Source organism: Podarcis filfolensis (genome assembly GCF_964270895.1).
Source record: "Podarcis filfolensis genome assembly, chromosome: 13".
Classification (NCBI taxonomy): Eukaryota; Metazoa; Chordata; class Lepidosauria; order Squamata; family Lacertidae; genus Podarcis; species Podarcis filfolensis.
This window is the reverse complement of record NC_139615.1, coordinates 50,600,752-50,889,109: the sequence shown is the minus strand read 5'-3', so window position 1 is coordinate 50,889,109 and position 288,358 is coordinate 50,600,752. Positions and strand designations below refer to the sequence as shown.

Sequence of the window (288,358 nt, the reverse complement as noted above, 5' to 3'; positions counted from 1 at the left end):
ATGGTCTACACTGACTGCCAGCAGCTCTGCAGGGTTGCAGCAGGAGATGTCGGGGGGCTGAATGTGGGACCTTCTGCAATGCAAAGCCACTGCCTCCCACTGAGCTATGACCCTTCCTCTATTTTCTGCAAAGAGAGAAGACTCAACAAAGATCAGTTGCATATACTGTGTAGTTGTCTATACTTTCCTCCCCTTTTGTATAATTCCTCATACAAACACTTCTGCAAACTTCTAAGCAAGGAGTGGAAAAAAGTAGAAAATGTACGGAACAATTACTTGTTCCCAGTTTATGAAATTATTTCTGTACTGTATTTTTTAATTTTTTTTATTAAAGATTTCTTGATTTACAAAAGTATGTGCAACGTCTGTTTTTTCAAGTTACATTTTCTACAGATCAGTTTCATTTGTTGAGACATTAGTGTTACATTAGAAAGAAAAGGGAGAAAGAGGTGGGGGGGTCCATGGGGTGTAGGGGTGGCAATGTTTCTATTTTACTTAATGTATGTGTGGGGTTTTGTGTCAGCATCGCTTGTGTGGGTTCTCTTTACTATTCGCTTATGTTCCTTTGGTGGTGAGAGAGGTTGGGGTTGGCCTAGGGTGCGGTTGCTTGTTTGTGATTGGCTGTGGTGAACTTTGTTTTCATGTGTGAGTAGGGTGGGTGGGTGTTTTTGAATCAGGTTAGCCATATTGATTTGTATGCTGTTGGTGGATTTTTGTCATTGTCTTGTTGGGCTGTGTATGTGATAAAAGGGAGCCATAGAGGGGTGAAGGCATCTTCTTCCATTTGTCCCCGTGTCAGTTTCAGTTTACTGGTCAATTTTTCTAATAAGGATGTTTCCCATACTATTTGGTACCATTGCTCCATGCTTACTCCTGGCAGGTCTCTCCAGTATCTGGCTATGATGTTTTTGGCTGCTGAGAGGAGGTATGTTATGAGCTCTTTGTGATCCTCGTCGGTGAATGTTGACAGTTAAGGTTCTGTACTGTATTTGTAAAAAGATAGCTGCTGTTATATATTCAGTGGTCTGCATTTCCCTGAACTTGAGTTTGGACTAAGGAATCTGAGCCCATGTTCTGATTCGATACATGATATCCAATTTCAGGATTCGGGCCACTGCCATTGGCTCTTAAACTCTGAGTTATGATTCGTAGCTTGGGAGTTTAGACAGCCAATCATGTTGAGAGTGGGAGTGGCTCAGGCCTTCAGAAATGTATATAAGCAGTTGCTTTGCCTCTGTTGTCCAGTTCTGTTAGTTCAATAAAGGTTCTTGCTGTTATCACTGTGTCTCGCTTCGTGGGAACTTAACCTACACTTCAGCTGCCACTTCGCTTTTGCAGCTATTTTTGCAAAGGCCTGCACTAACTATGCTGCTCCCTGCCTTTGGCCCTCACAGCTAAACCTCTCAACCAAAACCTTTGCAACCATCAAATCTATTTCTGTGGTCAGTGGGAGGGAAAAGGAAAGAGTTCTTAGAAAACTCCCAGAAAGAAAAACAGAGTTAAATCAAAATTGACCATTTAACCCAAAATATATCTGCAAATGTCATAACCATTTGTAGAAGAATAAAAAGAAAATTTCAAACAGCTGGGTGAGAAGTGCAGTAATTGAAACTATTAATCCTATTACTTTAGAACAGAAAGGATGCCCTCCTACAGATAACTTATATTTTGGGGAGGGGGAGGTTGTGAGCAATCACCTATCACTTAAGAATGAATTCAGCCATCCTACACCTTGTCCAATGTGTACCTAATATCTAAGGAGCACAAATCTATATTCTGCCCTTGAGTTGTCATGAATAGCTATTTTAAGTCATAGTTCATTTTTTCTGTTTTAAGGATCATTCCAGTCGCAATGTTCCATGAGTATTGTACTCACATCCTCATCCGGCAGGTCATCAGGAAACATTGCTAAGACTTTGGAAAATGTTTGTTGAAATCTCTTATCTCCACTATTAGGACAGAACTAAGGGCTCTGTTTAAGAAGAGATCACCAAAAAGTCTATATGAAGCACAACCTCTCATTTCCTGATGTATTAATAACATGAGAAGCAAGGGAAGAAGCTGGCTTGGCTGTGGTCCATTTAAAACAACATGCCCACAACCATATCACTGCAACGCATTCTCTCAAGGTATGGACATTGTGAGACGATTGCTTAAATGAATGGTGTGCCATTTTCCTGCAACCAGCGGCGTTAATGAGGGTTCAGATTTTGCTCTTATATATTCTCTAGTGTATGTTGTTGTCAGAAGTTTCTGCACATTGTTTAATGTGGCCAAGCAAGTGCAGCACTGAGTGTGCATCTAAACCTTAATGTTGTTCTGGACCCTACAATTAACCCCTTTCACAGGTGTGGGTGAGAAATGAGAAGAGAGCCACAGACAAGAGCTGTGTTCCAAAAGAGATGGAGCCCAGCTCAAAGTGGGTGGGGCCAAAGACATTCACAGCCACACTGAACATGCATGCAGTAACCAGTAAGATATAGCAATACATAGTGTCTTCACCTTTTAAAAGTTTCAGTCTATTTAAATTGTTAAATATTGTTAAATATTGAATTATTAAAGTCTATTTACGTTATTGGTTATAAGGAGGGCCCATCTACTGATTGTGTAATTGCCTCACACTATCAGCTGCCATCATTAGAAATTTCTGTTCCAGAAATCCTTGTGCAGACTGGTATTTCACTTAGCTAGACAGACAAAGCAGCAGGACTTTCTTCAAAGTAGCCATGCTTAGGATCACAGTGTTTTTTATTCTGTCCCTAAGTTTCTGGAACTGATTAACATTTTTCTATACATTCTCATGGCTTAAAAGCAACTTGAGGAAGCTGGAAAAGTTATAATGCTGTCCCAAGATTATCTCAGCTACTTTTTCCAGCTGGGATAGAGCACTCCTTCTTTTCTCTTTTAGTGCCAAAAAAGGAAAACATTTGGATATCCAGATCACTGCTAATTTAAAGGACATCAGCTCAAGTGATCAGTGCTAATCTACTCATGATTTATGGCAGCCAAAAATAGCTTCTATCTTTTGCCATGAGAAACTATATCTCTTAAGAATAGGGTGGGTTTTTTTTGTTACTCAAATTAAATCCCTGGTAGGGATGTTCACGAGCTCACATGCCTTTTGTAAGCTCAGGGACTGATCAAATTGGGTACTTTCCTCCTAAGTCCAACTGAAACCAATGGAATCTGTAGTGGGTTTAAATACTTTTTTGCTCCGTTTTGATCTATTAGTAGACTTAAACAGGAATAATAATGAGGAATGCAAAACACCAATGCACAAGCAAAGCAGATGTTCTTCTGAAGTGTGTCTTTATCAACAGAACAAGATAAGGAAGCATGTGATGAAAGATTGACCCTAAAGCATCAACTAGTAATCATTATTATTTACATTTTATGGAGCTTTGAATTTGATTACATTAACAGGAACTTACCCCCCCCCCATACGCAACCCACCCTGCCCACACTCTGTTTCTTTCTCCCAGTAGTAACCAATAAAACCCAACAGCATACAGAGCTGCAGGCCACACAAAAGCAATTTTAAATAAAAACCAAGAAGCTCCAAATAGCTTGTCCAGTGGTTTCCAATCAGATAAAAACAGTTTCATACTTTACCACCAGATGAAGCAACTCTTCGTCATGTGAGGCAGGGTTATTGCTTTTCATCTCTGTGGGATCGCGCATTTGACCATTTCAGGACCCAGAGTTTGTGTGGCCCATTCCAGGTTCCCATTCTGATGAACCAGATGGAGAGCCGAAAGGTAAGTCATTCTTCAGCCGTCCACTTCATTACAATTTCCTAGGAACACATTTTCTCCTTCCTTAGTGTAAAAGGTGGTCAAACATAAAGGTTTCTGAACTGAAAAATGAGGGCAATTCCCAGTTTATCATATAATATATAGACTGTTCTCACCCATGCTTACGGTATATAGGAGACAGGTTTCAACTTTTCACCCATGTCACACATATGAATACTGCAATCCTATGCTCATTTACGTGGGAGTAAGTATGATTGGAGGGACGCGGGTGGCGCTGTGGGTAAAACCTCAGTGCCTAGGACTTGCCAATCGTATGGTCGGCGGTTCGAATCCCCGCGGCGGGGTGAGCTCCCATCGTTCGGTCCCAGCTCCTGCCCACCTAGCAGTTCGAAAGCACCCCTAAGTGCAAGTAGATAAATAGGGACCGCTTTATAGTGGGAAGGTAAACGGCGTTTCCGTGTGCTGCGCTGGTGCTGGCTTGCCAGCTGCAGCTTCGTCACGCGACCCCGGAAGTGTCTTCGGACGGCGCCGGCTCACGGCCTCTAGAGTGAGATGAACACGCAACCCTAGAGTCGGACACGACTGGCCCGTACGGGCAGGGGTACCTTTACCTTTACCTTTTAAGTGTGATTGGAGTCAATGGGCCTTCGAAGTAGGCATGTATAAAATTGCACTGCATGAGAATAAAGTCAATATAAGCCTTATATCAGCCACCCTGCAAATCACTCCTGTATCAAACGCCTGATTAATGGGCCAAAGGTCTCCCATTTGCAAGCCTGTCCTCTTTGTAGACACAATGAAGCAATTGTTTGCATACTAATTAATCAATTTCTAGTCCTTAGGTGTGCTAGGTAGTTGTGTTACCCACCTGTGCTTCAGTTACAGTGTCAAATTTAAGTCAACAAGCTCACTTAATCTTTTTGCTTCCTGTCTGCTACAGAGGAGGACAACTGCGTTTCACCTTGCAATCCAACACCGCTGAAAAGGTAGCATTTTCAGGTACAGTAAATGAGCTTTGCTTTAGTAATAATTCTTCCAGTTCCCACCTGGGTTCAGACGGTAGAAGTGATTGAAGGAGGTGGGCTCTCTCCCTATCTATTTATACCTCCTATGCATTTTTCCATTCCTTTTATGGAAAGAAGCCAGAAAAACCTTTCCGCTTTGTCTGGTTCGATAATCAACTCAATTTAGCACAAAACAATGGCTTGAGCCTGAAACGCCAAGTAGAAGTCATGCTTCTTGAGGCCACATGAAATACAACAGGAAGCATTAACATTCCTGCTGAGGGAAATCACCACGATTCACAGACTTTTGAAGATAAATCTAGGGCTTGTCTAGTCCAGTTTATAACAGGATAACAGCTGTCTTTGGGGAGTGGACGTTAAAGCAGCTCTCTGGGACAGAAGTGCCTGGTAAGAGGCTGCTGTTTGCTTCCAGACACCTGACATGAGTCATTTGGATAAACAAAACCTTTCCACATTGCAAAAGTTGGAACTGAACAGCACCTGCTACTGCACTCCCGTCTCACGGCAGATGAAGCAAAACCAATGAGAGGCTATAGAAATAGAAAAAACACAATGATCCAGTTGTTGCACCTAAAACAAAAATTTTCTGAATTTGGAGGGAAGGGGACTAAGCTATTAGCCACAAGATTAAGAATGAAAAGAAATAAAACTATCATAACTGGCATTAAGGCTAAAATGGGAAATGAGATCTTCTCCACAAAACATATGTGAAGAGCTAAAAAAATATATATTTCCTGTTTGTACCATTCAAAATCCCCTCCTTCAGAAATGATAAAAAAAATCTTAGTCCAATAAAAATACCAACTGTAAAGGACACAGAGGTAAAACATATGGAAACAGCAGTTACAGAAGAAGAAGTAATAGAAGTAAGAAAAAACCTAAAGGTGGGAAAGTCTCCCAGTTCTTCACTATTCTATAAAACATTTAAAGATCTAATAATTCCACATATGACTAAATTGTACAATGACATCTTAGCTGGCGACTCACTGCCAGAAACTCAAGAATTATACTAACATGTAAATATCATTCTCTGGTGGAATCTTATAGCCCAAATTTCTCTACTTAATCTTGACTATAAAATCTTTACAACAATAATGGTTAACAGAACGAAAGCATTATTGGGAAATACCTCCACCTGGACCAAGCAGGTTTTGTTCCAGGACGCAAAATTACAGACCCAGTTAGAAAATTACTGAACTTAATATACCACAGCAAGCAGAAAACGTCAACGTTAGCCTGTCCATCATTCGATATATTTAAAGCATTTGATTGTGTAAAACCCAGGTATTTAATTAAAGTGATAAAAAAAGTTTGGATTTGGCCCAAAATTCATTGGATTATTAGAGAACATTTATGGCACGACATTTGCCACAATTAGGATAAATAATATAGACTCACAAAAATGTCAAAATGACTGTGGGACAAAGCAAGGGTGCCCACTGTCCCCTTTATTATTCACCATAATCTTGGAACCCTTGGCAATTAGACTGTGCCAAATTCTGGCAGGAAAGGACATAATCATTGAAAAAGAATATATCCCGGGACTGTATGCAGATGTTATTGTTACACACACATCAGATCCAATCAACACCGGAAAACTGTTTTTAATCTTCTTCTTCTTCTTCTTCTTCTTCTTCTTCTTCTTCTTCTTCTTTTTTTATTAATGATTTTCAATTTTATACATTTCAATAATTTTACAATCATTTTAACATTTCAAAACTTGACTTCCTTCCCCCTCTTTCTGCAATTAAATTTAAGGAACTGCAGAAAGAGGGGGAAGGAAGTCAATGTTAAAATGATTGTAAAATTATTGAAATGTATAAAATAGAAATTCATTAATATAACAACAGCAACAACAACAGTTTTCCAGTGTTGATTGGATCTCATGTGATATTATTTTTAGTATTTTAATATAATAAATAGTTTAATATTTAATATTTTCTGCATATCCAAATTATATTAATTTACTCATTTATTCATCTACTTTAAATATGTACTCTTCTAAAACTGCAGGTTGTTACAATAATCCTGCCAATGTTCTTATCTGTTTACAGTTTATTTGTAAATATTCAATAAACCATTTCCATTCTTTTATAAAATGTTTGTTACCTTGATCTTATTTTTCTAGTAAGTTTTGCAATTTCTGCATTTTCCATAAGTTTTTGTATCCATTCTTCTTTTGCTGGGACTTCTTCTTTCCATTTTTGGGCAAGTAACATTCATGTCGCTGTAGTTGCATACATGAATAAATTTCTATACAGTTTGGGTAGTTCTGTCCCTATAATTCCCAACAGGAAGGCTTCTGGGGTTTTTTTACAAACATTATTTTAAATAGTTTATTTGATTCATTATATATAATTTCCCAGTAAGCTTTAACCTTACACTACAAGACTACCACACATGATAAAAAGAACTTTCTTTCTCTTTACATTTCCAACACTTACTTGATTTTGATTTATACATTTTTGCCAATTTACTCGGTGTTAGGTACCATCGATAAAACAGTTTCATATAATTTTCTCTTAAACCATAGCATGCTGTAAATTTTATATCCATATTTCACAATCATTCTCATGCTTTCATATCTATTGCCCAATGTATCATCAAAGATAAAAGAAACCGGGAATTCTGGGGGAGACGGGGAATAAGATGCAAGTTAGATGTGACGGCGCTGTGGGTTAAACCACAGAGCCTAGGACTTGCCAATCAGAAGGTCGGCAGTTCAAATCCCTGCGACGGCGTGAACTCCCGTTGCTCGGTCCCTGCTCCTGCCAACCTAGCAGTTTGAAAGTTTGAAAGCATGCCAGTGCAAGTAGATAAATAGGTACCGCTCCAGTGGGAAGGTAAATGGCGTTTCCGTGCGCTGCTCTAGTTCGCCAGAAGTTCGCCAGCTCCCTCGGCCTATAAAGCGAGATGAGCGCCACAACCCCAGAGTCATCCTCGACTGGACCTAATGGTTAGGGGTCCCTTTACCCTTTACTAAGGAGAAGAGAATAAGTGGCAGCATGTTGTGGATGCTGAGGAGTGGTGGCACAAGCTTGGGAACCCCAAGGGAAGAAGGCTCAGGGAGTGGTGTTGGGACCACTCACTGTGTTTGGAAGGAAAAAAAGGGGCAGCGTGGGAGGAGAACGTGTCGGAAGCAGAAGTGGTAACAGGGTTTAGTGAGCTGGAAGAGGCCATGGAAGAGAGCAGTTCAGACATCGAGGCTGAAGTGGAAGCTGGAGAGGAGGGGGGCCAAGAGGCAGAGTTGAGACAAGCTGCTGAAGAAGCCAGAGAGTCTGCCCTTCTGCTGTGACCAGGCCCACCCCCAACCCCAGACTCTCAGAACACAGAGAGGAATGAAGAGGGCAGAACAAAGAGGGACAAGGTGACAGAGCCTCAGGCTGAGTAGCGTTAGAGCGTGATAGGAAGGCAGGAACATTCCATCCTTGTAATTGCCTCACTGGGGCAAGAACCCCTGGGAAACGTTGCTGTGATCACTAGGACTGCATTGCTTTGGTTTCTTGAATAAAGAGTTAACTTCACTAACATTGGTGTTTTTATTGCTGACCTACTCCTGACTCTGGCTCCCAACACAGCACAACCCTCAGCCCCCTTGTATTTCAGGTAGAAGGGGGGCAGGTCTGGGGGACTTTCACAAGCCTATTAGTGTCTTTGCTTGGAATGGCAGTGTGCACAGGAGGAGATGGGTTGTGTGCTACATTCTCCCCCCACCTCTGCAGCTGAATGTTTCCAAAAGCCGGTCTTTTGCCATTGCTGAAACTATGACTAAAATCTCTTTGTTGTCCCCCATGGCTCTTTTCTAGCTCAGAGCAATGAATTTAGAATGTTTGCTTAAAAGCTGGACATAACTTTATTAGTGAAGTTTTTCTGTCAAGGCTGCTGTAATTTGCAAAACACAACTGTGTCCCAGTTGGCTTTAGTTTCAGGAATGGGTTGCACCAAGTACTCTCTTTGTGTGCATCTTTTAAGAAGCCCAACACATGCTCAAGGAACACCATGGCGTGTTCTTACCCTAATTTCACCCTTTCTGATTGCTCATCATCCTTGTTTTCCTTCCAGTCGCCTCTCTCCCCGCTCCCTCCTCCTCCGCTAACCTCATTGTTTTGCCCAGCTAGCTATTGTGTCAAGTTTCCTTGGTTGCGGTAGGCAATACTACAGAATGTGCACACCAAAGCCCAGCTGCGTCTTGCATTCCTAGGCAGCATTATAACCCCACTGCCCTTGTTGTTGAAAAGACTGGAAGCCTGGGACTCTCTCTTAGCTGTGCTCCCAAGTGTTGCCTTTGGACAGGACCAGGGTCACAAGGTCGCTGGTCCTAAACCTGCTGTCACTGTAATGGAATAAAGTGGTCATCATTCTCATTTTTACATGGCTTCTAATTACGGATGACATCATTCACAAAGAATCCCACAGAATAATGCAATGCGGGAGGGGAACTCACACATAGGGAAACAGGAAGCAGGATTTCAGAATGGAAAAAGCAAACGAGACCCTTTGAATGGCTCGCTCAAATTAAGACTGTGAAGCGATTTTGTGCACATTTAGGGTGTGCATGTTAAACTGCATCCCACAAACTACTTTCTCCGTAGTAATCTGCTGGGGGCCACATGTCCACAGTGAGCCTTGAAAGCACACTATCAATCCATCTGTGCTGTGCTAATTGGACTATTGTATTTATGCTACTTCCACTCAGATATCAAACTAAATGATGGCTTACAGTAAGCAGTCTGGAAGCTCAAACCAGAGTTAGTTTGTGTTCTAAATATGCAACAAGCAAGCCATCATCTCAGCTTCAAATTCACTCCCCTCTCCATAGTGCAGCAGCCTCTGGAGGCGAAGGAATGGCTGTAATTATGCTTTGCTAATTCAGACATAGGGATGCGGGTGGCGCTGTGGGTTAAACCACAGAGCCTAGGACTTGCTAATCAGAAGGTCGGTGGTTCGAATCCCCGCGACGGGGTGAGCTCCCGTTGCTCGGTCCCTGCTCCTGCCAACATAGCAGTTTGAAAGCATGTCAAAGTGCAAGTAGATAAATAGGTACTGCTCCAGCGGAAAGGTAAACGGCGTTTCCGTGCGCTGCTCTGGTTCGCCAGAAGCGGCTTAGTCATGCTGGCCACATGACCCGGAAGCTGTACACCGGCTCCCTCGGCCAATAAACCAAGATAAGCGCCGCAACCCCAGAGTCGGCCACAACTGGACCTAATGGTCAGGGGTCCCTTTTTACCTTTACCTAATTCAGACATAATTCTGAACCATAGTTTGCAAACCATTCAAACCACTATTCTGCTTTTCCAGACACTGACATGCATAGCTTTATTAAGCCAGACGTCATACCAAACCATACCTAAGCTTCTTTAGCTATGAAGCCTTGAGTACCTGTATCTTCCCTCTCATGGGACAAAATGTATTTCAGAGGAGGCAATTTGATTAAACCAGGAACCCTACTGGGGATGGACGACTGCCCTCCCATCCACATCCTGTCCTGAGAGCAGCTTTCCACAGCGACTTTGAGTTGAATTATAGAATCATAGAATTGTAGAGTTGGAAGGGACCCCAATGATCATCTAGTCCAACCTCCTGCAATGCAGGAATATGAAGCTGTCCCATATGGAGATCAAACCTGCAATCTTGGCATTATCAGCACCACACTCTAACCAACTGAGCTATCCAGTTAGTGGGTTGATCAGTGCATGACTGGAGCCTGCAAACTGCTTTGCATCCAAGTGTTTCTGAGCAGAGCTCTGATGCCCTGTTACCTAAGGTTCTTTGGTTCCTCCTTTCCTTAAGGGGTATTGCCAAGATGAGAAACAATCTGGAAGAAATGCATAGGACTCCCCATTCGCAGCTACTGTTGCGGTCTTGAGGTCAATAGCCATGAGAACTGCATGGATCCTTCAAATACGGAGGCAATATACCTCACGAGCACCAGAAGACAGGAGACCACAACGGCCTTGTTTGTATGCTTCCAGAGGTATTTGGCTGGCTACTGTTGGAAACTGTAAAATGGGCTTGAGGGACCTAGTTGGTCTGACCCAGCAAGACTGCTCCTACATTCTTCTTATATTTCCTTATCAATAGGAACCTGTTGACATTATAAAGAAATAGATCCAATAAGTTATCTTTATTATATATCTTTTTTTTTGGTAATGTGCAACCTTTTTAAATATACACTTTGGGATACCGTACATCAAAGTCCTACAATTTATCGTTTAATGGTCCTTGTGCAATCTAGTATTTAAAGATTTATAAAGACATTTATTTCCCAAGTAAAAGAGTCACTTAATAATATCACAAAGAAAGTCGAGACTTCCTAGAAATCACTGCAAAGTCATTGAAAAGCACCAGCTCTTTATAGTATGGTTTTTAAGGCACATTATAAATATTTTTCAGCTTTTCCTACATAAAATTCTGATTTGTTCACACATAGACTACAGTATATTCGTCTCTTCACAGTTCAGAAAATTCATTTGAATAAAGACTGTGTCCATCACACACTCACACACACACACTGCCACAAATTCAACAGGCTTAATAGTGCAACATAGCAAAACATAGAGAGAATACACCATTTAATATATCCTCTTTACACAAAATAGACAATGATTCTGAATTAAAGCAAATTGTCCACTGATGGGCATATTCACTTTTATTGCCCTTATTCATGAGAGTCTCTGTGTTGATCAGCTTACAGCCTTCAGCAGAAATCCACTCACTCCAGCATAAGTTTGCGGCCAACACCCCCAAAACCCTGGGAGAGTTAAGCATTACATTTCCCTCATTAAGCCAGTAGGTCTTTAACAGCAGTCATATGCCAAGTTCAATGAGACTTTCTTCCAGGTAAGGGGATATAGGATTACATCTGTGATCCCTTAGCTTTGGCTTTATTGTGCCTTGGCTTTTACACATCTTACACAGACCTGAAAAATGCCTTCTAGATTCAACATCATCTTGCAACTAATTTTCACAGGGAGAAATAACAGATAAATTTTTCGTGGTGGGCGTCCCTTAAAACAAGAGGCACACAGAACTGAAAGGTTGCAGAAATGTACATGACATTTGCAAGTACATATCTGTGATTTAGTCTACTGAGGTCAATCCAAATATCTATGTGAAAGATATATCCACACAAAGCTGGACTCTAAGGAAAGTTTTGCCGGCACTTTAGTAAAAATGAGGCTAAGGGCATACATGTTCACCAGTAGAGATCTGGAATATCAAATACCAGAGAAATAACTTTCATAACACCATGTGACTTCCCCTCAAAAACTACACTTTTAAATGGAGTTAGTACACATGTCCAACTACAAACCATCAAGAAATGGGCATGCATGTATGAACTGAAAAATTAGGCATTTAAAATCACAAAGGTACACTGTAGAGAAATTTGTTTTAGAGGAGTCCTATATTTGATGTTGAAGGCATTCATAACCATGCAGATATAAAGAGGTTTTGCTTCGTACAATATTTGATTAAGTTTACCAGCAGACCAGAATCAGAAACCATGGATGGAAGTGAATTTATAGACCATGGTTTAAATAAGGTTGCCCATGGTGTTTGGATTGACAGTTCTAAGGTTGCAGCAAGTTTCTTCACTTCCAGAGGCCACTAAATGCAAAAACTAGAGTACTGAGAAGAAAGAAAATTACACTGGAAAAGCTGCTCCATACTATGGTTTGGAAGTGATGTCTGACTTGAATCAACGACTCAGCAAGCCATTCTAGATTTTGGCTCCTTCTATTCACGACTTGTTCTGAAATGTGGTTGACCTGCCTATTCCATTACAAAGGGAGGATGTTCTTCGTAATGAGAAAATGCAGTGTTCCTGCCAAGTGTAAAACAATAGTGGAAAGTAATGGCAATTGTGAAAGGCAGCAAAGTCACCAATTTGTACATTACTTTTGAGAAACCATTAAACACTGTAGGCCCATGTCAGTTTTTTAGACTCTCACTTTCCCAGGGAGTAAAACCCCATTGAACTCAATGAGGCTTTTTTTTTAGTATAGGACTGCACTGTAAGTCTTTTAGCTGGCCCTAAATCATAATCTATTTAGTATCAAGATAAAAATCAAGCTCTCCTTTTGAACACACACACACACACACCAGACTATCAATTTACAGTACTATGAAGCTTAACTGACCTGAGGTCATGGCACTTAAAAAGAACTGTCAGACACAGAAGACGACAGTATTTGAGGAACTAATGGTGTAAAAAATATTTTTTTTAATAGATTTTTAAAATTCACTCTGTAACTTGTGTCTACTTTTCTTGATAAGATTATATCATGTGGATCAACTTAATTTTATTTTATTTTTTTTAAAAAAGGTGAGACCACTTAGGCTCCACTGCACTAAAATTCTACATCAGCTTTGGAGGGGGCTGTTTATAAAGCAAAACATTATTTAATTCCCTGCAATATTGATTGTAGAAAACAGATACGAGAATTAAAAGCCCATAGTTCAATTAGCTATTCACTACTTAAAACATTTGACAGTAAGAAAATATATATCTCCTTTATCTTTCACAGTTGATAAAAGGGCACTACTCCATTTCACCCAGAATACTTTTCTGCAGATCACCTTACAGTGCAATACTGTGCATGTTTACTCAGAAATAAGCCCAGCAGAGCTCAGTGGGACTTACTCCCAAGTAGGTGTGCACGGGATTGCAGCCTTAGTGCGTGTTTTTGGAAATATGGCATAGGAAGGAGATGCAAAGCTGCTCAGAGTTCCAGGGGTTGAACCAGGAACTGCAGGGTCTGCTGCTGGGATGCAGTTTAGCAGCCAGTCTGGATGCTCTGTGTGGCCATTATGGGCCACGATAGCCCATTGCAGCTGCACAGGGTAACACCAGCCCATTGCTGGCAGACTGAAGCCTTTGGGTTGGCCAGGCCTGGTACAGACACTAGGAGCCAGGCCTAGACCTTTGCTTGGTCAACAGAGCAGGGCATGCGCAGCTTCCAATTCAGCCCACTGACCTTGGGATCCCTAAACCGGAGATCACACCTTCTGAGTCTGGGTTCCAGTATGGATGCCCTTGTGCTGCCCTAGATGGCCCTGGCCTGGTACCAGCCCTAAAGCCAGCTCCATTTTGAAAATCTTCATATCACAAATCCCTAAAATAAATACTTTTTTTTTTAAAGGAAGTACAGGTTGTGTGGGGGTTGCATTCTGGGTCATTGCGTGTCTCAGCGATCACACGTAAGCCTGTTCCACCCCCTACCAAGGCCGAAAACAATGTGTGGGTTGGCGGTCGCACATCTATCGGATGTGCACAAAATGGTCACCACCTGTACAGTATATTATCTTGATGTTTGAACTTGAGTTCCTTCAGCGTGAAACATAGCCAGCTGAACTCAGAGTTCAGTTTTTCAAATAAAGTTTTCTACAAAATCTGGCCACGTTTAAACATTCTCTTTTAAAAAATATACATACATAGAGTCTATATAATTCACATTCTTTCTCATGTGTTCCCCTCACTCAAGTCAAGACTCACAGCTGAGTTTCCTCTTGCTCCCGGGGTGGGGGTGGGGGGAATGTGAAAAGATGCCAACTTTTAAAGTTTAGGACGCTGCACAGGTTTCAGCCTGTGGGGAAAACGAGAACTCTGAACCCGTCTTGCTGCTGCTGACCTGTGAGAGCTTGTGCATTAAGCGGCCATTTCTTCTTTTGAGTGTTCCCAAAATCAGATTCCTGCTCATGAATGTGAATTCACTGGTTCGTACCTAGTGTCAGTATAGTAACTTGTATTAAAATGCGCTTGATTGTCACTTGCATTCAAGACTGCTTGCCAGTGGAGGCCAGGTAACTCCTGGCGAGAAAGAGTCAAGGGTTAAAATGTCCCTGCCTTCCAGAGGTGTGTAGTCTCGTTGCCAAGGCCCTTAAGGCACACTGGACCCAAGCTGAGGCGTTTCTCCGATAACAAAATCCGATTTTGTTTGTTCGTATTCCCAAGGAGGGAGCATTTCATCTGAAGAATGTCCTGACATCATAACAGCAAGGGTTGGGTCACCTGTTGTGGCAAAGGAATTGGAAGTCAGAATACAGTTATGTCTTAAATGAAAACCAGCTACAGCTTGGGTCATCTTACATAGCAATTTTGGTTCCCTTAAAGCAGTGCTGCTTTCGAGGTACGTGAAATAAACGTGGAGATTGCCTATCCCAGGGGTAGGCAACCTAAGGCCCGGGGACCGGATGCGGCCCAATCGCCTTCTCAATCCGGCCCACGGGCGGTCCAGGAATCAACGTGTTTTTACATGAGTAGAATGTGTCCTTTTATTTTAAATGCATCTCTGGGTTATTTGTGGGGCATAGGAATGCATTCATTTTTATTTTTATTTTCAAAATATGGTCCGGCCCACCACATGGCCTGAGGGACGGTGGACCGGCCCATGGCTGAAAAAGGCTGCTGACCCCTGGCCTATCCAGTGAAGTTATGGAAGGTCCATACTGCAAGGAGAGCTCTGAATGGCTTTTATTGTGGCGCCACCAAGTGGACATTTAACTGATTTTACTAATACATATTTTAAAACGCAATCCTTTCTATACATACATTTGGGGCATAATCCAGTCCACCAGGCCACAGCACTCATGAGCTGAGAATTTCTAGGTGCTCAACAGAACCCTGTCTCCCACCTGTGTGCAGGTAACAGGCAGGTGGGATAGGTCTGGGTGCACTTCTAATATATCCACCCAGCCCTCCCCCTTGCCTTGATAAATGTTACTCATTCTCTAGCGCCACAGGCCACTTGCACCGAATGGAGATGCATCCCTCCCATTCACCCAAATGTCTCTTGTGCCTGTGTGCCGAGTAAGGAAAGCAGGACTCTCATGCACCCCAGGGAACCCTCTGCATGTGGACGTGCTCACAAATAATGGATCATGCCTTTCTCTCTCCCTCTCTGGTTACTATTTAAAATGCCGGTACTGTATCTAGTTGGGACAAATGTTTCTATTCCAACAAACTGTACAGCATTAGGACTTGTAGAAAACCCAGACTTTGAGGGAACATCCTCTGTGTTGTCCTACATGCTAAGAACTCCCCAGATATGCCTCTGTCAGCCCACCCATGCACACACACCTTATCAGTCCCCAAACTTATTATCAACCCCAACAATTCAACAAAAACAGTAGTTCAGGAGGAAGACAGAACACACAGAGAGATTTTTGCCTCATCAATGGGCCTGCTCTGCTGTGTGGGATAGAGCCGTCCCTTGCATTTGCGAGAAAAGCCTACTCTTCTGTTGTGTGGCTGACATATATTTAAGAAAATAGGGAAGCATAACGATATATAAATCTACATTCAAAACCTGAACTTCTTTTGCTTCAAAACAGAAAATATAAAGTTAATGCTAGAGAATGACAGAAAGATCAAAAGGAGGCAGAGAATGTAAAGAAGAGTTTGGATTTCCTTTGTTCCTATGGAATTGCTAGAATTACTGAATCAAAGGTGATCGCTGAAGCGGATGTGATCACTTGTGATCACCATTAGGATCCCCAAACGTCTAGAAGACGGCCATTTGGCTTTCTAGTGCAGGATTCCTCCCTGAGAAGTTCAAAAGAAAAGTAAGAGAAAAAGATGAAATCTCGAAAGTGAGAAAATAGCTGTCTGCAGAAATGCCTAAAATATTACTTACATGTGTGTTGATTCTGGGAGGAAACTTCGAGACCGCTCCTCAGGGCCATCTACTTGCAAAAAGGAATCTACAGATCTATTGCTGAGTCGAATGGGAGCAATCCGCTGGAAGTTGTTTGGAGAATAAGGTATCTGCACTCTGGCCCGTTGGGATGGCACCACCATCTCTTCTCCGGAGAGCCAAGGCGAAAACCTCATGGTGGAGTTTTGTTCGATATCAGCTGAAAATACTGGATTATCAATGCCTATAAAAAGTCAGGGAGTGACATATTCAGTTGTTAAGTAAACAGGCAATGAGTTGACTGGCATGCAACAATCTCCACCCTGAAATTGGCTAGGAACACAGAATTGTGCTGGGCTGATTGCAGAGGTGGTTCATCTTCATGTAGCTTAACAAACTGAGATCTCCCTTATTGCAAAGAGCAAAGCTTCCAGCTTCCTTCACCCCTTTCCTCTGTAGGACAATATTATATCTACTGCATCGCAATATGCCAAGGATACTTTTCATTCAGAGTCCCATTCATGGAGGTTACTAACAGACCACATAGAATGATCACAGAATCATGGAACTCTAAAGATGGAAGGGACCCCGAGGGTCATCTATTCCAACCCCCTGCAATGCAGGAATCTCAACTAGATCATACATGACAGATGGCCATCCAGCCTCTGCTTAAAAACCTCCAAGGAAGGAGAGTTCACCACCTCTCTTAACAACACAGAACTTCATGATAAACCCACATCAAAATTTTTGCTACCACTCTGTAATATTTCTCTCTCCATTATAGCCTGAAGCACTATTTCATCATCCCAGGGACAGAGTTGAAAGTGATTACTGAAAAAAAAACAGTTCTGCATTGTAATTGTAATGCACAATTTTGCAGTTTCATGATGAATTTAAACCATTTAATGTGTGTGACTTTTTTACAGGGTTTTAAGCAATCAGACTGCATTTGAATTGGATTTCAAATTTAGGAAATCAGATTTTGAATCTGTGCAAATTCTTAATTTAACACCAGTTACAGTGTCCTTAATCCTCAGTCTGTTGTTATAACTATAGTTAATTATGTTAGATAGCATCATGATAAAAATCAAGATATGCTTTTGTAATATTGTAGAGATGAAAGCGCGCCATTCATATCCTTACCACTTGTATCTGTGAAGTTCTGCTTGGTGACATTAGCAAGGAATTCTATTGCTCTCCCCGTCTGTAGATTGTCATAATCATTCTCCTCTGGTTCAGAAAACTCAATTTCTGGAAGAAAACAATATTCATTTACAGTATAAGCTTATACAGTAGTGCAAACTGAGGCATTCTTTTTTTTTAAAAAACAAAACCCTCACCCACTGCTGGAAGTTTGTCTAATTAAACAATCTATGGGGGGATATTGTTTTTGTTTGTTACTATGTTATATATTTTTGTGGTTTTATATTGTAAACTACCCTGTGATTCTCGGATGAAGGGCATTATAGAATTATTATTATTATTATTATCATCATTTTAAACTGCTAACCTTGGCTTGGTTTGCACGTAATGTTAATCCAATGGTTTAGCACAAGCCTGAACTGTGTGTGCTCTCAGGGAAGAGGCAATATCTGCTTGGCTCTTCTGGGCATTCTGCTGCTGCCCTGAGTGTGTTGTCTGAATCTGGACTCCTGGTTTAGCTTTCTCCAGACAGAGCTGCAACCAAGGTTTGTGTTATGCTGGGCTGCCATACGTCTGGGAAATCCCAGACATTGCCAGGATTTCAAAGGCAGAACTGATGTCTGGAGGGAATTTCTGAAAGGTGTCGCTTTGTCCTGGATCTTAGGCAAGTCAAAACCACATTTGGGGGGGGTTTGTCTAAAAAAAGTTCAACAATTTCGGTGGTTTCCTGGTTTTTACTTTTTGAAATATGGCAACCTTATGTTATGGTTTGCAGCTCATAGCGTGTCTGAGAGAAGTAAGCCAAAGGCATACATGGGGGCAAGAGTATGTTACAGAACAAAGCAGTATTCAGGAGGGAAAGAAAGAAAAAGGGGAAATAGTGGATGGACAGAGGGGCTGGCGGAATGTGAGAAGGGAGGGACAACAGGAAGGAATGAGGCAAGAGGAATGGAGAGACTGGAGGGAGAAGCACCCAGGGTTGTTGACACACCATCTCATTCCTCTGCTTCATGGACATGCCCACACGCCAATCCTCTCTGCTTCCCCACCAGTCTCCTACAGAGCCCGGAAGCCTCCCCGATTGATTCCAAGGCAATGGCCCCCTGCTCCACCTCAGAAGGACCACCTGGCCTTGGGCAGGGTCTCCTGGTGCTGCAGAGCTGGTGGGCAGGAGGGCACTCACAGGAGCATGAGGGGGAGAGAAGAGGGAACTGAGTCAGGGTGGTCAGGGGGGCCTGGGAGGGGGCACTGAAGGAAACTAGAGATTGCAGGTTAATGTTTTAAATTATCATGATAAACAGCAAATAGATAAGCAAAGGCGATAAGACTAAGGGTGGTCAGGGGGGACTGGGAGGGGCACTGAAGGAAACTAATGCTTTAAATTATCATGATAAACTGCAAATAGAGAGGGAGGGGATAAGAAAGGGAAGCCTACACAAGAAGTGAATATAAAAAGGAGCAGGGAGGAGGGATAAAAGAAACCAGGAATTCTGGGGGAGATGGGGAATAAGATGCAAGTTAGATGTGACGGGAGGAGGGGAATAATAGGAGAGGAATAAAAATACTTTAAAGAGATATATGGGGAAAGAGGGGAACATAAAAAATGAAAATCCTTCTCTAGTTAAGAGCTGTGGATGAGCAAATTCTATCTAAAGTGGAGAGTCTGAATCAGTCAATATTCTATCCTTAGTTTGAGGAAAGCTGAACTACAGAATTCCCTGCCACAAGAAACTTGTTGTGGCAAAATTTTCCAAGACCAAATGATGCCAATGGTTGCCAGCTGATGATGCCAGACACTGCCCCATTTTGTGTCTGGGGCCAACTCTGCATTGCTATATTGTTCGGCTTCAGTAATTTTTGGCCATCTCTAGTGGGCCCGGGGGGAAGAAAGTTTGAGAATCTCTACTTAAGGCAATTACAACAAGATACAAACCCAAATATACTTGCAAATGGGAGTCAAGGTATTATCAATTTAACAGCACATTTACCTTTTTCCTTTATGGCTTCCGAAGAGAGATTTCCATTCGGAATGACATTGCTATTTCTCTGAAATAAACAAGCAAAATGACACACACATTTTGGTACATAGCATATACAAGCAGAATAAGTTTGGAATCTTTTAGCAGGCCCAAATATTCCAGTGGTGAAATAAAAAGTGAGTTTCCATGTGTCACATAGCAGGAAAGCCTTATGAGGCACCTTGCACTACACCTTTTCTGTGTTTCCATTGTATAAGGAGCTCTCACCTATTTTCAATTTGTGTAATCAAAATCACATTGATTGCTCCAGGATCCAATAAATGGAGCCCATTTCTCCAGCGACAGAGCTGAATGACCTGGCTTGCAAACGCCCAGGTCTGGCAGTTAGTGCGGAGAGCTTGACCACAGGCCAAACCTTGGCTCAGCTCTAGTAAAAAGGGAAGAGGAAGCAACGCGGCTGTGAGCTCCTCTCAGGGAGCCCGCACCTTCAAGCAGTCTCTGTGTGCCATAGACTGGCCTGCTGTGCCATGCAAACTAGGTCCATGTTGTCTTCAGGTAGTGCTTGTCACCTTGCCCATGTGTGCACTTTAAAGCCATTCCTTTATCGCAGGCACCCCCAAACTCGGCCCTCCAGCTGTTTTGGGACTGCAGCTCCCATCAGCCCTAGCTAACAGGACCAGTGGTCAGGGATGGTGGGAACTGTAGTCCCAAAACAGCTGGAGGATTGAGTTTGGGGTGCCTGCTTTATCGGTTGTAGAGCTGATGCCTGCCAGTGTCGACCTAAAACTAGTCTTAGTTATATAATTGTGTCGGCATTCGTGAAATCTTATCAACTTTTATCAAGTGAGACCGTGGGAGAATCCATGTGCAGAGGGTTGTCACTGTTCACCGAAAAATAAGAGCCAAGGCTCATGTCATCTGTTAACTGCTGCTCAGGCCAGCAGAGGTCACCATCCCCATTCTGAGACACAGCTTGGCCATCAATGGAAAGTGCAAGAAACTCTTAAACCATAATCACCATTGCCATCAAAAGGTGGCATGACTACAGATAAGCATAATTCCTAGTCCCAGGCATATTTACTCAGAGGTGGTCCCACTGAGTTCAGTGCTACTTCCCCTTGGAAAGTGTGTACAGGATTGCAGCTGCAGCCACAAAGTTTTTATTATACCTTGAGACAATTGCACAGGTGGTGATTAATAAATTCATGTCAATGGTGATGATGAAAACAACGCACACCCTGTAGGTGCAGAGAATGTGGCTCCAGCTCCCAAACAAAGTCTTTCAAAATCTCAGTTATGCATCAGCCTAAAGCTCCACTAAGTCAGCAGCAGTACTCAGTGATCATATCTTCTGTTGGTCTTTCCACAGATCTCTTAGTAACACCAATCAGGTTGGAAATGTACCGTGAGTGAAAAAAACAACCCTAACTCTCTATCATTGGAAATGCTGGACTTGTTGTTCCTCGCCCCTTCCTGCAGAAGCAGTTGATTCCTTGTGCGGCAGAACTCCTGAGTTCCACTGTGGACTTTGGGAGGACCCACCAAGAAATCAGCCATCCTAAGGGTCCTAATAGTTCCTCACCATGGATTACTGGCTCCAGCATGGCAAGGCTAAGCTCTCCATAACTGGCAGAGATGGCAGGCTTTTGCCATCACTGGATCTATCCCCCTCCTCCTTTTTAGATAAGGAGACGGGAAACTGGATCAAACCAACAGATCAGATCCTGGCCTCCCCCGCCACTCTGGCAGATGGGCAGGGCCACCCACCTCTCCCTCGCCTGTTACTGTTATGATGTTGGGGGACCACTGCAGAGGGGCTTGCTGTCCAGGCCAGTCAGCTGACCCACAGCAACAGTGAGCCCCTTTGAAGAGGCCCTTTTGCAGGCGCACTTTAGATTCAAAGTGGCCTGTGACGGGGCTGGGGAAGGGTCAGGATGTGGCCTGCCGGCCAGATCCAATTCCCCGCCAACATCTAAAAAGCTGGAGAAAGGGTTGGAGTTTCAATGTTGAAGCTGATTCTGTTTGGGTCACCAGCATTTCGTGATCTCTGCAGGCTCCTGCATGAGGAAGGGGCACAGTTTGCATGCCACTGACTTCTGGCAAAATCAAGTCCCCATTTACTTATTAACTTCATTGCTTGCAGCATTTGTGTGGCACCCCATAACATAAAGATTGCTGGGCAGCTTCGAAGAGGTACCAGGATATTGCATGTATGGTGCAGAAGCAGTTTAGCACAGTGGCTCTCCCAGCTCATTTTCCAGCCCCTTCTCCTTCACGGCTAGAAAACACTTTTTCTTACAAGTTTTTCCTTTTGGCAAAGTTGTAGCTTTACATCCAGAAAATTCAGCATACACGAGTCCACGTGTGTAATTTTGCAAAGAACTCAAAAGTTCGTTTCAGAATGACAGGGACAAATAAAGTGAAATGATTTGAAAAGAGTAGTAAAGTGAGGCAAAGGCCAATGGGAAAGAGGGCGATAATCCTGAACTGCAGAATGATTTGTTTGTTTGTTTATTTTATACAAGTATTTATACCCCACCTTTCCATTTAAAAGAAAACTCACAACACACTATTAAAACACACCAAAACAAAAACAACTAAATAAATAAAATATACAGCAGCAAAATGTTTTTTTAAGGAAGGGGGGGAAATCAAGGCAAAAACAAACCACACCAATGCAAGCCAAGTAGAAGGAGAGAATTGAGATTACTTCTTTTTTCAAAGTCAACACAATCTCCCAGGCTCTGCCCCTATCCTGCCCCATCTGAGTCTCAGACCCAAATTATGTCACTTCATGTTGCACATCTGTTTTTCCAATTAAAAAATAGCAGGTGTGGTGTGTGTCTGTGTGGGACACACAGGGCTGGGACCATGCCCAGGAGGGGTTTAAAACCTCCCCTCTCTCCATGTTGCGGCAACCCCAACACAAAATCTCCCCACTGCTGTTTGGCATGGGATGGAAGGGACTCCATCCAGGCCAAGGAAGCTTGACTCCTGTGCCAGAAAGAAGCTCTCTGTGTGTGCATCTTAGGACCTTGGTGCAAAGGCTTCCATGCCTCTCGCTGAATGTTGTGGCCGAGTCCTGAAAGCCTTCCCTCATATCTGCTATTTAATGTTTGAAAACAATCACACAACTCCAAGGGGCTGCAGAAAGCTCCTCCTTGTTCACTGCCTCTTGTATCCCACCTGCTTGGTCCCCTACCCTCCTGCCTCAGAGGACTTTGATGGGAGCTGCTACCTGGCTGACAGTAGCCGGGGGGGGGGGGGGCAAAGGATGAGGGCAAGAAACGCTGCCTGGGTAACCCTGGCACCACAGGGACACACCGCTAGAATAGAATGTGATTTCACTGTGAAAACCTTTTGCAAGCTGCTATGCAAGACTCTGGGGGTGGGTTATAAATATCCTAAATTAATAAAGCGTTTGACCCACCAGAGACCTGGCACCCTTTCGAGGGCATAGGCACCCGGCCTCCACGTTCCCTCCCCCTGTGTTAATGAGGCAATCTCAACTGCTCTGCTCTTACTCTTTTTTGGCCTCGGTCTCTCTTATGAATTTTGTTCTTCTTAGGGTGGCTCATGCCTAGTTTGGTGCTCTTGAACGACTCCAGGCGCCTCCTCATGGTCCTGTGGAAAATCTCTTTGTTTTGCTTATCGTCTTCGTTGGTAGATAGTTCATGGCGGCTGTACACGTGCTTGTGCTGTCGGCAAGACGACAAGAATGATCAGAAGACCAAAACGGATGTGTGTAGAACAAGCACCCAGATACAAATCCTTGCCCCTTAATGCCTGTTTCTGACCCCTTGCTGCTGCTCCCCACTGCACCCTGGATTTGAGGCATAAAATTATAGAGTTCAAACAAAAGCTCTTTACCAAACCGAAAGTGTTTGTTAATAACAACCAGAAGGTTGGTGCTTCAAGGCTGTGGGCAGGAGTCTATGAATTCTATGAATGTCTGAATTCTTTGAATGTCTGAAACAGTTGGGATTACGGAAAACAACCAAGTACCTCTCCCTGCCCCCCCACCAAAACAAGAGGACCACTCAAATTCCTAAAAGAGAGGGGAAAGCCCCCAGTATTCATGGTGTGACAGCAGCAATGGGGAATCTGAGGCCATTCACATATCGGTGCAGTACATACAAGTTGGATCATCCCTAACCATTGGCCATGCTGGCTGAAGCAGTGGGGCCATGGGGGCTGTAGCCCTGGGCGCACAATGGGGGGGCAAACCAGGCGTCTGCCTGAGATCCCCCTCCCCCTCGTGCCCTGCCGGCGGCAGGGGTGGGACAGCATGGAGGGTGAAGATCACCCTCTGAGTGTCCTGCCCCCGTCTGTTGCACCCAGCCGAGGCTCCCCCTTCCCTGGGTGAAGGTTGACTTAGGGGTGGAGAGAGGTTGTGAAGGGCAAGGAAGCTCCTGCTTCTTCACAGCCAGCCCAGCGGCGAGAGGAGCATTGCCACCCACTCTCCTGGACTGGGGTGCACAAGTGCACCCCTGCATGGGTGCCACAGCGGGCTCCCTTCGTGCCCTGCCCCCTTTGGGGGTGCACCCCACATGCCCAACCCGGGCACTGTTTACCTCCATTCTGCCACTGGGTCGAAGCTGATTGGAGCTGAGAATCCAACAGCGACCAGAAGGTTGGGCACCCCCCCTCCCGAGTCTGTATGTACTGTACAAAATAAATCCCAAAGAACACCACAGGTGAGGCACTTTGCAACCTCCACCCCAGAGCTGCTTTGGAGATCTGAAAGCGGAGTTGAGAGAGGAAGTGTGAGGGACTTCTGCCTCCTCTCCCCAAGCTTCCAGGTCTCATCTGAAACCAGGGAAAGGTGGGTACATGCATCTCCCTCCAATGCAAAATACACATCTTCCCACCTATAATGAGACTCTCCTAGAGTTGGATCATCCAAAATGGCTCTCAGGTTTGGATCCAAAGAGCCAAGAGCAGAAGAGATATAGCAGCTAATGCTGTCCTGCAAACCATTCTGAAAAAGAGTACATGGAATGCTATAACTGGTGGGGTTTATAGCACTTCTCATGCTCTTGGTTTCACAAGAGGATGTTCATGCTCTTGCCCATGGCAGAAGAGCTACTTCCTGGTTGCAGAATCATAGAACAGCTCTTGCTGTGAGCTACAGCTACTCATAATGAGAGACAAAGGTCCATTTTGCTTCTATTCTATTTCTCCCAGAACATCCAAATACAGTATTGTTAGAGTCTCCTATTCTGGCACTGGGGTGTTCTTAAGATCTCACCTCTTGCCTGGGCTTGTACAGATACTGTTGTAGAGTATGGTGGGTGAACATATCCTCTGCATCTCGGATGCTTTTTCTTCTCTGCTCCAGGGCTTGCATATCAAGACACACAGAACTGGCAGTTTCTCTCCTAAAGCAAAATAGACAGATATATATTCATGCTTCCATTCTCCCTCCTTCCCTCCCTCGTCTCTCTCTCTTGCTTTCTGTTCAACAAACAACAAAACCAGCGAATGTAGAAACATTAAAACACAGACATAATTGAATCCACACGAAACAATTCTTTGATACGAATCTGTGAGAGGGACAAACTCCTGGTGGCTCCTTGTTACACTGAGCACACACACCTGGACTTGGCACTTTCTGTTCTCCAGAAAGGAATACATATGGAACGTGAGCTATTGTCCTAAGGGTGTGTAGGCAGGCTCCTAGTTTCTTACTGCGACCACAAAGTTGGAAGACAGCAGAACAGTGTTGGTCTAACTAAGGTATGTTTGAATGGTCCCCATCCCAGAAATTGTTCATATATAGAAAACCAGCAGCACATGGGCAGGAAGGAATTTCTTGCATGAGGGTTCAAACAGGCAATCCCACACCTGTAGGCTATATTCTAATACACCACAATTTACCTGAGAGTAAGCCCCTTGAAAACAACGGGACTAGTTCCTGAGTAGACATGCCTCAAAATGCTGCAGTGCTAAACATACTGAGCAGTAAGCTCCATTAAACACAGTGGGAGTAGAAATACATAGGATTGTGCTGCATAACTCCTTTAGATTGCAAACCCCTGGGGACCTAACTACTGACATTCAGAAAGACTGCTATAAGCTGCTCTGAGCCCATGGAATTGGGTGGGCTACAAATCAAATAAATAGTAGCAGGAAAGCCAAGTCAACCACTTCCCAGTCCCTTCAATCTCAATGGGAGAGTTAAGTGCTTTATGGAATCTGTCACATTAAAAGCACTGGGACTTTAAATACTTAACTCTGGCTGGACTGTACCCAAAAGGTACCTTTTCACATTTCTTTCCCTACTGGACTTGTGATGCATTAGCTTTTGAGCTACTGGCAGAAATAAAACTGGATTCATAAAGTATGAGGCAAAACATGCAGCCTCACTTACAGCAACTGGGAAACAGAGGGCTCTCCATTCATTTGATTAATAATGCTGAAGTCCACATTGGCCGTGTTGTCAATACTTGCTGAGCGGATAAATGCCAGAGAACCTCTTCGCTCTCCCTGTTCAACAAAGAATACAACATACACACTCACACACATGGTACTATGGGGCTTTCAAGTAGAGAGCAAGTTTTATTTTTTACTATGGCTCTTGAGCTACTGGAGCACCAAGAAGCATCATGAAAACATGGAAATAGTTTCATATGGTTTCTCTGAGCTAAAAGCAATAAAAAATAATATTCATACCTCTGGAGAAATGTTTTCGCTAACTAGAACAAGTCCCAGTAGATTATATACACTGGAGGTTTGCAGGATGTAGATTGGGATCTACTTGATCCCTGATCAGTTTACAATAGATTGGTAAGGATTCTGACTCCCCTTAGTTTAATGGCAGCAAGCAAAAGCAACAATCAATCTTTGCCACAGCTGGCCTTATACTATCTGCTTATCTGACTAATGGAATAATGGATTATCTCACAGCCCCAGGGTTCTTCACCTGTAAAATCTGAGTGTTTTAGAGGCTAGTTTTAGAATATTGTATTAGAATCTCTGAGCTGTAGCAATTCAGATGTAGTTTTGTATTTAAGCAGTGCATGATATTTTAGAGTATGGCTCATAAGTTGAGGTAGGTTACTGGCTCTTGGAGACACAACTTTGTGTGCATCTGCCACTGGCTGGTAAAAATAAAGTATACTCCACAAACCTGAAATAAGCCCACCTCTGCTCCAAGTATCAGGGCAGGTACTGAAGTGATGGACTTTAAGATCCAACCATACAAAGAGTCAAAGTTTGGAGAACCAAACAATACACATCTGACCAAAAATAATCACATAGTGCTATGAACCGTAATCTTTTGTTCCTAAACCTGTTGACTCTTATTTTGCTTGTGCCAATGAAACAGATTTACTATGATCTCTGTATTATCTCCAAGTCACAGATATTACTTTAGATCCCATTCATTACAACAGAAGAGAGTTCAACATACTTATAATTATCCTTGAAATGAATGGGATGAAAAATGCTTAACGTGGGCCTGATTATGTATGCTAAAGTGCTAATATATTACCAAAAAGCAGAAACAAACCTAAAATAGACATGTTTCATCATGAAATATATTTAGAATTACCTCAGCCACGTAGCTAATGGCATCCTTTAAGTTGAGCTCACGGAAAACTTTAACAATTCGGTCTCTACTTTTCTGAGCAGACCTTCTCATCAGTACTTTGCTGAGTACTTGCCTGTCGAAATTAGTCCACCTGATGATTCAAACACAGCATATGCAGCAGCTATTAATTAAATGGGGCACATTTAGCATTAGGTAATCAAGGCTGGCACCCCATCCCATGGTGTGGAGACAATAACAATATAACTTGAAGCCATCCAATTCTTGTGATGGGGCTCAAAATGGGTAATTTAGAGGAAATTGGGCATTTTTATTTGGGGCACACAATGTACAGTCAGGTCAGAGAATCCTGTAGCCAAATCACCAAAGGGAAAATTTCACTTTTTTGAAAAATAAATAAATAGATGAATCACTGTTGAGAGGTTTTTTGAAAAATAAATAAATAGATGAATCACTGTTGGGAGGTAAGGCTAGTGTTCCCCTCTGTACCCCTTTTCTGAAGCAGGGAGCTAACCTCTTACCTCAGAAGATCTAAGACTTTTTACTACCTGAAATGCAGCCCCAAATACTGCCACTCCCATTTAGGGCCAACACTTATAAAACAAACAAGCAACGCTTTCTGCACCAGTTCCTGCCCTCATCTGTCCGCCCTCCCAGTGCCACCTGTAGCAGGTCCCTGCAGCATTGGTTCCCAACACCAGCCCACCTGGTGTTCAGCTTTTCACTGCAACCTACAAGTTCTTTAATGCTGCCCCCAATGTCCCACATCCCCTTCCTTCCAATGAAGGGGGGGCAGTCGTGCTGTCTGCTGTTCAGGACAGATACACTCAACCGCCCAGCCAGGCCAGGGGCCACAATAGTGAGCAGTTGGGCCTGGCTGTAACCCTGAACTGGGGAGGCATGTCCCTCCCTCTCTTGGACCCCACTATGATACCTGAAGGCTATGGAAGAAGTGTTCAAGGTAAACAGCAAGGGAGACCTTCCAAGTTATTTTGCCAAGGCATACGATGTTAAGAGAAGCTTGTTGAGTTAAGCCCAGAGGGGCTGGGGCAACCCAGTCAGATGGGCAGGGTACAAATCAAATGATGGTTTTAATGGCCTCACAAGTTTGCCTTTCCATGGAGAGTAAAATGCAAACTAAGAAAATAAGTATTTGGCACCCATAAGAAGGGGATTAAGATATGCAAATTTTGGAATTGTTTTAAACTGGCACAGTTAATGCAAAGAGCTGTAAGTCTGATGTCAAAAGAGTGGGAAGAATTCCAGAAATTCCAAAGCTTACGAGAAAGGGTTTTCCCATGTGCCGTTTCTCAGCATTGACCTGTATCGCCAAATATTAGGTTGATTAGCAGATGACCAGATGTCAGGCTATCCTATCGTGCTATTTTAGTCCACCTTTTCCATTCGTCAAACTGTTCCATTCTCGTAAGACAAAGGTGCCTGACTCCACTTACTTGTCTCTCAGGTAATTATGTCCTATTTGACCAGATATATCTTCAATAGCCGAAAGAATGTGGTCAAAGGCCTGTGAAAACAAAGACCACAAAAGGTGGTTGGGTAATTGCAGACTAACATATAACCATTTAGATGCAGACAGAGGCCGGGTTTGGTCAACATATACACACCAAAGATAAAGTACCACTGTGAGAGTCATTCTTGGTATCAGTAGTGCAAAAGACCAGATTCTGACCTCTGTCCCAGAGCCTGGGACCCTGACTCTGCCCCTTCCACATGCGGTCAGTAGGATTGCTGATCACAGGACTTGAGCACCCTACAGGCTGTGTCAGGCCCTCCTGTATCCCACCCTGAAGGGTCCAGCAGCCCCCGCCTCCCCAACATGCAAGTTATTTGCAGCAGGAGCCGAAGTGGCCAGCCTCAAAGACCTTGGTGGAAGGTGCCTGTTAGCTGCTTCAAAGCGATCAGTGCAGGGAGGGTTCAGCTTGCCAGGCGCAATTCACACCTCTGCCACTGTTTAAAATCACAAGTTTTTCCTCTGTTTCCTTAATTCAAATTTCTTCTGTTGTTTAAATGCACCATTTAAAAACTTGCCTTCGCTTTTGCTCCCTTCCCCCTTTATGCAAAGCCAGGAATGTGATGAGGTACTACAAATTCTCCAGTGGGGCCTGTGCAATGACAGCTTTACATTTTTATGTATATAGGAAGATACATGTACGTACACACAAACACACACATCCCGCCACCATAACAACCACAGGAAGCTTTGGCAGCACAGAAAATACAAACATCATAAGTTCAGTCTATCAAAAGCCTATGGGCAGAGGGGAAGGTAAATCCTTACCTGGTCCCAAAAAGATGCCAATGATGGCATCTGGCAGACCTTCCACAGATGAGAAGCCACAATTGAAAAGGCCCTCTCACTTCTATGCTAACAGTGATCTCATTTTCTGGGTGCCTATCCCAGGCACAGGCAAACTTGACTCTCCACATGTTTTGGGACTACAACTCCCATCATCCCTGACCACTGGTCCTGTTAGCTAGGGATGATGGGAGTTGTAGTCCCAAAACATCTGGAGGGCCTATCCTTATGTAACCAAAATGGCACAATCGGTGCACAATCAGTATGGTTTACAGAAGTCCAAAAACAGATGTGGATGAAACATGGAATGCTGAGTGATTGTTTGCAGGGGGTGGGCAGAAGGGAGTATTCATGGCTGCCTGAGAGTCTGAACAGGAACACCCTGCACTGCAACATATTATTACAAGTCCCACTTGTGTAGCTAAAATGAGTTTCATCTGTATATGAACATACCTCGAATCACAGAATTGTAGCATTGGAAGAGTTTACCCACTGCCTTGTGGGACATCTTCGGGAGAAGGAAAAGCTAAGGAATGCACCTGACACAAATCCAGAGTGGAGTCCCTAAGGCGGTAGAAAGGTGCCTCTTTCTGGTGGCTTCTGCAGCCAAGCTGGTGCCAAACGTATTGCTCGGCTTTCCTTTGGACCACATCAGTGAGGCCGAGGGGAAGGGTCTTGTTGTCTGGGCAGCCCAAGACCTCCATACACACCGCCCAGGCTTGTGCCCTGGGGAGATCACTTTGGTGCTGCTAACACAGCAGGAACAACATGGGAGGCAACAGTTATGAGCTCCCGGTCTCTACAGCCACAGCAGGCGCTGTGATCTCTAGCGGTTTGACTTCACCCCGGAGGCGCACTTCATTGTCTCTCAAGATGGATGTCAACAACAACAGAAGAGTTGGCTGTCCAGCCCCCTGCAGGCTATCCCAATGCCAGTGCGCAGATGCCACCAACTCCTACTGATCACAGCTACAGTGAGAGAGAACTGGGAGCACAGGCCTTCTCGCTGCTTGCTACCCAAACAAGCAAGGGCTAGAATTTACCAGGGTGGTATTATTACTGAGGTATTATTAGGAAGTGGCAGGGTCTTTTGACCTCACTGACCTCTTTTTGTTCTGAGTATGAGACCTGCTTACCCTGCCGTGAAGCTTCTCGTTCAGCTTGGGCTCTCGCTGCTCACTTTTTTTCACTTTCAACCACTGCACCAAAGGCTTGATTGTCAAACCCTGCGGAGGGAAAACTGACAAATTACTCTCACCTTAATTAAAAGCAACAATGCAGTAGAAGACTGTGCATGTATTATAGATACTAAAAATCTCAAAGATGAAAGAAATATCACCAAATGTTTTCACCACATGCCACGGATGAGCAGACTGAGATCTGAGAGTGGGTGGATCTGACACAGTGAGTTGTAACAAGTCAAGAGGGTGCGCTTGTGCAGTCACATAATGTGCAAGCATCTCTGCTCACCTGTTAGGTCCTTTATTCTGAAATAAGCTGCTTGGGCTAGGGGTGGCTGGTCCTTCTAAATGGACATGTTCTATGCCACTCTGAAAATGTTTGGAATGGGAGACCTGAGTGGGTTCCTTCCCGACTGGCATGGCATATGTCACCAATTTCCACATCTCAGTCATGAGTAGAGGAGCATCAGATACAACCACTGAGTTATGCTGTTCAGGTGAAATAAAACAACAACCCTGTAACCTGTAACCCTTAGAGAACTTTGGGCAATGTCTCCCACCACGCTCCACCAGCTTCTAAACTACTCGTAGCTGCCAGTTAATCACTAGTCCATGTCCTGTCACAGTCTTGTCCTGCATCTATTGGAATGCATGTCTTTAAATGAAGGCCACACTGGTCTAAAATACAAACACTTTAATGATCAATGTATATGCAAACTAAATAACAAATTTCATAAACTTATATTGTGTGTGCCTTGTACGCAGAAATGGCATCCCTGCCTCTAAATTCCCCTCATTTAAAGAAAGTGATAAGGATTTACAAATAGCAAATAACATTGCTGTAGTCTCTCTCGTGAAATATTAACTCAAGATCTACTAATACATGGGGGTCTGACACAGAGGTTTTAAGTTTTTAGTACAGAGCACACAGTTTTTTATACTCCCCGCTCACTGACATAATATAAAGCCAACATTTGAGATCTGCTTTTGATACTTCATTGGGCCCTCACAGACTTTACTTCCTAGCAGTCTCTCCCCACTCCACCTGCTAACCCGCTGCATGGACCGCCTTGCCTAGATTTCATTTCATGCCATGACAAACAGCTTACCACTGAACGCTGCATTCAGATGGCCAGGCGCTGCTTTTTACCGGAAGGGAAGAGGACATGACAAGTATGCGTGAGCCAAAACATCCCTCCCATACTGGGTTCAAGAAGAACGCCTAACCTGGCACTTCACCCGTAAAAGCAACAGAAAGGCTGAACAATTAAAATTACCTGGAATATGACAGTAAAAAACACAACAATGATTGTTGTGCTGACAAACAGGTTTCTTTCTGCGACATCTTTACTGTTCAGGGTTACTACCAAAGCAAAGGCAACAGCACCACGGAGTCCACCGTACGACATGACCACTTGATCTATTATTCCCAGCTGGACCATTCGGTAGTGGTTTAGAACCCAAGTCTGCAGAATTACACCTGTTAAAGCAAATGTTTCAGAGTAGCAAAAGCCTGCATAACAATATTCACTCAGGAATTAAGAATGGCATGGCCACTGAAGCATCACAACACAAAGCTGCTGCCAAAATACATTTCCTTCCTAGAAATGGCAATTTTGCCTATGGCAGTAACAATCTGGCAAATAATGAATGCAACAGACACTGCCGTGATCCAGCTTTCCTCGTGTTTTGTTACATGCGCAGTCTCATCTGCACTGGACAACCCATTATGTTCCATGATGAGCACTGCAATGAGAATTCACAGCAGTTGCGCACACGGAACTCGCTTGCTGGATTTGTTTGAAACAAAACAATTGCCTGAAAAGGTTTTAACTGCTTTCCATAGGGCTTGGTTTTTTTAATAGTGGTTTTATTTATTTCCCTGGTAAAGAAGATAAATTCTGAGAAAACAATTGTTACAACAATAAACAACTTGTCCTGACAGAATTACAGACTTCTGTCATGCCATGTGTTGAAGTTTCATTGGATTACTCAGAGATCACGTCACAGTTTCCCATGAGTGCTGAGTGGATTCATGCCACAGTCTGAACAATTTATGTATTCAATAAACATTTCCCATATGTTATAAAAGGAATATGAATTGTGTTTGCCCTTTGCTGCTCTCACCTGGCATGTTAGTTTCTCAGCCAGTGCTATTGACTGTACTCTTGTTATTCCAACACCGGTTTTCCAACATCTGGCTGTCTCCGTATGAGCAGCAGTCAATAGAAAGGCTAAGAGGTCATCTTTAGGATAATCAGGAGCAGCCAGGATCCTAAGCCCAGGTAGTGCTAGTGCAGGGGACATTTCCATGGTTTTCTTGTATATTCAGCTTATTTCTTTGAAGACAGCATTCCTGAAGGGTTTGATGATGTCACACCACCACCACATATGGAAGTATGTACCTTTGACTGCACATCCCCTCCAACAATTGGGATTGACTTCCTTACATATTTGGGACAGCCTCACCGGTGTATAATGCTACCTATGCAGAATTTTTTAATGAGGCTTCCCTTATTTTTGCAGAAACTAGACCATTGGTATTTGCACATCTAGGCCCATTTCCCATGGCATTTTTGTGAACAATAGATTGCCATATTCTATTGTTATTAGAGCTTTGTAAATTGAGAAAGCTATGCCCTTAGAGAGTGGAGAGAAATTAACAAAGATGTGCTCCATTGCTGTTAGTTTCCTGTTTGCTTGAGTGGAAATGTCTGGGTTTAACAGGAATCTTCACAGCCGGTTGAAATGCTACCATGGCCATTTAAGGTTTGGTATGGCAGCTATGAATTGTTCCTTTCATAGTGGGATACTGTTTGCATAAAAATCTTTTAATCTGTAAAGGCCCACCTGTTCCCAACCATTCCAATCTAAGTATTGTCCTGTTTCTTTAAAAGTTGGGTGAAAGCAAAGAGGGATAAGGGGAGATAGTGGGGGAGCCAGTTTTTTAAATGTTGCTTTCCACACATTTAGTGTGGAGTGGAGAAAAGGGTTCGCAATCGTATGGGTTTTATGTTTTCCATAGGTAAACTTTCAGGTGCCAACTGCAATTCTGATTTTTGTTGAAAATTAATCAGCACACTAGTAAAAAGATGAGTGGAAATTTCTCAGATATCGGATCTCATCTATTTAGCCAACTTTAATATATTAAAGTCGTATATTGCAGATGAAGATGATCTTAAATCTGCTTCTGATAAGCTATCAGGGTTTACTCACATCAGCCCAACTGCAGGCAGTGTTTCCTCACTGTCAGTCTGATCCTCTAAGTCAGGGTGGTCCAACTTTTCATACCAAGTGGGCTGCAAGGGTACGTTGACATGGAACCCAGGGGCTGCACATTGCCTTGTCATGTGGGGGGGGAAGGAGGCAGGGGCGGGCAAGGAACATGGTCAAAATCTGGTACACATGCACACCCCAGCACTTGTGCTGCCTTCTCAAAGCCGGTTAAGCAAAGCACCAGGCATTGGGAAGGAGGCGTGAAGGCTCTGGCAGGGTGCTAGAACCACCCCCCCTTTCTTCCCAAAGCTGAGAAAGCACTAACTAGGCTTTGGGAAAGAGGCTGCAGGACCCTCGGACCTTGTCAGCACCTCCTTACCTGGCTTTGGGAAGACAGGGGGTCAATTGTTGCCTACAGCTGGCCAAAAAAGCTTTGATGGACCATCTTGCTTTAAGTGCTTACACAAGAGAAGAGATGAACGGGTGCTTCTGAAGCATCTGGAAAATGGGAAGGACCACTTCTAAGCTGAGGAGATGGCCAGCGCCAACCAATACCACCAGCAACAAGGCTGGACAGCTTCCTGGAGCCCAGAGATGTTTAAAAGGCACATCAAGCCAAGTCCTAGAGCAGACATAGTACAGATTCCACCTTCCTGGCAGCTCTCTTAGTGATCAAAATGCCAACAGGAAGAGGGGTCTAAGAATGTGGGAGAGATGCAAGCAGCCTCCTCTTGCTGGGAGGATGCTCACTGTAGGAGGAGAAAAATACAGTTCTATTGCACAGTCCCATAAAAATCTGGAACTGTCATATCTGTAGAGAGTTTGTTGCAGAATTTAAGCAGCAATGAAAACAAGGTCCCTGATAAAAACCTGCAAAATGTTCAAATTTATTTTTCCACCCAGCTGCTGATATAACATGCAGGAGACCAAAAGATGAAATTAATTACCACTCTTAGTAGGAAAACGTGTTTCCTTACCAATTACTCTGTAGACAGAGATGAAGACCAGCGTCAAGAGTATAAAGGCTGTGTTCCAAGTCCAGATGTTAGGATCAACAGCTGAAATTCCCAGGAACATGAAAATAATAGTCTCTGCGCCACTCGCCAACATCTTCATGGTGTATTTCACAGTGGTAGAAGACTGCTCTGAAATATTTGCCTTGACATATTTCTGACAGCAGATACCACAGAAAGTTATACTGAAAGAAATTCAACACACATCTTAATCACTTATCTTTGCAGCAACTTGTTCTGCATTGTCATATCTACTAAACTGTTCTATTCTGAAATCTAAAAGCAGACCTCCGCCTAAATGTTTTGTTTCCCTCTGATATACTGACCTACCTGAGCCAAATCCTTTGGCAGGCAATGGAAATAAAAAAGTTTAACTGCCACAACTGTCAGGCGTTATTGGATCTGTGTTTGGCTGCTCTTTGCAGTTAACCTCTGAACTGAAGATAATGTTGGTTTATAGAAAGGAGTCTTGCTGGGTGTTACATTGGAGTGGATGAGTTGAATGATGTTTATATATAGCTGACATATGAAGAATAAGAAGTTCATTAGTTTCTGAACTTTATTTTTTCTCTTTTAATCCTTTATTTCTTTCTCTCTCTTCTTTTCTTCTGGATCTGTGTTTTTATGTAGATTAATGTTTCAGTTTGGATAAAAATGATATTTGAGAATCATCTTTTTATCTCTCTTTTAAAATTCTAATAAATGTCCCTCCTCCCCAAAAAAGAGGGAACTGAACCATGGAAGATGATAGGTGACCTTTGCCTCCTGGTATGTCCTTCGGTCCAAACTTCCAGCTTGCTCCTCAACCTGGCCTCCTGGTTGGCCCTAAGAGCCTGACTCCTGCCCTGTCCCATGGCTTCTGCTTCCTGGCTCACCCAAGAGTGCTGCTCATAGTCCAGCCCTGACACAGTCCACATGGCAAGGGCCCCGACTCTCCCTACGTGCATCTTAAAGGAACAATCCCCATTATGCTAGTGCCACTGTTATATGAAGGTTTAGCTGGTGGTTTAGCTATTTTTAATCATTTTGATTATTGTAATCTGCAGCACAACAAACCATAGAATTCCCCAAGGGTCTTCAAATGGCTTCCAAGCCTAATAGTTTTGGGACATTCTCCCCAAGTTTCCACGAGTTTCTTTGGTTTTGTCTTTTTAATACAGATAGAAAATGTTTTCGAACTCAGCTGGGCATTGCAATCACTTTAAAATGACCCCTTTCTCCAGCAGTATTAGAAAGAAACATCAGTTAATTAACTGAAACTTACGCAAGGATGGCAGAAAGTGACAGCATCTCAGCTGTCAAGTAAGACAAGTAGGAGACAACAAACACGAATCCGGGCTCAATTATTCTGACATGCTTTGTGAAACGAGTGATAAGCGAGAGCAGGAATGCAAAGACAACACCGACCAAAGTACCTCCAATGCTCACCACAAAGAAAGACACTGCAAGAACAAAACCAGACAAAAATCACATGGGTTTTTTTATAAAACGCTTTGAATTTTTAAAAACAATACACACTTTGGTTTATTGACTTTTTAGTCTTTGCTATATGGTGGCTGGGGAAGTTGGGGAGATAGAGCTAAGATCTGTTACACAGATACCCAGATATCATAATAATTCACCTGCACTGAGGGGCCTGAACACCCAAAAAGGTGTTCTGCTGGTGAGACACTTTCCCCATTACATACATTCCTGTGGCCCCAGCATCAAGCAATAGCCAAGACTCAGAGAGACAAAGAGTGGGAGCCATCGAAACCAGGGCTGAAGAATTGAACCTGAGCCTAACTGCTGTACCTTTGCAGATCTGAAGACTGAATGCTCACAGGTGCCTTCCCCATAGCCTGGTTTACCTGAAGTATAAAGAACCTCCTGCTCTACAGTGCCTGACCAACAGTGCAGGGAGCATTCCAGGGAAGACATCACAGACAGAAGTGAAATAGGTGCTTGGCCCTTTAAGAAGCCACACTCCACAGCCAGGAAAGATGGATCTTAGGGAGGGATAAGGTGTAAGATTGGCTTCCTCAACCTCGGCCCTCCAGATGTTCTTGGCCTACAACTCCCATGATCCCTAGCTAGCAGGACCAGTGGTCAGGGATGCTGAGAATTGCAGTCTCAAAACATCTGGAGGGCCAAGGTTGAGGAAGCCTGGTGTAAGAAGACCTCAGTCAACCACTAATTTTTGGTTTGAGCCAGTTGTGCACGTGGAGCTGACTGAGGTGCTTGTTGCTTTGTGAGTTTCTGCTGAGGGCAGGTCACATCATGCCCTTGCTCCATGGAGCTCAGAGTGGCATCCATGAATGGCCATCACAGCCATGTTGCCTGAGGCTCATGGGAGTTGTAATCCAGGACACCTGGAGACCTCCAGGTTGGCAAAGGCTTCCTTGCTTGAGCAAATCCTGTATTCCACCTTAAAGGGAGGCGACCAAGAACCCTCTGTATACTACTCTAAGCTATCCAAAGGAAGAATGGTATAGTTTTGCTTATTAGTTTGCTTTAAAAGTTTGTTTCCTGTTCCCCGCCCCCACTAAAAATTTCTACTATCTTACAACAGCCTTTAAAACAGAACATAAACGTTAAACAACAAGTAGTGCATTACCTATTCTTCAGTGGATACTAAGAACAGCCGTACAAGACCCTAAAAAGTAGGGTTTCCAAAACTTGGGTCTCCAGCTGTTTCTGGACTAAAATTCCCATCATCCATGCTAGCTGACTTAAAAACTTAAAGCCTTGATGTGAAATATATATAAAGCTTAACTTAAAGCTTGTGGAACTAAAGATGTTTTTCATTTGGTATCTTAATATTAACAAAAAAAATCTCCCCTCTCAGGAGGCAACTTCAAAGGTGTGGTGCCACGCACAGAGAAAGGAACCTCACAGCCTCCAATTACGTTGGGGTGGCGAGATTGCTTGAGCAGAGTCTTCAGCCATGTCTCAAAGAAAGGCAAACTCATATGTGTAAATGCAGCCTTTCCGATATCTTTGCCCCAGATCTTTAGGCTTGGGGGCAGGGTGTCAAAAACTACACTTTGAATTGTACCAGGAAACAAACCGGAAATCAGTAGAAGCACACGCGCGCGCATGCAAATAATATATAGACAAGATGGTAGTTCCTTTTTCTTCACTTTTTTTTAAGAGGAAGAGGGAGAAAAAAATGGAAGCTGAATTTTAAAAGGGAAGAAAGACATGGAGAAAGAGAGACTGAGAGACAGAGAACCATAGGTAGAATAACCCAGCTCAAAACCCTGCACATGCAAAGCTGGCCTCTGTGTGAACCATCCCTTCTGCATCGTTGCCTTTTACCCATTGGCAATGGCAAGCAAACTTATCACTTATCTTTTTTTATGACAGCCCTTAAAAGGACATAAACATAATAGGGCTGTTAACGTTCCAATAAACTGCACAAGATGTACCATTCAAGAGTACCTGCTAACACAGGAACACGTGAATGTATGCCACCTTGAGCTCCTTAGAAGAAAGGTGTTATATAAAGACAATAAAAAATTAAAATTTAATTTAAATTGTAGGGGAAATGCAGGGTACTTTTCTACAGAACTCTTATTCATTGTAATGCATTATACACCAAAGGTAACTGTTGTTTGATTTGATTTTAATATTAAAGGCAGGATGGAAACATGTTCAGTTGTCTAACACTGGAATTTACATGCATTACCCCTCGGTTCTGTATGCAGCTGCCCAGCGATCCCCTGCCTGCTGCACGTCAGCACCTAGTGGGGGCTGGGGGGGTGCTAAAACCTTCCATTGCATCTGCCACTCTCCCTGCTCAGATGCTTCTCATCCATCATGGGGTATAAATCCGACATAATTTAGGATCAAGACCCCAGGTGGATGGGAATTGCAGAGGAATGAGAATGGCAGGGAGAGGTTAATCACCCCTCTATTCACCCCCCCCCCCAGCTTCCAACATTTCTCTCCTAATATTGCTTTATGGCAGAGAAGCGGGACCTATACATTTGCATGCAAAAGATCACAGGTCACTTGAAACTAAGCAAGCTTTTTTATATACCCATACCAAACAAATTAAGCAAACACAGTGATATGGGTTCTGTTTTGGGGTGGGGAAAATCTTTATACTTCTTAACTAACCCATAGCTGCAACTTTGCTCTCCTTTAAGTGTGCCACTGAGGTTCAAGAATAGCAAATGAAAGGGAAAGTGAAGAGTGTTTGAGGCAACAGGGCATCATTATTAAAATTTCACAAGATTCTTACTAATGATGTAATAAGTTTTAAAAGATGACTTACCTACACCATAGACCCAGTCGGTGGCAACCACATTGTCAGTTCCTATTTTAACAAATGATTCAAACACATTGTATAGCACCTAAGAGGAAGATAAATTGATCATTTCATAAAGGAATCAAAGAAAGCATTTTATTGTCAACCAATAACAATTTCCTGATTTTTTGTAATGTACACAATATCTTTCTTTGTTCTCTATTTTGCTTTCTACATATGTACTATTTCTTGTTTTTTCTTTTTTGTATCTTATTTCACCATTTCTTTAACAGTACACTACCAAAGCAACATCTATAGACTTCTATTTTACATTTGTGATTAAATTGTGATGGAAGAAAGCCTATTTGCAAAGAATTTGAGCGTGTGCTTATGAAAACAGCTAACCTTTTTTCCTCTATGTAGTAAAACAGCAGTGATATTTACCTAAGTAAATTTATAGACTGCTACTTCATACCGATTTATCTGTGTCCTGAGTCATTCAATGCATTCCTGATTTATCCGCAGTCCATTGGCCATTAGTTCAGAATTAAATCTGAGGAATTTACTTTTACTTTGGACTTCAAAAAAAGATCTTACCACAGTTACGGCATCATTAAGCAATGACTCTCCAAAGACAATGATGAAAAGGACTTCATTGACATGGACTTCTTCAAATACAGCCAACACGGCAACAGGATCCACTGCAGCTATTAGACTACCAAACAAGAGGAAATCCAACCAACCAGTTTGAAGGTCACCTAGAACAACAAAGCAAACCTCATAAGAATGTTAGCCACTCTTTTCTGGGGTGGGGAATTGAGTTGCATTTAATATTGCCTTTCTTATGTGCTTGGTCCTTCTTGAGTGCATTGCGGGGGGGGCGTGTACATGTGCCTGGATTTACTAGTTTCATCATGGTTAGAACTATTTCCTATTGAAATGTTAGGCTTGTTTATTTTAGACCCTATTCCCATATTAAGACTTGTGTGGATGTAAGTTACTGGATAAACCTGCCACTGTCTTAAGGGTCTAATTCATGACACTCCTAATTCGTGAGCACGTTGAACAGATATATACCCCCAGCCCCTCCAAGTGTCTAGTATCAGGTATGCCAATTATCTTCTTTTTAGCACATAGATAATGAAGTTTCAAGGTCAAAATAACTAGAGCTGGGAAAGATACAGTTAGGACCACCTCTAACACATGCTGCATTTGCCACAGAATCATTCAAGCAGCGAAACCCAGCTTTTCAAAATTAAACAGAGAACATGTTAATTTTGCAGACTGAACACAATTCCATTTCGCCAATGGTTTGCAGTCTGCAGTGATAGTGGCTGAACTGCACCACTGAAAACCAAGTAATAGTTAACCTGCTAGCAAAGAAGGTTCTCTTCCCTACCCCACCCCCACTTGAATGTGTTTAAATGTCAAAGGGGGCATGTGGTTGAGGTTTGCTTCAGACTGACAAGAGTTTTTTTCTTGATGATAATCCTGAGGTTTTGAGAGAGAACTATTCCCTAAGGCTAGATTGGAAGAACAATAGTGGCATGTGCCCATTCACCTAGTCAACAATGGCACTAAAGGGCACGTTTCCATTTCAGAATAAAAAGTGACTGTCCCGACTGCACACAAAAGAAAGCAAAAGCAATCTTTATAGTTGATTTCAAAACTACACCTATTGTAAACTGAGCCCTAACACAAACATCAAGAGGCTTGCCAATCCTAAATGCTACCAAGATGGCAGCCTATCTTTACTGGAACTTCAGAGGAAAGGGTAAACCAAACACAGGCCTAATCTGGCTTCGAAACTTACGCAACCGGATCTTGATGAGAAACCTGAGATGGGCAATCTTCTTTAAATGCAAAGATCATAGTTTTCTCAGAAGCTGCTAGTTCACCATGCACATCATCCTAACTTAACCGAATGCACAGGGTCTGTAGTGAGAATGTAGCTGGAAGGGAATAACCACAGAGACTGCTCTGATCTCTTTGGAAGAACTTGGGCAGGATAAAAATATAACAATAAATATATGTAATGAATTATCAGCTGTGGTGGTGCTACCGCCGCAAAGTAGGTTTGTACCAAGTTCATGGCTTGGAGCAGTTCATGTGACAAAAGCTCCAAAGTTACTCATCCCAGGACAACCCAACAAACATGAGCCAATAGTTAATAATGAAATAATGATTACCCACGCCTTACCCATTATTCCTGTGAGAAAGACCCCGTAGAGTGAAAGGCCTGTGGTGACAGTATTCCAGATGGTCCCAATGACAGCATACAGAAGGATGGTGCCCAGGTTGCCAAAGAAGAGTCGGTTTGGCATGAAGTATCCTGCATCTAAGACGATGGGTGGCAGCAGGTAGAAGAAAAAGACGTCTGGCGTAAGGGTGAAGGAGGCAATATGATCTGCTGCAAACACAATGCCTCCCAGGATAATGCCCAGCGCAATGAGCAAGACACTTTCTGGAACCACACTGGTGACTTTATGGGACAGGTGGAAAACTGTCAAGAAAACAACATGGATGAGAGTCAGGAGGCAAATGCAAGAAGAAATATTAAATAATGGTATGCTGGGTGCATAAAAGTATGAAATATCATGTGAGTATATCATGGGGCAAGACATCTTGCACCTTCTCCTTCTCCACAGATCTCTGCTCCAATAATGGCTAAAAGGCTGTTTATAATGGAAAAAAGAACTGTAAAATGAATTTTGCAGAGGAGGCTTTGGGTACACACTCACCCAGAATAGGGAGCTCACATGCTGATTTTACTTCCCATCTTGACCAATGGGAAGGGTTTGAAAATAGACAGATTAACACAATTTTGGATTTGGTGGTTCCTCCACCTTGGATTACCCCGCCCCAACCCCTTTGAGTTGCTCTGCCCTTAATGTTATACATCAAAGATTCCCCAGGTGCTCATCTAAATTAGAACAGGGCTGGGGAGAATGCAGTGCCCTGTTTGGAGGAAATGACTGGCTTTAACCACGAACAAGAGCACTGCTTTTAGGAGAGAGGTTACAGTGCAACATTTTGTTGTAGATCTCACTTGTAACATTGCTAATGTCGATTTTCTCTCCTCCTCCAATTAATATTTATTCGTAGAAAGTAGGTCACTTGTATCAGTTAATACAGTGCAAGAGTGAACAGTGTCTTGAAATGTATTATTCCGGTATGCAAGAAATAAGATCCATTTTCTTATAACTTCCTTCTCAGTTTCTTTGGGATTCACATTGACAGCATTCCTATTCCATCTTCAAGTCTCACATCCTAAAATCAACGCACTGAGCTACTCTGTCCCAACTCTTCATAGCCATCACCCAAGCAAACCCAAGTGCATGGCTTTGGTGCCACAGATGTGCCCAAATCTACAGCCTAGGAATCAATATGCTACATGCAGTATAGCAACATTTCTAGCCAATGCTTTCTAGGCATCTGTCTGCATCCTCCACAACACCATTAATTATTGTGGTTCTCCACTTGCTCTTATTATTTTTCCATATTCTAACAATGTCTGAGTCCTGGTCATGGGGCAAGATACCTCTGTATTAGGACCCTGACCAAATAAAACTCCTGCTTCAAAAGCTTTTAGAGTCTGAAAGAAAGAAATAGATGGATGCTATGATAGACAATAATAGGGACGTGGGTGGCGCTGTGGGTTAAACCACAGAGCCTAGGACTTGCCAATCAGAAGGTCGGCGGTTCAAATCCCTGCAACGGGGTGAGCTCCCGTTGCTTGGTCCCTGCTCCTGCCAACCTAGCAGTTCGAAAACACATCAAAGTGCAAGTAGATAAATAGGTACCGCTCCAGCGGGAAGGTAAACAGCGTTTCCGTGCGCTGCTCTGGTTCGCCAGAAGCGGCTTAGTCATGCTGGCCACATGAAGCTGTACGCCGGCTCCCTCGGCCAATAAAGCGAGATGAGCGCCACAACCCCAGAGTCGGCCACGACTGGACCTAATGGTCAGGGGTCCCTTTACCTTTATGATAGACAATAAGTGGGGTGCTTCCACATACTATTCATTATTCTCTTTGCACATAGAGACTATTATAGCAAATAATAAATAAGTTCTTTCCAGAAACCACACTGCAATAAACCAGGGAAAGATGTGAAAGGGTCAGCCCACCCTTGGGGCAAGGTGAGGCGACTCCCTCAGGCAGCATGTTCCACAGGGGAAGCAGATCCTGACAATAGATCTTTATTCCTTCCTGGTTTCTGATCTAGATTTTCACTCACCCCTTCCTCCCTGGTGGGGAGGGGGAGAGGCTATGTCTTGGTCCGGCCCTGGTAAAACATATTAGTAAACAATCAAGTAATCAATATACTTGCAGTGCCCTAATTATTGAGGCATATGGCTCAATATCAACTGTAAGAGCTAAAAAACAAAACTCAAAGAACCGCCTGTCTACCCTCCCTAATCTTAGCAAGTGCTGAAAAGGTCTCCCAAGTTAGATATAATCTTAAAAAAACAACAACTGGTTAGCACTTGGTTTGCTCTCTGGAAGGTTTATTAGTTGCTACACACTTAATGATCACCACAGAACCTGTATACACCATTGCAATGAGCTCATTAAAATCACAATTTAGGTCACTGTTCTTTGTGGGTCAATAAATTAGCAAACTTACATTAGCAATTTAAAAGGTGGACGCTATTTTAGGATCACCAGGTCAATGTTCCTCATTAAGTTATGAGGTCATGTGCACACCTGACTTCAGAAGTCAAATGTCAATGGAATTTGGAAACAGACCTATTGAAAACCTTGTGGTCAGTTTTGAGGGGGGGGGACCAGAGCAAATTGAAAGACCCTTCTAGACCTGGATTTTGCAATCCATGAAATGAGGTACATTTTTACATTGATCTTGAGAAGAGTGCTGTAGTTTAAGTCAAGGAAACATGGGTTAAAGCCTGACACGCTGAGCCATAGAAAGCCATACATACCAATTTCTTCTAACTTTCCCATGTTCCATTTTCTATGACTAAGCAGATAAGGTCAGTTTAGAGTTGGCGAAAAGCTTCAATACGTTCTATTACATTGGCTTCTATAAAACCAGGACAAGCCCTGTTAATTCTACTCTTTGCATATTGACTTTTCATATTGCATAACATACCGTTTTCTTAAACATAAGGTTAAGCAAATGCATATTCCTTGATTGTTGCAAGCCTTGCTACTTCCTTGTAACTATAGGAAACGACCAGGGTGGGTGTTGGCAGGCTGGCTACTAGTTTATGAACTTGGAAGACGCTTCACTCCAAAATTGCCTATATGATTTTAAAACTTGGCTTCACTTTTTAAAGGGGTTGCAGAAGGCATGATGGAAAGTGTAGCCCAATGAGTTAAATTGGTTACCTTAGGGGAGGTGACATCCCAAATCATATGCACAGAATATGGGGACCTTTCACAATCCAATCAATGCAATTGAAGAAATAATTGTAAGAGAGTGGCCCTCGGGAGAGGAGCCCATTGTTCAACTGCTGATCTCATCAAACTAGCTGAAGAGAGCAGGTACCACCATCTGTCCCAACAAAAGAAAATTCTATCAGGGAGAGGATCCATGTCAACCTGACCCCAGGGGGTACAGAGCTATGCTAAATGACACCTCCCTGATCCTTTGAGCCTTTTGTTTATGGGGGAAGTTGAATATCACTCCACCTAAGATGGTGCTGTGGTCTAAACCACTGAGCCTAGGGCTTGCTGATCAAAAGGTCGGCGGTTCGAATCCCCGCGACGGGGTGAGCTCCCATTTTTCAGTCCCAGCTCCTGCCCACCTAGCAGTTTGAAAGCATATCAAAGTGCAAGTAGAAAAAGAGGTGGGAAGGTAAACGGGGTTTCCATGCGCTGCTCTGGTTCGCCAGAAGCGGCTTAGTCATGCTGGCCACATGACCCGGAAGCTGTATGCCAGCTTCTTCGGCCTATAGAATGAGATGAGTGTGCAACCCCAGAGTCGTTTGCGACTGGCCTTAATTGTCAGGGGTCCCTTTACCTTTACCTTTAAAAGCACTTATGCTTTATCATGCATGTTTGTTAGCCACAACCCAGGGGGTCTGACTCACCTGTTTTTCTCTCAGTACGTCACTTCTCTGGATCCTACAGAAGTAGAGGTCCTCGTTTGCTGCAGCTGCTTCAAAAGCCCACCACCACCCTTGCTAGTTGGAGGAGAGACTCAAGAAGCCATTTTGGGGGCCTGCTCATGCTTGACTTTTCTTCCCTGTTTTCCTGCCTGGCCCCAGAGCTGCACCCCTCCCCCTGCTCCAAACCTCCAGAATTCCCACCAGAACTAGGAAAGGTGCATCCTACTTCCTAGCCTGTCTTCTGGACATACATTCACCACAAACTGGTAGCCTCCACATCCAGTTGCTCTTCCCACGTGTGTGTGTGTGTGTCTGCATTTTAGAAGCCACCCTTTGGTGTCTCTCCTCTTCCCAGCCAATCATGCCTGACTGAGGAGGCCTAGTCTACAAACGTGGGCAGAGAACAGGATAGTGCTGAACTCAGCTATGCCTCCATCTCCTCCGATGCGTTGGGTGTTTGTGTGGCTGTAGTTAGAATTAATCAACTATTCCTCTCAAACTAAAGAAATGTATGTCATAACAGTGTGAGAGATTATGGTAATTCATTATCTCAACCAGGTAGGAGTGACTAAAAGTCAAGTTAACAAACGAGAATATGTCTCCTTTTTATCTCAGTACTTTTTAGAAGAGAAATTTTTTTTCACAGGCTGTCAAGATTCACCTTCCCTTTGCCATTTCCATAATAATCTTGTTCTCCTATGTTGTCATACTGTGATTTTGCTATTCTAGACTGAAGCAAAGGAACCCTCTATGTTTCATATGCATGTTATGTTTGGTCATTATTGACCCTTTATGCAAGTCAGCGAGTGAGTTACTCCCTGATGCCTTTTCTGTTAAAAACTGTCACCTAAATGAGAGGAGGAAAGGGCTATCAATGCGCAACCTCCAAAGTTGAAGTCAGCAATGCTTCTGAATATCAGTGGCTGGAAACCACTGGAGAGGAGAAATGTTCATGTGCTCATGTTCTGCTCCCATAGGAATCTGGTTGGCCACTGTGAGAACAGCATGATCTGTTGGTCTGATCCAACAGGCTATTTTTATGTTCAGAGGTAGTGACACCATAGCTGTCAACATTTCCCTTTTTTTAAGGGAAATTCCCTTATTCCGAATAGGATTCCTCGCAAGAAAAGGGAAAAGTTGACAGCTATGAGTTACACATGTGTTGCCTATGGGTATTCAGCATGGCCTGCCCACCCCTACCCCCCGGCTGCCAAATTCTCCTGCTACTAAATTTACATGATGGACAGGGCATGTGTGGATGGCATCACCCTCTCCCCAGCCCTTCAGACGGCTGCTTGGCAAACTGGAGGAAGCATGCTGTGGAAGAAGGTGCACTTCTGTGCACTCTCCAAAGAGCTGTTGGGTGGACTTGGTGAAAGGATTAGCATTCACCATTCACCATGAGTGTGAATGGATGAGTGTGCATGTGCATCCATGAAGGCAAGCTTGTGAGGAGGTGGGGTGATGCAGTGCAGATAAGGGCACACGAGGAGAGAGTCCTCCGCATGTCCAGCCACATTAAGCTGCTGACCACCCTCTCGCCACTACATGTGGCAAAAAGGTTCCTCACCCCCGAGTTAGAGGGTGGCCATCTCCATCTCACCTGGCTTCTGAGCTTTATGCCTGGACTTTAGATGGACCATTTTGTTGTCCCAGCAGGACAGTTCTAAACTAAACTAAACTAAACTAAGTTCTAAACTAAATCTAGAGCAACATTGTGGCTGAAATCAGAAACATAAGCATTAGGTAGTAAGTCATTTCAGACTCAAATGAGGCTTATTTCTCAGTAAACGTATTTAGGGCCAGGGTATGTATGTGACATAGTTGAAGTGTAGCACCACAGGCTAGAAAGAACATTTAGTTTTATTACATTTTATTGTTAAACAATGGTAAAAGGTCAGCAATAACACTAAGTGGTATTAGCAGAAAAAAATTGGAAATAAAAAGGGTTGCCTCAGGTGTTCATAAAATGACATCAGCTGAGGTTGCAGCACAAAGCAAAATGGCATTCAAGAACATTAAGTCAAGGTTGAATAAGTTATTCACTTAATTCCCTGTTAAGATTGCCCTTCAAATGAAAATGTGGTTTTAAAACTGAACCAAGCTAAATAGTTTGTGATTTTTTTAAAAAAAATGTTAAAGCCATGTTATGTAGGAGACGGGAAACACATAGTATAAAGAGGCACAAAAGAGTCTGAAGTAACGACAGTCTCACAAAAATATTTTTCTGTGTCACACATGCAGACAACCTTCATTCTACCCCCCTTTTAAATACACTGGCCAGAAGAAAGAAGAGTGTGAGGTAAATCCTAAAAGAGCGGTTGTCAGCTGCTTTACTCCACAGTTTGCCATCACAGAACAAAAGCTTTGTCGCCTCATGGTTTTCTCCCAGATTGTTCACCAGTACTCAGGTGGTATCTGGACACAGTGCTTATTGATTTCAGTAAGGTTTTTGACAAAGTCTCCAATGCTACAATTGTGAGGAAGCTGGTAAATGTGGGCTGAACAAAGTACAGTCAAATGGAATTAGTTATGGAAGTCGAATGGAATCAGTTATGGAAGTCCGTTTTACTTCCAAAATGGTCAAAAACCAAAGCTCAGCTACTGTTTGGCTGCAGGAAGCTCTTGCAGCCAATTGGAAGCCACAGAAGCCCCATCAGGTATTTGGCTTCCAAAAGAACGTTCGAAAACCAGAACAGTCACTTCCGAGTTTCAATCAACAGGGAGCCAAAACATTTGAGAACTAGGCTGTTTGACTTCCAAGGTATGACTGTAACTGTTAGGTGGATTTGTAGCTGGTTGACCGACCAAACCCAAAGAGTCCTCATTAATGGTTCCTAGACATTGTTCAGCCTGAACACTGAGGTCCAGCTCCAAGGGCCTTCTGGCGGTTCCTTCACTGCAAGAAGCGAGATTACAGGGAACCAGGAGGAGGGCCTTCTTGGTGGTGGTGCCTGCGCTGTGCAACGCCCTCCCATCGGATGTCAAGGAAATAAACAACTATCGGACTTTTAGAAGACATCTGAAGGCAGCCCTATTTAGGGAAGTTTTTAATGTTTGATGTTTTATTGTGTTTTTAATATTCTGTTGGGAGCTGCCCAGGGTGGCCGAGGAAACCCAGCCAGATGGGTGGGGTATGTATGTATGAATAATAATAATAATAATAATAATAATAATAATAATAATAATATCATCATCATCATCATTATCCTGGGGAAAAGGCTGATGCTGCAGGGTTCTGTCCTGGGCCTGTTGTTGTTCAACATCTTCATAAATGACTTGGATGAAGGAATTGAGGAGATGTTCATCAAATTTGCAGATGAGTCAAAACTGGAAGGGGTAGCTAATGTCGCAGAAGACAGAATCAGAATTCAAAATGACCTTAACAGATTGGAGAACTGGGCCCAAGCTAACAAAATGAATTTCAATAGGGACAAATGTAAGGTTTAGTGCTTACACAAATATAAGATGGGGGACACCTGGCTTACTAGTAGTATATGTGAAAAGGATCTTGGGGTCTTGGTGGACCACAAGCTTAACAGTGTGGTGCTATTCTAGGCTGCATCAACAGAAGTACAGTGTCCAGATCAAGGGAAGTAAGAGTACCACTCTATTCTGCCTTGGTCACACCACACCTGGAATACGGTGTCCAGTTCTGGGAGCCACAGTTTCAGAAGGATGTTGACAAGATGTAATGTGTGCAGAGATGGGCCATCAAGATGATCAAGGGTTATGAGGAATGGGATTTTCACAGAGGAGTTTCACAGTGGACCGTATTAGGACTCCAGAGTGTGGTACAGTGGTACCTCACATTACAAACGCCTCAGGTTACAAATGCTTCAGGTTACAAACTCCGCTAACCTGGAAGAGTTACCTTGAGTTGAGAACTTTGCCCCAGGATGAGAACGGAATTCATGTGCCAACGGCGCAGTGGCAGCAAGAGGCCCCATTAGCGAAAGCACACCTCTAGTTAAGAACAGTTTCAGGTTAAAAACAGACCTCCGGAACAAATTAAGTTCATAACTAGAGGTACTACTGTACTCCTTTCTGAACACAAAATACCAGCTGAACATATAAATGTGCTGCTGGATTTAATAGTTCCCATTGTACTCCATTTAGAAAATATTTCTTTAGAAAGTATTTCTAAAGGTCTCTAATTGAGAATATTCTTGTACATCCATTTTTCCATATTACTCTCATGAAGTAATTTATTAACTTTACTCTGATGCCTTCTTCATTGTCTTGCAGGCAAGGGCAAGGAACCTCTTGTAAAGACAATAACAGGAAGAGCTGCAAGTTAAACAGTCACCATTACTTAGAATTCACCTGACGGAAAGCACCTACAGCATTTTTCTTCTTTTGTTGTTGGGGGTGGAAAGAAGGTGGCAGCCAGGTATCTGCAAAAGTGTGTACTTAGCACTTACCAATGTACACATTTAAGAACTGAAGAAGATTAGCTTGACAAAGTACACCAAAGGAAGTGCACAGAGATTAAGGGGTCAAAGCACTTGGTTTTAGGACAGCTAATGCAACTACTTGTGAGTAAGCGATTTGGGAGAGCTATCAGCTTGTGTTTTGCTTCCACAGTGAAGAGGTGAGAGGGAAGAACCCAGCAGAACTGACCAGAGCTGGATTTCTAGCAGTTAATTCTCCAGCTATCTAGTTACTAGTGGTTACGGGAAAGAGAAAGCCACAGAGATTAAGGACTATAGGTCCGGTGAATCATGAAAGTGTCCTTAAATATGGAACATCAGAAGCTGCCCAGACAGCAGCTCACTAAAACTTTGCTCTTCTAACCCCGTAGGCAGGGGCTCAGTGGCAGAGAAGGTGTGTGTGTCTTTCATGCCACCTACTACCTAATTGTGAACCTAAGATCTTCAGTGTGCAAACAAAGTTTGTGGCCTATCACTGAGCCTTAAAAATGCCATTTACCATATATACCACAGGTTGTCAACCTGGTCCCTACTGCCCAATAGTGGGCGTTTCAGGATTCTAGGTGGGCGGTAGGGGGTTCCACAACACAAGCTGAATCCTCCTTCCACCGAGCGCTGGTGGGCAGTAGGGAAATTTTACCATCAAGAAAGATGCATTAGTGGGCGGTAGGTATAAAAAGGTTGACTACCCCTGATATACACAATGTTTTCGGTCTGAGCCATGAATACTAACAGAAATCAAATTAAATTAAAACTCTTCTTTCTATGTAGGGTGTTCCTGTCCTACAAAGTCCCCAATGTACACAGGTAATGCCCAGCAAAAGCTAACCTCTATCCTACTAAAATTAATAGGACTAAAGTGCTCAACTTTGGGCTGAATACATATCTACCCATGTGAACCAAGCAATGATATAACATAGGCAAGCGTAAAAAATTGTGGCTTCTTTTCACAAAAATGGGCAGCTGTTTCCTAGAATCATGGTGGAGCTATGATGTATCTGGAGGTTTGCCCCTTAGATTCTCTGTCCAGGAGGTCCAGCTCCTGTCTTCCTGGAAGCTATTCTATTCCCTAGGGCCTGGGCAGAAGCCACCCAGCTGTACTGCCACATTTTTCAGAGTTTTGTCCTAGGGAGAGCCCAGTGGCGTAGCGTGGGTTGTCAGCATCCGGGGCAAGGCAAGTAATTTGCGCCCCCTAACCCGTGGATTTGCGCCCCCTAACCCTAACCCCCAGATGTTGCGGCCGGTGCGGCCGGCCCCCCCCTGCACCCCCCACGCTACGCCACTGGGAGAGCCCCACCTACAATCATAAAGATTTAAAGCAGCTGATGATGGGGATTTCTTTTTGCCACTGTAGAGCTAAAGCTGATACACAAAGTAGACACAATGAAAACTTTAGGTTGCCATGCCAACCCCTTTACATAACTAAAACTGGGACCTGCAACAAAATACATGTACTGCACCATGGAATACCCTGTTCACTTTTACAGCCGGCCAGCTAAGCTCACCTCTGCAATACTCTGTTCCATTCCCCCTATTGACTGGTTTACCAGTTTCCCAATACTGTACTGCCTCTCAGTGTTCTGTGGTGACTGAGCTCTGTTCTCGTTGGGCTGTTTTTTATGGGGGGGGATTCCCCTCCTTAATATCCCCCCACCTAAAGATTTGTTGTTCCTGTATAAATCTTGGGGCTTCTCCAGTCCTAGTGATAAGCTTGTCTGGTACCTGAATGGTGCTGTTTTGGCTGCATAGGCAACGGCATTCACACCTGAGCACTGGCAACAGAGGAAATGATAGGTTTCCACTAAGAAAAGCAAAGAATGACATAAATTGTATCCTTCTAAGTGTGGTTGCTGTGTCCCCTCTGCTCTCAGAACTCTCCTCCCCAAAGCCTCACTATCAAATGCATATTGCATACTTTTTTCTGTTGCCTGCTTCTCCAGGCCCAATGAGACTGGGGAGGAAAGAAGCTGCAATGGAAGTTTGCAGAGTTGGAAAGTGCAAGGCAGAAGGAGAATAGGCAAGGGGAAGTGCTTGCTCACCACCTCCCAAAATTTAATGGTGAACTGCATTCAAAATGAAAAGGTGCCTTATTTTGCAATGCTGATAGGTGCAGAGAAAGCAAGAAGTGGAGAGAAAAAGTACTGGGGGATCAGTTCCCATACTTGAAAACACTAAACAGTGGAGCATGGCATTGAAACATGGCTCCTCTGTAACCAGCTTTTGTCTTCATCTAGCCTGGGTAAATGCTTCCTGTTTCTTTCCAAAATGGAACCTGCATCTAGGAAGCATGTTTCTCTGTAGGTTAGTGAAACTCGGATCTGTATCAAGGGTAAGGGTTGGTTACCATATTGATTATCTTTTACTTCTATGCAACTAGTATTTCTCTCACTCACTTTCATGCCTAAAATGGCCAGATTGGCTTATTTCCCATCAGCCTTCATTCCCATCTTGCCACGCCTATTTGACTTGAATTTTTTTGGCAGGAAAATCTGAGCGACTTTGTTACTCTGCTCCCCCCAAAAATTATTCGTGCAAGCGTGAATTTAAGAGCCTGTGCTAAGTGATTGAGCTAAGCAGAACATTGTCTTTTGAAGAAAAGACCAAGGAACTGAAAATCATTTATCTTGGCTTTGAAATGCTCAGAAGGAATAGTTCAGGCTCAGAAAAAAGAAAAGAAACAAGAAGGGAAGCTATAGCTTTTCACCTAATTACATTTTAGCTCGGTACAAAACAAATCAAGGTGTGAAAACAGGCATTCTTCTGTCCTTGAGAAAACAACAGCTATGAATGACGTAAAATTCATGTATTGTAGACTAGGGGAAAACAAGGGCACTGACCACCTTTTTTTAAAAAAAAAAATCATGCCACCACCCGGAAGTACTGAAAAATTAAGACTAAGACTTCAGCTGAAAAATACTTCTGGTACTAGGATCAAGTTTCTAGATGCCCAGGTGACCTAGATCTTGAGATAAATCCAGTCTGCTTGCCACCAAAACCCACCTCTACACACTGAAAAGTGCTATACCATTTGGAGATGACAGCCATAAGGATTAACACACCTTGCACTATATTCTTGGTGACCACAGCAGAGGCCATAGCACCTCACAACATTCATCCAAATACCATAGCAAGGAGAGGGAAGAAGTCGCCAGATGCCCAGGCTATGTTCAATGTGCATAAAGCCTGTAGTCCTTGTTCAAAGGACGAGAAAATACCTGCTCACCACAATGATTTTCAAACTATGTTCTCAGGGATCACTGAGATGGTCCGTAACGAAATACAGGCCCCTGAGAGGGGCACTATGACTGAACTGCAGCCTCAGCCCAGTTGTGAACATGCTATAGGGCAGGGGTCACCAACCGTTTTTGCTTGCACTGAGAGTTTGCAGAGCTTACAGCAGGAATGTGCAACCTTTTCTCCTTTGAGAGCCCCGGCCCAGTGAGGAGGTGTAGCCATGGCTGGGAATAGCCAGAGGCAAATGTGGGGGAGATAAGAAGAGCCTGCTGGATCAGGCCAATAACCCGTCTAGGCCAGCATCCTGTTCTCACAGTGGCCAACCAGATGCCTGTGGGAAACCTGCAAGCAGGATTCGAATCCAAGAACAACTCTCCCCTCCTGTAGTTTCCAGAAACTGGTATTCCAAGGTATGGAGACAGAACATAGCCATCATGGCTGGTAGCCTTTGATAGTCCTCTCCTCCATGAATTGGTCTAATCCTTTTTTAAGCCATCCAAGTTGGTGATCATCACTGCCGCCTGTGTGTTCCACAGTTTAACTATGCTCTCTTTGAAGAAGCAGATTCTTTTATCCATGCTGAATCTCCTAACACTCGGTTGAATTGGATGCTCATGAGTTCAAGTGTTACGACAGAGAGAGAGAACTTTTCTCTATCCCCTTTCTCCGCGTCGTGCATAATTTTACAAACTTCTATCATGTTACCTCTTTCTTGCCTTCTCTCCAAACTAAAAAAATCCCAAACACTGCAACCTTTCCTCATAAGCGAGTTGTTCCACCCCCCTGACAATTTTGGTTTTCCTTTTCTGAACCTTTCTCAACTCTACAATATCCTTTCTTGAGGTGAGGCAACCAGAACTGTACACAGTATTCCAAATGCAATCACACCATAAATTTGTATAATATTGTTAAGATATGAGCAGTTTTGTTTTCAATTCCTTTCCCAATGATCCCATGAAAATTCCCTTTTCATGGCTGCTGCGCTGTGGGTTAAATCACAGAGCCTAGGACTTGCCAATCAGAAGGTCGGTGGTTCGAATCCCTGCGACGGGGTGAGCTCCCGTTGCTCGGTCCCTGCTCCTGCCAACCTAGCAGTTCAAAAGCACGTCAAAGTGCAAGTAGATAAATAGGTACTGCTCCAGCGGGAAGGTAAACGGCGTTTCCGTGCGCTGCTCTGGTTCGCCAGAAGTGGCTTAGTCCTGCTGGCCACATGACCCGGAAGCTGTACGCCGGCTCCCTCGGCCAATAAAGCAAGATGAGCCCCGCAACCCCAGAGTCGTCTGCAACTGGACCTAACAGTCAGGGGTCCCTTTTCGCTCCAATGTACATCACTTTACACTTGCTTACATTTAATTGCATTTGCATATTTTACTGCTCATTCACTTAATTTGTATGTGCTGCAAGCCGCCCAAACTGGCTGGGAAAACCCCGCCAGATTTGGGGGGGGGGTATAAAGAATAAAATTTTTATTTTAGTAGTAGTGGTGGTGGACATTTTGGAGCTCTTTGCTATCTCTTTAATAATCCTGAACAATTTAGTATCATCAGCAAACTTGGCTACCTTACTGCTCACCCTGACTCTAGATGGTTTATGAGCAAGTTAAAAAGCACAGGTCCCAATATAGTGGTACCTCAGGTTAAGAACTTAATTCATTCCAGAGGTCCATTCTTAACCTGAAACTGTTCTTAACCCGAAGCACCACTTTAGCTAATGGGGCCTCCTGCTGCCACTGCGCCGCCGGAGCACGCTTTCTGTTCTCATCCTGAAGCAAAGTTCTTAACCCGAGGTTCTATTTCTGGGTTAGCGGAGTCTGTAACCTGAAGTGTCTGTAACCCGAGGTACCACTGTATTTCTCTCCATTTGGAGAATCCACTCTAATACTGAATCAGAACAAACAAACAAACAAACAAACCACCACTTGGAAATGGAGCTTTAAAGCACAAACCTGTACCTAGAAATGTGGCACAAAACAAAGTCTGGATGAGTGCTAGGTCAACCAGATACCCTCTATCTATGTGCTTGCTGACACTCTCAAAGAATTCTAATATGTAGGTTTATGAGACAAGGATTTCCCTTACAGAAGCCATGCTGGTTCTGCTTCAGAAAGACTTGTTCTTCTATATGCTTGGTTACTTTATCTTTAAAAATATTTTCTACCAATTTTCCAGGGACAGATGTCAAGCTAACTGGCCTGTAATTTCCATGATGCCTACTGCATCCCTTAAAACAAAGTGTTATATTGGGCAAGTTACTTTTTGTTATTGCTGTTAGAAGATCAGCAATTTTACATTTGAGTACTTTGAGAACTCTCAAGAGGATGCAATTCAGACCCAGCAATTTGTCAATTTTTATTTTGTCCATTATACCTAAAAATTCACCTCTTGTCACTGCTCTCCGTCTTAGTTTCCCAGACATGCCTCTTGCAAAGCTTAGTTCAGGCACTGGGATTTGCCCTATATCCTCTGGTGTGAAAACAGATCTAAAGAATTCATTCAGCTTCTCCCCAATCTCCTTATCCTCCTTTGACTCCCTTATCATCCAAGGGTCCAACTGCCTTCCTGGACATACTAAGAACTTATTGTTGCTGGTCTTAATGTGTTCCTCAAATTAATTTTTAGTATCCCTTACTTACTGTCTGCTTGCACTTTTTTGCTAAAGTTTGTGTTCCTTTTTGTTATCTTCATTTGGACAAGAGTTCCTTTTTTTGAAGGAAGCCTTCTTGCCTCTAAAAGCTTCTTTGACTCCGCTCATTAACCACGCCAGTTTGCTCTTGGCCTTCGTGGTACCTTTCCTGCTCTGAGGTATATATTCAAGTTGTGTTTCCAATTTTCTGTCTTTAAACAATTCCCAAGCAATTCTGAGTGATTTGATCTTCTTGGCTTCTCAACTGCCTTTTCAACCAAGCCCCTCATTCTGGGGAAATTTACTCTTTTGAAATCAGCTGTGACTGTGGTGGATTTCCTTCACAATTGGTTATTTACAGGTACAGTCATACCTTGGGTTAAATGTGCTTCAGGTTGAGCACTTTCGCGGCAACCCAGAAGTAATGGAACGTGCTACTTCCGGGTTTCGCTGCTCGTGCATGCGCAGACGGTCAAAATGACGTCATGCTTCTGGATGCGAACGGGGCTCCGGAACGGATCCCATCCGTATCCAGAGGTACCACTGTATACTTTATTTAACAGCACTTTGATCACTGCTCCCACCTGGCTCAACTAAGCTTACATCTCACACCAGGTCCTAGATGCCATTTATCTCCATTTTTCTGCTGCTGCTCCTTCCTCTTCTCTTTCTCTCTCTCTTTCTCAACTCTCCCTTCCTCTCTGCCCAGTGGGCTGCTGGGCAAGGAACAGATCACTCTTGTCACAGGGCTGAACTGTTTGCTTGCAAAGGGCTTTTGATATTTGGCCATGGGCCACAGATTGCTAACAGTGTATTTGTTTTCGATGGATTGCTCCTTTTGTTTCAAAACACCTATGTCCAAGGGCATAGGGTTATTCTAGAATAGCTGGGTTCTTTGATGGAATGAACTTTTGGTTTTGGATTCCATCACCCTTAAAATATATTATCTAAAGTTCATAATAACCCATATGGGCAGCATATTAGTACCTATGATTTATCTTCTTCTTTTTTAACTTCCAGAGTTCAGTGGATTGTGTGTTTCTGCATAATATGTATAATAAGAAAGATGAGCAAAATAAAACAAAATTTGTGTTCCAGCAACCATAAGCTGGCATAATTGAAAGGATTTGTGTTTACTTTAAGCACCAAGAGGGGTCCACTGAGACTTGCGCAAATGCTGCTTATGTTGAGGCACACCTGGATTCCTTATGTAAATGCACTGTATACAAAGTGCTGCTGTGAACAGCTGCCACATTATCTATGGGCTGTAATGTGAACCATGTAGAGCTGTGCTGCTCTGGGATCTCATTTCTTACTGTAAATAATTAAGACTTGCATCTAGAAAAGCTTAGTTGTGCCCTTGCATGTGCGTGACTAGGAGGAGGTGGGGACAAAGGAGGGGAGGATACAACCTAACAGGTCTTCTGAATGCATTAAATTAGTCAGATGGAAACTAAATGTGATCACAGGCATCCATTTACAGTAAGGAAATTCAACACAAGCATTGTTTGCATAAGCCCTAAGACTGGAAGCGCTCACTTGGCAAGTCCAGGCTTCTAGAAATTCCAGGCTAATATATTTACTTACTTTATTCTTATTATAGCCAAAGTGCAGATTTAAAAGATACCTGGTGCAGCAACACAAATCGCAGCCATATTCTTCATTGATAAGATAGCAAGCCACGTGAAATCCATACCTGTGCCTTCTCCAATGATGGAAATACCCTTGTTTTAATTGGACGTCCACAAAACCCAACACAAAGGAGCATGCTGGGAGCTACACAGTGCACACAAGTGTAAAAGTTTGCTGCACAGTATGGATTTTGTTAATCAATTACCTATTTTAAATCAGAAGAAGAAGGTTGCAATCCTAGGCACAGGGAACAAGTCACATTATAATAATTGGCATTTTCTTGCAAATAAGCATGAATAGGATTGTACTGCAAGCATGCTACAGCTTTCACAGTTGTTGGTAGCACTGGTCAAATATCTTCAATTTTATTTAATTTGTTGAATATATGTAGTCAAATTCAGGGAGGGAAACAAATGCCTAAATGTGTACCACTCATTGCCAGAACACTGGAAGTGAAGAGCCAAACTAGGTAGAATATGCATGTATATTTTCTCTTCCTTACCTCTGCTAGTACATAAAGATTTAGGGACAATATATATATGCATGTATCTTTGCACACCAGCCCTTTTTCCACTCAAAAGCTTTTCTCTAGAGGACTGCAAAGCAGCAATTGGTGAGCAATTTCAAGTTTTAAAAAATTAGATTCTGACTAAACACCAGGAAGAACTTTCTGACAGAAAGAGCTGTTTGACAGAGGAATGGACTCCCTCAGAAGGTGGTGGACTCTCCTTCCCTGGAGTGCAGCTGAGTGGGACTCAGCTGTGGGCAGCCTGAGGAAGCATTTTTCGCCTTGAGCCTGTCCAAAAAAGCAAGCCCTGCTATGGACCAGGAAACAGCTAGAAGAGGAGGAGAGGACAGAGGGTGAAGAAGAAGTTGTGTACAAAGGGAGACCCTTTCCTCATCCTTTGGACCTCCTGGGAAACTCAACAAGCCTGCTACACCTGGAACTGGGTGTGGAGAGTGCAGCTGAATGGGTCACAGCTGTGGGCAGCCTGAGCAGCGCTGAACCCTGTGCAAGGCCATCTGATGACCTCCCTGCTTGGAGAAGGAGGAACGAGGCTCTGGCAGAGTCCTAGAACCCTCCTACCTCCTTCCCAAAGCCTGGTAAGCACTTGCCCAGCTTTGGGAAGGAGAAAGGACTCTTTTCTTTCTTTGGCGATCCCTCGTAGCTGAGTAAGATTGTCTTCCATAAACACAGTTTTAACAATGAGTCCGTAAGTGACTGTGGAGGCCAATTCTGGATCCACACGTCCTTGCACAGTGGGGACATTGGTTTCCAGGCGGGAGCTGATCACGGTGTGGATTTGCCAAGCGTGTCTTCCTCCTAGCACATTTCTCCCTCCCCATGCTTACCTGGCTTTGAGAAGGCACCTTCCTCAGCTGCCCTAAATCTGCCTCTGGCCTGAGGAAGGACCATCCACCTTGGACCTGACAATAAAAAGTAAGCCAAGAACAACAGACTACAGGATGTCTGCTGTTTTGTTTCCAGACACCCTTCTCATAGCAATAAGCCTGAGAGGGTGTGTCAGAAAGAAATTGAATTGATATTGGTTTATGTAGGTTACTAACTTTGTATTAAAGCCACATTTCTATATGTAACTGTGTATTTTTGTAATATTTTAAGTTATCTGTTGTTGTTTCAGGTTTTTTTTGTGCACCACTTAATAGTTTTTTTAATTTGCTAGGTAGTATAGAAATCAAATATTCGAATAATTAAATTGGAGATTTTTATGCAGAGGTTGGACGGCCATCTGCCATGGATGCTTTAGTTGAGATTTCTGCATTGCAGAGGGCTGGACCAAATGACCCTCAAGGTCGCTTCCAATTCTGCAATTCTATGGTTCTTTGAATTTTGAGCAGGCCAGAAGAATCTGCTCCCACCCAACAACCCATCACTGCCGTTCTCCTACAGCTGCCTTTCTTCTAAAAGGTATAGAAAAAATTACACACAACTGCATGCAGCCTGTACTGTACTTGGATCCTGTGTGTGCTGTCCAGCTAAAGTTGCACACTTTTAAGTCCCAGATTCACAGAGCTATCCTACGTATTTTTATTTGGAAGTACCGTATTTTTCGCCCCATAGGACGCACTTTTTCCCCTCCAAAAATGAAGGGGAAATGTGTGTGCGTCCTATGCGGCGAATGCAGGCACCAACCCCTCTCGCTCTCCAGGCTTTGCGCAGATCTCCGTAAGCCGTGGGAGCCCGTGCCGGGCTCCCACGGCTTGCAGAGAGTTTCCTGCATGCCGAAGGCTGGGCGCGCTGAGCTCAGCACGCCCAGACTTTGCGCAGCTCTCCGCAAGGCGCGGGAGCCTGGCGCTGGGCTCCCACGGCTTGCGGAGAGTTGCCTGTTCTGGGGGCTGGGGTCGGGGGAAGCTCGGGCTTCCCCCGCCCCAGCCCCGTGCCTGGGGGGAAATAAATTTTTTTTCCTTTATTTCCCCCCAAAAAAACTAGGTACGCCTTATGGGACGGTGCGTCCTATAGGGCGAAAAATACGGTAAGTCCTACTGAGTTCCATGGGACTTGCTCCCAAGGAAGCATTTTAGGCTTGCAGGCAAATAGAACACAATGGGCAGAAATTTCCAAAGCTTGGAAATATTCTTCTACTGGCACTGTTGAGAGTCATGAGGAACAGATGCTGCTGCTCCCAACTCCTACATGGTCATTTCTGTCCAAAGGGCTGATCAAACTGACCTCCTATCTATCTATCTATCTATCTATCTATAGAAGGAGGAGCTGCTGTTGCTGTTGCTGTTGCTGTTGCTGTTGCTGCTACTACATCATCATTATCATAGCCAAATTATTTCATCAAGCAACTTTCCCTGTATGTAACACCAAGAGCAGCTCAGCAGCTACTCAGGGCACAGAAACTGTATCACATTTCTAACCAACAGCAGTGTTGGAAAGGCTTGCAAACTATAGAATCACAAAGAAGAGGCTATTTCTTTCTATTGTTATCCTATAATGCAAAAACCAGACCTGAAACTACACCATTTCAATCCCTAACCTGGACAAGCACATTCAGCTACTCATTCCAGAAAATAAAACCAAAATGAAATATTTTCTGCTTGGTTGCTTCCCAGCATTCTGGCCAGTTTTGCTTAAAGTGCAATTCAATGCAGATTGGGAAGATCCTGTTCAACATGAGGCTGTAAGGCAATATCAATAACAGAAGACCAAGAATATTCAAATGAATGTTGCCTGGATTTCCCCCCTGCAGAGCAAACAGAAGTTTTGGTGGGAGATCAGAAAAGAGTGGTATCATGGAGAACAGCCTCCCTTCCTCACTGCCCCTGCTCTGCAAAAGATTCAGTCCCCAGTGCCTAACATACAAGGGGGTGGGAAGGACATGGCGGGACCCTGCCCTACAGCTCCTGCATGATGCCTAATTTCACACAAGACCCATCCCTTGGAGCTGCTTCCCATGTTGTGTCTGCCACAGCTACACTGAAGTTGTTCTGGTGTTTCCCACAACAAACGCATAAAGAGTGAAGGGCAGTGTTGCATTTCTGAACACTCAGAGGTAAGCCAAACATGTCCACGGTGGGTTTTTAGGGGCATCCGTTTGTCCACTGCATGCTAAGCGCTTCCTGTGAGAAACAACAGCAGGGCTGTGGCGAAGCCAATTGACAGAAAGTTAAAGGGAGGTTCAGGAAAGTGGGGCACTCCCTCAGGAAGCCTAAGATCCCAGCTGCAATTTTCTGTATTTCACAGGATAACCAGCACCAGAGTGAAAACTTGGTACAGAATTTGTCAGCAACACATTATCCGCTGAAAACAAATGTATTACACCTCCAGGGCTCTTTAAAGGTGTATTCATTGCTCAATAAAATATGCAAGGGGATACAGTCAGCATGCACAATTAAAGGATCTTCCCTTCTACCTTCTCTCTTTCCCACACACAAATGCACACCAAACAAACTCCATACTCATGTGAAGAGTAATAGTTTGCCTCATATTTTTTGTCCATCTGTACTAATCTGATGTTTTAAAAAACGTATATAAACCCTGTTGTCTCTTTGGCTACCAACACAATGAACTGGTGCAGTGCTTTGGTTTGGAATATGAATTAGGAGATAGGAATACCTGGCTCAAATCTCAGCTCTGCCATTAACTTTCTTGGTGACTATAGGCTCAGCCTTGCCCCACTCCCACCTAAGGAAGAGTAATGCTGACCCATCTTGAAGGGTTATTGCACATAAGACATGTGGAAAATACTAAGTGTTTTTATTATGCTATGCATGCATGCATTCATTCATTCATTCATTTTCCTTGCTATATTTCATAGAATCATAGAATTGTAAAGCTGGAAGGAACCACGAGGGTCATCTAGTCCAACCTACTGCAATGCAGGAATCTTTTTACCCAACATGGGGCTTGAACCCATGACCTTGAGTTTAAGAGTCTCGCGCTCTACTGACTGAGCTATCTGTATCCCACTTTTTTCTCCAAGGAGCTCAAAGGTGCTGGGTTAGGCTGAGTGACTGGCCCAAGGTCACCCAGTGAGCTTCATGGCCAAGTGGGGGATTTAAACCCTGGTCTCCCAAGTCCCAGCAGGACACTCTAAGTTATTGTAATAGAGGTCAAGAAATGCAGCCGTCTGCCCATGTTATATTTCACCAACTTCCCAAACCCCAGGGCCAATTCACACTTCAAAATCAAGCACAAAAAGTATGAGGCAAAATATGCACATTGAATCAGCCCCTACTTGTGCTTATTGGAGGAATCCTTGGTCATGAAACACACCCGCACTAGACACGTGTGCCATTGAAACCTGGCTACCTTTTTTGTCCCTTGACTGAAAAATAAAATGCAAATTGGTCTTCCATATTCACATGGAAAATGCAGAGGGAGCTGGTGGTCCTAGCCAGGTGGGAAGAAGCAGCCCATGCAAAGCAGCTAGTCTGCAGCCGGTACTTATGAAACCCTAACACCACTGCAGCAAAGCATCACAATTAAATGTGGAATTTTATAATCCAGGGAACATCATTACAAACTGCTCGGATGTTAATAATTCTACTCACAGGGAAATCCTAACTGCTAGGCTTAAAAAGAAACTTGAGCAATGTGCCCAGAGGCATGAGACACTGAGAAGTTTTCCTACATAACCCCCATTGACACAATTATTTGTGTCATCTTATACCTCTTTTAAATGTGTTTTGGGGAGGGGGTAATTGATTTGTTTTTTGTTCTTGCTATCATCACGTATTTGATGCTTCTGTATTGTATTTCTATGTTGTGAACAGCCCTGAGATCTGCGGATGAAGGGCTGTATACAAATTTAATAAATTATTATTATTATTTGCAGTGCAAAAGGCCAGCTTGACATCAGCAGAGGGAAGTGGCCTGTCTCTGGCAGTTATTTTGGAGTACAAGTAAAGGGCAGCAAATTACCAGCAATTTCATTCATAAGCCCCACCAGGAGTGCATTCCCCCCTGCCTTTGGCACCAGGGCCATGTCCTGGGCCACCACCAACACCCGCTTGCATGGAGCGGCCAGGTCAGACCACTGGTCCATCTAGCCCAATGTTGTCTGGTCACTGGTCTTGCTGGTGTTTTCAGGCAGGGACGTTTTCAGTCCAGCTGCACTGGATCCTTTTGGCTGGTGCTGGGCGGGTGCGACCGGGTGGGGGTAAACCTTCTATAGGCAAAAAGCTTGCTCTCTTCCTCCTTCTCCTCTCTCCTACTGCCTGAGCTCCTTTTACAAAGCCCACTACAGTTGCACGGTCCGCCTCTCCTTCTCTCAAACTGCCACATTGCGCTCTTTCTTCCCCACCTTTTACAGGAGAGCAATGCCCTTTAGTGCCTAATGGGGTCGGCCAAAGATGCTTCACGGAGCAGAAAGAGCACTTTTCATTCATTGCAAAACAGCTACAGATATGGAACATGGCAGGAGCCTGAAGCATCTCTGGTCTGGGGGATGTGAAGCTGGCAACCCGGCCAAGGAGCAGCACCGATCTGCCCAGCCGCTCTTCCAGGAGCGCGCTGTGGGCACTGGAGAGAAAAGCAAGACGCCCTGCGCAGCAATCCCCGGGCAGTGGCAGAATTATATCTTCCAGATTCTCCAGCGGTGGAGAAAAAACTATTCAGAAAGTTAAGGAGCACCAATTCAGTTGCCTGAGGCACCCATTCGCCAAGGCGGAGCACAAAAGGAGTGGATGGGGGGGGGGAGAGAAGGCATAGAAGAGGCTGGCCCACTCACAAATCTTGGCCACGCTGGCGACGAAAATCCACAGGACGATGATGTAGGGCGCCTGCACGTGATGCCACTTGAAGGTGACGATCTGGAAGCCCTCGCTCGTGTGCTCCGGCGGCGCCTCTTCCGACCCCGCGACGGCGGGCAGCAGCAGCAGCAAGCCCAGCAGCAGAAGCCCCCAAGGCGGCCGCGCCCTCATTCTGGCCGGACCCATCAGCGGGGCAGAGACCTTCCGGGCGGCGGGCGGCGGTGGCAGCAGGAGCGGCGAGCGCACAGCGTCTGCCCCAGCGCGCACGGCCGGCAGGGATCCGCCACGCCGCCGCCGCCGCCGCCGCCTTTATGCTGTGCCCCCCCCGCCCCCGAGGGGAGGAGCCTCCTCGGCCGAGCCCGCGTGCCCCAAGCGGGCCCCGCCGCCGAGGGCTCTTTCCCGGCCCCGGGGCGCCTGGGCGCCGGACTTGCCCCGTGGGGCCCCGAGCCATCCACTTGGCCGGGCGGCAGCGCTGCTCGCCCCTTCCTTCCTCTAGGAGCCTGGCTCCGGTTCCCCCAGCAGGGAAAGCGAACCACCGTCGGAGGCGCGCTCGTCCCGCGCGCCGGTTTCCGCCAGCGCTGCTCGCCTCTCTGCGTCTTCCTCGCGGCCGAGCCCGGTGCCCGCCTTCTTCCCGAGGAGCCGGCGCCTTTGCGCAGCGCCCAGAAAGCCGCGGCGGCGGCGGCGGGCCGGGCGGGCTGGACTGGGGTCCCGATCCTGGGAGGCAGCGCGAGCCGGGCACCCGGGAGAAGCTGCACGCCGAGCCCATTTGCGCCACTCGCCCGCCCACCTTCCCGGCCAGGCCACTTGGCGTGGGAGTTCAAAGAGCTCCCCGGAGAGATAAGGGAGCGAGCGTGGAAGAGGACCGAGGGGGAACAGCCCTGGCGGCAGGAAGGGAGAGCCTGCTCGGCTTAGCGAAGGGGGCTGTGGAAGTGGCCCTGAAGCTCCAAGGGGGCCGCCTCCAGCTCCACCATGCAGCCAGCATTTGACTAACGCTGCGAGATAAGCGATTCTTGCGGCAAGCTTCACAATAAAGTTTGAATTGCGCACCTAGTTCAGACTTCTGGCGTGGGGACGACTGCAAGGATTTGATTCCCTACCCCGGCTCATGTCAGATGCCTGCAACGTCTTGGAGGAGGAACGGAAGGGTCCCTACCCGCAATGAGCCCACCACACGTAAAAAAACAAAATAGTGCTTTCTTTGGCACGTGTCAGAAAAAGGTGAAGAATTTTCCCAGGCCAGGGAAGTTTGGCTCTCTCAGATTGCACACCTCTTTATTTAATGCACTCACGGCAACCCTTGTAGCTTGTGCGCTTCTGCCTGAAGGCAGCCTTTCTCCAGGCAAGACACTGGCTGGTGGGTATTGTGGTCCCAAGCAGCTGAGTGGCAGCAGGTTAGGGACTTCTGCCTCAAGGCATGGCACATTTCCTGCTAAGAATAACAGTTATTCTTAGCAGAATATATACGTTTTTCTGTTCAACTCTTGAGTAGGAATTATTCCTTACATTGAAACTTGTGGCCTGAGTTCTTGGTTCATCCTTTTTAGTGTATTTCCAACAAGAACTCCAATTTCTTTAACGTTTAATAATGGCACATTTCCTGGCAGAAGTGAAGCATGCCTTTGCTCCTGCCATCTCAGGGCAACCAAGGAGTTATCTTAATATCATTCAGGAACTAGTATTACATCTCAGGTTTTACTCCTCTCTTTTCAATGTTTTTAAAATCCTGCAAGTTATCTTGGTGCTATGGGAGCTGGCCAGAGAAGGTCACCTCTCCCCACAGCAGGACTAAACGTCAGGAAAGTGGGTCACTGTGGCACAGTGGGAAGCCACAGCTTGGCTTCTCCCTGGGCTTCTCCTGGTGAAGTGGGAAGCAGTGCTGTCATGCTTCCAAGGTAAAGATGTTTCAATCCAGCCTAAGTAGTGGAGAAAATAAAACGTCACAACCTAAGAAGAGCCTTCTGGCTCAGGCTAAGTAACCACCAAGTCCAGCATCTTGTTCTCACAGTGGCCAACCAGATGCCCCAACGGGAAGCCACAAGCAGGACCCAAACGCAAGAGGAACTTTCCCCCCTGCAGTTTCCAGCAACTGGGATTCAGAAGCATGTTGCCTCAGAAGCGTTTAGTGACTACACTGCACATCTGACATACCCATATTGCAGAGGCTGCTGGTATGCAGTTCTCCAATGACACGCGAGAGCCAGTGTGGTGTAGTGGTTAAGAGCGGTAGACTCGTAATCTGGGGAACCGGGTTCGCTTCCCCGCTCCTCCACCTGCAGCTGCTGGGTGACCTTGGGCCAGTCACACTTCTCTGAAGTCTCTCAGCCCCACTCACCTCACAGAGTGTTTGTCGTGGGGGAGGAAGGGAAAGGAGAATGTTAGCCGCTTTGAGACTCCTTTGGGTAGTGATAAAGTGGGATATCAAATCCAAACTCTTCTTCTGCATCTTCTATGGCATGGGTAGGCAAACTAAGGCTCGGGGGCCAGATCCGACCCAATCACCTTCTAAATCCAATAACGACAGTTCAGGAATCCGTGTTTTTACATGAGTAGAATGTTTCCTTTTATTTAAAATGCATCTCCGGGTTATTTATGGGGCATAGGAATTCGTTCATTCCCCCCTCCAAAAAAAATACCGTATTTTTTGCTCTATAAGACTCACTTTTTCCCTCCTAAAAAGTAAGGGGAAATGTGTGTGCGTCTTATGGAGCGAATGTAGGCTGCGCAGCTATCACAGAAGCTGGAACAGCAATAGGGATTGCTGCTTTCACTGCGCAGTGATCCCTCTTGCTGTTTTGGCTTCTGAAATTCAGAATATTTTTTTTTCTTGTTTTTCTCCTCCAAAAACTAGGTGCGTCTTGTGGTCTGGTGCGTCTTATAGAGCGAAAAATACGGTAATAAAAAGTAGTCCAGCTCCCCACAAGGTCTGAGGGACAGTGGACCAGCCCCCTGCTGAAAAAGTTTGCTGACCCCTGTTCTATGGCATTGCAGGGGGAGCTGGGAACACATCTTTTAGTCCAGGCACTACTTCACTGTGCCAGGTTATAAAGTCAGTGACTTGTTAGAGTTGCAGGTTACTTTTTTGACCAGGAAGGAAGAAAGGGGGTGGGAAGCAAAGCCAACAGTTCCCAATGTGATTATACTGAATCGTTGTCCTCCTGATGGTTTGTCATGCCAGAATTAACGATCCTAGCTCTCCAAAGTACTAGAGCAGAGGTCCCCCAATGATGGTCCGTGAGCTTTGTTCAGGTGGTCCGTTGCATGTCTGTCAATTTGTGGTTGAAGACGGTGGGTGGGGCTGGCATATCCATCATATTAAATTGTTGTTCACTGCTTTGTGATATTTTAGTTGGTCCTAAGAAAGGTATTGCCCTACTGTGGCTTTTGGCTTTTTCCTTGTTTATGAGGCACATTGAGAATCTAATTTTACCGAGGATTATCTGTGTTGCTTCCTGCCTCATGTGTGACCATGAGGTTATTATTTTTTAATGCTATCATAAAATGTACATTATTTTAAAAGGTAAAGGTAAAGGTAAAGGGATCCCTGACAGTTAAGTCCAGTTGCGAACAACTCTGGGGTGTGGCGCTCATCTCGCTTTACAGGCTGAGGGAACTGGCGTTTGTCCACTCCGCAGACAGTTTTTCCGGGTCATGTGGCCAGCAGGACTAAGCCGCTTCTGGCAAACCAGAGCAGCGCACGGAAATGCCGTTTTACCTTCCCGCCGGAGCGGTACCTATTGATCTACTTGCACTTTGACGTGCTTTCGAACTGCTAGGTTGGCAGGAGCTGGGACCGAACAACGGGGGCTCACCCCATCGCGGGGATTCAAACTGCTGACCTTTTGATCGGCAAGTCCAAGGCTCAGTGGTTTAGTTAAACACAAATTGGTGTCTGCCATTCTGAGGATATGGATTTCAAAACCACCAGGGTATGGCAAAAATGCCAGGAATAAAATGCTATTGTCACCTGGTAATAAACTACCACAACATTTTATGCTTCAGTTATGAAATAGACACTGTGATTCAGGAAGAGAATAATGCCTCTCAGCATTGCCACAAACTCCAGGAAAATTTATACAGCCAGGACCCTCAAATGGTAGCACTTTTCCTGGAATCTACCACTTTGGTTGTAGATTTGATAGATGGGGTGCAAGCTCATTTATTTGCTTGTCTAAAATAATATCTATCCTGATCCCTAAGAGAAATCAGAGTAATGTATACTAAAAATGAAAAACAATATATAAACATGCAAGGGAAAGCAACAAAACCCACAGTAGCCAAATTATCTACGAGTATTCAAAATTCAAAATTCAAAATTGATGCTTTTGAATTATGGTGCTGGAGGAGACTCTTGAGAGTCCCATGGACTGCAAGAAGATCAAACGTATCCATTCTTAAGGAAATCAGCCCTGAGTGCTCACTGGAAGGACAGATCGTGAAGCAGAGGCTACAAGACTTTGGCCACCTCATGAGAAGAGAAGACTCCCTGGAAAAGACCCTGATGTTGGGGAAGATGGAGGGCACAAGGAGAAGGGGGCGACAGAGGATGAGATGGTTGGATGGTGTTCTTGAAGCTACCAGCATGAGTTTGATCAAACTGCGGGAGGCAGTGGAGGACAGAAGTGCCTGGCGTGCTCTGGTCCATGGGGTCACGAAGAGTCGGACACGACTAAACGACTAAACAACAACAACAAATTCAAAAGCTTGATTTAAAAGTTACGCCAAGGAACACTACAGATTTCCCAGAGGGGGAGCTCAGGAGGCAGAGGGACACCCCAGAAAAGGCCCTCTCCTACCTTGTCACCTCATGAACACCTGTGAAGGGTCAGAGAGAAGAGCAACCATGAAAGGGCTCAGTTCTTGGCCAGGATTATATGGGCAATCTGGTCCCAAACTGTTTAGGTCAAACCCAAGTCTATGTTCTTGTAGGGAAAGAAAAAAGGACTCCTACACACATATACATGGTGTTATAGATTTGGGGGACCCCCCTAAACCTTAGAAATTAATAAACTGTAGGATTTTGATTGCGCATTGAAGGGAAGATTGCAGGACAGCAGGAAAATACAGGCTAAACTTGTTTCCAAGCCAGACCCTCACCTGGGATAGTGGCATTAACAGGACAAAAGGGGTGGATGGCCCATCTAAGAGGAATGGGGCCTGGACAGGCAGAGGTTGCCATGGTGTTTGAGGTGTGTTTGAGGTGTCAGGGGAAAAGCTACTTTAGAGCAAGGCGTGGGGAACAAGTCCCCCTGAAATGACCATGCTGTAGGATCTGAACTCCCTCCATGCAGACTAAAGGTGTAAATATGTAAATAAAACATACTTCTAAAATCCATGACAGTCTCTGCTGTGTCTTCAGTTCTCCAAAGGAGCATAAAATCTGGGGGAGCATCTGGAACCCCCTGGCAGAGAGTGGGGGTGGCACCCAACTTTTGTAACAATATAAATGGCATGTGAGGAAGATGGTTGAACCTTCTCTCCTGTCATACTATTTTTGGTTTGTTTTTACATGACAGGTATTTTTATGCAGAAAGAATTCATATGGGCAAACACCTATAGCCTATAGTCATGTGGCTGCACTTTATCACGGTTCTGCTGACTGTGTACACTGGCTCAAACTATAATGTGTGTTACAGCATTAAAACCCCCAATGACAGTTTTCCTCAGAAATAGGCCCCACTGATTTCAGTGGGTCTTACCTCCATGCAAGTGTGCACAGGACTCCAGTCCTAGCCTTACAGTTGGCAATTACCCTCCTCATAGATTCCTCCCTGGCTACTCATCTTACCTTAATTTAATGAATTGATTTTAAACATTTATATACCGCTTTACATTTAACATTTTCAAAGTGGTGTGGAGAAAAATATATAAAGAAAGCAATATATAAGCAGGACAATGAATAACACATAATGCGTGATAACAGATGGTCTTCTAAATTTCATTCTGCACTTCACATTTATTTGATAAAGGAAATGATTTTGCTCATTTTATAACCATGTATCTTGGCTACGTCAGGGAAATTTTTGGAATGTTGTCTGTTAGTGCCTGCATGCACGCCACTTGGCTCTCTTTCCTGAGATGTAGCTTACAACAATTAAAATCAATGAGAGTTGCTATTGATTAAATGGGGCATTCATACCAGTAAAGATAAGTTAATTCACCAAGTGGAACAGCTTTGCCTCAGAAATAAGTCATGGAATTATGTGCATGGTGAAAACCTACGTGCACAGGTGTTTTGGGACCAATAATATTAGTTGGTGCATACAGCTGGCTACTGTGGTTACTGTATTACTATGAATTTTATATTGTTAATTTTTATTGACCACTGCCTATGGGACGCCTTCAAGGAGCCCTCCATGCACAGCAATGATCTGAACAGTGTGTGGAGCACAAAGAGAAGAACTCGGTCTGTTGACATGATTTTGCGGCAAATCTTGGGGCTCATCCACATTTCCGTTTGTCCCCTTATTTTTACGAATGGGTTTGAGAGGGGGAGGTTTTGTCCTGGAAAACCTGCTGTTTTTGTCCCCAGGAAAACCTGCTGTTTTCTACAGTGCAAACTTCAATCACGTTTTCTGCAAATTGACGTTTGTTCCGATTCAGCAGTAATCAGCAGTAATCAGCGAGTTTTCCTAGGGAAAGTGGCGAGACCAAGTTAAACCTCTCAGGCCTATGAGCCTGAGTCACGAAGCAAGCAGAGGTGTGGATGAGCTCAGAGTTGCCTTAGTGCTTCACACACCTTGTGGTGCTGAGGGGCACTATTCAAGTTTGCCTGCTACTTGTTTTCTACTATTAGCCTGCCTTCCCTTCACCTGCTTTTGTCGTTTCACCCCACAGTCAAAATTTAGACTGCAAAGGTAGACCTAAGGCACACTGATGGTGCTCTATATTAGTGTAATAGATACTGAGAACCAGCTTGGTGTTTTTGGAATTATAGACCTTGCTCCTGTTATGCTAATTACATTTTTACTATTTTCATATTGTATTGTAATTGTTAATTAAACTTTCGCTTCCAGTATCTTTATTATGTCCCACTTTGGGGATAATTGTCAAAAAGTGGGAGGCAGATTTGGAAATAAACTCATAAATATATAAAGCCTGGTATGTTAACTACCCAGTAGTCATGGCTTTAAACTGCCGAGAAAAGCTGCAATTCTAGGGATACCTTCTGTGGAGACAAGCCCTTCTGGTTTCTGAGTAAAGGTGCAAGGATTTGCACCCTGAACCTTGTAGTAAATTAGAAAAAAGTGCAAAACAATCCAATTAAACAATTAACCTTAAATAATCTGATCTTCTAGGCACACATCAGCTTTACAACCAATAAATGTAAAGGATTGCATAAGAAGTTGCTTCTCTTTTCACACCAAGAGAAGCTTAGGAGTCCAAAAACAATAATCAAATAATTCTATCACAATAATTTAGCTAAAGTGACAATTTTCTTTACATAGTACATAAATTCAGTTCAATATTCTTGTACCTTGTTAATAGTTTGCATATTATAATCTTTGTTTTCAAATGCAGGTTAGGAGACCCACACACATTCCAGGGATCAATTTCTCCATTTAATCAAGTGAATCAAGGGTCCACCCACATAATAAAAACGTTCACTTGGAAACCTTTGAAAGTTTCCAGGGTTGGGGCTGGCCTGCCTCCAGGGCACACAGGCCAAGAATGCAGACGTGCTTGCTGCCCTATGGAGAGTTCCTGGAGAATCCGAGCAATTCAGATATGCTAAGGCACAAAGCCTCCAGGAACACAACAGGCACAGCCTGACCCACGGCAGTCTCCCTATCTTGCCACTGGAGTAGAACAGCAGGTGGGCCAGCTCTTTCTGTCCTATGTTGAGGGAGGGAGGCAAGTGAGGATTGCACCTGGGTGACTCTATCTCTCCTCCTCAAGGGAGACCAAAGATACTGAGCTCGCCTGCCTGGATGCTGCTGGCTGTCACCATCATCATCATCATCATTGCTGACAGATTGGAGCTGGTGCAACAGCCTTGCTTCCACAAGAGGGTGAGAGTGATACCCACAATCTTTGGGGGCTAGTGCTGGAATCACCTGATTGCAATCACAGTCAGAGTACAATTTGTTGCTAGCATCAGTGACTACAGTATCATAGGAACACTGATCCAGAGCATATTTTCTACAGCCTTTATATTTGCTTACATGTAAGATTGGGTATGTATTTTAGTTGTGCATATTGTATTATGCATTTTATTTTATACAGACGCAGGTTTCATCGCATGTATATTGTAATTATATTGTAATTTCAGCTTGTTAAGTCTGGCTGATGAATTGATCAAGATTGGCTGATAAAGCATTGAACAAAACAGATCGGTTATCCGGAAACTCTGTTCTGGCGATATTTGGTGACAGATTATGTATATATCGAACTTTTGAATTATTCTACCGCAACTGGTGAAGAAGATTTAGAGACTTTGGTTGCAATTTCTGATCATCTGTATTAGTCTATTAATAGTGTTTAGTGCTAGTGATGTATGGAAGTGAGAGCTGGACCATAAGGAAGGCTGATCGCCGAAGAATTGATGCTTTTGAATTATGGTGCTGGAGGAGACTCTTGAGAGTCCCATGGACTGCAAGAAGATCAAACGTATCCATTCTTAAGGAAATCAGCCCTGAGTGCTCACTGGAAGGACAGATTGTGAAGCTGAGGCTCCAATACTTTGGCCACCTCATAAGAAGAGAAGACTCCCTGGAAAAGACCCTGATGTTGGGAAAGATGGAGGGCACAAGGAGAAGGGGACGACAGAGGATGAGATGGTTGGACAGTGCTCTGCTGTGCTCTGGTCCATGGGGTCACGAAGAGTCGGACACGACTAAACAACTAAACAACAACAGTGTTTAGTGCCATTGTTATTGGCCATTGTGTTGTGTTATATTGTTCAGAGTGGGAGAACTAGCAGCTGTGCTTGCACTTCAACATAGGGGTGGGGCAGGATTCATCCATTCACCATTTGAAAGGTAACTTATGAATACCATACCCTCCAACATTTCTCCAGTGAAAAGAGGGACATCCTAAGGAAAAGTGGGATGCTCTGGGATCAAATCAGAAACCAGGACAGCTTCTTTAAATCAGGACATCCCTGGAAAATAGGGACATTTGAAGGGTCTGGAATATTGTTAAATCATCATCATCTTGGCAAAGAATTTCCAAAGGAAGCTGCCTCTTCCCATGCCTAGGTTTGCCCTCAAATTCATGCCCTGGCAAAGCACACTATAGCGGAACTCTATCTGCACTCTCTTTCTGCTCATAAAAACCAGCTTTAGAGTTATTCACATTTTACAGAACAGAACGTTTGGGCAGTGTGTTTAGCAACATCCTTATACCACATCAGGTTATTTGTCTTATGTGGCCCAATCTTGTCTATCCTGACTGGCAGTGGCCCTCCAAGATCTCAGGCAAATGACCTTTCACAGCCCTAAACTTTTTAAGGTCAAGGGTGGAGCCAGAGACCTTCTGGAGGCAAAGCATGTCCTCCTCTCTTCCTGACCTTGGGTCCCTTCTGCAACAAACGCTTGCTGACCTCTCTGGCCTTAGCCCCCACCACTTGCTCTTTGTTCACCTTCAGTTGGGATGATCAGGCACAGGAAAATTCTGCCCTCACACACCTGGCCTGGGAACTAGGAGTTCCAGGGCAAGCGAGGCAGGATGTCCACCCACTGGGTCCCTGTGCCAGCTGCACCTCCCTATCTAGAAATCCTATCTTAGTCTGTGTTTATTTTATTCATTGTTTTTTCATGTGAAAACCTTTCAGACGTTTTACTCAACACCCTCTCTGGCAACGCACATTGTGCTTTGCTTCCAGAAAGAATAAACGACATGGGAGATCATAGAAATATAACATTAGAAAAGAAAATTCTTTTGAAGAGAACGTGGCATGAGTTTTATCTCAAATAGTAGTGGAAGTAACAATATGTGTGAGCTAATTGTATCCTTGCAAATATAAAACTACAAGATCCCCCAAACCGGTGTGCTGTTGTTTCTCTTAAAAAAAGTCTCGGGTTTCCTGCAGCAGACTTCCCTTACATGGTACAATGGAAAAGTTCCCATGAATAGAACAGAAATTAAGAGAGATTCTCACATTTCAGTTTGGGTATGATTCAGTCAATAGTATGCAAGCTTATGGTTCATCCATTTCAGTGATAAACACACTTACTTCAATGAGAAATTTCATAACGTGGTTAACTCTGTTATTCAAATCAATAAGAATACAGTTGCATGTTTTGCTCAGAAGTAAGTGCTATTGTGTTTAATGGACTTGCTCCCTAGTAAGTAAGCATACGAGATGGTTGGACAGTGTTCTCGAAGCTACGAACATGGGTTTGACCAAACTGCGGGAGGAGGGCCTGGTGTACTCTGGTCCAGGGGGTCAGACACGACTAAACGACTAAACAACAACAACAACAAGTAAGCATAGGATTGCATCTCTTTAAAAAAGCTTACCTTCAGTGGAAGTTTGTAGCGGACTAACAGAATAAGGAAATTTATGGATCACTCTGAAATCCATGTGTGCATATATCTTGCTTTTCCATAGAGGAAATGAGGCTACAAATAGCCAGCCTTTCAAGACTTGTACACCAACTAGGTCAGCACAAGTGTCCCCACAACACAAGGGCAGTCACACCTGGCTCACCCTGCCATCTCCCAGGTACTGCCTTCTGTGATGATGCTGGCTTCTTTCTGAGAACGCGCTCAGGATATAGCACTGCAGACTGACCAGGCGCTGCTTCTGAAATAGCCAGAAGCACATCAGCACTCACTGGAGACAGAACCATTTTGGTGAACACAAAGTCCAGCACTACCTTCCCATCTGGTGCTAAGGAAGCTGAAGAGCATGACCAACTCAGAAGTAACGGATCCCACCACTGGCACCAATTATGTAGCAGGTCCCATCACTATATACCAACTGCAGTGGATCCAAACTACTTATACATCGTATAATAACCACCACAGGTTATCTTCTGGTTTATCTGTGAGGGAAATCTTAAATACTTGAAGACTCAGGCAGAAGTTGAACAAATAAGATAGATTCATTTCACAGAACAAGGTGGATAAAACAAAGGATGTGTCAGGAGATAATGTCCTTTCAGAAAACGGTTAACCTATTAATAATTATCCTAAATCTAATGGATGTTACAGGCTACTAATCACACACAGCTTCTTTTAAATGTCAGTCACTTAAGTTCAGTTATTACACTTCAGGTAGTTATTACAGGGGTCCAGACTAGATGGAAAATGCTCAGAATTACTTCACTTCAGTTCCTTAAGTTAGTTGCATAGATGCTATAGCTTAATACTTTGGTTCTTAAACAAGGTGGTACTTTCTGTCAGTTACCCTATTCTATCAATGACACTCCTGAGGTATTTTGAATAGTATTACAGATGCAGGGGATCACCACACCCCTCTTAACTGGTCTTGGAGTCTTCTCTTTCTAGAAGATGTCTCCTCTCCTGACTGAAATGAGACCAAAGTAGATGGTATCCTCACAGCTTCTACTTCTCCTGGCTGGATGTTAAACTCAGTTTTGAACCAACTGTCTCAGACAAACCCTATCTCCCATCTCAGATCAAGCCCTATCTAACCACTCCCTCAGAAATGGCTCCTTTTATTCTCCCTCCCAAATTGCTGGCTCCACCCACCTCTGACTAGCTGTGTTGGTATCCAATCAGAGAGGGGCTCCAGCCCTCTGGTGGAATTCTGAAGGACTGCATCACCAGCCTCTGCTGTCCATCACAGCTGCCTTGCTTCCTGAGCAAGCCCTCTCCAAGTGGTACAGACCAAGTTAAGCAGTGCTTCTGAGAAGGCTGTGAACTGAGGAGGTATCAGGAGTAGGTGTCAGGAGGCAATGCTGAGGCCTCAGCACTGGGCCCACTGCCAATCCCCAATTTCCCTACCCCTCTTTGCTCTTCCTGCCTGTTCACTTGTCCTCACTTAGCAAGTGAACAGTGAGAGGAGCAAGGAGGAGGAGATTCCATCCACCTTGCCCTCTCCCACGGTGTGGACAGGGCCCAAGGGGAGAGGACAAATGAAAAGACAGCAGGGACCGCAATGAGGAGGAGATACATCAACACACAAGGAAGGGGTCCATAAGGCACCTTGCACCAAGGTCTTCCAAAACCTGGGATGTGGCCCTGCCAGCAGCACTTCAGTCAGCTCAAAGATGGACGACAGAAATGGCACACAGATATTTTTGTCCTCGGGTAAATACAGAGCATTTTCAGAACCAGACATTAACACAAATAAAGCAGTTAGGCTGCTTTTGAAGCACACTGACCCTGCTTTGGTCGGACATACAGTTTTCCTTGCAAGATCAAGTTCAGGAGAAACCTGCTAGTTTCCATTGCAGAAGCCGTGTGTGCATATCAACTGATTGACTGACCCTGGTTACATCACAAAGTTCCCAAGGCAGTTTTTCTAGTTTGAAAACTTATAGTTTAATAGATTTGATTAACTTCCAAGGCCCTGATCTTTTTTTTAAGATGAACCGCCTGCCTGAAGCAAAGATGAAAAGGAAAGCAGATTTGGAAGAACACATTTCATGAGCCAAGCAGGGTGGGAAGTCAAACTCAACCTGAAACGGAAAAAAATAAAACTGGCTCCAAGTTAAATGTATGTATGCATGCTTGGCCTGTATTTTAAGTACAGTTTTTTAAAACATACAAACTACTTTTTAGTAAAAAATGAATAAAAATAGTGCACTGTCATAAATCTCAAACACGGGACATCTAAGCAAATTTTGTTTTTAATTTCAGGAATGATATTTGCTTTCAGATGCCAAAAATAGGCCAACATTTTCTTAGTTATATGGGCACTTAAAAAATAATAATTGGAAGTCATGTGTATATTATCTTTTATCAAAGACAAAGTTGCTTGCTTTCACTTTGCAAGGTGGTGTTAACATTTTAAGCAAACTGGTCTTGGCAAGCTAACAATGACAACAATAAACCCATTTCTTCTAAAATCATTTCCTTAAACTTCCAGCTTCCTAAATATCAAACAGAGGACAATCCCTGCTATGGCTTTCTCATCTGGGGGTCTTTGTAATAATTGGAAGTTTAGGAAGCAAAATGTTGAGATTGACTCTCCAGAGACAGGAGAAGGGAAAGGCTGGGGAATTGTTTACTAGGCAGAGAGATTCATGTGAGCGTAGGAAACTTAACTCCTCAATGCTTCATGGTGCATGGTGGATGATTCTGACTAGCCTCAGGCCACTTACTTAAGGGGAGAACTACCAGCAACTTACTAAAGGTTCTCACTGTCAGAGGACTCAGCCCTACTGCTATCTTTAAGACTCAGAGGTGGAGTCGCCTGCAAATACCTGCATCTCTCTAGGTCAAAGATGGCAAAATCAGGCAAGGATCCAGCCAGTTCCTTCATGGAGATGAGGTCAAGCACACTACATCTCTTGTTAGTGTGTATCAGGCTTCAGTTGGCTTTAGTCTCCCTGCTGAGACAACTTTCTCCTATACCTAAGAAGAGCTTTATCCAGAGGTGTTCCCTTGGAGGTGAAGGATGCTTTGGACCTGACTTTGCCTGCCTTTCCTAGGCTTTCTGTGCTTTGAACTACGTTGGCCTGCGGTGACTTGACTTTGCCTACATTGACCAGGCTTCACCTAGTGAAATATACTCAGAGTCGCAAAGTGATTTCATGCTCTTTATTCAGCTCATAGTGGTGAGGAGAAATGAATGAAAGTCCCCTCAAAGTATCTGCTTTATATACATTATTTACACAATGGGCTGCACATGATTGGCTAATTCTGGAATTCTACTGTAAGCCAATCAGGTTGTGGATTCACTTATATCTGGAGCATGATTGGGTGGTTCCTGCCAACCAATCATACTGCTGCATTGTTCTAGGACCAATCAGACTGCTGCATTCTGAATCCTATTGTTCTAGGACCAATCAGACTGCTGCAATTTGGATCCTATTGTTCTAGGACCAATCAGACTGCTGCAGTTTGGATCCTATTCAACTCAGTACATAACACCTAGCCTGTCACAAGTAGACTTTGCTTACCTTGACCAGACATTGCCTGTTTGGACTTGACTTCACAATACTCTACCAGCTTCCTCTGTGGATCTTAAGAATCCATGGAATAAGATAGCTTTACTTCATGTTTTGTGATCACTTGCCCCATGGACCCTATTTCACCTTGGTGAGAAATGAACTTCTCTTTGAAGCATTTACCATTAGTACAGATGCCACCATTATTTCTTTAGTTATTTCCTTCACTCCTTTCATCTTCATTTTCACCTTGAGTGAATGGGGATTTTGTGGCGTGTTTGCATGCTGTGTGGCTGGGCATCCAATCTTAAAACCATGTCCACAGGATCTCACAGCAGGGTCCCTAAACACTTATTTTGTTTCTCCAACTATTTTCAGCAAGCCATTCACTATGAACCCCAGACTTCGCTCCTGGTCCATCATTGCCAGTGCATGTGAAATTAAGATTATTATTTTTTGCCCATTAAAAAAAAACAGTCTGCAGCAAAAAGCCCCCATCCTTCAGACAGCATGCACAAGATGTAGAAAAGTTATTGACCTTGGAAGGGTTTGCCCAGGTAGAAGAGTGCAGTGAGGGAAGGGTTCAAAAATAGGGCATTTTGCTATCAGGTGTCAAACCCAGGTGCACAGGTGTGAGGCATTGCTGCAAGTCAGTGGCTCAGTGAAGTTAAAGGCAAGAAGTAAAAACCACCACTCTCTCGTAATAAGAATTCCCACCTGACAGGACTCATGCACTGCTACCACTATTCATTCTTAATTGATTTTAGGTGAGGAAATGGATGTAATATTGAGGGTAACTAATGGAAGGAACATGGATTTTGGAGCAAGATCTGGAACACTGGAGTGCAACATTTTATTGTTTTATTGGGTAAATTAATGGAATATTTTATTTGGGTGATATGGGTGGGAGGCACATTAATTTATTTGGGGTAAAATTTATGAAGAATTAACTGGATTCATTATGTGAACTTTTACATTCTAGCAATTTATAAATGGTCATATAAATATGTGTGCAAATTTGCGTGCCGTTTCATTCTCTTTTTTCCAGTGGTGCAGATCCTCTCCTTATGACAATGCATAAATGGCTACTCTACATATAAGGAAGGCCCTAGCAAATTATTCAACAGTTTTTCCAGGCTTCTGGGCTCTTCAGCTGAAGCAGATCATCTCCTAAACTAGATTCCTCTTGGTGATTTCTGAACTTCTGAATTTGCATCTGAATTTAAAATAACAGGAAAACAGAACTAGCAAAAGAAGAGGAAGAAAGATAGGTAACAATGCAGGTTAAAGTAACAGAAAGGCCATTTTTATTTTGTAACTTTTCGGTAGTTCAGAGTCAGGAACAGGACTTAGTTTCTCTCCACCTGATTAGTGCACTTTGGGTAAGTTTACACGTGCACTTGCATTATCATAGAATCATATGACTGTAGAGTTGAAAGGGACCACGAGGATCATCTAGTCCAACCCCTGCAATGCAGGAATCTTTTGCTCAACAATTGTCAATCATAAATCAAAGATACTTTAAAATGGAGAAATGGGGGAGAGTAGAGGGAAATATTCACTTTCCATAACTCTTTACCAACCCACCCCCACCATATATGACATTCTGAAGTGACAAAGTTCATGAAATAGCCCAGGTCATAGTTTCAAGGTCCACTATAATTGCTGAAGGAAATCTAATCTAATTTTGATTAGCCAAGCAAAGTAATCTTCCAGACATCCAGTATTTGTAGCAGGATGTATTGTGTTTCACTTCCTCTTCACTGTACACAAATAAGCCACTCCATATTCCCTCATATAACCTTTCTATAGGTACTAAACAATTAGGATGATCATTACACTTAGAAGCTGCAGCTAGTGCAGAATTCAGCTGCCAGGTTATAAACAAGATAAGAGACAGGAGAGCCATTGCCCAAAGCGCTGGTCTGTTGTTGTACTGCGTATGGCCTTGTGACGGAGAGGGGCAAACCCCTGTACTGATGATACATGGTTCCCTCACACTCAAGTCTAGCAATTCTAACCCAGAGCATTGACATTATATGTGTTTCAAAACTACGTAATACAATTTCCAAAAGAAAAAGACTGTGGCATACCATGCCAGAAATTCCTGGTGGAGCACACACAGAGGGCTGCCACATACAAGTGGAGCCATATCATTCATTCCCTTGAGCCAGCCAATCAGACCTGGAGAGAAATTCCTTTCTGCAGGAATGAGCTGGAGGTGCAGGCAAGTCTCGTGCATCAATAGTTCACTCAGATAACATTGTTTTGGCATTTTATTACCCTTCTATCCTGGAGGAGGCAAACCCCTCTTAATATGTAGTTTTCTCTGCTGCCCCAGTGAAAGTGAGAAAACAGCCTTCAGGAACCCAGACAGTCAGCATCAATAGTCCATTACTGAATTGTTAGAAATGTTTACAGAATTTGCCAGGAGGAGGAGGTTTCAAGATTTCATCCCTTTCATACTTAGAACTCTTCTATATTCAGACCAAAGAACTAAGGACGTTAAATGGAGATTATTTGTAATTTTTTATATGGGATGGAAGATTGTTAACTTTTTTTCAATTTTCATTCTCCTTCCTAAATACATTTTTCACCTGTGCTTTGGCTAACATTTGTAAAGAGCAACTCACCTGTTATTTTTGGTAGCGAAATTACATCACTGATTTTAATCTTGAAAGATACAGGTTCTTCTTCACCCTCTCAGTCCTACCAGTTGCACTTCCCAGCCGGAGTTCATCTTTCCATGAGATGAATAAACAAAGTTGCCTTATGCAGAGCCACACCAATGATCCATTTAGCCTCCTACTGTCAGCTGACTTTCCAAATCCTATCATATCTGGAAGAGAGATGTGAAAGGTTTTCATATGGAAAATCCTCTCCTGTAGCCTTTCCTATTCCTTCTGTGCAACCGTGCATCATCACCATGTCATCAATTGCAGATATTTATTACCACCAAGAGACCACCCAGGAACTTCTCGTACCAGGAGCTGAACTCAGCATTAAACTAGGGATGGAGAAAAATAAAAGCAGCCCTACAGTGTGTGAAGCCTTGCACCATTTTCTTATGCTGGGAATGTTGGCTTGGGACAGCACATCTTTGTTTGAGATTCTGTCCTGCCATGTGATGCCCAAAATCTTCCTTGTGCAGTGCATACGAAAGGCATTGAGGCGTTGCTCCTGATGGCTGTAAGGTGCGCACAACGTATTTACATAAAGCAGCGCGCTCAGCACACAAGCCTAGTAGACCTTCATCTTGGTATTGGTTGTTAGCATCACATTCTCTCATGCCCCTTTGCAGAGGCGAGCCATTGCTGTAGCTGCCTTGCCAATACGCTTGTCCAGCTCAGCATCAATGGAGAGATTGCTGGTTATGGTGGAACCCAGGCAGACAAAATTGTCTACCACCTCATGTGTGTGATCACCAATGCTGATGCATGGAGTGCTGGTGATGTCCTGACTTAGGATGTTGGTCTTCTTCAGGAGGGTGGTAAGGCAAAACTCCACACAGGCTTGAGCAAAATGGTTGATGACTTTCTGTAGAGCTTCCTCAGAGTGAGCTGTCAAGGCTGTGTCACCTGCAAACAACATTTCTTGGAAGAGAACCCAACACACTTTTGTCTTGGCATCGAGACGTACCAGGTTGAACAGACCCCTGTTGCTCCTCCTTCAGTCAAGCTGAAGGCATAGGAGGGCAACAGGGAGAAGAATATGCCCAAGAGAGCTGGGGTGAGGACACAGCCGTGTTTCACACTGTTCTTTAAAGGGAAGGCATACGAGGATGAACCATCATACTGGACAGTACTGTGCATGTTCTCATGGAATGAATAAATAAATAAATAAATAAGATTTATTATTTATACCCCACCCATCTGGCTGGGTTCCCCAGCTACTCTGGGCGGCTTCCAACAAAATATTAAAATACATTAAAAGCTTCCCTAAACAGGGTTGCCTTCAGATGCCTTCAGAAATGATAATCTTGTGGAGTTTAGGAGGACATCCTATCTTGTTGAGCAGTGTGAAGAGTCTTTTTTGGCTGATAAGGTCAAAGGCCTTTATCAGGTGCATGGAGATAATGTACAAGGGGTGTCTCTGCTCTTGGCATTGCTCTTGCAGCTAGTGCAGCGAGAAAATCATGTTGACTGTTGACCTCTGAGCTCTAAGGCCACATTGTGACTCGGGATAGACCTTGTTAGCAAGTGACTGTAACATGTTGAGAACTACACAGGCAAAGGCTTTCCCCACAGAACTCAGCAGGGAGATTCGGATTGAATGTTCTGTCATTGCTTTAGACAGTAGCCATTGGCACATCATCTGGCAATCCACTGGGCATCACTCTTTGCCCTTCTCAGTTCAGCAAGCATCTTCTTGCAGGGCACACACTTGGCACCAGCTTGGCTGCAAGAGTTGTCAGAAGGAGGCATATAAAGGCACCATCGAACTGCCTTAGGGATTCCACTCCAATTTGTGTAGGGTCTACTCCTTGGCCTTTTCTTCTCCCAAAGATGTCCCACAAGGAAGCAGGTAGAGATTAATTCTCAGGGTTTACTCCTGAAGTCTTCCCCAAAACTGAGTATAGCCATAAGGCAATGGAGGTTTCAGATCAGAGATTTCCATCTCCCAGATGGGCTACCTTCCCAGGTGGATGAGCCCCACCTGCCCCTCACTTCCCTCTACAGCACAAGGAAAAACCTCCTTCTTGACTGTTGGACCCACTCTTGGTCTCATCCACTCAATCTGCTGGAGGCTGTCTTCGCATGCAGGGAAGTCCCTAACTCATTGAGGGTTCGAGACCCATCAGCTACCCTCCCCTGGTTTAGCCAGCCAATCATAGCTGTTTGCCAGGATGTGGCCACTGTCACACATTGACAGCTTCAGCTGTGCAGCAGTGTCTTGGTGGAAGCAGGGCCGGCCACCGTAATGGCCGGGACACCCAGCAAAATATAGTTTGATTCCTTTATGTGTAGTTTGACTCCACTGATTTACCAACCTCCAGGGTGAGCTTAAGTACAAAGTGAAGCTCTGCCTGTGCTGTTAGCATATCTGACTGCTGCAAGCCTCCAAAATTGGTCAATTGCAGAATATAATTGTAAACAGACTATTATCAAATTGATTCTAAGACATTTAAATCCTTTTTTGGACCTCAGGTGTTGATGGTTTACAGTTCACAGTTCACAGCTGTGAGGTGAAATCAGTTTTGACTTATTCTGTGTTGATATGGTGATATTCAAAATTTCAAATATTTAACTTACAGGTTTTAGCCAAAAAGTTTGAACAGTGCAATAGTTTGAAAAAGTTTGAACAGCAACTTCCAAATCCAAACAAAACTATCATTCTGAGGCAGCACCAATATGCGATAACTCTGGTAATTATGGACAACCTTGGTCGGGTTGATCAAAACCTATGTTAATCTTTGACTTGAGTTAAGCACCTTGTTATTTTAACCTCTCTTTATTACTGGTTACTAATTCCGAACAGGATGTTTGCAGGGATATTTTAACCTTGGAATTATTGGTTTAAACCAGTTCACTTATAACCGTGGTTGGTAGGCTTGTTTTCATATATCTGTGTCTTTCTTGATTTAACTGAAGTCATTTTGAAGAGCAATTTACTTTCTTTACCATAATTCTCCAACATTGCAATTTTATTTTTTACAAATCCTTTCTCTGTCTGATTTATGACTGCAAGCAAGAAGTGAAATCTCGGAGGGGGAGGCAGAATTTAAATCAAGAGGGGTCCACAGGACATCCGCCTAACACTGCCATGCAAGCTGGTTGTGAGATAATAATAATAATAATAATAATAATAATAATAATAATAATAATTTATTTATACCCCACCCATCTGGCTGGGTTTCCCCAGCCACTCTGGGCGGCTTCCAATGGAATATTAAAATACAATAACCTATTAAACATTAAAAGCTTCCCTAAACAGGGAATAACCCCATATTTTCTGTCCGGTGCTTGTCAGAAGAACACATTATATACAAATATGATAAATAATGATAAGCAGTTGAGCTGGTGTGAATAAAATTACCAGGTGTACATAATGTCAGGAACTGCTGGATCTGTGCACATCTGCCTTGCATGGTGAACCACCCCTGCAGCTTCTCATGGTACTTCTCAGTGAAGTACCTTCAGGTCCTGGTCTGACTCCCCTCACCCAGGTTGCCCATTGGATACTGATGGACTGGATGGAGTATATTCTTGTACCAGTGGATTCTTAAGTGAGCAACATTGTCCTCTTGACCACAGTTTAGTGGTACAACATCTGCTCTGTATGCAGATACTCCCAAATTCAATCCCTGGCATCTCCAAGTAGAGCTAGGTATGTGCCCTTGTCTGAAACCCTAGACTGACACTGCCAGTCAGTGTAGATAGCGCTGAGCTGCATGGACCAATGGCCTGACGCGGTGTTAGGCAATTCTTTTCATACTTTCTGCCTCTAGGGAATCCTTCCCACATTGACTTGTCTGCCAGGAGACCCTGCTTATCTCTCACAGAGTCACAGAAGACTCCAGAGTGTGTTCTAGTGAGACCCACACCCTGTTTATGCAGGCCACTGGTCAGGCCTATTGGCCCTGGGTGATGACCCATGTGCCACTGAGATAATGGCCCAGAATTCACCCAACACTCCGGCATTGTCAGGAAAGATCAACAGTGCTGGTCCAGCTGACTTCAAGGGAAGCTTGTCCATCATTACTGATACTCTCAGCAACCAGTCCCAGGTTCCTTGAAAAAACACTGACATAATGATTGTGTCAGGCCATTTGCCATGAGCTGATATTGATGTTTCCAAGTTAATAAATGTGTATGCATCCACTTAGAGACAGTGAACAGCAGACATTTCACAAACCCAGGAAATTGGTAGAGCGGTTTAATCCCCTTTGCACCTTTCCACAGCTTTTGAAGAACAGCCAGCTACCATTACGCAATAAAGTAATTTGAAGAAAGTAGCAGAGTTCACGTTTAGCTACCAAGGGGGAGAGAGTTCATCGAAGGGCAATAGAGGCAAAATGTTGACTCCTAAGGGATTGTTTTTCCGGAAGCAGCTGATGACACACACAGAAGCAACCTAACTGTGATCTTGCGGTGATTGTTTTGTGGAAGTTTTCAGAGTGTGCTGCTCTGCCAAGAATGGTAAAAGCTGCAGGAGAAGGAAGCTGTTGCAGAGAAAATGGCATGAGCTATAATTTGTTAAGGGTGCTGAGAATTGCAGCTTTATGAGGTGAACACTGTAGTTCCCAGCAGTACTCTGTCCACCTGCAGTTCACAGCAACAGGTATGCCTCTCACAGTCAAGGTAGAACCAGGGGCGTAGGAAGGGGGGGGCGAACTGACCCAGGTGCCATCATGGAGGGGGGTGACAAATTATCAAGGAATAATTACTGCCCTACTAGGGCAGTTCATAAAAAACTTTTTTTAAAAAAAACCACACTAGGGATTATATAGCTATATATGAAATTTCACGCATATCAGTTAATATTATGACCCTCCTCCACAAAAATAGCTGTTTACTTGGCCATTTTTCTATGTCGTGAAGGCTGAAATTTCAATTCAGTGGAGCAGGGTCAAGATATACACATAATATCCCTACTGCATTGTTTACTGTGACAGCACCTGCACTTTGGAACTCTATTGCAACAAAGCACGTGCCTTTGCTAGACTCTTTTCGGGCACCTGCTAATAGCATTCTTCTTTAGGCAAGCATACCTAGATGCTTAGGAAGTTGAAGTAATTTTAATCTTAATATTTTAGCTTTTGTATGTTTTAAAGTAGGATTGTTAATTTTTCTTGATTTTACTGCTGTGGTGTTTTTTTGTTTTTTGTTTAGGTAAACCACTTTGCAGGGTTTTTTAAAATAAATTTTATTAAATAAATATACAATAAATATAAATAAAATAACAGAAGCCAAAACACAATACTTCCTGTAGATTTAAGTATCTGTCCACAGTCACCTCCTTGTTATCACAGGCCCAGAATCCACATTCCTTTGTAAGAAAATATGAAATAACGTAAAACCATTTTTGCAGGCCAAAAAATAATTTTAAAAAATCATTGGGAGGGTGACAAGAAATTTTCCGCACCGGGTACCACCTGACCTTCCTACGCCTCTGGGTAGAACATAGGTATTATGCCTAGTAGCCACAGATAGCCTTTTCCTCAATGAACTTATCTAATCCTCTTCAAAAGCCATCACTGCCTGCTGAAGGCGCAAGTTCCAAAGTTTAATTATGCACTTTTAAAAATCTGTCCTGAATTTTCCAGCATGCAGTTTTGTTGGATGTCTTTGAGTTCCCGTGTTATGAGAGAGGGAGAAAAACTTCTCTCTATCCACTTTCTCCATTCCAGGCATAATTTTACAAGCTTCTATCACATCACCTCTTACAAACCTTTTCTCTAAACAAAAAAGTCCCAAATGCTGTAACATTTCTTCTTGGGAGAGTCATTGCTGCTGTGTAGACAATGCTGAGCTGGATCATTTTGACGACCCTTTTCTGAAGCGTTCCCAACTCTACAATATTCTTTTTTGAGGAGAGGGTACCGGAACTGTATACAGTATTCCAAATGCAGCTGTATCATAGATTTGTATCTACCTGCCTGCGGACTGTCTCGCCAGAGTGGTGCATGCTCTAGTTATCTCCCGCTTGGACTACTGCAATGCGCTCTACGTGGGGCTACCTTTGAAGGTGACTCGGAAACTACAACTAATCCAGAATGCGGCAGCTAGACTGGTGACTGGGGGCGGCTGCCGAGACCACATAACCCTGGTCTTGAAAGACCTACATTGGCTCCCAGTACGTTTCTGAGCACAATTCAAAGTGCTGGTGTTGACCTTTAAAGCCCTAAACGGCCTCGGCCCAGTATACCTAAAGGAGCGTCTCCACCCCCATCGTTCTGCCCGGACGCTGAGGTCCAGCGCCGAGGGCCTTCTGGCGGTTCCCTCATTGCGAGAAGCAAAGCTACAGGGAACCAGGCAGAGGGCCTTCTCGGTAGTGGCGCCCGCCCTGTGGAACGCCCTCCCAACAGATGTCAAAGCGATAAACAACTACCTGACATTCAGAAGACATCTTAAGGCAGCCCTGTTCAGGGAAGTTTTTAATGTGTAATATTTTAGTGTATTTTTGGTTTCTATGGAAGCCGCCCAGAGTGGCTGGGGAAACCCAGCCAGATGGGCGGGGTACAAATAAATTATTATTGTTGTTGTTGTTGTTGTTGTTGTTGTTGTTGTTGTTGTATAAAATTGCTAAGATATTAGTAGTTTTGTTTTCAATTCCTTTCCTTTCAATTCAATTTCCTTTTTCACAGCTGCCACACACTGGGTTGATATCTTCATTGAGCTATCCACTATGACCCCAAGGTTTTGGTCCTGGTCAGCGACTGCCAGTTCAGAGGCCAGGGGTATGTATGGAAATAAATATTTTTTTGTGCCAACAAGTATGTTTTTACATTCAATTGCTTTTGCCATTTTTATTGCTCATTCATTCAGTTTGGAGAGGTCCTTCTTTGTTTTAGCAACTGAGCAATTTAAGCTCATACCAATAACAAACTTAGTTGGTCTCTAAAGTGCTACTGGAAGGAATTATTTTATTCAGTAAATTTGGTGATTGTTCACCTCTAACTCTTAATCATTTAGGAACAAGTTAAGAAGCACAGGTCCCAAAACTGATCCTTGGAGAACTCCACTTTTGACATTGCTTCATTCAGAAAGCAATCCATTTATTCCTACTCTTGCTTCCTGCCCCTGGACCAGTTACTGATCCACAAGAGGGCCTCTCTTCTTATTCCATGACTACTAAGCTTACTTAGTAAGCTAATACTAAGTACTGCTAAATATTTTGTAAGGTACATTACTGAAAGCTTTTTTGAAAATCCAAGTACACTGTGTCAACTGGATCACCTCTATCTAGGTGTATGCTGGTTGACACTCTCAATGAACTCACTCTCAATGAGACAGGACTCTCTGTAGTCCATGGAGCATTTTCTCTTTCACTCTGCTTGCTCTGTCTGAAGTCCTCTCCCCTAATCAGCTCTCCAAAATACCCTGCCATGTGCCCACTCATCATATGCAGCGCGTGAACCAGTGTGATGTAGTGGTTAAAATGTTATATTGGGACCTGGGAAATCAGGCTTTAACTCCCCACCAAACCATGAATTTCACTGGATGACCATAGACTGATCACCATCTAACCCACCTCACAGACGGTGTTGTGAGGGTAAAATGTTGAATGGGAGAACCATATACATCACCTTTAAATCCTTGGACAAAAGTTGGGATATAAACAACAACAACAACAACAACAACAATTGTAATCATAATTGCCAACTTTCTAAAAGGACTAGAGTGCTAAAAAGGGCTCACTTTCTAAGAAGGCTAGCATCTTATTTATGCATTCCCTGCAGTTGCCTGGACAAAACATTGTCTTTAGTAGGAGAGCAGCTGGGCAACTGAGGACAGGATCAGCTTGTGCCAGAGAAAGTAATGTGGGAATTGCTGTGTCAACTATGTTGGATTCATTCTCAGATCAGACCACACATTTTCAGATAAAGAATACCCACACAAATAAACCAACAGGTATTGAATTATACTAGGAGTGTGCAGAGCAATACTACTCAGATAGGTTTTTTATGATTATTGCCAATTAATAATCAGGAATCAGAGAGAATCCAGTAGTTCCTGCAGCTGGATACATCCATGGCTAAATCCTAACAGAAGCCGTCAGCTGGTGGCTCAGCAGGAAAGGCAAAAGTCTTTCACCTAATATACAGTCACCTACTGTCAAACTTCAGCTGTACACTTTGTACTATTGCTGTGCAAATACACTTCACTCTGATCAATAAAAATCTAAATTCAAGGCATAAAACACCAAAGAAGAACACTATTGGGGAAGAAACAATCAGCCTTCAATATTCTGTGGTAACCTTTAACTCAAGAACAGTATCATCTAGAAGCTGTGAGAAAATATAACAAACAGTACATTATGTTACTTGTGAAACTGGGTAGTTTAGCAAAGCTTATTCCCCTCTTTCTTGAAGAGGGCAAAATTTTACAACTTGTTTTGCAGCTTTAAATGGTCAACTTAGATGTAAAGTGGTGAGCCATATGCATCTGATTAAGCTGACCACCTCTCGTATGCCACACCTCCCTCATAGACTGGCACTGGTGTAAAGGAGGGGCAGGGGGAGAGAAGTATTCTGCTTCCTTCACCTTGGTGCTAGACGTCTTGCATTGTCTTCCCTTTTCCTGGGGGAATGGGCAGGAAGCATGTCACTCTTCAGTGCCAGGAGAATAGCGAGGTGAACCCAGAAAACATAGTGTGTGGACCCAGTTTGTGATAGTACACCATGTTCTCAAACTGGAGAAGTTCAGTTTCCAAAACCTTTTGGCACCATCACCAATCCTTAATTTTGGCACCATCACCAATCCTTAATTTTGCCAGATGTCAGAGGCAGATGTGTGATAAACCATGCCAGAAAGCAATAATCACATACAAACTTTACCAAGTAATAACTTACCATGGTAAGCATGTAACCACTAGGTATGGTCTCTGGTTGTCGTCAGCTGACAGCGTCAAGGGACATTGTACTCTGAGGCCTGCTTCTGTTGTATGACAACGCTCAAGACTGTGGACATTCCCCAGTATCTACCTAACATTGTACACATGACACACATTTCACTTGGCTCAACGTCCTGCTGTGATATATTATGCTTGGCACTTACTGGATTTTCTTGTTTCAATAGTTATTGATTTCCCCTGCTAATGATTATTTACATGGTGGCCCTATGATAATAACCAATCTGTCATTAAGTAATGCAAGGCGCCATTTTATAGACTGTCTCTTCTCTCTTAATGATGCTTCTGAGTTAATGCTAATAGTAACATGAATAAAAAAGAAGCTCACTCAAGAAATTGTGCAGTAAGAATAAGGCTGAGCTTCAAAATAATTGCATAAGAAATTATTTTTGAGACAATGGACTAGCATAATAGATAGCATACTAAAAGTTGCAATATCCAGCTTGGTGCAAATTGCAATATTTAATCCCCAGTTGGTGCTGGAAATGGCTAGAAAGGTGTCTTGTTTGGATGGAGGCATCTAAAGGCCTACATTCTCTCTTATGAATGTGAGATCATCTTATCTATGCACCATGCCCTCTGAAATTAGGTAGTAGCTACTGGAAAATCACAATTATGGAACTTTGTCCTGAGACATGTTCCGCCGGTACTATTATTTATTTAAACGATAGGGAGCCCCTTATCTCATGTGAGGGTGGAGCCAGAGTCAAAAGTGGATGACATTTTCAGGATTCCACAGTGTTCTCTCCCACATCCAGCCCCACTATTTAGAGAGCTGCGTGAAGTTAGACTGTGGGCCGTGGATTCCAAACAACTGATTTACACAAACTAATAGATAACACAGTGATTATTGTTAGATCGAGGGGTCACCCAGCTTCTGTTTATCTTCCAACTGTCCTGTGGATGAGCATAGCTGTCAACGTTTCCCCTTTTTTAAGGGAAATTCCCTTATTCTGAATAGGATTCCTCGCAAGAAAAGGGAAAAGTTGACAGCTATGCACATGAGTTTCATGGCATCCCTGAGATTAATACTTGCTTTATTTACAATTATACATGTGGATATGAATGGAGGCAAATTCTGACACTTCTGTAAGTGTCAAACTGCTTAGTCCTGTACAGCCAACCCTATCCAAGCTGTGCCCCAGTTCCACCCAAGTACAACCAGAAAGTCCTCTGTCAATCACAATAAACTCAAACTGTAACCTGTCTCCAAACTGTTTCTCTGTTCCCTCCTACTAGCTCTGAGTTGTGTCACCCTCTGAAGGCTGGATCTCATGCAATCAGGAAAAAATGTATCCAGTTATTTTAAAGACCATTAAGGTTCTTTTATTAAAAATTCCTGGCCTCTATTTCGTAGTGATCAAGCTCACAACAATTACACATCTTTCCTCTGACTGGGTGTCTGCAAGTGTTTTATCTTAACTAAATAGGTTTTATCCAATCACAAGGTGACTGCCAATATGTGTCAAGAGTGCTTGCAGGAGCCAGGCCCTGTGACCGGTAGGGCTTCACAACAGGACTGGGGCTTTTCTAAGTTTGTTCTGAAGAGGCAAGGAGTGGCTGCACAGGTGAGGCCGATTGGTAACTCACAGCACCTGGTGGCAAGAGCCGGGAAGGGATATAAGGTCAGCATTTCCCTTTGGCTCTTTGCCACAGCAACACGCTTCCTGCCTTTCTGCGTTTGGCTTCTTGCTTCCTTGCTTCCTGGAACCTTTGACCCTTGGCTTCCAGACTCCCGTCCCTGCTCCCACCCCGCCGTCTTGCCCCCGGTCCCGCCGTCCTCTGCCAGGACTTTGACTGCCCATAAACTGGACTGTGACAATATGAATGCTGGTCAACATTTTTGTGTATGCAGCTGACAACTTGTACAAAACTCAAAGTGGAGACCATGTGTTCAAGTGTCCCTTTTTACATGTGGAGTCCCAGTGAAAGAGAGAGAAATGTACCAGAACCTCTCTCCTAACTTCTGCCTGGACAAAACTAAAAACTACTAACTAAGAAAAGGAGAGAGTGAAACTGACTAAAAGTGATCCCTTTGCCCTTAAGGATCTGTCACACAATGACTCTACCACAAAATTCCTGACTGCCACAACTGGTGTTCCTCAGAATATTACTGTCCCTGTCACATCTGGCTTGCAGGTGACAGGCAATTTCAGCTTTCATGTTAAATACACAACAAAATACCCACATTTCTCACCTTTATGATTGCTGAGATTGGCTTTAAAGAAATTGCCAAGTTTATGACTGAGAATAAGCAACTGCCTGCTCTATATTAATACTGGACAATTTCCAACTCTTCAGCAAATTGCTTGAAAGTATACACGTGATTTGGGCCTCAGGTGTATTCTGAGATGAAGACACAAAATGATTAAATGAGTCTTAGACTCCCAATCGTTCATACAGCTAGGAGGAATGAATTCAAACCAACTACTTACCAACCACTCAAAGACCACCTTTTCCCGAACTCAACTTTTAATTTTGGCTTCTAGGTTAAATCAAGGGCTAATTTTGTTGGGTGGAAAAACATTCAAGGCTGTTGCCAGAGCTCCCACCTAAGTCAGATATTCTGTGGTTTTGTCACCTGCTGGAGAGCTCATTTACAGCCCAACCTAAATGGGAATATTTGGTTTTAAGCCAATTTAGTCCTGGGAAAATCTCTGTCACCCGAAATCAAGTCCTCTGGGCCCCTAGGCCTTCGGCATTTGCCCCATTTGGCCAGGTAGGGGTGCTGGGCCTGATATCATGCATGCACACACATTTCATATTTACACCTTCCTCATCGTGAGTGGGCTACCCCTTTTAATGCTTTCAACAGTCCTGTCAGGTTGGAGAGACTGACTAGCAAAAGGACATTAAATGAAATCTGTGGCAGAGCAGGTTCCCCAATCGAATTCCGACACCCAAAGAGCAAGTTAATGAATGGGTGAAGAATTGCTGGCTTTCTTTTCTAGCTGAAGAGCTTTGTGTAACACTGACTTTTACTCTGATGTGTTCCCCGACAAATAGGACATAAGAAGAGCCAACTGCATGGGCCATGGCTCATCTAGTCCAGCATTCTGTCCTCACAGTGGCCAACCAGTTGACTGTGGGAAAACCTGTAAGCAAGACCTGGACACAAGAGCCTCTCCCCTCCCCTGGCCTCCAGCAACTTGTATTCAAAAGCACCTAGTCTCCAAACATGCAGGCAGAGAATAGTCTCCATCATGGTTAATAACCATTGATTTGACCTGTTTCCAAATTCTACAACCATTTTTACTGTCTTCCTAAGATTTGATCAAAATAGATAAAGTCAGACCTTTCTAGGGGAAGACTATGGTACGGTAATAAAAATGCATTTTCCCATACCCTCAGTATATGGCAGTGTGCACCAATAAGCACTCAGGGGTTGGAGCATATAGATGAAGGCATTCCTTAACATAAGCCCTAAAGTAATCTGAAATTCTGAGAAAACGAAGAACATAAGAACAGACCTGCTAGATGATACCAAAGGCCTCTCTATTGGTTAGTCTAATGTCTGCTTCCAGCAGGAACCAATCAGATGCTTCCAGGAAGCTCAAAAGCAAGGCATGCTGAGAACTGATGCTTATCCCTCAGTAACTGGGATTTGGAGATACACTACCTCTGAACCTGGAGCTTTCATTTAGCCACTCACAGACCGACCTCTCCTTCTATGCCCAGGAGCCACCACCACATTTGCTGCATTGAATTTTATAATAGCCCGCAGACCAGGAGCAAGAAACTACCCTGAAAGAATTATGTTCCTCCCCTGAGGTTCTCCAGTGTTTGCATTTGAAAAAGGCAATGAAATTTTTATGGTCTCATTTGAAATTATCAGGGCAAAACTGATTTTCAGCAAAGGACAAAGGAGAGTTTACTTCTTCCCTGTAAAATACATTATCCCCTGAATGATCAGGGCCAGAGGGGAACATACTCAATCCCTGAGCATTCAATTGCAGTTGAGTGGGCAGATCAAAGGTTTGCAGACACAACTAACAGCCCACTTGTTATCTAATCTGGTCCACTAGAGCCTCTGATGAAAAGAATGCAAAACCAGAGAGGAACCACCATTTCTAATTATGGATGCTTATGAAAGTAAATTCAAGAAAATGTAATTTAATCCCCAAGTACACTAATTCCCACATCATTTAAGAGGCTGTGGGATCCCTGATTGTACTACATTGTACTGACAAGACTATGGCCCCCACTCGGGTTCACTTGCACAATAAAGCCACCATGAAGAGACTTTGGACTCGTCCACACTTCCACTTGTGCTGGGCCTAGAAAGCACAGATCCAAGCGCCTTCCCCCTTGCCCTGCTCCTTTCCAAGGGAAAACCTGCTCTTTAGTGACAGATTGGAACAAATGGCAATCCTGGGAAAACCCAAATTGCCGTCTGCACTGATTGAGTGATAAAGAGTGGTTTCCCCGGGGGGAGGAAAATCAGTGGGATAAGAGGAAGAGAGGATAAGCCCTTTATCGTGTCCACATCATGAAAGGAACGGAGCTTACGAAGCCACCGCTGTGTAGGGAGAACCTGTGTGTGTGTGTGTGTGTGTGTGTGTGTGTGTGTATTTGCACCTGATTAAATTTAATCCTTAATCAAGGTCTCTTGCAATGCAGTACCAATTATCGACACACATGGGTACACCTACAAGAAACATTGGTTATGTGAAATTTGGCAGGACAAAGGCATCTTCTCATGAGTTTTACCATCAAGCTTTGCAGAAACATGTGAAAGTGTTGTTGTGCAGGATATGAAGGGCAGTGAGATCCTGCCTGCTGAGCTCCAAGGTTGACATGCCTGTTTGTATCAGATAAACAGTGTAAGTAGCACCTACACAGACGATGGAGGGAAGAAAGAAAGAAGGGCATGGGCAGGTGTGAGGCAGGAGAGAGGCAGAGGGCAGGGAATGAAATGTGAGCCTCATAGAGGACATTGAGGCTGAAGACTGCTCCTGCTCCGATCACATGCTTATTTTAACACCAAAACTGATGTGTTAAAGAACATATAGGTGACCAAAAAATGCAGCCCTATATGTATTTATTTGGGTATCCCACTCTAACTGTGCATAACTGTTGTCATTATTTTTTTAAAAAAAGAAGCAAAATAGTTAACAATTTCTGTCCTTGAAGAACCCACACACCTTATAGAGCAATCTTAATGATCCCATCCGTACACAGATGTGCCTTCTCCCTGCTGTTGCTCTACCAATGGGAAAATCCATTGGCAATACTTTCTGGGATATTAAAAACATTTCAATGGATCATTGCGGGAATTTTTTAAAAAATAGAAATTGCCCCCTAACCTTTTGGTAAACACTTCATCCTTACTTGGGTAGATGACGACAGCTTGTCTGCATAGAACACAAAAGCAGAGTTCAGATACAGGCATTCCCTAATGGAAACTGCAAGAGAGTCAGTGTACTGTTGACAACACTGGTTGTTTGAAAGTTGTGTGTGCATTTTGGCCTTTAAGACAGTTATCTTCAAGGGCTCATAGTTGGAAAAGATCACAAATCAGAAGAAGTGACAAAAGTTCCCTCCATTCCTCAAAGCAACTTGTTTCTTAAAATAATCAACCATCTCTCTAATTCAGGGATCATAATAATTTATTGATTTCAGGAATTCAAACAAGGCTCAAGTCTTATAAGCAAGGGGAACACCTATTTCCATACCTAGGCTGTATGTTCATATCTGTGAAGGAAGTTCTCTCGCAATCATGTTACAAAAAAAGATGGCAGTCCTCTTTTCTAGCAGGGCTCCTGCACTCTGTAACAGTAGCAGAAGAGGAAAGCAAAGTTCTCCACATTAGGAAAACATCCAGCTGTTTAATTTCTGCTTGCCTATAACCTAATAAAGGCACAGGAGGACCTTGCCAGAAAATAAGTTGGCAGCCCTAGTTCCAGACAATAGTACAGACCTTCAGATGAGCAGTCTGAGTCCAATATACTATTTTAGACTAATGGAATTCTGTGCAACCACTTTAGAAAAGCGCCAGCCTTAATCCTAGCCATAGTTGTCAACGTTTCCCTTTTTTAAAGAGAAATTCCCTTATTCCAAATAGGATTCCTCACAAGAAAAGGGAAAAGTTGACAGCTATGATTCTAGCCAGAAGTTGCAGTGATAAGACAGATAAAATGAATGTTGGCTTTGCATAGACAGGAACAACCCAAAGCACAGTAAAGTGATGGAGCTTTTGTTTCAGAAACCAATAAAGAACTTGTAAAATGTTTTGTAGGAGCTGGGTACACACTGCCAATTCTCACATGCAGCATTGGCTTACGCAGAGACCATCAATTTCAGGTGCAGAATCTGCTGACATGCTTCTGTAAACTTGTGTTAAAGGCTGGAAGGTTATGAACTTCTTCCTACATTAAAGTCTGACGTTCATATGAAAATTTAACGTAAGCTGGAAATGCTTGTCTGCGTAACTGTTCAGAGATTACTGTGCAGGATTTGTCTGGCGTAATACAGTAAACCCAGAATTTATGCACATTTAACTTGTGCACATTCCGCTTTATGCACATGGCAAAAAAAATAAAAATATTAAAAAGTGGGCAGGAAAGGGGCAGGCTTCCAGGAAGTGTACAAATACACAGATATCGCACAGTCCAGAAACACCCCACATTGTTGGAATACTTAGGGGGCTAAACATCAATAGGCATTGCACACACAGAAAGGGCAGCACTGGTTTAGGAGCAAGAATGAACACAATTGCTTCCACAAGCCCCGAAAGCAATCTGAAAATGGATGTAAAAGCAAAGTAAGTGGCTGCCAATTTAGAGCGGGGTTTCCTCACCGGAAACATAACAGAATCACTTCAAGTCAGCGATGGAGCACCAGAAAACATTGTGGTCAGCCAAAACTAAAAAGAAATGTTGTTAAAAACAACAACAACAACAGGAGGTTGATGCTTTCAACAAATACATGGGCCACAGAAAAGCTTCTGAGATGCCATAGGCTTTGTGTGAGAGCCAGTGGCGTAGCGTGGGGGGTGCAGGGGGGGCCGGCCGCACCGGGCGCAACATCTGGGGGGGGCGCTCGCACTCGCAGCTCTCTGCCCCTACCTGGCTCACTCACTCTCTCTCACTGCAGTGCTGGCTGTGTGAATCCGATCCGAGCCGCCGGGTCGCCGCCCACTGTGGAGGGGGTGGGTGCCAGGCGTGCGGTGCGGAGAGAGAGCGAGGGACTATCTGGGGGAGGGACAGTGCAGCGGCCGCCCAGCGCAGCGCTGAGCGCGGGAGAGAACCACACCAGACCAGACCAGGCAGCAGCAAGAAGAAGCTGGCAGCGGCGGCAGGTTAGGGGTTAGGGGGCGCAAATCACTTGCCTTGCCCTGGGTTAGGGGGCGCAAATTACTTGCTTTGCCCCGGGTGCTGACAACCCACGCTACGCCGCTGGTGAGAGCATATAAGATGTACAAAATAACTGATGCAGAAAGGAGCTTCCCTAAAACCAGCCACACCAGCTAAAATCTTTTTCAGGAAACCCATAAAAGTTACTTCCATTACTATTATCCAGCTTTTTCTTTTGTATACAGACAGCAACCATTTCGCTCAGGGGATCCATTCCTGGCCCTTGCACACATTGGCAGACTGCATATAAGTGTGCCCTGCCCTGTTACTCCCCCCCCCCCCGTTCTGCCCCCATCCTGCCTTCTTCCAGGTTCAAAAGTACCTGTGCGTCAGTGATCACGTGTCAGTTGGATGTGCCTAAAATGGTGGCCCCCTGTAATATTCCCATGTAGGAAGAGGGTCAAAGTACTGAACCATAAAGCCAGCGGAGATAAAAAGGCCAATGACAAGTTAAGACACTTTAAATTAGACCGCAGAGTTAATAATAATCAGTAAATAATAATAATAATAATAATAATAATAATAATAATAATAATAATAATAATAATTTATTTATTATTTATACCCCGCCCATCCGGCTGAGTTTCCCCAGCCACTCTCAGCGGCTCCCAATCAAGTGTTAAAAACAGTACAGCGTTACATATTTAAAACTTCCCTTTACAGGGAAGTGTTATATTTAAATTTATACATGGCTTTCCCATCACCCGGTCCTCAAAGCAATGAAAATAATTAAAACGTCATTAAAAAATTCTGACAGAAACCAAATGGGTTCAGAAACAACAGCATTTTAACAACTGTATCCCCTTTAAAAAACAAAACAAAACCCAACAGCTCACAGATGTTAATGGAGCAGACCTCTCTTCACCTATACTTTTTTTTGAAGTGCACATGAATTAACCTTCCTAATAATGGTGTGTGTGTGTGTGTGTGTGTGTGTGTGTGTGTGTGGAGATCTATGGATTCTTTCTAATTTTTGGATCTATGAATGAACTCAAACTTAGTATATATTTGGTGAGACGGGGCCTTGAGCACAGTGGCTCCACAGAGCTCTTCTCCAGGTGTCTGCTCACCACCCTCTTGGTCATGAGGAAGTGAGAGGGCTCACCTTTCTCTCCCTTGAAGAGTACATAGAGTCAAAGCAGGAAGTTGGGACAATTACACTCTTTCCCACTTTCCCTTTCATCTCTATTGTTTCTCGAAGCTCAGTTAAATACCCAAATGCACCCACAAGCCTAAAAAGGTTGGCAATGCCTGATTACAAGTTCTGCTATATGTCACACTCCGTTTCTCTTGCGTTTTCCTGATTTTAATCCAAAGCAGTTGAGGAGGCTACGTTCTTGACATGAGGACGACAGTAGGCTGCTTAACCCTTTCACCTCTGATCTTTTTGTTGTTGTTCAAAATCTCCCCGCCCCCTATGTCTGGGTGGGTTTAAAGCAGAAAAAACAGCAGAAGAGTTACGCACCCCCCCATACTCATCAGTCTGCTGAGCAAGGCTGCAGCCTCTGCAAATGCTTTTTTAAAAAAGCAAGGAGGAAAAACACACGTGCATCAGATGTAGTTAAGGCCTCTCTCTATTTAAGTCTCTGCACATTTGACCTTTGTTCTATATGTTTAGATTGTTATTGGTAGCAATTACATAGTCCTGAATAGCAGTGATAAAACTTTCCAACTAGTTTATGTGGTTAGAAGTTGATCCGCATATAACACCTTTCGGATGAGATCACATCTATATTTCCTCTCTAAAGAGCTCCTTACCATTTCTGCACTCAGAACTTGCCATGTCTCTTCTATTTTATTGATGCTGAAGAAGGGCAGAGAAAGTGACTCATGTCTGAGGCTGTGAGGAGTAAAGATTTGATCTGCCTTGACTACTGCCTGGAGAACGTGGTGATCAGATATTCTAAACAGTTCCACAGTTCTGGTACCTGATTTTTCAGAGTGCAAAAATCCTCAGATGCTATTCCATAGATACAGATACCCATCCTGGATATAGAGAGATGGGACTACCTTTAAAGACAGTTTGAAAACTGCAGCCGGTGCAGAACTCAGTTGCCTCGCCCTGGAGACGCGGTCTAACCACATAACACCAACCCTAATTCAATTGCTCTGCTACAAATTAGCTTCCAGACTCAGCTCAAAATGTTGGTTTTTACCTATGCAGGCTTAAGACAGCTCAGGACCCCAAGACCTCAAGAACTGCTTTCCTCCATATGAAACAGACCCAGACCTTGCAATCAATCATTTTATTTGTGTGCGGCCTTTCCAAAGTCAAACCATGCTCAAGGCATGTATGCAAAAAGCTACATAACTACAAACATCACAAAAGTAGGCATAAACAATAAAAATATCAAAAAGTACACAACCAAATCACAACAATTTCCACATAAATTGTAATAAGATCTAAAATAAAGATACAGAAAATGAATGTCAATAACAGCAGTGAACCCACCTAAACAATACGCCAGCCCAATCCTCACCGGAAGCCCTGCTCCATGTGTCCTCTCCAGCAACACAAGAATGAGCCTTTTCAGTGGTGGCTTCCCACCCAGGCTGCCCTGCAGCTCTGCAGTATTATCAAGTTGTATGGCTTGCGCAGGATTGCAAAACACAGCAGTATAGCAGGCCTGTTACACCAAAACGGTCCCCCAGCAATGTGCCCATTTTTTTAAAAAATGAAGAACTGCAGTAAAGTCAGCCCCAGTCCACCTAGCACAAAGTTGTGCTTTTGTGTGGAATAGAATCTTCTGTACAGTGGGTGAGCTCCCATTGCTCGGTCCCTGCTCCTGCCAACCTAGAAGTTTCAAAGCACATCAAAGTGCAAGTAGATAAATAGGTACCACTCCAGCGGGAAGGTAATTGGTGTTTCCGTGTGCTGCTCTGGTTCGCCAGAAGTGGCTTAGTCCTGCTGGCCACATGACCCGGAAGCTGTACGCCGGCTCCCTCAGCCAGTAAAGCAAGATGAGCGCCATATAACCCCAGAGTCGGTCACAACTGGACCTAATGGTCAGGGGTCCCTTTACCTTTTTTGTCCACCAGGGGGTTGTCATGAGGAAGTAGCCTGAAAAAGGCCAGGAACTGAGATCCAAGGAATGGCTCAAGCATCCCTGTGCTCAGTCACTCCCTCTTCACAGGCCTAAGCATGTGTGGGATTCATGCCTGGGCACGTGAGCATGAGGCCAATCCAATAATGGTCTTACTCACCAGAGCCTTGTATCTCAAGATTTATTCCCTGATAGTTGTGCAATGTACTCCGCTCCAGAGTTCATGGTTTAGAGGAGCACTTGGAGAGCGTCTATACTCAAAACTTAGTGGCAGCTTCTTGTCTTGGATGCATTTCTAGGAAAATATTTTAAACTATTTGCAGACCCTCCAAGTGTCCCTATTTTCCAGGGATTTAGAGAAGCCGTCCTAGTTTCTGATTTGATCCCAGAATGTCCCGCTTTTCCTTAGGGTGTCCCTATTATCATTGGAGAAATGTTGGGGGGGGTGCAATTATCCGACCTTTGAGCTGTCTGAAGGCAAGCCTGTATAGGGAAGTTTTTTTTAACGTTCAATGTTTTATTTTCTTTTTCCATTCAGCCTCTTAACCAAGGATGTGAGCATTCTGCACTTGAAAGAAATCTTGCATCCTAGTAGCCCAAATTCTATGACTCTTCTGCCAGTGTTATGATTGCTCTGGAAATCTCTGCTAGATATTTACAGGTATCAGGTTACACACCTCAGATTCTTAAAAACAACAACACAAAAGCCAGCTGCTATTACCCAGCTCCATCGACACATGGATTTCTAGCTATGCAGAGAGCAGAAATAAAGAAACACATGGTAGCCTATATGTTAGCAAAACTGGAGATTAATTTTCAGTGGTGTTCAAATAATTAAGATTGATCCATGGCTCCTACATCATCCCGCTTTATTTTTTTTTTCATTTCCCTCACCCATTTTTTTACCACCTAGCCTGCTGAAGAATTAAGGAGAATTCAAATGCTTATTAACTATTTTGTACCAGTTGGTTTCCAAAATGCGGATTTGTGTATTTTTCATATGGGCTGACATTTGTTTCTTGTTTGTTTGACTTGAAAAATACATAATTTAACCACACAACAGGGCTAAGTTTCAATTCAAACTGGTATGGAAATGTGAGGAACTGATCTTAAGTTTCAAGAAAAAATAAACCCAAACTGACAGATTCCAGCATCCCTTTCCTGAATGTGGGTTTTGGAGTTTTTCCGACGGAGCAATAGGCTTCTTGAATTCCTCAGTTGAACTTTCGTTCAACATTCAGCACCTGCTGCCACCTAGTGGACAGATGTAACAGTGCTTGCGGGGGATCCTTTATTTGAGTTGCGCAGTTGTCACAAACATTATTTGCCACGTGCAGCTGCTAATCGCAAACACGCTGTCATCTTCTGCTGCCAAGCTTTGTCGCCTTCTCCTTCCTGCGCACAATAAATGCCAGCAGGAACTAAGGAATTCTGGGACTTTTAAAAAGAGTTACAGTTTTGGCAGAGCATGGAAATGCAAAAGGCATGGAAACAGAGGTTCCTCATAGCCTTCCCTTCCTCCCTTCCCTGCCCCCAGTTCCTGCACAGGCTATATTTATTTTTTAACACGGGTTTTTTCATACAAGAGGAGTGCTGGGCAAAAGAGCTGCCTTTTTCATTTCATGATATTTAATGGGAATTGAGTCATAAGTATGTAATGCAATAAATAAATAAAGCCAGAAAGCCACATTCTGTAATAAAAGTAATTGGTGCCAGTGCTATTTATGAACAAAATTAATTAGTAATTAATCATTGGAGAGAGAGGTTTGGAAGAGAGATCTTTCACTCTTTCACATTGTTCCAAGCACATTAAAAGTTGGTTAGATGTTGCAACTGCCCTCACCCACCATTAAACAAATGTTCTCCATGAAAATACTTAGGCTAGAATAAATCACAGACGATTAGCTTTCCAAATAAAAGAATGTTTTACTCACAGAGCTTCCAGAAGTTACAGCAAACAAGTCTCCATCCGCTGGCAGTAAAACAAAGATTAAAAAGGTTCCATACAACTTAAAAAGAAAAATAAATCGGCTTCCCTACATAAAGGATCACACAATGTTTGGGTTAGAAAAATGCAGGCTGTAAAATCTCCTTTTAGAGAGATTCAGTTCGCTTCCAGCGAGCCATGGCCGCATGGCTTCCTGCTTGTTCCAGGAAGCACACAGAGAGAAGAGAAACGGGGGGGGGGGGGGATAGAAGTGGCTGCAGGGAGTCTGCCAGGCCACATACACTCTGGTAACTTGAGCCAACTTTCATGCACGCAAATGTGATCCAGTAACTGTATATCATATTAATTTTCTCCAATTTTGCAATTAATGTTTGTATGCGCATGAATACACACCACCCAAAATCTGTCTAATGTGGACCCACACTGTGCGGCTAGAAGCTGACATTATTTGTATGCTATTAGTTCTACCCCAGAGTAGCTTGCAATGGCAATTAAAACAAAGGCAATAATAAGACATGCAATAAAACATTTTAAATCAGTAAAAAAAAAATAAAGTATTTATTTTCTTCAGCAGAGAGAGAACTTAATTTGTGATGTTTAAAATATAGGATATTTCTAATATCCCATTAAATTGCTTCAGAAAAGAAACCTGCCTTGCCTGAAACTTTATACACCGGGTGCTGAGTGCATCTTCTTGGGGATGGAGAACCACAGATGAGAAATCCCTCTTCTTTATTGCCACCCACTTGTTCTCTAATCACAGTGGAAGATTGTAATGTTTATGTGGATTGATGTGGGATAAAGAAGTACTTAAGGTATAGGTGCCCCAAGATGCAAAGGGTTTTAATTAAGGTCAGAACCAACACCTTGAGTTTAGCTTTGAAGCGAACTAGTGTAGATATTTGAAGATGTAATTTTTAGACTCCCTTCTACCATTTTACAGATGGGGTAAACAGAGCAAACATCTGCATGGAAGAGCAATAAACCTGGCTGAAAAGAGGGTGATAGATCTGGAAGTTTTATAACGGGCACCGGGAAGGGATTCGTTTCGGGGGAATACCTGATTCACAGGACCAAGAGACCCCTTTGTGCTGCTGTGCATTGTGCATTGTTTGTGTTCTCCTTCTTCAGCATGCAGCCCCAACTTATAATATTTATGACTGAATCAAAGCACCAGACATGTAGCTGTGTCCACCTGCTTAATGAAAAAAGAGCTTCACTGTTGAATAGTGGAAAAGATGGATGAAGGACACGGCTCTGTTGGATTCACAGCTCTTTATTGTAGCAGTTAGAACTGCTCCCAGAATCAGACAGACTGCAACCTAGCTGGCTGCTTTATATAATACGAAGTAACTTGAAACAGTAACAACTCACAACTAGCTAACCAATCAGGAGCGACAGTTTTCAATCCTTCATTTACATACTGGTGGCCCTGAGTGAGAACTGCCACTAATCTTAATACATAACATTCACAATGGTCACTCTAAGGTTGTGTACGCACTATACCTTTAAAGCACAACCAGAGGACAATATTTCTCTCAGAGAATTCTGGGAACTGTAGTTTTAAAGGGTTGCTGGGAATTGTACCTCTGTGAAGGGTAAACTATGGTGCCCAGCAGGGGCGGTGGGTCCTGTTTTGCCACCTGAGTCAAAATGGGACTGGACCTGTCCGCACCTGCAAAGCAGAACCAATGAGAGCAGGTTGTGGCGAGATCTCATTAAATCTCACCAGAAGTTGGCACCACAGCTGCCTCCCCACCACCATCTCATGTGCTAGCTGGCCTGGTGCACAGAATTCTTTGAAAGACAGCATGTGTTTCATATGGTGCAGATATGACTAGAGCCACATGGAATTAAGAAATATCGTGTGCATCCTATTCCCGCCTCTTTTGTTTACATCTGGTTAGCTCCTATTTGTCCCTGGCTCCCCTCACTTGTTTCACAAGGTAAGTTTATATTACTATTATTATTTACATTATTATTTTTTACAAAAATTGCTCCTGCCTCCCTCTTCTTGTAAGCAAATCCCTCCAGCTCTTGGGGTGCAGGACCAAAAGTTCCCCACACCTGGGAGAAAGCGGAAGTCCTCTACCACCAGTGAATGTTGAGTTCTGTCACTCAATGTGGTCAGCATGACTAAGCCACTTCTGGCGCAACAGAACATTGAAACCAGAGCAGAGCACGGAAATGCTGTTTACCTTCCAGCCAGAGCAGTACATATTTATCTACTTGCACTTTGACATGCTTTCGAACTACTAGGTTGGCAGGAGCAGGGACCGAGCAACAGGAGCTCACCTCGTCGCAGAGATTCGAACTGCCGACCTTCTGATCGGCAAGCCCTGGGCTCAGTGGTTTAACCCACAGCGCCACCCACGTTCCTTTATTGTACATTAGGGAGGGTGAAATTAAATGTTCCCCTTTTTAGTGGTGCCATGCACTTAATGTAATGTGTTCAGTTGGTTTCCACTGGGTAACATGGCTTTTCTCAACTAAGACTGACCAAAACCTGGTCTCACAAGCTTCAATAATTAGCTGAAGCAAAATGGTGTCAAAGGAGTTTGCACTCACAACCAGTGGCGTAGCGTGGGGGGTGCAGGGGGGGCCGGCCGCACTGGGCGCAACATCTGGGGGTTAGGGGGCGCAAATCCACGGGTTAGGGGGGCGCAAATTACTTGCCTTGCCCCGGGTGCTGACAACCCACGCTACGCCACTGCTCACAACACATTCAGGCAGCCATGATCCTCTGGCATGCATTAAGATGGCGGTGCCTCCTCCCCAGCACCATTTGGGCAACAAGCCAATTCTCTCAGCTGATAGTGCTCTCAAAAAAAAGCATCTTCCAGAAGGTTCAGTGCCATTTGTTCCCCGTTTCACCTTCTCTGCCTAGAGCAGGGGTCTGCAACCCGCGGCTCCGGAGCCGCATGTGGCTCTTTTACACCTTTGCCGCGGCTCTGGGGCGGATACTAGCGAGGGGAGGAGGCACATTGTGCGCCCCGACACTCCCCATTGTGGCGGGTGCTGTACTGGCTGTGACGTCGCATGGGGGCGGTGCGTGCGTTAGTCACGCACCGTCCTGACGTCACCTTCCCGCCTGCCCGCCCGCTACATTGTAAGGGACATGTACGCTGGTCACTGTTTTGAAGGGGAGTGAAGAACACACACACACACAAAAAGGTAACTTGTTAATTTAACGTTTATTTCTATGAGGAGGAGTAATTCTGAGGGGTCAAACAAAGAAATAATTTTTAAAAAGTGAAAAAAAAGTTATTTTTATAATGACGAGTTTTGCGGCTCCCAGTTTTTTTTTCTTTGGAAATGGGTCCAAGTGGCTCTTTTTGTCTTAAAGGTTGCAGACCCCTGGCCTAGAGACAGTGATGTTAACATGAAACCAAAAAGGGTTGGTTATGCAATAAGGTCTCACCAAAATCAGACGGACGGCAATTCCCTTACACTGCATTAGATTAGTTTGTCCTCAGTGACATGATCATGAAATCAAATCACATTGGCTTGGTGGAGATTTTGCTGTTACCAGGAGAAGACCCAAATGGTGTCTAAGCTAGTGCGCCAAGTGAGCTGGGGTGCTGCCTCACATATTTTTAGGAAGCTCTAAAATGACCCCACTTCTTTTCAATGGATCCGAGTCTGGCTTAATTTGAAATAAAACCACCCCGTGTCCCTTTTGCCCTTCCATTTTGAGTACTAGGTTGCAAACAGCAGCAAAAGGGCATGAAGGAGGTAAGCATTTTGCTTTTCGTTGTGAAAATGTTCGTTACCAAACACAAGAGAACATTCAGCAGCACAGACCTCCTAACTTTTTGCAATGTTTTTTTGGCACAAGTGTTTTTCAGAAGACTGCCGTCTCCCCATGGTTTTCTCTCCACATTGTGTCAGAGAACCTGCCCCCATCATGGCATGTTTCAGTGAAATGGAATGCCCCGACGCGGGGGAGAGTTCCTCAGGAAATATGCATCTGTCTGTGAAGAATTTGATGCATTCAGAAATAAAAGACTCAAGGATTACTTGTTTAACACACTGGTTTGGTAACCTGAGAAAAGGGAGGTGCTGGAATGGCATTCCTCCCTTAGGAGGTAGCGGGGGGGGGGGGGGGGAGAGACACCTGATAATGACTTGAGCTTATAACCCCCCCCCCCAAAAAATAATCCTAAAAATATATATATAGAGAGAGAGAAAACAACCTCTGAAAAACACATGGAATTGCCTGAATATGCACAAAACAAGCAAATTTGAAAATAAAATGTACCGTATTTTTCACTCTATAAGATGCACCAGACCATAAGATGCACCTAGTTTTTGGAGAAGGAAAACAAGAAAAAAAATATTCTGAATCTCAGAAGCCAGAACAGCAAGAGGGATCGCTGCGCAGCGAAAGCAGCAATCCCTCTTGCTGTTCTGGCTTCTGGGCAGTGGCGTAGCGTGGGGGGTGCAGGGGGTGCGGGCCGCACCGGGCGCAACATCTGGGGTTAGGGCAAATCCATGGGTTAGGGGGCGCAAATCCACGGGTTAGGGGGCGCAAATCCACGGGTTAGGGGGCGCAAATTACTTGCCTTGCCCCGGGTGCTGACAACCCACGCTACGCCACTGCTTCTGGGATAGCTGCGCAGCCTGCATTCGCTCTATAAGACGCACACACATTTCCCCTTACTTTTTAGGAGGGAAAAAGTGAGTCTTATAGAGCAAAAAATACGGTACCTTTAAACAAATGCAACATCCAATATATATTGAGCATAAGAATAAATCTGTCAGTTCATGCAGCTCTTATATGGAAACTCTGGACAAGTTAGTTTCCATTGGATTTCTTCAGTCCGGTGCTCTCAATGAGATTACTTAATGTCCACAAAAGGATTGAACAGCTGCTGTTTGAAAATATGTTTTCTTTTCCCTAAGGAGGCCTCTTGCTGCCGGTGCCCTTCCACCATTCGGTTTCCGTTCTTAGACTGAGGTAAAGTTCGCAAACCGGGACACTACTTCTGGTTTTGCGGAGTTAGTAAACCGAATTGTTTGTAAACAGGGCTGTTCTTAAACTGAGGTACCACTGTAGTTAAATCTATTAAAAATCTGTATCGCAAAGTAGGTTTGGTCAGATTATTCCGTTTTATCCCATCACACATTGTGGCATTCAGAACATGGAACTGGGAAGCAAAGCAGCAATGCTGTGAAGCAATGCTTTCCTCCAGCTGCAAACATCAAAACAGTACTTATTTTACATGAAAGAAAAGAAAATATTGGATATGTCAAAATGGGACCAAGACATGCATTTCAGACAAGACTGCCTTCACTATAAAACTCCTCAGATTACGTATGAAATTATTCTCAAATTGAAAGGGATACATTTAGGTGGTACACCTGGAAGGGGAAAGATCCTGCAGCAGGCAGAACCAGAGGCATTTTCATCTCCATAACAGAGCCACCCAAAAACATTGTGCTAACTATGGAATACTTAGGAGACAGGAAACATAAGTTACCTGATAATGACTTGAGTTTATACCAAAAAAGCGCCTTAAAATATATACTACTAGAGTAAACATAATATATACTACTAAACATATATATACACTATATTAGTATATATTAATTTATAGTACTAAAGTAAACAATATATACTACTAGAGTAAACCTAAGTACTAGAGTTTTTCATGGAAGAACATGCAGTCCTGGGAGCTCCCTTGTGCAGCCTGAAAGGGTACAACCCAAACACAGGTTTACGCCCACAGTAAGACCTAGACATTAGATGTTTCCTCATTTAAAGCCAGAGCTGATTTAGTTCTCCAGACCACAAATCCTGAGGGGCTGGTTGTAGGCATACGGTTGTGCATGCAGATTTTGCACTTGGATGACTGTTATGTACTGAGTTGAATAGGATCCAAACTGCAGCAGTCTGATTCGTCCTAGAACAATAGGATTCAGAATGCAGCAATCTGATTGGTCCTAGAACAATGCAGCAGTATGATTGGTTGGCAGGAACCACCCAATCATGCTCCAGATAGAAGTGAATCCACAACCTGATTGGCTTACAGTAGAATTCCAGAATTAGCCAATCATGTGCAGTCCATTGTGTATAAATGTATATAAAGTATAAATTGTGTATAAATATATATAATGTATATAAAGCAGATACTTTGAGGGGACTTTCATTCATTCCTCCTCACCACTATGAGCTGAATAAAGAGCATGAAATCACCTTGCGACTCTGAGTATATTTCAATGACAAAGGGAGAGCTGTGGGTGGATGCATGGACAAGTCCCACTGTGGGAAGCAGGGAAGCTCCTGCAGTGGCGTAGCGTGGGGGGTGCCAGGGGTGCCGGCCGCACCGGGCGCAACATCTGGGGGGGGCGCGAGTCCAGAGGGCCCAGCCGCGTCGTGCCCTCGGCCCGCCCCTATTGTCAGAGCGGCCGGCCAGCCTCCGCCTGCTCCTACCTTGCCCACCCGAGGACTGCGGCAGCGCCCGCCCCCGTGGCCACCTACCCCCGCCTCGCCCATTGGCTTGCCTCCCTCGGCCCCGCCTCTCTCCGATGGCCGCGGGGGTGTCCTGCTCGGCGCCGGCGCCTTTTTTCAGGAGGTAGGGAGGCTGGACGGGGAGGTGGGGTCGGAAGCGGGCAGAGAAGGAGGGGAGCTCGTAGCCAAAAGGGCTGCGCCGGCCGGCAAAGGGCCGGGGAAAGTTTGGAGAGGAGAAACGCACCATCATGATTTCCTGGTGGAAGCGGCAGAATTAGGGATGGCGAAGCGTAATTACGCACGAATTTCGCTGGGTGAGAGCTTCGGGGATCGATCGGCGGAAATGGGAATCAATTGGAATATGAGAAAGAGAGAGAGGGACCATCATTCATAGGCATAGATTTGTAGGGTTAGGGGGCGCAAATTACTTGCCTTGCCCCGGGTTAGGGGGCGCAAATTACTTGCCTTGCCCCGGGTGCTGACAACCCACGCTACGCCGCTGAGCTCCTGCACCACCGAAAGGGCACTGCTGATGGTCCTGGTGCCGCAGTTGCTATCTGTATTGCCTGCCCAACATTTTCTGCTATGCCTGGCTCCTTATCTTTGCTGCTAAATGAAATCGAGATAAATAAATAGTGTTCATACATGCAGTTGGGAACTGGAAAACGTGCTATTTCAGCTTTCATCTCATAAACATGAAAATGTATTTTTTTTAAAGAAAAAGACATTTATATACTGTACCTCTTTCCTAAGTTTAAAGCCGCTTACAGTGAACAAGACATACTATCCCCTCCAGCCCCGTGATTTCCAGAGCTGCAAGATTGGGGTTTGCAGAAGAGAAGGACTGCCAAAATGATCAAACTAGTTTGTTCAGTAAATAGCTGTTTTATTTTTAATTATTTTCTTGTTTTTATCCTGTGTTTTATTTTGTGAGATCTTATGATAAAGGGTGGTATATAATCTAATAAATAAGAATAATAAATAATAAATAATAGCCCTGGCCAGTCTGTTAAACATCTTCTTTTGTAATGCAGTCTAAGGCAGTATGTTGTAGACAGTGCTATTTTTCTAGAAAAAGAGGTGCTGGAACTCATCACGAACGCCTCTCTCGTTCTCTTATAATGACGATGGTGCCTACCTGAGAGGTGCCAGAACTGAGTTCCGGCGAGTTCTGGCTGAAAAAGAGCCCTGGATAGAGACATTTTGTTTGACATAAGAGGGCATGATTTCCTTCCCCTCCCATTCTCGCTGGAGGGGATTTGAAGTAAGTATGGGGGGGGGGTGTAAGTGGGCAGTACTGGAACTTAGTCTGAAAGAGAAACAGATCCCCCCCCCCGTGAGAATCAAATGCTATGGCATTGGCAGTTCCCCATGAAATCCAACGGGGAGCAATATCTGTTGGAGTTGAGTTGATGCTACAAACCGCCATCTTATGCTGAACCCGTATATATGTGCAAATAATCCTTATATCACTGAAACACTGCAAGCCGCCAGTGGCCTCACTGAAAGGAAACCAACTCAGCGTACATACTGTTACCCAGTGAAACTTCTCATTGCTCAGAGATTGGGATAACAATACAGTAGTAATGCCATTTGAAACAGACAAATGACCCCAAGGAGTGCCAAAGCATCATTACTTACCAATCATAGCTGAGAAAGCCACCAGGATCCAGAAAGCAACGAAGAAAGGCACATGAACGTGGAGCCAATCAAAGGTGACTATCTGGAAGCCGCCACTGTGGTTCGTTGCCTTGATGGTTTCATTTGCAGTTCCAAGACCATCTCTTTCAGTAAGCCCTTCTGAATGGCACATCAACACTATTAGCAAAATGAGGAAAGGCAAAACGAATGCCCTTTTCTTCATGATCAAAGAACTGCTATCTAAAAATTGCCTCCTTGCGCACAGTGTGCTTTTTATCCCTTTTAGTATTGCTTAGCTTCCCACTTTTGCTTGTATTTTCTTGGATGCCCAGTTGATAACTCCTAGCTTTCAGAAACCATGTCAATATCAGTTCTTCCTCTCAAATTTTGTTGCCTGCTCTCCAGCCAGTGGGGGGCACTATCCCTCCAACTGTTTATTCCTGAGGAGCCAAGCAGCACTTTGGCAGGTGCAGCCCCGGGCGCAAGGATCTTACTAACTCTAGGAGAACCTCTAAACCTCTTTCGTGCCTTTGGAAGAAGGAGTGCTTTTTATGGTGTTTAATTGGAAGGAGGGGTCAGATAAACCTCTAGGCAGGTTTATGATGACTGCTTTCCCCCTCAGTTCTGATTTGTAAATAAGTGTAAAAGATTAATGACATCTCTTCTTAATAATTATAGAGAGGTGGGTGTATAAGGTTCTTTTGGAGAAAGTGCATGGCCCAGGACTTCGCTCTCGCTTGAACAAAGTGCATCCTAAAGGGAGATTAACATGTAAAAAGCAAACTCTGCAGGTAGTAGCCTTCAGGACAGGTAGTCAGCCAAAGGACACCTGACAATTGTACCAATGAACATTAAAAGTGGAGAAAATTTGAATGAATACAGCCGATGGTCAGTTAAGTGGTGAGCCAACCAACATCAGTTTAGGTCTACAACCTCTAAGGCAGGGTGGTACAACTTTTAATTTCAGGTGGGCCATGGGTTCCACACTGCCTTGTCATGCGGGGGGGGGGGAGGCCAAAATTTGATGTACCCCCAGCCCTGGAGCTGCCTTCCCAAAGCTAAGTGAGGTGCTGGGCTTTGGGAAGGAGGCAGGAGGCTATGGCAGGCTCTCAGCTTTGGGAAGGCGCTGGAGGATTCTAGGACCCTGTCAGAGCTCTCATGTCTCCTTCCCCAAGCCCAGCACCTTGCTTAACTGGCTTTGGGAAGGCAGCACAAAGGCTGCGGGAGGAGGCATCAAATGTTGCTGGGGGCCGCTAAAAAACATCTCGAGCGCAGCATGTGGCTCTTATGCCATGCATTGGACCGCCCTGGTCTAAGGTACAGTAGTTCCCAGAAATAGCAATTCAAGTTTAGAAAAGCAATGTCCATCAGCTGAGCTAAAGAAGGATTAATTAGATCTGGATTAGCAATAGAGAATCTATTTTACAAACCAAGATCAAAGGAACCTAGTCTGTTTAATTTAAAAAGTGAAGATAGGAAGACCTTTTCCTGTGGAAGAATTGCTACTCGTGCAACTTATTTGGAATGGTTCGCCTCCCACCAGTAGCTGAAGCAAGACAGACTGGGACAAGGGGAGAGTCTTCTCCATGGCTCCTTGGCTCCAGAACTTCTTGTCCCCTTTCTGTTGATGTTCCATAAGCTGGTGAAAACTTTATCTTTCGTAAGGCTTTTAGCCTATCACATTTTAAGTATGCCCGTTTCTGAACATTTCCCAACTCTGCAATAGAAAGGGAGAAAAACTTTTCTCTACCCTCTTTCTCCAAGCCATGCATAATTTCATAGGCTTTTATCATATCACCTGTCACTTGCCTTTTCTCTAAACAAAAAAGAACCAAACACCACAACCTCTCCTCGTAGGGGAGTCGCCCCATCCCCTTGATCCTTTTCTGAATCTTTTCCAACTCTACAATATCCTTTCTGAGGTGAGAAAACCAGAACTGTATACAGTATTCCAAATGCGGTTGCATGCACATAGTGTATCTTGATTTCAGTAACCCTTTTGGCAAAGTCCCCAATGATACTCTTCTGAAGAAGCTAGTAAAACTGAACCCAAAGAATGTTCACTAACGGTTCCTTATCATCCAGGAAGAAAGGGAAAAGTGGGGTGCCACAGTGTTTTGTTCTGGGCCCAAGGCTGGCCAACATATTTATAAAGGACTTGGATGAAGGTATAATGGGAATGCTCATCAAATTTGCAGATGACACCAAACTGGGGGGGGGGGGTAGCCAATGCCACTGAAGACAGAATCAGGATTCAAGATGACCTTAACAGATTGGAGAACTGGGCCCAGCTAACAAAATGAATTTCAATAGGGACAAATGTAAGGTTTCTACACTTAGGCAGGAAGAACCAGCTGCACAAATATAAGAGGAGGGACACCTGGCTTGCCAGTACTACCTGTAAAAATGATCTAGCGGTCTTAGTAGGCGACAAACTTAACTTGAGTCAACACTGTGATGCAAAGGCAAAAAAAAAGCTATTCCAGGCTGCATCAACAGAAGTATAGTGTTCCAACCAAGGGATATAATAGTCCTGCTTTGATCAGATCCCACCTGGAATCTTGTGTCGTTCTGGGTACTACAATTTAAGACGAATATAGACAAGATGTAATGTGTGCACAGGTGGGCCATCAAAATGGTCAAGGGACTGGAAATCAAGCTTTATGAGGAAAAGTTGAGGGAATTGTATGAGAAGAGATATGATAGCCACCTTCAAATATCTCAAAGGCTGTCACAAGGAAAATGGAGCAAGCTTGTTTTCTTCTGCTCTGAAAGGTAGGACCCAAACCAATGGATCCAAGTTACAAGGAAGAAGATTCCAACCAAACTTCAGGAAAACTTTCTGACAGTAAGAGTTGTTTCACAGTGGAACAGACTCCCACGAGAGGTGGTTGACTCTCCTTCCTTGGAAGTTTTTAAGCAGGGATTGGATGGCCATTTGTCATGTTTGATCTAGTTGAGATTCCTGCGTTGGACGGGCCTTGACTAGATGAGCCCCAGAGTCCCTTTCAACTCTACAGCTCCATGATTCTATATTAAAAAGCACAGGGCCAAATACAGATCCTTGGAGGCCTTCACTTTCTACACCTCTCCATTCAGAGAATTGTCCATTTATTCTTACTCTTTGCATCCTGATACTTAACCAATTCCTGATCCATGGTTGCTAAGCTTACTCAGGAATGTTCATTACAAAGTCGGCCCACAGAGATGGGTGAAGGTTGAACTCTCCATGCATTATTATTTTATTACTTATTAATTAACACATTAGCTGATGCGCAGAGAGTTTGATTCTGCTGGGACACACCCCTGCAGGCCAACGTTGTCATGGGGATTAAGAGGTAGGCTGTCCTGCTCAACTTTCAAAATCAGCCCATGAGGGTGTGGGAGATAAAAATCTGGCCCACTGGGCCAAAACCGTTCCCCACCCCAGTTTTAATGTGTCACATGTGAAAGGACTCTGAGCCAGGAAGGTATCTGAACTCTTTCACAAAGACGTTTCACTAGGACATTTATTCTGATAACAGGTATTGTACTTTGGAACCATGTACTCTGCATTTATTTGAAGCATGATAGATGATTTTAAAACAACATTAAGTTGCATAAAAATCAATGATGGTGTGTCTAACCTAATCGAAAACTTAAGTACACAATAAAAGGCTGACGGAGGCAAAGGAAAAGGCATATTCCCAGCCAATTCTCTTCAACAAAATGACAGTTTATGAATCCATGAAAGGTGAAGTACTGTTTGCAAGGACATGAGCACAAAATGTGGGTTATGTATCAACCTGAGTCAAAAACGAGCAATACCTTGTCCTGAAGCTACAACTCAGCTTTGTGACTTTTGTTGCTAAATGGCAGTGGCTTCCAATGGGGTGAGCTCCTGTTGTTCGGTTCCTGTTCCTGCCCACCTAGCAGTTCAAAGGCATGTCAAAGTGCAAGTAGATAAATAGGTACTGCTCCGGCGGGAAGGTAAACGGCATTTCCGTGTGCTGCTCTGGTTCGCCAGAAGCGGCTTAGTCATGCTGGCCACATGACCCGGAAAAACTGTCTACAGACAAACATTGGCTCCCTCGGCCTGTAAAGCGAGATGAGCGCCGCAACCCCAGAGTCGTCCGCGACTGGACCTAACGGTCAGGGGTCCCTTTATAGATATGTTGGACTAAATGTTGCAGAGGAAAAGGAGGAAAATTAGACTAGAGAGGCCAGGTGAGAAAGTGAGCAGGGTTCCTGCACTTTTAATAGTTGTGTAGAAAAGGAAGCTTCCGTAGGAATAGATTACATAACAAGCTGCACCTAGCCACCCCAAACTAGACATGAAGTTGGCACTTTTTGTGGCACCTGCATATACACTGTGTCTACTTCCAGCACCGCAGACGGCAGCCCCTTTTGCCATCCTCTGTTCCTACAGTGATATGTAGGGTGACCAGTTGAAACATCACGTTTTTGGCATCACATTGTAAAACATTCAGATCCCTTTTTATTCCCAAATGCCCTTTCATTACTTTTCCTCTTGCTCTTAGGTGCCACAGGATTTTGTGATGTCTTTGATTTGTCTGTATTTAATTAATGCAGAAATCTGAATCGATTAATGGCATCATGTAAGACTAATTAAAACGATGGAACCTAAACTAAAGAAGCCAAGACACATTGAATTGAAATATGGGGATCGTTTGGAAGATTTTTAAAAAATAAAATAAAAGACATTAGACTCAACCAAAAACTTGGTGAAAGAATCCATTTGCTAGAAACTGCAGAATCTGTGAGATAAGTGCAGCATTTTAATGCAAATTTCCCACATAGTTGTAGTAGATAAAAGCCTGCAGGGGTCCCATCAGCAGCATACCATGGAGTCTTGGCTCTTCTTTCCTTGTCTACTGAGGAGAAGACTTCAGGTCATCTAAGGTTATCAAAAATAACAAAACCATTGTAGGCCTCCATGATATTACATAACACAGTGAAGTGAGTTTGGAAGAGAACCCAGGGCACAGAATTATGAAAAGCCTCAGGAGGTTATATGACGCCCTAGAGGAGTTATTGGGGGAAAATTATACAAAATAGTTAAAGGATTATGATTTCATTGGACTATTTTTGTGGTGTAAGAACATGCCAGCTATTGAATTACACAACGACTCTTCATCAAGAGATCCTGCAAGTGGCTGGCATTCTCTTACACCAACAGATGTGGCTTAATGAAAACAATACTTCAATAATTTGTATCTCTTATGTCCCTGGGACAAACATTACAACGACCGTCTGTTTGAAAAAGAAGTATTTGATCAGCGTGCCAAACTGTATGGCAGAAACAAGATATCCTTTTTTCTCTGTTTTTTTTTTTTAAATATAAGCCTTTATCATTAGTAGATGAAGGCTTAGGGTTATTGGGGTCAACCAAGCACCTGCCGGGGCAGCACTATTAAAAAAACCAACACCCTTTCCTTCTCTGTGCTGTTCTGCTCCAATCACAGGTTCTAGGCTATTCTATTCTAGAGCTGGTCTGTCAAAGTTCTCATTCTCCTGTTTATGTCCAATGTCAGCCCCTCAGAACGGGTTGAGACATTAACGTTACGAAGGGACTCTAGATGGGAAAGAATGCAGGGCTCCTGAGCCTTGTACAGTTTCACAGAAGAGGACCTTTCAGGCGCAGCTGGCATGAGAAGATATATAAGAAGAAGGAAACTCAGAAAGTGTGACATTTCCCTCTGCATGGTTGCAGAGCTGTTATTCCTATTCTTATTCTAAGCCCCATTTTGGATTAGAGGCTTCTGTACATGACAGTGTGTGGTGGTCTGTATGTTCTCACCCGTGGAACAGGTGCTTGGGCCTGGTGTGTGTGTGTGTGTGTGTGCGCTGAGTGCAGAAAGTCTAAGGAAAACTGCCCCAGGAAGAAGAGACTTAGTCACTTTGGGGGCCACCAACTGAGGCAGGAACTAGCAATCTCATTTGGACAGAGATACCATTTCAGATTCCAACAGGTGAAGGGACAAAAAATTAAAAAATATATAAAAAAATGGGGTGAGGAGGCAGCAGCAGCAGCAGCAGTCCAATACATTTTGGCGTCTAAGGCAAAACATTCTGCCGTCGCCCCACAGTTGGGGGGGTGAGGCTCTGCAAGGACTTCTCCTCAAGGAAAAGCTGTTGTAAAGCCTCACCATGCTGCTGGGGTGCAAAGCTTTGCAACAGAACGCCTCCCTCTTAGTGGCTCTCTGTGCGATGGGGTGGGGGTGATCCACAAGGCTTTGCTGCTTGTCTCTTTCTGCCCTCAGGGGTGGGAGGGACTAGCAAGCGAGGCTGAGCTGCTCCGCCACCACTTCCATCCTTACCTGGGCTGCTTCTCTGGTGGTTTGGAAGCAGTGGGGCAGGCGAGGTGACAGCAGGGACACCACCTTTTGCATTTCTGCTGCCTGAGGCAGCTGCTTCACCCTACCTCATGGTTGGGCCAGCTCTGGGAGGTAGACGCAAGAAGATTTGGAACAGCCCATAACTCCCCTCTTAGATACCTTGAAAGTTCAATGGTAGAAAAGTAGCACATTTGTTGTGATCATTTACTTTTTCTGTTGCATAAGTTCTATTGGGATGTTATTGCAGGAAAAACAGCCCAGCCCCCTAGTTTCTGAAGCAACAAGAATGTGTGCCATCAGTTCATATAATAGGCCAGTATAAAGCAAATGTAGTGAGATGGTCAGAGATATAGATGCTCCTGAGGAACACAAGCTCTGAACATTGGCAGCGGCGGCGGGGAGATAGTTGACCTCCCTCCTCCTTAAATGACCCCCTTGACCATGCTTCTAATAACTAGGAATTAAATAATTTCTCCTTCAGTCCAGGGCAACTGGACTCAGTCAGTAGAGCATGAAAATCTTAATCTCAGGGTCACGGATTTGAGCCCCACACTGGGCAAAAAGATTCCTGCATTGCAGGGGGACTAGATGATCCCAGTGGTCCCTTGCAACATTACAATTCTATGGTTTTGTGTATGAGCTCTTGCAAAATATCACAATCTGGTAGTTACACACACAACCTGCCTTCTGCGTTTCTTCAAGGTAGTTTGAATTGCAAAGGAAGTAGATGAAGTGTACTCAAAAAATTGTTTTAGAACTTCCTAATTCAAATACTGTTAGAAACTAAAGCCCATCATTAGAGAAATTGAATGAACTGCAAATACTGAACAACACCTGAGCTCCAGGCTGAGAACAGAAGAACTCGCAAACCCCAATTTACAGGAAGGAAGGAGGAGCGGGAAATCACATTCCCTTCTCCAACCACGTATATTAGTTCTCGCAGCGTCTGGGAGCAATTTGGCGTTTATCATTCACTATGTTCCTGGGTGGAAGCTATTTTTAGACCCCCTTAATCCTTCTGTCTTGTCCACCCTTGCCCCCTCCTCTGTTGTGACTGATAACTTTGCTTCCAGGAACCCTGCGGGGCATGTTTCCAAATCTCAAATGTTTTAACATCTTTAGTGCCCCCCCCCAAAATTCGAGGCAGGTTATTTTTAGCCATTTATCTTTTTTGGACCACATTTTAGCTTGCTTAATGATTCTCAATTCCTGTCTCTTGATTTTCCTTCCTAACACAGCCATGCCTTTAACATCGCCTCTCACTGCTCAAATGTCAGTGTGGTTAAGTTCTGTTAAGCAGTGCGCTATAGTGGTGTTTTCTTTAGCCTGTCTTCTGAGCAGTGGCGTAGCGTGGGGGGCTGGTGGGAGCGTGGCCTGAGGCACATTTTGATGATGGGGCGCAACCAGGCGCCCCCACCACAGGCTCCCTCCTCAAGCTTGGAGCTGCATGGAGGGAAGCCATGGTGTTACGTACTGAGTTGAATAGGATCCAAAAGGCAGCAGTCTGATTGGTCCTAGAACAATAGGATTCAAAATGCAGCAGTCTGATTGGTCCACAGGAGCCACTCAATCCAGCTCCAGGTGGAAGTGAATCCGCAACCTGATTGGCCTACAGGTGAATCCTGGGATTAGCCAATCATGTGGGGCCCATTGTGTAAATAATGTATATAAAGCAGACATTCTGGGGGAACTTCATTCCTCCTCACCACTATGAGCTGAATAAAGAGCATGAAATCCACACTCGACTCCGAGTATATTTCACATACCCAGGCTGGACCTTCAAGCTGTTGGGAGGCTGCGGCAGCTTGAGTGTGCCCCCTGCACTGCTTTGCAAGGCTGGGATTGGACAGTCCAGCCCCAGCCTTGCAATTCCACACAGGGCTGCCAGGGTGGAGTGAGTGTGCCCTTCAAATCGGATTGATTTGAAGCTGCCGCAAGAGGCTGCCTCCGTGCCTCTCCCCCCCGGCACACACATGCCCCGGGCGACGGTAGCACACGCTATGCTGCTGCTTCTGAGGCCTGAGAAAGGAAGAAACATTTGTGGCTGTATAAGATTGTCTCCCTAAGCTGCTGAGATACCTCCACGGATGCTAGTAATATGGCCCACATGAGCTTGCTTTAGAGTGGAACTATACCTGTTACCTAAGGAATGCACAGAATTTTAAGCAGAGGTCCCTCAACTCCATGTGAAAACCAAGATTCCTCTTGCCATTATTCAACTCAGTTGCTTACTCTCATCATACAGGCAAAAAGGGGTCTTTAGCCCCCCAACTCTATGTGAATAATGGAAGCTTTGGTAGAACTTTCCCTGAAGCACTTCAGCAACCTGCTCCCATTTGCATGTTTCTTGTGCATGTGATTCAGAAACTGAGGGAAAACCAGCAGTCTCTGTTGCTATTCACACTGGATAAGGGGAATAAAAACAAAGCCCTCTCTGTGTGTCTCATTTCATACTAGATAAGATGGTTGATGTGCATAAAGGATAGATTGAGTCAAAGGACTGCCAGCGAGTTGCCTATCTTAAAAGTATACAATTTAAACAATCAGCACATGCATGTTTTTGTTTTTTAATTTATTTAATCATTTTTTCAATACAAACAACAACCGCAAAAGACACGTACAACAAAAACCATAATGCTAAGAACACAATTTGACAATTCAGATCTGAATACACTGATATACCTATGACTACAGCTTTTTAACAATATTTTCCCACCTCTCTCTCCTCCCCCTACTTCCCATCACTATCCGCCTTATCGCTTAAATATTCATTCGAGATTTATTCATATTTATCCATTCTTAATTTGCATCGACATGCAATTCGTTTGTATGTAGCTAATCTGTCCATATTATCAATCCATGTGCTCAATGGAAACTTTTTGCGGCTCTTCTAATTCATCAAAACAAGTTTTTTTGCTTCTAATATAGAACAGTACATCCATTTTTTTTGACCCCTTGTAATCTCCCAGCACATGCATGTTTGCATCTAAAACAATGAAACAAAATGCAGAGTGCAAAGCATTCAAAGCTTTGAAAATTACTGAAGAGACAGTGTTTTGAAAAGTTACAACCTGCTCTGTACTTTAGTTATATGATACCACTCTTAGGGGAGAAATCTGCTCTATTGAAATTCCTGCTTCAATTTTTAATTTAATGATTTGCCTTTTTGGCTTGCACATGTTTGCTGTAAAACCCTAATAAAAGCAGCATAAACAGTCTATGAATGCTATCATTATGTTAAAATTAAAGGGAAGGAAGATATTTCTAAAAACTGGCAGAACATCCAAATACTTTACTCTGCGCTTGCTTCACATGACAACAGATTCATCAACATTCTTTCAAAACTCACATTATTCTAAAACTATTACCCTGTTACCTTGCCAAAACCCATAGAACAGACTTCAAATAAAAGCACTTTTCTTAACTGTTTAATAAAAGGGATGCCAATTTGTATTCTTACTGTAAAAACATACTGAGCTTGTCATTTAGGGGTGCAATGAATTTAACGCTATTGGCAAATGATGTTCGAATATTGTATACCTTTTTTTTATTCAGAAATGCACTTTATATACAGTCCAGTGTTCCATTTGCTAAAATGTAGGGTACAAATCTGATCAATGTTGGTTCAAATTCAAGGATTTATCTGCAGTGGTCTTGGGAATTTAACTTTCTCTTGCCTGTTTCGTACCTACAAAAGGTAGAACTATAAACTTTGAAGAATTTAATCAACGGATTACATTGCCAAGGCCCCAGACCGCAACTCTGGAAAGGGAAAGTTCTCTGGCAACTGTAGCTCTGAAAAATACATGGATCCACTTGCTGGTCTGTTCCAGGTGGGTTGGTGGGTGACACTGCACCAAACTTTGATGACTGGTCAGCAGTGGATCAAGAATGCCCTGAGGAGAGATTCCCCTAGCATAGCAGGAATGATCTGCTCATGTTTTGAAGATGTGAAAAGAGTTTGCCAAAAATATTAAAAGGCCTATGTAAGTGATGTCACGAGAGGGTACCTGATGCCCGTTGACCTCTTCTGGAAAGAAGCAATCATCTGCAGGGAGGGGGAAGTCTAAAATCTTTGTTCGTGGTAGTCTAGTTTGTAAGTTAAAGGGTTGATTCAGAAATGATGCTACCTACCTTGGGATTCTACATCTTCATTCTGCTGTATGGGAAGACCAGGCTACAGAGTAATAAAGAATTGAATAATCTAAATGTGTGTATGTATAATCCTGCCCTTAAATTCATCGCCACTAGGTTCAACTTTCCTTTGCAGACCATTCAGAGTATGCTACTTGTTTTTACAACCAATGGGAAAGAGACCGGTTTTAAGTTATGGTCTTCAAGAAATTACAAAATCTTTCTCAGCTCCCAATGATAAACACTTTTGACATCACTCAGTTCCTATGCTTGATTACAACACATCTGTTGTTTTGTAATATGTAAGTTTATTAACATTTTGTTTTAAATGCTGAGGAAAACTCTGACATCAAATCTCCACCCAAGAAGAGTCAGTTTGTGAGCATCCTCCCTCTGTACCTTTTGATCTCATGAAAATCAAGATTTTGTACAAGAACATCCGGAAGACGTTTGTAACACACATCCTTCTCCCTCTTACTTCCATAAAACTGAACATCCCACTTTCCCCTTTAAAGGTCCTGGCAGAGGAAGAACCATGCTCTGTGCTGAAGTTGTTGTACTCCCATTGTTTCGAAAGCATTCCTACGGTGTTCTGTATAAATAATCCAGTTTTCATTATTCATTTAGGAAAGGATTAACCAGCTTCTACATTCTTGGGACTCAGTATACTTTGCAAACACAACTCAATTTCAAAAAGGCAAAATTAAGGTGTAAATAACAAATTATTAGTAAAGGTAAAGGGACCCCTGACCATTAGGTCCAGTCGTGGCCGACTCGGGTTGCGGCGCTCATCTCGCTTTACTGGCCGAGGGAGCCGGCGTACAGCTTCCGGGTCATGTGGCCAGCATGACCAAGCCGCTTCTGGCAAACCAGAGCAGCTCCCGGAAACGCTGTTTACCTTCCCACCGGAGCGGTACTTATTTATCTACTTGCACTTTGACGTGCCTTTGAACTGCTATGTTGGCAGGAGCAGGGACCGAGCAACGAGAGCTCACCCCGTCATTGCGGGGATTCGAACCGCCAACCTTCTGATCGGCAAGTCCTGAGCTCTGTGGCTTAACCCACAGCGCCACCCGCGTCCCTAACAAATTATTAATCAGCTGCAATTGCAAAAGAATGAAATTCCAGTGAATACTCTCATAATTACACAGGCCTAAGCAATAAAATAGCTCACAGGATGAAATCACAATATAAATTGCAAAATACATAATCAACCCAATAACCCCCCCCCATTTTAAAGAGATTGCTCATCTCAAATAATACTAGATACAGTGGTACCTTGGTTTGCAACCGTTTTTTACAACCATTTTGGATTACAACCACGTCAAACCCTGAAGTGTGTCCCTTTTTTTGGATTACAACAATTTATTTATTTTTTGGAGGCCCCATTGGCGCCTTGGGTTATGTTACCGAAAAAATCCGAGGGCTCCCTTGGACAAAACAAAGACACCAGCCAGGATAACTTGGAGCAAAACAGCAGCCTGTAGGCTTGGCCTTTATTGAACTGTTGCAACAGGGTGTTCCCCTCACTTGCAGGAGAGAGGAAAAACACAGAAAAATGGTGTGCAAGACCTTATAAAAACTTTTGAAATTCCCATCCTCTAGGTCAAGCCCACCCCCAGAAACATCATGCATACATTACAGAAAGGAGAGGTTGAGGGAGGAGTTGTGGTGGTTGTTCTGTATTGAGTCAAAGGATTTTATATCTGTATTATTATTGTCTGTATTTGCATTAGGGTAAAGTAACTGCCTTTTGGTTCCAGAGGGTACAGCTACTATTGGTTCATTTAAGCTGCTGTATTTGGATCCTCTGTCTTATTGGTTTCCTCCAAAAGGCAGGACTGTGATTGCCTGATATTGTTCCCTCCAAAATGTATCCGTTCTAGCTAGTTCCCTGTCCCTATAAATGTAGCTCTCCCCTCCTCAGTTCTCAGTCTTGTCTGCTTGAATAAAGAAGTGTTACTACAGAACTGTCTCCAGCATATTATGTCAAGAGAGCTGAAATCACAAACCCCACGTCACAACAGTGGTAACCCGAGTGTCCTGTCACCTGGCTGGTTCCCTTCTCCTCCTCCCCATGAGTCATTTTCTGAAGACAAAAGGTAGTCGCAGTTTCCTGCCCCCTGAGGGAAGATCTGATCATTGTCCTTTGTTCCAGTCCATGCTGAATCCTCTCCCATATGCAAGTTCTTTGTGATCTTGATGGTCTTCTGTCTAGGACCATCAGGGTTGGCATAGCAACTGGGCAGGGCTCCTGTGGATGTGCTGGGATGGTGAAGGGATTATGGCTGGCCTGTATCAAGCCTTCCCCATTTTGTAGTCCTTCCTTCATGGAGTAAAATAAAAGTGGAACAGTGCAAATCCGATGTATGGTTGATTTTCTATGAATTTATAACAGAAGCGTAGCGTGTGTAGTGTGTGTGTGTGTGAGAGAGAGAGAGAGAGTGTGGGGGGGGGGGGCGGGTTTCCTGCTACAGTTACCACCTGTTTTGCTTTGCAACAGGACCTCCGGAACGGATTATGGTTGTAAAACCGAGGTCTCACCCGGCAAAAGTGGGCTCGTGCCTCTCATCACATAGGTACATAATAGATTTAAGAGGTTCCTTTATATCCTATTTTGGGACTGGTTCGTGTTCTTACGCAGCTGCATTTATTTTGTACTTTCTGGGTGTCCCCGGATCACAGGACCTATCACGTCGTTGTGTTTTGTGCTACAACTCAAGCCCTGCTCCCAGCTGCTCCTTTTCTCTTGATTCTGAGCGCGCCTCCTCAGCCTTCAGGGCCCGAGCGAGAGGCAGACCATTTCCCGCCCAGAAGCTCCGAAGGCGGAACTGGCTCAGGCGTTGCCCGGCAACGGAGCGCCGACTCTTCAGCGGCTGAGTGGGCAGGGCCTCCTCGGGGGCGGTTCCGCTCCGCAAGGCCGAGGGTCCGATTGGCCTTTTCCCGGCGCGGGATCAGCATGACCCGGCGCATGCGCCCTGCCGCGGCGCTGGTTTCCCCTCAGGCAGGGCGGCAAGCGCCCGTTTAAAGCGGGGCGCACGGAAAGCGATGGCGGCGGACGGGGTTCCGCTGACGGAGGAAAGCGTCCGCGAGAGAGTCTGCCTGACGCACCAGAATCTCGGTGACCGACGAGCGGGGAGGCGGGGAGGAGGACTAACAGACGGAGCTTTCAAACCAGGCGCCCTGACTGGCTGTTGGATCCGTTAATCAGGCGGCAAAAAGGGCGGGTTGGTGTACTGCGCGCGGAGGGGGCTGGACAAGGGGTGCGCGCTGTCCTATCGGAGAGGCGGAGGCTGTTGATTGGCGGGTCGGTCCTCTGTCCAGTAGGGGGCGGTGGATGTGTCAGCGTTTAGGTGTCCACGGGGAAACCGTCCTAGGCTTCGCGCAGGCGCAGGCAACCTCCTGCTGCTGCTGCTGCTCTTGTCTCTCGCAATCATTATAATATCAAATACAGTCGTGTATAAATAAAGCAAACACCAAGTAGGGGAGTCGTGGTCCGTTAACCCCAGGAGTGGCTCTCATTGTCTTATTGCACGGTGCAGAAGCAACCTTTGTGCCTCCTGTCTGGGGCATCGACGAGCTGAAGTGGTCACACTCTTTACTGGGGTTCAAAAGGGCTCCCCCAAGAGTGAGTTAACATTTGCATCAGCCCACACTTTGGGAATGCGCATTCAGAATTCCTTCAAAAGAGAAAGGCGCAATATTTTGCAGCAGTGTTTCCCATCATGCACTTCCTTTTCTGAATTAAAATAGAAATAATACTGAAAATAAATGTAGAATGTGCTACTCCAGGTGTTATTAGATAGCTCATCCTTACACCTGAAATAATTTAGGGCAGAGAACTAAACTGGTTCTCTGTTGCCTGATTCCATATTCCATCATCCCTCAGGATTGGCTATGCTGGCTGGGGATGATGGGAGTTGGAGGCCAGCAACATTGGGGAGCCAAGGGGGGGGATAATTAAACTCTCTTCCACCCTGCCTCAGAGGAGTGTATTTTGTACCCCAACTGGTAAAAGGCAAAGCCAAAGCACTCACTTGTGTGAAGAAACAACATGAATTTATTCTGAAGCTGGATAGGTATTTGATCTGGAAGTACTTCAATGCCCCAGTTATGCTATGCAAAGAATGACAATAACTGCCTGTCCCCAGTGAGACCATTTGGAAGGAGATGAGACAAGAGCAGAGATGCAGTAGACTCAAAGGAACCATTAATTATGGGATCAATTTATTTATTGGATTGGTTACATGAAGAGTCTGCTATTGATAGCATCTTCTGTTGTATCTGTGTTCCAACTCTTGAACTGGGCAAAAGATTTTGCGCAACTTCAAAAGTTTTATATACCTTTTTAAAAGTAAAAATCAGGTCCAATCCAATGTTGCACTTTGCCAATTTTCTATCTCATGTTCCCTGGAGCCATCAGAAAATCAACTTTCTGTTTTTAGCCTTTTAGGACTTGGGAGCCACCTTCAGTTGCTTTCTGAAACGTAGGCTATGCTTAATATTTTGTCAGTGCAGTGCAAGTCTGGTTTCCGCTACCCTGTTTCCTTCCTATTCTCTTTTTCTTCCTTGATGGACACTTCTTCTAAACACTTTGATCCACGCTATTATCATGAAATACATTGTTCCTTATCTTAAGTGCCATCGGAATGAATTATTAAACTCTCAATAATTTTCTCATTCTAGCTGATGTCCGGTCATTGTCTCTTCCTGGAACATACCATGAAAAGATTAGTCATTTAGGAAACTCATTGGAAAATTTTATTCATCTAAAATCACTTGACCTTTCACGCAATGCATTGACTACCTTGGAGGTAAGGCATATTTGGGGCTTTGTGTGTTTTACATTGTAGATCTATTGAATTAAACAGTTTTGTAAGCGAATTAACATTTCAGACATGGTTCACCCAGTTTGCACAGGATTGGTTATTTTACCCTGTTGTGGTTTACAACTATAAACAGTCTGTAAAAAGATAAAAGTTCACCCACAATGTCTAAATCCCTTGAGAAGGAAGGTACCATATTTCAGTGGTGCAGATTAGGTTATAAAACACGCCACTGCCATTCAGATTAGACAATACAGTGGTACCTCAGGTTAAGTACTTAATTCGTTCCGGAGGTCCGTTCTTAACCTGAAACTGTTCTTAACCTGAAGCACCACTTTAGCTAATGGGGCCTCCTGCTGCTGCTGCGCCGCCAGAGCACGATTTCTTTTCTCACCCTGAAGCAAAGTTCTTAACCCAGGGTACTATTTCTGGGTTAGCGGAGTCTGTAACCTGAAGCGTATGTAACCTGAAGCGTACGTATCCTGAGGTACCACTGCACTGAGCTAGATGCACCCAGGGTGAAGGAAGGCTCTCCAGCACCTGGTGCGGGGTGTCGAGGGGCAAGTAGTGGGGCATTATAACTTAACCGTTATCTAAGGTACCCTATTCAGATTAAGCAACTGCTTCTTTTGGATATAGATTATATATCTGTGGATGTGGTTGCATAGAGTACTTAGCCCATTATTTATTGTTTGATCCATTATATGACTCAGAGTAGATAAATAGGTACCGCTCCAGCAGGAAGCTAAACTGCGTTTCCGTGCGCTGCTCTGGTTTGCCAGAAGCAGCTTAGTCATGCTGGCCACATGACCTGGAAGCTGTACGCCTTCTCCCTCGGCCAGTAAAGCAAGATGAGTGCCACAACCCCAGAGTCAGTCACGACTGGACCTAACGGTCAGGGGTCCCTTTACCTTTATATGTGGTCAATACAGGATAGTGTGTGATACTTGCTTTTAGATCAATATGAGTGTATCAAGTAGCGTTATTTGCTGCTGCATTTAGGAAAGTTTGAGCTTTAAAGAAAGTGTCAGTGGATTGCAAAAGTGTTCACTAATGTTAGTAAGCAGAAATAATTCACTGAATGGTTTATTTTAGCTATGCTTTATTTTGTTAAATGAAAATTGGGCGGCTCAGTGGCTCATGTTTTTACATCTTAGCTTTAGTTATTTAACTTGCTTAGCACTGTTTGCAATTGTCTGTGGCTACAAGCAATAAGTACTGATTTATGCACAGTTTACTGGAGTTGTAAGATGGGATACAATTGCTTTTTAACCATTTGTTAACAGGGCCTTCAACATCTTACATGCCTAGAAAAGCTCAATCTTTACTTCAATTACATTTCCTCGTTGTCGGAAGTATTTCGACTCCACAGCTTAACTGCACTCAAGGATGTGGATTTGCGGCTGAATCCTGTTGTTAAAAATGAATCTGATTATCGTCTTTTTGTCATTCACATGCTCCCGAATCTCAGGCAGTTGGGTGAGTAAGATGACACAACAGAGCCATGTTAGTACCTATTGCAAAAAAAAAATAAATGTGATGAGAATATTTTTTTTCCTTCAGTGGCTGCCCAGTTATTCCCAAAGATGGGAAATATTTTTTATCATCTCATGTTACATTTTTAAGGCAAGCAACTAAATGTAGAATGTGAATGCAGTAAATAGATTTTTGAAAGTACATGTATCATATACACATGCACACATCTGGAAACAAGGATGTCTGCTGCTACTCGTTGAGGGTACATTTTGTGGCCAAGCTGTTTCTTCTTGTTTTTGTTTTGCTGTGTGGCCAAAGTCTCTGTTTAAACGAAGTGCCATAATTCCCTTTTGCTGCTTACCTTCTTTCTCGTTTCCTATGTATGCATTTTCTGAAAAACTGACAGATAGTTTGACAAGTTGACAAGACTCTTGACAGTTGACAAGAGTGTGGTGCTGATGATGCCAAGGTTGCAGTTTGATCTGCATATTCCTGCATTGCAGGAGGTTGGATGAGATGGTATGCAGGGTCCCTTCCAACTCTATCCAACTCTATTATTCTAAAGATAAAGGTAAAGGGGCCCCTGACCATTAGGTCCAGTCATGGCCGACTCTGGGGTTGCGGCGCTCATCTCACTTTATTAGCTGAGGGAGCCGGCGTACAGCTTCCGGGTCATGTGGCCAGCATGACTAAGCCGCTTCTGGCGAACCAGAGCAGTGCACGGAAACGCCGTTTACTTTTCCACTGGAGCTGTACCTATTTATCTACTTGCACTTTGACATGCTTTCGAACTGCTGGGTTGGCAGGAGCAGGGACCGAGCAACAGGAGCTATACCAAATCCATTTGTAGTATTCTTGCCTTTTTATAGGGAAGCTTTGCAAATTGTATCCAAATTCTTTGCATTTGCTCAAAGGGGCCAGTCCTGTTTCCTGTTCTCTGTTGGTCCTGTCTTGTCCCATCCCACAAATACTTCAGTGCCTTTAAGATGCTTTTCACCTGAAGGTGGGTTTGGGAACTGTCAGTCATGAAGTAGAAGGGAGAGGTGGCTGGGAGTCAGAAATCCAGCCTCCAAGTGGTAACAGACAGACTTGATGGCTGTTGAATCTTGGCAAAAAGCCTGCCTTCTTTTCCCTTGCAAGGTAAAAATTTCTGAGCAGTATAAAGAAATCAGGACTTTGAGGTTGACTTTCTTAGTTACAGTGTGCATGTATATACGCAATGGCAAAAACATGTAATAAATTAACATGGGGGGGAAGGGAGTAGGTCCAGTAGGAGAATTTATCATGGTTCTCCTATCAGAGTTCCTGTGAGTTCTACCATTCATTTGGAATCGGAAAAGCTAGCACAGTTAGATTATCATAGATTCGATGGGAAGGGAAAGGTGACTTCAGTTTACAGAGTCTTGATTCTGAATGATTAAAGAGCCAAACCAAGACCATAAAGCAATCATTTGAACAATGTCACAGTTCATAGTAGTTTGTGTATGAAAGGGAGCTTTATTCTGTTTGACGGTTGCATTTCGATATTTTTTGTAAATGTGATATCATTAGACGTCCTCATAACACACACCTTGCTCTGCATGGCAGCTATATACATAAATACTTGGATAAGAAAATAGTTTTCTTCTTTGTTTCCTGCTTAATTTCTGTTGACAGGATACTTACCTACATTTACACAATCCCATGCCGTTCTTGGCAGTCTTACTCAGGGATAGTTTTGGAGACCCTTCTCCTTGGTGAAACAAAGGTCCTCAATTGTTTCTGGAAGTTACAGATCATGGGTACCTGTAGATGCTGTTGCACTAAGCCAGAGCAGCAGCGCTGAAAGCCCCACTCTGAGTTACTGAGCATAGCTGCGGTGTTGCGTGAGCTCACAGCGCCTGGGACTCGCGTGTGCTGGTACGTGGCTGGGAGCGCCAAGGGGGTGCGCATGCGACAGGGCATGGAGGGTGAAGGAGCCCGTTGCAGCACCCCAGCCCTCACCTCTGAATCCGTTGCAGTGATCCTGCCCCACACTGTAGTCCACAGGCTTGCACTGTGCCGCCTGGCTGCCCCTGCTTGGGGGAGCCCAGCTGACATGGCACTTGGCAGGCCGAACCAGGCACCCCCACCCTGGCACCCCCAGTGCAACCCAGCCCAGTTCTCCTTTCCATGAGCATTGGTTCCTCCAACACCAGGAGAGGAGTGCCGGCCCACACTTGGGGTACCTTCATAAAGGCACCGGCTTCACCCCCCCTCAAAGATCCGCACCCGGGGCCACATCCCTCTGGCACCCCCATGCAATGCCCCTGGTTACATAGGGCTGCTTTATGGTGTGAAAATTAAAAAGAAACCATTCGTCTCCCATTTCTTTCTCTTACTTGCAGTACCTCCCCTTCTTGGTTCGCAGTGTTATGAAAGATACCCTGGACCCTTTATTTTCATTATTAACCAGAAGGGGCTATGGCTCAGAAGGCTGAATGGACAAGCATCTCTTGGTGGCGTCTGTCTCTGTGCCACTAGGATATTGTTCTGACAACTTTTGCCTAAGTTTTACAGACTGAGGGAGCAAATCAGTACTCTCTTTTTCATTGTGCCATTCTCCCCAAGTTTTGGGGGAAAGATTTTTTGAATTATTCGGATTATTTTATACTCTGCTTTCACACGTGACTTGAAAATATTTCAAAACTTAAATGAATAGAACTATAAAATACTTGTACATGTATTTTGTCCTGGAAGGCAACACTTTATGCTTGGTAATTGTTTTTAAAAACTTCAATAAAGTTTGTAAAAAAAAAGAAACTTAAATATTAAAACCCGGATAATGTTCAAAATAGGTCAGTGCACATATTTTAAATGTTGTATGTAGGGTCACCATGAACTTAATCCAGTCGATTGCACCAGATTTAGGCATGAGGGGGAGGGAAGAGAATCATCAGAGTTATCTAGTTAGCCTCTTGCCAGTGCAGGAAATCTACTACATTCCTGATAAGTGGCTATCAAGCCTCTGTTTGGAAACCTCTTAATGAAGCAGAGACCGCCACCTTCGAAGGCAGTCTGTTCATATTATTGGGAAGTTCTTCTTGATGTATAGACTAAGCCTTCATCTTTGAATTTGAACCCATTGGTTTAGTTTCTGCCCTCTGGAGCTGGGTTGACAACATGCTTCCTGTGGGCGCAGAGGTGCCCTTGAAGTCTTCTCCCTGTACCTGCAAAATCTCAGAAACCACCCTCCCTCTGCGCTCACTGTTCCCTTCAACACAGTGGTGTAGTTGGGGGGGGCACAAGGGCAGTTGCCACAAGGCACAAAATTGTGTGGGGGCTTTTAAGAAAGACCTTTCATCTTATAAATTTGGGAATATTCTAGTATTGAATTTGCAAATGTTCTCCTTGCATGCAGACCATCATAAATACATTTTCTTCCCTTTTGGGTTGTATTTTTGTTTTTTTTAGATGACCGTCCTGTGAGAGACAGTGAGCAAAAAGCATCCCTTTTACATTTCTCTACAGATCATGCTTATAGATTCAGGAAGCCTTCACTGGTAACAAGATGGACTGAAACGGAAAGGTAGGATCAGAGCAAGGGTTCAAGCAACTGTAATCATGTGACTATGGAAATATCTGGAAATTGGGACAGGATCCAAAGGGCTGCCTGAGGAATTTGCGTATGCCCCTTCCTGTTACTGTGCTGCCCCAACCCCACTGCCAATTAGAGGACCCGGAAAACGGGATGATAACTGATACACAGTGTTCAATAAAGATTCATGTGCAGTTTGTACTCTGCAGCAAACATGCCCGTTCTTTATCCGTGCCGAAGACAGAGTTAGGCACAGTATTGGCATATCTGGTCTTCCTTGGCACCGAGCCATTCCAGGCCATGCGGTTCCTGTTTCAAAGAGGAGCTGTTTCATCCTTCAGGCAAAGCCAGGAATGTAGGGATGTGCTATGCAGACGTGGCGAATATCCAAGTACTTGGGCTTCATTTACAGCTTGAGCTGTAACTATGTTTGCTTTCTGTGGCACAGGAAGTCTCTGAAAGGCTTAAAACCTCTGTTAGATCTTCTGAGTCTTAATCCTTAATCAGGCTAACTGACCTACTTTCCCTTGTCAAAAGTCTGTTAATTAGAATTAGATTATGAGCTCTCCATGGCCGTCTTTGGATGTCACCACTTTAAAAAGCAACCCTGGTTGGAAATGTAAGGAGAAAGAAGGGACATATGTGGTGGGAATGTAAAAAAATGAAGTGCTTCTGGGAAATGATATACAATGAGATAAAGAAAATATTGAAATATACATTTCTTAAAAAACCAGAAGCATTCCTATTAGGAATTTTAGGTGGTGAGATAAAAAGGAAGGATCAGAAAGTATTTTTGTATGCAGTAACAGCAGCTAGAACTCTGGTGGCCCAGAAATGGAAACAAGAAGAAATGCCCACGATTGAAGAATGGAGAACGAAATTACTGGATTATGCAGAACTGGACAGATTAACAGGGAGGATTCGCAACCGACAGGACCAAAGATTCACTGAGGACTGGAATAAATTTACAGAATATATTAAAAATATTTGTGATAATGATATAACGTTTGTAAGTTTCCAAGAAGCTCTGTAAGAAGGTTTGGTAGAAATATTGTTTAAATAATATGGTAAGATAAGATATAGTGCAATATAAATGAAGAAATGTGAAGATATGTAATAACTACGGAAAATTATCAGACATGTTGATGGAAGTCTAAAAGAAAAAAGATGTGTGATGAATTCTTAATGTTTAATTGTGTTATAAATTTGTTTTTATTGGAAAATTAATAAAAATTATATACAAAAAAAAAAGCAACCCTGGTACAGCGGCCCTGTGGAGGCCAACATTCAGCCTCTCTCCTGGAGGCGTGCAAGTTCTCTTGGCTGCTCAGGTGATTTGAGCGATCTTCTGCAGCAGAGAGTGTTGCCTGTCTGTGGAGGCTCCCCACAAGCTCCTCAGTCATGCAGGAAGCCTCTATGGGCACACAAGGCTACCCACTTGAGAGCTTCGCTCAGGTTACCTGAGTGTCGGATGCATGGGGCTAAGCTAACATCCATGCAACCCTTTTAGTGCAGCAGTGCCAGAAGGTCATGTTTTGTTTCTTAAGATACATTTTTCTCTCAAATGAAAACTTAAATAAGGTATAAAAAGCATGCCATTTTCTCTCTGCAGTTCTGCCCATCCAAGAGTTGAATACATTAACTTCATGTCAAAAAAGTGCTTGGTGATGGATAAAGATGATGAGGCGGTCCTGAACCTCATTACAAAGTGTGAATGGGACTTAAGTAAGCCTCCAGGAATAACTGGATCGACCGAAAGTCACCCCAAAGTTGAATTCCACGATTTAAACAGTATGTGGTTTGTTTGTTACTTTTCTCATGTTGTCTTCAATAACAGGCTAGTTCATGCCAGGGTGGAACCCCAGGCTTCTGGGTGGTATAGTAGTTTTAAATGCTCACCGATCTATTTCATAGTTGGGAATTTATTACTTGTTTGGTAGAAATCCCTCTCTTCAGTATCCATTCTGATGTTATGTGATGATGTAGGCTTGGAGCCATAGACCAGCCTGCGATACCGTTGAGAAAAATGGAAGTTTTTTGCAGTCTGCCATCTCAAAACACCCAACCACTGCCTTTGTATTTCTACCCCACTGAGCCAAGGTTGGGATTTGGAGTGTAAGAAGAGCCCGACTGGATCAGGCCCAAGTCCTTTTAGTTCAGCATCCTGTTTTCAGCAGTAGCCAACCAGATACTTTTAAACACAGTTTAAAAACCAGTTTTTAAAGGTCTGCCTAAAAACAGATGTAGGGTGGAATATTCTACTTTGCATGAGTGTTCCAAATATATGGGGCCACTACTAAAAAGGCCCCATTTCTAGTTCCAACCAAGCTGGTGGAGGCAGCTAGTTCAGGAGGCAAGAACCAAAAACAAAGGACAGAAAAAAGTTATTTTAAAAAAAGTAAACAACAGTAGGAAGGCAAAAAGAGCGAAACACACCGCAGAAAATATAAAGGACAGCAAATCACACAAAGCAGAAAACTCACAAAGGCGGAGCCATAGTAAAAGTGATGACCTTGGAATGGAAACTATATAGGGCTGCGGTATATAGTATGGGTTTCTGTAGATTAATTTACCATTTAAATCTATTTCTTGAGGTATTCACAAAATAGAAGATAATACTAAGAGACATCGGAAGCCAGGAGCATCTCCCTCACGGCTTGTCTTATTGCAGAATTGGAAGCAAGAAAACTTGCCCAAGGTAAATAAAAACATTTAAAATCCTGTGTCGTACATTCTTCCCACGTCAAGAATGCCTCCAACTCAGTGTGTGGTTCTCAAAGCAAACCATACAGGATCTGGTTGTCTTTAACATAACCAGTGTGAAAGCCAGCATGGCTAAAGGGTTGGGCTAGGACCTGGGAGACCAGGGTTAGGATCCCCACTCGGCCATGAATTTCACTGGGTCACCTTGGGCCAGTCACAGCCTCCTAGCCTGTGAGGATAAAAGGGAGGGCAGGAGAAGTGTGTCCACCACCTTCAGCTCCTTGGAGAAAAGGGAGGATATCAAACAAACAAACAGTGTTCTGAAGCTCCCAGGGCCTTCCTTTACTTTGGAATGGCTCTCCCCTCTGGCAGAGATAGGCAGGGTTCACATCCTCATGATACATCTCTGGGAGCCTCCCCCCTCCCTAGACCAGTTCTCTGCAATCAGATTATTTGGGTCTAGATGGAGCTCTTAAAAACCCAGCTGTTTAGCTTTGTTACAAAAGCTTTTAAATGTTGTATCGGCTTCTCTGTTTTGCCCTCCCCATCCCACATTATTTTTCCCGTTGACGCATGCACGAGGGACTGCAGGACTCACAAGGGATTCCTAGAGGGGTAGGAACATCAGCAGGAGACCTGGCGATTTACGGCTGTTTGCCTGGCTACAAACCACCCAGGAAGAGCTTGAAAGAGGAGGTGTGAGACAGTGGGAGTCTCCATAGGGGCCAAGTACAAAACAGAGCACTATAGCATTAAAGGCCTGGAAACGATGCCTTATGAGGAACGGCTAAGGGAGCTGGGCATGTTTAGCCTGGAGAAGAGGAGGTTAAGGGGTGATATGATAGCCATGTTCAAATATATAAAAGGATGTCACATAGAGGAGGGAGAAAGGTTGTTTTCTGCTGCTCCAGAGAAGCGGACACGGAGCAATGGATCCAAACTACAAGAAAGAAAATTCCACCTAAACATTAGGAAGAACTTCCTGACAGTAAGAGCTGTTCGACAGTGGAATTTGCTGCCAAGGAGTGTGGTGGAGTCTCCTTCTTTGGAGGTCTTTAAGCAGAGGCTTGACAACCATATGTCAGGAGCACTCTGATGGTGTTTCCTGCTTGGCAGGGGGTTGGACTCGATGGCCCTTGTGGTTTCTTCCAGCTCTATGATTCTATGATTCTAGCATTAAAGAGCAGCAAGTTGAGTGATGGGAAGCTGTAAGGCCAGGAAGTCCCCAGGCTTCAAAACATAAGTTGGTGTGAACTGGGGACAAGCGCTGGAGAAAGGAGGGAGTGAGTACCTCTCCCACTCTCATGGGAACAGCTCCCCCCTTTCAAAAAGCCCCAAAGCCAACAGGACAGCAACATGGGCTCCAAATTACTGCAGCAGATGCCAAGCAAGTATGCCAAGCTATACCGCAAAGGAAGATCCAAACAGGACCTCCATTCGGCTGGTGGGTTCAGACTTAAGCCCTGCTTTTGTCAGGTGTCGGTTGTGCTACAGAGGTGGAATCTACACACATATAAAAACAGTTCTGAAAATGCCTTTTAAAGTGTTTTTAAATTTCATTGAATTTTCCATAAGGCTCACTATCGCCATCTAGTGTCACATTGTATATCGCACTTAAAATGTTTTATTTGCAGCTGTATAGCTGAGTCCAGAGATCCTGATTGTAGAAGAGTCCTCTTTTTCATTTTCTTCTAGGCTCCTCAGTTACAAAACAGAAATATGCTGAAAGCCTCAGAAACAAATAAAGGTATGTTATAACAAATGTTATTGTGCTAATTAAATGGTAGAGTTTGGTCATTAATACCATAGGCATCTGTTGCGCAGGGTTCCAGCTGTCACTTTGCATGCTGATAGATAGGTTTTACTGACAAGCAACAGAAGTGAAGTGGCTAAAACAAATACCGTTATAATCCTCACTTTTGTGTTTTTATATGGAACACTCCTCCAGCATACAGGCAAACACATATTGCTTAATTGCACTGCAACTTGGCTTTAGATTTGTACCTTTTTTACAGTTAATGGTCAGAATGCAACATGGAGAGTGACATCGCAGTGCCGTGCATAACTATTTAGAAGTAAATCTCACTGACTTCAGTGGGACTGAACTCCTTGGCTTTGTACTGCAGACTTCGCACTTCAATACTTTGGGAATAAATGGCCTTAAACACGACTATCTCGGTTGGACTGTGGCCTAAACTGTGCACTGCGCCTGAATGGTTAAGCTGGACATATTGTTCTGCAATAAATAAATAAAACTTTAAATGCTCAAGGAAGTTTTTGTCAGCAAGCTCTATCACCTGCCGATTAAAGTGGTTTAGTCCTGGACCAGCCTTGCTCTGTGATTCTGCCAATCGAAGTAACCTGGTTCTTAGTCCCCTTTCATGCCAGCGTGACCTCAGTGACTTAAAGCTAGACTTGAATAATGCGTTTGTAGACTGTTCCAGTTTCCAAACTGTATTACCCAGTAGCAAATGACGAAGTAAAATACATGTTGCAATAATTTGGGTTTCCCCCTCCAGAATATAGAAGCTTGCCTACTTCACCAACTCTACAAGTTTCTCACAGTGCCCTTGGTCAAGGACACAAGAAAAAGAAAATCGGCGTTCGAGTTTCATTCTTAGGAGCTAAATCACAAGAGCTGCCCAAGACAGACCCTAATTTGAAGTTCCACAATGAGGCTGAAGCATATGAAAAGATCACAAGCCATGCTATTTTTACACCCCATCCAGGTAAAATTGTTTTTTAAGTGTTTCTGTGGCCTTGCTGCACATCTAAAATACAGCTGCCACTGAAAGCAGCAGCAGCAGCAGCCATATATCTACCTCCCCCACCCTCCCAGCCCTGTCTTGTTGAACTTAACCTGCGTTTTGGTGTCTCAGTCAGTATCCCTGGCTCTCCACTCCCTACCCACCACAAGAGGCAGGTAATGATGTGGAGCATGGCCAGGGAAACTCAGGGATATGGGATAGGGATCAGTTCTGCTAGATTATATGAAGAGGAATGTGGGAGCTAGATGTCTGGCTGCTGTTTTCAGCAAAGATTGTTGGCTGTGGCAGTTGTCTTTCTGAAATAGAGGGATTGTCTTAGATCTGGGACTCTGTGCCTCAAACATATGTGCTAATTCCTAACCATCTTTATGATAAGAGTGCCACCATGTGGATTAGCCCAGTATTTCACTAGTTATTTATGTACTGTATTTTTTGCTCTATAAGACTCACTTTTTCCCTCCTAAAAAGTAAGGGGAAATGTGTGTGCGTCTTATGGAGCGAATGCAGGCTGCGCAGCTATTCCAGAAGCCAGAACAGCAAGAAGGATTGTTGCTTTCACTGCGCAGTGATCTCTCTTGCTGTTTTGGCTTCTGAGATTCAGAATATTTTTTTTCTTGTTTTCCTCCTCCAAAAACTAGGTGCGTCTTGTGGTCTGGTGCGTCTTATAGAGCGAAAAATACGGTACTTCATTTATTCAGCTTCAGTTGAACCTATTTCTCTGCAGAGAAAATGAGCTTATCTGTATCTCACGGTTTCTCTTGGTAGAGCTAAACCACGAGCCAAACTATGACTTAATTCAGCACAGGGCAGCAGCAAATGGCCAGGTAGGAACAGAGTAGACATGATCACCTGTCCAGGAGCCCATGCATTTGCTAATTGGTGCTGACCTGTGTTCTGGCTTAGTATTATGTGTGAACTGGGCCTATGAGAACCTACATATTGAAACATCCAGCAGGTTTCCATTGACCCACAGAGCGGCCAGCAGATGTAACTCCTGCACATGACATAATGTACACAACTGGAAAAGAAATATAGTTCGCTTATACTGAGATTATCTTATTGTTATGAAAGTTTTTGGGAGCCAGTGCAGTGTTCTGGTTAGAGTGTCAGGCTAGCACCTGGGGGACAAGAGTCCATATCTTCACTCAGCTATGATGCCAGTCACGGCCTCTCAGCCTAACCGACCTCACAGGGGAGGAATATAAATGCTTTTTATTATTATTAAGAATTCTGCTATTTCATGGTTTAGTGTTTTTTCACCTAGACTGAAACCATTATGTTCAAATACTTTTTCCATTTGTAGCCCCACCAGAAGCCAATGAAATAGTAGTTACTTCTCAGAAGACAACAACGGGACACGACCAGAAGGTACCTGAACGTGAAAGGCTAAAGAGCAAAGACCTAAAGAATGGAGATAATGTCAAAAATGTGTCAGTTTGAGATCAAGCCAGTTGATCTCTAGTGGATCAGTTATAACAAAACGGGTACACTGAAGATTCCTAAGGATATGTGTTTGCACCTGATCACTAATACTAGCATGGATTGGCTAAGTTTTCCCCCCTTATCAGCATTCCATTTCCTGGTGTGTGTTTTTCGAATGAAAGTTAGTACTTCATTTAAAGAGGCACTAAGTTTCCCTTCTTTTTCCTTATCCTGGTAACGGACTCCTCCATAATAGGATCCCAATTCCTTTCTGAAATCTGTGCATATTCATCTCCTTTTCATTAGTGAAGTAATTCCCCCCTTTTTTCTGGTAGCTATCTGTGTATTCATATGGAAATGATGTTTATCTCCCAGCACATAATTCCAGTGTTTAACAGTTTACACATGCTGCCCATATGCTACTGGGCCAACTACAAAGTTAATGTATTAATTTACAAAGCCTTTAACAACTTGAGTCTAGGATATCTTCAATACTGTTTGATGTGTTATATCCCTGTTAGATCACTCCCGTCTTTGTAGGAGTGGCTTTAAGTGGCTCCCCATGACTCAGGCACACAGCTCAGTAATTTCCCCTTTTAAAAAAGTTTGGCATAGACAACGTACCTTAAGTTTTCATTCCTGGTTTGTAATTCTCCTGAAATGTTTCTCCTGAAATTCTCCTGAAATGCTTCAGAAAAATCCCCTCCTTGTTTTTCTTCACTGCTTCAGGATTATTTGATAGGCATGAGTGCACCAATACATTTATGTGTACTGGTGAGCCAGTCAAGAGCTCATCATCTTCAAAGGCATTTGTGTAGAGGCAACCTGTCAAGGATAGCAGTGCCTTCTTACATAAGTCAGTAACCCACAAAATGTTTACTAGCCAGTCATACATTATTAGTAATTTGTAATCTGTAAGAGGTTTTCATAAACCTTCTGTGACTCATTGGCTGGTTGCAGTTCTTCTCGCCATAGCTGACTTGGCAACTTAACTATTTTCTATGAACATGGATTAATAATGGGACAAGAAAATTGCCTGAAAAAGATGCCGTGGCTTTGACCCGAGAGCCAAGAGAATCTTTTCCTAATTGTCTTCTTGATCCATTTGTCATAGTCCCTAAAGTAGTTGCTTCCCTCTTTTTCAGATTTAAGGACCATGCTCCTCCAATGCTTGAACCCTGATAGCTGAGTTAACCTGCCTCTTGCTTTTTCTGTCAGCAAAGATTCAAACCTGAGTTTGCGCTTTTTGCCTGTTGCACACCTGCCTCCTTGCATCATTGTGTTTGGTTCCATTTCCATTTGTTCCATCCTTTTCCTTTTCCTTTTCCTTTTCCTTTTCCTTGTTCCACTTCTAACCCAGCGTTCTGATCTACTAGCAGCTTTGTATGTTCCTTCCTTTGCATATAACCTAGGACTAACAGTTTTGTTGATTAAGAGCTTTATGGCCAGAAAGTAGATTTATCTTTCTTCTTCTGCCCATGAGCTTGAAAATATCACTTCTAAACATGGCAACCATATGCATCTGATCACTACCAGAGGAGTGAGCGGGGGCAGCAGAATGCTAAGCAATCCTTTGGATTTTAGCTGTTTGACTAATAAGCTAGTCTATATGCCATTTACTTCCGGTAAAGAGCCCTGACAAAGGTGAGTGCTGGGGACTAGATATGCGAATTGGAGCACATGTGCCTATCAGCAATCCAGGCAGTTCTGAACCCCAGAGCATTATGGATAAGGTGAGAATACATTACTTTGTTCGTTTTGCAGTGCTAATGGGAAAGCACAGGCTTGCTCACTGTGCCAGGCCGCAGGCTGCATGCAGCTCCTCGTTTTAAGCTGTGTCTAGGTCCTCACAACATTTTTCTGTGTGCAGTGCCTGTTAATCTATCCTGCCCAGGGTAGCAGACGCCAAGTAGTAAAATAGCACTATTAAAAATAAAACAAAAGCGTATTTAAAACAATTAAAAGCACTTAAAAGCAGTAAGAATTCTTTTAAAAAACATGTAAACGTTAAAGTAATTTTTTTTTTTAGTGCAAACCTCAAGGAGCAGTTCAGCTGGCAGATGAAGTGCTGTATGAAACAGGACTTGAATGTCTTCTAGACTTGGTTGATAAACACTGGAATGGTTGCAAATCGCTTCATTGCAACCAAACTTTTTTATGTAAGTACGAGTCATTTGTTAGGGATGTCTGTTTCTCCGTGATGATTTGGCTCCTTCCTCCTGCAAGGTGACTTGCGGGTAACGATAGATCGGTTTCCCCCATTGATTTCTCCAACCCCGGCAACAGGTTTGACAGATGTGCACTGCTTTTCACCTGGCAGAAATAGTCCCACCTTCTGCTCTCATAGTAAAGCAGCTCTGTTAGGATCAATTTTGCTGAGGTTACTTGCAAGTAAAAGCCATGCTGCTCTACTGGAAGAGTGAATTTGTAAAGACTGAGCAGGTAGTTTGAAGGAAATTACACCCCTGCCCCCCCCCCAAACCTGGTCACTAAATATGAACTTAGAAAAATCTCCTTTAATTCCTAGCTCAGGCAGAAACTGTTTTGTCTGCAATTCAGAAATCCACACCCACAGATCAACAGAGACCTGCAGAACACCAAGAGCTGAATAACCTTCGGTTAGAGAGACAGGCTTTGCAAAAGCGTATCTCTGAGCAAGAAGAGCAGTTCAATGCCAAGATCAATAGTTTGGCATCAGACTTGAATAGTGCTAAGAAAGACAGGGTAAGTAGAATGAAGTATTCCGCGACCCCATGATTCCCCTGTGCATATAGGTATGTACATACATATAAACAGTGTTCTAATCTGGGATGGCAAGATGCAGCTGTCAAACTCCCAACAATCAGTTTCAGATTTTTTTAAAAAATGCATTTATTCGAACTTAAAACCCATCCAAAGGACCTAGGGTGCAGGATGCTATACTAGTTTTCCTGTATTGCTGATTACCAGACTTGTCTTCTATCATTTTTTGCTTAATGTTGCTTCTGCCAAACATAGGGAAGAGTTCAGCAATTGGTGACAAGTTCAGCAATTCACTCTGGTTTCCGATGTTTCAGCAAGCATTAACTATGTACTCCTAGGCAAAGGGGTAGAAATTTGCTTTATTTTTAAAAGGAAAGTTGAGTTTTTGTTTCCAATGTCACATTCTGTCCTTTTTGTGGAAGTTCAGCTTATACATCCATCACTAAAGGCCACGAGAAACACAAATCCTGCCTCATGAATCTCTCCCCAGGCAGCAGTGGTCTACTTTTCAGGGCAGAATTTCTCCAAACTTGTCTGCAAATCAGAGATTTCTTTCTTTTCCGTTTAAGCCACCTTAACTATAGAAGCTCTATGATTTCTTCAAAATACAAAGCAAACACTGAAATTCAGACCATTCTAATTTATTTTGACCTCTGGTGTTGCGTTTGTAGCAGCTGTTGCTTGATCCGCAGGGTCTATTCTGATTACTTTTAGCTCAGAGGATCACTGGGATCCCACAGTAGTTGGAGCAGCTGTCGGGTAGAATCTGTAGGAAGGAGTGCTCAGAGGTTGCACCCACACTGGCAGCTGGAGCTTGACATTTGCTTCTGTCAGAGCTCTGCAGGGCATATCATTGAAAGGTTTATAGCCCCTTTATGGAATTATTGGTGTACTTGGCCGGTATTTCAAGCCACTAATATTGGGTAACACATGCCTGAATTCCTTATTCTTCATTTTACTGTAATTTACTGGTCAGCAGCTTGAGCTAAATACAGTCAAGTCTATCTTGCCAATTAGTCACTACAAATCCCTCTTTCTTTCCTCATCTTGTTGGATTTCTGTCTCACATCTACCCGACTACTTTTTCTCTGTCCGCAGAGCATATAGGATAGGGTTAATTCCTCGTCAGAAGACAGGGTCAAATTGCCCCTGAAAACTCTTCCCAGTTCAGTCATATGAACATGCTTAGCCTGCTACCACTGACATCAGATCAGTGCTCCCTGGGAGTGTGGCCGTGTCAGAACAGGGGGACAGGAAGAGGACACCTGCATGAAGCCTTGGCCTTGCCCTTTAAATGCCCTGGCTCCTGCTGAATGGAGGACTTGAACTCAGATCTTCTTCCTCTTTCACTTCCTTGGTTGCTCAAATTCGTACAGAATGAAAAAGTCAGCAAGCGTTAACGGGAACAACCGGTGCCATGCATGGCTAAGCAGGTGAAGACGCTGGTCCAACCAGCTTGCCCCTTTCTACTCCCTTGGTGATGCTGCTGGCCATCCTTTCTCCTCCAAAGCCCCTCGTGCCGCACAGCTGAGAGGGAGCTACTTGACCTGTGTCTCAGTCAGATGATTCCCTGTACCAACACCAGCGGAGGAGCCTTTCATCCTCGCCTGTGTGAGTGGTCTTAATGTAGGCCTATCAACAGAGTCTGAAATGTTGGGTGATTCCTTGCCAACCCGTCTGGGTTGTCCTGTGTCTCTCACTATGTGTTGTTTAATGAACCAATGGGGTTGCGCTGACCTAGAGTGTGGTGGGTGGGGGACTAGTGGGATTAGGATTAGATTTGGGTTAAAGAGTGGGGGCTAGATTATAGAGAGGGAAGCCCGTGGAGTAGCCATAATACTTAGTAGAGACCTGAACTTCAAAGCCACAACAAAGGACAAAAGAGGCAGATTCATTTTTGCTAAAGGGACACTAGATGGCAAAATTAAACTGACAATCGGCTCCATGTATGCCCCAAACTCGAAACAACTAGAATTCACCCAAAAAACACTAAACAAGTTCCTCTCCTTCTCCGAAGGATAGCAATCCTAGGAGGGGACCTCAATCTAAATATGAAAGGTATATCCCTGAAAGACATCCACCCTACAACCCCATGGGCAGCCTTCCTCCGAAGGAAACCCCCAACAACTAGGGACTCTTACAAGTTACTAAAAATGCTAAAAAACGGGTCTCTCTGACATTTGGGGTGAGCAAAACCCAGGAGACACCAGCCATACATTCCAATCCGGACGCCATGGTACAGTGTCCAGACTGGACAGCATTCTGCTCACACAAGGTCTGATCCCCTCAGTGGAATCAACAAACATAGGTAACACTAAAATCACAGATCACACCCCAGTAGAAGTCACCATTAAAATAGGAGAAGGAACACAAACCACCCCATCATGGTCCTTCAGTCCCATCCTAACCACAAACAAACAAATTAGAGAGTCTCACAAAAACTCTCCAAAACTGCTTAAAGGAAAATGATGTAGACAATATAACAGAGTCTGAAATGCTACTTTAATCATTTGTGATGCCTAATAAAGGTTTGGTGAAGTAATAGCTACTTTAATCATTTTCTCTGTCTCATCATTTTTTCCTTTCTACACCTCCCCTCCCTCATTGTGTTAGGATATGTTGAAGCATAATTTAGACAAATTACTGAAAGAACATGCAACTCTGAAAGTGCACAGTCCCAAAATGGAACAAAGGACCCAGAATGCAGATGCCACTCAGGCAGCACCACTGCAGATAATCAGTAAGTTTCTAAAAATATGTATCTGAATAAAGCTGTCCATGTTTTTGTTTGAACACATGAAGATTCTGTATCCTCCATCCGATAAAAGGCAACTTTGTAAGTTTATAGCAGTTCTGGAAGGGGCAACCTAGAGCAGAGATCCTGCAAATGGCATATGGAACTTTGCATGTACATTTTGGTCTTTTCTAGCCTTGCACTAATCACTGCAGACTCTTTATGAATAGCATTTGCTGCAGTGCGAGGGGGAGATGAGCTTATCCCTAGTGTACAGGCAAAGATGCTGTGGGCACAGTCTAACTGGTGGTGGCGGGAAAGGACCGTGAACCTGGCAGGGCCACCAGGCCAGCTAAGTGTGTGTGGGGGGGTGGTCACCAGAAACAGGACTGTGGTGTCTTTCACCTCGCATATTGGGCTGTCTTTTAAAATGCACACCCACCCACCCAAATATTGCCTTCATGTATTCAAACACATGGAGACCTGGTCACATAAGAAGCCTGCTAATAAGATTTAAAATCCCCTTAAATTCCTGCTGATTGATTTTCAGAATGATAACTGTGTACAATTTACTCGGATTAAGGTGCCCACACTTTCCACCTGAGGTCTGATATAAAAAGCATATCAAATATATGCATTATTGGGTTTTGTAAAACGGCATTTCAGAGGAGTAAATCTCAAAAGTTCCAAAATTTCTTAACCCTCGTGTCTGAACTGATTTCGCTCTCTGTCTCAGTCCTGTTGTGCTAGATCGTGTTGAGATCCCAATGCTTTGCTCATAGGAAAATGTCACTATCTCATCAGTTGGCAGCTGCTACCCCAAAGACCTTTTTTGGTCCCCTTTTTAACCCCACCCTTTGTTTCATGGGAACTGGTGGTGGTAGACAACATAATTAAAATACAATGCTTGCAAAGATTAAAACGTTTAAAAAATACATCACAATTTTATATCAATACTCATAATTCAGTACCCATCAGTAGTACTACTAACTGGGCATCCCCTGCTGACCTCAGGGCACAGGTTGGCTGGCACTGGAGGAGGAATTTCTTTAAGTACTTGGGCCTCCAAGCTTTGTGCTTTGTACACCAGCACCAAACCTTGAATTGGGCTTGGTAGCTCACAAGCAGCCAGTGTGCTGCCTATTGGATCCATGACACACTCAACTGCTTGGCTTAGCTGACAAATACCCATTCCTTCTGATCTTTTTCATATGGCTCAGGGGAATGCAATGAATGGGAGTACAACAAGCAAGCCCTTTCTCCTCATCTTTTTCATGCAGTGTCATGCAGTGCTAACACCTTTTTTAAGTAAGATGGTTGCCTATGGCTATATTCTTTCTCTCTCCAGAGCTTGAAAACCACCACAAGCTGTTGGCTGATGAAAATGCCAGTTTGAAACAGCGCCTCCAGCACTTTGACAAGATGCAGGAACTCACAAAGATGTTGCAGGAAAGCCACAGGTAGAAGCTTAGTACTGGATGTTAAGTGGAAGCTCTCAAGATTTCAAACATTTGGCCATTTAAAAATTTGTTCTTGTGTTCAATGGCATCCGCTTCTCCCAATGTATGGTCACTGTCTTTGCCAAGCTGCTTCCAGCACATGTTCTTTCATCTCCCTCCACACAGAAGTGCTCCTTCTTGCTTGACCCCAAGCTCTGCTCAGCCACGTTGCCCACCTGGAGCCTCCAGTGCTCAACATCTAAATACTAAACGTTGAGAAAAGTGAGGAAATGGAGGGCTGACCCAGGAGGAGAGAAGTGATTGCACAAGTAGACAGACTGATTGAAAGGTCGAGGCAGGGTCTGAATCACAAACGCCAGAACCAGCTGTTCTTATACAAGTTTAATTTCACTCCAAGCTCTCTTCCCTTCCACCCTGCTTACCCCCAAAAACTTGGTTCCCAATTTTTCCTCCCTGACTTGCCCCCCTCAAAAAAAGACTTGTCGTTTTTCTCATTCTTACTTCCTGTTCTTGCATTTGCAATCCCTTGGTGTTAAGAGAGAGAGAGAGAAAGTACCAACAGGTCTCAAACCAAATGGACAAGTAAGGAGAAGGCTACCTTAAGGCATGTGAAAAAATGCACACGAGCATCTATTTGTTATCCTGTAGAAGAGAAAGGGATTTTCCCTCCCCATTATTGAACCAGTGGAGCAAAGGGGTAGAAAGAACTGGCTCCCTTTTGACAGCCCAGCAGCCAAGACATGCTTTCAAGCAACAAAATATGTTATCTGTGATCTCTCCAGGTTTGAGTGCAGCTGTGCGCGCGCAGGGCTGTTCTTCACATCTGTAGGTTCCATAGTTTATTTTGTAACGTAATAATTGATTTTCTTTTTTTAAAAAAATGCAACGCTTTCTTGCAGAACCTTGGTTTCTACAAATGAACGTCTCTTAAAAGAACTGGAAGAGGCACGTTGCCGACACAAGGCGGAAGTGGAGCAACTACACTGGAACTACAATCAGTTAAAGAAAATACTTCCTCCTAGCAACATCACCCAAAATTAACATCAGCAGATGTTAATAACAGTGAAAGGCATGTGAGTGTAAATGATTTATAAAGGATGACAAACCCTTGGGGTTATTTACTTCCATGAACCAACCAACTTTTAACACTGTGGCTGATTTTTCTTGTACCTCATTTTTTTAAGACATCCTCCCCATGGTTTTGGAATATAGGAGTGAATATATAAAATTATTGAATGATTTTAATGCATTATTCGATCAAGGGCAATTTATATGGAGTTTTTAAGTAAAATAAAATAGATCTCTTCTACTGTGAATTTTGTATTCACCTCAAACTTTTTCAAATAGGGATCATGTTTATCATTGACCAAGTTATTGTTGCAGAGCTGTGTGCTGATACTTTAGGAACAGCTGCAAAACCATGGCATTAAGACATGCTTCGAGTACTTCTGCTCATGGAATGAAGTTTAGCAGTAATGTGACTTGCAGTGCAATCCTGTCCATGTTTTCTTGGACTGCAGCCTTAGAAGGGATGAGGGATTCTCATACTGTTGCAGGTGCTTTAAAAATAATAATCCTAGCTTATTCTTTCACTTATCCTGTCCTTGAATGTGTTATCTGTGGATCAAGAATTAACCTTTGGCATATGAGATCAGTAGCTGCTGTTTCCATATTCCATTAAAAAGATGCTGTTTCAACAATACTGTCCACATCTTCATTGATACCATTTGATCAACTAATTAGGTTGATTGCTCACTGAGATCCAGTTTCTCTCTGCATTCTGGCAGTTCCAAATTTCTGCTGGCAGGAAATATCATGGTGTGTGTCCTGTGTTACTGAAGTGACCTTTTGTTTTCTTTAATGTTTTGGATAATTATTTCTGGATTTCAAACCACTGAAATTTTGCATCTGCTGATGGAATGGCAAGTAAAGGATTTGCCAGTCAACGTGCCTTTCCAAGTCCAACTGATCCCTGTAGGATGGCATCCAGAGCCACATAGTTGCTGCCTCAAATTCCTTTGGTACTACTTTTGAACAAAAAGCATCTCCTATGGTAATATGTTCCATGCTGAAACAGCACCTTCCTTTTCACAGTCAGATGGGCGGGGTACAAATAAAATAATAAAAATAGTAATAGTAATAGTAATAATAATAATAATTAATAATAATAATAATACTGTTGTTACATTCCAGAACAGACTTTTGGCTGTGCAGTGTTTGCACATGTGTGTGTGTTTTAAAATGAAACCATGCAATATATGCTTTTCCTACTCAAGAAATGTAAGTGGACCAGATAAAAAGCCTCTCTAAATGCACTTAATTTTAAAACTTCCAACAATTTTTTAAATCTTGTTTTCCAGATAAGGCATTCTAATTGAATCATAGAATTGCAGAGAAAAGGGCAAATTCCATGCTAGGGCTCCTTATGAAATGAATTGAAAATAAAACTGCCACTATCATAATACCGTCATACAAATCTCTGGCGTGACCACATTTGAAGTCCTGTATACGTTTCTGGTTCCTCACCTCAAAAAGGATATTGCAGTGTTGGGGAAAGTTCAGAAAACGGCAACCTAAATGATCAAAGATACACAGCAACTCCCCTGCAAAGAAAGGTTGCAGCATTTGGGACACTTTAGATTAAAGTCGAGGAAGAGGTGACATGATAGAAGTGTGTGAAATTATGCCTGGCAGGGAGAAAGTGAGGAGAACAGTTTTTCCCTCCCTCTCTCCTGACACTAGACTTCGTGGGCTGCCAATGAAGCTGAATCTTGGAAGATCCAGGACAGAGAAAAGAAATTACTTCTTCATGCAGAGCACAATCGACACTATGGCACTTGCTCCCCCAAGAGTCTGTGATGAGGGATGGCTTTAAGTGAACAGACAAAGTCATGGAAAGGGCAGTCGATGGCTCTGCTCTACTCCACAGCTGGAGGCAACAGTGCTTCCTGCTTGCTGGTTTCCCACAGGTTGGCTACTATGAGAACAGGATGCTGCACTAGACAGGCCATTAGCTGGATCCAGCAGGGCTGTTCTTACATTTTTACAGACAATAGTGGTCTCCGTTGAGCCAGGTGGTGTGCACGTTGAGAGCAAACCCCAGTGAAGTGATCTTGCCTCTCCCCCTGCTGCCTGTGTGGAAAGGGTTTCATGGCCTTAGTGAGCACCTTTTGTTCATTTTAGAAACAATTGTTTTTCAGTGTTGAAAAAGAAACTCCTAAGAGATTTCACCGAAGGGACTTCATGCAAGGATTCCTTAATGCAGCCAGAGTTCTAGTGCTCTAAGGATCTGAGTTTTAGCCCAGTAGGCAAGTTGGGTAGTATTGTATTACGTTAGTTCCATTGTAAACAGCAGGGAACTGGCTGGGTGTGAATGATGAGCAAAATGTAAGGGTGCGTGAAGTGTTCGTTGACTGCTTTGTGGAGAAAGTAGGGCAAGTACACCTTGAATGCCGTATGAGGCAGGATAAACGCAGCTGCCACCTAAACTGTACAGTTGCAAGGTATGCTAAGCTGCCTAAAAATACTCCAGTAGATGAGATCAGAAGGTGAATGGGATCTAGCAAAGGAGCTAGCCTGCGAAATCAGCTTTTAGATAATGCACTTGGATCTTTTCTTCCTCTGGAGATAGGTGAAAGTTAATGACATGAGCTCCAATGCTGCTTCTCAGGTGATGGCTGCAATTAGCCACTTGTGGCCATGGTATTTGTCCACTAGCATTGTGATGTCATTATGTCACGCAACCTGTGGCCCTCCAATGGTGACTGCAACTCCCATCAGCCCTGGGCAGCACGGTAGATGGGGATAGTGGGAATTGCATTCCAGCAACACAGGGTAGCCACCCATGAGAAAATAGCATATGGGTGGGATGCCATGCAATTATGAAGGGCGTTCTAGTCAGTAGTGCATGTGACACAAAGCAGCAAAAAATGCTCTGACCATCAAGGTATGTTGAACTGAGCTACCCAGTGATCTGACCACATTAAGACTGTTCTCTTAGAAATGTACACACACGACACTTGCAAAAGCAAATTAAGACGTTTATATTAATACATTTATTGATCACTTTACCAACTTAAGATACAATTCTATACTCTCATCAGCAATAATATATATATTACAGAAAGTTTGCTTTTAAAGAACAGCTATAAAACACTATGAAAACTGACATCTATTCTCAAGCCAAGCTTTTTACAGCACTATTAGAACAACTGATGAACTTGATTTTTTCTAATGAATGAAGAATGTTTACTTGACAGAAGCCATCAATGTGGTTTTAGAAATTAGAAAGACAACTAGCAGAAGATTTCAGCATTTGGAACACTTATCACAATTTTAACATTCACACAGATAAAGTGATACACATTTGAGTTTCTAGCATTAATAAATTGTGTAAAAATATATTGCATATATACACACACACATATATAAATTTGTTTCATTTTCCTGAAAAAGCCTAGTACAAACTAGTAGTATATAACTCACTTTCAAGTTTCTTTTAATTTACTTGTGTAAATATTTAATACTGGTATTATAAATTAATAAAAAATAAAGACCTGCAATCAGAATAGATTTTGCCTGGGCCTTACTTTCCACTGTTAGATTGGCCAGCATATGGTGAAATTTCATCAGCCAATGTTAGCTTTCTGTTTCTTTTGCCATTTTCAGGGCAATTCTAAAAGCCTCATTTTGCCTTTTAAAATTCCTCCCAACTCCCCTCACATTTGGGAGCAAATTAGTCAAGCTCCAGGACTGACACAGTTTCTTTGGCCTCCCTGAGGGCACGTCAGGAGAGGCTTTGGAGCGCGCAGACCAAAGGCTGCTCACCCCCTAGAGCAGAGGTCGACAACCTGAGGCCGATGGGCCAGAAGCGGCCCATGAGGGTGGCTTAACTGGCCCATGAGCCACCCCCAAACAGAGCCGCCTGCTCAGCGAGTCCCCACGTGCTGTGCTAAACCGGTGCGGCGTGGGAACTCTCTTCTGCGGCTCCAGAAATCGCTTCTGTGCATGCCCAGACGCCGGAAATTGCTTCTGCAAAGGTGCGATTTTCAGGGTCTGGGCATGTGCAGAAGTGATTTCCTGCACCGCGGACATGTGCAGATGTGATTTCCGGCGTTACGCTGTGCAGGCCTGGCTCACAGAGGATCTCCGCGGGAGTGATCCTGCCCATACCTGGTAAGCCTTGCCAACCCCTGCCCTAGAGCATCCTGTTTGGGGGCCAACCGTGGTCCGGCAGCAGTGGTGGAGCACCAGGGAAGCCTCCAACCGCAAAGGCTCCCCCTGCTGGTGAATTCCGTAACATCCATCAGCCCCTCGCCCTGCGCCCCAGAGCTTAAGTCTGAAGTTACACCAGATGTTTTCCAAACTAGAAATTCTCAGTAACTGATCTCACTCCACGTTTACATAGGACTTTCATAATGTTTGAATCTCAGCGGGGACAACACGCATAATCTGGCAAAATGGGCACTATGTTAAAATGCATGGTTGCGTTTTAACATGTTACTATCATAACAGGGGGGGATCCAGTAAGAATTCACACTGCTAGAAGGGAATTAACCACCCGCTACGCTTGCATCCTGACAAAAACTGCACCTCCAAAAAGCATTCCCCCGAGAGCGGCTGCTGCTGGTGTACAAATCTATGCAGGCGTACTCAGCAAGACACACACCCTGTTTCATTTTGAGTGACTTCCAGAAAAAAACATGTCCTAGGGCGTTGCTCTAAGTTTGACTAGTTTGTGGTGGGCGGGGCCCACTGTGCTCAGAGCAGCCAAATGTTACGCCTTCTGAGATCTGAGAATACATTGTACAGGTTACCATTTCACTGGTTTTAATGCATGACGTGTCAATGAGGAAAAAGAAACAGGTGGAGTCCATGCCAGCTCTTATAATGCTGTCTAGTGTTCCGGGAGAGATAACAGCAAGTTCACCTTCTCCACCAGTAGCCAGCATATGATGCAGTTGCATCTCTAGGTAGCCAAAGGGAAGCAATTTGAAAGCAAACCATGTGTTGTCATATGCTGGGGTAGCCAATGTGGTACCTTCAACTCCCATTAGCGTCTCCCAGCACGGCAAATGGTCAGGGTTGGGAGTTATCCAATAACCCTTCCCTGGCCATATGCCAAAAATTTATATATATATATTCAACAAAAAAGATAAGCCAAACCTGTGTTTCCTTAAATTGTGCAAAACAAAAAAAGAGGCAACAAAACATGCTCACAGTATTAGTCAAAAATAGTTTTCAATATAAATATATAATCTTCCTCTTGTGCTTAAAGTACGTGGAAACATTTACATTTCAACAAGGATAAACTGATTTACTTATCCCTCTCCAGTTAACACAGCAGAGCAGGAGTTTTATAACTTGCTACCTTCCGAGAACCTTCTACATCTACACCTGACACAGAAACCGAGTTTGTTGCAGAAGACACACAAGCAGCTCCTAGGAGAGAGTCCTTGCTCTTGTTGGCCCTGGCTGGCCCAGCCTCCTGTGCCCCAGTAAACCAGAAGTGACCCCAAAACACACCAGTTTCCCTTATGTTTAGCTATGAGTTGAGGGAGAAAGATGGCGATTGGAAGACAATGGTTCAGATCCAGTCTGAGGCTGTTACACTTATTTCAGTGGCACCAAAGTTCACCTACATGCAGCTGCAAATTTATGCACACTTAACTGGGTGTACATCTGATAAAATTGAATGGGGTTAACTCCCAAGTAAACATTATTTAGGAGTAAGTCCCATTTAACTCAACAAGGCCTACCTCGGAGGAGACGTGCATGGTTACTCCAGATACAACCCAGAGGCGTGGATCTGTCACTGTAGGTTCTCCAGATGTTATGGACTATAACTTTAAAAGTACCATGCTGCCCTGGGCTGATGGGAATTGAAGTTCAGAACATCTGGAAAGCACAGAGTTTGGGAAGGCTGCCATAAGCTTCTGAGGAACATGCCCCCCCAACCCATGAACAAAGTTAGGGAAGAGGCGGCAGTGGTGGAACACATGTAATGGTTGACACACATCTTTGCCAAGTGTGCCTAATGCACATTTCGTCTGCAAATATGACCACCAAAACCTCATAGAACCACGTGATAAAATTGGCATGTGTTAGTTGTGAAATGGCTTCCATACACCAGTCATCTAATAGCTTAATAGCATTTGCACAGTGGATGTTTAGCATAGAGGAAAAAGCAACAGCTGCATTTTGTGGTTCACATTTACCCTAATTATCAACTATACCCATATTCAATCTTTACTTTTAAAATACATACAAACCCATCTAACTTTAAAAATAACAGCTAGTTTAAGAATTTTACGAACCATGCAAGTTTCTACGCTCCTCCCTGCCAACTATTGTTTATTCATTTTAAATTTGATTTGAGTAAGTTTTGACTTGCACTGACGATTTTAAACATAACCAAGCCTTCCTTAAAAAAATGCAAAGACTGCAGCCAGAACCAGTTCCTTCCAGTGTCAAGACGCTTCATAACAAAAATCATTAAGATTTTGGTCATGGTCCCCCAATCCCTGTGCCATTTCTGGAGCAGCCCTTCTGCCCTTTGCCAGTATCAGGATCTGTCCTTCACATGGATCACGCTCACACAATGCAAACCTGAGACCACTGAAATAAATGGACATTTTGTCATATGCCTCAACTTTTGTGGAGTTTATTTAGTATATATAACCCTGAAAAAGTTTGCCGCCATTTACATTTCACTTCTATGCATCCTTGCATCTTACAGACAATTCCAGGATAGACTTGAATATGTCTCCTGTTGGGAGCACAGAACCTAAACTGCAATTTCAAGTCTATCTGGCGCTTCCTCAGAACTATTTGCCACAACCAACTGGCCATGGGCAGGGAAATGACACACAAGGATTTCTACACATCAAAATGATTGTGTGGCTGCTCTCAGACAAATGGTTGTGTCAGGAAGCAGAGATGGAACAGGGGTACCAGCTCCTGAGGACCCAAACCTGGGTGGGGTTTTTTGGGGGGGGCAATGTTTAAAAAAGTCAGGGCCAAGCACAGAGTGACTTCATTGGCCGGATCTTTCTCCTCCTCCTCCTGCCACAGAGGTGAAGGTGAGGGGAAGCAGCCCCCCGGGCAGTGGCAGCAGCAGCAGGAGGAGCCACCAGCCATTGAAGCCACGCTGCCATCGCTTTCAGCTCCACACCTGGCTCTTCCCATTGTCCTGACATTGGGATGTTGCGCATGTGATGTTGCATGCGCAACGTCAGCCCTCCCAATCTCCCTCACAAGTTGGGGCTTCTGAGATGGAAGAGTTCATTCCCATGTCCAAACTGATGTGATCCATGCAGAATGGTAGATTGTTCCACCACACCTCCAATGTACAGCTCCACATTTATATCACACCAACAACGCAGTGAAACAATTACATGAACTCTTGGTCATATGTCAACCAGTTCATATTCTCAGTATATTAAGCAGGTCTTGTAGATCTTTAAAAGCAGAACCACTGTTGTAGTTTCCCCTAGTTCTATCAATATCTGTTAGCCCATGACCCTAGTTTGCTAGGAACAGAACACCTACGGGAAGTAATTTCCCTTTTAGCAAAATATACCCTGCTTTATTCATGGATTATTGCTTCCTTATCTTTAACTGTTCATAACACTGGAGAGAACAGAAATATACTTTGGCATCTTAAAGGTGTGAAAAAATCTATCTATTTACTGTTAGGAGGAGGGCATTTCCCTAACTAATGCAGGGATTGTTGTTGTTTAGTTGTTTAGTCATGACCCCCTGGACCAGAGCACGCCAGGCACTCCTGTCTTCCACTGCCTCCTGCAGTTTGGTCAAACTCATGCTGGTAGCTTCGAGAACACTGTCCAACCATCTCGTCCTCTGTCGTCCCCTTCTCCTTGTGCCCTCCATCTTTCCCAACATCAGGGTCTTTTCCAGGGAGTCTTCTCTTCTCATGAGGTGGCCAAAATATTGGAGCCTCAGCTTCATGATCTGTCCTTCCAGTCAGCACTCAGGGCTGATTTCCTTCAGAATGGATAGGTTTGATCTTCTTGCAGTCCATGGGATTCTCAAGAGTCTCCTCCAGCACCATAATTCAAAAGCATCAATTCTTTGGCGATCAGCCTTCTTTATGGTCCAGTTTCTAAAAGGTGTTAACTCAAGCCTCCATCTGTAGTAGAGATATTGTGAATATCCATTCCTGCTTCGTTTGTGAAACCGACATGCTGGCTGTTGTGGAGAAGTGTCCTAACATACAGTAGGTATCATGGGAGCCTCTTTTGCTCTCACACATACACCAAAGTGGTGACTTGTGTGAACAGTTAAGCTAACTGTTGGGGGATACGGTGTACATAGTGGGCAACAATCAATCTGATCTATATTATCTTGCTTAGATAAATGTTAATGCTTTTAAATGGGCAGCATGACACAAATTTAAGCCACTTATGCACACAGTTTGGTGGGATAAGAGTGCTGGGGGGAAATTGACAACCAATGCGCCCCTTGGTTTCAGACAGTACATGGGTTGACAAGTCCCAAAAGTCCAGGACACAAATTTTCATGGCCCTCTAGTGGCTATGGTGGCTCATTTACCAGAAGTAATGTATTTCATGTTAAATCTGAAAGTATATACTCAATTCTGACCAAATTAAGACTCCTAGAGCAAAAATATACATCAGGCAGCTTAGTTTGGTCAGAATCCAGGGCTTTTTAGACCGTCTACCCATGTACTGTCTGAAACCAAAGGGGTGCATTGGTTGCCAGATGTGAAATATATTGGCACTGTTTTCAGCTCTCCTACCCCGCCAAGTACTGATTTGGATCAGAATTTAAAACATACAAATACTGATTTAGAAAGTAGCCCGGTTTGCAATCCAAAATATGCCTAGCAGAGTAAGGTCTTCTGGGCATTTGGTTATTCACCCTGAGATGCCACCTGAACAGCAATACATAGTCAGAAAACAGAGGGAGACGAGGCCTTTCAGAGGGAGAAAAGGTCTTTTGGACTTCCAGTGAATTAAAGGTGCAAGTCAAGTACAGTGTACTCTACTATCATTTTTAACCAAATGGTGATCTAAGGAGGGATAGACTATGACAAGCCACTTACATGTAACTAAGATCTGTTCTAGGTAGTCTACCGATGTTTTTAACATTTATCACCCATACGCAAGTACTGTATTGCCAATTGCAGGCACACAGATACATCTTGGCTCCCACGACTGAGTAGCTAACAATGAACATTAAAAGTTCGCAATGCAAGCCTAACATACAAAAAAGGGGTGACTGCTTGGGATAACCATGACCACAGTTTGCACATTTTCCTCCTTTTTGTGAAGTTTGAGACAGTAGCTTCTAAACCAATAGTGGCAGAACCTATCTATAGGCATGAAACACAAGTGTCCTTCGCAGCTGCACATGTAAGGCATAGGGAGACTTGAAGCAAGACACACTGTAGAGTACACTCAGGCACAAAGAGTTGAAAGTTTATTCCATAACAATATCCCACAAAGTAAACGGGAATTTCAAAAAATTCTGATTTAAGATACAGTAAGCGCACAACTTATGCAGGGGATGTGTTCTGGGGATCGTGCCTAAAGACAAAATCACTTATAGTCAAAACCCACTGATGGCTGGGATTGCCAAAGTCATTTTTCCTGGATCCTCACCCCCTTTCATTTATTCATTTTTGGCCATGCGTGTAAAGCTGAATGCACACAAGTTAAATGTGCCTAAGTTGTGGCTTACTGTATGTTGGGGGACGGGGTCAAACAGCATAAGATGCTACTCCCTGGGGAAGCCCAAGGGAAACTGCTGGAAACTGAGACAGGAATGATAGTTTTATGTTTGGGAGACTTCAAAGTCATTTGCAAAGTAATCTCGTTTGGGAGGCTTAAGAATAAACTATATACACACACAAAAACAAAAGCATAGCTAAGCATCCCCCCTATAGAGGAAGCTAAAGCTTGGGATAGCATCTGCTTTGGACATTTAAAACGATGCAAGCTTGTTTCTTGGCATCTCCTTCTAAGAGGATCTTTGGGCAACGGTAGAAAATGCCACTTTCTGCCCGAGAGCTTACAGAGCTGCCTCCTGATCAAAGTAAACTGCTGTGGGCTGGAGTCCAAACTGACTGATGGTCTCCCTCAGGATAAGGCGACTTCATACATCAAGGTCTAAGGCAGAGTTGGTAATAAAAAGCTCCATTTTGGGCAGGGGCGGCTGGCCTGAGGCAAATCGGGAAGGTGCCATCCGGCTGGGTTGTGTGGTGGCATCCACAAAGCGGCGGCAAGAGCGGTGGGTTCCAGCAAGATCTTGCAGAGCACACAAGGTCTGGTGAGATTTCTGCAAGGTCGCACTGGGAGCTGCCACTGCCGCTACCGCCACTTCTCTAGCGGTGGCAGACGTGGTGGAGAGCCTATGAGGGTGCCACCTCTTGGGGTTCTGCCACCTGAGGCAGCTGCCCTGATCCTGGGAAGGCCTTTCCTCTTAAAGTGTCCCTGCTCTTCCCTGAGTCCTGCCCTTCTGCCTGAATTGCTATGCATGGGCTTAGGAGGCCAGATAAATTGCCCACCTTATTCTAGACTTGTTTCAGATGTCAACTAAACACAAAGGAAGTGAGGGGGAGGGTGCAGGTCAGTCAGATTCAGCCCACAGCTTCCAGTACAAATTCCAGTGACATGCACAGGAATGCAACGGGGGGGGGGGGAGAAGATTGACTTGAGTCCATAAATTGCATGTCTATAAAATTGGAAGGGAAATTCAGGCAATAATCGGAAACTCATTGAGGGTCCCATATACATATGCAGCTGCACACATAGACAGCTGGGTTGCCTTCTTGGGTGAGGAATGGGCTGCATTCTGGGCACATGGAGCCTTTTTCCAGGTCTCAGCAGATAACAAGGCAGTCCCAGTGTGCATGATGCTACAAAAGTGTGCACCCTTAAGAGGCTGTATAAAACTCCACGTATGCATATTTATATATACATAATATACCCTGGAGTGATTTACACATAGCAAAAAGAACACTATGTGCTTAATGTGATTTATTCAATCAGCAAATAATTGTAAACACATTGTGGTAGTAAAATAGCTTTTTTAAAAAACCTACATATACAGATCTCTATCATTTTCACATTTGGAGAATTGTTTCACATTTCCCCCTATTTATTCAAAAAGGGCCTGATGATACCCTATTGTATGGAAAGGAGATAACGAAGGCCGGCATCACTGCAAGTTTACAGTATGTTTTGCACTTAAATAAATACTTAAAGGGGGCAGAAGTCACTGACAAGGAATATACAGGGATGAGAGTAGCTGATGTGAGAATATTCCAAGTACACTGTTGCATGCAAACAGCGACTTAGGTTGCAACCCTATGCACGTTCACCCAGCAGCAAACCCCAAAGAACACAGTGGGACTTATTTTTGAGTAGACATGAATGGAATTGTGTTATTAGGTGACTGGACTGGAAGAAGTAGTCCTGTTTTCATAAACTGCGGTCTGATGCATGGACACCCAGGCCTTGCTTCTTCTGACACCGCCTCCTCCTTTAGTGGCACAGTGGTAGAAAAAGGGATAGAAAAAGCCAGCAGTTTCAGAACAAGGAATGGGGAAAGGAAGAGAAACTGGGATGTCAGCAGAGCATGTCATTGTTTCACAAAACTGCTTGCTTTTTAGACATCCACGCTTCAATGGTGGCATCTCTTGTCTTTTTGTTTTAAGATAAATGAAAAATGAACATGGATCGCTCATTTTAAAAGTAGCTTTCCCTGACTCTAGAAGGCCACCTGATATGTAATGCCTGCTCTAAAATCTTTTGATGAGAGTTCTGCAGTAGACTTTAGTGCTAAAGGAAGTTTCCATCAAAAGGAAAACTACTATTTGCCCAGAACATGGTGGCATTATTGTTACCTTACAGTGAGCAATCAGTGTTCATGGCCAATTCATGTGAGCAAATAGCTGCTAGGTTTTCAGACAAAAAATGTCCGAAAGAGACATGCTAGACTGGATCAACAAATCAGGTATCTTCCTGGTGTGCTTATCTGCTCATATTACATCAATGGAGTCTTTCACATCCACTGTGTTAATTAGCTGCCACTGGAGGACATAGCTGGATTTGTTCTGAATATTGTATTTAGTGTAATGAAGTTCTGTGTAATAACATGGGGTTCCCCATAAGCCTAGCCTCGCTTTAAGCTTGACAAATGGGCTCCAGAGGGTCTGCATTAAAGTATTCAGTGCTCATTGTTCCATCAAAGCAAACAGCCCTATGATCAACGCTCTAGACACTGAGCTTGTCCCCAGAAAGCAGATGGATATATAACTAATACCAACTATCACTATTTCAATACCAACAGGCCTGGCACACTCACAGACCCTTTCTGGCAACCACCAAAACCACCATCCTGCAAAAACATGCCGAAAATTCTATAGACTTCCTTTTCCTCAAACCTGATATTTCAATATGTCAAAAAACAAAGGTTCCAGGCAAACAACGGCAGTGCTTAACAACATTATTATTTTGGATTCATGCTTGTAGTGCATTCTGAAGAATGCATGGTTGTAAGTCACAATAAATACCTTCCTTAACAATGAGGATAAAGACAACTGCAAATGACAGAAGGCCAGTGCTCGGACAAGGGCCAACTTCAAGGTGCTGGCCTGTGCGAAGGAACAGTCAGAGTTACTGTAAGCAAATCAGTGCAGCCAACTCTTTAGCGTTTACTGGGCCTGTCAAAGAGACAGCTATTAAGAATGGCAGTAAAATTGATCAATCTCTATTCTTCTACAGAGGAGATACAGCTGGCCTGTATTCCACAGAAAACAAGACTGAGGACTCAACTGCTGGCAAACCTCCAAGTGAAGATTACAGCTATTATTTTACTGGATTGTAAGTTCAACACAGTGTGGTATTTACTCAATAATAAAGACAGGACACATAAAAATCACCTTATTGACTAGACAGTTACTCTTCAGCATACACGCATAGAAATCTTTCAAATAAATAAATACATTACGTATGTTGTCCTTTTTCAGGAAATATGTTAATTATATCCTTTTTCTCCCTTAAAAGAAGCAACATTTCAGCACTATTTAGACTGTGGCTCACTGGAACATGATGGTTGATGACATCATTTGTAAAACAATGAATCTGTAGTTAATCTTTTCTACCTTTGTTTTCCATCAGCAAACAATCTGACAATTAAATTATGTCTGCTTTACACTGAGTGAACAAGAAAACAACAAATTTCCTTTATTCTGGAACTATTTAACCAACATAATGAATCAAAATGTTGTTTAAGGTAATGATCCAGACAAAGTAGATAATTTCAACTGGTAGTATTTCAAATAGATATTTGGGTGGGGGTTTGAACTGCCATATTTCATGTTTGTTGCAATCTTAAAGAAATAGTAATACATAACTTCAATGACACATAGTGTTTTGTTTTTTGTTTTTCTTTAAAGAAAATTTGCGGAGGCCAGGAGAGAGAGCTGCAATTTCCCTTTTCTTTGAGAACAGGGACAAGTGGAGTCTCAGTTTTCTACTAATGGAGGGGGAAAGTTGCTTTAAATTATTGTTTCTGCTCTTGTTCGCAAATGGTTGAAATCAATGTATTGGCTTTTACAGGATAGCACCTTTTCAAAAATAAAATAAAAGTCAATAGCCATTTAATTCCCTTCAGTTAAAGGCTGAATTCTTACGTTTGAGGTGCATCTGTTCCATATTAAGACATTGTTCAGTAACAAATAATCAAATTGAGCAATTGGATTCTTTTTAGCAAAGCTACTAGCACATGTTGCCTCCACTGTAGAAAAAAAGACAGCAGAACAAGACAGAGAATTAGGCATATAGGAATGTTTGCGATCTGCTACCAGTACAGACGAGGCGTGGTGAGAGAGCCCTTGGTGTGGTTTCTTGACCAGACTGCTCTGCTGCTTCCTTTTCACTGCCATAAAGCATGAGGAATGTAATGAAGTGGTGCTTCACTGCAAGAGTCTCAGTCGATGTCAAAAGTGGATCCTACAAGACAGCTTTCCAACATAGTCTTTTTGGCATTTACAGCAACAGGTGAGGCTCGTCTTGTTCACCCCTCACAGGTGAACCTTCTGGCTTTGAACCTTCAGGCTTACTTGCTTCCTTGCACTTTCTGATCGTATGTGCCAGCATGCTTATACCCAGATACATAGCCAGACGTATCCACCAGATCTTCACGTCCTGCTTTGCCTTTGCCTTTCCCAGTGGGGTCAAATCTCTCTTTATGGGAACCAGTGAAACGTGTTGTGTCTGTAAGCCGTGAGACAGTCGGAGATGAAATGGCTTTCTATTAATGGGGAGAGAGAAAGACAGACAGAAGAGAGCATTAACAATGTAAATAACACACACACACACATACGTGCATGAATATATATGTAAATCAAGGTACTATAACTTCATGGTCCTGAGGACCTCTGTTCTGCTTTGCTTGTTCCTTGCAGACCATCAACCATGACTGGCTCATGGGTTTTGGCTACCCTAAACAAGACAGAATGGGGGTTTTTAATGCTTGGTCAATAACTGGGATCAAATGAACCCTCACATTGCTGACAGGTTTTATTCAAATCCTCTATAGCTCCATGTTCCAGCAGTTCCTCAAGCATAATGAGATGTGAATTGCCATGTGATGTTTCAGCTGTCCTCCTAAATCCGGTGGTGGTGGGGAAATGATGTTTATATTCATAAGTTTTTTGGGGGAGTAAATTCTATCCGTGGTCTACATGAGCACTTCTAAAACATATGATCAAATGGCAGTCAGCAGTTTTGCTGGTGCTTTCAAATACAGTAGGCAGTGCTTCTTGAAATGCCCACGTTGTTTGACAGCTGAACCACCCGTGATGTAAACATCCCAAGAGATTTAGCTCCTTAGAAGACCTGTGTCTAGAATCAATAGAACTCTGGGATGAGTTTTGAAACATAACCCAGCTTGCACCAAGAAATGGGTCAGGTGTCCTCTCTGTGGTCAAAGCATAGGCAGAAAACTACAGCAATGGTGCTTACCTTTAATGCCCTACTCAGCCTAAGACCTGGGTACCTGAAATAACAGCTGTGCCCACACTCACCTGCCCCTGTACCGAGGTCATTGTCTAAGGGTCTCCTCTAGCTCCCTCCACCACCCAAGGCAAGGTGACCAGAGACAGAGAGCTTTGTCAGTGGTGGCACCCCAAACCAGAGGGCCTGGGAAAATAAACACACATTTGCCAGATGCTGAACAGTTAACATTGTTGGCACCAGGCAAATGCATTTTTATCTGCACAGGCTTTTGAATATATTTTAATGTAATAATGGTTTTTAATGTTTATGTTTTATTTATGTCTTATCTTTCTTTTGTAAACTGCCCTGGATACCCTGAAAAGGGGTACTGTAAAAATCTTGACATTGTTCTTGTTAAGTGTTATGTTCTTTACACTTTGAGGTATTCTTGACCTCTTGGCAACTATGTTGGAAAGCTCTCAACCCAATTTTAATTTATTCACCTTTACTTCCAAATGATGTCATCCTTGGGAATTTTTATTTCTGTGACTTTATTTGGAGAATTACAACAACAAAAAATAGATTGATACAACAAATTATGCAATCAATCCAAATGTGTTTTTTTAAAAATACATAGTGTCATCTATGTAGAATAAAATGGGTGATGAGATCTCTGTCTGAAAGGTCTTATCTAAAAATAGACAGAAAGGAAAGTGGGAGATGGAATTGTGTGAATAATATATTATTATTTCAGCAACAGCAACAGGTTTAATTACAGCGGGGTATTAGGACTGGACTTTAATGTGAACAGAGTTTGCGTCTACATCACTGCAGAGGATGGTGGGACACATTCTCAGTTCACAGGGAGAGCTGGCCACATCTAAGCATGAATGTTCAGACAAGGAAACTACTTCCAGCTTGATAGCTAGACCTTAACCATCCTGCCCTAGGGGCAAGACTAACCTTCCTGAAGGGCTGGCCCAGAACGTTTTGCTGCTTGAGGCAAACCCCACTGCCACTGCACCCCACTGCAAGCATGTGCTGCTGCCTCCTCCTCGTCCTCCACCATGGACACACCATGCTGCTGCCATGCCCCTGCCTCCTCCACAATGGGTGTGCCCTGCCACCACGCGCACACCCCCTTGCCACTGCCACAGGGGATGGCTTTGGTGTTGGAGGTGTGGCAGCAGAGATGGAAGCACAGTTGCACAGGCAGAGGAGTCAGTAAGCGGCATGCTCCCTGGGCCCAGGTCTGCCGCCCGAGGCGTCTGCCTCACCTTGCCTCATGGGTGGGTCAGCCCTGCCTGCCTGTGTGGTACAGCTCGCCTTGCCACAGCATTTTCTTACTATCTGACCATCATATAGGAGGCTACTTCAAAGGTTTTTGAATTAAAGCACTGCATTTGTCTTCAGTGCATTTATGGGAGGTGACCATAGTCCAATATGTCCAGGTTGGCTCCCCTACAGCTTTCAATACTGAAAAGGAAAGTCATTATTTGGGTTTAAAATAATTTATTAAAAAACTTTAAAAAAATTCCCCTTTAGCATGTGGCAGAAATTTAAGAGGGATATCTGATACTTGAGCAAATGCTATTATTTTCACTGCGGACTGGTGCCAGTAGAGATTTTGCCAGTGCTGAGAAAACAGTAAGAGATGCAGGACCGACCTAGCCATGAGGCAAGGTGAGGCAACTGGCTTAGGAGGCAGGATCCATGGGGCAGCAGATACCATATATAAATCTTTAGTCCCCCCTTGTTCCCGATGTAGGATCTTCACTCATCCCTTCTTGCCCGGCCAGGGGGAGAAGCACCCTTTTGTGGTTTGCCTCAGGTGTCAAAATGTCTTGGGCTTGCCCTAAAGACTGGGGATTCCTTCCAAATTGCTCCTAACTGAGTAAACATTGGGCTTTCCAAAGTCCACCCAAAGGCATGATGGAACATTGCCATGTCCTTTTTCAAAGCTGGTGGCTGCAAGCCTTCCTGGCCACCTCTTAGCACAAATCATTCTGGGAGACAGGATGATTGAACATTCTGCCTCTAAAGGCATCTACTTCAAAAGAAAAATGGAATTTGAGCTAGGAAAATCCATGGCTCTGCTGGACGTGCTCAAAAGAACCTTGGAGATAACAATTCAAATGGCGTAAGAGTTTCCATTCCTTTCTTTTTCACCGCTCATTGTGGATGCTGTGAAATTTATAGGTTGGATGGAAGAGTTCAAGTGCCAGCTGTTCTAAACTTGATTAATGTCCACCATGCTTTGCATATATATCAACCAAGGCATCAAAGAAACAGCAAAGGTTTCTGATACAACAGTGGGGTCAGCCTTTAAGAAACCACAGATTCAGTTCTTTGCAGTTTTCCTAATCCATAGCAATCAACCATGTACATGTCACATTATTCTTAAGTCAAATCTCAGCTTGTCCAGTAGCTGTGCAGTCAGAGGCCTCTGGTGGGAGTGCCTGCTTCACAGAAAACACTGTTCAAGATTGCATTTTGAATTTGGGGCACCTTTGTGTACACATCACACTTTGAAGTCCACAGGTCCTAAGAGGCATTGACCACATTACATGAGTTAGGGGGATTCTATTCCCAGGCACTGGAACAGGTTGTCCTCCTTCACTGATCAATCTTAGGCTTTCATCATATTAAGTTCCACTGAGGTAAGGAGCAGAGCGTGGCCCTCCAGCTCAGCCATCACCTCAGCAAACTTCTCAGCTTCAGTTCAATTCCTATAAAGTGCCATGGGTCTTGAACCAGGAATAATGGCACAGCTTTCTCCCAGTAGCGGATGGGGGCGGGTGGGTGGGCTGCCACGGCTTACCTAACCTCCAGTTGGTTGCTACCACTTACCAGGAGATGGAGTCAGTGGTGACATCAGTGCACTGGCTCAGCTCAGCTGGCATATTTGTACTGTGCCAACCTTTCTCCTCATCTACCGCCTGGTATGTCGCAGAAACACAACTGACCAGAGGTCAGGTGAGCAGTGGCAAACCACTGCTGCTTACTCCCCACACCATCATGGTATTTGGTAAGTGAGCCTTTGGTGCCCTTAAACCAAATTGTTGATAAAGCTAGTGTGAAAGAGGTAGTCCCACTGCTTGCTTGGCAATGCCATGGGCTGGCGATGGCTCACCTGGCTCTGTTAATCTTCAGAATTAGCCCTGGATTTTGAGAGTAGAAGCAAGCAACTCATTTCCACAGCCAGGACTGGGCTGCAGTTTGGTGATCAAATACCCAGTGTGGCTTAGAATGTAACAGAATGTGCCGCCTTTGGGGGGCGGGGGATAGGTAAGCAAAGAAAGCCACAGTGATTGCCCCTTCGTACTTATATACAGTAGGGTACATGGAATTTGCCCCATCTTGGAAAGAGTTCAAAGTTCTCACTTTCCATTTAGCTGTATGTTGATGAGCACTATGCAGACTACAGCAAAATTCTTTATACACGTGGCAAAGGGAAACTAAATGGCTGAAGTATTGTTCTAAAAAAAGGAATGATCAACTGACTAAGCTTGGGCAGCTCAATCCTTCCAAATCCAACTATTTGGAGACTGCACCATGCCCCCCTTGACATCACTGACAGCATATATATACACACACACACACACACACGCCACTAAGCTTGGAGTAGAATGGGAAAGATGCAAGAGTGAAAGAGCTGATTTTATTCTCGCTGAAGACAGTCAGAAGCTGGCTTCATCCATTTCCACCCTTGCATCATTCACTCATTTAGCCACGATTCTAGATTGAGATAGGTAGCCATGTTGGTCTGACGCCGTTGAAATTTTTTTTTAAAAAAATTTGTGACTTCTGTTTCAGTGTATCTGAAAAAGTGTGCATGCACACAAAAGCTTATACCCAGAACAAACTTAGTTGGTCTCTAAGGTGCTACTGGACTATTTTTTTTATTTTTTATTTCATTTAGCCACATGATGTGGGGGCTGGGGTGGGGGTGATATCTGCTGGTACAGTGGGAGCCACACAATGCCATGGTGCAGAGTGAAGGCTGCTATCTTTGTTCTGAACTGTTCCATGGCTAATATGCAAGTGGCATGTTATCAAAGTCCTACGACCCAGAAAGCCCACAATCTGAGAATTATGCAGTAGAAAAGACAGAATTTCTGTATTTTGCACATTTTAACTGAAAACGAGAAGAAGTTTCTAGCAGAAATCAAAATCTTTAAGCATTAGGTGAACAGGAATATTGGTCATCAGGCTACATCTCTTATGGAATGTTCTGGCTTCGCAAAAGCTGCCACAGAGAACATGAGAGTGAAACCAGATGAGCATCCTGCTGGGTTGATCAAAACTTCAGGACTCTTCTTGTGAGAGAAAATGAGAAGTCTGCGATTTGAAGAGAGGCCTTAGAAAAGAATGTCAGAGCTACTGAGCATCAGGCTCCCATACCGTGACTCCAGCTATGACGGGGGCCTTCCCTTCAATGAGCTTGTGCATTTCTTGCACCGCTTCCTCGTTGCTCTTGTCTTTGAAACGCTTCTTGGACAGCTCCTGAAGTGCTTCCTTGAACTGCTCAAAAGTAATTGTCCTGGATTTCCCCCTAAAGCAGACAAAACAAAAACGGGAGATGTTACAGAAACATCTCAATGTACCTGTAAGAATTACTGCACAAACAATATTTACCACGTGGGCCACTAAATCTCCCGGTTTCCATGTACTATGCAACTCTTAACAGAACATCTAAACTTAGGTTTCGGCTCTAAAACAGTTTTACTGTCCCCACAGGTTGCCTTCAATGCTTTGGAGAAGTCGAAGATCCATTTGATGTCAGAAAGAGAGTAGATCGTGAGAGGCACCTTCCCCTTTGCTATCAATCTTTGTTATTAACAGTGTAGTGCCACTCTAGGAATACTTTGGGAAGACGTCGCTGCTCTGCTAATTTTCTCAAAACTGCAGGAGGCTCCAGGAACAGGGGCAAGGGCAAGTGCACACAAACTCCACTCCACTGTCCCTCAGTCTGTGGGTTGCCCTTCAGAGGGAAAACATCAGTGCTCCAACTTCAGCTTCAAATTTGTATTCAAAAAGAACTTATTTTAGCTGTCTTAAATAGTATTACTATTTTAGTATTACTCTTGGATCATTCTTTTATCTTAACTACGTGCATGAATATTGGCCTTGATCTAGCTAAAGGCAATCGCAGGCCTTACAGTGAAACCCTATTCTTGTCCACTGAAAAATAAATTCCAGTGAGTTCAGTTCAATGGGGCTTACTGGTAAGAGAAATAGGATTGTAACCTTGTCCAAAGGAACAAGCTTGTTGCAACTTTCTTAATCCCGTTGCTTTCAGTGGGACCTACAACACAATCTTATGGTGGTTTAGTTAGAATTTAGTTCCACAATGCTCAGTTGGGGGGCTTACTATCAAAAAATGAGAAGAAGATACTTAGGCACAAGGAACTTTAGTTGAATTGGGGCAACTGGCTTTTAAGAAAGTAAAATGGCAAGATGACAGCAATAAAAGAGGGTGCCAGGAGGTCTTTTGGGGAGACTTTTGATATGCAACAGAAAGGGTCATATTCAGCATTTTGTGACCATTTTTTTAAGCAAACAGTGTTCACACAAAAAACATACAGGTCACACCTTTCCCATTCTGCTGTGTTCTTAAATTACAACGCATAAGGATAATTTTTTGTTGTGTCGTCACTGACTGCCAGGTAATTTATCCACCTGGAAATCTGCCCTGAGGCTAATCAAGTATCATCCCTGTTCTTGTGCAGATGCCAAGAGATCTGCGAGGAGCAGTTAAGTCATGACCTTGGTCTTAGAGCAATGACTTCAGCAGAGGAGCTGTGCCCCCGCTCTGTGCTGCAGCTACACAACTCTCCAACTTCACAGAGGAGTTTCAAAACCCCTGCTCTTCTCACACCAAGGAGCCACACATGAGCTTGTCAAACTTGTTACACATTTTATTCAGTTAATCCATTTCCAGCTACTGACAGTTATTTTAGCTGACTTATTACTTTAGTAATCAGTCCTCTGTATATTCTCTTCCTTGTCATTTCTCTGGTTTCAATGGCTTTCGAAAAGTATCTGAAACATACTGCACTTCTCAGCTCAAAACTCAGGGGAAACCAGTCTGACTGCTCTGTATGTCCACTTACTCAACACACGTGGTTTTTCTCCACCCACAAACATAATGATCAGACCAGACTCATGCATAACAAACACTAAGCCAAACCATGGTTTCCTGCAAATGCATGCAAACCCCTTTCCTTGGTCCTGCTGCTTCCATGCTTCCCACAGCTAAGCTGTGGTTCGGCTTACAGGCATACTGCTAAACCAATCTGTGCCATCCTTAGTCCATTTTCCTGGAAACTTAAAATAGCTCCCCTCCCTCTCTCCTCTGACCCCGGAGTGGGAAGTTAAAAATAATAATAATAAATACTATTGTGGGGACTTCCAGATTGGCCTCACTTCCAAATGGTCTTACATCTCTCCTCACTCTTAGTAGGAATCTCCCTTCTCTGTAGTGGCATCTAATATGGTCACACAAATTCACAAACTGCTTCTCAGCCTTCCATGCTCTCCCCCCCCCCCCCCATGTTGTGGAGCTAAAATCCAACTCTCCTATAGGATGTGGAACTGAAGGTGAACTGAGGACAGGCAAAGGCTGAATACTCTGTTCCAGTTCTACACTTTCAGGGATTTGAAAGAGGCAGAATCTGCCTCAGGCTCAGAATTATTCGTCAATAGTCGTACCACATAGAAACACGAGCATAAGCCAGTTAGGCAGTGACTGCCTGACCTAATTACTCAGTTTCTAAGATAAATCCTAAAATATATTGAGCAATATCTTCACCAAATACTCACCATGGTTCTACATACATCTCTAATTTAGGGCAATTTATTTTACTCAAACTGGACTGAATGTTACATCACATAACAACACCCAGGTGTTTGGAGAACTTAGGTTGTAAGTGGGCTATCCATCCAGGGAAGATGCTAATTCCAGTTCATTAAACCAACCTGTCTGAATTAAGGAGTGATTGCACATAACCTTGGCTAAAACCGAGTGGAAGAACATCTAGTGACTTGCTGGGAAGTAGAAAAGATAAAAGAAAACTGGATCATTTGCAGAGCAACCAGGTTAAGAAAAATACATCCAAGCGAGGTTTAATGCTATAGCTGAACAGAGTTTAATGTGAACAGAACTTTGCAAAGACCCTGGCAGATCAGTCCTGAGGTCTCCTGCTAATGCTTTTAAATTCAGGCTATTCTGTGTGATTTGTACAAATGAGAGAGAGAGAGAGAGAGAGAGAGAGAAGGAGGAGGAGGAGGAGGAGGAAGAGGAGAGGGGGAAGAAGATCACACCATTTTCATCAAAGTACTTTTATCTCTCAATATTATGTTTTCCTAAAATGCAGGTTTAAATGTTCAGAAAAACACACCATATAGTTCTGCAGCAGAAGGAACAAGAACTAGTATGACAGCGAGAAAGGCTCCAGCCTGGAAATGCTAGATCACATGTAGACTGCTTTTCAAAACAAAACAAAAAGGGCGAGAGCATTCGCCTGTGTTTTTTCCTTTAAAATAATGAATGGAACTAGAGAGCCAGTCAGAAACACAAAATTCAAATATAAGCTATTTAAGAAATGTACCACATTGTGAAGAAGAAATGGAAATACAGGAGAAAAGAAAACAAAAGCAATTATGGTGTAAAGAAAGTCTAAACCAAGCTTTGAGGATATAAACTCAGCGATAATGGTCAGTAGTTCTGACCAGAAAATGAAAATCAAGATGAAAAGCACCACAACAGGACAAAATGAATAAAGCTGTGCAAATAAGAGAAATAAAACTGGGAAATTCTGAAGCTGTGGGGAAGATAGATCCCGCCCCCCTCTTTCCCCTGGGGGAAAATTGTCATTTTAAGGGGAAAAAATCTATATATTCAACAGTCACACAAAAAGGTTTAGAGGTTATGGAATATGCTGCTTAGCATATAAAATATCATCCTCTGCACCAAATAATGTTACAGATAGGTAGCTGTGTTGGTCTGCCATAGTCAAAACAAAAAAAAAATTTTTCCTTCCAGTAGCACCTTAAAGACCAACTAAGTTAGTTCTTGGTATGAGCTTTCGTGTGCATGCACACTTCTGAAGAAGTGTATCTGAAGAAGTGTGCATGCACACGAAAGCTCATACCAAGAACTAACTTAGTTGGTCTTTAAGGTGCTACTGGAAGGAAATTTTTTTTTTTTGTTTTGACCAAATAATGTGTATGTCTGCATTATGATACATCCATGTATGACATTGTGCTGACACTGGCATATTAGTTAACCCTGTTAATTCTCTCTCTTAATTTGCTAAAAAGAAATATTCTTTATCTGTTTGCAGGGTGCTGGACTAGGTTACCACCAGGCTTCCTTCCAATTCAGTCATTCCCTGTTTAGGGTAATGGCTGCTAGTAGAGTAGTTTGGAGTGGTAACATAGTTTGGGATGCTTGATGGCTTCAGTTGCATAGACTGCATAAATCTATTCCGGTGAAGAGGAAAAACTATGACTTCTAAGATGTCAGCTTGGAAAGCACTGTGAACAGGGCCTTTTCAGCTATGGCCCCCTCCCTCCCATTGGAACTCTCTTCCTAAGGATACCTACTGAATATCATCCTTGAATACTTTTAGGTAGTGGGTTACGTTTTTTTATTCCGCTGGGCTTTTGATAGATTACTTTTGGGGGGGGCCACTAGGTGGCGCATCGGAAGATGGCTGACAATAACATCTCTCCGACCCACACGAGGTAATTTGGAGGCTATGATGGGGGTAATTGGCCTCCTTAACCCCCCCAGGATTGTGGGGGGGGGACGGCCCTTGCCTGCTGTGCCCTATACCACCCCGAATTTGTGGGGGTGAGGGCACTAGGCACAAAGCCCTCCTGTGGGATTCCGGCACTCCTGGACGCCGTCCCTGATTCGCGCCGCTAGTTGCAAGCATCTTCAAAAGAAACAATTTGGACGAGATAAATTGCACATGCTTCAAGGAAAAAGGGGAGTAAAGACTGCTGACAGAAGAGATCTCTGATAACAAGACAAGAATAAAATATGAGAAGATACGTCAAGATACGGTATGACAAATGACTGAGGGGGGAGGGGGGGAAAAACCTGCCTTCCTTTTTCTTATGTGATTTAACAAGAATCCCCTCCCCTAATGAGTCTTAAGCTGTGGATTTAAGGCTGTGTGGAGATAAACTTTCGAACCAAAGCAATGTTTCAAGATGAAGCTGGAAAGCTAAGAGTTTTGGAATGACGCAGTTAAAAATGCCGTCGCCATTTTGGGAGGCATTGTTGGAGCTCTTGGGTCTGGGAGGAGAAAGAGAGAAATAGAGTTGTTTACATATCGTGGATCAACTCCTCGGTGGGACTTAAGAGCGACAAATGCCAAATTTATGATGGAAAGAGTGATGCTATCTACGAAGGAGATATATGGAAACCATCTGGACTTAGTGGAGGAACGGGAAATCCACACAGGATTATTATTTTGCTTATCGGCTTAAGGAGACTAACAGAAGAGATTGTAAAGGAAAAATAGAAATTATATGAAGATATGATGTGGAAACACCAAGATAAGACTGGATAGAATTATGAACTTTGTCTGGACTGATTGGGACTGATTTGGACATTAACGCAGTAATAATAAGATGATTTGAATCCCCCTTTGGATCTTGAAGTATGGGTTCCCCCAACAAAATTTAAAAATTTGGCTTTGTAATTTGGAATTATGTGATGTGATTTCATTTGATGTGATTGGCCAGTTAATAAAAATTCTTTAAAAAAATAACTTTTTGGTCTTCTTTATGATGCTGAATCAATTTAGGCATTGCTTTCAGAATCTGTTTTCATCAGCTGATTTTTATATTAGTTTAAATATTTATTTTAGTTCCTCCAGGTTAGAAATTAAAGTAATAAAACAGTCTAAAAAGATAGGCCACACCTCCTGCACTCAAACAGCAGCACCTTTCTCAACTGTGTTCAGATGTCAACTGTAATAATAGGAAATGCCTGGCCTCTGGGAAAATGGCAAAGTCTATATGGGTCAACAAGGGAAGCCAATTGCGCTAGATAACTGTACCTGCTTTGTAGGTATAGAAACCTCTACATAATTCTCATCCCAAACAGCCCAGAGCCAATGCCAGAAGTCACCATGACCAATTTCAGTGCTAAATGAAGTCAGTTAGGATGAATGAGCAGCCTGAAGCTTTTGTAGGCAATTGTCTCCCCCCATGGCTAAGAGGGCCAGAAAAGCTGCCTTTAAACATAAGAGGTTTCCACTGCTGGGGAGTAAAATATTACACATCCTAAATGGTAAATAAAAAATTAACAAGACAAGAATGTTGCTCCTATCACTCTCTGTGTGTTCACTGTGCCAGTGAGGGTCAGATGGCAAATCAACCATGACCTCTCTGTTATTTATTCATTTATATAAAGGTAAAGGTAAAGGGACCCCTGACCATTAGGTCCAGTTGCAGATGGCTCTGGAGTTGCAGCGCTCAACTCGCTTTACTGGCCAAGGGAGCCGGCATACAGCTTCCAGGTCATGTGGCCAGCATGACTAAGCCGCTTCTGGCGCACCAGAGCAGCACCACGGAAACGCTGTTTACCTTCCCGTCAGAACAGTACCTATTTATCTGCTTGCACTTTGACATGCTTTCAAACTGCTAGGTTGGCAGGAGCAGGGACCGAACAACGGGAGCTCACTCCGTCGCGGGGATTCGAACCGCTGACCTTCTGATCGGCAAGTCCTAGGCCCTGTGGTTTAACCCACAGCGCCACCCGCGTCCCCTATTCATTTATATACTGCCCTTCATTTGAAGATTGCAGGGCGAACTACAAAACAAAAACACAAAATACGTAACATAACGAAAACAAACAAACAAAAAACAAGCAAACCAATAACCCTCACCCACAAGCACATTAAAAAAGTCATAGAATGTTAATCCGCTAAAGGCCTCGTTATGAAGGAAAGTTTTTGCCTGGCGCCTAAAGGTGTAGAATGAAGATGCCAGGAGCGCCTCCTTGGGGAGAGCACACAAAGAAGGGCCTCAGATTAGGATCGCAGGGTCCAGATTGCTTCTTATGGAGAGAGGCAGTCCTTGAGGTTTTAAGACTTTCATCAGTCAAAGCCAGCACTTTGAATGGCGGCCAGTGCAGTTGGGCCAGAACTGGTGCTATATGCTCAAACCATCTTGTCCCAGTAAGCAACCTGGTCAATGAATTTTGCACCAGCTGAAGTTTGTCAACCATCTTGCAGCTAAGAGGTGAACAGGCTACTGTAATACAATCTATGGGCTGCATTTCTTTGTAACTTATGAAACTGGCTTGGTTGCAACTGCTCTCACAACTGCTCTTTCTTTGCCTGCAAAGGCAAACGACAGAGCCAGGAAACGACATCTGTATTTTGTCTGCCAATCAAGCTGAACAAGTATTCCAGTTCCAAATATGTAAGAGAAGGAAGCAGAAGCTGGCATTAAGGGAGTCACCCTCAAAGCTGCCCCCACCCGCCAGCCAAAGCTGTTTGGTTGATAAATCACATTGCTGTGGCAGAAAAGAAAAAGGAACCTAGCTGGCAGTTTGTCCCACCTCCTATAAAAGCCTGCAAACTGCTGTTGTCTTAAATTAAAGGGGCCCTGTGGACACACCAGCATGTTCAACAGAAACAGTGCTGGAAGGAATCTATCTGGAATATTAACCTCTAACCAAGAAAGGCCAATTTAGAATAACCAAGCTAAGCACTCCAACTAGTATGGAATGCGTTGTCACTCCAAGCAACAAAGAACTGTGATATAAACAGACCACAGAAACATCCCCAAAAGTAAACACAAAGCAGAAAAAATTATCCAAACCAAAAAGCATCAACAGCTGCTGTTTTCAATAATTTTCTGCTGCTTTATCGACTTACTATTTTGCACATGAGAGTGAAAAATGAACAGGAGAATGACCTGGACTAGTGACTCCACACCACTGGTCCAAGAGTCAGATTTTAAAGCCATCCTTGTTAAAGGTAAAAAAAGAAGCAGTTAAGTCCAGTCAAAGGCAACTATGGGGTGCAGCACTCATCCTGCTTCAGGCGAAGGGAGCAGGCGTTTGTCTACAGACAGCTTTCCGGGTGATGTAGCCAGCATGGCTAAACCACTTCTGGCACAACGGAACACCGTGACAGAAGCCAGTGTGCACAGAAACGCTGTTCACCTTCCCGCCACAGCGGTGCCTATATATCTACTCGCACTGGTGTGCTTTCGAACTGCCAAGTTGCCAGGAGCAGGGACAGAGCAACAGGGGCTCACGCCATTGCACAGATTTCAACCGCCGACCTTCTGATCAGCAGGGCCAAGAGGCTCAGTGGTTTCCCCCTTGTTACTCCATCCTTGTTAAACCCCCTTGTTACAGCCATTACCAAAGGTGTCATGGGCTTTGAAGATGCTTGAGCTCAGGACGAAAGGGAGAAACATGCTAAAAGGAAGTCACGTTTGGCAAACCCTCACTATGATCAAACTCCCGCCCGGAAACCTGTGTCCCCACTGTGGAAGGACGTGTGGATCCAGAATTGGCCTCCATAGTCACTTACGGACACACTGTTAAAACCATGTTCATAGAAGACAACCTTACTGGGCTATGAGTGATCGCCAAAAAAGAAGAAGTTACTCCATCCTTGTTACTGAGCAGTCCTGCAGTCAGACTGATTATCTTCCAGGGACAATTAGTCTGGTTATTGTAACATACAGCAGGTATGCTTTTTACAGACAAGGTAGGAGAGAAGAGCAGGTAGAGATATATCATGCACCTTGAATACAGCTCAGTTTTCATGATCTCACCTCATTCCAACTGCACCCCATTTCCTCATTTACTCGCTCCCTGTATAACACATTCAAACAGGAGTTATATCGGCTTGATTTGCACATAGCACTAAGCCAAACTATGGTGATGCACGAACATGTGGGGACTTGTAAAAAAATTGACAAATTAAATTTGCCCCTGGTTGTCATGTCGCCTTGCTACCTGCAGCTAAACCATGGTTTGGCTTAATGTTACATGCTAACTGGGCCACAGACTAATTAGCCTGGGGACCTATCTTGCTTGTAGTGCTGACAGACTGAGGACCATTTATCCAAGAACATGCAATTGTATGATACAGCTTTTCCTGGTCTGCATCACTTCAGACCGCATATCTGAATGTTTCCCAACTCTCTGCACGTAGAAAACTAATGCACCAGGGAAAAAGGTGCAGCTCAGAAATCTCCTGGACATTTTCTGCATGCCAAGAGGGGGATGGAGGTTGCGGAGCATCCTGTGACTCTCTCGCCTCAAGTAGTTCAGTTCATGAGAAACTTCACTTCATTTCGCTCATAAATATAACGTTAAAGGCCCAGTTTATACACAAACAGATCATGTCCAACTCTGTGGCAATTTGTGTAAATTATTGTCTGGGATCAAAGGACAAAGAAGTCAGTTTGGTTCCCATGGGGAGAAAATGTTTAGAGCTTCAATAAACTTCAGTGCTTTTGCCCCTCAGAAGCCACATTGTTTGGTGTTTTAAAAAGAAGAGGAGGATGAGGAGAGAAATAATTTGCTGGAGGAACATGAAAGGAATGAAGGACGGGGGGGGGGGGTGAGATGACATGGGGGGGGGGAGACCTTGACATTCACTTGCAACGCATTTGCTGCTATTAAGGCACCACAGCTGTTTATTAGTAAACATCTGCCAAAATGCACAAACTCGTATTTGTTGCTAGGGCTGAGCAATGTCTGGTTTTCAACATCGTGATACAGTGGTACCTCGGGTTAGGTACTTAATTCATTCCAGAGGTCCGTACTTAACCTGAAGCTGTTCTTAACCTGAAGCACCACTTTAGCAAATGGGGCCTCTTGCTGCCGCTGCACCGCCGGAGCACGATTTCTGTTCTCATCCTGAAGCAAAGTTCTTAACCTGAAGCACTATTTCAGGGTTAGCAGAGTCTGTAACTTGAAGCGTGTGTAACCTGAAGCATATGTAACCTGAGGTACCACTGTACTTCCCACCCCAAAAAAAACACCTTATGAATATAAACAATTTCCCCACCACCAGCAGATTTAGGAGGACGGCTGAAACATCACATGGCAATTCACATCTCTGAAGCGTCTGTAACCCGAGGTACCACTGTAAATCACCTGCTAAACATTGTGATATACCAATATATTACAATGTCTGAAATAAGGATGGATCTATGTAGAACGGGGTAATATCTTGGCAGCTGCTAATATTTAGGAGTCTAAAACTGATAATGTTTTAAATTACCTTTAGCATATTACTACAACTGTAATTTTATAATAGAGATAATTTTAAATTAACACATTTTCTCTAAAATTAAAGCTGCAGAAGTAATTAGTAGTACAGATATCAAAGTTAATGTAAGAGGATGTTCCCTAAAACTTTAATTACATTACTAAACAAGAAGCCAATTCTGTGTCATGCTTTTAGATATTTAAATATAATTCACTATCGAGTTTTAGTTGAATGTGTGTGTATATCCCAGAACACCAGTTATTTGATGGTTTATTTTCTTTTATAAACCAAGCCAAACTAGAAAGAATAGATAAAATTTTACAGAACAAAACTATAGAAGGGAGAAGGGAGACACAAACAAACACAAACATGCAGAAGGGGAGAACGGAGGGAAGAGGCTTAAAGAAGAGGGCAAGGTTTATTTTTATTTTTAAACTCAGAAGTAAATAAGCCCAGTTTATTTTTCACAGGACTAGAGGTTTCCAAGCAAGCCCTGGCTGAGGGCAGCAGCCATTCACAGGGCAGGACTGGGCAGCAACACAGGGTTTTTTGCGGGGAGGGGCGGTGGAAAGGGCTTCCTGCTCTTGCGAGGGCCCCAGTGGAGCTCGGGTGTCAGGAGGGCCCTGCCGACAGAGGGAGCCCAACGGAGGACGAAAGGGGCTCCCGGCAAGAAGTCTAGAGATGCCTCAGACTGTGCATTGTAGATGGATATTGCCTGTTTCTGTTGCATTGTGCCACTAAGCGCTCAAGCCAGGAATGGCCCTCCAGAAGTGGCCCTCCAGATGTTGCTTGACTGCAACTTCCAGCCAGCACGGTCAGGGATGTTAGGAAATGTATTCCAACCACCGGCTCCCCATCCTAATCAACCAACCATTCTGGAAGTGCATGAGGAGGTGGAACACGCTCTATCTGAAACACGTGCATTGGGAACATAGAAATCTAAGAACAGCCCTGAAGAATCAGCCCAAAGGCCCATCCAGTCGAGCAGGATGTTCTCCAGTGACCACTGTTCTCCATTGATGCTTACGGGAAGTCTGCAAGCAGGACCTGTATTCATCTGCGCTCTCCCTACTTCTGATTCCTGTTAGATATTTCTGCACTCTACAGCATTTCCACCACATATACCATTAGCCTCCTGCTTCTTTCCCAACATGTTTTTAGATAGTTACTATTTCTTCTATTGGTCATTGCTAGAATTGCTAGAATTAGGTACCATTTCAACATTACCTTAAAGCAATTTTCTGTTAAGCTTGCATTTAAATGAGAACTGCTTCCAGAGTTTCTCTCAGACTTCTATGGAAATAATATGTCCAACATCTTGAGCTCATTTGCTCAGGCTTGCTCTCATATTTTGGTTTGTATACTCTTAAATTATCCATACTTTCTTCATTTTTGAAATCACTTTCTCAGATGAATGGTTTGCTCTCAGGTACTCTAGTACTGAAAACACTCTAATCATGGTGGAATTTGCAGATGGGTGGCGCTGTGGGTTAAACCACAGAGCCTAGGACTTGCCGATCAGAAGGTCGGCGGTTCGAATCCCCGCGATGGGGTGAGCTCCCGTTGCTTGGTCCCTGCTCCTGCCAACCTAGCAGTTCGAAAGCACGTCAAAGTACAAGTAGATAAATAGGTACTGCTCCAGCGGGAAGGTAAACGCCGTTTCCGTGTGCTGCTCTGGTTTGCCAGAAGTGGCTTAGTCATGCTGGCCACATGGCCCGGAAGCTGTACGCCGGCTCCCTCGGCCAATAAAGCGAGATGAGCGCCACAACCCCAGAGTCGGTCACGACTGGACCTAATGGTCAGGGGTCCCTTTACCTTTAACTTTTTACATCTTATTTCAGAGTCTTCAGTCATGTTATTGTTGTTGTTAGCATAACAATTATTTGATAAAGTTTTTATATCTAAATAGGTTGCTCCTAACTGGGAATTTTGTGGCTCACTACTCGCTTGTTATAGGCCGTTGGCTTTTTGCACCCCTTCAGAGGAAGGAAGTGGGGGGGAAAGCTGCTACTGTAGTCCATTCCTGACCCTCTTAACTCATCCCCACCGCACCCTTTCCCCTTCACATTTCTCTGCCACATCGCTTTGTAAGATGCAACAGCACGTGAACTGATGATGGCAGCTACCATCCAAGTGGCATCCAGCCCGTCTTCCTGCTATGAAGCCATTTCTCAGGCCAGTGGAGGGATTGCTGACAGCGTCCAAGCCATGCCTCATATGCACTGCCCTGTGGCCTCTTGTGTTTAATGAGAAGTACATCCAAACAACGCAGCATTTCTTTAAACAACATAGTTTCCCACTATTGTTAAGCACAGAGCAAGTCAGCAATTGAACAGGATTAACAACAGCACAATGACCTGCTGTCCTGTTACAAGGCCACTCGCTCATCATTTTCATCTTTCCATTTATTTATTTATATTATTATTATTATATATTTGCAAGAGAGGCATTATCTTGTGGGACATTAGATTAGGAGTTCTATTGATATTAAATATGAACGAATAAGAAAAAGGCTGCCATTGACTAAAAAAACAATCCATGTACTGATTTCTTTAATTTAATAAGCCTATAATCCTTACAGCTGAGTGTATCAGAATAAAAAAATGAACGTTTGGCTGGTACCACAAATCACTGCAAGGAACAGCACTTTACTGCTATGCTAGATGCCTACCTAGCACAAGCTGATAGCCTCCATAAATGGGACAAGCTGGCACTCGTTTCAGCTGAGCAAAAGGCACATTATTCTGTGGAGCAGCAGAAAATTTCAAACCAGGGGTGTTTACAAACACACATGGGTTTTGTTCTGTTTTCCATTTCTATTTAAGTTTCCATTGTTTTACCATGTTGTAGAAGCTGCCTGGGGTGGGATATAAATCTCTGAAATAAATATAAAATTTTGAGTTGAGAAGAAAAGAACATGCTAGACCAGGCCAAAGGCCCATCTAGTCCAGTATTTATTTAATTAATTCAATTAATTAATTAATTTCTATACCGCCCTTGGTCCGATCACAGGGCAGTTCTCGCAGCGGTAATCAGATGTCTACGGGAAGCCCACAAGCAAATCCTGAGTGCCCCAGCGCTCTCCTCCCTTGCAGTTCAGAGGCTTACTGCCTCCAGCAGTGAGGGTAGTTCATTTCTGTAAAACCTGGGGAGTTCTTGGTCATAAATGTCAAATGTAGCCTCTTGTATTCATCACGCTAACAGTTCCAACATGCCCTTCAAGTTAGAAGATGTTGATTCTTGAGCTAGACCCATTATTTTTTCCTGAGCCTCTCCATCAATCTTGCAAATAAGAGCACATTTTTTTAAGGTGTACATATCCAAGATGCTTTATGTGTACACCTAAAACATAATATTTGTTTCCAAAAACCCTCGGTGTATTTGTAAACACATTTATTGGAGAGGTACATATTCAGGGAGCCATGAGATATAATACCCTGATGATTGCACACTTAGAGCTGTTTCCTCTGTTAAGCGGCAAAGTGCTCCAGAATCCACAAACACTGCTAACCTATAAATATCTCAGATATCACTGGCACACTGAGAGCCTAGAAAAGAATAAAAGAAGAACTGGAATCTTTTCCAGCTTATAAAACCTTTCCTCACTTGCCATTGTGAGTAGCAGTTAAAGACACCTCCAATAAGGAGGAAAGGAAAATGAACATTAATTAAAGACTTTCTAAATATATGAATACCTGGATGGTTTTTGTTTTGGAGTGGGGATGCCAAGTAACTTTTGCAGGGTACCATAGCTGGTATGGCTTTATTGTTAATTAAAGAGAGCAGCATTATTAAGTGAGCCCAGAAAGAACGTAGCATAAACCAGGCCAGCTACATCCTAATCTCGAGCAGGGGCCTAGGAAGAATCTGCAAACAACTAGAAGACAAGTACTCATCCATTCTGAGCAGCAAGAAACACCAAGAGAAGCCTCAGACATCTTCTAAAAATAGTGGAGCCATAACAGTGGGACGAACCCACAGGACAGGAGCATCTATCAGGCCGGTGAAATTATAACACCCAGAAGATTAAAAATGAAGCGCAGTGAACCAGACCCACAGTATTCTAGCAGGCCTAGATGAGAGAGTTAGTGGCCAATGTCGCAATGCAGGGGCCTGGAAATTTTAAGAGTTATTCTACAAATTGTGCTGAAGGAGGGATCAAAATTCTGGCTGTGCACTTCAGGCTGGCGGGAATCTGGGGAGAGAAAACAGTATGAAAACCTTTCTTATGTACAAACTAGCGTATTAAGGATTACAATAATGCTTCTACCTGGTCTATTAAATTTCTACATGAAGGGTGTACGGACACACGCACGTGTGCTTTAAATTGGGGAAGCATTAAAAAAAAGGTGAAGAAGAAGAAAGAAGAGGAGGAGGAGGAATCTTTATTATGGCCATAGGTCAGCATAAGGTAAAAGTGTGGCAATTAGAGACCTGCAGCTAATCTTGCACCAAAGAGTTGCCCCATTGTATCAGGAGACATTCTGTCAAAAGCACCTACATCCATAAGTAAAAGGTAAAGGGACCCCTGACCATTTGGTCCAGCCGTGGCCAACTCTGGGGTTGCGGCCCTCATCTCGCTTTATTGGCTGAGGGAGCCGGCGTACAGCTTCCAGGTCATGTGGCCAGCATGACTAAGCCGCTTCTGGCGAACCAGAGCAGTGCACGGAAACACCGTTTACCTTCCCACCGGAGCGGTACCTATTTATCTACTTGCACTTTGACGTGCTTTCGAACTGCTAGGTTGGCAGGAGCAGGGACCGAGCAATGGGAGCTCACCCCGTCGCAGGGATTCGAACCGCCAACTTTCTGATCGGCAAGTCCTAAGCTCTGTGGTTTAACCCACAGCGCCACCCGCATCCCTACATCCATAAGTAGCACATGCTAAATAGTCAATAGGGCAACTGTAGAAGTTGGGCGTACAAATACTCATTCTCTCAATTATGATAGACCAGCATAAGATAAAAACACATAAAGCACATACATAAAGGGTTGTTCAGATCAAACTGGCATCTTTCCTGTCATTTGTTCCTGCAATAAAGTAAATTATTAATTGACTCCATCCCCCGAGGGAGGAACAAACAAAAATAATGTGAGAGTAAAGCTTGTTTATTAAAGGTGCCAAGAGATCTGTGGCCGGCAAAAACCACTTCTAGAAACATTAGGGTAGCAAGCTGGCTGGTGTTGCTCTGAAACTTGTTGTTGCCCATGTGAGAGACCCACACATTTTGTAAATAAGTAGTTTATAACAAAAGGCAGCACATGTCCCAGAACAAAGTCTCACAAGGAACTTGAGCCTCTAAAACAGCTTCACTGAAACTTCCTGTCCCTCAGGGAAGTAGAGAATGTGAAACAACATTTTTTTACAAACCAAATGGTTTCTCTAGAGAAAAACAATATTCAACTACAACACTGAAAGTTGCATAAGTTTTTGTTGGTTTTTTAAAAAACAACACCATTAATAATATGAACAAGCCCTCAAATATTACCAGTGCATTGTAGTGGGAAAATCACCTTGCCCATAAAAAGTTAGGCAATGGTGTTGTTATTCAGATCCTCAAGCTTTTGTTTCCAGGTAAATGCTGTGATGGAAACAGGGAAGTTAAACTAACTCGGGTGTCCTGGCTAAATTCAGTTTCTGCCATTGTTGTATTCAGCCTCTTCATTTTCCCACTGAGGAAAAGTTCACCCATGCTTCCTTCACTTCCTATATTAATCTCCTGTTTAGCAACCTAAAAATGTAAACAGATGCTATAATTCACCTCGGCACTGGTCGCTATGGTGATTTTTCTACAGTTGTTCTGCAGGGGAGTGTTTTGCAGGAAACATGATTATAATTAAAGAGCTCTTTAAAAAAATAAAAAATCATGTCCTTGTGAGCTTCACCTCACCCAACCCCACATAGTTATTCTTTGGAAAGTCCAAACAGAGACAAAAACAAAGAGAGCTTCCAGCATTCACTGGTGTCCACCGCTGGAGGTCAGGGAAATAGGATACTGTATTTGAAAATGAGTGAAGACCCCACACACCCTGGTCTCCAATGGGTCTTGAAGTGGTGCTCTAGGGTAGGGATGGCCCATCTGTGGACCTCCAAGAGTCATTGGATTGCCAGCAACCCTGGTCAGTCTGGCCAATGGTGGACCCCAGGCACAATTATTGCCTATGCAAACCAGCACCCAGCAGAAAGAAGAGAGCAACAGGGGATTACGGTCTGATCTATGGGCTACTTCTGCATATTTTACATATGAGGACCTGGGTTTCACAAAATTGCCCAACAAGTAGAAATGGCAAAAATTGGACAATATTTTAGAGGTGTCCTATTTACTATTCTTTCTCAGAATAGGCCTTAGTGCATAAAACTAAGTTTCTGTGCTACGTACATAGTTTTAGAAGTTAAAATCTCGTTCCCACATCACTACAACTTTCAAATAGGATAAGTAAAATACCAAGAGATGAAAAAGGGCAAGAGGTGCATGCCTGCATTTCCTACCCCTTCCGGAGTTAAAAACAAAATAAAATCCTAGATATTAACCACATCATTGAAGTCAACGTGAAAACTCAAAAGAGGAATGGTTTCATGTAACATCAATTTCGGCTCCTTTAGCAATACAAGTCTCCCTTTATCTATATATAGTACATAAATTTCACACCAATTATCGTCTCTGTCAAAGCATGCAAGGACTGTTTTTTGATGGCAGTCCATTCTGTAACAAGATGCAATTAATAAGTTGCACTGTACTCTTTTGGCCCAGATCCCTTGCTACCTCTTTTAATCATGTCCCAAGCAGCTCCAAGTGCTCAGTTCATCTGTTGCTTGGTTAGCATTTAACAAGCCAATGTTTCCATTCTTGTGCCGTAACTCTACTCTCAGGATTTCTGTTTGCCTGGCATGTAGCTGTTGCAGCCTAGCATCATGATTAATGGATACTCTCTCTGCAGTTGAAAGCAGCCTTCAGGTCAACCTGTATCCACAACACAGCGTCACATTTGCTGAGCAAATGTTACACGAGTAGAAGCAATTTTGATGTGCTGGTTTGAACAACTCATGCTCCCTTACCCCCCACTGAAATATGCTGCAAAATAAGAAGCACATCACAATCCAATTCACCTCACTTTACCACATAATAACGACAGCAGTGCAAATAAATAAAACTGGCCATCACTGATACAAAAAACCCAGTATAATGTGCAACCCCCATGATATTCTGAGCAAAGCTCTTTGGAAGCCTCACAAATTAGTCCCCCAAAGTTGGTAACATACAAGGTGTTGTTTTTTTTTTTAACTAGCCAGCATGTCCACACATACATCTTTGTCATCTGCAAACTAAAAGCAAAAGATTAAAAAGTCCCACCCCAATTAGGTATACTTGTCACAGTAGACTGACCACGAGCACATAGCTCTGTCATGACTCTTATTTTCAGGGTCGTGGGTTTGAACCCCACGTTGGACAAAAGATTCCTGTGTTGGACTAGAATGGCCCTTGTGATCCTTTCTGTCCAAGAACTAATGTTGTGAGCCAACAAACGGATCTCCCAAAATGAGTGCAGTTCTTCAGAATCATCCACAAAATAGTGTGGAAGAAAATTTATCAAAAAAGTGAGGGAAGCCTACTCATTCCAGGGCACAGCCAGCCTTTTAGCAAAGGATTCAGTACACTGGCTGAAGGTTGGCTGGCTTCTCGTTATTAATTCTCCTATAAATTTTGTATTTATACGCTTCTTTATGTTGCACTTCCTTTGCTGGACCACAGCATCAGAACCTGCTGTCATCACATGTGGAAGTCCAGGCAGTTTGTTTTCCAGCAACAAAATTTGGGGCTGACTGCAGCCTTGGTTGCTAATGACCCTCTCCTGGAACTGGAAAAAATGCCAGTCGGGGAAATTTTTCCTTGGCATCCCCATGCTCAGGCACTCCAAATGAGTTTGAAAACTGGCATTGGACTAGATCTCTATATACTTGGTTTCAGCAGGGAAAACCAATCGCAAATTGACCAGCCTGCTTTCTGCTTTCAGGCATTCAGATCATTCAGGCCTGATTTATATGCACATGAAACAGCTTTGGATAGCATGAACAGCTGCATGGCAGACATTCCCGGATTCAGGTCAACATACATCAGTATCCCAGACACAGCCCAGGAGAGAATATAGACCCTATAAAAGACAGTCCACTTAGTATCTGGCACAAAAGGCAAACTCTCTCAAGAGACGCACTGCGTTCTTTTCATCTATTTACTGTATAGCCCAAGGTTAGAACACAAAAGCAATTCTCATGCTGTGCAGGTGCCAACTATATCGAGGCAGTATGCGATCACCCAGGATCTCCAGGATTAAAACTAGGGCTACAGGCTTTAAATTGATCAGCTGGGAGGTGGGCCAGGGTTATTGGGTGTTTTAGCACCATTTTAATACAGAAATTAAAAATAAATAAATATTAAAAATTGCCATTCCTTAACATGAGAACTTTTGCACCCATTGATTTGTCTAATAGCTTTTAAAAGATCTCACCACACTGTGTAGTGGTAATGTTTTATTGACAATTTGCAAGCTTGAGACTGTTCATTTGCCATTTACGGGTGTGAGTGCCTGTGGAATTGTAGCAATTGAATAGCAATTTGCAATTTTAGCGACTGTACGATAATTTTTGCGGGCTTGCAAGATCAAAGGCCTAAATTGGCTCAGAGTTACAATTCTACCAACCACAGCAATTTTCAGCCTGTAACCCAATTTTAAGGGAGCGGCTTATATTCAGGTATTGCCTTTTTTGCTTTTTCCCCCTTGAATTTTAAAGGTGTGACTTATTTGTGGGTGCGGCTTATATTTGGGCCAGTATGGTACTTCTGTTTTCTGGCCCAAGACAGTTTGGTACTGAGGCAAACCACAAAATGGTGCCAGGGAAGAAGAGGGGAGTTAAGATGAACATCGGGAACGGGGGTGGGAGCACGCCACAACTGTCGCTGCCACCATGACAGAAGCTGAGGCCAGATCTGCCGCCCTGAGGTTCCTGCCACCTGAGGAGGTTGCCTCACCTTGCTTCACAAGTGGGCCGGCCCTGCCAAAAAGGTATAACTATGGTAAGATACAATTTTCTCAGGAAGAACCACATCTGGCACAAAAACCGCAGCTATTGAAATGCCCTTCAGGCCGTTTGGGCTTCTAAAAGTACCCCCAACCTCAGACCAGATCTTTCAGGGATATGATTATTACCGTATTTTTGCTCTATAAGACTCACTTTTTCCCTCCTAAGTAAGGGGAAATGTGTGTGTGCGTCTCGTGGAGCGAATGCAGGCTGCGCAGCTATCCCAGAAGCCAGAACAGCAAGAGGGATTGCTGCTTTCGCTGCACAGTGATTCCTCTTGCTGTTCTGGCTTCTGAGATTCAGAATATTTTTTTTCTTGCTTTCCTCCTCCAAAAACTAGGCGCATCTTGTGGTCTGGTGCGTCTTATAGAGCAAAAAATACGGTATTTATTAGGTTTGTATACCACCCTTCATCTGAAGATCACAGGGTAGCTTTACAACATAAAGATACAAAATGAGAACTCAAAATACATAATAAAAAGAAGACCAAAACAAAAAACAAACCTATAGCCCCAACACATTAAAAAGGTATAGTGCAACTTCATCCAAAGTATTTCTCATGCTTCCTTAAAAATGCATTTCTACTAAGATTTTGATTATCTGTTTAATGATCAATTGATTTGAAAGCCAGATGACTGATCACCGAAAACATTGTTAGCACATCATTTCAAGAGCTGAAAGTGTATGTCAATTAGCCACAAGAAGAGCTCACCCTATTAGATAAAGCATTTACAGAGTTTCCAGAGATCATAAGGAAGCATTCAACCAGCACAGCTTTCCTCCAACTAATTTCATAAAGGACTTGTTTTAAAGGAATGGCAAATGTGAAATGATCACCCCTTTGAAGTATTAAGCAACAAGATACAAGGAGGGCAGAAGAGGCTTCCTTGCCTAAAATCCACCTACCCAGCTGTCAGGGACAACGGCTACATCTGGCTTACTTGATTTGCTGTAGCTACTTGCATGATGCAGACATGCTTGCCTCAGGTGAGAGACCCGTGTGACCTGTACAGTGGGAACCGGGCTACAACAGCTGGCAAGTGGAACTTGAGTTGTTGACAACATGGGTGGAAGTTTTCACAAGTCAAGACACAGTGTGCCATAGGAGCACTCCATGGAAAACCAACAACTACTTCTCTCTCCCCCAAAAACCCCCAGTATTTATTCTTTTGATGGGTTCTTTCCCCCAATTATCTAATTTGGGGTGTGAAGAGACCTAAGTGTATTTACAGTGTCTCTTTATGTTAACATTAATGTTGCTAGCATTCTGGTACAGAAACCCACATTTAAAATGTAACACTTGGTAACATCAGAGAAAAACACATATACAAACAAATGTTTCTATGGAGACATCTTTCTAAATAAATACTCACAAGAGATCCAGGGCATGATGTCATTCAGGCCTCCTGTGGCCATAGCAACATGCCAGTATGCGCAGCAATATTTGGATTTTTTTCTGTCAAGGAATGGCATCAAATGAGCAACTTTATGGCCATATTTTTCAGTGGCATCCACCATGGCTGTGGCTTTGTAAATAAAAAAAGTATTTATACAGGAGGCTATTTGATTACTACAACCAGCCAGGCAACATGACTTATGGCATATCTGCAGTATCAAATTCCCGCAAACAGTTGCTGACCCCGATAAAAAGGAAAATTTATATGCCCAAAGCAATATGTCATAGGCTCCTCGTATCTATTCTTAGAAAATTTTGGCTCCTCCTTCCCCTATCAGGATATAAAATACACACATGGTCAGTTTCAGTGTATTATCAGGGGCGCACAACTGAGTCAAGGAAAGCCGAGGATTGTATCCTATGCAAGTCCTACTTAGAGTAAACCCACTGAAATTTATAGCCATAATTAATTCACCTCCATTAATTTCAATGGGTTTACTCTGAGTAAAGCTTGGTTGGCAACCTGCATGAAGTTTTCCATACATTTGTGTCTGTACATATTTTGTTTTGCAATATTTGTATCACATTTTGCTAGTTATGGGATGGAAAGAACCATGTAAAACCCTGAAGCCAGTGCCCTCCAGATGTGCAGAGTCATCTCCTTCCTTCTGAGAGCAGCAAATATGGTCAAATGTTCATCATTGCAACCTTAGGGACTAGAAATTTATATTATTTTTAAGGAAAGTTGAGTTTCTTAGGATGCCTAGTTCTCTCTCTAGTACCAAATTCATTGTTTGCACAATCAAAATAACAACGAAGTCTGCAATCATAAGCACACTTATCAGGGAACAAGGAGGATTTACTGTCATGGAAGATTTACAGGACACACCAGTGAGGAAGCTGAACAAGAACTTTATTGTCTCTCTTAAACAAGAACAGTAACAGGAAACTCCTATCTCCACCCTAACACAACTATTTATTGATACTGTCTACACACTTGTTTCTGAGCAACAGGATTGCACTGGGCATATAGGGTTAGAATAACTTTGGGTGGCCCTCTCTTCTCCTGCACAGGTGTTCTCATTCAGCATCACACAACATCACAAATCACCTGTAATCTGCTGTGTATTACCTTGTTAACCTCTTCTCCTTGCTATTCCTTGACAACTATTTTAAAAAAACCCAGTCAGATTCTGCCTATTTCTCCTTCCACAGAGTAAAACCAGAAAACCCAAAGTGAGGTTTTATTGACTGTTGCTTTAAGAGAGGGGAAATGATGGAAGCATATACTGTGTTATCTTACAATGGATGGATGAAGTTGGTTAATGGGGCACTAATGGTGTAATATTAAAATATGTGACCTCAATCTGTTGATCGCTACAGACGGCTATTTTAACACTTTTTTGAGACTGCTTAATCCAGGCTGCTGACATCTGTTAAACGGAGGATGGCAACATAATCCAACTATTTACTACACACTGGATGACAAGAGGAAGGGCAGGAGTAAAGCAAAAAATAACCTTTTCGGCGAATCATATGCACCAGCTGTTACTGGGCTGCGCCATTTTACACTGTAGGTATATCTGAATATTTATCCACATATAAAAGGGCTCTGCAGATAGAAAGCTAGCATGTCAGGATAGAGACTAGGCCAGAACCCTCCCACCCCCTCTTGACAGGCTAGTTTTCAATGTGCAGTGCTTTTTTCATGGGAGGGGCATTTAAGCATGTGATTCTCTCACCATATAAGGAGTAACTACAATAGGAGAGAAAGGAGACTCATGCGAATTCATAGTTTCAACATCTAGTTAATATATATTCTTTGTTTTTGTTTCAAAATGGTGGGAAATTACAGAAAAATGCATTATTCAGGAGATACAGTATGGTGTCCTGGCCTGTGTTTAGTTCCAGCTTCTGTACCACCTTGGAGCTGGATGGCTGATAGTGGCAGACTGAACTCAAGTCCCAGATTTGCCTCTTCACTGCACTAACTCATTGAGCCTATGCAACTGAAGCCACTCTTTCCATGCTGCAGGCGCCTAACTGGTAATAACCACCATCCACATATAATGGTAAGGTGGGAAAGATCTTGATGGCCATCTAGTGATTCCAGCCCAGCCCCCTGCTTTAGTAGAGGACAGCTGCAGGTGAAACATTCCTCTGTACTCCTCCTGTACCTCTCCCACACAAGGATGTGATTAGTTTTGAAACCGTGAAACAAAAATCCTGTCCAGTAGGTTAATACTCTTCCATAGTGCTGAATCAGCGAAAGAGAGAAAAAGAGTGTCTTCCTTTTAAACAGTTTTTGAGCTTATGGCGCAGATAGGATTCATGCTTTGGACTTAACAGGTTGCTGAAATGCATTGTAACTATTTGCAAACTTAGTTAACTACAAGCCAAACTATGGAAGGACTGGGGTCCAGGCAGAGTAGTTCTGCATAATACTGCAGTGTTAGTTTGTGTCACTAAAAGGTAAAGGTAAAGGGACCCCTGACCATTAGGTCCAGTCATGACCGACTCTGGGGTTGCGTGCTCATCTCGCTTTTTTGGCCGAGGGAGCTGGCGTACAGCTTCCAGGTCATGTGGCCAGCATGACTAAGCCGCTTCTGGCGAACCAGAGCAGCGCACAGAAATGCTGTTTACCTTCCCGCCAGAGTGGTACCTATTTATCTACTTGCACTTTGACGTGCTTTTGAACTGCTAGGTGGGCAGGAGCAGGGACTGAGCAACGGGAGCTCACCATCGTGGGGATTCGGTAAGTCCTAGGCTCTGTGGTTTAACCCACAATGTCACTAGCATTTAGTAAAAACACCTGCCTTTTAAGTAATTAGGTAAGCCAATATATGTATAAGGGATTCCAAACAACTGCATATTTTTATATAAGCAGCAAGCATTTATCTTAATAAACTTCTCATTGCAATCCTGATCTCCATCATATTATCATCTTCAACAGGCTAAGGGAAAAAGCATAAGGGTATACAGAGCCTGGAACAAATTTCATGACAAGGTGTGAGAAGTGAAACAGTGTTTTCCTTGCAGCAAGGAGTTCCCTAATTCAGCTTTCCTCGAGTGAAATACAGGCATTAGCTCTGAGGGGAAATCTGACTCAGCTTTCCATTTTCAGAAGTATATGCTGTTGCAAGACCACACTGGTTCATACTGAGCATGTGTGAGAATTTTCTTACTGCCTGCATAGAGTAACATTTGCCGGGAAAGTACCTTTTAAATAAAAACTACAAATATGTTATACTGCTACTAGGTAACAGCCCATACCAAATGTTCCCCTTTGACCTTACAAAACATTTCCCCAAAAGACCCAGTAAAAACACAGACATTTTCTCCTAAGTCCACCTCAGCAAACTCTATGGGCAGAAACGGACATCACCCGTCAAAATGCCAGAATCACTCATCAAACATTCAGCTCATTCAGAATAAGTCATGTCCTACCCAAGTTTGGCATGGACCATTCTCAACCCGCCTCTCCTACACTGCCAAGTTTCAACCCAAGGAACTATTTCCTAACCATAAGCCCAAGAACCTACTGCCCCCCCAATTTCTTATTATAATGGCAAAATGGGATCCAGGCAACTCGTTCCTAGCACAGAGCCAGGGGCAGCACAGTCCATTCTGTTACCTCATTCTCCTTTATAGGAAGCTGGTCAGAACACTGGTCAGTGCTGGAACTTGCCACAAGTACCTCCCTTGTTCTCTTAGAATGGCAATGGCGCCCCCTTGAGAGGTGCCAGAACTGAGTGCCCTGCCATTGGTCCATCTTCTCTGGCTGGCAGCAGCAGCCTCTTCAGAGGTTCTTTCACCTTCCACCTGGAAACATGCCAGGGATTGAACCCAATACCAGCTGCCTGCCCAGCAGCTGCTCTGCTGCTAAGCTACAGTCCCCCAACTTACTCCCATCGAGGCCCTGTCCAAAGTCAGGCCTGCTGAGCTTCAGCTTAGCTTAGCTTCATCAAGCACCTTCAGACTGTAACCAGGCCTTGTGTTCAAGTAGCGCATTCAGAAGAAGGGATGGGCGGAGGTTGGGCTCCCCTTGCCCTTCCTTCTGCAGGGCATCAGGTAGCCAGGCTCTCACTATCTCTCCTTTTCTTTTAAAGAAAGGTAACAATATTCAGCAAAAGCCAGACTCCAAAACAGTTCAGAAGTGTACATACCAGGCACTATACATCTAATCTGCAAAACAGTTTTTCTCACACAAATATCCTGTGCACAGTAATTGTCCCAGAATAAAAATAGTATTAGGGAGATTTTCAGAAGTGAAGCTAATAATGACCAATATACAAGGTTGGTTATATTTAGTCTTGTCGAAATTTTTTTTTTTAAAGTTCTAAGTCAAATTCAAGATATTGCTATTAGTATATAAAGCCTTTAAGTTGATTTGAAGGACTGCCTTACCTTGTATGCACCCGCTCAACTGCTTCTATCTGCAGAACTGACATTTTTACAACTGCCACATAATGTTTGTTCCTCACTTGCAAGGAACTGATGCTTTAGTGTAGCAGCACCTACACTTCGGAGAATTATTTTTGGCACCTCTTAAAAGCATTTTTAAAGACAAGTCTATCCAGACAAATAATTTTAACTTTGTGCATTTGTTTTAAAACTACTTATTTTATTTATATTTTAATAAATGTTATGCCAACATGGTGTTAATGCTTGATTTCATTGGTATTTTAATCAATAATTTAATATGCTTCTATGCTTTGATATTATTAATTAAAACAGTACATACATTTTGTCAATTAAAATATACTTAATTTTCTTAAGGCCATTAATTTCAATGTGTCGACTCTTGAGTATGACTGTTGGCTATCACTCAATGTATTTTCGCCTGGAATGTGTAACCTGTGAATGCTAATTAGTACAGAAAAAGAAACTCAGATGTGCAATCTAAACTTGTAAAGCATGGCGGAGCTAACCTGGTGCTCTCCAGATACTGCTGGACTATAAGTTCCATCACCTGTGATCACTGCCCATGCTAGCTGGGGCTGGAGAGAGCTGAAGTCCAACAATATCTGAGGATAGAATGGTGTTCCCCCCGTTTTACAGAACTTAAAAACAATGTTTATGATGTAATTGGGGTATATGTAACCAACATATTCCACCTATTATTACTCACAAACAGACTAAGCAATACAAATATCGGAGGGGGGGGGGGAGATGTAAGATAAGGCTGAAGAAGCAGAGGGAGAAATTACTTGATCTTGCTGAAGACGATGTCAACATCGGTGAGAGTCACGTTCTTGCTATCAATCACGTGGCAATCCTTACACAACTTGGACCAGTTTTTCCCATGCATCTCTTTCCCCGTGGCTCTCGTATCCCCGTGGATAGCAAATTTTCTGAAAGCCTCTTCAAGAGCACTTAGCTCTGGCCCACTGGCCCCGTCGTGGGAGCTGTTTGAGTCGCAGGATAACCTTTTGGCTGCTTTTTCTTTTGCGGAATCTGCAGGAGACCTTGGAGGTGTTTTGTTCACATGCTTGGTGAGTTTACTTGTGTTGTCAGCCATTGTGCTAAAGAGAAGATGGAGAAGAGGAAGTTGATTCTTTGTAGGCCACTGCTTGCATTAAAACAAAAACCAGACCACATCTAAACAGAACTGCCCTGCTTTTGGCCTTTTCAGAAAATAAACCAATATGCATTTTTTTGTTCTGTTTCTCTTAAACTGCTCTCACAACTGAAAAGTATTAATTCCAAAACAGATGTTCAACGTCAGGTGAGGGATGGCTTGTTGGCATGAGTGAATGAGGCCCAGTCTACATATGCTGCAGTCTGAGGTAGTAGAGTGGCCTGCACCACTTCAGGATGCCAGTACAGAAGGACATTATTGCATACTTCCCTGTGTAAAAACTCTCAGGCAGAAGAAAACCAGCATATCAAGCGTAAAATGTCCTAAACTAGGCTGCTGCCTACTCGGCTAGTCTTCTACTTCCAGAGCTGCCGCCACCCCCACAATGCTCTCTTAGCCTTTTTTTATTAACAGCAGCACAAATGGAGATAGCCAGATGCTGGCGAACTGGGACTGGTCTCTGTGGCAGACCTTGGAGTCTCAAATTTCAGAGGCACCCTGTGCAGCCCCCAAATCTGGTGCCCCTGTTCCGCCTCCCATTGGGGCAATAGTGGTGGAGCCTCCTCCGGCGCTTCAGAAGCACCATGCCCAGTACAACTGCACTGGTCACACTCCCAAGAGCCGCTTCCGCTGGTCTCAGCATGGGCTCTTGGTATGCTGGAGTGTGGTCCATAGCACTGGCTGAGAAGCTGGCATGACAAGTTGGAGCAGCCAGAGGCAAGCATAATCCATTTTCTTTCTATAGCACATGGCAAATACTTATTGAATACGGTAATTATTTGGACTGTGGCAGGAAACCATGCAATACCCATGAAAAAATATGGTGTGACCTTTTAGAATAATCAAATGAAACTTTATTATCCAGCATGACACAAATCTGTAAAAAGACCAGGTCAAGTTGTTCGTTGTATATTGTTGGAACAGCTGTTTTCTCAAATATACTTAATGTAATCTGAAAAATAACAACATAAAAAAGGCATGCACACCCTGGCTAAAATCTTCATTCCTACTTTATTTGGCCAGATATGTAGACTAGGCCTCAGCCTTCAGAGACCTAACACCATGGACAGAACTCTCATATCTCTTATCTGCTTTTCAGTTTCCGTTTTTCATTCAAGTGCCAACCAGGAAGCTTTGAGAGCTCAAGCAAGGAGAGATCAAGCAAAATATGTATGTGTGAGTGTCAAGCCTGAGATGGCATTTAGGGCAAATTTTGAACATCATTAGCAGTTTGGGAAAAACAATTCATATTTTTAAAAATTTCAATAGCTCCTTTCAAGGGAATTGTTATTCTACTTCTGTAAGCCCAAGCAAACAGTCTTAAGTAGGCGCCTGCACCAGGTGAGGCAGTGTGAGCAACAGCATATGAGTGCAGGATAGGGGCCCGTGCAAAGGCCCATGAGGCAGATGAACAGAAGGGAGGGGGAAGCCCTGTTCCATCTCCCAGTTTGCTCCATGGGGTCTCATCCTGTACTCTCCAAATACAAGGGGGGAAGCCACGGATGACACAGCAGCCTTTCCCAGACAAGCAGGGAACAGCAAAAGCAGCAGCAGCAGGAGGAGGAGGAGGAGGCGGCAGTGAGAGCCACCCATACAGGTGACAGTGGCACTGAATGACTCTGGGGAGGCAGTCATGCCAGCTGTCCAAACCACAAAATCTGTTTACAAGAAATGTATTTTTTTATATAAAAAAGGATAATTTTTTTTTGATCAAATTATTCATACCAGTATCTGAGCAACAGTAAGATTACCATCGGCATGTTATTCTTTTTTAAGATAGCCTGGAAAATAAATCCACAGGCATTACTAGCCCATTAAAAATGCTTCACTGCCCAAGAAACCATAGGGGAGATGAAGGCAACATTCAGCAATCTGACCACTGTCTCAAACTAGTTATGTTACAAGCAGAAGTTCTCAAGCAAGCTCTATCCTGCAAATTCTATTCAGGAACCTAAGAAGGCTGTAGAACAGTCAAGAATATGTGCACTTTGCCCTCACTTAATTCATTTTTCTGAAAATACAGGTCAAGGTCCTGGCAATGGCCTGTCATGTTCATAACATGGCACTGGAACGTCTGCCAATTTCTCCCTAAGCATTCGCCAACCCACACTTTCATAAAGCATCACTAGTTTTGACAATGCCAGCACTGAAGGAGTGGGGTGGGAAAGTGTGTTATGTACAGCATATACTTGGATCTGTACTTTGATCTTTTTGAACAACAAAAAGTTTAAGTGGTCCACCAACATCCCCAGCAAATTTCAAAAACTGTAGGTGCTACTATCCTGGGTACACATCCAAGGGAGTACACCATGCAAAACTCAACAGGACTTACATCTGAGTAAGGGTTACTCTGTGAGTGTCTCCCAACATTAGAACAATCATAATCTTCAGGTAAACCACCGTTTTGCAATCTGCCTTGCTAAGCAGGGGTCAGTTTTACGAGGTGAGCCACACAACATCCCCACCTGCTTTGGAAAGCCCTCCCCAAAACTCTAGCCACTTTGAAAGTGGCTATTCTGAGCTACTCTTCCCTCCTCTATATCTGGCAAGCAAGAAAAACGTATGTGCACCTACTGCAAGTATTCTGCATGGCTATTTTAACTATTTAGGCTTTTAAAATTACAGTATGTTTATAGGCCTGGTGTATTTTTCTAGTCTCTGTACGTTATCAACCACAATTACCATATTTTTCCCGTGTATAAGACATGCCCTGTTTTAGGGGTCTCCAAATAAAGAAAATGGGGGGAGATTGTATCCATGTATAAGACGACCCCCAATTTTAAACATATTTTAAAAAGAAAAAAACCTAGTCTTATACACAGAAAAATACGGTAATTATCACTCTTCTTCCCACAAACTCTCGGAAGTTGCTCTAATTCACCTCTCTGCTCTAATAATGCATGGTGTACTGCTGATTCACCATAGCTGCTATTTCTGCCAGAAGCTTTTCATCCTAGAAATTATCACCCATGGAAGATTCTGTCTCCCCAATGTACCTCCTGTCCAGCAGCCAGGGCTTCTGAGGAGGAGCTCAGGGTCTGAGGCTGGAATCTGGCCCAGGGAGCTCTCTGGTCCTTGGTGTACTTAAATCCCAGAAGTTCGTCAGGCATGAAAAGAAGTGTGCAACATTATCTTCCCATGACACTTGTTTTTAAATTTTGTTGCCATCATCTTTGCTAGCACAACCAGCAACAGAACTAATCCTACTGCTCAACAGTATGGGTTTCCTGGTGCCCTCTCTCACCTAAAACCTCCCAAAGCATTCTGCCCCAGAAGACATTCAGATGACACGTCTGATGACACCTGTCAAGTGACAGACTTCCATTTTAGACAGAGCAGACATAGATTGGTCAGGAGTACAATGGAAGTCTTGTTTTCAGCATAGACAGGCACAGAGGACAACAAGTCCATCAACAGTTCAACTACAGAGATCATGTCAGGACAGATAAGGGTGGAAGTGGGTAACGGCCGGGTAAGGATAGTGGTTGTACAATTTATTCCAGTCACTGTACAACAGATACTTGTTCCAGCCAGGGTTCATCAAGCACAATGTATGTAAATTGCTAAGACTGCAGCAATTTAGGGTCACACAATTTTCTCCCCAGTATTACTCAACCAACAAGAATTACAAACCTTTGCAAGTGAAATGGTTCATATATAAAGGTTTTAATTTCCACCTTCTGTCAGCAAAGGTCCTCAAAGTGCCTCACAACATTAGATAAAAAGAAGCACAATAAAACACAAATAAAAACTGCCAAGAAGCAGCAAACGATGCAGCTGGAAGGACACTATATATCATAAAAACGGGAGATCCTGTATATGCTAGTAGCAAACACATTCTCTGAGTGTGGATCCTTAGCCCAGCCTTGGCTGGGGAGGGCGGGGTATAAATAATAATAATAATAATAATAATAATAATTATTATTATTATTATTATTATTATTATTATTATTATTTAGCTAAGAAAGAGACCAGGAGGCTCAGGGAAACTCCAAGGTTTGAAGAAGTGCAGAAGTTTTTGGGGTGACCTAAGGGGGCAAAAGCAAAAAGACCCCAGAGACCTACGAGGGCTGAGCATGCTTTGGCCACAAAACACAGAAAAAAGGGTATCCTGGAAAAGAGCAGGGCTGACTCACTGTCAGGAAACCTTGAATAGGAACACTCCACACACCAATATTTGTTACAAATCCCATGTTTAAAACTAATATTCAGTTGAAATCTTAAAAGGCCTGGTAGAAAATAAATGCATTTAATGTCTCTCTTAAAGCACTAATTGAATCAACCAGGAAATCTACTCTGGGGAAAGAATTCACTAGAAGCCGCCTCCAAGTTTGTTTCTGGAACAGGTCAACTGTGCCTCAGATGCTATAATTTAGCACCAAACCTATAATCCTATTCTGTGGTCACAACTCACTAGTGTGCTCCTCATAGATAGTTCCTGACAAGGCTGCATCTGGGGCCGGCTGAAGTTTCTGAACTGTCATCCTGAATGTCAGTCTGCAATAGTCAAGAACTTACCAGGAAATGCACAATAAAGGAAAGTTCCATATCAGACATCTATCAGAATAAGAGCTACACCCTGATTTGTACCAGTTCTGCAATATGCAAAGGCGGGAGAGATGGGGAATTCTGAAAAATGAGCAGTTTGCTCAGTTTTGGCAATTTCCCCCTCAAGTTTGTGGTCGAACACACAGGAAGCCTGGACCACGTATTCCAGTGAAAACTCCCACCATTGCTTTGGCTGCTGAGAATACAGGGAGTGGAAAGGAAAGAAATGGATAGTTTTCCCCCATATGCTTAAAAACTGGAGGGTCCCACTGTATGTGTTCCTGCAGTACTAAATGGGAACAGACATTCCCACCCAATGCAGACGTGGGCATCAAATTCAATCAGCAACAGTTTGTGCAGCAGCTCCTGCTCATTTCATAGAGGGCTTGCACAGAGAAATTTCCTGAAAACAGTATCCTACAGTATACTGGTATTTTCATTCCATCTTTTGACAAAGCATACTCAGAAAAACTGGGTGGGATGGGCAGACGCAGGAGAATAGTTGTTTTCTCTTAATTCAGAGGATGATTAGCTTAAGGCCATCACTGTGAATGCATCTCTGGCCCAATTTTTATAAGCATCAGTAAGAATCAGCGTTAATGCAGCCTGTTTCTCAGTTCTGCTCAGGGCTGAATTAAGAGACATGTTTCTACGCTACACACACAGTTGATTTTACTGTCAGCTGCTGCAGTTCTTCTCAGAACACAGGTTATCCAAGGCTCCCTTTAGGAAAGGAAATCCTAAAGAGAATTTACTGATTTTTCAAAGGGCACATCATGGCTGGGGACCGATTGGGGGGGCAAGACAACATGTTAGTTTACATGGGGGTTTTGTAGTTCCATACAGAACCTCTTTCCAAATTGCCTTGTCTGTGTTACCACTCTGGGGAGGGCAAAGCAGGTCTAGCTCTGCAGCTGCCCTAAGCTCTCTATAAGACATTTGCAGAGAGTAATCAAAAATAAGAAAATCCTACATAACATGCTTTCCCCTACACTGCAAAAAAGAACTATGAAACTATATCTGCTTTGGAAGAGATGTATTTATTTCCTCACCCTTTCTCCCAACAGTATTTATTTCCCACCCGCTCTCCCAACGGCTGCACAAAGTAACACAGCACAACAATACAAACTAGCATTAACACAAAAACAACATGCACGATGGGAAGTGCCATAGCTCAATGGTAGACCATCTGCTTTACACGCAGTTCATCCTAGGCATTTCTGGGCAGCACAGGGGGGAAACCCAGTCACAAATTCTGAAGAGCCTGCTGTCACTCAGTGTGGACAAAACTGAGCCAAACAGAGCAATGGTCCGACTCTACAGGAGGCAGCTGATTATGTTCCTAGTAACACTGTCAGCAATAAGGCTGATTACATTTCAAAGGCCTGGGTAAACAAAACAGTTTTCATCTTGTGCTAAATGAGGTCATGGTTTCCTAATCAGAGGGCCATCCCTAACAATGCCCTGTCTCACATTGTCAAGCAGCCAGAAAGGGCAGTCCACGTAAAGCACATTGCAGTGATCAAATTTGGAGGATATTAGTACATGGGTACCTGAGGTCAAGATGTTCTACTCCAGGAATGACTATAGCTGGACAGACCAGCTGGATATGGGAAGGCTTTCCTCCAGCAATAATGTGTAACCAAGGTGCACTCTCAAGCTGCAAACTTGGTCCTTCAGGTAAAGCACTATTCCATCCAGAACTGGCCAACTCCCTAATTCCCAAACCTATAAACCACTGATCCACAGAACCTCAGACTTCCTGGGATTTACTTTCAGCTTACTGACCCTCATCCAGCCCATAACTGAGACCAGAAGCTGGTCCAGCACTTCAACAGCATCTCCTAATTCTGATGAAATGCTGGCATATATCTGGGGGTCATTTGCATATTGGTAACACTGTTGACGCCTGCTTCTTGGGAGAAAAGCAATGACAAACCTAGACAGCATCTTAAAAAGCAGAGACATCACCTTGCCAACAAAGGTCCGTATAGTTAAAGCTATGGTTTTCCCAGTAGTGATGTATGGAAGTGAGAGCTGGACCATAAAGAAGGCTGATCGCCGAAGAATGGATGCTTTTGAATTCTGGTGCTGGAGGAGACTCTTGAGAGTCCCATGGACTGCAAGAAAATCAAACCTATCCATTCTGAAGGAAATCAGCCCTGAGTGCTCACTGGAAGGACAGATCGTGAAGCTGAGGCTCCAAGACTTTGGCCACCTCATGAGAAGAGAAGACTCCCTGGAAAAGACCCTGAGGTTGGGAAAGATGGAGGGCACAAGGAGAAGGGGACGACAGAGGACAAGATGGTTGGATAGTGTTCTCGAAGCTACCAGCATGAGTTTGACCAAACTGCGGGAGGCAGTGGAAGACAGGAGTGCCTGACATGCTCTGGTCCATGGGGTCACAAAGAGTTGGACACAACTAAACAACACAACAACAACACCGTTGTTGTTATTTTCAATTCTCCCCCGCCACCCAGAAGCGTCATAGAGATGCTAAAGGTTGGAGACAAGACTGAAGCTTGTGGGACTTTGTGAGTGTGACTGCACGTTCCCATTGCCGTATCTGGCTAAACATCCCAAAGTACCCTGAGAGCTACCTATGTGGCGTTAACAGAGGTGCTTCATGCAAGGGAAAAGGATCGGTTGATCTGTGCAAATAAACTGTGGTCCATCTGAGATCGGTCTGAATAGTCTTTTTGTCCATGCAGTTTAGCAAATAGCACCAAACAAAATGTGACAAAAGCCTAAGTGCCTATAAGGCAAAGAATCTGAGATTTGCTCAATAAGAAACAACCTGACCAGTCTCAACGAAAGATCCTGAGAGCTACTGCAGACCAGTGCGGAAGCTTGCTACTGCAGGATTAATATCTTTGCTTAACCATGTCACTTGCTAGTACAGTGGTACCTCAGGTTAAGAACTCAATTCGTTCCAGAGGTCCATTCTTAACCTGAAACTGTTCTTAACCTGAAGTACCACTTTAGCTAATGGGGCCTCCTGCTGCTGCTGCCGTGCTGCAAGAGCACGATTTCTGTTCTCATCCTTAAGCAAAGTTCTTAACACAAGGTACTATTTCTGGGTTAGCGGAGTCTGTAGCCTGAAGCGTCTGTAACCCGAGGTACCACTGTAAAGCTGAGTTTGTCACTTTGTCTCAGCCTAACCGACCTCACAGGGTTGTTGTGAGAATGAAAGGGGGGAAAGGTGCATGCTCCTTGGAGGAATGGCAGCAGACGAATGGAGCAGTAAGGAAACCCTGCCCAGCTCCAAGAGGGAAGGCTGGCCACTCATTCCGTATGAACACAGCCCCCCCCCCCCAAGAGCTTCTAGATAAAGGCATTGCCGAAACTGGACATAATCTGTTTTTGGTTTTTATTAGATGGCAAATTAGAAAGGAACCAGCAAAAGGCCTTCAGGATTTGCTTGAAAATCCTGCATGAAACTAGATGCTGTGTGTGCCCTGGACTACTGAAGAGCAGCCAGGCCATCATCCCCTGTTGCAGCCAAATGGTGTCACAAAGGATCAGCATTTACATGGATGACTTTAAACGCATCCCTGGGTCTCGTAGTAAACATTAGCACTGATAAAGAAAAGGATCACTGTTTCTTTTAGTGAGCTCTGAACAGCTGCCCTGTACAGCTCTAGGGTGCTGCACAGCTGCTGCATTTGTGTGTGTGTGTGTGTGTGTGTGTGTGTCAGAGGCAAATTGAAGAGGTGGTGACTGCTTGAAGACATCAGAGAGAGATTTCAGGGTGTCAATTTCACTTTCCTGGCTCTATTGAATTTCTGCAATCTGACCGTTTAATCCCCCACTCCGTCCCCACCTTGTTAAATTCAGTTCTATGGAATATTGTTACAAGTTAATTAAACAGTTGTGCTCTATCCCATTTCAACACTGAGGTGGAAATGAATACAAAGCTGAAGTGTGATTACCTTAATCAGCCTGAAGAACAAGAGCTACCAATATCTGCAGCACTTCCCTGCCTGATCGTGTACTTGCCACTGATCCTTACTCACCACAGGTGACCAGTTTGCAAGCCTTTTTCTAATTGTGGAGCTGAGGTGGGGGGCTAAAAACCATAAAATTCTGATATCTAGCGCTATTTTTCTAGAAAAAGACACGCCAAAACTCACCATGACTGACTCCCTTTTTCTCTGAAAGGTGCCAAACCGACTTCCAGTGAGTTTGGGCTGAAAAAAGTCCTGCTGATACCCAAATTTAAATTTTGGTGAAGCTTGACAAGATTGCATGAAGGGTGCCTTGGGGTGAACCCAGGGTGAAGAACCAGCTTTCCAAGGGAGAAGTCAGTTTTGCAGAGTCACCACATTGTGGGACAATGTCAGATGGGGAAATGTTTCTAATGGTGTGGTGGCCTATCACCTGATGGAATATTTGGCCCTTCCAGATGACCCAAGGCTGATGTAGATGACTCTCAGGTCTGGTCCCTGCAATCCAAACCCAGCTAGTGCTGTCAGTCTGTTATTCCTGTTTGTTCTTGCAGCTGCCAGGGCCGGACACAAGTTGAAAGTGGACATGCCTGACTTATCTTCAGGGGTGATACTGAAGGCAAGCAGTACCGTATTTTTCGCACCATAGGACGCACCGGACAATAGGATGCACCTTGTTTAAAGGGGGGAGAGCAAGGGAAAAAAATTATTCCGCTCTCTGCCCAGCGCCCCTTCAGCGAAGCGGCAGGGGGCGCCGCGCAGAGAGTGGGAGAATTTTCCCCCTCTTGTTTTCCCGCTCTAAAACAAGGTGCCATTTAAGGTGCGTTCAGGCGGCTACCTTGGAAGGTTCCTTTCGACCTGCTCTTTGGGGCTGGCGGGGGGAAGCCCACCATCAGCCCCAAAGAGCAGGTCAGGGAGCAGCGGAAAGGCGCAGCGGAGAGGCTCCTGCCATAGCCGCACGTCACCTCTCCAGCCGGGAGAGAGTAAGCCGGGCTTCTTTAGCCCCACACGCGCTCTCCCGGCTGGAGAGGTGGCGGGCGGCTATGGAGGCTCCTGCCATAGCCGCGCGTCACCTCTCCAGCCGGGAGAGGGTCGCGGGGCTATGGCGTCTTCGCTCCATAGGACGCACACAGATTTCCCCTTCATTTTTGAAGGGGAAAAAGTGCGTCCTATAGAGAGAAAAATACGGTAAGTGGAGGCCTTGCTTGTGAGCATCTAGACATCTGGGCACTGCTGAAAGCAGAACTCTTCTCAAAGCTGCACCTTGATGTGATCCAGCAAAGAAGTTCCTATAGTCTTAAGAGAAGACTACCTCTGCCTGGGATGTTTCTCTCACTCTGTGCTGAGCACGGCTGTTGCAAGCAAGAGTGAAGGGAGCCATTCTTTGGTGGAGGCCAAAATTCTTCATGGGTTCAACTGCATGAGGACTGTGACCAGTTGCCACTGGATAAGAATACTGGTTGTCAGAATCCAACCTGTTGAATAGTTGATGTTTACAGTCCCAGGGGATGCTGCATTTGTTTGGTATCTATGTCTGGAAGTCCGATAGGGACACTCAAGGCAGCTTCATGTCTGACATAGAAACAAACCTAGATTTGCCGCTCAAAAGGGAGCTGCAATCTGACAAATGTATGACATATGTGTCTGCAAAAACACATCAGGCTTTAGGTGTACACTCTGAGCATCTTAGGTGTACACCAGAAAAACCACAATGTGTGAATTGGACCTCAGGTTTACTGTGGTCACTAGGGCTATTCTGTATCTCCTGTCTGCAAATGGAATAAGGATTTTGGCCTAGCTAGCTTGCTACCCTACCAATCCATGATTCATATGATTTCACACACAAGGTGATTCATATGATTTCACACACAAGCATTTCCACAACCTGCCCTTGTGAACCTTTGTTCATTTTTAAAATTAAAAATCCCCAACATTATGGAAGTGTTAACGAACAATCCACGTGAACTTTTTATCTTGCCAAATTTTGGGTTTTTTCATTAGGCATTAAGAGCATAGTAGTGTTTCTTGTTTTAGCATAATCAGGTCAGACTGTTTGTCATGGAGGCTGATGAAGGAAATAGGAAACAAGTCACTATCCTAAACCAAGGAGCCTACATGCCTAAAATGTGGTCTTGTGGTGAATTCTGATCAAAAGTAAACCACAGTCAGAAGCTTCATTGATTCAGCTTGGAAAAAGCTGCATCTAAGAAGTAGATTCTACCCTACAAGTAGAAAACATAAAACCCTTATGCCACAAAAGAATGTTCACTCTTCAAGGTGCTACAGGGCTCCTTGAAAAACTGGCCAGTCTTCTCTCCTTTTTGTAACAGAAATTCTTAGAAAATTAAAATAAGTAACTTACTGTTCAAATGCTACACATTCCCCACATGCCTCCAACAAAATGGAAATGGAAATATTATTTAAAATTTGAAATTATACAACACATTTACATACAAAATCTGTGGAATCAATTTCAGGTTAAATGTTGTTGTTTTTTTAAAAAATATCAACCTACATAAACTTCACCATACAGTATCTATGCTGATAAATGCCTATAAAAAGTATCTTTCAGATAGAACAAGCCATAGCTGTCAACTTACAGATTTGAAAATAAGGGACCAGCAGCCTTGAAAATAAGGGACCAGCAGCCAAAATAAGGGACCTGCAGCCTCACCTGTTCCAGGCACTCCAGCCTTCCTGTCCTCCTGCAGTCTGGTCAAACTCATGCTGGTAGCTTCGAGAACACTGTCCAACCAACTTTGTAACCAGAGGTTCAACTGAATAGAATCTGAATCACATGCACCACAAGGCCTATGCAGCCTCAACTTAAGATGGCTCCCCGGCCTGGCTTTGCACTGCAAAGTTTGCAGCAGCATGTGCAACAAAATGGCGTCCAGCATTCAAAACCCCCCTCAGCTCGCATTAACTAGCCACACACAAGGCATGCAAGCTCCACACCGCCCCCCCCCCCCGGTCGTTCTTAGACTTCTTATTGGGTGAGCAACACAGCCAAGCAACACAGTTGGAGCCTCCCTCCTCCCTGGCTGGCAGGGAGGGAGGGAGAGGAGCTGCTTCCTTTGAAATTTAAGGGACATTTAAGGGACATCCATCAATAAGGGACAGCAGCGGGACATGGCCCTGGAATAAGGGACTGTCCCTTCAAATAAGGGACACTTGACAGCTATGGAACAAGCTAATAATACATAAAGCACATTAATATATAAAGTAAATTAAAAAGTACACTGCAAATAAGAGTAAAAATGGAAGCATCATAGCAATTTGCTACATGGGCTTTACTGGCCTCTTTCCAAAACTCACAGGAATTATTCTGAGGCAAGAGGAAAGAAGCTCAAACTGCCTAAATAAATCAGCTGACCTGACCATATATTCTCAGCTGCTTGGAGGAACAGAAATGGTGCTGATAATGACATGTAAAACAACTCCAATGGTCAGACCAAGGTAGAGCAGAACATAGCAAAGGCCTGCATCTCTTCTCAGGAGTAAATGCAAAGGCACAAGGCAGCTTTCCTAGCACACCAGCTCATGTACACCTATGCTGGGTCTTTTTGACAGCCCGAAATAAAAGAAGAATAAACTGCCCTCTCATTTGCAAAAGCTTTCCAACCTGGTTGGCTGGAAAATATTCTTTCACTCCAGCAGGCAAGCAGGCTAGTGGTTATTTGCAAGCCTGAGGACAAGCAACAGTACTGTACAGATGGATCATCTATCCTGTGATAGATACCAATATCACAGGGGTAAACGTGACCTCAGTCTCCAAACTGCTACTGTTAGCATTCTAATATAGGATAGCGTTAAATGTTTCAGGACTTTATAGAAAACAGGAATCAAATGGTGCACTGAGCTGCAGTGGGAGGCAGAATATGCAAGCCATGTTTTGCAGTTCAAGACACCAATCCTAATTACATATTCAGTCATCTACCTATGCTAGCAAATCTCAGCACCAAGATAACCAATGAGGAAAAAAGATGCACACAGAGACACAAAACAAGGGGGAGAAATGGAGAGTGGATTCTCTAGGATCAGCTGATTGTCAGGTCTTGCTTAAGTCCCTTTCAAGGTGCTGGCCAAGATGAAAAGGGACTTAGGAAGAGACTACAATTAAGGGGTGGGATTTGGGAAGCCCCTTTCAGAGTGCTTCTGCCATCCTTTGAAAGGGGCTTCTTCAGAGGGTCTCATGGAGCACTATGCAAGACACATGCAGGACATCAAAGTCATCAGACATTATTTCTATATCAGCTGATGGGCAGGTAGGTGGCTCCCTGCTCTCGGGAGAACTCGTCATGACAGCTTTCTCTAAACAATTTTGTTTGTACGTGTCTCATGCTCACATGCTGCATCACTTCTCCCCTCCTACATAACCATCCTCTCTAGCTGGGTGCCTTTCTGAGCCTGAGATAACAGAGCACAAAATATCTTCAGTACAGAGCTAACATCCTGTGTTTGGTTCCAGGCAACGCTTGTTCGGCTCCTGCAAAAACTCATTTCAAGCACTTCAAAGCAAAATAGTAGTCTGCATTGTCCTAGCAAGCAAAGAATAATGTTCCAGGTAACCACCATAAAGCACAAAGCAGCCAAAGTGGGCATCTCTCCTCTTATCCTTATAGCTACTTTCTAGCTTGTTTTGCACATTGAGCTACACCAAACTGCAGCTTAGCAAGATTACAGGAGCATGAGGACTCCTGGAGAGGAGCTTGCAGGCACTTTGCTCCTGCCCAGTCCTTTTTGCTGCTGGACAGTATCATGAACGTTTATTCTTGCTTGCAAATAGTGAGGCAAGAGCTTAACCATGAATCCTAGTTGGATGACGAGCCAAGCCAAACCTTGGTGCAGCGCAGTGCAGCAGCAAAAAGGACTGGGCAGGGCAAAGCGGGTGTGAGCCCAAACATTCATACGGTCTCACTAAGTGCCAGTACTTAAGTTGCCTCTTCAGATGTTGCTGCCCAGCAAGCATGGCCAATGGCCAGGGATGAGGAGAGTTGTGGGTAAGCAGCTGCTGGGCCTATGGATCAGTTTTTCAGGGAGATTATGGATTCCCACCACATTAACAAGCTTGCATGTGCTGTTCGTCATATTTTGCTTGCCAGAGGAGATTGAAAGCTTGCACCTCTATCCCCTGAGATACAGTACAAGGTGACATGAGAGGGCATTCTCTATAGTGGCACTGAGACTCAGCACCAATGCTGATGGAGCTATGGACCCAAGAGCATGTAATAAATAGTTTAAATAAAAATAAGAATACAGCTATGTGAGTTTATTGTTGATTCATCAGTACTCTGGAGTTGTGTTTGTTTGCAGTGTCCACACAGTATCACCCTCATCAAAATGGCACCCCATTTTCTTCCCCATTGAAATATGAGGAATACCTAACACATTTTTAAAAAACAACCTGCAGAAATGATAAATACGAATTAAAGGGAGGAGATGTGGGATGGTGTTTTGATGAGCAGGACATCATAGAGATGCTGCAAAAACTAAATTGCAAGCATGAGTGGCAACAAACCCACAATAAACTCACATACACAAGTGCACTACCGTAATGTGAAGGCATTATGGTTTTTCTCATTCATTTAAAGAGACGAGAGAGGTATGCGTTTAGGCCTAGTTAGATACAGTCATGAAATGGCACCTGCCAGAAATCCTGTTATGAATGTGTGCTGAGCTGCAATAGGCCCCCTTTCTGGATGTGTCACCCCCCTTCTAAAAGTATGGAGGAGTAACACTGAAGGCATCTAGAACTGTGTAAACAGCACAAACTCTTCCATTCTGGGAAGAGGAGGACCTTCTTCTGCCTGGGAAAAGGTGGAAGCACCATGGGAAAATAAAGGAAGACAATGATTGGATGAAGGCTTTGTGTGGATACTTCATTAAAAGTTAGTACATATAACAATTTCACATGAAAGGCAGGCATGGAAGCACCCAGTGTTGTCTCTGGTTAAAAAGAGTTTGCAGGTTTCTGAATTACCCCCCAAAAAGTTACAAACCTATGAAGAGACATTACAGTGGGATGAGCATGCACACCATTGGCAACGATGCCTATCTTAGATCACTCTTCAGCTCTCTGAAATAACTATTGTATCGGAACACAATAGACAATAGAACTCAGAACTACCACACTTGAGTGTCATTTGAAAGAGTGGAGGAACCACTTTGTCCTTGTAGACAAAAACTAATCTGTATTAAGATCATATGGAAATGGCATAAGAATGTAATTTTGGTTACTTAGATCTCCCTAGTAATAGATTCATCAACTACAAAGTTTTTAACTTTACAAAGTTCTGAGAAACTGCTCTTCTTTCCCTATGAACAAACCAAGCAGGTGGTTAACAGCACACAGAAAACCAGCCTGCCAATGAGAGAAGGGCTCTAGGCTAGTCTTCTCCTTGATATACCAGTTTTCTATGTGCAGGTAATGCATTCCTTCTAACGAGCCTCCACCTACACTATAAAATAGTACCCTTCAGGCACAGGTTTTGCCACCTTAGCAAGAACCAGGCCAAAACTGTAACAGGCAGAATAAAAACAATCTAATCTCCAGAGGTTTTCCAGTGCTGCAACTGTCCTGAAATAATAAAAAAAAGATTCTGAGCTTGTGCAGAGTGGCTCTCCTTAGCACCCAGATCACTGCAACCAGCCATCGTTTATTTTACTTGTGCAAAGATCCTCCAAGTCAGAGGGTCAGACCCAACATGGCTGCTCACTGAAGACACAGAGAGCACTTTGGGGGGAGGGGGTTGCTGGGACACAGTGCAGACATGCGCAGCCCCCCTCACACACTTCCTGTGATGTGGTTCTGAACACCCAGATAGGGCATGACACATCAAAACACAAGATATATTTACCCTTTACAGTTATTTACTAAGATATAGTTCAGTTACCCTGCAAATATAAGATACAAGTAGCAAACACCTAAGCATTTAGTCCAGTCACCCCAGTGCTTTTGTCTTCACTGGTCAGCCTACTAGAAGGCAGAAGGGGGGGGGGGCGTGTTACTGTATAACAAGGTAGAATCCTGCCTGCCTGCCTTTCCCTTCTATTGACTTGTGTAAATCAAAAGGCTGTAAAAGAATGAAAGCGGAAAATTCAGGGAAAGGGCCTCAGGGACTGTGTGCCAACAGATCTTGCCCCCCCCCCCCGCCGCAGAGGACACAAGACCACCTGAGCCCCCGTGTTTTGGGGGTTTGCCCCAGTCCTCCAGCTCCCTCTCTCTGCAATCTCCCTGCCTGACGCAAGGGGCTTGCTCTGAAACGGCCAGGTCTGAGGACTGCAGGCCAGATCAGGTGCTGTGCACAGACAGCAACATGCTGAGGAAATGAGTAAATATTGCTCTCCCTCTGGCGGGAATGCAATCGGAAAGTGGAACCGAAGGATCCAGTGTGAATCATTTCCATTGCACCTGCTACCTCCAGGGAAGGTGCCGAATTAATTCTCCCTTGTGAAACACACGCATAAGGATCCTCAACTGCTGCTGCTGCCGCCACCCAGCTATTGCTTGACAGCCGCTTCTCAGGAACCTTCTTCCCCAGAAAATGAAAGATAAACACTGCAATGGAAGGGGAAAGGGAAGGGGGTCCTCAGCGAGTCTGACACAGACTCCCGTTTTCAAGATCTATTACGTAACACTGAAGCACCTAGAAAAACACCAGAAAAATCTAGAAGCCATAACTCGGAAGAACCTAAAGATTCCCCCTTCACATCCACACATTCCGCCGCCCCCCAGGTGCCACCACCATCCACCCCCCTCGTGTAGGAGTGCAGCTTCTGTTTGCAGGAAGAAGCTGTTTATTTGCCAGCAAAATCTTTCAGATTTCTCTGGGGTTGAGGGGCAGAAAGGATCTAGAAAGGGAGTCCGTTTTTTAAAGCAAGATCTCTTAGAGCAGAAGGGTGCACATCTCCGAGCAAGAGGTCCACAGGGATCCGTCCCTTTCATTGCAAGAAGGCTCCTGCCATTTCAAAGAATGCCATCTCTCTCCTCGCATGCAGCCGGGATCTCTCTTCGAAGAGGGCGCTCAGAGGCAAAGCCCGGCAATGTTGAGACGCGAACTTCAGCAGGGGGAAAGCGGCGTCTCCCTCCCTCGCCTGCCCGGGCGCGCCTCGGCGCTTTCGTTTTGCAGCCCGGGAGGCGGCCGGCCAGCAGCGCCTTCCTCGGCGCGGGCGCCCAGAGGCAGCGGCAGCAGCAGGCGCAACCCGCGCTGGGGCTGCCGGCGCCTCTCCCTCCCGCCGGCCGGACTCCGCAGCCTTCGGCGGCCGGGCGCGGAGCTGTGGGGGGCCGGCCGCCTGGCCGCCGCAGCCCAAAAAAGGCCACCGGGGACCCGGAACTGGCGGGCGCTCCCGGGAAGGCGGCGCTGCCTGAGGCGCGCAGTCCCGCCAAGCCCCGCTCCTCGCCCCGCTTACCTCTCCGCTCCGCGGGGCTCCCGCCCGTCCGCGCTGCCCCCTCTCGGCCCCGGACTCGGGCGCGCCGAGCCCCCGGCAGAAGAAGCGTCCGCGGCAGCAGCGGCGGCGGCGGCGGCTGAGCGAGGCGCGGCGAGCGCGGCTCTGAGGCGCCGGCCGGCTCCGCCCTGCGCGCCCGGCATTGGCGAAGGGCCGTCGAGGGGCCGGGCGCGGGACTCCGCCCAGCCAGGCGCCTGCCCTGGCCCTCGGCGCGCCCTCCCGCGGCCCCCGACGGCCCGGCCCGGAGCGCTCTCCCCGCGGGCAGCAGGTGGCTGCGGCACGGAGCGTCTCCAGTCTCTCCAGCCATCAGGCCCAAGAAGCTTTGGGGGTGCTTTTGATATTGTCATTTTATGTCGTGAACCGCCCTGAGCTCCACGAGTATAGGGCGGTAGACTCCATATACATACATACCTGCATGCCGCCCGAGCGCATAGCCTTTACCTGGGTCTTGGCTTCCTGCGCGGGGGCGCAGCCCCGAATTTCTCCCCTTTGGAAGGAAATTCCGCCCCTGATGACAAGACAGCCCAGATCCAAAACCGCCTCTCTGATCTTTACTCGGCAGAGTCGAGATTCAAGCAAGAAAGATCTTCTCTTACCCTTGCTAACAGCAGCTAAGTTAGTGGTAGCAAAAAAATGGAAATCTCTCAGGTTGCAGGAATGCAATATTGTAAAACACGTAATTTGTCCAGACAAACAAAGCGAACGTCCCGAGTGGGGAGCGGGAGGGGGGGCGGGATCTACAGGTTCTATGCAACATGGTGTACTTTTATTGACTTTGTAAAACCAATTGAACATGGTTTTTAATCTGCCATCAACACACGTGGGAAAGGAGGCAGGAAATGGTAAGTAGCCACCAGCTGGGACCTCTCTACAAAAACTAAAAATAACTGTGTCCTCCTCCTGTGAATCCTTGCCAGAATCAGTTCTACCTTTTAAACAAGGGTATCCAGTGATGTGTGGTGGGGGTGGGAGGAGTGATAACAGGCTTCACATGATTTAGTGTTTTCCTCCTGGAAACAGGGCAAAATTTAAAACATAATTTCATTCATGGCACTGGTAAGGCCACAATGCCTACTTTCTATAAGCCAGTAGTCAGTTTTCCCTGATGCCAATTTCCCTGCTTGGCATAAAAACGGCGTTGTCTGTACCTACAGTATATGTTTGCTTCTTTCTTACACCACCCAAAGATCAAAAGGTGGTTCACAACATAAAAATACAAAGTGAGAACACTAAAACACACTAGAATAAACAAAAATCTGATCAGTGTTTCCCATACCTGCTGTGACTCATCTGGTAATGGTGCAATCCACTGTGGTCCATTGGGATTAGAAAACATTAATGAAGTTCATCCATAATGCATGCTCTGCTTACTACTTACTTACCAACACTTCTGAAATACAGGATGCTTTTTGCCCAGTTGTTGGCACTAGCTATTGTGAAGACATCAAGACAGATGCAGTTTTGCATATGTATAAAACAGGGAGCCTCCTGTACACGGAACTGAAGAGCAATCTTATTTTATTTAGTTACATACGTATTTAATTTATATATTGCCCTTCATCCAAAGATCATGAGGCAGTTTACAATATAATCCTCAGCAACAAGGGGGAGACAACTGATAAAAAATTGCTGTCATCAGTGACCACAGAATCCTACCGCCCACCCCCAAAAAGGAAGCTAGGATTCTGTCCCATCTGAAGTGAAGCAAGTTTTAAGGAATTTTTTTAATGGGTAGAGCAAATGTTGGAAGGGGTTTGGATAAGAGTTTTCCCTCCTTGCTGCAGTTTTTGGAATGGTGCGTGGAAGCAAATGTTGGGGGTATCCCCACGAACAGAAGCCAATACCTCTGGTTACGTACTTAATTTGTTCCGGAGGTCCGTATTTAACCTGAAACTGTTCTTAACCTGAAGCACCACTTTAGCTAATGGGGCCTCCTGCTGCCGCCACGCCGCCAGAGCACGATTTCTGTTCTTATCCTGAAGCAAAGTTCTTAACCCGAGGTACTATTTCTGGGTTAGCGGAGTCTGCAACCTGAAGCGTATGTAACCCAAGGTACCACTGTATAAACCACTGAAACAAGTTGGGGAGTGGGCAGAGCTGGACCAGCAAAAGGTCCATTGCATTCTAAACTGGCTCACCTGCTGGGTGATGGAGGCCTGTTTGCTGCTGCCCAAAGCTTTACTTCATTTATCAGGAGCCAATTTAAACCAGTTAACACTTGATAACTATCTGTGGGTGCTTCCATGTGACAGTTTATGTGCCTTCAGTCTGGCTCCTGCATGCACACGAGCATGGTGTTTATCAAAATGGTGTCCCATTTTATTGCCTCCTTAATCCAGATATACAGATTCCAAGGCATATCCCAGGCACCAGTGTGGCAAAGCCACCCTGTGGACTGAATTAGTGCTATCCAAAGTCATAATTTGCTCCATGAATCCATCCCAGGCCACATTCACTTGCCCTACACAAGTAGGATAATGCATAAAATGCCAGTTGTGCGGCAGGTAAAGGTGGGACGCCCTGATGAAGGCAGGGCAAGAGGCTACAGGTAGGAGGATAGGAAGGGAATTCCACTCATACAATACTGGATATCAACCAATCAAAAAGAGGAAGAAAAGGCAGGATGGATTGTATTTCATTTTGCTCTGGTTACAATGGCACATTCAAGGTTTAATTAGCTCCATTTGAACTGGTATACAATATTAGCAGTTCAAAAATGCACATTTGTATAGCGCTTTTGAATGTTCAAAGCATGTAATATACATTACCTTGTAGCATCAATCATTACAACAACTCTGCCAGATTGATTAGCATTAGCCCCATAATGCAGACAGGAAGAGTAGCGTGCCGAAAGCAGTGGTTTTCAGGTGCCTTGAAGGATGGTCAGAGGTACCCTGGCAACACTGGCCTCTGTCCTTCTTTCCTCCCCTCCCTCCTCTGATGCCCTCTCGCATCTCTGCCTCCCAAAGGCTTGCACAGCTGTTTGTTGCAGCAGCTCTGGCTATAAGCCCCCACAGAGGAATGGTGCCTCTGGGGCTGGCCAGGGGGTGCTTCCCAGGCCTCTGTGGGGCAGTGTGAGAAGTCACCTCTCTTTGGGGCGGAGGGGGCAGCTGAGAGACCAGGGGTGGCAGTTGCGGCTGCCCAGAGGACTCCCAAGGAGAGGGGAGAGGAGAGAGGCTGAGGGAACACTCCACAAGGGAGGGCGTTTGAAAAAAGGGTGAGAGGCTGCAAGCTCTGCAGGCAAGCAGTGACCATAACTGGGCTGCTAAGCCCCATAGGGCTGCCACAGAAAGAATGTAGTTGGTCAAGGAAGCCATGGACTCAAAAAATTAAAAATCTCTGGCCTAAGGCAACTGAGTGAGTGTGTGGCCAAAGAGATATTTGAATGAAGGACTTTCTGATTCATGTATGTATAGCCCAATCTTAACCACTTCTACTCAGAAGTAAACCATATTGAATTCAGTGAGAATTACTCCTGAATAAGTGGGGTTATTGCATCTTTGGCCTCCTAGCCAGTATGCTACACCAGCTCTTACACTTGTTTAGCAAAAGGGCTTATGTTCCTTTTCTATGAATAGTCACTTTGCTCAGGAACACTAGCAGACTTCTCTAGTTCTCTGTAGACTTCAGCTGCATAATCTTCTGGTTTTAAAAAATTCAAAACTTGAGGCAGGCAACACTGGGTGGGCAGTGTAGCAACCCAGCCTGACAGATTTCCAGCTTTCAGTCTGGGAACTGGCAAGCATAAACATCATGGTGGTGATACAAATGTTTGCATACTAATTATTATTTAGTTTTTTTCCTGATTGCTTTTGCTAATTGCAAAATTCAGTTTTGTCTTTGGCCAAACCACTAGATTCCAAAGAAGGGAGGGGGAAATTAACAGATTTGAAAGCCTATGTCTTTTCCTCCCCTGAAAAGTTTCCCTGTTCAGTTATTCAATTGTTTGGATTATGTTTACTGGTCATTATAGATCTCTTTGTTAAACACAGCTACCGTTGAGATCATTCCTCATCCCGAGAAGATAAAGCTCTGTGTTTTCCCTCAACATCTGCACAGGGCAAACCTCCAAGATTAAGTTCCCCATTCACATTTGAATATTTGTATTATCAGCTTTTGAGAAAGACGTTCGTGTTTTTAAAAACAAGCATGTAAAATGAGTGCCAGGTTCCCTGCCTTAAAAACAAATAATTCAGCAAAACGGTGAAAGAAATGTGTTTTCCAGCTGCTGTTTATAAATCCCAGTTGCTAGGCTGCTGTTATCAAAAGTTATGACTGAGTTGCGTAGTTACCCTCTGCAAAGTCTTCCTGTTCTTGACAATGGGGCAAAGGACTCTGCCCCTCAACTATCTGATTAGAACAAGTTGATGGGAGAAAACAGTGTTCGGCTGGGCATTTGATTATGAAACAAACCTAAATTTAATCCTAATTTAATCCACATTCTTGCCAACCTCTAGGAGGTGCAACCCATCTCTTGCCAGAAGTCTTTCTTCATGGAAGTGAGAACCATGGTCAAAGAAGCCAATATTTCCCCAACACCATCTGCACAGCCAGTTGTTGTTGTTGTTTAGTCGTTTCCGACTCTTCGTGACCCCATGGTCCAGGGCACACCAGGCACTCCTGTATTACTTCCAGTATTTTCCTCTTTCTTCCTGGGCCATCCTGTTGAGGGCCATCACTCAACAGGAAGGAGTGAGGAAATAACCACCTGTGCCTCAAGTGCCTTCAGCTTCCTACCCATAGTCTCATAGTCCCTTGCTATATGTGTCTGGTGGTATCATTTGTACCCACATGGGGTACAAGGGAGGGAGGGAGGTGTAATGGACAATGGGCTTTATAAGACTTGGTAACTTCTCTGTCACATCTTGAATCTTTGCAACTGGAAGACAGCACACCTCCTGGGACATCTTGTTACACCTGCACACTGCAACCTCTGTCCCATCAGCAGAGGAGTCACCTGCCACCACAGCACATCACATCCTCCTCTGGGCAGTGGCAGGAAGCCTTCTATATACTGCTCCTTTTCTAGCCATCTGTGTATGTTCTGAGACCTGCAACTGCTGTCCTTGTTCCTGTGGCCCAGAATTAAGGGTCCAAGGGGAGGGCCCAGGATCAATTGTACTGCCCCAAAGACACAACACATTTCTTGACAGTCCTGCTTCTGTGTGCCACATTCCTCCAGGGGTTTGCTTCCTGCATTTAGTGATCTTCCTCCTCTCTAAGGGTGTCCCACCCCCACAGTATCACTAATCCAGGACAGTCTGCTTTGCTCCATCTAGAATATCTTCCTCTGATGACTCTACGTCTGGAGAGGTGAGCCTCAAGTTGCTGAACCTTCTCTTCCAGCAAGGCAACCAGCTTACATTTGCTGCAGGTGTAACTTCATACACCCTCAGGCAGGAAAACAAACATGGCACAGGTGTTCCAGGTCACTGCCCAGGTCTCTTGTGTCCTAGCACTCCAGGCTTCCCCTCAAACCAGCTCACTAAACACCCTCGCAAAACCCCATTTACTAGCCCTGATCGCATGTTCTTGGTCACAAGCTCCCAGAGACTGAGAGCAGCCACGTAGAACTGGTTGCTGCTAACTCCAAAGGGTCAGAATCAATGCCGCTTGGCTAGTTATTCTTCTACATGCACTTGTGCAATTAATTTCCTGTGTTTCTTTTAATATAAGCTGTGGGTGACTTTCATTTTTCAGAAATGTGCTTTCCAACCTTTACCTCCAGAACGAAGCAGCCTAGTGTTAGGCTCTTTATGACACAATTGCCTTATATGCCACCAATATTTCATAGACTATATTCCTCCCCATATTTGAAAGGCAATTTTAAAATAATAATTTTATTATCTTTAATGCTTTTTATGAAAAGAATGAGGATTAAAAAACAAGTACATTTCATTCAATAACATTTTCCTTTCATCGTACACATATTATAAACCTAGAAAACTTTCCAATCTAAAGGATCACTCCCCCATGTAAAGTGCAAATGAGAATCAACCTCTGTAATTTTTAGTCAAGTAAACCCAATCTTACATATGTAACTAGGCTAGACAGACTCTTGCGTTGTTTTATGGGGGGAGTTTATTAAAATGTTCCTGTAATGCCACAAAATCATATAATTTATTTATAAGAAATAGCATTTTAAAAAAGGATCAAATACACAATCCATTTTCTATTTAAAAAAACTGGTTTTCAGCGTAGAGACAAAAAGGAAAGTATTTTCCAACTGGCATTAATAAGCAGGACTTTCTGCGGTGACACTTTATATAAATACATTTTGGAGAAATCAGTCTAATTTATTGGAGCCTTCCCAATGCCACGTGGAGGATACTTTTGACTCTAAGACTTACTACTCTTTTTGGCAATGTCAAATGATTACCCTCCAAGCTATCTTCTCTATATCCTGTGATCTGCTACATATTTTGCTACCCATTTACTAGCTTCCCATTTACTAGGGAGAGACTCTCAAATGCATTCACAACAGTAGCTATTGCTGGTTCTGTGCAAGGAAGAACCTGTGAACGGCTACTCTTGCCTTGTGGATATCTGCTGGCTCTTCAGCTGAGATCATTCACACTTGAAGTACAACTTCAGGAAACACACGCCGCTCCCATTAAATAGAGACAAGAGTTGGGAGACACATTGGTCATCAGCATGGGCCTCAAAATGATTCCTGTCACTGCAATCCTATCCAGCCACCCTCTGCCTACCCTCACCCTCTCCTCCTTAGCTGTTATCAGCTGGTCTTCATATAATGCATTGCCAGCTGATGAAAAACACTTCAAGCCCTTCATTATCATAGAATGGAGAACCTCCAGACCAAAATTTCATCAGTTCTGTACACACAGACCTCGTCTAGAAGTATGATCTGGCGCATCCTCCAAGTCCACCATGTTCTTTACATGTGGTCTTTTGACTGGCCACAGCCTTCCACATATTAGCACCTTCTCAGAGACAAAAGAAGCATGAGGATTTGGATAAGGAAGGGAACATCTCTTCTTGTGATTTCAGTGTCCTGTTTTGATCCAACTGAGAGCAGGAACTGGCATTCCACCTTTCCTTTAGCTATGCTGAATCAAGTGCATACAATGGTCATTTCACATCGATGAAACACAGCAATCTTCTGGAAATGCTACACAGGCTATCTCTGAGGAAGCCAGCTGTTCCTGATGCTGTTCTTGATCAAGTGCAGTTAATTGGCATGAGTTCTAGGGAGCAAAGCAAAATTAAAGACTTAAGTTATTCCCTTGCAGATACCCTTTGGGCAGAGATGGCATCTTATGAGCATATGCCGCAACCAAGCCAATAGACCGTGTGCAGCCTTCTGAATTTATTCCAGCTGGTTTGCACGCAGACTTCCAGAACTATGCAAAACTTGTGGAAAATGGATATTTTAAAAACGACCACATCCTCTCCCTGGTGTGACCTAAAACCCCTTCCTCCAGCTTCCTGTCTCAGCACTGTTTAATTCTGAGCAACTGCAGTGGTTCTGTGAAGAGATAATTATGGTCTCACCTGCGCCTCCCCTTTTCTGGGAGGAAAGCTCCTCCCATCCACAGGGACACTGACTCTCCGGCAGGACTTAAAACTTCTCCTAGAATTCTCCATACATGCTTCTTTGAAATGAGCTGTGGCTGTGTGGGTATCTAAAGGTGTGTTCTTTGCAGACTATGTGTGCAGGATAAGGAGACTCAAGCATCCATACAAGTTGATGGTGTTGTTGCATCATTATATCTATGGACTGTGATGGAGTTGCCTCACCATGGAAGTATTTGCCCATTGCCAGGCATGGGTTGACCTCTTCTGTATATGGCTAATGAGGGGACATGGTTGGTACACCATGCTGTTTGGCATTTTGGTGGTGTGTCCACATTATGCCTTGTTTTACTTCCTGTTGGGAGTGCAACTAAAGTATGCCAACTTTATGATGATGGTAGAAGGAATATCAGATTGATATTTCTGTTGTTCTGTTTCCAGAAAAAATCTGCCCCTAATGTATTTTTGGTTTCTATGGAAGCCACCCAGAGTGGCTGGGGAAACCCAGCCAGATGGGCGGGGTACAAATAATAAATTATTATTATTATTATTAATTGATTTGTGTTTTGAGCAATGAACTCCAAGATGGATTACTTACATTATGGTCACAACCTGTCAATCATATATAATGGCTGTGTTTTCTACTAAGCAGTTGAAGCTTGAGAGGATTTTAATTGGAACAGAAATAACCCACTAGCCAATTCTCATAAAACACTAAGCCAAACTACGGCTAAGAATGAATGAGCAGGCGTGCAGATGCTCAAAGGAAAAATCAAAGCTCTTCTCTTCTCCTCAGTCCTCCTGCCTTAACTCTTCCCAAAGCTAAGCTGGGTTTGCTTAGTGGTTTGTCTGAGCCCAGGACCATGCTTTGTGTTACATATGAATCAGGCCTGAGTCAGAATATTTTCTATGGAAAGCAGGTGTATGCAGCCGTTATTACTATGGTTTTCTTTACCTGGTGTTTGATGAAAGGCAAATTCCTAAATAAACCCGATTTCTTCTTTCTGGTTGCAATCATTTTCACTTGCTCATTGGACACTGGGCTCAGTAAAACAATAACTGTGTATCTGTTTACTTACCCTGATATAGAGGAGGGTGCTATTTCATCTGGTTTTCTTACTTCAGTTACATCCTAAGAATGTGAACACAAACCTATAAGAGAGTTGCTCCTGTGCCGGATAGATACTACTTTTTAGGATTTAAGTTTAAATGCGCATTAAAGAGGGGGAGATGTTCTAAATGTTGTCTAGAATTCACGTGGCAAAAGCTGAAAGATTAAAGGCCAAATTGGAAATCAGGCAGGATATCCATGAAATGAATGTTTCATAGCTTCAAAGCATTGAACATACTCAGCGGTGGTGCCGTTTGCATCAAGGCGTTGGAAAAAGAGGGGTTAACCCTTTCCCCACCTATAAATTGAGCAAGAGGAGCCATCTCCATGGCCTACCATGAGCCCCAGCGGGCAAAGTGTCAAGGCAAGTGGACCAGCAAGCAATTTAAGCAGCATGGGGAGGAGGCCACAGCACTCGGACCCCCCTCTCCTCCACCTAAACAGAACCTAAGCTTCTCATAGAGGGCGTCTTGTTCTGTCGTGGGCACCATTGGGCACCCATAATCTGGGGCCCAAGTCAGCGCCCTTGCTGAAGGGGGAGCCTAACCACATTCAGGTGAACTCAAAATCCTCATTGTGATTTGGGAGCCCTGAAAATATATGGTTCCTGATCATGGGGAGGATTCTAAGCGTGTTCTTTCAGATCACTCTCAATGTGGGAAGGTTTCAAATGGAACTGGCATGTGCAGATGTTGGAGGTGGGGCTTTCATGCACACATCTGCCTCCTCCGCACATTTCATTCACACATATTGAGGCGAACACCTGAGTAGGGCGACACATTTGATCTTCCAGATGAATATATACTAGAAGCAGGTATGCTACGGAAAGGCAAATCTAAGGAGGACAGAAGATCTTACCTGTAAAGAGTCCACTGTGTGTGTTGTATCTGATGTTCCCTCTGTGCTTGTTTCTCGAGATATGGTAGACAGCCTGGGTCGATGTCGAGTCATGTATTCATATGTGTTCATCTTTTTATTCACTGCGTACATGGAAGTTTGTGCTTTTTTAAGATTTAAAAACTATAAATCCCTAAAGCTTTGCAGCTTAGATAGATGGGTGTCAGCAAATTCAGTGAGCTTTCACATTATCTTTGACCATCGTTCCCTTTAGTGAGAAAATAGTCAGGGCACCATTAAGATTGGGGATAAAAGCCTGTCTTTTGCATAAACTGAGCCCTTCTTTTGCACTCCCCTGCCCTGTGTTTTTCAGAATTGTTTTACTTACAGAGGTAAAGATGAAACGTCAACAAATGTCCAAGCAGCAAGAAAGAAGCAGATCCCAAAACCACAGTTAATATTGCTACACTCAGGATGCCAGCTGCTGTAGTCTCTACTGGAGCAACAGGAAGAAAGACCAGCCAGGTGCCATTTCTAGTGACACCTATTGGAGAAAAAATAATGGGGAGAAGTAATTTTATTCTGGTTTCAATTATGAAATGAATGATGTTCCCTTTTGTACTAATACTATGGCAGGAGTTTTGAAACTGTTCCCTAAGGGTATATGCTGGTCAAACAGCCAGATATCAGTGAATGAAGAAATATTGACTGAAACACACTTTTAAAGCAGTGGTTCCCAAGGTTTTCTGGGCTACCGCCCTCTTGGTTCCATAAACTCATCCCCTCTGCCCTATACAAAGCATCATTCAGAATAGCAGTTCGCATGACCCAATCAGGAAGATAATAACACAATAAAATTCAGCAAAGAATATTGCATGAAATTTTTCACATTCTTACTATACTATTCTTCTTACTTACTATACTATTTATTATTTCTACCCTGCCCATCTGGCTGGGTTTCCCCAGCCACTCTGGGCAGTTTTACTAATGAAAACATAATTACAAACTTATATCCTTTGTTATTGGAAATTTCCAACAAACTCAGAAATGTAGAACATGAAAACTGGAATCTGATGGAAGTACATGGTGAATCTCTCATAAAATATTTCCAGATTTCAGACAGTAGTAACATTATTATATGTTGCATTGATGTGAACCATTTGGCACCGTTGCCTGCACTAAGAAATCTTGCATACAGGGTGGTAACAGGCAGTGACGGCCACCAACCTAGATGGCTTTAAAATAGGACTTGACAAATTCACAGATGAAAACCTTCCCACCTGAATGGTATCTTCCTTCCTACATGGTGAATTAGTCTTGTGAAAGTCCTCTCAGCTGGGGTCTTACTTTATTATATTTTGAAAAGAACAAGTACATGTTTATACTACTTTGTGTGGCCACCCCTCAAAATTACAATAGTTGTACAAATGAACCCTAATGTTTGCATATACAAATTTTGGTTGAGAGAAGGACATTGCTCAAATGCCTGTCTAGTCAGTGCTATACCAATCATGAGCTGGTTTTCCCTCTTAATGACCACCCCTTTCTGTTTAAGAAACCATAGGCACTACCTTGAAAAAGTACTACTAGGTCACATTGGTGTAAAAAGTTTTTTTAAGTCAGTGGAACAATACTTTCAAACTGGGGAGATGTGCGGAGCCGTTCTGGGTCCACAAAATACTGGATGAAGACATATATCATCACCATGATCAGCAGAAGGATTCCAAGAGCAGCAGAAGCAATCGCATTGAAGAAAAACCTATGAACACGTTAACAGAAAGATTCCAGTTAGCCATAATCTGTGGAAGGCTGTACAATTACAAATTGAATGAATGTATTTAATTGTATTTCTTCACGCCACATCAATCTCTGAGAGGTGTGAGACTCCATGGGCTTCAGTGCTTATCCAGGGTTTGGTTTCCTTGTAATGAGGAACAACAGAGACTTTGTGATAGTTGGGTCATTTGCACACATATACAACCTTAGCCTACAATGGAGCGTTAGCACCCGAGAAAGTCCTGCTTCTCCCATCCAGTCACAGCCTTGGATTCAAGCCGAAGTCAAGCATGGCTCTGTCTCTCTGCTTCTATGCCAGCTGCACACACAACTCTGGCTTTTATCTTTCTCACCACCAGCCAAGTGAGGGAGGAGAGCCCACCCATTTGTCTTCAGGCCAAAGCAACCTCCCTTGTTATACTAATGACAGAAGATAGTGCCATTACCTGACCAAGAAACTTGCCTGGCTAGTTTAACAGTGGAATCCTCCATTAGATTTTTAACCCTTGATGGATTTAAAAGGTGCTGCTGAATGCAGGTCCCATGTAGATGAACACCTGGGCACCCATCCTAAGGTTTCTGCTTGTTCCTTTGCAGCTGTAGCTTTACATCATGACATCCAGGGTTGTAGCTGGGGGGAAACGGCCTTGTGGGCCAAATTAGGATCCCTGGGAGATCTAATGAGGCCTGCAAGCCTGGGGTTCCCCATCCATGCTCAGGAATGATTCTCATACTGTGTTCCACAGTTCCACAGAGGCAACTCTTTAGAAACCTACCAGAGGTTCCCCCATGAACAAACAAGCTGTCCTGAAAGACAGCTTGCCCATGACTACCAAATCTTCTTCCACAAACATTCAGCTGCAGGAAGTGGCAAGTGTGTTTTATGTTGTACTATCAGTCCAAGCAGGGCAACAGCTAGGCCCAAGAGCTTGGGCTGGTGCTTCATCTAAATTAATGCCCTAAAACAGGGACGTCCAACTCACAAGAGAACATGTTCCAGAATACTCTGCTCTGGATTCTGTGGGATAAATATCTAAGCAGAAAGGGTTATCTGAAGGCACACAGGGCCAGTTGTTGCAGCTGGAAGTATACAAAACCAACCGATTTTGGCTCAGGATGCTGCTCCCTATAACTATGCTTTTCCAAAAAAGGTTCTGCAGCTGGCCTGTGTGACTGACCTCACTAACAATCTTAGCCTGGCCCTCAGTTTTGCCGCAGCACAGTTTGCCCAAAATGTTGAAGTAGCTATTAGCCTTCTCATCTCTGTTGGCCCTCCCCATGGAGAAAGTATGATGCTGTGACACCTTTCAAATTCCCAGATTCCTAGGGAATGAGCAGATTAGGATTTAATCAAATATCAGTGAGGAAAACCAGCAGTGTTGGACATACATCATTTTGAACAGGGAATTGGAAGGGCAGATTGTGAACAGGAGAGCCAGCCCACACTATTTTGCTACCCTGGACACAGTAGCAGATTGAACCTCTCATTCCATGTAGAAAAGACTCTTACTTCAACAGGGCAGTGTCCTTTGGTGCACCTGGTGGCAGCAGGCCAGCTTAGAGGCTGGTGAGAAGATAATGGGGGCACACACAGCTTTGTCAGCCAACAGAGGGGAGGTGTTAGGGTGTTCAGGAGAAACAGCTAGAGGGGCTGCCACTAGTGCTCCCCACACCACCTAGCATTTGTGGGATAACCAGTCTCATATAACTGACATGCTTAAGTCTAATGCATGAAGAGATTAATAACACAGAATAAACTGTGCTGCCAGGCTTAACCTGGGTCCCTCCCCCTCACCTTGGGAGGAATGAGGTATTCAAGCAATTGTTTTCCTCCCGAGAGTAGTTCCCAAGAGATTTAGTTGGTTGCTCCAGCTCAGACCGCGTGGCTCTCACAAGCCACTCTTGAATTGCTTTACCAATAGTTTAAGAGCTTTCACCACTGTGCAAGTAAGCTAAGTTTTACTGCCTGTACAATTTTTTCTGGCTGCTGCATGGAAAAGCAGATTAATCTGACTTTTGGAGAGTTTGTAAGTAAACCATTTTTAACTTATCAAACGCCTTTTTCTATGCTAGGGGAAGGAGGAAACATTGGCACTCACTTGAAAAGGCATATTTTAAAGGTCTATCAACCTATATTTCCATACTTTACTTTGCTACATATTGTGTGCTGGGGTTCTTTCACCAAGGAATACTTATCCCAAACTTGGATTTTGGCCTCTAGGAAATTGTCCCTTCTATACAATTCCCCCCCCCACACACACACTTTGTGGTCCAGACAGCCTGAAAGCCAATAAATGAAGAAACGGAGACCAACAACCTTTCAAAGAATGAAAGTCTGCTTTGAATGTCTTCTAGCATGAGGCAATTGCTCTCCATCTGTGGTGTGCATTAATTGGAACAGTAATGCTTAGCTTGTTAAAGGAGGTGGCCACGGTGTAGGGCCTTGGATCAGACCACTTTGGGCTATCTTCATCAACATAAAATCCTTCAATTAATACTTGCATTCATAAAATGAAAGCTAGCATAAGGAGAGGAGAAATTAATTATCATGCAATGAGCGACTTACACAGCTCCCAGAGCTGTGTCACAAGGGATGAATAGCCTTTCATGAGCTTTTCCTCAGCCAGCTCATTTATAATAAATGCAGTACAGCATCAGCATATAAAAACTTGGGGGAGATTCAAAACTGATTTCTCATAAAGCAAACCAATACTTTGGCTTTATTTGAAAATAGGTTCCGTCCAGTTGATTAAGATCTTGCTGGCTCTCTTAATACCTAATTAATGCACCTCTATGCCATGCCAATGTCCCAATGGCTTGAAGGCAGAAAGCAAAAACACTCCCAGCTCCCAGTAGCTCTCTCTAGCTGGGGAACTAGCCAAGATTTCAGGGTGTGGAGTAAAGAGTTCAGTAGAGGTGGCCTGCTCTTAGATATATTCACATTTGGAGTGTGTTTTTAGAGGATTTGTTGTGGCTACTCTTGTATAACTCATAAAAATAGGACGGGTTACTTCCACACTAGAGCCCTTAAGTGCTGCTAAGGCACTGCTTTTCTACAATGAGCTGTAAGTGGAATAAAAATGGAACATACAGCTCTTTTTAAACTTGATAACCTTCCTCATGCCATCCTCCTATAATATTAACTCAAAAGTCCCATTCAGCAAATAATAATAATAATCTGTCTATTTAAAAGTTTATTTCTTGCAGTTTCGGCTCATTCCAGTGCTTTTCCTATAGAGTGATAAAAAGCTTGTTAATTATCCCCTGAACCAGGCTTCCTCAAACTCGGCCCTCCAGGTGTTTTGAGACTACAATTCCCATCATCCCTGACCACTGGGTCCTGCTAGCTAGGGACCATGGGTGTTGTAGGCCAAAAACGTCTGGAGGGCCGAGGCTAAGGAAGCCTGTCCTGAACAATCTTTCTTAATTACTCTAATTTCAGTTTCTGTTCCCCTGGATTTACTGACCAATTGCATTGTCCACCCCACCCCCGCCTTCCATTGTTATTGAGAAACAGCATTAATATGCTATTTAACAGAATAAGAAGAATCCAGATACCAAAAGGCACAGAAATTGAGAGAGGCTATTCAAGGAGCAATTCACTAACTCCACACACCCCTCCCAGCCATGCTCAACAAGAAACAATAAAATGTGGTGAAGCAACAAACAGTAAGTATTTAATTAAAGGCACAGGAGCCTTAATGGAACCATGTCTATACTTCAACTGCATTTCATTAAAAAAATTATATACAAACCAGGGCTCAGAGAGGACAGGAGGACCACACAGAAGACACTGGAATGCCAGAAGCTGCCAAATAGGTTGTCTAGATGCTACATAAAGAGTGTGCAAACAAAGGATGATGTTCCCTCTGAAAAGTGCCAGTTTGGAAGCAGTCAAAGTTATTTACTCAGGGCAAACATTTAGCTTTTTAGGTAACCGGATTAGTTCCTCAGGAATGCTTATTTAGTGCATAGAACCACTTCAGTTTTGATACTGTGGATGCAAAACTAACAGATTGTTTAAAAGTACAGGTGTTCCTAGAGATGGGGGTGGGTGCTTCACTTCTGTCTTCCTAAATAGGGCCTTTATTTTAGAGTCATATTTCCAAAGCTAGCTGCTGTTAGCTTACCAGTAGTTTCGGCTTCCAACACAGTTATTTAGCCAATTACAGTGATGGTCAAAGTCCGCAATACACTTATTGCAGGTACTACAGTGTTTGGTTTTTGGCCCTCTGAGGAGAAGAAGAGATACATTAAATAGAATACAATAGAATTCAGGTACTAAAATAGACCACATAAATAAAGACGGTCTCATGTTTATGGTAAGTCTAAATATTTATACATTGCATTTACAAAATGTACATGGAACTGATGAGCCATCCATGCACAACCAGAAGAGCCATGCAGGAAGTCAGAGATTTTTTTTTTAATGTGAAAGTACGGCACTGGATTAGAAATACAGATGGGAATAGCAAGTCTCTGAACCATCTTTAAGGATAGCCTCACACAGAGTTCATCACAGTAGCTAACCAAGAAGTTTATCCAGGAGCAGGGAAAGCTGTAGGCTCTCTGAACCACTGTGGCTCCCTGAACCTTCAAAGACAAAGAAAATTCCCAGAGTTCTCCCAGAGTAGGTACTTGAACTTTTAATTTGGCTGCTGAAATAGATGATGCTGTTTTTATTTTAATTATGTGATGTTTTTACAAGCATATTGGGTTTTCATGTATTATTATTATTAGCCTTCTATGCAATCATCTCAAGGTGATGTACAATAAAACAACAAAAGCAATTTCTAAACAGGAAATGTCCTGGTCATTTTAGCATTACTGGGTGTTTCAAAGTTTTAAGTTACATTTATATGTATTTATATTGTTCTTGCAAATTTAGTTTTATGCAGTACATTTGCTTGCCTTGTGAAGAAATATTTCAGAAAATCAGGATATGGATTTGCACTGCTGTGATAACAGAAAGTGAACTGAGCAGGAGGACTTCAATGTCTGTACACTAATGTGCAAAGCATGGGAAATAAACAAGATGAGCTTGAGCTCTTGGTACAGCAAACTAAATATGACATAATAGGCATCACTGAAACCTGGTGGGATAAGTCCCACGATTGGAATGTAATAATGGAGGGATACAATCTATTTCAGAGAAACAGACCAGACAAGAAAGGAGGAGGAGTGGCGTTATATGTCAGGGATGTGTATACCTGTGAAGAGATCCAAGATTTAGAACCTCAAAGCCAAAGTGAGAGCATTTGGGTCAAAATTAAGGGAGAGAAGAATAACAGTGACCTCATTGTGGGAGTTTACTATAGATCCCCAAGCCAAACGGAGGACATAGATGATGCCTTCCTGGAACAGATGGCCAAGCATGCAAAAGGAAGGGAGATAGTAGTAATGGGGGACTTCAATTACCCGGATATTTGTTGGATGTCAAACTCAGCCAAGAGCATAAGGTCAAACAGATTCCTCACTGGCCTTGCAGACAACTTCATTGTCCAGAAAGTGGGAGAAGCAACAAGAGGAACAGCCATTATAGATCTGGTCCTAACCAATGTTGATGACCTGGTTAGTGGGGTAGAAGTGGAAGGATCATTAGGCGCGAGTGATCATGCTCTTCTGAAGTTTACTATACAGCGGAAAGGAGCAGCCAAGCATACTAGGACTCAATTTCTTGACTTTAAGAAAGCCGACTTCATAAAACTTAGGGAAGTGCTGGGTGAGATCCCATGGACAGTAATACTAAAAGGAAAGGGAGTTCATGATGGCTGGGAGTTTGTTAAGAGGGAGATAGTAAAAGCACAACTTCAGGCAATACCAATGAGACGGAAACATGGAAGGTGCCTAAAGAAGCCAGGGTGGCTATCTAAAGAACTTTTAACTGAGTTAAGATTAAAAAAGGATGTGTACAAAAAATGGAAAAGGGGGGAAACCACCAAAGAGGAATTCAAACAAATAGCCAGCACGTGTAGACACAAAGTCAGAAAAGTTAAGCACAGAATGAACTCAGGCTTGCTAGAGAGGTTAAAAGCAACAAAAAAGGCTTTTATGGGTATGTTCGTAGCAAAAGGAAGAACAAAGAAACAGTGGGGTCACTCAGAGGAGAAGATGGTGAAATGCAAACAGGGGACACAGAAAGGGCTGAACTCCTCAATGCCTTCTTTGCCTCAGTCTTCTCCGATAAAGAAAATAATGCCCGACCTGAAGAATTTGGAGCAAATGATTCAGCAGAGGAAACACAGCCCAGAATAACTAAGGAGATAGTACAAGAATACTTGGCTAGTTTAGATGTATTCAAGTCTCCAGGGCCAGATGAACTGCATCCAAGAGTATTAAAAGAACTGGCAGATGTGATCTCAGAACCACTGGCAGTCATCTTTGAGAATTCCTGGAGAACAGGCGAAGCCCCGGCAGACTGGAGGAGGGCAAATGTTGTCCCTATTTTCAAAAAGGGGAAAAGAGAGGACTCAAATAATTACCGCCCAGTCAGTCTGACATCAATACCAGGGAAGATTCTGGAGCAAATCATTAAGCAAACAGTCTGTGAGCACCTAGAAAGGAATGCTGTGATCACCAATAGTCAGCATGGATTTCTGAAAAATAAGTCATGTCAGACTAACCTGATCTCGTTTTTTGACAGAATTACAAGCCTGGTAGATGAAGGGAATGCAATGGATGTAGCCTACCTTGATTTTAGCAAGGCATTTGACAAGGTGCCCCATGATATTCTTGTAAAGAAGTTGGTAAAATGCGGTCTTGACTATGCTATCACTCAGTGGATTTGTAACTGGCTGACTGACCGAACCCAAAGGGTGCTCATCAATGGTTCCTCTTCATCCTGGAGAAGAGTGACTAGTGGGGTGCCACAGGGTTCTGTCTTGGGCCCGGTCTTATTCAACATCTTTATCAGCGACTTGGATGATGGACTCAAGGGCATCCTGATCAAATTTGCAGATGACACCAAACTGGGAGGGGTGGCTAACACCCCAGAGGACAGGATCACACTTCAAAACGACCTTGACAGATTAGAGAACTGGGCCAAAACAAACGAGATGAATTTTAACAGGGAGAAATGTAAAGTATTGCACTTGGGCAAAAAAAATGAGAGGCACAAATACAAGATGGGTGACACCTGGCTTGAGAGCAGTACATGTTTTCATGTACTAGGAGTCTTGGTTGACCACAAACTTGACATGAACCAACAGTGTGACGCGGCAGCTAAAAAAGCCAATGCAATTCTGGGCTGCATCAATAGGAGTATAGCATCTAGATCAAGGGAAGTAATAGTGCCACTGTATTCTGCTCTGGTCAGACCTCACCTGGAGTACTGTGTCCAGTTCTGGGCACCACAGTTCAAGAAGGACACTGACAAACTGGAACGTGTCCAGAGGAGGGCAACCAAAATGGTCAAAGGCCTGGAAACGATGCCTTATGAGGAACGGCTAAGGGAGCTGGGCATGTTTAGCCTGGAGAAGAGGAGGTTAAGGGGTGATATGATAGCCATGTTCAAATATATAAAAGGATGTCACATAGAGGAGGGAGAAAGGTTGTTTTCTGCTGCTCCAGAGAAGCGGACACAGAGCAATGGATCCAAACTACAAGAAAGAAGATTCCACCTAAACATTAGGAAGAACTTCCTGACAGTAAGAGCTGTTCAACAGTGGAATTTGCTGCCAAGGAGTGTGGTGGAGTCTCCTTCTTTGGAGGTCTTTAAGCAGAGGCTTGACAACCATATGTCAGGAGTGCTCTGATGGTGTTTCCTGCTTGGCAGTGGGTTGGACTCGATGGCCCTTGTGGTCTCTTCCAACTCTCATAGAATCATAGACTCATAGAATCATAACTCTATGATTCTATGATTCTATTCTATGATTCTATGACAGCCATGGCCCTTTATGGTTGTGCAAAACACTAGCCTAGGTGGCGAATTTTGAGTGAGCTTCCTGCAGGCCCAGAACGCATATGCGTCATTTCACAGAGACAAAAAACTAGTACAAAGGAGCAGTTTAAGCAGCAAGAGGCAAATAGCAGAGGAAAATCAGTGCAGGCAAATAAGTAGGTCTCTTCTTTGCTGTGCTGTAATGGGAGTGACTTACACATCAGCTTCACAAAGATAGCAGTACTGGTTCTGAATAACATGCTTGCATTTGCTTCGGTCAAAAATTGGCATTGGTTTCTTGTAATTTTTCTTCTTCAATATATTTTGATCTGCTGGATCGATAGTGATTGCAACAAGATGAGTGATTAAGTGATGCACGAAAATTAAGCCAATCACCTGCATTGTAATGAGGTTAAGGAAAAGTCAAAAAACAAGAGAATAGAAGAGTCTGGATTATTTTTTTTTACATTTGTTACATTAAGTCACCTGATTTGCTTAGGTGCTTCAGTATTCAAATGGCCACGTAGAAAGCTCTGTCACTGGTATTCTTTTCTCTTATGCCACAAACAAAGGCTACTAGTTTTAGTGGATTTGTTTGCAAGACTCCGGAAGAGCAAAATACTAGTTTCTGTCTGATTGTCATAGATTCAGTATTGCACCATCACCATTTTTGCCATATTTCAAAAAGTAAAATTCCTGACACCCACAAAACCGTTGAGCTTTCTTTGGGGAGACCTGACATTTCCCTGACATTTTGCAGATTTAGCAAAATTCCCCCTTGACACCATTTTTACACCTGAAAACCAGGACATGTTAGGCACCTGCGGAGCTTCATGCTCTGGCACTGGGGGCGGAAGCAGGCGGGGCGGGGCTGGTGCCTGTCCTGGGGGTGGGGTGTGCATTTTTGGGGTGGGGCGCCCAGCGCAGGCGGGGGGCGCAGCCGCGATGGAACCCCACCAGGATTGCGCTGCCGGGGGCGGTGTGCTCCCCCCACCCCCCTCTTCCTCTGCCAGTGATGTCAGGAAAAGGAATTTCCCATGCACCACAGTTCTATACAAATAGAACTGAGTGTCTTTAAGACATCAAAGCAGTACAATAATTTATTCTGAGAAGGTAGCACACCTGGACAACACGTCTTGAGACTCCCTTGCTTGTAGGAAAGGCAATCCCAAACAATCTCAGATGCCCTCCTTACTCTCCCCAGAACAGGAAAATTCCTGTTTATGTACTATAGTTGTTTTTATTTAAAAGTTTACTAGTTCCATATATGAACATTTTTACAAAGGAAAGACAAGGTCCTTCAATAGCCATGCATGATATAAAAAAAAATTCTACCCATTATATTTCAGCTTCTTGAATCAACAGATCTAAAAGTGTTCCCACCCATACAATAACAACCAACTATCACCAAATGTTTTAATTCCTTTCTATATGGCCATCAGCCCCAGCTAGCTTGGCTGACAGTCAGAGATGATGGAAGTTTTATTCCAACATCAGGGGAGAACCCTGATCAAACAAAACCAAAAAGATGCCAACCCTAGAAGCAGATCATTTATCAGAAAGCATTACAACAACTTCATCTTCAAGCAATTTGGAGGTTTTAAAGCAGAGCTTGGATGGCCATCTGTCACGGATGCTTTAGTTGAGATTCCTGCATTGCAGGGGGTGGACTAGATGACCCCTGGGTCCCTTCCAACGCTACAATCTTATGATTCTATAATTCACTAATCAATCCATTAAATCAACTGGCAGTCATGTTTAAATCTGTTTGAACAGGATATTTCAAGTTCAGGAAAATGGTTCTCATTTCTCATTTGTGATTTAAAGTTTTATTACTAAAATAATTGTTTTTCTAGTTGATGCTCAAATGGAGCTGAAGGGCCAAAAACTGCATCTGGCAGTTGAACACTTGTTCTAACTTGACAATTATATTCTCACTTTAAACTGGATCATCATGTGCAAGAATAATTGAGGGCACCATTAAGTCTTCCTAGCAACAATCATGTGTTTGGTACACAAACAGTGTATCAATTACAGGATTTATGAGTTTCCTATTCACAATGTTAGTGTCCTTCTTGACCCCTGGACTCCTCATCCTGTACAGAGGAAGAGGGGAAAAACTTTACTGAGCCTTTTAAAAAGAGCAGCTAAATGAAGCAGCCGAGCCACATTACACAACACTAAACACACTACAAAGGACTGTTGGTTTAAAATATATTATTGAATGATCACAATCAAATTTTAAAAGTATAAACAGAGGGATAATACATTTTGGTCCCCCCAAAAGTTCAATCCAGACAAGACCTTACTGCTCTGAAAGACAAAACCCCACAAGTTTCAAATAAGGCTGCAATCCTATGCACACACTTAACTGGGAAAAAGGCCCATTGGTTGTAATAATGCTGTAATAATACTGCTGAACGTTGCTGTTCACTGCAGGTTTGCCGACATTAGTCGCCCACGAAAATGTTTAGTAGCTTGAGAGATGAACATTTTGACATTTCCCTTAAGGACATAAACCACCTAATTTATGTCCTGGTTCTGTGCTTGAAAAGGGTGGGCAAAATGTGGCCCATGAGCTTGGCCTAATTTCATGAGGGTGGGAAACCCAGAAGGAGAGAAGGAAGGGGGAAGGGGAAAAGGTGGAGGTGGAGAAGAGTGAAAACAGAACAGCCCTGCTCTCCCCTAGCATGTGGTCTGGATTGCAAAAAAGATAAATCACATTTCAAAACAACTCACAACTTGCACCTGTTTTCAGAATACAATGAGAGAGTGAGAGTGCAATCCTATGCAGGCTGCAATTGTAACCCTACTTACCTGGAAGTAAGTGCCTCTGATTCCAGAGGGAGTTACTTTGGAGTAAGCTTGCTGAGAATTGCAGCCTAAGTCTCATTGCATTAAATGGAGCTTACTCAGAAGTAACTGGATCCAGAATTGCGGCTTAGGCAAATCACTGGTTATTCCTCTCACTACACATGGCATATGCAGTTCATGTGCACTGTTAGTTTTACCACAGGATTTTAAACGGAAGGGGAAAGGATACAGCATAGGCAACCAATTTCCATTCATCTGGGAGAAGAGGAATGTAGATACCAAAGCCCACTATGGCCAAGTATGAATAAAGCACCAGGGTGATCAACTGGAACGAGTGGAGTGGTAAAGACCAGCCATTCACTCTGGAGTGCAGTGGAACCACCATGTGGTCATTCATCTGCTCAGGACTTGTCTGCCTCAGCTTCTTGTCATAGCAGGTCATCTGCAAGACAGAACCCAGAATCACCTGTTAAAAATAGCCAGTGTGCTTTCTAGGCTGAGAAAGAAAGAAACAACAGCAACAACACACAGGGCACACTGTGGGACGGGAAATAGATCTCACACACTGCATCTTGCTCAGTCACAATTCTGCAAGAATGTTACATCACCCACCCACGTCCCACCACTGCTTTGAGGTTTCCCTCCACAACCAAGTGGTATACAAATTTTAAGAAATAAATCACTTGCACCAAGAGACACACAAAATGCCCTTATTGATGTGGCAGGTACCTTTAGGGCACAGGGTGCATCATTTGTCAAGCTTTCAAATCTCTAGTAAATGCAAAACTTTTGAGATATGGCAATTAAAAATTAATTATTTCCTTGTGGTTTTGATAATCCAGAAAGGAAAAAAATCTGCTTTCCTAAAGCAGATGGCAAAATAGAGCTAAGCAGTGCTCCTTCCCAAGACGAGTGTAAGAATATAAATTCAAGACTACGGAATAAAAAGTTTCATTGTGGTTTGCACATTACTCATCTCAAGTCACACATTAATTCAAGGTCAACTCTGCCCTTCTCCTGATCAGATTTACTTCCTGATTAGGTCATATCCGGCTGTGGAAGCTCAGTTAGGATTAGGTGTGCCAAGTGCTAGGGGTGGAAGTGTCTTCGGCCCCCTCAATATCGGCTGGCAGGGGGCTGGGCCCCCTCAATGCTGAGGGCATGGAGAAGGCCAAGCATGGAGCCAAGGGTGGCGCAATTCAGTGGGTGACTCCTCTTAAGCATGAGAAAGGACTGGGCTCTGCCATCGGCCTCCTCCCGATGATGTGACGTCGCATGCATAATGTCACACATGCACATTGGGCACATGACAATGTGTGCCCGTAATGTCACACAAGTGAAACGCACGCAAGGGCCACACAATCTTAGGCGCAGGGTGGCATCTCTGGTTAGGATGGTCCACCCCTAGAGGCTAATGAATCTGGACAGTTTTCTGATGCCTCTTTTCCAGCTAACCCTGGTAGAACTCTTGAATTCAGAGATGGCCCAGGAAGTTGACCTGGAGGCCTGGTTCACACGTCTTGGTAGGGTGAACTAGGGCTTACGGGGAGAGGCTTCCAGAAGGGAACCTGCATCTGCTGTGTTCCTCCCTAGTCTCTCTCACTCCTGTGCTAACACCATCAAGGCAGCACATTTTTCATCAAGAACTGTCAAAGAAATTCACTCACCGTCACAAGATATTTGAAATGTTACATAAATCATTGTATTATCTCCTGCAGGGACAGCCAGTGTATGCCCTCCAGATGTGGACTACAACTCCCATCGTCCTGCATGACCAATCATAGTCATGGATGATGGGAAATGTAGTCCTGCAATTTCTGGAAGGCACCATACAAATTACCTCTGCTCTCCTGCAATAAATATATTCTTCCTTGTGCATGCTACTATATAAATGGTAACCAAATGCTTTTTTCAGAATGTAATCAAACATTTTTGAGAAGTGAAGTAAAGAGCCTCCCTTCCTCTTCTGAAGGCAAGCATCTCATGCAACCCAAGCCTGTTTTAAACAAGCAGCGCAGGATTCTTAGCCGCGTTCTTAGTCCTACATTTTCCTGCCACCATTCATCAATGAACACCAGCAAGCCTTTGAGAGTCGCTCTCTCCCGTTTACATAATGGCATTAGACAATCTACGAGAAAGCATGCCTAGGTAGCTCTAGGGAACAAAGATTTTTTTGGGTGCATAATGCAAGGAAGTGACCAAAGGACTCATCAGTGCTTTTAAAACCTATACCTACATTGTTCTGTGTTCAATAAGACATGACATTATTCCCATTTGCTGAAAGTCTCCCCACGGCACAAGAGATGCGTCTCCGATGCAATTACTGCACAATAAAGAACGAGCATTTGCAACACTCTGCTCCCTACGCTGCTTGAATCCTGCACTATGTCTTCAAAAGCCAATTTCTCTCACCATAACGAACCTGCAGTCAAGAATGCAGCAAATGTCCCCTGGTGGTGTGGTGGGTTTTCTCTTTTACTTTTTGGTTATCAAAAATTCTCTTATTTAAAGCATTGCCCAAACATACATTCACTGTCTTTCCTATTGTTTACAATGCACAACATTACCTGATTATCAGCTATTATTCTCATAAATACATTTCCCACTTTTTAATACAAATAAGAGAACAAGAATCACATACCCCCCAACATTTCTTCAGTGAACATAGGGACGTTCCATTTCATAATGATAATTTTTCTATTTATACCCCACAAATCTTACTGGGTTGCCCTAGCCACTCTGGGCAGCTTCCAACATATAAAAAAAATAATATAACATTAATTATTATTTTTTAAATCCCTATACAGGATTGCCTTCAGACAGCTCAGAGGTTGGATAACTCCATTCCCTCCAACATTTCTCCAATAAAAATGGGGACATCCTAAGGAAAAGTGGGACATTCTGGATCAAATCAGAAACCGGGACAGCTTCTCTAAATCTGGGACATCCCTGGAAAATGGAGACACTTGGGAGGGTCTGGAATGAAAATAAAATAAAGTAACTTCCTACCAACAAAATTCCCTTATATCTTAGGTCATGTGTGATAGATTATTATTGATGTCTCGGATGTATTGTAGTCCATATACATATATGATTTTAGAAAAGAAGAGTTCCATTGAATGTTTAATTATAGTGTTATACCACAGTAATTTACCAGGAATATTCAGGTGGCTAATTACATATGTTGTAATTAGGGTAGGAGAAGAAACAGATGGTCCCAGGTGAGAGCTGGGGACACACATCTTTTTCTGTATGGGACAAAAGTTGGAATATACTTGTGAGGGAGAATCTTGTATCTTCTTTTCTTTCCTTTTTCAATATTCTTTGTGTGGGTTTTTGTATTGTGAAAATGTTAAAGAAAACTTTAATGAAAAGTAATTCTTGTACAACCCAGTTTGGTAATCAAGTATGTAAAAATAAGAGATTGTTCTCATATTGAATAATCCCTGTGATACTGGTTTTGTTCCAGCTTGCAGAAAAGCACTTGCAAAAATGCAGAAGAATACAGTTGTATTCATACAACTGTAAATTGTGCGAGCTAGTGACCTCTAGTGGTGACCTGCATGAACTTTTACAAGACAGATATCACGCGCTACACAGAGATGAAAATGCAGAAGCTAAAACTTCTTATATCCAACATGCAAATATATGCAATGTCCTTCTGCATAAAATGCATGCTTTAATACCACTATGGTTTCTGTAGTCTCTTGTGACAGAAGAGCTCTGTTCTACTTGTCATCAAAGCTTCCCCAGATTGTGGGACCAACACACTGACAAGTGTTGGCCTCACAAGCCCCCTGCCTCTCACCTCTTTCTCTCACACTCTGGTTAGCATTTATCAAATCAATCTTTATTACGGTCCAGAGACCCAACAAATCGTTACAAAGCAATGCACAATTCAGACAGCCTACCTCCAGGTTAAACAAGCATTTTGTTCAAAAGATAGGGATCATTGGTTCTTGCAACCACCAATAAAAACTTTGCCACTGCTAATGTTCTAGCGTTTGTCTGGTCTTCCAATAGGAACCTGACAGAGTGAGCCTTTATTGTCCTATAATCAATAGGTTTAAAAGGTGTCTGGTTAAAAAAACGGAAATACAAAAAAACCCCTACCTGGCATTTGACTCTATCTGAAAACAATTTTTAATAAGTTGTTTAAGGGGCAGAAATTTCCCTTCATCCTTGGCAAATGAAATTATGTCGACCACAGGATCAGATTTTAAAGAAATAATAGTTCTTAATACAGTGGTACCTCGGGTTACAGACGCTTCAGGTTACAGACTCCACAAACCCAGAAATAGTACCTCAGGTTAAGAACTTTGCTTCAGGATGAGAACAGAAATCGTGCGACGGCAGCACAGTGACAGCAGGAGGCCCCATTAGCTAAAGTGGAACCTCAGGTTGAGAACAGTTTCAGGTTAAGAACAGACCTCCGGAATGAATTAAGTTCTTAACCTGAGGTACCACTGTAGTCTTGATGCCTCACATTAACTGACACCACATAGCTGTGCCCAAACATGCGGTGTTCAGAGGTGAAAAATGCCCTCACATCATGGTTAAACATCAGGAAAGGTGAAATACTTTGACTCTGGTCAGCACTGAAACAGGTAACAGGCCAGTTCTGAGTAAAGTGGTTTAACTGGAACTTGGCAGGTGACTGTTGGTGTGCTATAAGCACCAGACATTTTAGGGAGTCCAGCACTCAACTCCACTTCCACCCCAAGATGCCATTTCAGTTTCCGTATACAAGAATCTGGCAGGCAGTTGCACAAGTGCTGATGATGCATGATTTATCTCCCCCCCTCAAAAAAAGATCCAGAGTTATTATGAACACAAGAGATGAGAACACTACAGAATCTTAGAAAGGGTCAGTCATACATTCCTCAGTTATGGGAAGATTAAGCCATCAGCTCTGCCCCAATTAAGGGCTCTTTCAAACTCATACAAGTAGTCAAATATGATGATCATTTAGCTTATGTCTTTCTCTTAAGAGCATGGAGGAAGTTATTGACTGTTGTTACAGCCAAATGCAAGGAAGCGTTTTGTTCTCTTGAATGACAGTTTCAGTACAAAGCCCGCACTCCAAGGCACTTCATTTTTGTTTCTTAACTACAGCGACTGCAACACTCACTAACTGCTTTTAAAAACTGAAATGTAATCCTGCACCTCTGTTCTGGAGGTTTGTCTGACACCGACTTGGTTTTCAAACACACTTTTATTTTCCACAGCCCTTTGTATCTTAGCTTGTTTGTACCTTTTCTGAAGCTTTTTGTGCTATTTTTCTATTCTACTTCTACTTTTTGTACGTTATGTTGCATACTTATTGTATTCTGACTCTGTAAGCTGCCCTGGGAACTCGTCTTTCTGGAGGGAAGGTGTTATTTCCCAGAAAGGGGATTTTTTCACTGTTGAGAGAATGAAAGGAAAAGAAAGCCCTATTGGGAGAATTTTCTCTAGTTCTTTGTGGAATCTTACCAAGAGGCACCTTCTTACCTTTAAAAGTATCCCGGGGTCAGTTGCATAACCTTTGCTAGTAACTTGGTATGGAAGAAAAGTTACCTGCAGTTTAGCATGGTAAACCATTAAGGAAAGTGCAGATACTCCTCAGGTATTTGTAATGGAAGCTCACAATTTTTTTAAAAAATGTAACTGAAAAGGCAGCTATTTCAGCATATTAACCCCTCCTAGTATATCTGTTATCAGAATCCTCTGTAACATGTGTAGCTTCTGTTTCCTAGCGAGCAAGCTGATGTGAGAGTATTCCTTGATGGTTGAAATATATGGAAAAGCTGGGAAATGTCAGTATCTGCCCACAAACAGATGGTAATGTTTCAGAGTAACTAAGTTTATAAGTGAGCAGTTTATAAAGTTTATAAGTGAGCAGCTACTGAGTGAAACATATTTGTTGATGAAGTAAAGCAGGATTTCCCCAAATTTCTGCCTTCAGTCTCCCTTGCTTACTTGCAGAAATAATTGGTACAATGCTAATTCTTCTGCTTCTGTCTTAAGAGAGCCTCAGTATAAAGTGCCAGTAATTCAGTGAAAAGCCCAAAGTTCAGGATAATTTCTCCCTTTTGACTTACGTCTGCGATGTTCAGCATGTTCTCCTGGCCAGGCTGCTTCTCCCTCGCTTCCCAGGGCCGTGCAGAAAGAGGCTTGGATGAGCTCTGCAACTCCGGTGGGATCTTTCCCCCTGTGGGTCAAAATGTCATGTAGTATTACCAGAAAGTTGGGCATTTAAAGGGTCTGTCTCTGTCAGCATGGCCTTTAACAACTTTTAGAAAGACTGCTTAGTTTCTTTTTAACAGAGCAACTCCCTTTGTAGCTATGGAAACAGTTTCCACTCCACTTCTTGGCAAGGCACTGGTTCTCCTGGGTCCTACAGAGGAAGTGGTTCAAGCAGTTGTCATCTTACCTGCAAAACTTTGGTTTGTCAGGATTATGACAGAAACGATTTCCTATTAGAGGTAATTGTCAGAAAAACAAACTTTTAATAAAATTTCTGTGCAACCAAAAGCCAGCCGCCACCACCACCATAGAGGAACTGCCTAATACAAAATAGCAGAATATACCCACATCACCAAAGTCCGGTTACTGAGTGCTTCTCTGATACGAAATCAGACAAACATTAGTTGATGCAAGATTTTCAGAATGAACTTCTCCAAACAGGAGACCTATGACTGGAGGCAGGGGGAGCTGCTAGCTTTTTCTTTTGTTTTTACCAGGCTTTACTTCTTTAACAACAGCATGCTATGCAGATATTAGAAGAGAGTGCTGTGAAGACCTTTACCTGATTTCCCCCCAAGATCAAGCTTTTGTTAAAGGCACAGAAGCAAGTCTGACTGTGTTTTCCTCACCAGTTTTCCACTCAAGCAACGGCAGGTGAGCTGTGGGGCCTTAAAGCCTTTAACCCTTTTAAATATTTGTTTTGGCGTTCTTTAAAATAATATACATTGCTGACTTCTGCAAGTATTTGCTAAGGATTTGTGCCGTGACGTGATTTGCAGTCCAGCGCTTCGCAGTAATTGCGAATAGGATCACAGCCTCAGTCCTATTAATTCTGCTGAGGGACTATGACCATCTCAATTTTCCAACCCCACTTATTTATGAGTGAGCCCCATTGAATTCAATAGGACTTACATAGTTAGGGTTCCAACCTAAGTAACTCTGAGAAATGTTTGGAATCTTGAGGTGAAACCCGTAATTCATATTATTCTGGAGTAGTTGTATTATAGTTAATAGAACTACGTCGGTGTACACAAGTTGTGAACTGCGGTATTAACAGGGCCACTTAAACATTTGTGATTCACATCCTGTCAACAGGTAGCTGCCCCAAAAGAGGTTCGGGGACATAGGAAGCTGCCTTTTACCCAGCCAGACCCTTGGATCACTTTGCTCAGCAGCTCCTAAGTATTTCAGGCAGAAATCTTTCCCAGCCTCTGCCTAGAGATACTATGCGTTGGACCATAGCTGTCAACGTTTCCCTTATTCCGAATAGAATTCCTCGCAAGAAAAGGGAAAAGTTGACAGCTATGGGTTGGACCTGAAATCATTTGCATGCATTTTTTTTTTTTAAATATTTTTATTTTTCCATATAAACACAATACAACAAACATAAACATACAAGAACAAAAACAAAACAAAAAACATGTATCATTTCATATCCTAATTTCATATCCTATCTTCCCCGACTTCCTCATGCCTCCCCTTTCTGTATTCCAAATTCTTATCGATTGTTCAGCAAATCTTCCCTTATTTTAATTTAAATTTAGACTATTCTTCCTTATTTTCCTTGTCTTAACCATTACTAATAGTAACCATTTACTTTCCAGTCCAACATCATTCTAACTTTCATTAACTTTGTAATATTTCTTTAAATAGTCCTTGAATTTTTTCCATTCTTCTTGCGCTGCTTCTCTTCCCTGGTTTCGGATTCTGCTCGTCATTTCTGCCAAGCCCATATAGTCTATCACCTTCAACTGCCATTCTTCCAGTGTGGGTAGTTCTTGCGTCTTCCAGTACTTCGCAATGAGTATTCTAGCTGCTGTTGTAGCATACATAAAGAAAGTTATATCCGTCTTTAACACCCCTTGGCCGACAATACCCAAGAGAAAGGCCTCTGGTTTCTTGGGGAAAGTATATTTAAATACCTTTTTAAGTTCATTATAGATCATTTCCCAGAATGCCTTAATCTTCGGGCAAGTCCACCAAAGATGAAAAAATGTACCTTCAATTTCTTTACATTTCCAACATTTGTTGTCAGGCACATGGTAAATCTTTGCAAGCTTGACTGGGGTTATGTACCACCTATATATCATTTTCATAATGTTTTCTCTTAAGGCATTACATGCCGTAAATTTTATCCCGGTGGTCCACAACTTTTCCCAATCAGCAAACAAGATATTATGACCAATGTCCTGAGCCCATTTAATCATAACCGATTTAACCGTTTCATCTTGTGTATTCCATTTCAGCAGCAGATTGTACATTTTGGACAAATTCTTAGTACTGGGTTCTAACAGTTCTGTCTCCAGTTTTGATTTTTCCACCTGGAAGCCAATTTTACTGCCCAGTTTAAACGCTTCATTTATTTGATGGTAGTGGAACCAGTCTCTCACCTTCCCTTTTAATTTCTCAAAACTCTGCAATCTCAATTTATCCCTTTCCTTTTCCAAAATTTCCCAGTATCTTGGCCACTTGGACTCCATATTTAACTTTTTAACTGCCTTAGCTTCCATTGGCGACAGCCACCTTGGAGTCTTATTTTCCAGCAAGTCTTTATATCTGTCCCAGACATTTAGTAGTGCTTTTCTGACAATATGATTTTTAAACCTTGTCATACCACAAATATGCATGCCACCCAAAAATGTTATTAAAACCTTCCAAATCCAAAATGTCTGTGTTTTCAAGAAGTAGCCATTCTTTCAGCCAGCAAAAAGCTGCCGCTTCGTAGTAAAGTTTAAAGTCTGGCAGGGCGAACCCCCCTCTTTCCTTTGAATCCGTTAGTATCTTAAATTTAATTCTGGGCTTTTTGCCCTGCCAGACAAATTTAGATATGTCTTTTTGCCACCTCTTGAAACAATCCATTTTATCAATTATTTGCAATGCTTGGAACAAAAACAACATTCTTGGCAATACATTCATCTTTATAGCTGCAATACGGCCTAACAAGGAAAGCTTCAAGTTGGACCAAATCTCCAAATCTTTTTTCACTTCTCTCCAAATTTTTTCATAATTATCTTTAAACAAATTCACATTTTTAGCTGTCATATTTATACCCAAATATTTCACTTTTTTAACCACAGTCAACCCTGTCTCATTCTGGAACCTTTCCTTTTCTATCTGTGTCAAATTTTTCTCCAAAACCTTTGTCTTAGACTTATTCAATTTAAATCCTGCCATTTGACCAGACTCTTGAATTATTTCCAAAACTCTTTTCGTGCTAGCTTCTGGCTCTTGCAATGTAAGTACTAAGTCATCTGCGAATGCTCTCAGTTTATATTGTTTAGCTCCGACCTGAATCCCTTTAACCAACTGGTCCCTCCTAATCATATTAAGCAAAACCTCCAGGACCGATATAAAAAGTAATGGGGAGATAGGGCACCCCTGACGTGTCCCTTTTTCAATCTTGAACTCTTCTGTAACCACATTATTTACAATTAGTTTGGCTTTCTGTTCAGAGTATATTGCACCTATACCATTTTCAAACCCTTGGCCTACCCCCATCCCCCGGAGGTTCTTCAACATAAAACTCCAAGAAATGTTGTCAAAGGCTTTCTCGGCATCCACAAATATCAAAACAGCTTTAGTGTTTATGTTCACTTCCAGCTTTTCCAAAATGTCAATTATATTCCTTACATTGTTCGACAAGTGCCTTTTTGGGAGAAAGCCCGCTTGGTCCCCGTGAATCTCCTCCATCAAAACTCTCTTCAGTCTTTTTGCCAAAATATCAGCAAAGATTTTGTAATCCACATTCAATAACGAGATGGGTCGGTAGTTTTTAAGTTGGGTCTTTTCAGTCTCTGTCTTTGGTATAAGTGTAATGTAGGCCTCTCTCCACGTATCAGGTGCCCTTTTCCCCTCCATAATCTCATTGCAGACTTCCTTCAAAGGTTGTATCAACCCTTCCTTCAAAACTTTGTAATATTTGGAAGTCAGTCCATCCGGTCCAGGGGATTTGCCCAGCGTCATGCCTTGAATGGCATCTTCTATTTCTTGTGCTGATATCTCCTGGTTCAATATTATCTTACTTTCATGCGAAACCTTTTTCAGCCCATTTTCCTCGAGGAACTGTTGTATGTCCATTTCTTTTTGCGGCCCTTGTGTGTAAAGTTGTCTAAAGTAGTTCTGAAAACAATTCCTAATTTCCGCTGGGTTGCTTATGTTTTTTCCTTCCACTTCTATATTTGTTACTGTATTGAGTTTTTGTCTCTTCTTTATTTGCCAAGCCAGTAACTTGCCACATTTATCAGCAGATTCAAAAGTCTTTTGTCTCATTTGTTTAATTTTCCACTCTAATTCTTGATTCATCAGTTCCATATATTGTGTTTGATGAAATTTGATTTCTCTTAGAATCTCTTGGGATTTTGGCTTCGATCTTAATTGTTTTTCCCCTTCTTTTATCTTTTCCAAAATTCTCTCCTTTTTCTCATTTTGCTTTCTCTTCTTTAAAGTATTTTGCTGAATCAAAAACCCTCTCATCACGGCTTTGCTTGCGTCCCATACTATTCTTTTTTCTACTTCAGACCTTAAGTTGATTTCAAAATAGTCTTTCAAGGTTTTTTGGGCCTTCTTGCAGATCTCCTCGTCTCTAAATAAGGTGTCATTCATTCTCCATCTGAAGGAACCAGTTGTTGTTTGCCTCATCACCATCTTTACAGCATTATGGTCGGAGAAAGTTTTTGGGCAGATTTCTACTTTTTTTATATTCGGAGCCATACTGCTAGTCACCCAGATTTGGTCAATCCTTGTCCATGTCATTTTGGCTTCAGAAAAGAAGGTTCCCTCTCTTTCTAATGGGTGTTTTGTTCTCCAAATATCAATCAAGTCCATATTGTCAGTCATTTCAAAAAAAGTCTTTGGTAGTCTTCCATCTTTTGTTATTACCTGTCTTTGTGCCTTGTCCATATTTGTTGAAACCACTCCATTCATATCTCCCATCAAAATTAAGTTGTAATCCATATGGTCCATCAAAATTTCATGCAACTTCTTAAAAAATTCAGCTTTCCCTTCGTTTGGTGCATAGATTCCCACTATCAAATACTTCTCTCCTTGAGATTGAATTTCAATTGCCAAATATCTTCCTTGATCGTCTTTAAAGATTTGTTTCGGTTGCAATTTTTCTTTTGCATAGATCACCACTCCTCTCTTTTTTACTCTGTCTGAAGATATAAATTCCTGTCCCAGTCTTTTATTTATTAATAATTTTCTGTGTGCTCTTGTCACGTGGGTCTCTTGTAGGCAAATCAAGTCCAATTGGTCTTTCTTTAAGGCATGAAATATACTTTTTCTCTTCCTGGGAATATTTAAGCCATTACAATTCCAGGTTAGAAGTTGCAGAGCCATGATGGGATTATTTACTCCTTCCTCCTACAGCTCCCTGTTTTTGTTCCTCGTCTGTCGGTAGTACCGTGTTCGTGTCCAGTGATGGATGCCCTTGTCCTGGAAAAGTCTCTTTCTGTAGGTCTTCTTCGTGTTCTCCCAAGAACTTGTCTTTATCACTTACAGTCTTTATTCTTCTCTTCTTTCCCTTATATTTAAAAGACAAGCCTTGGGGAAATTCCCACCTGAATGGTATGTAGTTCTTCTTCAGCAGTGTCACCAGGTCCTTATAATGTCCTCTTGCGTCCAAGATACTCTTAGGGATGTCTTTAAAGATCTCAATAAAAGAGTCTTCAATTCGAAGGGCTGTTTGGTAGTGCAGGTTCAATATTTTATCTCGCTCCTCCTTTGATCTTAAGGTAATAAGACAATCTCTGGGTCGATTTCTCTTCTGTCTTATTCCCAATCTAAATGCACTTTCTATCTTAAAATCTTCTTTCTTCAGCTCCTGCTTCCAAAAATCAGAAAATTCTTTTGTCAGATCATCCACCAAGTTCTCTCCTTCCTTTTCCGGCACAAGTCTGATCCTCAGGTTCCTCTCCTTGCGTTGCATATCTTGCATAGAGAGTGCCAGTTCATATTCATCCAATTTCTTATAAACTGGTGGAAATTTTTCCTCCGCAGCAGTTGCAATTTCCTTAGCTTCTTCGGCTATCTTTCGTGTTATAGATGAATCTTCCAATAATTTCCCAATTGCTTCTGCATTTGAGTTCACTTTATTCCCTAGGTCAGTTATACTTTTAGTATTTAGGTCAATTTTCCCAGAGATTTCTTCAATTTTTTTATTTGTTTCAGCAACTTGTACTTTAGTTTCAGCAACTTGCAATTTAGTCTCCGCACCTTGCTTTTTTAGTTCCTCCAAAGAGTCATTTATCTTCTCCAATACCTTAGCAAATGATTCTTCTGTAGACATTGCTTTCACTTTTGGCTTTGCAGCCACTATAGTTCCAGAGGCTCCTGTTACAGAAGCCCTTCTTTGCATGTAAGTGTCAATTTTGTATTGTCTGCCAGATCTCAAGGTTGTTTCTTGTAACTCCCCTTTCTCTTTACCATCTGCCATAACAAAGTCTTTTAGTCAAGGTCATTCCCAGACTTTGAAACTCACAAACAAAGTTCTCAAATTTTAAACTCCACTTGTTGCTGAAACAATTTGTAGGTCCTCTAGGGGGCGTAGAGTCAGTTCTATGCTTCTCAAAGTAATCCCACACTCTTCAAAAAAGAAGGAATAAAAGTTTCCTAGTCCCTTTCAATTTTTCTTTCCTTTTTCAAGGGGATCCCAGTCAATAGTGTCCTATAAGTAACTTTGTAATACCGCAGAAACAGTGTTTCAGATTGGAAGTAACCAAAGTCAATTTGAGATATTTTTTATCTTCTTATAGCAACAGTCCTTAGCCGGTTCCTTTTCTCCGGCAGTCCGATCCCAGGTTAAAGAGCAGCGATACTTAATCCAATTCTTTTGAATTGGCAGGGAAACACTTTTAAAATCTTCTTCCCCCCCCTCCTGCCTTCGGGGGGGGGAGTTCTTTGCTTTGGTGGTGGATTTCTTAAATCCCGCAAGTTTCCTCTCAAGCAGTTACAGCTGGAGTGCCTTTCGCTTTGATCTTGCTACAGAACGGAAAGCAGACTTCCTTTTTAGTGCTTATCCGTCTCGGTACCCAATTTCTTAATTTTAGAGTCCAATTTCTACTTTAGCAGTCAATCCTACTCACGGATAGTTGTTCTTTTAATCCAATTTCCCGGGAAGAAGTCAGCGCTCTCCGCTAATGGCGACGCGGCTTCGCTTCGCAGGCTGGGTGAAGACGACTCTCAGCACCGCTCCAAGACCCCTCCGCTCCTCCGGAGCCTTTAAAAAGGCTATTTCGCAGCGTCGGGGGGGCGCAAAGGTGCCCGCCGAGTCTCCAGTTCACAGGCAACGCGCCTGTGATTTTTAGGGGTCCCCGCTTCGCCGTAGCTGACAGGACCCGAACCCACGAAGCAGATCTCTCCCGGAGCTCCGGTTGAGATCCGCCATTAAGCGCCGGCGCTAACCGGAAGTCCTCTGAAATCATTTGCATGCAAAACACTTGCTCCACCACTGAGTTATGACCCTTCCCAATTCCTGCGGGTTTCATCCAGAATCAGCCCAGTAACAATACTGGGGTATTACTTTTCAGCTAAAATGATTCTTAAAGCTGCTCACTTTAATAAAATGAGGTTTATAGGACGATCATATTGGCTTCACAGTAACATATCAGGAATATCTGGTGACAACACATGGACTGGAAATTTGTCTGGTGAGCAGACCTTGGAAAATCTTCTGAAACCTTGCAAAAGGCAAACAAGGAAGGAACAAATGCTCTGTTATTTGTCCAGTCTCTTTCCCCTCCTTCCCTCCCTCCCACCATTGCTTCTGGCAGACCAGCAAAACACAAAACAAGTAAGGCTAGTTTAAGCCTGCTTATTTGTTTACAATTACTATATGCAGGTCCACCTCTTTGGATATCTGAATCTGCAGCGTCTATAGCGAGGCTTGGGTACTAATTCCTTGCCTTCCATTAAGTGAATTTTCATTTAATGAGCATTTGGAAGCGTGTAACAGTTTGTGCCTCCTGAATGAATAAAACCTTTATTTTCTTTGACACTTTATGTACTTTTAACTCTGGGACTGGAGGCATCTGTTAGTGATACATGATAATAAACCTCTATACATGTATGATGTTCTAAGTGCACTGAAAGAAATGCAGGTGTCAAATAATGATCCAAAAAAGTCTCTAGACACAATTAATCCTCCCACCAGCTGTATTATTACCAGGCAACTCCTATATACTACCTCTAATGTTAATCTTCCTCTCCCCAGGTATCCAAAATTTACTGAATGTGGAATAAAAACAACCTGTGACTGGAAGACCTCCATCTGGTCCGGAAGGGCCGTTTCTGCTTCTTTTTGGAATGTTGGAGCTGTGAAAACTGGAGCGGTCGCCTTGGCAACCAACTGACAAGGGACCAGGTTACCTGAATAACTTAAGGTGTTATGGTCAGGACATTTTGTGACCTATTAAAAAACTCCTCAATCTTTACACCCCACCTAGTCCTGCAAACCTTGGGTAACTTGGGAATACTGGTATTTTTCAAAATGAAGGAGTGCGACACTTTGGGCACCTTGACTGCATGGCAGTTATTTTGCATTAATAAAAATGAAGATCTTTCAAAATTAGATTGAGGAAAATATTTGTTTTTACTTACAAGCATTTATAAGCCACTTGCTATTTCAAAAATCTCTACAGTTACCTTGATAATAAAAAGTGCCTACAGCAAAAGTAGCACTTTTAACTGTGCTTCTTACCACATTATGGCATTTTCCTAAGCAAAGAAGAGAACCGCCAGTCCTCTGATTCCCAGCCATACTAACAGAATTTAGAAATTAGAAATACTAATTTCCTTCAGTTTTATTCAGAGAGATTCCCTTCCTCAAACACAGACAGGCGGTATTTTTCACTGAGCTCCACAAGTTAATCACAAAACGCCACTTTAAGATATCTATCGGAGCTTTGGTTATATCATTCTCTTCTGCTGTGTTCTCTTGGGTCGCTTTTCTCTCCGTTGTGCCCTTCTTCCTTTTCCCTCCAATATCGCGATTACTTTGCTGTGTCCCACAGAAATGAAATGGAAATCAAAGGCACTGGAAGGGTCACTTCCCACTGAGAGTGCATTGACCTCACTGCTGACTTCATAATGTTTGACTTTGGGCTAAATGACATCACACAGCTGGGAAGGCAGCAAACTACACAAACCTTAACAGCGCAACACTTAAAACGTGTGCCTTTCCACTTTTCCAGGAATCGAAAGAGGCTCACTTTCCACAGCCTGTTGCTAAAAGGTAGGCTCCTCTACAAACTCACAGCCCTATGGTTATATTTTGGAATCAGTTATTGTGATTTATAATTGCTTGCACAGCTACTCAATGTGTGACGGGGTTCAATCTTCCAAGTGTAAGAAAACTCAATAAAGATAATTTACAAAAAAGTAATAAATAATTCCCATGTCAACAACTGCAGATCCAGGACTTTCCCCCCCATCTAATAATCCTTCATGCAATTCTGTACTGAAGACAGGTTGGTATGTACAGTACCAGGTTGCATTTAAAATGTCACATCCATACTGTATCGGTGTGTTAAGTTTTATTGGTTTTCAGCAAATTATAAACATAGCACATAACTTCTCCTGTTCCCCTTCCCTTCTCCCTTCCTCCCAGAACAGATGATCAGTTTATCATTTGTGAATTTGGCGGGTGCTAATAATTAGAAAGTCCTTGAGAAAATCATATACATCACAGGGATATCCACAAATAACCCCCTCATCTTCCCCCTGGCCCCACCCCCGGTCTCTTACATCTCAACCTGTTACCACTTTTATATTAACTGATTGTATGTTAGTCCACTTGTCTGTCTACTTGTCTATTCCCTGCTTCAATAACGCCACTGAGGCATCTAGGAAAACCCCAGAGAAGCCCTTAAAACACAGGCCAGATGCGACAAAAATGACCGCCTAATTCCAACACTCTGTAAAAGCCATCAGTCAACAACGCCTGTCCAGCTCAGCAACCCAACAACACCCAGGAACAACCATCACCACAACTCCCAACCATAACACACCCCACTCCAAAAGGACGCCAAGCAGATCCCAACCAAAACCATATGGGAGAGCGAGATAACACCAACCAGGGAGATGGCAAACAGTGCTGAGACCACAGCACCCCTTCAAGATGATGACCACCCAACAACGAAATGAGATCTGAGGGAAATGGAAATGAGATTAGCAGAAATATTGAAGGCCACAGCGGCTCCCCTGCAGATATTAATCAACAATCTAACCTCCAAAGTGGAAGCTCTAGAGAACAACTGCAACCCCTTGTGGGGGCAAATTAACAAAGACCTAAAGAGATGGAACAACACGAACTTCACTCTCTCAGACAAAATAACCATGATCAAAATGATCACCCTCCCAAAACTAACCTACCTATTCCAAACCCTCCCAATCTGGATCCCCCAACCCAACTCTGAAAATGGCAGAAAAAACTACACTTATTTATCTTCTCATACAAAAAACCAAGAATAAGCCCCAAATATCTGCACCTCCCCTCCTCAGAGGGAGAATGGGGAATCCCCAACATAGAAGCATATTACATTGCCAACCAAATATGCCACATAATCCCCTATATACTAGAAGATGAGACAAAACAATGGATACACCTAGAGAGGGACACAATTGAAAATACCTGCACCACAGCATACCCACTCCTTCCAAACAAACTAAGGAAAATTCCCACAACACTCACCAGGTACACACAGACCATGCTCAAAGCATGGAAAACAGAAATAGACTAACTGTCCCCAACACCATCCCCACTAATTCCCCTGGCACACCACCCACTATTCCATCACGCAGCACAAAACCTCCAAATAAAAACCTGGCAAACCAAAGGCCTATATCGCCTAACAGACTTTTATAAAAATAACAAACCCTTGTCAACACAAGAAATACAAAACAAACCAGAGGACACCCAATTGCCCTGGCTAACACACCACCAATTACATGCCCTCTTAAACAATCCAGTAGTAAAATCAGCAGCAACTAGGCCCCTGACAACCTTTGAAACAACAAAGGAACACGGCAAAGGGATGGTATCCGCAATATACAAAATATTACTCCAAAACCCCATACCCCCCAGCCATAATAAAACAAATGGGAAAATGACATAGGCTATGAGATTAACTCCACTCAGTGGACCAGAATGTGGTCTAAACCCTCCTTTAAATCCATATCAATGAGAAGGAGAGAACTCACTCTGAAACTCACCTACAGGTGGTAACTAACACCAAGGAAATTAGCGCTAATACGCCCAGGAACCTCACCAAAATGCTGGAGAGGGTGCACCTCCACAGGCACATACCTCCACATGTGATGGGAATGCCCCAAAATCCAACTATTCTGGACAACAGTCATGCGAGAAGCCAAGTTACAGGGAACCGGGCAGAGGGCCTTCTCGGTAGTGGCACCTGCCCTGTGGACGCCCTCCCACCAGATGGCAAAGAGAACAACTACTACCAGTCTTTTAGAAGACATCTGAAGGCAGCCCTGTTTAGGGATGCTTTTAATGTTTGATGGATTACTGGATTTTAATGTTTTGTTGGAAGCCGCCCAGAGTGGCTGGGGAGGTCCAGCCAGATGGGCAGGGTATAAATAATAAATTATTATTATTATTATTATTATTATTATTATTATTATCACAAGAAATGTGTCAAATAACTAAGCAAGTATTAGGAACCACGCCAGAACTGGCCCTACTAAACATATTCCAAGAGAATAATGCCCACTCATATCACAAGGAACTCATAACTCACCTACTATCAGCAGCCAGAAACATCATAGCCAGACACTGGAAAGACCTGTCAGGAGTAAGCATGAACTAAATAGTCTGGGAAACAGCCTTACTAGAAAACATAAACTGAAACTGACACGGGGACAAATAGAAGAAGATACCTTCACCCCTGTATGGCTCCCCTTTATCACATACATAGCCCAACAAGACAATGACAAGAACCCGCCCGTGGCGTTCGTACAGAGACCCCCGGTTGTTTCACGGACTATTGACCTGTACACCACTCCAGCGCCGAGGGCCTTCTGGTGGTTCCCTCATTGCGAGAAGCCAAGTTACGGGGAACCAGGCAGAGGGCCTTCTCGGTGGTGGCCCCTGCCCTGTGGAACGCCCTCCCAGCAGATGTCAAAGAGATAAACAACTACCTGACATTCAGAAGACATCTGAAGGCAGCCCTGTTCAGGGAGGTTTTTAATGTGTGACATCCTAGTGTATTTTTGGTCTTTGTTGGAAGCTGCCCAGAGTGGCTGGGGAAACCCAGCCAGATGGGCGGGATACAAATAATAAATTATTATTATTATTATTATTATTATTATTATTATTATTATTATTACTTTATCCTTCCGCTTACACCAATTTTGTGGGGGAAATCCCAGGGTTCCCCAGTGAAGTATTGAGTCTCAGTCAGTTAGAGTTAACAATGAAGATTAAAGTTTATTTCAAACACAAACAAGTTTTAAAAGATATTCTAAACGCTGTCACTCTATTCCCTCTCAGTCTTGTCCCTGTCTCTGACTGACTCCTCTATCTCCCCCCACCACAAAAGAACCAACGAACTAACTGACAAAAACCTCTGGGCTGAGCCGCAAAATCAGGCAGGCTCCGCCTCCAGGCTTTCTTCCTGGTGAACCTGCTATCCCTTTCTCTCCCCCAATACAAAGGTATCCCCAAGGATTGGGCAAAGGCCGCAGCGCCAACAGCATGCGGATCAACATGGCTTCACCCGATTCAAAAACACCCACCCACCCTACTCACACATGAAAACAAAGTTCACCACAGCCAATCACAAACAAGCAACCGCACCCTAGGCCAGCCCCAATTTCTCTCACCACCAAAGGAACAAAAGCGAATAGTAAAGAGAACCCACACAAGCGATGCTGACACAAAACCCCACACATACATGAAGCAAAATAGAAACCTCGCCTCCTGACCCCCCCCGGCCCCCTCCACCTCTTCCCCCCTCTTCTTCCTAATGTAACCCTAAGGTCTCAACAAATGAAACTGACCTATGGAAAATGTAACTTGAAAAAAACTTTAATAATAATAATAATAATGAAGAAAAGGTGTTGCAGTGGAGGAAGGCAGGGGAAAGAAAACTCCTGGCACTCCTTCTTTCTTGCTACAGAACTAAAAGATTTCTCTGCTTTTCTCCTTTTTCTCTTGGGGTGTGTGTTAAGCAGTCACCCTCAGGGGAAACAGGTCCCCCGCTTCGAGGAAATGGCCTGATCGGAACCAGTCTGTGACATCAGCTCAGAATCCCAGCCTCACTTGGCAGTTGAGGCCCAGCCTTGGCTCAAGAGCCCTTGGGTGGCTTAGCTGCGACAGAATCGGAAAAACTGGTGTCTAAATTTATTTTAAAAATCACGACATATTAGACAGCGAGAAAGTGGGAGTGACAATCAGCAAAGTCTGAAGATTAATGGCTGGGGAAATGGCGAGAGGACCAACAGGCAGCCTCCGGAGGAGGAAGGCGAAAGCAAGAAGGAGACCCCAAGACCACGTTGTACAGATCTACTAAGTCCTGAATGGCTGCAGGAAGAGGAAGAGGAAGAGGGGTCTCTACAAGAGATGTCATGGGACAAAGACACACGAGAGCAGAAGCAGCCAAGCAGGCGGGGAAGTGCTGGGACTGCACAATCATTTGGGCCTACCAAAGTTATTCAGGCCTAACCATTGAGTCACTCTGACATGTGACTCATTCTCCTTATAAGTGGCAGCCATTTTCTCTCTGTGTTCTCAGTCTGCCTCAGTTGTGAGCTCATTAAAGCTCTTATTCTTTCACTTATTAATTTAGGCTGCGAGTCAAGAGCAGCCTGGCACCATCCCAGATGATAATAGCAGCCAAGGGCCGCCCCACAATAATTCACCCGCGGAGGGGCTGTGGCCCCCGTCTGGCGACAACAAAGAAGAACGCCCGGAGCCCGGAGTGAATGAGGGCCTCCCTTCTGACATTACTGAGCCAGAGCCCCCGGAAATGCCGCAGCAGATCACAAGGCTTACTCCCTGGGCGATGCCCATGATGAGGAAACACCCCTGAGGGGCTCAGGCATTTCCACAGGCTACTTCCCCTGCAATGGGACCGATGAGGAGTTCCCCTGTTACCAGCCCCTCGGGTGCCCGGAGGACAGAGAGAGTGGGGACCCCCAACCAGGCAGGAAGAAGATCCCTCCACAAAGGGGCAGGGAACCCACCACAGGCCTCCGTCGCCTCTCACAGCAGCCAACGTGGGCCGGAAGTGGCCCCAAAAGAGGGGGAATTGATGGGGCTTGGAGAAGGCCGCAGGAGGGGAGCTGAAGTCCCAGCTGAAGAACCAGAACCAGCCGAGGGAAGAAGGGAATCCCTGTTTGTGACACTGACAGCATGGAGGCTGCTGGGGATGCCAGGAGAAGTACCCCTCCTGAGGCCTGGGGACCCCCCAGCAGCCCTTCAAGCATGGAAGTGCAAAAAAAAAAGAAAAAACACCTTCAATGGGCAGATGAACAAGACCAGAGCTCTCTGCCCCATGACCGAGGAGGCGAAGTAGCTGCAGGAAAAGGAAGAGGACATGGGGTCTCCACAAGAGCAGCCTGGCATCCCAGAAGATAATAGCAGCCAAAGGCCACCCCACAATAATTCACTTGCAGATGCTGCAAAGGGTCTGTGGCCCCCGTCTGGCGACAACAAAGAAGAAGACCTGGAGCCCAGAGTGAATGAGGCCAGTGTGATAAAGAATATTCAGAAGACCCCCTTGTGCCTTGGCCCCCGTTCCCTCGTCTCCTGCGTCTGGAAGGTCTTCAAAAAAGCGCCACCACCTGAACCCAGCACCAGCGGGGTGCAAGCAGAGAGGAGGCTGTTCGGCATGCGGCTGAGGAATCGCCAACACAGCAGCTGCGTGCACTCAGAGGCACTTTGAGGATGAGGAAACGCCTCTACTTCCCCTGCCACTAGCCCTCTGGGTGCCCCCAGGACAGGGATGGTGGGTGCGGTGGGTGCCGGCCGGCCGGCGGAGCTGGGAGTGATCCAGGGGTGCTCGCAGCTGGCCGCCTCTCCATGGACTGGGCAAGGCAAAGCAGGTGGGCGCCAGAGCCGGGGGGGGGGTGTCGACCGCTCCCCTTCCCAGGGTGGCACCTTTGGTGCGGGTTGGCGCTGTGGGGCTTCTCTCCCCCCCCCCCCCGAGCAGCCCATTCTCTTGCATTCCCTGCCGTTGTACCACCTGACCTTACTACGCCACTGGGAGTGAGGGCTTGGGGATGCTGACACAAAGTCAGCTGCAATTTGGGGCAGCAGTGGGGAGTATAAGAGGGTGGGCTGCTGGGGGGGAGAGGGAGGGGGGCCCTGCAGCGCCGGTCCACACTGGGGGTGTTGTTTTGGGGAGGAGGCCGGGACCTCCAGGGGACGGGCTGTGCTTCCCACCAGGTGCTTTGTCACCCCCCCGTGATGGCACATGGGGTGGCCCCTGCTTACTCCACCTTGGTGTACACTGCCTGCCAAACAATAACACGAACCAAGTGTTGTCAAACGATTATCAGGGATTTGCCTCTTCCGACTTACCACTTACATGTTTAATCCCTCGTCTGACGTCTCGTTTTCATTGTTCTGTATGGAAATTAAAAGGTATAAATTTAAGAATCTTCTTTTGTTCTGGGTTCTCCTCCGTCGCCTGTTATGTGAGTGGGAACCCTGTTGCCAACAGTCTTTGTTTTGTAATAAAGTTCAGGGTTATAGCTGCTTTACTTTTCATAAAAATAATAATAAATGCATTTTTAAAAATCATATATAGTAAAAGGTTATCATATTTCAATAAAGCCATCCATGTCACATGTGCAGTCCAAAGCGTGCACTCTTTTGGTCAACTTTTCAACTGAAGCAATTGTCCATGCATTCTGTTGCCATTGTGTGATGTGTAGGTGTCACTTTCCAATTCTGCACTGAGTAGTTGTGCCACCAAAAGAAAAGTAACAGTTCCTTACTGGTAGGTTAGTTCAAATAAATATGTGAAATTTAGACCCTAGCAAAGTCCTCTTGGCACTGTGATTCCACCCTCCCCATCCCCTGCATTCTTATTTCTGTTTCCTGTGCACCAAGATTTCCTGGAGTCCAGTTTCCTTTCCCTTTGCTTATCTTCACCCTTAATGCTACCCTGCCTCTTTTAACCACATTGGTTGTTTTCTCTGACAGCTTCTTCCTCCGCCTGCCCTCAAGCCGGAATTTCATCATTTAGGGCTTATCCAGACTTCCTTTTGTACCATGTTTTCCAGGCACAGGTCCATGCTTTAAAAGCTGTTTCTGAGCAGGGTTTTGTTTTTGTTTTGGTTCCAGTACTTTCTCCCAGAAAACCCACATTTTACTTTGAACAAACAGCAATTAATTTGAACAAACAGCAATCTGCAGAAAACTTGCTTAGAGTCCTTTAAAGCCCAGACCTATACCTAGAAACACAGCACAAAAGGAAGTCTTGAATTAGCTCTCAAAGCTGTTCGATGTATTAACCCTAGTCAAATGCTAAACTAACAAGTTCTGTTGTTGGTGCTCCCCTGAGCTTGGTAATTGTTTGGGAACATTTTGTGACACAGCATTAGCCTAGAAAATTGGGATCACCACAAGCAGAAAACAGATTTGCTATAGGACTTCACATGGTCAAAGTTTTAAAGCAATTTTTAATCTTTAGTTCTCTTCACTCATTACTGATATGTAGAGGACAAGCAGTGAAAGGGACTGCAGGGCTGTATATTTAGCCCCATCCCAAAGTTTTGCTGCTCCTTTACTTGCTGCTGTTGGTGTACTGGACAGAACTGCTGCAGTGGAGAGACTTTCTTCCCCCATAGTCCACAACTCTAGTTGATCACTTTCACCACACTATATTTTCCATGTGTAAAGTGTAAAGAGAGCTCCAGGCAGGTCTGTTTCTGGTACACCAAATTTCAAGTTAATGAAGAACTGGAGAACTAAGTACCAAGAACACCAGAGCACAATTGCATTGATGAGTTTTATTCATATTTACAATATTGTCAATGAACAACAAAATGATTCTAGTTTATCCATAATATAAATTCTTTTAAAAAAGTCATTTAGTGTCAAATTTCAAATTCTTCATTTAAAATTTAAAACGTGTTAAAAATCTGGATAATTTGGCAAGGGCTGAACTTTTTAAGCTGTAAATCTTCAATATTACTATTGAGGATCTGGGCTGTATATAACTTTTAATCTGGCCACCTTTGCAGTGAGCAACTGGAGAAAGAGAAGGAGAAGGACAACCACGGTTCTGAAATGTCTGGGTGATGTCTAAAGTCAGTCATACAGCAGAGCCACCTTGGTATTAATAGGTCTCTGTGACTAACACTGTATCACCACTGGAAAAAATGCTCCTCCTATACGGCCATAGCGGCACACTAAATAAAAAACTTTTAAACGATTGACAGCATGATAAACAGCTGGTTAGCATTTTTTAAAATATAAATAAGGTATCTTAAATACGTAATTTGAGATTGCTTCTTCAGATCTATTGTACACACCTAAAATACCATATGAAATGGTCCAAATACCATGATATATAAACCCAAGTAATATTTACAAATATGCACGAGCATTATTATTTAGCAATCTTCATACAAAATAAAAAGGGCAAATAGAAATGCATGCTAGTTGACAGAACTACATAAATTGTTTACACAGTATAAAAAGCACAAAATAAATACAATATATGCAAGGTTAATTATTGGCATTTGTAGGTTCTGGAGACTGAAGAAATTCATAGGGGTCATGGACCATATCTTGTTGTTCTCCTACACTTAAGTGAGAAGGGCTTCCTGTGGAAAACAAGGAGAGGGCCAGAAAGGATAAATTAACAAGTCTGAAAAGTTCCATACACTCAGGAAACAGTGCAATTTTATGCAAGTTAACAGAGTTCAGCTAAATAGGTAAAGGATTATAGTTGGTGGTTTTTAATCATATTCTCCATCAATGATTTTAGAAATGTCAAATTTTCATTACATTTGTGGCAAAACCCTGCACCCAGCCTATCTACTTAGTCCCTTCTATCAGAAGTGTGATTGATGTTGGGTATGAGCAGACACTTCCTGCGGTGGCCCTGAGACTTGGAATGAAAACTTGTCAATGTCATGTTCTCATAACATGAAATCAATCTTTGTAAAATTGCTTTTGGGCTGTTTTATACTGCAAATAGTTTTTACGGCTGTTTAATTTCTTGCCATGTTTTTTAATAGTCATTGAAAGGTCAAATATATTCAAACAAAGGATTTTAAATTTGCAATTTTAAGTAGAAATAAATCACAGTAATGGTCCTATCTATCAACCTATTTGTATTTGCATCCTGCCCTCCCAAGGACCTTTTGGGGCAATCTCATCACCACTGTAATTATGTGATTGCCAATACTGTCAATGCAGTCAGTATCTTGGGCATCTCACAAACTATTCAATTTTAAGTGGGACTGAGAAGGCTCAGGAGCTCATGTTGTTCAACCAGATTTACCTAGGTGGTGTTGATCCCTTTCAGAAGCATTGGAGAGGGAGCTGAGGTTGGAGGACGGTCTGGATCCTACTCTGTCGGCCTGAGCCTCATGAAGGTCCTGCAGTAATTTGGTGGTTTCATCCAAGTGTAAATGATTGTCCTCATGATCAAGCTCCTTCTTTACTTTACCTGAGAAAAACAACGCATCATTCAGTGCATGCTAGATTTTTGAATAAATGATTTAACAAAAGGGTGGCAATCTGTGGCAAAACCATGTTAGACTAGGCCTAGAATAAAATTTGATTGATGGACCAAACTACATATAATATACTACTGAATCATACTTTCAACACTGAACTACTCTTAAGAACATGCTTACCCAATGAATTCAACATGGATATATCAAGGGACACGTCTGAATATGGCTTCATAGACAAAAAATCCAAAACGGAACTAGTATTGTCTCCAATGGCTTCCCCAACCTGAAGAAAGAAGAGAAAAATGACAGCTACACAACGTAAGTAACTGTTTACATATGGCTGCTACAGACATGACTCCCCTCTCCAGTAGAAGCACATTATCAAGCAAGGCTAAGTGCACCCTTCATGACTTTCACTGGGAAGTCAAACAGGCAAACACTTGTGACCATGTTGAAAACGTGTACTGCATGGAGGAGAAAATCTTAATTTTTACATTTAATCCTGGCAGCATTCCAAAAAGGATTCACTGCTATCACCCAATACCATTGTTTACTGGTTTAAGAAGGAACTCCTAGGATTATCCTCACATCAAAAAGGAGGTTGTGGAACTGGGAAAGGTTCAGAAAAAGACAACTAAAATGATGAAGGGGATGGAACGTCTCATCTATGATGAACTGTTATAACATTGGGGGCTTTTTAGTTTAGAGAAAGAGGGCAGAGAAAAGTGTTTCTTCCTCTCTCACGACACTACAGTTTGTTAACATCCAAGGAAGCTGAATACTGAAAGATTCAAGACAGACAAAAGAAAGTGCTCAGACAGTGCATTGTTAAACTATGGGGTTTACTCCCACAAGACGTAGTGATGGCCACCATCTTGGATGGCTTTCAAAGAGGATTAGACAAGAGGATGCAAAGAATGCTGAATTCTGAATGCTGATGGCTGGGAATCACAGGTGGAGAGAGTGGTGGTTGTGCTCAGTCCTGTTTGTGAGCTTTCCCTAAGCATCTGGTTGGTCACTGCAAGAACAGGATGCTGGACAAGATGGGCCTTTGGCCTGATCCAGCAGGCTGCTTTCCCATCACAGGAAACCATTCACTGTGACTCTCTGAACCACACATGTTTTACTCCTTCCTACAAAGGCTAGGAGGAAACCAATTATGATCCCTGGGCTTAGCGTTAGATTTGAACGAGGGATTGTGCTTTGTTTTGCTCAAACAAAGCATAATTGGAAACCCAAGAATGAACCTCAGCTTATCATGGTGGTTTGCTTGAAGCAAAACTAACCACAATTCATAATGGCCAACATTCTTCAGTTCAAGGCTGCATTTCCTCATTACAAATTCAAATGCCAAAAGTGTGCAAGCCCAAAAAGCAGGTGAGGTTATATTTTTGCCACTTAGGTTAATTTAGTAGGCACCTGTGTATTTTGGATGTTACCTGCCACCCCTATCCTCCAGTTAGCAGTCACCATAATGAATGAAAATTAATTTCATTGTGATAAAGATCAAATAAGTTAATAAACAGAGCACCCTCTCCCACCATGATTTACTAATGCCTTTTTGCGATATTTGTAATACGATAAACTGAAATAAACAATTACTTAATCGTGACAGCAACAACCACGTCAAGTGGCTTTTTAAAGATCACCCACAAACCGATGTGAAGATCTAACAATGCTCTCCAAGATTTGGATGTGAACATTTCAGGCTGTTCAGCTAACTTACAGGAAGCAATAAGGGGAGAGGCAGGAGAAGTATGGCTTTGATCAAACGCAAGCCCTTACGGTGTTACCAGAATTTTCCAATGAAACCTTAATCTGCCGAAAAGGAGCAAGGGCGCAGCAGGACAGAGGCAGAAGTTGCAGCAGACAGGGACAACACCACTGATGCGGCTGCAGCCGGCCTGCCACCTTCGTCTGATCAACTTCTCCAACCACGTGTCCCTGCAGATTCCACACTGCCAAATTTGGTAAAGCCATAAAAAAGCTTTGGGGGGGCAGGGGCTGGATTAGGCCTGTGGTCTGGTGGTTCATTAGGCCATTTACAAGGCACAGGCTAAACAAGAAATCTTACCATACTCTGCTTGGAGGCATCTGGGCAAGTATTGCGCAATTTGTGTTCTTCTTTTATGAGGACTGGTGGAACCTTAAACATCAAAGCACATTCAGATTGTTGGTAATTTACAATCTGTATTCATTTTCCATTTGACATCTTTTATTTTACACCGCCAATGAAGTAACAAGAAGAAAATGTAAGCTTTCAATGTGGATTGTTTTTTCCCTTGGTACTTAAAAACAAATAAATACAAAATGAAAGGAAACAGAAAATAATACAGAAAACCCAATTTAAACAAATCTTGAGGTTTCCAAAATATCTAAATTATAGTGATTCTATGATTTATGGAACACACTGATTGCAATTCTTATTTCTGTATTTACAGTAGAATTAGAGAAATGTAAAACACCCAGTCTAATACTCTGCAATGCAGGAATATCAACTAAAGAATATTTCAATCATATTCCCAGGGCGGTTTCCAAGAAAAAGCACACTATTACATATGAACAAGAAGTCTGGTTAAAAATAAAATGTATTAGGACTTACTTTGACTTCATCTGGTGGCTTCACTGGAATGTTTCTCCTCTGAAAACCAGAACATTAAAATGGTTCATTTTTCCTGTTTCTTTTTTTGAGTAAAGCACACTAATGGTTTTATGTGAGCAAGCAGTGCGCTGGTGCATGATGCTCAAAAGTTCCCATGACTCTTCCACACCAATCTTGTTGCCACACTGTGGACAAAACAAGCCAGAGTCTGCCTTGCTGTGCTGCCTGCACCCAGGTTTGTTTTATTCAAACCAACCACGAGAACTGAAGAACAAACCTTGGTTACCACTGGCGGGTTTTCCCGCATGAAATAAACCATGAGCCTTGGGGTTTGGTCAACCCAACAAACCAGATTCTGGCTTGTTTTGTCTGTGATGTCGAAGACGCAAGGAAGAAGTGGCATGGGAACATCTGAGCTGTGTACACCAGCACGTTAAACAGGGGTTTAATGCAATGTGCAAACCAGGCCAATGAGAGAGACATCTGCAGAATAAACAGTGTTTCTATTGAATCAGTCATAATTTGGATTTACTTTCAAACTAGAAATATGGGATAGTGAAGAAAGAAGATATTATATTTTAAAAATCCCCCTGGACACCAATGTTCCGTGTACAAGACGACCCCCATTTTTTTACTTCTTATTTCTTTAAGCAAAAAACCTCATCTTATACACGAAAGAATATGGTACTTCTGAGTAGCTTGATTGAGAAACCATGCTTCTCTCACCCCCGCAAAGGATTAGTTTTACAAACATGTAATATTACGCAACTTTAATTCTGACTGAAACATGCATGTGCAGCTTTTCTCATGAGAAGCGCCCTCTGCAGACAATCTCTTCTGCACACGTTTGTCACCCTGAGCCCCTCTATGCTAGATCTGAAGGGGATTGTTTGTCAAGACAAGGATTTGTGTAAGGTGTTCAAACAGTGTAGCCATATTCATGAGTTCCAGAAAAGGCTTTATGAGTTTCAGGTGCTGCCACTGACCAATTCTACCGTACATAATTTGAAGATTTTAATAAAAATACTTTGAAGGGGAAACTACTGATCCCACACTAACTGTGTAAAAACTGGTTGGATCTCTGCATAATGCAGACCTACCTGCTTTAGCTGATAAATAATTTTGGAATGATCTCCACCAGTGATTTGATCCAGCAAGTCATCCACTATTTTTTTGCTGTAAATTCCAGAATCCTTCACAAATTCCTGCAAACTAGAAGATTTGTGACATAAGACCAGCAGTTCAGTCGGCTGCATATATACTTTTAAATTAAATGTAAACACTGCAAAAAGCAAAACACATTTTGGTTTTGAAAAGCTGTCTTCCGTGGTTCTTCAAAAAAGTTGTCACCCTGATGGAATTTGAAGCTACAAATTTTTGTATGCCATTTATTCCCGCTTCCACGTGAACTATTGTTCTTCTTTGTATATCCTAATCTTAAGCTTCTGTGCTGGTGTAGTGGTCTGTGGCACCAAGATGGAAGGAGAGTACGATATGAATGACAGACAAAAGTAAACAAGCAATTAATATAATTATATAAGAGTTCAATGTGCACGACAACTTCTTTACCTTAGGGCACACTGGATCCCAGTTTCATCTCCATATGCTGAATACAGCAGTTCCATTTCATCTGCTTTCAGATCATGAAAGATAGAATGGTGCTGCATCGAAAGTGCTGTATTAGCACTTGAAAGGAACGTGACTGGAAATATAAGAAAAATGTGTTTGAAATCCTCTTCTCAACCTCGTCCCCTTCCAAACCCAACTGCATTTCTTAGGATTTGTTTACAGATCCATGTACATCTCTTGATAATGCACGTGTGAATCAGCTATCGTAAGTCAGACACCACAAACAGAATTGTAATAATCACCCAGCTTTGACAATCATATATTGGCGTATTAAACTGAGATACAAACAAACTTGTTTGTCTTCACTCTTCCCTTTGCAGTGTGAGGAGGCAAACCAGGAAGCCTCTAAATTAACCATGGTTTAAGCCTCAGCTGAAAAACTATGGCTTCCAGCTTCAGAACAAGCCAAGATCTTAGAAAAAAAAAAGTGGTTTAATATTCTCCTGGTTCAGAGAAAACAAGGAACTACATTAATTAGAGACTTCTGGTTAAACCGAAGTATGAGTGTCCAAACATGGCCAATTACTTCTCCCAACATGATTTTTTTTTTTTTACTTGTTTGGTTTAGATATACAGTCAACTAATCAAGTTCTGAAAACAACTAGTTAACTGAAATCACCTTCTTAATACTATTCAGTTCTGAATGAATGGTTTAATATGAGGACAAATTGTTTAATCCTGAAGACACAATATTTAGTTGCCTTAACTACCTTTGTGCCTTCTTTCATCTTTGAAGCCCAGGGCTGTGAAACCAGGTAATAACTTGCTTGACAAAGAACTCAGATCCACTGGATGGGTTTCTTCCTCTGTATTAAAAGGAAATGTGCATTACATTTATTTATGTAATTAATTTCTATCCTGCTTTTTAGGACACTATGTTCAAAAGGCAATGAAAAACACAAAATAATAATTATAATTAAGATAACAATCCCTTTTATTATATGAGACATGCCCACGGTTGCCACGAAGACCAAGGCATCATGAACTACATGGTTGATTTGGCATGGATCTTAAAGTCCCTTCAACACATTTTACAAACCTCTAAAATCAACACGAGGAACACATATAGATAATATTCCTGAGTATGGAATTTTTTTTATCACACTCAGCAGTTATTATGTATTTTAGTCCATACACTGTATAAGCAGACAAACACAAGTCAATTTCCTCACTGATGTGCATTTTTTTCTTCAACTGAGTAAGGCGTGAGATGGCATCATTCCACTACAATACATGCAGCCCTCTAGACTTTATTGCAATTTCAGCCTCTAGTTTATTTGGCTGTGGAGCAGGCACCAGCAAACAGGGAGAGGCAAAGAGGAATACAGATCTTTTTCAACACCACTGCCCAGACCATTGGGTCTTTTTCCTTCTGTCCAAGAATGTCTTACAGCCCACACTGTTGTATCACAGACTGGCAATTCATGTTTTAATTAAGCAGATGAAGATCAGGTCAAAAAAGCAGAAGATGCATTTATGCTAATTCAAATAAGAGTTTAGAGGAACATCACAGGTATCCAGTCAACAATAAGATTCCTTAGTCTTTTTTTAGACACTACTGACAAATGAAGCTTCATTTTGAAGCTATTTGTAGTATTAGCCATAAACCTTCAACCGTGTCTGTATTAAACATCCATTTTAGCTTAGGATGAGTTGCAATACACATCTTACTGTACTGTTGCAAACATTTCAACGCATATCATTACTGCTTCATATTTGTTTGGGTTGTTCAATCTAAGATGAAAGCACCTCAGAGCAAATTTAAAGAGAGAACCTAGCCATGCAGCAATAAAAGCATACCTACAACTTTAAACAAAGCTTGCAAAAGTTAGCACAACCATTACCTTCTGCTTCTGGATCTGATGGATTGAGTACGCTGAAGACCAAAGACCCATCACCATTCTTTTTCAGGTAGCCTATCTGTACTTAAAAAATATGGCAGAAATAGAAATTATTTTTACATTCACCAAAAGGAAGCACCTATTCAGATTTTAAAATGTCAGATCCTAACAGTTTGTCTGCGCTACTGAGATCTACAACATTAGCACTGCCTCTTTTGAGAGCATGTTCCAGAGCTCTGGTGACAACTGAACCTTATTTCCTTAACACCTTTATTCTCTACTTTATTCACCTATGGTTGCTGTGCAGAGCCTATGCACAGCCGTGGTGCTTAAGACAGAGTACAGCCTCCCCCTGGGCCACTCGACACTCACATGCTGGATGTGTGCCTGGAAAGGGAGTTTGCAGGTGCATAATTGAGTATGAATAAGCACCTTTGAAAAAACTGCATCATCTTAAGCCTGTTTTCATAAGTGTGTTCAGAGCATTTGTGCTTTTAATATAAACACCTGAATTGTTTAATAAGCTAGATCTGATTCATCAGAAGGCTACAATCTTTTATTTTTATCTTCCCATAGTGCCAAAATGGAGAACCTTATCAACTTTTGGTTGCCCCAATCTGGAGTATTACATGAAGCTATTTAGTGTATTATTACTTTTATATTGTCCTTTTCTTCCAAGAAGCTCAAGGTGCATACTTCCCCTTCACTTATTTTATCTCCACAATGATCTCATGAAGTAGCCTATTATGAGAGATTGTGATAGGCCCATTGATGAAGCTCTGAACCCTCACCCCCCAGGTCCTATCCTGACAGCACTCTGGATCCATTACCGTATTTTTTGCACCATAACACTCACTTTTTTCCTCCTAGAAAGTAAGGGGAAATGTCTGTGCGTGTTATGGAGGGAATGCCTATGTGTGGCGGGGGGGATCTGCTGCAGTCGTGAGCAGAGGATCCATGGTTCCCCTTCCTTTCCTCCTCCGTGGCTCGCTTTAAAACAGCAAAGTGGGACAAGAGCCGCTGAGTGGGGAGGAGAGAGGGACAGAGAGCCTGCTTCTTTAAAGGAGCAAAGCAGGAGAGGAGAGGAGCCGCTTACATGAGTGTAAGCGGCTCCTGTCCGGTTGGCTTCTTTAAAGTAAGCAGGCTCTCTGTCCCTCTCTCCTCCCGCTACATAGCAGCAAAGTTTTTCAGCTCGCTAAGCTGGGGATGAGCGGGGAGGAGGGAGAAAAGCAGAGCCTGCTTGCTTTAAAGGAGCAAAGCGGGAGGGGAGAGGAGCCTTCTCCCCTTAAACCCCTCTCCTGCATTATTAGCAGCATCCTTCTCCACACACCCCACGTGTGCTCCTTGTCCCTTGAGTGCTTTTCCTTCCCTCCCCACTTAAAACGTGGTTACAAAGCATGCATCCACATGGATCCTCAGGATTTTTGCATTGGGCTACTCCAAACTCACTGTCAGATCACGTCTGTGGCCACAGCATGAACCACAAAAATCATACATCCACTGTTTCGTTTAGAATATTTTTTTTCTTGTTTTCCTTCTCTAAAAACTAGGTGCGTCTTATGGTCGGGTGCGTGTTATAGAGCGAAAAATATGGTAGTTAAAATAACTAATATTATTAACTTATTACCATTATTAACTTATTAAAAGCTCGGGGGGTGGGGGGTTCACCAAGGCAGATACCGAGGAACAAATCCTAGGTGACACTTCATTTGTGTTATATTGAAAGTGGGGACTGGAAACTGTGCTCTGGAAATTTAACAGCCATAAAGCAATCACATGTGAAACTTAATTATTAAATTTATATACCGCCCTTCATCCAAGGATCACAGTGTAAAAACACAAAACACAGTTTAAAAGGCCAGAGATGGTTTAATCAGCCAAAGGCCTAGGTGAAGAGGAATGTTTTCACTTGGTGCCTAAAGAGATGTAATGCTGGCGCCAGGTGAGCCTTCCACATATGGGGAGCCACTGACTGCAGAAAAGGTCTGTCCCCATGTTGCCACCCTCCAGACCTCTCATGGAGGAGGCAGGCATAGGGTGAGTGCCAGGTCTGGGTCACTTCATACGGGAAGAGGCAGTCCTTAAAATATAATTAACGTATCAGATGCCACACAAAAAATGCTTATTCAATCTGATGAGGACATTGTTTCTGGCAATGTTAAGCAGAACGAAAAAATGGAAACTTGGATCAAGCGGCACGACCTTGCTGTTTGGGAGACATCGACTGATCCGGTCCCGAGCTTCATCTGCTGCATGTTCCACCAAAGCCAGAACGTGCTCTTCAGCAGTGCTGTCGGTCAGGCTGCATGCATTGCCTTCTGGTTCAAATATGCAGCTACAAACAAGTTACAAGTTGTGCAATAAATATGAAATCATGTCTACTTTTCTCCAAGTAATTTCTAGGCAACAAATTATGACAGTGAACTAATTGTGGGCATTCTCCAGGGTTAATCAGAACTTTCTTATTATTATGTGTATTAGACACAGGCTCCGCTTACCAAATACAGTGTGTTCCCAAGAAATCATTTGTTAGGTGAGGGTTCGCTTAATAAGTTCAGTTTCTACTGATTCCTATGGTAAAATTTCTAATTCATCTCTCCCTGCTCCCATAATGGTTTCTTCCATGGTTTCTTTTGCAGCCAACCAAGAGAGACATAAAGGAGAAACTGATTTGTCCATTCTCTCCCCCCACCCCCACACTCCATGGTTTCTGTCCCAAAATGCCTGCCACTGACCAGCAAAGCACAAACAAGTACAGAAGGGGGCAAACTCTGGCTGTTCAGATGCCTGAATCAGCTGTGCATGTGTAGTGAGGTCTGGCCATAATTCTTTGTGTTCTGATACATGAATTTGTAAACAGCAAGTAGGCTGAAAGCGAGACATGTGTGTACCATGTCATTTATGTACACTTTTTATAGGCATGCAAGGGATTATACAATGTACACTATTAGCCAGTGCACAGCTTTTTGTTTCAGCTTAAGAACCTAAGAATTGCATTGCTGAACCAGAAGCTCCAACTAATCTAACTTTCAGTTTCCAACAAGGAACAGCCTGATGTCTCTGGGAAAACAAGCACAGGATAAAGGAGGTGTCCGTATCTTAGTCCTAATTCTCTAAAAAGCAGGTCTCACTTCTGCCTACGAGCCAAGAGGAATTTGAGTCTGGATCCCATTACATCCCAATGAGAATTATGTCTCATTTAGCAGATTTGCTGTGGCATAAACTGCCCACTGTCAGATACATTGTATATACTCCCCAGCCACCCCCCTTTCCTGCTTTTGTCTTAAGGGGTGATTGGAGATATGCATTTCTCCCAACTGCAAGGTCAATAAAAATCAGTTTTGTTGTTTACAAAAATCATTTTTTCTTCAGCCTTCAGTTAGAAAAATAATTTTGTTTAAGGTGTAAGTAATCTGACTTCAAATACAAGTTAATATGCTTAAATGAATATAGTACTTCAGCTTTTAAAACAGAATCCATGACCATCTTATCAAACAACAACTGAAAGAAAGATTTTCTATGTAAAAGAACCATGGGGGAAGATATCTGTCTTATGTAGGCAAGCATTAAAAATATGATACAATAGATCCCATATTTATTGTTCTGTTCCCTATATAGGCAAATATTGTTTTTGTATCTATTATTTTACTACTACTACTACTGGACACAAGTTCAGCAATTTAAAGTCTTGATAGCTTCAGAGAGGAGGAGAGAAAGGGAGTGAAGTCCATGCTTTATTCTCCTATATAAACCATAGACATGCACAGCGGCGTAGCGTGGGTTGTCAGCACCCGGGGCAAGGCAAGTAATTTGCGCCCCCTAACCCGGGGCAAGGCAAGTAATTTGTGCCCCCTAACCCCTAACCTGCCGCCGCTGCCAGCTTCTTCTTGCTGCTGCCTGGGCTGGGGTATTTACGGTAAGGTAGCCACGGCGGCGGCGGGTCCGTGTCAGGTGATCTGAGGTGAGTTGCCGCTGGCGCTGCCGCCCAAACGACGCCGCTTGCCCGGAGGAGGGCAGAGAGGCAAGGAAAATGCAACATGGCCCAGCAGCTGCAGCAGCAGCGGCAGGGCTGTGAGGAGGGGCTGCCTGGCAGGCCCTCCGCGGCCCTGACGCGCGGGGACCGCGGCGAGCGCTGAGAGCCACTGCCTGCCGGACGCCTTCAGCCCGGACGCGCGCACAGCTCATCGGTTCCGCGAGACATGGGGCTCTGCTACAGCCTGCGCCCGAGGCTCTTCAGCGACTCCGGAGGCGGCGAGCGCCCCCCCCAGATGTTGTGCCCGGTGCGGCCAGCCCCCCCTGCACTCCCCACGCTACGCCACTGGACATGCATAACTTTGGCTTGTGCTGGGAGTGGGAAGGGCATGAAGATGGTCATTTAAAAATATTGCTCTGATGGGCCAAAAAACTTTACCCCCTTTGAGCTGTAGAAGGAAAGCAGTGGGTCGCAAAATATGCTTTGTATCAGCCCCCATAACACAAAAAATAGGATCTTACACCCTTTTATAAGCCCAGGGAGTGCAGTAAAGAGGAGGCCACTGCTGGCTTCAGGGGAAATGGCACCACTGCCTCCAACAGCAGTCAGGTCAGCAGCAGCTACAAGACAGCCTGAGGGAAAGTTCAAGCTCAAGGAAGAATCTGCAATGTAGCCAGCATCACTGTGCACTCAGAAACATTACGGGAATTAATGGTGCTCTTGGAGGGGCAACTGGAGGGTATTGGGATTTGAGAAGACAACATCACAGAAATGGCCTCTGCTGTGTTAAGGCTGAGGCAGGGCACAATGAAATTATTAAGTGCCTCAAAAGGAAAAAAATGAGCACGTCTACTATCTTTATTGTACTTTTTGCACTGTTCTACAATCCTTAAAGAAGTGCAACTTATACTGCAACTTGTATGGTTGCCTTACAAATGAAAATCAAAACACATCTTGTTTGGGTCACAGTAAAATGCAAAAGAAGTAAACTAAGAGATTTTCAAGCAGATTCATCAACAGTTTGGAATTGGTTTATCCAAAACTAATTTGATACCCAAATACCTCAACAGCTGCCTGACATACCTTGGAAAATGTGTGGCTGCAATGGGGAAAAAATCTGTGACTGCCTAAGTACGCTGAAATCTCAGGAAACTCAAGTCTGCTTCATATCAGCACAATTCAAATTTGTAATTAAGATACACAAAAGAGAAAAGCATTCCATCTGTATCATTACCTAATGACTTCTTTACTTGGCTTTTTGGATTTCTTGGTAGTCTCTACGTGAACAGGAACAACTTCGGGCACAGGTTCCTCAACAGCTGGGTCTTCGTCGCCCAAAAGAGCTGCCTGCTGAGAAAAATCCATGTCCTGCATAAACGACATGCTGCGCTTCAAAGCTAACAGCCGTTCCTAGAATTAGAAAGGACAGAGCAGCAGGGACTTTACACCTTTCCCTCATAGCCAAGGTGCTATGATGATGGGATGGGATGGGAATGGCCATGGCTTTGTGCCTAAGAGCTACACCTTCAATGATGATGCAACATGATTCAGTCATGGCAGCACGACACCAGAATATCTGCAACCTAGGAAAAAAAAGACCATCACCTACCTGACAAGTGGAACTTACCACAATCTTCCTGCAGAACAGGCTAGAAGCAGTAGCTCATATGATAAATCAGTTGTTTGACTGCTTTTAATATGGTACTAGTACACCTTAATGTAAAGTATACATAAATCCATCTCCTACCTTAAGTATTTCCCTTTTAATGTGTTTCTTTCTTAAATTTTAGGTGAGGAGTGAGGGGAGGGCCTGTTTTCTGCTAAGAAGGGGACTAAGAGGGTTTATGAATTGTATTTCATAACCATAAAACATTTCAACAATGTTTTAAAGGAAAGCATGTTTCTATACATCACCTTGATGTTTAACATGCTTGGCTTTCCAAAAGAAGTTTCAGAATTTATTTATTTCTCACTTGTAAACAACTTAAGCAAGTCCAATGAACTTAAAAGGTAATATGGAAAAATTTGCTTCCATGCTGGAAGCTTCTGTTCAAAGTCTCCAACCTGAATCCAAATCTTACCAGTGTTATCTACCGTAAAAGGTGAGCGACTTAAAATGGAAATGTCCTTCTATATAACATGCTATGGGAATGTCATATTTCTGTAGGAGTGCAGAATGTGGTACTGGGCACAGAATTCAGCTTCCTCATAATTTCAGCTTTTCGTTTCTTTCTTTTTTAAAAGAGCAATGTGATTGTAAGCATTTATGCAAAAGTGTCTGGCCAATGTCTGGAGATTCCTAGAAACCCATGCGGTATCTAGTGGCGACAGGGTGGTGCTTCAATATCCTACACAGCAACTTCTCTCTTTCCATACCTAGAAGCAGAATATATTATGCATTTTCCCCTAACAGTGCTTTATTTGTATAAAAGTGCAGATTTACTGGGGTTTTTTTAAGCCCAGGGCATAAGAATACAGCAGCCACGTTATACAGATGAAATAATCCTTCACTTTGACCCACTATACTAGTTTAACGTGCACATTTGGTCTCATCATGTTCACTTTCATAGCTGTCTTACTTTGCTCATCATCTTAAAGCCTGTATGGAGGATCTTCTTGGCCAGTTTGTAGTACACAGTGTCTGGTCTGTTGTATGTCATTGCGTTGTCACACATCAGCTTAAAATCTGCCTGAAAAACATGAACATGGGCATTACCATATTTTGCAGTTGTGCAGTCACAGCCAGGCCAGGCCAAATTCAACAGAATGTTAAAATGAATAGTACAGTTGGTGAATATCAACCAACTATTTCTCAGGCGACTTGTAAGGGGCCCTGGTCCCTTTCGGTTTCCTAGGGAGAACAGTGAAACCAGAAAAGATTAGATCACAATGTTGCTGCTCTAGGACTTTCAACTGATTTAACTGATCAGGGCTTTAACATTTATGCCAAACTTTGCAGAGCGCTTTGCTGTTTAACACAAGGAGCTGGCTGGTTCACTGATATTCTCTCTCAGGACTTTTAAAACCTGGTTCTCACATGAAATTGTAAGCCTGCATTAGGACTACTCCTCTTCAGACTGCAAGGGGGAGGTGGAATTCATCCACAGAGAAAACTAGCGTGCTGCATGCATACTAATTTTCTATAGGCCAGAAATTCATTTACATGGAACAGCACTTGTTTATATGAATGCCTACACGTAATTTGGTGTAAGTAAGACACAGGCTCCCCTCTTCACTGGCTGCTTGCAAGGACTACACCGTAGAATTGCAAAACTATTACAGGGCAAGCCGTCACAATCTGTGATCTGCTAAAACAAGTACAGCCAGTAATGTTTTATGGCCTTTCATGTGCTTGGTAAATTCTGCTTTTGTTGTCTGAGGCAGGCAATAAAAACAGGAGATTTACTGAGCCCCTGCTGCACCATCATATATGTGTACTGGGCTGTGCTTGACTTAGTAGCTTCCACAGGCCTCTGCATGTTATGCAGGGATCAATGGGCAACCCCCCCCCCCGACACCTGCATTTGAAACCCACAGACTTTTGTTGTGCACAACCTGCTCTGGGGGTATCACATAAAAATTATGTGACTTTCACACTGGAATAATGGGATTGCTGCCCACTCATAGGAAATGCACAAATATGATAGAACCTTTTCTGGAGCTATTTACATGATCTACCACCTCTATTGACCGAATATAATAATTAGCAATTCACACTGTGAAAAGTTTTATCAAATCTCCATTAATTCACCTTGAATTCTGTTACTGACTTGTACTCGTTTGCTGCAATTTTTTCTTTCATAGTGCCAAAATCCATAGGATGCTTTATTATCATGGAATATCCAGGAGCAATGGCATCCGTGACTGGAAAAGCAAAAAACCCGTGAGGATCTTTCCTATAAAAGGGAAACACATACATATAGGGAATGTTATATTTGGGGATAAAATCATGTATGTATGTGTATACATGTAGTGTGTATATACGCCACCCAAACACCTATGTAAAACAAATGCCATTTTTCCATCAGTCAAGAACCACCATCTGTCTTGCTTCATTAAAAAAAGGGAGGGGGAAGCATTTTATGTTTTTCCGCATTTGGCAAAATATGTATTCAAAGCAATGAAGGGCAGTATAGAAATGTAATAATAATAAAATAATAATGATCAGCCTGTTTGTATACAGCTTGGTATCTGAAATGCATGTGATTTCAGGACTTTCTGTATTAGCAAGTAATCACCAGGATAAGCTGTATAGAAACATCTGTATATACCAACATGAGCTGGTGCTAAAAGTGAGGGGGCGTACAGATCCAGCACTCCAGCGCTTTAGCACATCTATCTACACATCTTACATTATTGAGTACCAATCTTAAACTAATTAGATATTATTAAGCAGTGGTGTTGGTTTTCCGGAAAACTTTGAAACACATACAACTCGCCCATTTGCGTGGGGGTTGCGTTCCAGGTCATTGTGCATCATTCTTACCTCTGTAACTGGCGAAGAAAATGTTCCAACAATTGCTGAATAGGTGTGCTCTCGCTTTCTGCTATAATTCAATGTAAGGAAAAGCAAATGATCACTACTTTGAAAGTTCCTGCCATCTGTATATCACAGCTCTAAAATGATAAAGATGCTATCGCTACAAAATAATATAACCACTATTAATCCTGGTTTTTTTGAATAGGACAGTAAAACACACATTACATTCTGTGGTTGGCCTTTCTGAAAATGATAGAGGAATATTAAGGATAACACAAGAATCATGTGAATTTCTATCCACATGAATAAACTGCATCCTTAACCAATGAAGGGGCTGAGAGCAAACAAGAATCCGAGAAGTGTTTTCCTACGCTATACAAATCTTTATATATGGCACATCAGTTTCAGATGTCACTGACAACGCACCTGGCTGTGTTCTACAGGCTCGGACTGGGCGATCAGAGGGTGGCTCAACCTCTACTTTCTTTCCAGGATCAAAGTCATCTGTTTCACCCTCAGTATCACATTGTTCTTTCTCCCTTTTTCTTTTCTTCTCTTCCTGATACCAAAGAAACAGAAATGTAAAAAAGACAGTCAGTATAACCTCTTCAAGTACAAATGAAAGAATAACATATTCACGCAAAATCATCACTGAAATTAGTCTTTTGTGACATTAAAAATTCAGGATACTTAGCAACAGGAAAACAGATTCCAAATGCTTAGGAAAACAGGATCTTTAAAAAAAGTACATGGGCTATTTCCATTTGCATTTGTCATCCTGCTTTTATTTAGCTATTTTATTTAGCTTACTGTTTTTGTATGTACTGCAAGCCGCCCAGAGTGGCCGGGGAAAGCCAGACAGATGGGCAGGGTATAAATAGTAAAATTATTATTTGTTTTGTTGTTGGTTTTCAAGAGTGTGTTGCAAAATGGTTATTCAAAATTCAAAGAGCTGCTGAAGAAACAAGCAAACTACATAAAGTAGTAGCACTAAGTCATTTAGGGCTTTAAACGCTAATGTGAGCACCTTGGATTGGGTCCAGAGACAACCTAGTAACCAATGCAATGGTTTTGAAACAGGGGATATAAGAATTCTAAAGGAAACCCCAGGCAGTAATCTGGCTGCTGCATTTGGACCACTTGAATATACAAAGTTGTCTTAAAAGAGCAGTCTCACACAGCATACCTTGCAATAATCCAATTGGCTTTTATTGGCATAAATTTAAACAATAAAATAATAAAATCATCCAAAGTCATCCAAATACATTGATAGTCCAAACACATACAATATATAAAAGACTAGATAGCCACCACTAAATAAATCAGGAAACTTTAGCTCTAGCTTTAAAGATCTCGTCTAAATACTCTGAAACAATCTTGGTAATTTCAGTAGTATCACCCCTCAACAAATATTAGATTACAGACTCTTTGTAAATCAATATTTTAAGATGTAAGGGAATCACTAGGTGATCTCTGTGAAGGGTGTGATGTATTATGTGATGTATTGTATCTGGTGGTTTCTTATTGCAGGAGCAGAATTTGTTCTGGAAGGGGATTTTGAAACCTTCTGAACAAAACAGATGAGGTGAATGCATTTCGATGAGCTTGCATAAAAACTCAGCGATGCGATGGAGTATTTAAATTATAAAAGTAACTAGGCAATACAATGGAGTTTACTTTACTCTGTAGTCTGGACTCTTAAAAATTCTCATCCTCTGCCATTGCTTCACAACAGTTGTAAGTAATAGCTTAAAAAGCTCTGGAGTTGCCACAAAAAAATGCATTTGTTCAAACTGATACTTACAGTTTTCATAAGGTAACGTTTTAAAGCTTTGACCAGTATCTCTGACAATAAGTCAATGACTCATTTACCTTTCTCTTCCGTCTTTCCTCATCATCAAGATGCTTTTCTTTCTCTTTGTCAGATTTCTTCTTCTTCTTCTTTTTCTTCTCCTTATGCCGCTCTCTCTCATGGTCTGATCTATCATCATAATAACTGGAATCGTGGCCTGATCCTGAAAGTTCTGTCACTTCACTTCCACCAACTTTCAACACCAACTTCAATGGCTTCTCCAAGGGCTTATCCACATAATCTAAGAAGGTGACAACAGCAGCAAATAAGTAAAAAGCAATAAATAAATAAACAGTATCAAACTAGCACAGCAAACATTCAGCAGGAATGCTGATCACATAAGCCTTATTCATAGGAATGTGTAAGAGCAGATTATGATGCCGAAAGCAGGTCTGAAGCAAATGTGCACCGATATCCTCTGTCAGGAAGAAGGTGGCACCTACCCCCCTCAACAAGTGTGTCAGAGAAAAACAACAGTGTTTTAGCCACCCAAAGTGGCTAAAAGCAAGATAAAGTTTATTAATTTATTATAGCATATATGGTTTTGTGTTACATACATAAAAAGGTAAAAGGTAAAGGACCCCTGACAGTTAAGTCCAGCGGGTTGTGTGCTCATCTCGCTTTGCTGGCCGAGGGAGCCGGCGTACAGCTTCCGGGTCATGTGGCCAGCATGACTAAGCCGCTTCTGGCAAACCAGAGCAGCGCATGGAAACGCCGTTTACCTTCCCGCCAGAGTGGTACCTATTTATCTACTTGCACTTTGACGTGCTTTCGAACTGCTAGGTTGGCAGGAGCAGGGACCGAGCAACGGGAGCTCAGCCCGTCATTTATTTGTATGCCACCTTTACAGAGTTCAGAAAAAAATAAATAACTACGGCATAACAAAAGTCGGCATACACAATAAATTAAACATTAAAATACGCAAAAGCAAGTTGAGCGATTTCCACATAAAACACAACAAAATATAAAAGATGCCAAAAAACCAACAGCAACAGCCCCTCCCAATAGAAAACCAAGCCCTGCAGCGGGGGGGGGGGGTGTGCATAAATAATGGGGGGGGGGGAGAGAGAAGGAAATGGGCGGCTTCCCTGCAGGCAGCTTCTGGCCTCCCTCACAGGGTTGTTGTGGGGACTGAGGAACTGGGGGTAGAGGGGGGGGGAGAAAGGCAATGGATCCAGACACGACTAATACTGGACGGCCCTCCCCCTCCCACCCACCGTCATAGGCGGCGCCGCCGCTCCCTCCCCCTCCGGTGGCGGCGACGACGGCCGGGGCGGGCGCGGACCTCCACTCGGCCTTCTCCGCCTTGTGCTTCTTGTGCTTCTTCCCCATAACAGCCGCGAGTCGAGGGCGAGAGGCGAGGGAGGAGGCGGAGGCTCCGCGCTCAGGGGAAGAGGCGTGGCCGGAAGTGACGGAGGGGCCCCGGCGAGGAAAGAGGAAGCACTTTCCCCGCCCGCCTAGGAAGCCGCCTCTTCTCGACCCAGGGGGAGGGGGCGTGGCCGGAAGTGACGAAACTGGGAGGCGACGCGGCCGGGGATGAGAAGGGCGGGAATTTCGACTTTGGAGGCTGGAAGGCGGAAGGAAGTGGCGAGAGAATCCCGGAGAAGCCCCGGCCTCTCTCTCGGTCGAGGTGAGCCCCCACCATATAAATGGAAATAAATAATAAGGGACCAGTAATAATAATAATAATTAATAATATAGCGTTGTTGTCTGGAGCTGGTGGTTGCTTTGTTTTATCTTTCTGTCATCCCTAAATTTGTATGCCTCCCTTGACCCAAAATCACAGGGCGGCTCACAACATGAAAACACAGAATATATTAAAAAAAGCATCAAGGAAGGCGAGGATTCCCCTCCCCCCCTTTCGATAAAGCAGTTCAAATTACCTGTCTAACAAATGAACCCAGAAAGCTTAACGTTATTGTTTTAACACAAGCGATATTTTGGTAATATAGATGATAGCATCTGTATTATTGTGGGGAAAGTCACATGACATGTATTGCCTGAACGCAGCTAGCCTAAATTTTTCATAACGATGCCATTGGTATTCAGGTTGCTTTGCTACTTCTAGACTACTCCTCAATCACATTTTTGGGGGCGTGTTGTACCTTTGTGTGCAAAAATTACATCTCATGAATCACATACAAGAGGAAACAGAAGGGGGGAGATAGCTCCATATAGTTTTTCTATTTCTGTTATGTGATCAGTTATTTTCTACCTTTCAGTCGTACTCCTCAGATTGAACATTGCAATTCTGCCATCATTTTCTACATATTTATTATCACAGTTGCTTTGACGTGAATGATATAAATGATATAAATTTGATAGAATTGACACTAGCACTACAATAAACCAATATTTTTACAGTTGACAATGAGGATCTCCCAGATCTTAGACATAGTATAATGTCTATTTTTTTTCAGTTAGGTTTCTATGAAATGGACAAAGCTGCAGGTGACTTAAAACTGGATCTTCACAATGGATGCGAATCCTTGCAGATACATGTAGAAGTTCATCAAAAATCAAACAGGTTGGTGTAAAAATTTCCATTTCAGAAAGCCCCTTTCATCCTCACTTGCAGCAGAATGTCATGTGCTGCAGCAGGGTGGGGGGACAAACAATAAGTCCCAGAAGCTGACTAGACATGGTGGGACTCAAAACCATGTGTAGATCTCATCCACACTGTATAAAAGGTGTAGAAAAAACAGCCTTATTTCTTAATGAAGTTGTTGCAAGTTCTGTGAGTTGCCTTATACAGATCATTGGTCCATCTAGTCCCCAACACTCCAAGATAACTTTCAGAGATACTGAAAATTGCACATAGGACCTTCATACAATGTAAATGATCTGCCACAGAACTTTGCTATCTCCTGCATTTTAAAGATTAAGGAAATCGTATTTTCAGGAGGAGAATCAGTTACGTTGGTAACCTTTCTTACTTTTGTATACTTGTGGCTAAAAAGCGTATTTTCACCTGTGCCCATTTGGCTGATGGCATGGGACCTTTCCTCTGTACAGTTACAGTGAAGCTTAGTGCATAAGGTTTAGGCAGGTAGATTTTGTTTTATTTTTTCCTCTTCCTGCAGGCCCTTCAGCTGAGAGCGGCTTGCTCAAGAGTGGGAGGGTTTGCTGCTGGGCATACTTTTCACAGCCTCTGAGTGGGTGGGGTCTCCTTGCTGGGTCTTTTCTAGCTGTAACGGTTATGCCTGAAGTTACGATGTTTTTCTCTTTTACCCAGCACTGCAAAGAAAGAGGATATCAAACTGGGTGTCTTAAAACTACTAGAAAGGCATCCTGTGGTCTTTGGTGATTACAAATGGACTGAGTTTGATGATTATTTCCTGACAAATAATGTGCAGTCCATTGCAGTTGTGGACACAGAGCTAAAGTTGAAGGAAAGACAGGTATTACCTTATGGCTTACCTTATTCAAAACTTATGGGGGGATGTGGAAGGCTGCAGCTTGTTACTATTAAATAAGATCATGAAAGCGGAAGTAACGTCCACTACAATTGCTGTTATGTGCATTTGTCTGGACCATGAATGCTTTCCGCAATCCAAATTCCCCCGTATTGTTGGCTCCCCTTTTCTAACTGCTACTGGAGAATGCATGCATTGTGTAAGTTTTCAGTTTTGAGTGCTCGTGTGAAAATAGAATGCCAGATAGAAAACTGACATGACAGAGAATGAGTGGACAACAGCATTTCTCCCAGAAGTGCCACTTTTTTTTTAATATGAAGATTGTTCGCTGCACATACCCCTACCCACAAAAGGGAGCATTGAAAATTGTATTTTTCTTCTACAGTCTGAAGAGGTGAAGTTCACGCTACCACCTCATTCTCTTGCATGTATAGATGAGGGCTTATTTGCTATAATTCATGGCAAGTTTAGTTAGACTAGGCCAGACTCCTTTGAAAACTACCTCAGACAATTTTTACCACCACTTGAGAAACTGGACACTTTACCTTCCTTTAACAAAAGTTATCTTAAAAGATGTATCCAGGATGCTTGCCAGAGAGTTCTCATGTGGTTTTTCCTCTTCATTACAGGCAATAAATCTGAGTAAGTGCAGCCTTTCCATTCACATTTTTCATCTCGGTGAAGAAGGGCCCAGTGCTGAAAATCTGGAGGCAGAGGATGAGAATATTGTTGCTGCTAATCACTGGGTGTTACCAGCAGGTATTTTAAAATTATTTATAGTTTTTAAAGATGGTCCTGATAGGGTTGGAACAGCATAGGATTAGAATGTACTAGTCAAGAGGAAGTAGAAGGATGGTTTGATTATTTATGTGGGCAGGGACAGATTTAGATTAAAACTGTGATGGGAGCAAGCAAGAAATTGAAAACAGCATAGAACACTAAATTAGAGTACACTGGTCCTGCCACTTACTTGTAATGGGGGTTTGAGCCCCATGTTGGGCAAAAGACTCCTGCATTACGGGGGTTGGACTAGATCAGGGGTTGGCAAGGTTTACCTCACCTGGGCTGGTTCACTCCAGCGGAGATCCCTCCGTGGGCCGGATTGCTGGCGTGTGTGAGTATGCACACCCACGATTTCCGGCGTCTGCACAGATGCGATTTTCAGTATTGCGGAAGTGAGTCCCTGTGCCACACTGTGCCAGTTTAGCGCCGAGTGGGCGACTTGGTTCGGGGACAGCTTGTGGGCCAGTTAAACAACCCCCGTGGGCCGCTTGTGGCCCATGGGCCTTAGGTTGCCTACCCCAGACTAGATTATCCTAGAGGTCCCTTCCAACTTAATGATTCTACGATTGCAGCTATGCATGAAAATAAATGAAGAGCGAGAGGAGTCCTAGATCTCACACGAACTTCCCAGACCCCAGTAAGCAAGGTGGAGGGCTCAAAAAGCTCTTTCCATGACTTGACTCAAATGTACAGGTGATTAGATTGCAGATGAGGAATCTTTGGCCATGCTGGCTGGGGCTGATGGGAGCTGAAGTCCAGCAACATCTGGAAGGGAACAGGTCCCACACCAAGGTTGAAATGCATCATGTTGTCTTAACTGGAATAAGAAATATTATGTGATCCTATGTATGTATGTTCATAAGTATGTTCAGTGCAAAGAATGCAGCACTGCAGCACCAGCAAAGTTGGTGTAATTCATTAAGTAGCAAATGGGTTGTTGGGTTTCAAAATGATATTTTGATTTGCAAAACCACACATTGGAAATGATGTATAATGGTTCTATGTTTCAGTTGAATTCCATGGTCTATGGGAGAGCCTTATTTATGATGCTGAGATAAAATCAGATGTAAGTTGAAAGTATTAAGTTTTTATCTGGGATATAAACGGTTCTTCATTGTAAACTTTCACTGCACTAGATGAGTTGTCCATTCTTACTCAGGCTTGTGTCAAGTTCAGAAGCAGTTTTTTTGTTTTTTTATAAAAAAAATTAAGTAGTTTTCAATTACAGTCCAATAATAGTCTCATTATAATAGTACCAATTTATAATACAATTATTAATACCAATCGTTCAAATACCCAGTTATATAATTTAGATAAAGTGGCCCCCCTGCATGCTAGATTTGATGGTTTTCTTTTATTTATGCATTCCAAAATCTTATTAATTTCAGTTACATTCTGGTCATAATAATCCCTTACACAACAACTGCAATATTAATAATTTCTATTTGTGTTGACACATTAAATGATTTATAAAACTACAAGTTAGGAACTCAAACTATATCTTTGTTCCTCCTGTGTGGCAATTATTCTGTCTGTGGTGTTTCTTCGTGTCCTTGTAAGATGTTATATCTTTCTTTCCCCAATTGTTGCTGTTATCCGTCATGCCTTAGGCAGTGCTGATATCCCATTGTTCCAGAAATTTCTCCATCGCTCCATCCCATGCCTTGTTGTTTTGCAACTTTAACAGCTGCAAAAGTCACTCTATCCCAGTAGATAATATGTTTTCACCATTTTTCCTCTCAGCCTGGGAAGAAGAGCGGTCTGTCAAACTGTAGATGACTCAGTAAAGAACCTTATCTGTTCCTTTGCAGTTCACAGACTCCTTTCATCCTTCCTTCCAAATGAAGATATATGAGCAATTATACTTCCAATTAAATTAAATTCCAAGTCCTCTTAGCATTACTCATTTCACTCCATAAATAATAAAGGATGGGGAAGAGTCAGCTCTAAGTTTCCATCGTAAACCTTTTGCAAAATACAGCCTCCCTCCATTTTTCCTTTTCTTACACATACAGTTCCGTTTGATGCTATATTACATATTTATAATCCAATTTCTTCCATCCTTGCTTGTACAAATATAATCTGAACTAACATTCAGAGGAGCGTTGCCAAATCATAAATGTAGAGAATAAAACTTTAAATAAAGAAACCGTAGGCTCCACTCCCACACCTTTTGCACCAAATGAGGGCTTATCTCAAGTTCAAACCTTAAAGTCCTTGCAGTTGGTTTGTTCCGCAGTTTGTGATCTCATCTCTTATAGCATGCCCCTGTACTTTAGTTCAGTTAAGCTCTAATTAATAGGAGAACCTCTGCTTCTTAATAGAGGTGTCAGAGGGTTTTCAGCAGGCAAAGTGCTTTTGCACTGGGCATCCAATGCTGGAGCGAGAGCTAGGTATCGAGATGAACTGCGAGTGAAGCCTATTCCCTGGAGGGAATTTGCAAGGATAATTACCCTCAATAATCCTTCTTTTTTCTTTGCCAACAATCTCCCACTGTCATGGAGGCTGCCTCCATTAAGGCAGAGTGGAACCGGAAGCCAGGTTCAGAAGCAGTTTAGAATGGTTTGGTTTGGACTGCAAGGAGTGAGCACAAGGAGTTTTGCAGCTTTCAGTGCCATTTTTGGTTAACTGCAGCTTGTCATTTCATCCAAACCAGGACAGAAGTTTCCCTACCACCATAGAAAATGAGCTCATCACACCTGCATGTGACAGATAATCCACCCATTTAAAAAACAAAAATGTGATTGGAAAATACAGCTTTAAGGGCTGCTCCTGGAAAAACTGCTTCTGTTCCTGGACCAGTTTTGTTATTTAGTTGCATTTCCTCTCCTTGTTTCTTTCTCTTATGATTCTATGGATCTTAAATTTCTCCAAGCTGTTTCTAGTGGGGCTATTTATGTACAGATTGCTCTGGGATTTTGCATGGCTTCTGTACACATAGGTTTATGCAAATGAGAAATATAAGTAGTTTTGCGTAATTCCTAAACATTCTCGCTGTTTGTTGAGGATTTATGCTTCCTTTAGGGTCCCCATTAGTTTTAAACACCTGTAGATTGCATTTAATGAGTTTCCAAAAGGATCCTCACCTGTCCTGTTCTGTCCCCTCTCCATCTCTGCTGTAGTAGTCAGTGTTCCTGTACCACTTGGAAATAGCCCCTTGGTCTCCATATGTTGATCTTTCATCTTGAGGACTGGAGTAGCTAACAGTGCAATGCTCTCTCTCTATATATGCAGGTATAGGATCACAGTTTAAAGTGGCACTATTGATGGGAAGAGTGAAAAGCAGGATGTCCAGGTGGCACTGGGGATGCTGAGCAAATTAATAAGTTATGCCTTTGTTTTAAATTTTGTGCTATCCATAAGTTGACTAGTAGAAAACTTTGCAGGCTAGCAACTTTTTACTGGCTGGAAAACGAGACTTGAGTATGGAATCTCTATCTTCTTACTAGCCTGTCCGATGTTTAGACTCCTACATAGCTGGGCATGGATCCCACGGCATTAACATAGCAACGGAACAATATTTTTGTTATGCACAAGTTAATTGATTAGGTATATTGGTTCAAAGTGTCCAACTTGTTTGCTGGTGTGCAGGAAAATGTCTTTCAAGAGCCTTACACAGTTAATCATGGTAAATGAGAAATTGCCTGTGACTCTTTCAAGGAACAAAGTCTTCTGAACATGATTGTTTTCCGAATGGGATGCAATACTGCATTAATATTTCAACAGACTGTTTTAGGAATGTCTTCCAGAATAGACACAAGATATTAACAGCAAACAAAAAACAAAACAAATAGTAGAAATGAATGTTTGTGCAAGGATTATGTAAATATATTGGAATTTCCAGAGGTAGCAGGATATCTGACAAATTTCACAGCTATAGATGTTAGTTTTTATTGCCTACTGATCTTGAAAGTCTTTTGTTATTTGCCTACAAATACAATACTGGGTTCTGATGTTCCAACGTGGTAGTTACTGTTCACACCTCCTTTTTGCCATCATTGAGAAAAAGAGAGTGCTTTGTTTTAAAAACAACAACTGAATAATTCAGTTATAATGTGGAATTTTATTTCTCTCCCCCCCCACCCCTTTCTCTCTCTCTGCTCAATTAGCTATTAGATTATGTGACTACAACATTACTGTTCTCTGACAGAAATGTCAACAGCAACTTGATATCGTGGAATAGAGTTGTTCTGCTGCATGGTAAAGTTTAAATTTTACTGTTTTATACAGGACTGAAGTACTTATAGGCTTTATATAGCACCCTTAAAGTGCTGAAAGTACTTCACGTGTCTTGGCCTCATTTGTATGTGACACATAGCCATAGTTTACTTTAACCATGGTTTGTGGTTGTTGAACCAAACCACAAGTTAGTGTATATTTTAATGTACGAAACGAGTCTTAAAATACTAGACAGAAGTAAATTGCTTCAGTTTCATCAAACATGTGGTGTGGTGGAGTCTCCTTCTTTGGAGGTCTTTAAGCAGAGGCTTGACAACCATATGTCAGGAGTGCTCTGATGGTGTTTCCTGCTTGGCAGGGGGTTGGACTCGATGGCCCTTGTGGTCTCTTCCAACTCTATGATTCTATGATTCTATGTGAAGCATACAAAGCCCAAAACCTCACTTTAGTTGGAGATGATGATTAAACTTGTTAGCCCCTGCTTTGGGGGGGGGGGGCAAAAAGTAACTCAAAGCAACTTACAAAATTAGGTATGTGTTCAATACTTAAGTTTTCTGTACTTTAATTGCAGGTCCTCCAGGAACCGGTAAAACTTCGCTATGTAAAGCACTGGCCCAGAAGCTGACTATTAGACTTTCTCATAGGTAATTCAGATAACTGTTTGGTATCTTAAAAGTTAAAATAGTACCTAGTCTAAGAGCTCTGCTTTTCAAAAGTAGACTATTCCTGTGCTATGCAGCTCCTTTCCATTTTCCTGTGACTTGCAGGAGAGAATTTTCCAGCAGATTGTTCCTCGGACATCTTCCCTCTGTTTTGTGCCTCTTCACTGGCAAGATGAACTCTTGGATGGAAGAAATTAAAAGCAATGCTATACATTTGTATTAGAAAGTGAGAAAATATTATGCCCCAAAGTAATTGAAATAACTTAGTTATTGAAATTCTAAATTATTTAACAAATAATGATAGGTTGAGCACTTTTTATAATGACAAGTTGGGCACATTTTCAGTGGGGATCTAAGAGCATACCTAGGTGCTTGCAGCTTTAATGGGAAAGTTAACAGGCTGGACCATGCTGTGTGAACTTAGATTTCACCAGGGTCTTTGGGGAAATGCCCTTACGGATAAGTTGGAAACATAGCAAGTTGTCCTGTGCCGTCAGCATTTGTTCGCCTCACTCAGCATTGTTGACAGTGACTCCCCAGTGTTGCAGACTCCCCACTCTGCCTGTAGATGCCACTGAGGACTGACCCAGGGACCGTTTGCAAGTGGAGCATCAGGCTGCAGCCCTTGCCCTCGATTTATTTTCACTTTCTGCAGGGTTATGACTGCACTCCTGGATTTTTCCCTTTGAGCTATATGAGCACCAGCAGCATTAATGATTCTCCTGCTTTTACTGAGCTGATTTTTCACTTAAATTTTAGGTATCGCTATGGACAGCTGATAGAGATAAACAGCCATAGCCTCTTCTCCAAGTGGTTTTCTGAGGTAAGTATTTATGCAGCATTCTTAGCAGTTTTGTGATTCAGAGAATGTTTCCTAGAATCATAGAATCATAGAGTTGGAAGAGACCACAAGGGCCATCGAGTCCAACCCCCTGCCAAGCAGGAAACACCATCAGAGCACTCCTGACATATGGTTGTCAAGCCTCTGCTTAAAGACCTCCAGAGAAGGAGACTTCCTGCCTATGCAGTGGTTTAAAAATGCTGTCGAATTTGTCCAATAGCTAGGGTTCTTATGCTGTGTTTTAGCTCATGGTTCTTTTTACTTTTTGGTGTAAAAGTAAATACTGTCTCCATGAAAATAATGTTCTCCAGTACAGCCCTTTAGACAAAATGAAGTGGATTGTGGAGATTGTACAAAAAGGGAGCTGCCTCATGCGACAATGCACAGTAAGAAAAATTGCAGAGGCTTAATGTGGAGTGAATGGCTAACCCTCCTTTTAGCACAGGAACCCTGTCCTTTCTCCGGCCTTCTGCTTCTTGCACCACCAGGATATCTCTGCAACATGTACTTGGTCTATTGCAGCAATTGACAACCTTTTAGGCCACATTTGGATTTCTGAGAAAGTGCCATGGATACTACTCCCTCTAGTCACTGCTCTTCCCCTTCCCTCGCTTGGATCAGGCCTCTCTGAGAGACAGAAAACATACACACACAACACTTTTTTAAAAAAAACCCACATTTCTAAATATATTGACAAAGTTGTGTCAAAGTATATAAAGCAAAATTATTAGTTATAACAGATATGCAATGACTGTGCATTGCTTAGATTGGTGACCATGAGTAAAATGTATTTTGTATCAGTAACAATAAGTATTTATAGGAATTTTTAGGAAGGGGGTGAGGAAGAGAAGAAGGAAGAAAATAAAATGTGTACTTCATGCACGCCAACTGTGCTGTAAGCTTTGGGTTCTGTTCTACCATATACCTCATTATTTGTGTAATCAATAAAGACACATTGGGCTACATAAAAATTCTCATGTTTCTTTTGACCTCTTGCTTCTTTAATTTTTGCGACAATTTTTCCAGTAACACTGTTTGGCAAATTGCTGGTCCATGAGTAACAACTGTAACGATTTCCATGTCCTGACAATAATTGTTCTTGCAGTGGTTAATAGATGTATTATGAGTCCGTTGTTCTAATTTACAACATTTCGTGACTTTGCAAGTTCAGTAGTGCTAGTCTGTCTGCCTTGTGATCAAAGGTAGTTCCGTGAATACAAGGGATCTGTGTAAAGCCTGGATCCAATAGACCTACTCCGAATCCTGAAAAGCACATAGAGCTGAAAAAGGAAGTGGGAAAGAGTGTCCGCCTTCCGGCTTCCTTTGGTGCTATGTTTTCCAGGAAGAAAAAGTTAACTTCCTTCACCACCTTATATCTGGTGAGGGAGAGGTTTTATGGCTGATTTAGCATATTGTCTAAGACTGCAATTCTATACTTGCTTACCTGGGAATAAGTCCAACAACACAGTGGATTGTGGTGCTAGAAGAGGAACAAAGCAGGAAACCTATCTTACCTTCTCCTAAAACCACAGAGAAGGAACTACAATGGGAACAAATCAGCAACTCTGCCTGATGCTCCCTGTTAGCAAAAAAATGTTTCTTCATTCTAAGCCAGATGGGGAGCACTGTGTGTGCAGTCTCACCTGCAAATTCCATGAGTATCCTCTGCCACCTAGGCTTCTTGGAGGCCCCATCTGCCTCATGGCCCTGCGCCCTGCTAGAATGTTCACACCCCTTTTCAGGTTCTCCATCATCCCCACCAAGGGAGGTCGAGCCCCCAGGTCAAGAACAGTTCTGTTTCTGCTGCCGCTATAGCTGTTGTGGCGGCAGCAAGTGCCCATGTTTGGTCACCAGAGGTGATTGGGAAAGTGCCAAATGGCAAGGCTGGGAGAGCAGAAAGGAATGCATTATTTTATATACATCCATTTTTTTCCCCTCAGAGTGGCAAACTGGTTACCAAAATGTTCCAGAAGATTCAAGAATTAATTGATGACAAAGATGCCCTTGTATTTGTACTGATCGATGAGGTATGGCCACAGCATCATTTTAAATGTTAAAACATTGGCTGCATTACATTTCTGGGTCATGGTGGGAGATAAAATGACAGAAGGGGCAATTTTGATTGGCAAGAAGATTATCATATTATTTTAGCATAACTTATTTTTAGTCCCTTTTTACATTTATGATAATAGTGTTTGAGAGTTGCTGTAGATGGCAACTTAGTTTAGGAAAGTCCTAAATGTGACTGACGGAGTTGTTTTGCATGGATGCCTCCTGAATGTAGGACAGAGTAGCTGTACACACATTAAATACATGTGCTACAGTGATTACTGTTCCTAAAAATCTGTGAGAGAGCTAGTTTTGTTTGTTTGTTTTTGTTTAAGGTGGAAAGTCTCACAGCAGCACGTAGTGCTTTTCGGGCAGGGACAGAACCTTCTGATGCCATCCGGGTTGTAAATGCAGTCTTGACACAAATTGATCAGATCAAAAGGTAACAAACTACATTTATAACTTTTTCTGGAAGGGTATAAATTGCCTAGGAACAGTTGGAAGGCACAAAAGCAAAGGCGCTACTTTACAAGATCTGATTAGTAGATCCTAATAAGGCAATGTTTATATCCTCCCATCTGGCATAAAATATGATCAGATGATATTTGCCACTCTTACAGGATAATTGCTCCATCCAGGTTTCATTGGAAAGCATCCAGATTCATTTGTCCAGTTCTGAGTGGGTCCCTTTAGTTGTTAAGGCAGTAGGTATCCCTACAGCACTGATGTGCAGTCCCAGTGTCCTTTGGAGTCCTCTAAACCTCAGCTTTCACCTTTTAGATTCAAAGTACGTTCTTAGCTATTGTAGTCGCAGAGTGGCATGGCAAAAATTTCAGATTAAATCCTTCAGGTGCAGTCACCAGCCATGTACCCAAGAGGCTATCAATGCAAATGTAACTGACAGTGGAAACTTTCAAGTGTTGAACCTATGAAATGAGTGTTACAACATCTGTGTGTGTTTCTTAAAGGTATCCTAATGTAGTTATCTTGACGACCTCAAATATCACGGAGAAAATTGATATGGCCTTTGTGGACAGAGCAGATATCAAGCAATACATTGGCCCACCTTCTGCCGAAGCAGTGTTCAAAATATATCTTTCTTGCTTGGAGGAACTAATGAAGGTAAACTCTCAGAAGTTCTTATCATCCATATTGTATCAAATCCTTAGAGGCACGACTAGCATCCTAGAATTCCAACAAAACATTAGAATGTGGGCCCTCACAGTAAAACGCTGTGTATGTGTGAGACTGTTAGGATATAGTTCCATTCCACCTTTAGAACAGATGTGTGGATTGTTGTATGTCACATGTCTGTTTACTTCCAGCACAGTCTGCTGGGGACTTCCGTTGTATATTGCTTTTGCTATGCTGCTGTTTGCTTGGACAGGAAGGGAAGCAGACATGTTTTTCCTTTGTTCCTGATGCTGAATAAACGCCTGTAAATATGCTTACATAAGCCTCTGTCCGCCACTTCCGTTGTGAAAAGTTACTCACTCTGCTGATTAGAGCGTGCTCAGTCTCTGAAGGCTTCTGAGACTCGAGTTGCTGATAGATGCTGTTCCGAGAACCGGAGTTTGCCCTGCTGCTGGCCGGTGGCTGGAGCAGCTGGGGGCCTGCCAAATGCCCCCGTCTCCCTGGATGCATCCCAACGGAGATGCCCTCTTTGCTCAAGCAGGAGGCAGCCCCAAGTCAGCGCAGAGGGGGGTGTTGGTGAGGCCTCCCTCCTCTAGCAAGTGACAGTGTGGTCAGGCTGGCTCTGGCTTTCCCCTGGCTGTGAGGGAAGGTGAGGTTTGCTGAGCTGTCCGATTGGGTGCCCAGGCTTTCTCCACCTCCCATCCAGCTATAAAGGGAGGGCTATCTTGTGATCACCTGCCACCTTCTGAGGGAAGGAGGAGAAAAGGACTGGGCAGCTGCTGAAGCTCAGCAGAGCCATGAGGAAAATCCTAGGGGCACCTCAACTCTCTCCCTTTTTCTGAGTCCTGGAATAGGGAAGTCATTGTTCCCTTTGAATGAGCAACCTGACCCTTAAAGGAAATGGAACACATTCCTTCTCTTCCCTCCAACCCACATGAGCCCAGAGCATCTGTTTCACAGCAGAGGGAGGGAGGCCTGAGCAGTTCGTTTCTGCCACTTTTCAGGGTTTTAAAAACCTTTTGGTTTTTTTTTTTAAAAAACCTGTTTCTCCATACCTTGGTGTTTGCATACCTTGAGTATGTTTGTTCCTGTTGTTGCTTTTCTGCTTACAGATGTTTGATTATCGTTGTTCCATCATTTACCTCTGAATGCTCATTATGTTACTTACCTGTGCTAGATATTGGTGAGCTACTAGTGGACAGCATGTGGGGAGTTTTTAAAATAAAAAATATAATTTGTTTTTGGGTTGTAACCAGGGCCCCCAAGGTGGTATACAAAACATTCAAACAAACCAGATTGAGAAAAGAAGTGTGTGTGTGTGTGTGTGTGTGTGTGTGTGTGTGTAAGCAAAACTCTGAGGAGTGGAATAACCTCCACAATCTGCAAATCATTAAAAGCTGTGTGGAATAGACATTGTTTTTACTTCCCACCTGAAGGTGAACCCAGGTGAGGCCAGTCTCACCTCCCTTGGGAGGGAGTTCCAGTTGGAGTGAGGCTGTGTATTCCCCCCAACCTTTGTTATGTTTTGAGTAGTAATGCACTTGTGAGATTTATACATTTCTTACAGATAAGATCTTTTTCCTCCCAAGTGCCAGATAATATATCCTCGACAGCAGCTGCTGACACTCCGTGAGCTGGAGGTGATTGGTTATTTAGACAGTGATGTGTCAAAACTGAGTCTCATATTGAGAGAAATTTCAAGGTAGGATTCCTGGTTTCATTTAATCTGTCTTTTAATTTTACCCTCACATGTAAAGTGAAGGTTGTAGTTCTTCACTTACTCTCCCATGAAATCAAATGCTTGTGTTTTCAGAATACAGGCCAAAGTGAGAAATTCTCCTCTGCTGTTTCTTGATGGATCTATGCAGGTTTAGTACTTTTGGGGGGTAAAATAAGCAAATAATGCTGCTTCTAATAGGGTAATAAAATTCCCTGATTTTTAATGAGCTTTTTGCTAGAGGAAAACTATTATAACTTAGTGCAGCACTGAAAATGCAAGTGCTTATGGCAAGTATGAATTGCGTCCAGGTGAACCAGAAGGGGGAAGCCTTTCCAAAGGGAAATTAACTGGTCGTCTTCTTCCACGTGTGATCAACATAGGTATGTGGGCCACTGCATTTTATGGTCTAGGACAGGCTTCCTTAACCTTGGCCCTCCAGATGTTTTTGGCCTACAACTCCCATGATCCCTAGCTAGCAGGACCAGTGGTCAGGGATGATGGGAATTGTAGTCTCAAAACATCTGGAGGGCCGAGGTTGAGGAAGCCTGGTCTAGTAGCTTCTGTGATCTAAGGCTAGTTCTGTCCTTTTTCTTGATATTTCATCACACTCTTTCTCAGGGAAAGTAGATTTGTTTTGTGGTGTTTGAATAACTTTCTAAAATAATTAATAAACATTCAATAGTGAACAAGAGTTGCTGCGCTTTATCTGCAAAATGCTTTTCCTTGTCACAAAGTAAATTGCAAGAATAACAAAAGGATCAAATTTGCAGATGACACCAAACTGGGAGGGGTGGCTAACACCCCAGAGGACAGGATCACACTTCAAAACGACCTTGACAGATTAGAGAACTGGGCCAAAACAAACAAGATGAATTTTAACAGGGAGAAATGTAAAGTATTGCACTTGGGCAAAAAAAAAAGGAGAGGCACAAATACAAGATGGGTGACACCTGGCTTGAGAGCAGTACATGTGAAAAGGATCTAGGAGTCTTGGTTGACCACAAACTTGACATGAGCCAACAGTGTGACGCGGCAGCTAAAAAAGCCAATGCAATTCTGGGCTGCATCAATAGGAGTATAGCATCTAGATCAAGGGAAGTAATAGTGCCACTGTATTCTGCTCTGGTCAGACCTCACCTGGAGTACTGTGTCCAGTTCTGGGCACCACAGTTCAAGAAGAACACTGACAAACTGGAACGTGTCCAGAGGAGGGCAACCAAAATGGTCAAAGGCCTGGAAACGATGCCTTATGAGGAACGGCTAAGGGAGCTGGGCATGTTTAGCCTGGAGAAGAGGAGGTTAAGGGGTGATATGATAGCCATGTTCAAATATATAAAAGGATGTCACATAGAGGAGGGAGAAAGGTTGTTTTCTGCTGCTCCAGAGAAGCGGACACGGAGCAATGGATCCAAACTACAAGAAAGAAGATTCCACCTAAACATTAGGAAGAACTTCCTGACAGTAAGAGCTGTTCGACAGTGGAATTTGCTGCCAAGGAGTGTGGTGGAGTCTCCTTCTTTGGAGGTCTTTAAGCAGAGGCTTGACAACCATATGTCAGGAGTGCTCTGATGGTGTTTCCTGCTTGGCAGGGGGTTGGACTCGATGGCCCTTGTGGTCTCTTCCAACTCTATGATTCTATGAAAAGGAAGGCTTTTTTTCTTTTTAAAAAGTAAACCAGCTTTTCATTTCAAATACATCAAGGCATATACCTACAAAAAAAAGCAATGGAAGAAGTCATCCTGGTTCTGGACAAGGCTTAGAACTCCTCCCCACTCCCATCATCCAAATATCAGCATAGAGGGAACTTTCTGTAGGAAAACTGGGTTCCCAGCTGCAGTCTGAACAAGTACAGTCTTATCTCCTCACCCGCTCTTTGTGAGAACTAGGTCTAAGGGAGACTCAGTTCTGAACACCACAGCTGCTGACTACCAACAACAAGAGATGTTGTAGAAATTACCAGTCTCGTACCCTAATTTTGCTATTCGTAGCACACTTAGCACTTCCTTATGTGCTTGTATTTGTGAACGTGAGCCTGATGCCTCTCCTGCTTCTGTATTAATACAGGAAAAGTGAAGGACTTAGCGGCCGTGTTTTAAGGAAACTTCCTTTTCTGGCACATGCACTTTACATTCAGGTAAGGCCCTGCTCCTTGTTCCTGTTACTGCAGGGGTGGGCTGTGGTCGCTTGCTGGCTTCCTCTGACCCAGGTACTTGGTGCCAACAGCACCTACTCTTTGTTGACCCATTTCAGGCTTCTGTATATGCCTTTTGGAACTTGCTCTAATGTATTTATTGCCCATGGGCTTTCCCCCAGTTTTGATGGAATTTAGCAATTCACCTTCTGCTTGTAAAATGCTGATGCCATGGGGCCAGTCCCTCCCTCTCTTATGTGGTGGATACACTTACCTTGACACTGGTTTTACTTTTATTTTTTTATTCTAGTCACCTAACGTCACAACGACAGCTTTCCTTCAAGCCTTGTCACTTGTAGTGGACAAGCAATTTGAAGAAAGAGCAAAACTTGCAGACTGCGTTTGACATTCTCCTTCCTCCTCCAGTGCTTGACTGAGTAGAACACTTCCATTAGTTACTCTGTTGTATTGTCTTTCTGCATGATTGTTAGGACTTATTAAGGAACCTGTAAAAACCTGAATAAGAAGAAGTAGGGAAATGTATAGTTTTTTCAATGATATGTTTCCAAGTGCAGTTTAGGCATAGAGACTTTATATACATTGAAGAGCTTTATTTCATTTGAGCTGTAAACCTGATTAATTCCTAAAAATAACTATCTTTGTCACTGTTCATGTACATTTTTTAAAGCTGTATCGGAAATTCTGCACTTTGTGTACCTGTAATTTGTATCATTTTCTGGTATTTTTCTGAACTAGAATATTGTCAACAAAATTAAAAAAAAAAAATACTGCCGAAACAGATGTGCTGATTATGGGTGAGATCCAGCTTAGTCTTTCAGTCTATTCTTTTGACCCACAAGATGAAATTCAGTGCAAGTAAAGTACATTAAAAGCACATAGACTAATAGGACAGATCATAAGACTAGGCATGTTTCTGACTTTTGTCTAATACAAATTGATCTCTGATCCTGACCACCTCAGACAGAAACTTGGCAACGGCCAAAGTCACACTGGGAATCTTATCGTCTAGTAGGAACTTGGCACAGAATTGGGCAGATTTACTTGGTAGATTTGCCATTAGTGGATTAATCAGATGTTGCTGGGCCTGGTTCTATAGTCTACAGGACAGGAGAATGTTCTTCATGCATTCTGCTTCCTGATTAGCACATGCGAAATACGGGACACCAGCAAATCTACCTCACAACATTTCAGCGGGAAACACATTAAGTCTTAGTAAAAGTCTATGATAATTGGCAACTGATCCAGCTTAGTCTGAGCGGGAATCTGCCTGCACAACGGGGCTTCTCCTCCCAGCTGCAGCCCCCCCCAAAAAAAACAAGAACCCTGGAGCAGATTCTGGGCCTGTGTGGTGGGGCTGGGGGGGGGAGAAGAGAAACGGGGGGTGACGTGCAAATGGGCAAGCGTCATTGGATGTCACCACCCCTAAGGCCTCCATAAAAAGGGTAAAGGGACCCCTGACCATTAGGTCCAGTCGGGGCCGACTCTGGGGTTGTGGT

At 43.3% G+C, this 288,358-nt stretch overlaps 6 protein-coding genes and 1 long non-coding RNA gene across 30 annotated transcripts in view; 3 read left to right on the top strand and 4 right to left on the bottom strand.

Annotated features, from left to right (window-relative positions):
• The window catches only part of LOC310748166, a 9,707-nt gene extending 9,541 nt beyond the window's left edge, over window positions 1-166 (top strand). The window contains exon 4 of the long non-coding RNA XR_014541148.1: window positions 1-166. This exon is cut by the window's left edge and continues 96 nt beyond it. This is a non-coding gene — a long non-coding RNA (uncharacterized lncRNA).
• SLC9A3 (solute carrier family 9 member A3) overlaps window positions 1-109,476 on the bottom strand; it is a gene marked incomplete at its 3' end in the record, with an annotated part of 116,109 nt that extends 6,633 nt beyond the window's left edge. The window contains exons 1-17 of one of the 4 annotated variants that reach the window (XR_014540999.1): window positions 63,242-63,522; window positions 41,252-41,554; window positions 39,649-39,809; window positions 39,079-39,157; window positions 36,082-36,259; window positions 34,782-35,002; window positions 31,866-32,068; window positions 30,544-30,633; window positions 28,545-28,615; window positions 27,094-27,223; window positions 25,912-26,027; window positions 24,790-24,919; window positions 23,063-23,236; window positions 19,548-19,605; window positions 17,560-17,667; window positions 16,417-16,660; window positions 12,884-14,792 (exon numbers count right to left, since the gene is read on the bottom strand). Coding sequence is in view for 3 of the 4 variants with exons in the window: in XM_083582740.1 (XP_083438866.1) it covers window positions 14,789-14,792; window positions 16,417-16,660; window positions 17,560-17,667; window positions 19,548-19,605; window positions 23,063-23,236; window positions 24,790-24,919; window positions 25,912-26,027; window positions 27,094-27,223; window positions 28,545-28,615; window positions 30,544-30,633; window positions 31,866-32,068; window positions 34,782-35,002; window positions 36,082-36,259; window positions 39,079-39,157; window positions 39,649-39,809; window positions 41,252-41,554; window positions 63,242-63,449 (2,478 nt within the window). Of the gene's footprint in view, window positions 1-10,885; window positions 14,793-16,412; window positions 16,661-17,559; window positions 17,668-19,547; window positions 19,606-23,062; window positions 23,237-24,789; window positions 24,920-25,911; window positions 26,028-27,093; window positions 27,224-28,544; window positions 28,616-30,543; window positions 30,634-31,865; window positions 32,069-34,781; window positions 35,003-36,081; window positions 36,260-39,078; window positions 39,158-39,648; window positions 39,810-41,251; window positions 41,555-63,241; window positions 63,523-109,303 lie in introns of those variants that run through there. The other 3 variants (XM_083582742.1, XM_083582740.1, XM_083582741.1) reach the window with 3 other exon arrangements.
• A 13,161-nt stretch (window positions 109,477-122,637) lies between these two features.
• On the top strand, window positions 122,638-145,938 carry CEP72 (centrosomal protein 72). Of its 3 annotated transcripts, none has more exons than XM_083583027.1 (15): window positions 122,638-122,896; window positions 124,462-124,589; window positions 125,888-126,080; window positions 129,510-129,624; window positions 131,246-131,424; window positions 132,228-132,331; window positions 134,032-134,083; window positions 134,856-135,065; window positions 136,408-136,472; window positions 138,556-138,685; window positions 139,054-139,250; window positions 141,882-142,008; window positions 143,351-143,462; window positions 144,362-144,535; window positions 145,661-145,938. In XM_083583027.1, the coding sequence occupies exons 1-14, from the start codon at window positions 122,824-122,826 to the stop codon at window positions 144,501-144,503; spliced, it is 1,827 nt and encodes a 608-aa protein (XP_083439153.1). In that variant the 5' UTR covers window positions 122,638-122,823; the 3' UTR covers window positions 144,504-144,535; window positions 145,661-145,938. The 3 variants fall into 3 exon arrangements, with proteins under 3 accessions (XP_083439153.1, XP_083439152.1, XP_083439151.1); XM_083583026.1 differs by having other exon boundaries at window positions 145,656-145,938; XM_083583025.1 differs by lacking the exon at window positions 145,661-145,938 and having other exon boundaries at window positions 144,362-145,162.
• A 1,556-nt stretch (window positions 145,939-147,494) lies between these two features.
• Window positions 147,495-206,847, bottom strand: TPPP (tubulin polymerization promoting protein). Of its 3 annotated transcripts, none has more exons than XM_083583608.1 (4): window positions 206,670-206,847; window positions 189,401-189,715; window positions 163,856-164,006; window positions 147,495-158,765 (listed from the first exon to the last, which is right to left on the bottom strand). In XM_083583608.1, the coding sequence occupies exons 2-4, from the start codon at window positions 189,709-189,711 to the stop codon at window positions 158,571-158,573; spliced, it is 657 nt and encodes a 218-aa protein (XP_083439734.1). In that variant the 5' UTR covers window positions 189,712-189,715; window positions 206,670-206,847; the 3' UTR covers window positions 147,495-158,570. The 3 variants fall into 3 exon arrangements, with proteins under 3 accessions (XP_083439734.1, XP_083439735.1, XP_083439736.1); XM_083583609.1 differs by having other exon boundaries at window positions 206,679-206,821; XM_083583610.1 differs by having other exon boundaries at window positions 206,663-206,768.
• A 5,691-nt stretch (window positions 206,848-212,538) lies between these two features.
• LOC310747981 (palmitoyltransferase ZDHHC11-like) lies at window positions 212,539-250,639 on the bottom strand. 10 transcript variants are annotated; one of them, XM_083583466.1, is made up of 11 exons: window positions 243,591-244,573; window positions 242,448-242,571; window positions 234,751-234,860; window positions 228,897-229,109; window positions 226,071-226,249; window positions 222,105-222,206; window positions 217,833-217,957; window positions 216,587-216,742; window positions 216,220-216,341; window positions 215,330-215,382; window positions 212,539-213,922 (listed from the first exon to the last, which is right to left on the bottom strand). In XM_083583466.1, exons 3-11 carry the CDS (start codon window positions 234,766-234,768, stop codon window positions 213,907-213,909), a joined length of 984 nt encoding a protein of 327 aa, XP_083439592.1. In that variant the 5' UTR covers window positions 234,769-234,860; window positions 242,448-242,571; window positions 243,591-244,573; the 3' UTR covers window positions 212,539-213,906. The 10 variants fall into 10 exon arrangements, with proteins under 10 accessions (XP_083439592.1, XP_083439591.1, XP_083439595.1 ...); XM_083583465.1 differs by lacking the exon at window positions 243,591-244,573 and adding an exon at window positions 243,141-243,208; XM_083583469.1 differs by lacking the exons at window positions 242,448-242,571; window positions 243,591-244,573 and adding an exon at window positions 250,441-250,639.
• Window positions 250,640-251,854: 1,215 nt separating this feature from the next.
• BRD9 (bromodomain containing 9) lies at window positions 251,855-271,334 on the bottom strand. 7 transcript variants are annotated; one of them, XM_083582935.1, is made up of 17 exons: window positions 271,144-271,334; window positions 269,947-270,167; window positions 268,501-268,633; window positions 268,081-268,138; window positions 267,346-267,490; window positions 266,174-266,284; window positions 264,829-264,944; window positions 261,824-261,956; window positions 259,625-259,700; window positions 258,491-258,586; window positions 257,721-257,853; window positions 257,252-257,363; window positions 256,152-256,190; window positions 255,624-255,695; window positions 253,730-253,832; window positions 253,372-253,539; window positions 251,855-252,688 (listed from the first exon to the last, which is right to left on the bottom strand). In XM_083582935.1, exons 1-17 carry the CDS (start codon window positions 271,256-271,258, stop codon window positions 252,591-252,593), a joined length of 1,929 nt encoding a protein of 642 aa, XP_083439061.1. In that variant the 5' UTR covers window positions 271,259-271,334; the 3' UTR covers window positions 251,855-252,590. The 7 variants fall into 7 exon arrangements, with proteins under 7 accessions (XP_083439061.1, XP_083439066.1, XP_083439064.1 ...); XM_083582940.1 differs by having other exon boundaries at window positions 264,829-264,941; window positions 266,174-266,280; window positions 267,346-267,458; window positions 268,081-268,141; window positions 271,144-271,316; XM_083582938.1 differs by having other exon boundaries at window positions 266,174-266,280; window positions 267,346-267,458; window positions 268,081-268,141; window positions 271,144-271,315.
• A 97-nt stretch (window positions 271,335-271,431) lies between these two features.
• On the top strand, window positions 271,432-287,638 carry TRIP13 (thyroid hormone receptor interactor 13). 2 transcript variants are annotated; one of them, XM_083583225.1, is made up of 14 exons: window positions 271,432-271,556; window positions 272,351-272,453; window positions 273,162-273,327; window positions 273,972-274,101; window positions 275,136-275,191; window positions 278,235-278,325; window positions 278,876-278,948; window positions 279,726-279,789; window positions 281,748-281,834; window positions 282,192-282,298; window positions 282,825-282,978; window positions 284,580-284,692; window positions 286,775-286,844; window positions 287,152-287,638. In XM_083583225.1, exons 1-14 carry the CDS (start codon window positions 271,463-271,465, stop codon window positions 287,245-287,247), a joined length of 1,404 nt encoding a protein of 467 aa, XP_083439351.1. In that variant the 5' UTR covers window positions 271,432-271,462; the 3' UTR covers window positions 287,248-287,638. The 2 variants fall into 2 exon arrangements, with proteins under 2 accessions (XP_083439351.1, XP_083439352.1); XM_083583226.1 differs by having other exon boundaries at window positions 271,435-271,556; window positions 272,347-272,453.
• The last annotated feature ends 720 nt before the right edge of the window (window positions 287,639-288,358 follow it).

Excerpts from the sequence above, each read along its gene's own strand:
- CEP72 (XM_083583027.1), top strand. The coding sequence starts at position 122,824 with ATGGCGGCGGACGGGGTTCCGCTGACGGAGGAAAGCGTCCGCGAGAGA. Across the intron at positions 135,066-136,407 it reads TATTTTTACACCCCATCCAG|CCCCACCAGAAGCCAATGAA; the intron begins GTAAAATTGTTT and ends TTCCATTTGTAG. Across the intron at positions 139,251-141,881 it reads ATAGTGCTAAGAAAGACAGG|GATATGTTGAAGCATAATTT; the intron begins GTAAGTAGAATG and ends TCATTGTGTTAG.
- TPPP (XM_083583608.1), bottom strand. The coding sequence starts at position 189,711 with ATGGCTGACAACACAAGTAAACTCACCAAGCATGTGAACAAAACACCT. Across the intron at positions 164,007-189,400 it reads ATCGTCTTCAGCAAGATCAA|GGGGAAATCCAGGACAATTA; the intron begins GTAATTTCTCCC and ends TGTCTGCTTTAG. Across the intron at positions 158,766-163,855 it reads CCGTCATAGCTGGAGTCACG|AAAGCCATTTCATCTCCGAC; the intron begins GTATGGGAGCCT and ends CCCCATTAATAG.
- LOC310747981 (XM_083583469.1), bottom strand. Across the intron at positions 226,250-228,896 it reads GGAAATTGGTTGCCTATGCT|GTGATTGGCTTAATTTTCGT; the intron begins GTATCCTTTCCC and ends ATTACAATGCAG. Across the intron at positions 216,342-216,586 it reads GACGTTTCATCTTTACCTCT|TGAATAAAAAGATGAACACA; the intron begins GTAAGTAAAACA and ends CCATGTACGCAG.
- BRD9 (XM_083582934.1), bottom strand. The coding sequence starts at position 271,258 with ATGGGGAAGAAGCACAAGAAGCACAAGGCGGAGAAGGCCGAGTGGAGG. Across the intron at positions 266,285-267,345 it reads AGTCAGTAACAGAATTCAAG|GCAGATTTTAAGCTGATGTG; the intron begins GTGAATTAATGG and ends CATGTTTTTCAG. Across the intron at positions 259,701-261,823 it reads GATGTCTCCCAAACAGCAAG|ATAGGCTACCTGAAAAAGAA; the intron begins GTCGTGCCGCTT and ends TTTTAAGTACAG.
- TRIP13 (XM_083583225.1), top strand. The coding sequence starts at position 271,463 with ATGAGAAGGGCGGGAATTTCGACTTTGGAGGCTGGAAGGCGGAAGGAA. Across the intron at positions 273,328-273,971 it reads TAAAGTTGAAGGAAAGACAG|GCAATAAATCTGAGTAAGTG; the intron begins GTATTACCTTAT and ends TCTTCATTACAG. Across the intron at positions 278,326-278,875 it reads TAGAGTTGTTCTGCTGCATG|GTCCTCCAGGAACCGGTAAA; the intron begins GTAAAGTTTAAA and ends CTTTAATTGCAG.